This window comes from Xenopus laevis, chromosome 1S (assembly GCF_017654675.1).
Source record: "Xenopus laevis strain J_2021 chromosome 1S, Xenopus_laevis_v10.1, whole genome shotgun sequence".
Taxonomy (NCBI): Eukaryota; Metazoa; Chordata; class Amphibia; order Anura; family Pipidae; genus Xenopus; species Xenopus laevis.
Genome location: NC_054372.1, coordinates 33,334,853 through 33,623,210, shown reverse-complemented (window position 1 = coordinate 33,623,210; position 288,358 = coordinate 33,334,853). Strand labels below are relative to the sequence as shown.

At 39.1% G+C, this 288,358-nt stretch overlaps 4 protein-coding genes and 1 pseudogene across 10 annotated transcripts; 2 read left to right on the top strand and 3 right to left on the bottom strand.

The window, feature by feature from the left end:
- Positions 1-6,864: 6,864 nt before the first annotated feature.
- ankrd37.S (ankyrin repeat domain 37 S homeolog) lies at positions 6,865-10,335 on the top strand. Its single transcript, XM_018243188.2, has 5 exons — positions 6,865-7,076; positions 8,629-8,781; positions 9,311-9,402; positions 9,492-9,703; positions 10,153-10,335. Exons 1-5 carry the CDS (start codon positions 7,053-7,055, stop codon positions 10,161-10,163), a joined length of 492 nt encoding a protein of 163 aa, XP_018098677.1. The 5' UTR covers positions 6,865-7,052; the 3' UTR covers positions 10,164-10,335.
- Positions 10,336-10,422: 87 nt separating this feature from the next.
- LOC108704266 lies at positions 10,423-15,397 on the bottom strand (annotated as a pseudogene).
- Positions 15,398-18,087: 2,690 nt separating this feature from the next.
- LOC108706617 (UPF0602 protein C4orf47 homolog) lies at positions 18,088-23,436 on the top strand. The gene is made up of 3 exons (XM_018243187.2): positions 18,088-18,466; positions 20,771-20,963; positions 23,134-23,436. The coding sequence occupies exons 1-3, from the start codon at positions 18,406-18,408 to the stop codon at positions 23,192-23,194; spliced, it is 315 nt and encodes a 104-aa protein (XP_018098676.1). The 5' UTR covers positions 18,088-18,405; the 3' UTR covers positions 23,195-23,436.
- A 4,385-nt stretch (positions 23,437-27,821) lies between these two features.
- On the bottom strand, positions 27,822-54,874 carry pdlim3.S (PDZ and LIM domain 3 S homeolog). 2 transcript variants are annotated; one of them, XM_018243185.2, is made up of 8 exons: positions 54,607-54,874; positions 46,319-46,470; positions 45,279-45,363; positions 39,835-39,902; positions 38,377-38,640; positions 33,499-33,623; positions 31,262-31,370; positions 27,822-30,246 (listed from the first exon to the last, which is right to left on the bottom strand). In XM_018243185.2, the coding sequence occupies exons 1-8, from the start codon at positions 54,697-54,699 to the stop codon at positions 30,063-30,065; spliced, it is 1,080 nt and encodes a 359-aa protein (XP_018098674.1). In that variant the 5' UTR covers positions 54,700-54,874; the 3' UTR covers positions 27,822-30,062. The 2 variants fall into 2 exon arrangements, with proteins under 2 accessions (XP_018098674.1, XP_018098675.1); XM_018243186.2 differs by lacking the exons at positions 38,377-38,640; positions 39,835-39,902 and adding an exon at positions 44,777-44,964 and having other exon boundaries at positions 54,607-54,820.
- Positions 54,875-107,982: 53,108 nt separating this feature from the next.
- On the bottom strand, positions 107,983-271,765 carry LOC108706615 (sorbin and SH3 domain-containing protein 2). 6 transcript variants are annotated; one of them, XM_041579508.1, is made up of 29 exons: positions 271,218-271,765; positions 244,604-244,719; positions 191,413-191,456; positions 190,359-190,451; positions 186,473-186,499; positions 184,992-185,119; positions 182,144-182,740; positions 178,189-178,330; positions 172,573-172,745; positions 160,380-160,446; positions 159,157-159,201; positions 157,977-158,169; positions 156,192-156,306; positions 151,655-151,738; positions 147,442-147,498; positions 141,523-141,572; positions 138,840-139,018; positions 135,191-136,732; positions 132,531-132,616; positions 131,612-131,652; positions 131,017-131,131; positions 130,803-130,931; positions 130,345-130,548; positions 122,568-123,380; positions 121,825-121,962; positions 117,775-117,882; positions 111,828-111,871; positions 110,300-110,406; positions 107,983-108,970 (listed from the first exon to the last, which is right to left on the bottom strand). In XM_041579508.1, exons 3-29 carry the CDS (start codon positions 191,420-191,422, stop codon positions 108,909-108,911), a joined length of 5,349 nt encoding a protein of 1,782 aa, XP_041435442.1. In that variant the 5' UTR covers positions 191,423-191,456; positions 244,604-244,719; positions 271,218-271,765; the 3' UTR covers positions 107,983-108,908. The 6 variants fall into 6 exon arrangements, with proteins under 6 accessions (XP_041435442.1, XP_041435437.1, XP_041435439.1 ...); XM_041579503.1 differs by lacking the exons at positions 117,775-117,882; positions 121,825-121,962; positions 190,359-190,451 and having other exon boundaries at positions 271,218-271,764; XM_041579505.1 differs by lacking the exons at positions 117,775-117,882; positions 121,825-121,962; positions 190,359-190,451 and having other exon boundaries at positions 184,992-185,047; positions 271,218-271,763.
- Positions 271,766-288,358: the final 16,593 nt, after the last annotated feature.

The window sequence follows — 288,358 nt, the reverse complement described above, 5'->3', positions numbered from 1 at the left end:
ATATATTATAAAGTTGCTTAGAATTATATTTTTCTTCTATTGATGCTGTACAAACTGGCTCGGGTCACTTTTTTTTTTTTTTTTAAATAATATCAGTTTCACATAAAGGCTCAGCCAATCCTTTTGCTTCAGCTGAACTCATTTTGAATCTGTAATGGAATCTACCTCGGCTTCTCAAGATGGCGTCCAAGATGGCGTCCAAGATGGCGACCGCCTACCTCACCACATGGCTCTTGCTGGACACAGGTCTATGACCTCACCTCCCTCCCATTCCGGGATTGGTTGTCGGCGACGGAACGGACGCCGGCGTCAGAATCGGGCGCCGGCGTCAAGGCGTCAGCGTGGGGACGCTGGCGTCTGCGTCTGACGCAAGCGCGTCAAAAATTGGCGCCAACCCTGGGACTATTTAAACTCTCTTCCCCTTCCACTCCTTGCCCAACTATAGGTTCCTGTTACTGTGTTCCTGGGTGTTATTTACTATATTGATTACTTGTGTACCGATTCCTGCCTGTCTTACGATTCCGCTTGTCTTCTGCCTGGTCTGACCTTTTTGCCTGTATTTTGACGATTCTTTGGATAAACCCTCTTGTACCTCGAACCTGGTCTGGTCTCCTCTTTGGTCTACACTATTCCTGTGCCTTCGGGCCCGTTACAGTATAGTTGGGCCATGGACCCTTTGGAGGAGACTCCAGCTCCACCTGATGTCGGTGGCGCCATCCGCGGTTTGGCTTCCCGCATGCAGTCATACGAAGCCCAGCAGTCGCACTTCGGTCAGGCTCTAGAAGCTATCCTGGACAAACTGTCGGCATTATCACCTGTGGCCCCGGTCCCTGTGGCCGTTCCTGCAAGCCCACTCCAACCCTCGGAGCCTCGCATTCCTGCGCCTCCCCTCTACAGCGGCGACCCTGATGCATGCAGAGGTTTCATCAACCAGTGCGAGATCCAGTTCGCCCTGCTGCCAGGTCAGTTTGCATCCGAACAGGCTAAAGTGGGGTATATCATTGCTCGCCTGCAGGGGAAGGCTTTGGAGTGGGCATCACCTTTGTGGGAGAAGAGGGACCCTCTGATTGACAACGCCAGGGCCTTCATCCGTGAACTACGGGTCGTTTTCGATGCCCCTGGTCGAGCTATGTCATCCTCGGCTCGCTTGTTCCAGATCCAGCAAGGCACTCGCTCTGTTCCTGAGTACGCAATCGAGTTCCGCACACTAGTGGCGGAGACCACCTGGAACAATGATGGATACCATGCCGCCTTCTACAACGGCCTAGCCATGCGTATCAAAAACGACCTGGTCTCCCGGGAAATTCCTTCTCGGTGGGAGGATCTGGTGGCGCTGGCCGTAAAGGTTGACACCCGACAGAGGGAATTTCAAGTCGAGCTCAACAGAGAGCGTTCGAAGAAGTATCCCCGGTTCCAATCCACACTGACTCCCCGCTTCCAGAGACCCCTACTCTTCAACCCGCTACTGCTTCTCCCTCTCCTACTCCTGCGGCTTCTGCTTCCTCTGCTCCATCTTCTGAGGAACCCATGCAGATAGGACGGGCTCGTCTCTCTGAACAGGAGAAGCTACGGAGAAGGGCTGCTGGTCTATGCCTGTATTGTGGGGGTAAATCGCACTTCGCCCATGAGTGTCCGGTGAAGCCGGGAAACGCCAGCACCTAGGTAGGTTTGGGGAGACCTATCTGGGTGGTGTTTGTTATCCTCCCCAACCCTCTATTCAGCGCTTTCTTCTTCCGGCACAGATCCAATTCGGTTCCCAGAAAATCCCAGTGCAAGCGTTCCTGGACTCTGGTGCTGCTGGAAATTTTATGGACAGAGGATTTGCTGTTCGTCATGCGGTTCCCCTACAACCCTTGGCTTCTCCTCTGCGAGTATTGGCTATTGATGACCGCCCTCTGTCTTCGGCCATTATCTCTCAAACCACCGCTGAACTTTCTCTAAGAGTGGGCACCATGCATCTGGAGAGATTGGCCTTTCTACTCATTGACTGCCCTTCAACTCCACTCGTTCTGGGGCTCCCCTGGCTGTGCACTCATAACCCAGTCATTGACTGGTCATCCATGCAAATCTCCCGCTGGAGTCCCTATTGCCTTCAGAACTGTTTGCCTGCCGTACCTCTTATCAAAGTGTCTTCTGTGTCTTCCAATTTTTCCCTTCCATCCGCCTATCAAGATTTTACCGATGTCTTCAATAAGGGCTCTGCAGAGACTCTTCCTCCCCACCGACCCTATGACTGTCCGATCGAACTTCTTCCTGGTTCCATGCCTCCCCGGGGTCGCACCTATCCTCTCTCCCCCTCTGAGACGGCCGCCATGAAGACCTACATTCAGGAGAATCTCCAAAGAGGCTTCATTCGCCCTTCTTCTTCTCCTGCTGGTGCCGGATTTTTCTTTGTTGAAAAAAAAGACGGAGGTCTGAGACCATGCATCGATTATAGGGGGTTAAACAAGATCACCATTAAAAACCGTTACCCTCTCCCCCTAATCTCCGAACTCTTCGATCAACTAAGAGGGGCCAAGATCTTCACCAAGCTGGATCTTCGGGGTGCCTATAACCTCATTAGAATTCGTAAGGGGGATGAATGGAAGACCGCCTTCAATACCCGAGACGGGCATTACGAATACCTAGTCATGCCCTTTGGACTCTGTAACGCCCCAGCGGTCTTCCAGGAGTTTGTTAATGATATATTCAGAGACTTGTTGGGACAAAGCGTTGTCGTCTATCTGGATGACATTCTTATCTTTTCCAAAGATCTCCACGAGCATCGCTCCCAAGTGAAGGAAGTTCTTCTTCGCCTAAGAAAAAATAGTCTCTTCGCCAAATTTGAAAAGTGCTCCTTTGAAGTATCCTCCATCCCTTTTCTCGGGTACATCATCTCCCAGCAGGGTTTCAAGATGGATCCAGCCAAGGTCTCGGCAATTCTTGATTGGCCCCTCCCCACAAGTGTTAAGGCTATCCAGAGGTTTATTGTCTTTGCCAATTACTACAGACAATTTATTAAAGGTTTTTCTTCCAAGATCTCTCCCATCCTGGCCCTTATCCGCAAGGGGGGTAAACCACAGCACTGGCCTCCTCCAGCCTTGGACGCCTTTGAATCCTTGAAAACTGCCTTTTCTTCTGCACCTATTCTCAGACACCCCGAGCTTCTTCTTCCTTTTTTCCTCGAAGTCGACGCCTCAGATGTGGGAGCTGGAGCTGTCTTATCACAGAGATCATCCTCGGATGGGAAGTTACACCCCTGTGCATTCTTCTCTAAGAAATTTTCTTCCCCCGAGCAGAACTACGATGTGGGGAATCGTGAGTTATTGGCAGTGAAGCTCGCCCTGGAGGAGTGGAGACATTTATTGGAAGGATCCTCCATCCCCGTGACCATCTTTACAGACCATAAAAACCTTGAATTTATCCAATCCCTCAAACGCCTGAATCCCCGACAAGCCAGATGGTCATTGTTCTTTTCCCGTTTTAACTTCATTATCACTTTTCGTCCTGGCTCTAGAAATAGAAAAGCTGATGCCTTGTCAAGAAGTTTTGTTCCTGAAGTTCCCTGTTCCGAAGATCCTGAACCCATTGTACCTCCCTCCAAGATCGTTGCTGCTCTATTTCCCTCCTTGGCCTCACAGATCCTTTCTGCTCAAATTTCGGCTCCTGACAATATTCCTCCTGGGGTTGCATTTGTTCCTCCTGATTGTCGTCAGTCTCTTCTTTCTCAGGCTCACAGTTCTAAACAGGCCGGCCATCCCGGAGTGGAAAAGACTACCGAACTCCTTTCTCGCCTGGTGTGGTGGCCATCCATGAGAAAGGACGTCAAAAACTTCATTTCTTCTTGTACCATCTGTGCCACTTCCAAATCTGGACATTCTCCCCCAAAGGACTTCTTCTTCCTTTACCCATTCCATCTCGTCCCTGGACTCATCTTGCCATGGATTTTATTGTGGATCTGCCTGTTTCCTCCGGTCACACTGTCATATGGGTTGTCGTTGACAGGTTCAGCAAGATGGCTCATTTCATTCCCCTCCATAAACTCCCCTCTGCTCCTGAACTTTCCAAGCTGTTCATCCAACACATTTTTCGTCTCCATGGCTTTCCTGCCGAGATCGTCTCTGACCGAGGCTCACAATTCGTCTCTAGATTCTGGAGATCCCTGTGCAAAGCTCTCAACATTTCCTTGCAATTTTCTTCTGCTTATCACCCACAGTCGAATGGAGCCGTTGAAAGAGTGAACCAGGCATTAGAACAGTTTCTTCGCTGCCATGTCTCCCTGTGCCAGGACGATTGGTCGGATCTCCTTCCCTGGGCTGAGTTTGCCCATAACAACGCCTTCCATTCTTCCTCACATCAATCCCCTTTTTTCTGTGTATACGGTCAGAATCCATTGGCATTCCCTCAGGATCTTCTCCTCACCAATGTCCCTGCCGCCAACGATCAGGCTGCCCACATGATGGCTATTTGGGCTGCTGTTTCTTCTAATCTGCTGAAGAGCTCCCAGGTCCAGAAGAGGTCTGCCGACAAGAAGAGGATTTCCGCTCCACCCTATGCTCCTGGTGACAAAGTTTGGCTTTCCACCCGTAACATCCGCCTGAAGATTCCGACCCCCAAGCTTGGTCCCAGATTCATCGGTCCCTTTCCTGTCATTGAAGTCATCAATCCGGTGGCGGTTCGTCTTCAACTCCCTCCTGAGATGCGGATCCCAAATGCTTTCCATGTTTCTCTTCTCAAACCTGCTGTATCTTCTTCCTCTTCTTCTTCTCCCCCAGCTCCAGTCCTGCTTGATGGTCACCAGGAATTCGAGGTTAAGAAGATTTTGGACTCTCGTCTTTCCAGGGGCACTCTTCAATATCTCATCGAATGGAAGGGGTTCGGTCCCGAGGAGTGCTCCTGGGTCAGGAGCTCAGATGTCCATGCGCCCATCTTGGTTCGTAGATTCCATAAATTATTCCCTCTCTCCCCTAGTCTCGGTGGTCCTGAGGCCCCCCCTAAGGAGGGGGGTACTGTAATGGAATCTACCTCGGCTTCTCAAGATGGCGTCCAAGATGGCGTCCAAGATGGCGACCGCCTACCTCACCACATGGCTCTTGCTGGACACAGGTCTATGACCTCACCTCCCTCCCATTCCGGGATTGGTTGTCGGCGACGGAACGGACGCCGGCGTCAGAATCGGGCGCCGGCGTCAAGGCGTCAGCGTGGGGACGCTGGCGTCTGCGTCTGACGCAAGCGCGTCAAAAATTGGCGCCAACCCTGGGACTATTTAAACTCTCTTCCCCTTCCACTCCTTGCCCAACTATAGGTTCCTGTTACTGTGTTCCTGGGTGTTATTTACTATATTGATTACTTGTGTACCGATTCCTGCCTGTCTTACGATTCCGCTTGTCTTCTGCCTGGTCTGACCTTTTTGCCTGTATTTTGACGATTCTTTGGATAAACCCTCTTGTACCTCGAACCTGGTCTGGTCTCCTCTTTGGTCTACACTATTCCTGTGCCTTCGGGCCCGTTACAGAATCCAGGGGTATAACTGATTGAGGAAGCAGACCCTGCAGCTGCTGGCGGCCTCTGAAGGTAAATGGGGGCCTGTGAGGTACTGACTGACTGACCTCTAGTTATGTGGCTAGGCTCACGGCTGGAAGCCCTTGGCTCAATGATATACAAACGAGGGTTTAGAAGTTGCAATGGCGATTGTTTAGCCCCCGGTGCCACTCTATAGGCTCTGGTTGGGGTTACTGACTGACTGACCTGTAGTTATGTGGCTAGGCTCACTACTGGTGGCAATCCTTGGCTCCAGTGTGGGAATGGGATGCCAGGGGCACACCAGAAAACTTTAGACCGTGGGCCCACTTTCCAAACTATTATTACTCCTCTCCTCACTCAACCTCTTTATTCTTCTAGTCTTTTATATGTGCTTACTATATTCTTACATTATTAAGCATTTTCTCCCATAAAGAAATAGGGAATGACCACTAAATAGGCTAAATGTTTAGAAGCAAGAGGCCCACCGACACCTGGGCCTACCGGGAGTTTTCCTGGTATGCTGGTGGGACAGTCCAACACTGCTTGGATCAATGATATACAATTGAGGGTTTAGAAGTTACAATGGCGATTGTATGGCCCCCAGTCTATAGGCTCTGGCTGGGGGCTACTGACTTCTAGTTATTGGCTAGGCTCACTACTGGCAGCCCTTGGCTCAATGATGTACAAATGAGGGTTTATAAGTTGCAATAGCGATTGAACAGCCAATCTATAGGCTCCGGTCGTAGGGTTGTCACCTATTCTGGGAAAAAATTACCGGCCTTCCTATATATTTATCTTTTTTCCCTATGAATAACATTGGGATCAACCATCATTTTTACTGGCCAGGTGGCAATGCACTTGAAGTCAGCCTGATGCAGCTTTGTGATGAGTGAAGAATGTGGAACGTGCACAGAACATCTGCCCATCGCAGCAGCACAGCCAACAGCAGAGAACGTGACAAACCTCAGCACAGGCAGCAGCGCCGCTAATAAGGCTGAATGCGCCTGAGATAATAGGAGAGAAGCAGTTTCCTTGTTACTCAGCTTCTCCCTGTTACGTGCACACTCCATCCTGCGAGCAGCCGCATGCGCCCTTCCCCCCTCCCCATTCATTGCACACTGGCATTGACAGCCGCACACGACTACGTGACTTCTCCCCACAACCTCCATGTCAGCCGGCAGCGCCAAAAACTGCTTACGTGACCACAACACGGAGCATCCGAAGAGACACGCCCTCTATCAGGAACAAGCCAATCAGGCCACCCTAAGGCGGGTCTACCGGCAGACGCCAACCAATCGCCGATTCCTCTAATGGGTTGACAGATGTTGAAGCTACACGTGCAGCTTGTTTGAGTACGTGCAGCTGGGCGGGGCTCGGAGTTTGCCCAGAATACTTTAGCGCTGAACCCGGCAGCTTTCTCTCAGAAGAACCCGCTCTTGACCGAGGTGGAGCAGTCACGCTGGTTGTGGTTGCCGAGCCTGTGTGGAGCGGGGCGCCTGTCGGACGATTAGAAGACACAAGCAAAGTCGGGACATCTCCAGTTACAGAAGATGCTGCAGCTGTGCGACTCCGAGGTGAGTGTATTGGGCGGCCTCCCTAACTATAGCAACGGAACAGCAGACTTGGATAACCTGTGTGTGTGTTTATTTGCTGCTTCACATGAGACATCAACCTAAAACAAATTTAAAGCAGCTTTCCAATGTATCATATTGATATGTAGCAGGTTCTCTCTCAGATCTGTTATTGAGATGTGTTATTAGCAGCACAGAGACCAACAACAACAACAACAACATACACCTGCACTAGTCTTTCTCATCATGTAACCAGTCTGTGCCTATTGGGCTACTATCCCTTCAGCGGTGACTAGTGGGCAAGTCTAGTCCCATAATGTGTTCCTAATCATTCAGCTGTTCTGTATTCAGCAGCAGAGACTGGGGCCCTCTCTCCGTACTGCACAGGGTTGCCCAGGTCTAATTTTCAAAACCAGCCAAAGTCGGCTACAAAACAAGAGCCAAGAGGCACTTCAAAAGTAACCCAAAAATAGCACAATATGTCCAATGAAAAAAAGTCTAAAAAAAAAAAATGAATAAATATTGTGAAAAAAGTTTTTTTTTTTTTTTTTTTAATATTTTCAACGATTTGAAAATTTTTCCATGAAGCGAAATGGGACAAATTCACCCGTCACTAGGGCGTAACTACAAAGGGGGTCCAGGAGGTATACGGGCCCAATAAAGCCCTAATACATATACACTATTGGTATTACGGGGCAACCTCTAGACATTTTGGTGGCCAGTAGATTTTTGCCCCAATTGTCAAATTGAGGAAAGTCACGAAAAATGTGAGAATGCTTAAGAGGGATGGGAGACTGGGGTAAAGAGCCTAAATGGTACCTGCACAAGTCACTCCCATTGCATCATGGGTATTGTAGTCTTAAACTTGACAGTTGGCAAATTAAGCAAAAACGACATTACCCAACATGCACTGGGAAACAGGCTTGGCACATTAGGGCAAGATAAACTTTGGCTGGTTTCCAAACTACAAACCAGCCGAAAGCCCAAAAAGTAGCCCAAATCTGTACCATGGCTAGTTTGTACTTTCAAAACCCACCTGGGCTTTAAATTAGTAGCCCAATTTGACTGGAAACCCGCCAACCCTGGTACTGCAGGGCATGCCATGCCTAATATTCACATAGACCTGCACCCTGCCAGTCATTATTGATCTGTAATTAAAAAGAATCATCTGATGGATAAGCATTGGTTCAGTGCCAGAGGCCAAGCCTTTTTATAGACTGTTAAGCCCTTTGCCATTTACAAGCTTTAGATTAACAACCGCTGGAAGGCCACAGGCTGGATAGTCCCGAAGTGGAAGTATAACTATACACAGGCCCGGACTGGCAATGTGTGGGTTCTGGCAAATGCCAGAGGGGCTGCTATGAGGTCCCATAGAAAGTCAGTATTTAGCGGGCTGGTGGGGCCTGTTTGGGCCTCTGTATGGGCTGATTGGGCCTCTGTGTACCTGAAATGCCAGGGCCTATTTTAATTCTCAGTCCGGACCTGACTATACACCACATTGACTTGATTCTGGGTGCCCTGTCAAACAAGTAATATCAATGCTCTGGTTCTTTAGTGTGACGGCCTAAGTGCACTGATGGAGTGTGGTGGTGATGTGAACTCCCCCGGCGACACAATGGGACAGTCCCCTGCACATCTAGCAGCAGGTGGAGGACAGGCTTTTTTCCTGCTTTGGCAGCTGCAAAATGGAGTCAATGTAAATCAGCAGGTAAGTAGTCCTGTTCCACCCTCATTGCCAGAAAAAGTCCAAATAAATGACACTATCTTTATGCTAATTTCTAAAAATAAATAAAGTAGGTGCATGTTGTATAATGTATCTATTTTATCTTTCATATAGAGCCTGGGGGTGTGATTGGGGAGGGTTCTATAGGTACAAGCTGGTGGGCTCATTTGCAGCAATACAATCGCAGATACAATAATATCAAGTTTTAACATTTAAAGGAAATTATAGACTACTAGGTGTGAAAGTGCAACATTAGGGGTGATTCTTTCTTTTTCCTTACAATACACGTGTTCTAACGGAAAAGCTGTCCTTTTTGAAGCTTTTTTTGCATTAAATGTTACAGTATATTGAAGTAAAAACCGTAATAATGGAAAGTAGAAATTCACTGAAAGCATGAAAATAAATTCTGAAGTGTCAACATGAATAATTTATGATAGTAAGTCGCTTGCATTAGTAAATATTCGCCACTGCAAAGGGGAATCCATATGTAACCAGTCTTTTCCATCTTCCACAGGACTGCTTTGGAGAAGCTCTTATTCATAAAGCTGCTCGCTCCGGAAGCATGGAGTGTCTCAGCCTGCTGGTCGCTAGCGATGCCAGAATAGAGTAAGCAGAGATTTGCATGTAGCATCTTAAAATTGGGTTAATCCCATGGGGATTTCTTCTGACCCATTCTGTTGTGCACTTTCCTACAGTATGTGTAACAAAGACGGGCATACGGCAGAAGAAGTGGCTTTGTTCGGTGGGTTTTTAGATTGTGCAAGGTATCTAGCTACAGTGAAGCTTACGCAAGACACATTTTCCAGAGCGCAGTCATCGCTGAATGATCTGAAGGAGACGGCCGCTGGAGTCAAAAGAGGGCAATGTTATCAGTCAATTTCTCATGGAAAGAGGCGGCGCTCTGATGGTGAGTAAATTTGAATTCCACTCTACAGCTAGACAATATTAACACAGTGAATTGCTGCCACACCTTCATATTGTGTATTTATCGGTTAGTGTCGTCTTGTAAAAATAAAGACTTTGCTTTATTGTAACTGATAATTTCTCAAACAGGGCTGCATTGTGTATCTCAGCCCTAAAATTGTGTGCACCTCCACATGTATCTTCTACAGGCACCCGTATTAAAACAGTATTTTCTAGCCAGCTGTAAAAAATTTTCCTATAATATTGTTTGTGGTTTGCTGTGCACTCATCCTAAAGCTAACTATTTACTGGCAGAAATGCTTTGCACCAAATCTTTACAGTTTGTTCTTACCTGATGATGTTCTCAAACTGTTTAACTACAGATTCATTAAATGTCCTTCATTTACAGTCCAAAGAATTGGTTTATAACAGGAACGTGTGTTCTATCAACAGGTTTTGTCTAGTCACATTAATTGGAGTTGATCAGCCCCTTCTATCGGCAATGATTCTTCTCCAGTCACATGATGGCTTACATTAAGCTGGACAATGGCCTTTCTTGTGGAAAGAACATGTATATAGTAAAAGCATTGCTTATATAAGATATTTTTTTTTATTTTAATAAATCTCTTTTGCTAACCATGTGTCTTATTAAACCAGAACGGTCTGTTTTGGAAATGTTCACATTGTATGACCAACAAGATTAACAACACCTTTTCTCTTAAATCTCGTTTAATGAGAACTTTTAACAGTGTACAATTAGAATAATACTAAATAGCTGTTGGCCTCTAAAGGGAAATGCAAATATAGTTGGCGCCTGCATCCCAAACTTCAGGGCCCTTCCAGCCACACCATCCCTAGAAAGGCAAACAAAGCCAATGTGAATAACAGTGGAAAAACACTGAAGTGCTGAGAATATTACAGTTACCATACACTAGTTAAAAAGAAGTAGAAGATCTAACATTTACATATATAATTGCTATGTTGTCTTGTAGAATTTGCTACAGACTATTCCACACCAGCAACCAATAAAGCTTTTCCCAGCAAGTTTCTTCCATTATGTACTTTTAATTTCATTAGTAGCACAAGGCCACAGGCACATGTAAGTGGCTTCTTCTGATTTATATATCCAGTTCTCAGGGAGGAACTACATACTGTTGACATAAGCAAAGCGCTCGGGTGCTGGGAGTGGAGCTCAAACCTTTTTCAAAAGTTCTTTGACCAACTAAACACACACTGGGGCAGATTTATCAAAATGTGAGAATAGAATTCGCCACAGAAAAACTCGCTCATTTTCTATTCATTCCTATCGGATTTTTAGAATCGTATTTATCAATTTAGTTCACTATTTGATAAACACACTTTTAAAAATCCCATAGAAATGAATAGAAAGTGATGGCGTTTTTCTGTGGCGTGTCTTAATCTCCACTTTGATAAATCTGCCCCAATATGTTGGGCACCCCTATGGGTGTAACTTCACTTAAAACTTTTCCATAGTGGCACTTTTGGGTACCAATACAGACACTGGATTAGAGGAGAAGAAATAAAATGGCAATGCAATGATCAGTATACAATGTCGTAGCATGTTTATTTGAAGAAACAAGCCTCAGCCTGTGGTAGTAGATAAGGTATTCAAATCAGGAGGTGTGCTTAACATGTTGGCAGCCCTAGTAATTTTATCATAACTTTTTATATAATGTTTTTATGACCTATTTATTGGTAACAAGTAAAGAAATTATAGCTCATAAAATAGTCATTCAATTCTCTTCAATAATTTATTCTTCCTGATTTTCTGAACGTGCACACCTACCTTTTCCAGAAAAACATGCAGATCTTCCCCACCTTTGTAGTGTGGATCTAAAATCAAGAATCTAATATCTTCTCTCTCTCACTCCATGCCACCCCAAGTATTGTATGAGCCAGGACTCCACCTCCTGGGAAGCAGAAAAGGGCAAACAAAACACAAGATTATTTTGTTAAAAATAATAAAGTTATTCAATCTGTTGCTCAGTAGTTGCAACCCCCAGATTTTGTTCAAGTAATGTATTTTGTGGCTTGTAGAACTACAGCTTCAGAGGAAATATAAACCTTTAAAATAAATAAAGGTATACCTGATCAATTCATTTTATTTGATAGAGTAATGAAGTTTATAACAGCACCACCTGCTGGTCAGTTTTCTGACTGTGATAGGGAATGCAGAAGAAAGAAAGAACTTCTGATATTGCACTGCTCAGAAAAGATTCTAATGACTTCCCTGAGTACAGCAGTAATTATCAGCATTGTGACAAGTAGCTCTGTGTTTATTTACCCTAAAACTGCAGGAGAACCTAAGATTAAAAAATAAAGAAAACCAAGCAACATTTATTTGAAAATTTACAACAAAAGCAGTCCAAGAATGCTCTGGAAACATATGGGGTCACATACAACATTTATATCACAACAATTAATAGATCACCTCCCTTCAGCAAGTAAAAATGACAGAATATTCAGCAAGAGAGACAGAGGAAGAATAGTGCTACAACAAACACATTTATATGTATTCATAGTATTATCTCTATCAAGATATTTATCTTGATGTTTTTTGCTGCAATTGGTATATTGTTCAATATTACAGTTGGTACTTTCCTTTCCTTTTACAAAAAAAGCCATTTCAGTGTCTATATAATTTATAGAATAAAAATCAGAGAAATAAACAAGGCCGGAATACCAAAGGGCACCATTAATACACACCATGCTGTCTTACCGATCATGATAGGGGTTCCCTCTGATGTGAAATGATTGACAAGCTCTCTCCCTTGAGATGCCAGCTCTGTGACCTGGCTAGGAAAAATCAGTTGGTATGCAATGATTGATTTGCACATAACGTCCACACTTTAACATGTTCTTGTGCTCAATATAGGTAAAAGAATATGCTCAGTAGTCTAACTAGACATAACAAAAATTCCATTTCAGGGCCCCCTTTGAGAAGACATTTTTCAAAGAAATATTAAACTTGTTTGCCAGTCAGTGCCCCACCGCCCCTGCTGGGCATATACCTGGGTGTTATTTTCAGCCATACATCACACTGTGCTAATCCATTACAGGGCAAGGACAGAAAGAGCTGTGCTGTTCTATTATGTGGAATGCGGAAACTGAGCTGATTCCAGGGAAAAGAATACCCACTGGACCTGTCTATACTACATGTCCCTGTATATGTGTTGGGGGGGGGGATTAAGTTACTTAAAGAATGGGTTACAAAATCAGCGCCATTCAATTTTAGACAGGAGCTGATCCTAATATAGAGGTCTGTACCTAGCCCCATATATCCAAATGCCTCTGCCTTACCCTATTTACCAACCATCCAAAGCAACTATATTTAACAGACAACCATTTAATAAAGCCTACTAATTACAAGAATGTTTACAAAATAATATAAAAGATACCTGACAAACATTATTTTTAATGTAATACCCAGGAGGTGGTCCAGTACAAGTTGCACCTCTATCGAGTCAATCCATTGCCTTGAGCCTACATAGGAAGCAGGTTTATTCCCAACGTCAACAAGGGCCTGTAGGACAAGGAGTTCATGTCATTACTTTCTCACACAAATAACTATCTGCTTCTTATCAGAAACTAGTGAGGTAGCTTTTCAGTGAACTAAAATAATATTTTTTAGAATGCATTGACCAGGACTGATTGTTGTCATCAATGGGATCATTAGATTTAATGCTTTAGTCTCCTTCCCCGGTAGTTTCTTGCCCACATACCAGAGCTTTAGTAATAGTAATAATGCTTAGGAATATGACTTGTTCAAATAGGTTTTGCTACATTGATTAATACGTTTTGGCACCACTAAATGGAGCCAAGAACCAAGCTTATCAATTCCAACTGATAGAAAGAAAAGTCATGGTATATTTGCTGCATTAAAGGGATACTTTCATGGGAAAAAAATGTTGTTGATAACACATCAGTTTATAGTGCTGCTCCAGCAGAATTCTGCACTGAAATCTGTTTCTCAAAAGAGCAAACAGATTTTTTTTATATTTAATTTGGAAATCTGACACGGGGCTAAACATATTGTCAGTTTAGCAGCTGTCCCCAGTCATGTGACTTGTGCTCTGAAAAACTTTAGTCACTCTTTAGGGCAGGGGCACACAGGTAGATTCGGAGAGATTTAGTCGCATGGCGACTAATCACCTCTTCTTTGGGGCGACAATGTCCCTGAACTGCCTTCCGCCTGCTATAATTCATGGCACTTCAAATTTTTCGCCTGAAGTTGCCTCATGAGGAAACTTCGGGTGTCTTCGGAAATCGAAGCGCCACAAGGGCATTGCCGCAGGCGAATTTTCATTTTAGCAGGCGGAAGGCAGAGGGAAGGCAGCTCGGGGAGATTGTCCCCCCGAAGAAGAGGCGATTATTCACCAAGCGGCAAAATCTCCCAGAATCTCCCCTTGTGCCCCTGCCCTTACTGCTGTACAGCAAGTTGGAGTGATATCACCCCCTCCCCCCCAGTAGCCTAACAACAGAACAAAGGGAAGGTAACCAGATATAAGCTCCCTAACACAAGATAACAGCTCCCTGGTAGATGTAAGTACAGCACTCAATAGTAAAATACAGGTCCCACTGCAACACATTCAGTTACATTGAGTAGGAGAAACAACAGCCTGCCTGAAAGCAGTTCCATCTTTCTGAAAAGCACATGACCAGGCGAAATGACCTGAGATGGCTGTCTACACTCCAATATTACAAAAAAAAAAAAACACTTGCTGGTTCAGGAATGACATTTTACATGATAGAGTTAATTATGTAATGTAAACAGTGTAATTTAGAAATAAAAATTATTATAAAAATCATGACAGAATCCCTTTAAAGAAACTGTTACTAAAATACATATATTTTACCATCAGTTACACAACACACCTGCTGTATCTACTTGTGGGTTGGAATTGGTTTGTTAGTATAGCCTTGATATTTAAACCAAGAACATGTTGCCTGCAAAGATCGATAAGCACAACCCCAGCCGTTATCATCCATGTGATCCTGCATATAGTGATGGTAACTGTACCATCCCTGCACCAGTGACACCTGTAAGGTGAGCAGTATGGGTCACAATATATACACACCTATTGCTAATTTTGCTGCAGGTTTTCTAGTTTTTATCAGCAAAGTGAAAAACTCATTGTTGCTCCCTCTAGAAGAGATGAGCTGAGTTGCAGATGTGGATTCCTGATGTAGCCATCCTTGTACGGCTCATCTGGGAAGTGGAAAGCGTTGGCTCTTCGAAAGTATGGTTTGTCCAGAGGTATATTAAACTGTTCATGTAAAGTCTATGTACACACACAGAAATTTTAATAGGCGATGTAAAAAAGAAAAAACAAAAGCAAAGCTTTATAAATAAGCCCAATAGCTCTAATAAATTATTTATGTGATCACAATGCAGTGTTAATTGAACAGCAACAGTTCTTTATAAATAAGTCATTATTTTACACCAATTTTTACACTTTTTTTCAGCATGATATATTTTACATATCATTATAAATATGCTATTTTGAGTTGATTTTGAGTTGATTCCAAGAGCTATGGCGAACACACAGCAAATAAAATGTTTTTTTTTTTTAAATTATGGAATCTGTTTTTCAGGTTGATTTGCCATGTTTCCGACCTCTGTCCTTTGTTCTGACAGTATTGTTTCCGATTTCCTTACATTTGGGAAACCACTCATTCCTTAAGTAGCTGGATTTTTTTCATGACAATGTTAAAGGAACAGCAACATCAAAAAATGAAAGTGTTTTAGGGCTATTCCACACGGGGAGATATCGACGCGTTTGCGGTCGCGGCGACAAAGCGCCGCGACAGTCGCCGCGACCGGCGCAGGCGACAGTTTTGTATGGGCGCCTATGTAAAAACGCCTGTGCTAACCACACGAGGCGATGCGCTTTTCAACAGTCGCCTGAAAATGCCTCGCCAGGCTTTTTCAGGCGACTGTTGAAAAGCGCATCGCCTCGTGTGGTTAGCACAGGCGTTTTTACATAGGCGCCCATACAAAACTGTCGCCTGCGCCGGTCGCGGCGACTGTCGCGGCGCTTTGTCGCCGCGACCGCAAACGCGTTGCTATCTCCCCGTGTGGACTAGCCCTTAAACTAATAAAAATATAATGTGCTGTTGCCCTGCACTGGTACAACTGCTGTGTTTGCTTCAGAAACATTACTATTGTTTATATATATATATATATATATATATATATATATATATATATATATATATATATATATATATATATATATAAGCTGCTGTGTAACAATGGGGGCAGCCATTCAAAGGAGCAAATACTCAAGTTACACATCAGATAGCAGATAAGCTCTGTAGAACATAATGTTGTGCATCACTACATGCTAGTACATGTCTATTGCTAACTCCTTCAGCATACAGGCAGCAGTATAGACGATCATTTCACTATTCATGTGCCCAAATATTACTGCTACGGCTACGCGATTCCTTGTTTAAGTGAAGTGCAGAGAATAAGTCCAAACAGACTCCACCTCTCCACTTACTAAATGCCATGTACGCGTCTATCTCCGGGAGTGAATGATCCTGATCGCAGGCTAGCTACCTCGGAATGGATGTCAGGCTGAATGGTTGGCCCCCACACATTTTCACCTTACGAAATCTGGCCCTCGTTGCAAAAAGTTTGGACACCCCTGCCTTAGAAGAACTGTAATTTGTCATTTATCAACACTGGGCAAATTTGCCCATGGGCAGTAACCCATGGCAACCAATCAGATTACTGCATTCATTGTTCTTCTTGCAGCTGGCTTTTAAAACCTAATCACTGATTGGTTGCTATAGGTTACTGCCCATGGGCAAAATTTGCCCAATGTTGATAAATGAGCCTCAGTGCCAAAAGCATGGAAACATCTACAACTAATAGCAGAACTGCAGAGACTACAGCCCCCTGAATGCATTGCCTGTCAATGCCTCGAATGAAGTCGAAGCTGTACCAAGTGCGAATGTTGGGGTGTGTGTAGCCTTTATCTATTAACCACTTCTGATAAGATAAATGTTCTTATCATATAATGCATGTGTTTCCATACTGTAGCCAATAGTCAATAGCAAGGTGGGTAATACCACAAGTTGGTAGATAAATGTTTGAGGCTTTAGTATGATGCATAACCCTACACAATGTAGAATGTAATGCACCGCTCTGTCTCCATATCAACCAGATGTAACAACAGTTGTAGTGAGAGAGACTCAGCACTGAGGTGAGAGATAGAGACTCTACTGGGGTGGTAACCTGCTGAAATAAATAAGGACATTTTCATTTAATATTCAGGTGTAACAAGGCCTCATTGGCACAGCCGTACGCTAGCAGCAGCTGTCATACAGAAATATTATATACATGACGTTCCAAAACACATGAAGCCAATGGCTACCTATATGCTATCCATAGAAAAGTAGTTGTAGTGTCCTGGAAATAGGGCTTGATGGGCCTTCTAGACCAAATCACAACAGGGGATCATTTGATAATACAGATGCAAAGTTTCACCAATGCAGTTACCCATGGCAACCAAACACTTAAAGGAGAAACAAACCCGTTATTAAAAAAAAAACCCTGCCCCCCACCCCACATAGACCTGCTGTTATGTTTTGGGTAGCCGAGGATGAGTAGAGTATAACAGTGCTTTATTAGCAGAGTCATGCAGGCATTACACAACAGTAACTTTCACTTTTCAGCTACCAGGAAGTATGCACAGTATAAGTATGAGCACAGTGACATCTACAGGCCATTTGTATAAACACCACACCCACCTCCCTCCTCCCCCAAGCCTAGCTGCTACCCCCGGCAAATGCCCCTAACTTTTTACTTACCCCTCAAATGCAGATTCAGGGATTGGAGTTCACCGCAGCCATCTTCTGGGTCCTCAGTAATCTGAGAATGAGACGGCGGAGCAGCGCATGCGAAGTTGAAGCAATTTCCTGATTTGTGACAACTGCGCATGCGTCGAAATGGAAGGAGATTGCCAGAGCGCCAGAAGAAGACACGAAGACCCAGAAGATGGCTACCGTGAACTCCGATCCCTGAATCTGCACCAAGGGGTAAGTAAAAAGTTAGGGACATTTGCCCGGGGTAGCCAGGGGCGATCCTGGCCCCTCCGCCGCCTGAGGCAGCAGCAGTTGCTGCTGCCCCCCCTCCCCCAGAAATCTGCTCTTAAAGTACCAGTAGCAGCATTTTTGCTGCCCCTGGTACCTAGTGGAGCACTGCTGCCTGAGGCGACAGCCTCAACTTGCCTCATTGGCGAAGCACCCCTGGGGGTAGCAGCTAGGCTGGGGGTAGTTTTTTTTTATTTTTAAAAATAAGGGCTTTGTTTCTCCTTTAAGTTTAATAAAAGGCAAATTCACTGGGGTGCCCATTTGTTAGCCCCCCCCCATTGAATACAATGAATGAAAATCAATGTGATGCACAGGCTTCAATGCCTCTGTACAAGTAGTGCATGAACTTTGTCTTGTTCTTCATTGTACCTGACATAAAAATAAATAAAAAAGTGCTATTCTGTGCATGTAATCCTGGGCAGTGCAATGGATCTGTGGAAGCATGAGCTAAAATGTGGGCACCTTGTGAGATATTTGAGTCACTGTTTGGGACAGTTTTGTGTAGACTGATAATTAAATCTCTGAACGTCTATTTTAATTATTTTCTTCCAGTTATTATTTCCACAGGGGTTGTTATTTACAATGCCTGAAGGAAAGACTGATATGGAGAGGATTGGAGATAAATATGCTGCCCCTGGCTCCAGTAAGTATATACGTAGTTTTGTGTAAATAACAATTGATTAATGTATATATATATATATATTTATATATATAATGTCCATATAGGTGAACGCACTCTTACCGGATTTGATGAAAGTTGGTCAAAAGATTAATACATCAGGACAAATGGACCCGCACTCCAAGAAATTTTGTGAAAATAGTGTTTTGTTTTTATTTTTATTATATCAGCACTCACAGGACTTGAAAAAATCTAATAAAAATGTATTTAACTATGGACTGATGTTTCGACCCGTCCGTCACTTTGAGAAAGGCCGAAACGTCAGTCCATAGTTCTTAAATACATTTTTATTTGATTTTTCGAAGTCCTCTGAGTGCTCATCCTCTTCTTCGATTTATATATATATATAAAACAATACATGTGATACCTACACTCCTTCACCTGATCCACTTTCCAGGTGCTTGGTCAAAATGATATATAAATGAGTTTTGCAAAGGACCAGCACACTGTTTTCTCAAATATCCAAAGTGTTTTTATTTTTCACATCACAATGCCTCCAACGTTTCGGCCCGCCTTGGGGCCTTTATCAAGGATAAAGTGCTTAGTGATATAACAACCATTTAAATACCCATACAACCCTCCAAAAACAGGCGCCAGTGATGACGTCATTTCCACCAGAATTTTTCAATTATACAATCATTGCAAGTGATTAAAATCAAGTTAAATATATGATAAAAGGCTAATATGTACTAAAGAGTTAATATGCAATTCATAAGAATGTGTAATATAAAACTCCACCACTTGATGTCACCTTCATTTTGTAAATAAAAATCCTTATAAAAGTCCATAAGAAATCACTTTTCAAAAGTTCCAGTATTGATCACTACATTTCCAGAATCAGCAAATACATTGTAACTTCACCTGTAGATAAAAAAGCTCTAATCACATATCTTGCAACTAATGTTTCAATATTTGTATTCATACACATCTATGTTTGCAACATGTTACTATTTGCTGAGATGATATCTGGTTAGGGAAAAAATCAACTTAAGTTAAAAAACAGCTACGTACTTGTTGCCCATTTAGTCCCTTAGGTATTACACAATCCAGCTCATTAATCCAAAATGCTTCTCTTTTCAGTAATGCATTATTGTGGTCTCCCCTTCTATCTCTTTTGGGTATTTGTTCTGTAGGCATACATCTAAATGATACCCAAAAGAGATAGATGGGGAGACCACGATAATGCATTACTGAAAAGAGAAGCATTTTGGATTAATGAGCTGATTTTGTCGAGAGTGCTGGTAGCCACACACACATATATATATATATAAAAGAAGATGTCATTCCCAATATTGCTTTATCCTCATGTAGTTTTTACAGGGCTTGTGTTGCCTTATTACCTTCTTGTTGAATGTTTCTTCCCTCCTTTAGGTGCTTTTGCCCCTCTCTACTAGGAGCATGCCTTTGACACTGTTCAAAGACTTTTTTTTACTTGCCATCACCCCTTCCCAGTAGTTTGTATTTGTGTTATTTCTCCATTTTAGGTATATCACTCTTAAATAGCTCTCTTATTTTCCTATCCACAGACTGCTGCTTTCACTCACACATCTATACCTATCTGATCTTTGGCCTAGGATTATTATCCACTTTATAATCAGCCATTATCCACCCTTCTGGTGAACACTGTTCTATGAGACGAGCAGCCCCTTTATTAAACCTGCAGCAGAGAATTTTCACTCATAGGTTTTCTTCCTATTGACACATCTCCAAGGTGCCAGCTCTCTTATACACATTCATGACTGATGATTCTACAGTGTGACCCCTCCACTTGGCTCCTTCTCTGTGTGTAACCCGTTGTTCCAGTAAGATTTACCTACCAACCTGCATCCCTCGTGCTGTCCTGGTGGGCTTTCACTTTTGGGACCTTGATACTTGATAAATGGGCTATCCCAGAAACATGTTGAATGGTTCATTGAAGTCTTGCTGTTGAGCCTTTTTGTTCCTATCAGGTTTTCTTCTCTTTGGGACTTCTTTTCCTTCCCCTATTGGTGCTCAAGAACAGGCAAAAACTGCAGAATTGACCCCAACAGGAGCTGCTACCTTCCTGAATTCTGATTTTGGTGTTAGCCTTGATAAATGGTGGAAATATGCAGGTGGCTTCAACCACCAGACTGCAGAAACTAGACAGTCTGCAGGAAGTTTCTGGACTAATCTTCAGTCAGGCTTGCAACATTTGACATGTATGTGTCGATTTACCAACTTCATACAGTATACTGTATCCTACAGCGTTATTTTCTTTGCAAACTAATACATTGTTCTTTTTTTCAGAACCTTTTAATGAATCTGCCAGTAAAAACAGACAAATGATTCCTGGAGGCTCCGAATTCATGGCTAATTTGTTAGGTGGACACTTTGATGCTCAGTTCAAGAGAGTTTTTGAAGGGGAATCTTACTCTGATCCTTTCAAGCAAAGAAGACAGCATCAAATGCAGCAGAGCAAGAAGAATTTGGGAGGAAAGCCGTAAGTAAGCAAACATCAGAACCCTGAACAATTTTGATATGCTGATCAAAGTTTCTATTGTCGAGAATGTGTTGTTCCTAATGTGGGTTTTCTGTGGTCATATTAGCCATAACGACATGCTTTATTAAAGGCACAATGTTTTACCTAATAAAAATTCTAAGTGCTTAATGAATATTTATTTTTCGTTTAACATAATTAGGATGATGACACGCAGTGTATTTCAGCCAGTGGAGTGGTGTTTCTAACTACCCCTCCCACTTCTCATTCACTTAAATGGGGATGGCCTAACAACAGCAGCAGTGTAGAGTGTATGTACAGTATCTTTTAGTATGATGTAGAGCAGGGGTCCCCAGCCTTTTATACCTGTGAGCCACATTCAACTGTAAAGAGAGTTGGGGAGCAACACAAGCATGAAAAAATCCTTGGGGTGCCAAATATGGACTGTGATTGGCTATTTGGTAGCCCCTATGTGTACTGGCAGCCTACAGGCGGTTTTGTTTAGCAGTAGATCTTGTTTTTATACAACCAAAACTTGCCTCCAAGCCAGAAATTAAAAAATATGCACCTGATTTGAGGCCACTGGGAGCAACATCCAAGATGTTGGTGAGCAACATGCTCACGAGCCACTGGTTGGGGATCATTGATGTAGAGAGCGATATTCAGAGACAATTTGCAATTGGTTTTTATTATTTATGGGTTACAAGTTATTTAGCTTTTTGTTCAGCAGCTCCTCAGTTTGAAATTTCAATCTGGTTGCTTGGGTCCAAATCATCCTAGCAACCATACATTGATTTGAATAAGAGACTGGAATATGAATAGGAGAGGCCTGAATAGAGAGATAAGTATTAAAAAGTAGCAATAGCAATACATTTGTAGCCTTACAGATGATTTGTTTTTTATATGGGGTCAATGACCCCAATTTGAAAGCTGGAAAGAGTCAGAAGAAAAAGGCAAATAATTAAAAAAAACTATTAGAAATAAATACTGATGACCAATTGAAAGGTTACTTAGAATTGGCCTCTATAGAACATAGTAAAGGTTAACCACCCCTTTGAATGAGCTCCCGTGAATATACTCCTAAACTGTGATGAAAGGTGGCATAAATCTATACAAATGTACATATGCATACAGCATAGATATATACTGTACTGTATACATTTCTGTTGGACATTTTGAAGGCGTAGTGACCCTTTAAACATGAAATTCCCTATGAATGGCTATGTTTATCTATTCTATTCTAAATGACAAAGGTGCAATGAAATGTACAAAGCATGTAGCCGCAAATAATTATGCAATGAGATGTACACCTGTTTATATTCTTAATTATAAATCTGGATTGGGGAGTTTCTATGGCACATTAGGAGGTCCAGTAGTGCTGAGCTAAAACCAAGAAAAGCATACACTGCACAGGGAAAAACTTCTACACTTATCCTCCAAAACAAGGCAATGGATATGGGTAAGAAACTGCACATCTCTTTGTCTGCACTTCATGGTTTAGTGGCATGGTACTGTGGATGAGGGCAGTCCACAGGGGACATTAGACCCTATGCCTGTTATATATTGTTGTTATCCTATTATTTTAAGGCTCAATGTATTAACAAGTGCGAAGTTTGATACCGACCGATTAAACCTTAGCAACCAATTAGCAGCTAGCATGTAGAGGAAAATAAACATCAGTACCTAGTGCAGCTCCCTTGCTTTTAATATGATTTAGATGGTGTGTTGAGATGTTACTTGTAGGTTGGGGGAGAGATGCAAGCAGCCTTGCCTAGTGGCACACAAAAGCAAAATCTAGCCCTGGATCCTTGCAACTCATCATTTCAGGCAGTAAAGTCATTAGGAACTGTTTAGTAGTGATGGGCGAATTTATTCGCCAGGCGCGAATTCGCGCGATTCGCGGCAGGCGAATAAATTCGCGAAATGCCCGCTAAAATTCGCCGAAAAAATTCGTCAAAAATGGGCGCCGGCGTCGAAAAAACGGGCGCCGGCGTCAAAAACGAGACGCCGGCGCCGTTTCGTGAATTTTTCGCCGTTTCGCGAATTTTGCGCGAAATTCGCGAATTTTTCGGCGAAGCGAAACAGCGCAAATTCGCCCATCACTACTGTTTAGTACTGTTGCTTGCATATGTCTTGCTGCACATTTATTTTTTTAATGTTCTTCTTTTGACAGATATCCAAATGTAACCAAAGGTAAACCATATCCATGCTCCTATGACTCAAGAGAGCTTTGAAAGGTAAAATAAATATTAGATTTCATTGATATATCATTTCAGATGTGTCAAAAAACGGTGCAAATTTGCACATTAAAATGTCATGTTTGTTTCTTGCATGTGGTGCTCGTGAGCCCATTGTGCCTATTTATGTGATGGAGGCGGAGATAGCTGAGGCTCATGGAGGCCCTATATTTTACAGATGCCATTAACAAGCTGTTTAGTACAGGTATGGGACCTGTTATCCAAAATCAGTATCAGACTGGCCCTCCGGGACACCAGGAAAACCCCCGGTTGGCCCAGGTGTCAGTGGGCCCTTGTGCTGCTAAACATTTGGCCTATTTCATGGCCACTCCCTATTTCTATGAGAACAAGGAGGCTAAATAGATGGAAAATAGTACTGAGAGTGGGCCCCTGGCCTAAATTTTCTTTGTGGGCCCCTGGTCTAAGGTTTTTGGGTGGGCCCCTAGTCGAAGGTTTTTGGCTAGGCCCCTGGTGTCCCAGTCTGACACTATCCAAAATGCTCGAGACATGGAGTTTTCCAGAAAATGGATCTTTCTGTAATTTGGATCTTCATACCTGTAGGGGGTAAAATTGAGATTTTAGGTATTTATTATACCCCGAGGATGGAAAAAATCCAAATCTGAAAATCCGGCATCTCAGACCTGCCGGGGTTGTATATAAATCAATGGGAGAAGTCCGAAGATATCCTGATATGCACTAAGTTTCGTGCAATAATCCGAAGACTTTGTGGTTTTTGAGGGTGTTAGTAATAGACACATACTGGCACGTAGTGACGCAACGCTCTCACATACTTCTTTAGGGCTGAAGGTGTCAATAGACGCACTGACGTGCTAGTACAGTAAACTAAAGAGAGCAGCGTGTCACTACGTTCCAGAACGTGTCTATTACTAACACCTTCAGCACACAGGCAGCAGCAAGACCAAGTGGCAGATCATTTCACTAATCATGTGCCCAAATATTACTGCTACGGTTATGCGATTCCTTGTTTAAATGAGTTAAATGATGTTAATGGTTCAAAGAGTGTCAGGCTGAATGGTCGGCCCCCACACATTTTCACCTCACAAAATCTGCCCCTCGTTGCAAAAAGTTTGGACACAGCTGCCCTACTCACTCCAATGATCCTTACACAGCAAAGCCTGCCAAAATAACAGTCAAAGAAAGAAAGGTTTTCCACCCTCCAGGTGGACCAAAAACATATCCAGTGTATATTATTTTGACCTCAAATGTAACTAATAAAGTAAGTATAAGCTACACGACAAACACTAATTTCTTATATGCATGCGCTTACTAAGATGTGCAGTTTTACTGTAGGTCTGTCTTTAACCCAACACTATTTTCACTTGATTATAATGTACAGGGATCAAAAAAAGTAGTGTAACGGTATTCTATGGCAACTACAGTAGTATATATTTATATGGAGTCTAAAACAAAGCAGCAGCACAAAAATAAGAGTTTTTACACTGGGAGGCACAGTTATCAAGGGTCGAATTTCGAATTCATGTGAGTTTTTTAAAACTCCCATCGAAATTCAACCAATGTGAACTCGTGTGAATATCGAAAACTCTAATCGATTTTTTTCTCAGAAAAATGTCAGGAAGGCTGCAAACAACTCTAAATTGATCCCTGGACATCTCCAATTGACGTAAAAAGCAATTCTACAGGTTTTAGGTGGCTAATAGTCGAATTCAATTTCTTAGGGCTGTATGATAAATCTCGAAAATCAAATGCAATTTTTTGAAAAACTTGAATGGAATTTGAATAACTCCCTAGTTGAATTTGACAGTTTTGATCCTAAAAAAACTTTTCCTTTTAGCCTTTTCTCTGTTATTTAGATTTTTGCAAGACTTGCCCCTGCTAGCCTATCTTTATAATTTGGTAGGAGATCTATAGCTGTTGTTCTGACAGTATATGTATGAGAGAGAGAGAGAGAGAGAGAGAGAGAGAGAGAGAGAGAGAGAGAGAGAGAGAGAGAGAGAGAGAGAGAGAGAGAGAGAGAGAGAGAGACTGGGAGCAACATTTTATGATGTTGGTGAGCAACATGAAAGAGATCTCCCAAGTGCCCACACTCAAACCTCTTATGATCAGTGGTGCACGATCAAGAATGAATGAATAAACAGATGAAGGATCAGCACACTCTTTAAAGAGCATGTAAAGTCTAAAATAGAATAAGGCTAGAAATGCTGTACTTTGTATACTAAATATAAACATGAACTTACTGCACCACAACCCTAATCAAACAAATAATTTATGCTTTCAAAGTTGGCTACAAGGGGTCACCGTCTTGTAACTTTGTTATACATCTTTACAAGACTAAGACAGTGCACATGCTCAGTGTGGTCTGGGCTGCTTAGGGATCATCATAAACAAAGTTGCTTGAGTTCTGCACGGCTGGTAAGTAAGGCGGGGGCTCCCCCTGCTGTTCATAAGTATGGTTGTTTCCATCTGACAATTCCTATCCACAGCAGTAAATGAAGGGAGAATTTCACTGCATACAGTCAGGTTTCTTATAAAAACTGTACATTTTATAATTAAAGTATATTGGAGATAGGTTTTCTTTTTCATTAAAGAAAGTAAAAATGTGATTTTATTCTTTTGCCTTTACATGCCCTTTAAATTGCGAATTTTTGCTTTTTTTTATTGTGATAGCATCTTATCCGAAGTTTCAACCCCACTTGGGGACCTTTTTGAAGGATACTGTGCAGTTTCTGTGTTACAAGTTAAATACCCACCCCACCAGTGAATTTTAGCGCCAACAATGACGCCATAAGTCCATTTACAGTCCATTGGTTTCAAAAAAACTTTTTCATCTCAATCACAAGTGTCCTTCCATTTTTACACCACTAGGTGTCAGTATTGTGTCCATTACAAGTGATTTTGTGTTCTTCAAAAATAAAAGTGTAACAATTGCCAAAATAAAAAGGAAACTTTCCTTCCATATTGAAACAAAAAAGAAACAATAAAACCATGTTACTTACAGAGTTGATCACATCATATTCTGAACCAGATAGATACTATGTACATATTCCTAAGAAATGAAAAGATACAAAACATATGTAGTTTGCTATATCATAAAAATCCAGGGACCTAAAGTTAAAAAATAATTTAATTGTAACTGTCCATTTAATCTTTTGGGGGTAACACAGTCCAGTTCATGGATCCAAAAAGCCTCACTTTTCAATAGCATTTTGTCAAGACCACCACCCCTGGGTGGTTTAGCTAAATGATCAATAGGCATACACTTAAATGTAGACAGGTCGTGTCCAGCTTCCCACCAGTGTTTCACCACTGGTTGTTGGGTAATGTCCTGTTTGTTTGGATCTACTTCCCTGTCTGTGTCCAATGCTGCCATGATACTTGCTCTATGCATGTTAATTCTCTCTTTTGAATTAGTCTTCCCACAATAAATGAGACCACATAGGCATTTGATGACATATACCACCATTGTAGATGTACAAGTCATTCTGCCCTTTATCTTATACCTCTTGTCTGTCCTTGGGTGTCTAAACTCATTTCCCAGTATCAGGGTATTGCACACCACACAGCCTGAGCATCTATAAACACCAGGATGAGGGTTTATAATTATTTCTATTGTTTGTTTATTTTCCTTTGGGATGAGGGCTAGCTATATTTAATTGGCCTGATTGCTGGAACAGAGTAAAACATTTTAACCATGTTTTTCTCCTTCCTCAGGTCAGTGACTTCGGTAAAAGACTGTAAATGTAATGTTATATTAGGTATGTGAGGACAATCCCTATATTTTGTTTTATACACCACATAAGTCTATATTTTTTAAAGTATAAGGATTATTGAATGTCTTAATATACTTTACTTCTAAATTATGTAAAATGTCATCTTATGGTCTGTGGGTAAAAATAAACAATTTTCTGGTTGAAACTAAGATCAAACAGAATTTTACCTCCTCGAGTTTCAGGTATATTGGGCCAATAGAAAACGTGCTTGTTCTAAAAAGTGTATATATATATATATATATATATATATATATATATATATATATATATATATATATATATATACTTGTAACATTTAGTTTTTTTTTTTATCAAGCTCTTAATATCCGAACCTCAAATAATTCGTAGTTTTCAGAGGAAAAAAAGAGTGAAGGTCCCAGTGTCTGCGCTGATGTCCGTACCAATATCCAATGAGTTTGTATTTTTTTCTTCATAAATTAAGTCCATTCGGCAATCGGAGTTGCTCAGATTTCAAACTTAGAAATACTGAGATAAATTCACACCTTGATAAATAACCCCCTTATTGTAGTATCCACTGCAGTAATACCATTTTCATCATTCTGAGAAGACAATGGCTTCAAAAGAGTGATGGTTAGTAGAACTTATGGTAAATTTATATACCAAGCCCTGAATGTTTGAATAAGTTTTGTTTGCAATACATGAGATTTGTAGTAAAGTGCAGCAAAATGCCATAGATTAGGCCAGGCCTTTAGTCTACCCCAGCCACCCCTAATTATCCCAAAGTGTGCTAAATTCCACTTATTTCAGATGCACCCCAAACTGTTTTTGCTGCTAATAAATTCAAGAGGGGCTTTTCAGAGAAGATTCTAAAAATATTATGTTTCAAGAATGTGTTGATATTTTGAATACATACGCACATTATCAAAGAAGTTTTATTTTTGTAGATTTTTCCCCCCATTATGTAACAAAATAATAGATGTTCATTTGCAATGGCTGGGAGCCTAGAAAGGCTATGCAAATAATGTAAGCATTAACTTAATTAGAACAGATACAGTTAATACAGTGCATATTGCAATTCAAACACAGTGAAAGTTTATGTGTACAGATTATCTAACATTGTCCAATAACAATATTACACAATATTCAATTTTAAAAATATGTTTCTCTTTGTAAGTCCAATAACCTAATGACACATTGGCAGTCACAAAGCATAAGTCAATATTACATATAAAGTGGCATCATTGGTTGTAATAAAGGTACAGTTTTAAGTACAAAGTAAAATATTTAAGTCCACCAGTACCTTTGTTCTTCTTAAAGGGATTCAGTCATGATTTTTATGATGTAGTTTTTATTTCTAAATTATACTGTTTACACTGCAAATAATTCACTCTACAATATAAAATGCCCCCGCCCTAGGCTCCGGGCTAGGGCGGCAAAAAATAAGGGGCGGCATGCCGCCCAACTGCATTATGCGGACCTGTGCATCCCCTTTTGCTGGTGCTTATGGCAGGGGTGGGGGAGTGCGGGCGGTTGGACCGCGCAGCCTAGGGGCGCCCGCCCGAGGAATCCAGCCCCGCCAGTGGAACCTGGATTTTACTATTGAGCGCTTTTCTTAGATCTACCAGGCAGCTGTTATCTTGTGTTAGGGAGCTGTTATCTGGTTACCTTCCCATTGTTCTTTTGTTAGGCTATTGGGGGTGAAAGGGAGAGGGGTGAGGACATGCCAACTTGCAGTACAGCAGTAAAGAGTGACTGAAGTTTATCAGAGCATTTGTCACATGACTGGGGGCAGCTGGGAAACTGACAATATGTCTAGCCCCATGTCAGAATTAAGTTTAAAAACATCTCATTGCTCTTTTAAACATTAATTTCAGCGCAGAATTCTGATGGAGCAGCACTATTTACTGACATTTAAAAAAAATTCCCATGACAGTATCCCTTTAAGAAGGTTGGAGTGCAGGACAAACCCACAGCTGTAGTTTGAGACTAAAAAAAATAACTTTTATTGGGGAAATGTGTATCCAAAATCACACCAACCTTCTTTGAGCAATTCGATTAGGGTATCAACACAGGATACCCTGCAGGACTACCAATAAAGCAATTTGTGTCGATGAGCTACAGTTCATCTTGTATTTTTGGAAGTATCCCTTTTAGCACAATTTTCATATGTTTTAAATGATATGATTTTATAGGATGTCATATCAACCACATTTGGTGGCTTGGTTATTGATGATAACAGTGTGAGGTTTGCAAAAGGCCTCCTGTCTTATCCTGCAATATTTTCTTTTGTCTCCCTGTTAAATACTGTAGCTCAGGCATGGGAAGATCATGGCCCTCCACATGCAGGTTGCCTATGAAAGATGTCCCCCAGTAACAGCCAAGAGCTTGTCATGCCATCACTAATACTAGTGGACAAAAGCTCACAAGGGACAATCTCAAGTACAATATTGTGTTTTGTGCTCTCCGTTACTACAATACAGATGTATTCTATGAAATGCATGAAAATAAGTTTGTGTGATGTTCTAACTTTTAGCATTTTTATATCCTAATTGTTATCCATGGCTAGCAAAGATCTGATATTGATAGCAAAGCCTTCCTTCTAGTGACAAATGGATGTATCCCTAAAGCAACAGAATAATGACCTGCTACACTATATTAATATGTTAAAGGATATTAAGTAATTTTGGCAAAAACAGGGTTTATTTGTCTACATGTCGCAATATAATTAACTTGACCATCACCCTGAGTGTAGGCCAGGGATGGCTTTTACGTAGTCAGTTTGCAATGTACGTGTATAGCAAATTATATATTGGTTGTATATATTGCAATATATGGACAGCCAATTCCTGCATTCTCACCAGCACACTAATATAATATGATAAAAATCTGATCTACCCAATATATAGATGAAAACATGACATATTTAGCAGGAGAATTATAAAAATGCTGAGCAAAACAAAATCTCTAATGAAGACCTCAATCAGGAACCTCTGATCAGGAATTACTTTGTTCAGTTGACATCACAGGCTCCATTTTAATTCTTTGACAGGAGTCGCTTGCTTAAATAATAATAATGCACATATTATGTGCTGGGAGACTTTGCTTTCTTAAAATCTTTCATAGCTTGGCCCTACATATTGACACTAATAAATGATTTAATGATAGACGGTGACAGCATCATATCCCTCTGGTGGCCTCATACGTGCTCTGGCATGAGCCTCGCAGTACAGCTGGCCCTCTACGAAAAAGTAGCCTTTTTGTTTCAAGTTTAGATTGCAGTCCGTGCACACAAAGCAATCCGGGTGGCGCAATTTGTCTTTCGCCTTCACAACTGTGCCCCTGTATAGGAAAAAAAGACAGGATAACACTGTTATTTCTATATTATTATTTCTTTAGACATAAAAGGGATTACAAATGGTAATAGAACTTCTCTCGAAGCCTCAGAAAACAGTCATATAATAATAACTCTAGCAAAACAGATTTTGGAAACAGAATGTATTCGTAAAGTAGGAGTAAAGCTCAACAGAATTTCTTTGCCTTACGTAAGGAAATATTACAAATATAATCTCACTTTCTACTGTTTACTGTGTTGGTGATCCATGAACTTAGATTCTCCTCAGCTGACCAGAGCACACTGAGCATGTGCAGTGCAATGCAAAACCTCAAAAGATGGCTACCTCTTGTGTCAACCTTAAAGGCATGGATCATTATTATCGCATGGCCATACCATTACAGCTTTCTATATTTCTATATAAATTATAAAATTAGCACAGTAAAATATTTCTGAAACTTAAAAAAAATTGTTACAGCCAGCTTCCACATGCATGTTAGACATATTCCAAAACTATCAATACACACTTTCTTCGGCACACCACTCACTTTTTCTTTGGGTGCATTCAACTCCTCAGGCTACTTCCAGGCCAATCTTCATACTCAATTTCCCATAGGGAGGAAGCACACCAAAAACTTTGGCATTGCCTTTAAATCATTTATTTCAGCAGAAAATAGCACAAGCTTTTGGGGTCAACAACAGAAAAAGCTTGTGCTATTTTTTGCTGAAATAAATGATTTAAAGGCAATGCCGACGTTTTTGGTGTGCTTCCTCCCAATGGAAAATTTAATATTCCAAAACTATCCACAGGCACAGACAGGAGCGGATTAAAACACAGCCTAGGGGCCCATTATGACCAGGGGACTTTCTAGCTTTTTTCAATTATTGTTTCAATTTGATTTTCTTTTAAAAATGTATCTTCACTGGCACGCTCCAAACACAACCCGGAGTAGAGAAATTATATGAAAAAAAAAATCAATCCCTTCATAAGAATCCAATCAGAATAGATATTAGGAAACTTACACTATGCCATTTCCACAGCGATCGCAAACAGGCACTTTCTGCACAGCAGCCGCTCCTGTGTTTGGTTTGGTCACTGGGGCTCTAACGCTTCTGATGCCTGATGGGCGATCTTTAGAAGAAAAACAAAACAATTCATTATAAAAGCTCTACACTCATTAGTTTCTGTAAGGTACTTGTAATTCATTTTAATTAAAAGTGTGTATACGTTTGAGGTCAATTACAAATACAGGCCATGATACAGGCCTAGTTTAATTATGTTATTTAATAGAACTGTCTGGTTTGCAGTGAACTTATTATTGAAATTAACACAATACTTAATCTTGACCTCCCATGAGCCGTCAAATCTCCCAAACATTCCAGACCTAGACTATCATCCGAAATCATATAACCTGAAGGTTCAGAGGATTTGTCACACAACATTGACTGATGAAAACAAGAAAGGAGGGACCAGGGCCCGAACTAGGGGTAGGCAGAAGAGGCAGCTGCCTAGGGCGCAATAATAGGGGGGGGGGGGGCTGGGCAGCTACCTCTAAAATTTTCTTATGCCTACCCCTAGTTCCCCTCCTTCCCAGCATCCTCCGTCGCTGTCCCTCCCTCCCCTCCGTCGATCTCCCCTCCGTCCCTCACCCCTCCCCTCCATCGCTCACTCTCCGTCGCACGCGCACACACACAAACACGATTGGGGGCGGGGCTTGCCAGCTGGGTTGCCTATGGCGCCCAGCCCTGGGCGGGACTAAGATTTGTTGGCACAGAGACTCTTGTAGGACCCAAAAGAAATGGAAACCCCCTTCAAGGGGTATAAAAAGGGGATCTCATAAGGGGGTATTTGGAATTCTTATGTACAACTTGTGTCATACAATGGTACTTCCCACTAACAAATAAACTTTATCTGATTTCTTTTATCTTGTGTGTCCAGGTGGCATTCTTGAAAGAGAAGATTTTCTCATTAGAATAAAAAGGTTGCCTGACATTACAAGAAAACCTAAAGCACACTGTCAACTCAAAAACAAGCTGAGTGCACTTAAATTGTAATTTCTTTCAAAATTGCTCAAAATAGTACTTTACCTTAAAAGCAACTTTGATTATGCTACAGACAGAAATATGCTAAAATAAGCTTACATTCATTTTTTTTTTTTTTTCAATGATTTATATTGTTCTGCAGCTCTCAGACTTGAAATTTAAAGGCTATCTTGTTGCTTTATTGCCCTATAAATAACAGAGGGCTTAAACCAAATGGCAGTTTCATTTGCCAGCTGGAAAAAGGCAGAAGCTTTGTAAATAAAAAAGCTTTTTTTTTTTAAAAAAAAAAACCCCTGCCTTCTCCTAGCCTCAGCCTGTTAGGTTTTGAGATAAGGAGCAGCTTATTATATGGAGGGTTTATAAATTTCAGATTTTGCCCTGTTTAGTGCAAAAAATAACAAAAACAACACATATTTCATCATTGAAACAGAAGACAAAATGTATGTTCTTCATGAGCCCTTTTTATTAAACTAATGCTGAAAGTAGCTTGAGAGCACCGATGTCCACATTGTGCAGCTGAGCTTTATTTATAAGAATGCCAATTGCCTTTATGTTGTAAGATTCACTAGTGCTAATTACAGAATATGCTGCATGGGGCAAATTGGAACCATCAGTGACTAGGAGATATATTCTCTTAAAGGGGTAGTTATTCTCTTAAAGGGGTAGTTCACCTTTAAGGTAACTTTTATGATGTTATAGAACGACCAATTCTTAGCAACTTTTTAATTGTTTTTCATTATTTATTTTATAGTTATTTGTCTTTTTCTTCTGATTCTTTGCAGCTTTCAAATGGTCGTTGCTGTCCCCTTCTAAAAAACAAATGCTCTGTAAAGTTACAAATGTATTGTTGTTGTTACTTTTTATTACTGATCCTACTATTTAGGCCTCTCCTATTCATATTCCAGTCTCTTATTCAAATCCATGCATGGTTGCTAGGGTAATTTGGGCCCTAGTTACCAGATTGCTTAAAATGCAAATTGAAGAGCTGCTGAATAAAAAGCTAAATTGCTCAAAAACCTTCAATAATAAAAAATGAAAACCAATTGCAAATTATCTCAGAATATCCCTCTCTATATCATACTAAAAGTTATTGCAAAGTTGAACAACCCCTTTAATGCCATAAACAGAAGATTGATACTGAATTTAATTAAATGTCAACATATAATATAATATATATATAAAATTGTTCAATGTGATGACAGCTTCCATATACTAACCAGGGTCCTCGTCGACCATGTCCTGCAGTATTTTAAATGAGCCAGACTGCCTGGGCTTGCTGGGATGTTCTGTATCATCATGCAGAAGCTTGTATACATCTGACTGAGGAACAGGGACTGGGTCGCTGTATTGTACCATTAAGCACAGAAAAGAAACAACAAACAGTAATTAATTTCTGAACACTTTATAAAGACTAATTAGTAACTGTGCACAGTTGAATGGATGCTACTCACAAAGATACTCTGCACCGATACATGTTCTGTAAAACTTACACATATCATGAACACAGACATATTTATACTTAAGCACCCATTGGCCTTTGCTTAGGGTGGTAACTTATGGGCAGAAACCCTAGGGACAGTTACCTTTCAATCTGGTGGTAGAGTGGTGGGGTACAAATAGATGCAAAATCTACACTGCATATGCACCAATTTGGAAAGTGAGGGGGCGGCCAATATAGCTCTGAGCACAAATGCACCTGTTCAGGTGTGTTGTGCAAAGTAAAGGGTTCACAGATGTAAGGGAGCTGCAGAAATAACACACCTGCCGTAAGAAGAGGTTACTGCTTGGGTTTCTTAAGAGCATGTTGTCCCTACACAGAATAAAATGTGCACCACCAACGTTTTGAGATTTTAAAAAAGTAAAAATTGCAAAGTTCATTTCTTTGTGGACAAAAAATAACCACACATAGGAGGAAACATGGGCTCAGTGTTTTATATTAGTACAGTATATGAACATTATATATATATTTTACTTCGACTATGTATATATATATATATATATATATATATATATATATATATATATATATATATATATATATATATATATATATATATATATATATATATATATATATATATATATATATATATAGTAAAGAATGGACCCGCACTCCAATGTTCTTAGTGAAGAAAATGATGTGTTTTATTCACAATGCATATTCCAATGGATATGCATTGTGAATAAAACACATCATTTTCTTCACTAAGAACATTGGAGTGCGGGTCCATTCTTTACTACATATGCAAAAAACTTGACCAACGCACCCATCATCTAAAAAATCCGGTAAGAGTGCGCTCACCACAATTGACTTTATATATATATATATATATATATATATATATATATATATATAAAGGCAGAAAAAGCTGAAGCACACAAGGCTTCAGCTTTTTCTGCCTTTGGATATTTGATTTCTGAATTGCACCCAGGTATGTAACTTTTGAAGTGTGTGCTAAAGCCTTTCACAGTATATATATATATATATATATAAAGGCAGAAAAAGCTGAAGCACACAAGGCTTCAGCTTTTTCTGCCTTTGGATATTTGATTTCTGAATTGCACCCAGGTATGTAACTTTTGAAGTGTGTGCTAAAGCCTTTCACAGTATATATATATATATATATATATATATATATATATATATATATATATATATATATATATCCCAGTGTTGCTGGTCTTTTGAAATATTATATGAAACTTTACCGTGCACCTGGGTGGGGGACTGAAGCAGTGTGCCACCCTTTTGGAGAAATATATATATATATATATATATATATAAAATGTCTGCATTGAAACCAAGAGTATTACAGGTTAGGCCCATAGGCCTAAACAGGATGTTCACCTTTAAATTAGCCTTTTGTATTTCATAGATTAAACTATTCTAGCGATAGTTCTTCCATTTTAAAAAAAAAAACATTGTTTTTTTAAATCCTATCCTGCCTCTTTCCAACCTGCAAATGAAAACACAATTTAGGTGTTGACCTCAGTAGTAAAAAATACAGATTGACCTTGAGGCTTCACTTTTACTGTTCTTTTTCTTGTTTTCTTTAAATACCTTTTCTTTCTTTATATGCTCTCCCTTATTTAGATCTCATTGTGACTTCTAAACGTCTAAGCAATTTCAAATTGAATCCCACAGTTTATACTTCATTATACTAAAAACTGATTTTAAGGTGTTACCCCTTTAAGTCGTTTTCACATGACTACTGTACCCTACTGTACCCTCAGTATTGGCTATTCTTATACCTGAAGCTTAACAACACTAGGGGGCACATTTACTAAGCTCGAGTGAATGATTAGAATAAAAAAAACTTCGACCATCGAATTGGCTACTTCGACCTTCGACTACGACTTCGACTTTGAATCGAACGATTCCAACTAAAAATCGTTCGAATATTTGACCATTCGATAGTCGAAGTACTGTCTCTTTAAAAAAAACTTTGACCACCTACTTCGACACCTAAAACCTACCGAGGTACAATGCTTGATTAAAATCCTTTGAATCGGTCGATTCAAAGGATTTAATCGTTCGATCGAACGATTTTTCCTACGATCGTTCGAACGAACGAATTGCGGTAAATCCTTTGACTTCGAAGGATTTTACTTCGGTGGCCAAATATTGAGGGTTAATTAACCCTCGATATTCTTCAGAACATAACTTTATTTTTCAGAACATAACTTTATATTAAATTTGGCACCTCTACGAATTGTTCCATTTTAATAGGATTAATAGATTATTTTATTGCCACCTGCAATTTTCAATGATGTTATGCATGCAATAGGGAACCAATACCACAGGTAAAGTTCACTGAAAAGTGGCAGAAACATCTCTAAATCATTGTGCTATGGCTGTTTAACTGTGGTCTCATGGAGCAGTTCAATGACAGAGAAATTGACTCTGTTTGTTACAAAAGTTGCACCACCTTAAGCTAACAATGCTTGAAAATCAACAGACAACATTGGTATTGAATGAGGAATGAGGACTGTGAATGCAGCCATCAACAGAATAGTAAATAACACAGTTGAAAAAGGACCCGGGTTGCCGAAAATATGGCACGTGGAAGCACAATAAAAGCTTAATTGCAGTTATCCTGCTGCTGTGAGTGATTCCCAAATTTATGATAAATTGATAATACATAGGATGTCAGAGACGGAGCATCCAGGGAAAAAACTAACATACCTATACAAAAAACAAACGCAAATCTGTGTAAATCTACTTCAAGAATAGTAAATAAAGTCAGTCACGGCTGCAATCACAGTTGTGAGATATTAGAATGTTAATGGAGAACTAAAGCTTAACTAAAGAAGTAGCTAGAAATGTTGTACATTATGGTTTGGGGTTTTGTACCAGCCCAAGGCCACCACAGCCCTTTAGCAGTAAAGATCTGTCTCCAAAGATGCCCCAGTAGCTCCCCAACTTCTTTTCTGCTGATTCACTGCACATGCTCTGTGCTGCTGTCACTTACTGAGCTTAGGGACCCACTCACAATATACAGTACACATAGAATAGAAATGTCACAATATAAGGCTGATTAGTAATTAATACAGATAATTACTACATGGCAGCACAGAAACCAGTGCAACTAGCATCAGAAATTAATAATCAGCCCTGTAGCATCAGCTTATATTACAGTCCAACCTCATTTTCTGCTTGATAATTAGTGATGACCCCTAAGCTTAGCTTTTCAACAGCTGCTCAGAGCCCACTGAGCATGTGAGTGTTGCAGTTACTTTCCAAGATGGTGACCCCTGTGACAGGTTTGAAGTCCTGGATCATTGCTGCTATTGACAAGCTGAAACTTTAGGCTGGTGCAATAAGTCCAGTATATAAAATATGGCATTTTTAGCTATATTAATTTTTAGGCTTTAGTTCTCCTTTAATAAAGAAGTAATGGTCTAGTGAGAACCTTGCCAACATATATTTAAAGCACCTTATTTCAGAGGGGTCCATCAGCTATCTATGCATATGTATAAATAATAGATACATGAATGGAAAATGAACAACGCATGTGATCACAGGCTCTAGGAAACCGATTCTTCCCAGGAGTTCAAGAATATACTGTGCATGTTACTGGGACTGTGACAATGCAATGTAAATGTGACATACAAAAAAAAGGTTATAACCCCACTCAATGTCACTAACAAAAAGTAAGCTCTCTGAAAAACATAATAAGGGTAGCCATACATGGGCCCGACCCAAACTGGCTCACTGGCTGAAAGGGCAGGATGAACAGCACCCCAAGCCAGGTGGATGGTTACCATATGGTGGGCAATACATGTGCAAAGCCACCTTTGTGCTTTTACTGTACATTTATTGGGACTGACTGCCTAAAAGATTGGAGCAGCAGGAAGTAAAGACCAGTCACTGAAATGCAGCTCTTCTATACTTCTGTTTGATGACAAATGGAAATATTGTCAGGGCCAATAATCCTTGATCCACCAGGATAACTGGATTATTGGTTGGAATGTTGCTTCAATTGACCATACATTCCCAAATGGTCAGCCAGTATCATAGATTTGCCCAACTAAAATCTTGGCATGCATGGCTAATTTAAGGAATGGATTCTATTGAAGGCTTGAGTTATGCTTTAACCATACAATTGACAATTAAATGCTTAGTGAGTAGTCGAGGTCGGTGGTCTTGGATTTTCAATTACTGCTTTAGTGAGAGGAAGTTATTCGTCATTTATGACAGGGAAGTTTGCAAAGTACAATTGTGGACACTATTTGCAATGATTTATTTAAACAGAATGCAGGGTTTTCCCCCTATAGTTCCAATATAATTGTGCCCATGAAAGAAAGTTACTTTTCATACTATTGTGTCAAAACATGAGCTATTGCATCTGTACTTCATAGTAAAGAACCATATTAGTTAGTAGCCTCTGGTGCTAGACTGTGCAGGGGCAAGGAGTTGTTTTGGAGATAATTATCTTGAATGAATGATGTCAATTTGCACAATGAATACACCTATTTTAGCATGACAACAACTGCACTTGCAGCCGTAAATGAGCCTTATTTATGCCTCTATGACACCAAAACTAACTTGAGCTGATTTCTAAGACCATCTATCTATTTTTACAGAAACATACCTCATTGGGGTCGCCTCTCCTAGGATGGTTGAAACCTGCCCTTGTAAACTTTCCATAACATTGTCATCAGAATACAGCTGCATGGGGGTATTGAACTGGGCATGGACTATCTTCACACCGGGAAGCTCCATTTCCAAGGGAATGTTAGGTGCAATCCTAGAAGCAGCTTTCAGCTCAACAGGGTCTATAGTGCTCACTGTGCTCACGGAGGAAGGGGTGCTGCGTCCACTGCCAGGGTCAAAACCAGAAGGTGTGCTGCTTCCACTGTGTCAGCCAAGAGCAAGGAGAAAAGTGGGGGAGTGGCAGCCGGAAAGGAGAGTTTAGAGCAAAGAAAAATGTGGCAAGATGTTAGAATGGAAAAGTTGATAAATGAAACAAGAAGGAAGGCAAAATATGAAAATTAAACATGCAAATAATAACTAAATTAGTTATATTTATGCATAATGCCAACTGCCATCATTATATGAGGCGTTTCTAATTTCTGCTGGACATGGGGCGGTGCTTAGTAGAAAGTATGGGTATGGTTAGGGTGGGTCTTGGCATGGATAATATTAAACTAGGTCTGTAGAAAACCCTAGAGGATGCAGCCTAAAAGCGAAACCCACATTGGTTCCATGACCAGCATTTACAGTATATAGACTATCTGTGTTTATACAAGCAGTAATAATAAAAGCTACTGTAGTCAAAAAGGCACTAAAAGTAAAATTTGTAGGTGCTCAGTGAGTCAACATGCATCCACAAGACTCCATAGCAAGCAAGCGGAAATATTTCCCCAATTAGCCCATAAAATTCCAAAAGTAAATGGCTTTGCAGTGCTACCAAGGATGTAACAATAAAGACAGTAGACCCAACAGCTGCTGGAAACCCACTGGAATAGACAACTTAGTAAGTCCTGATAAAGGGGCACTTTCGAGATATGTATCCGTTCTATGGCCTTGGGATGGGTGTCAATAAAAAGATTTTGATGTAAAGCCAATTATCTTCTGTTTTTGCCAGTGTCTGGCAGCAAAAAAAGCAAATCTTTATGTAGACTCTTGTGAGCCTAACAGCAAATTGTTTTTACCCCCTCAATTCCCCAGTCTTGGGTAAAATGATGTATTTCTTACACATACAGTAAATTGAGACTATACATAAGTCTGGACCAGGCCTACTATTCACATGAACCCCCAGCAGCTGTTGTTTGTATTGTTGTGTCCCCATAAAAATGGCTGCTGTATATTGATGCTTCTGTTATACTGTGCAAAGAACCTATTCCACTTATTTTACCCAAGAACATTGGCTTGGATATAAGGAAGTAGTAAATATATATATACTAACTGTAATTTCACCAGCCACTTTCTGCCCCCTTGTTATTTGCAAGTCAGTATTTCCAGAAAAAAAACACTGTAGTACTTATCACAAGCCCAATATACTGTGTGATTCACATGCACAGCATATACATAATAGAAAGGTTTTAACCTGCTTCGGCCTGGCAGTATGAAAGGCTTAGGCCGGATATTGTGCTTGTGCTCAAAGTATCCCAGATCCTGTAGGACAGAAAACAGAAATGAAAACATTTCTCTGTATATCACAATTATTTAGTCTTCTGTGGCACTATTCTTAGATTCCAATGTTATATATGCCTTACGTGATAATGCAGCTCCTAGTTACTCGGCAACCTTTGTTATACTTAGCAAGAAAAAAACATACAAAGAATTTCTTGTTCTAAATATCTATAATTGGTCCGTAATGGAGTCGTTTTTCCCAATGAATACTTTTGAAGTTAAGGCTGCCTTATGGGGTAGAAAATGTACAATTCTTAAATGAAAAAAGCCAAAACAGCAATCGACATCTGTAAAGGATAATTTCCCCAGGGAAATGGGTAATGAATGCGAACACATAATGGTTTGTTAAGGCTATACACACATGCACATGCAGATATCAATATAACCATTAAAAAAACATGGTCCCAAAAGAAGCTTTGGGCTGAAATGTTTGAAATTGTACAATGCATTCTCAAGGTATAATAGCCCAGAGCAGTCAGATGTTTATTTCAAGCAACAGATCAGTAAATACTATTTGCAGATTGTTTGCTAATCCATGTTCCCTCTATCCCTGTGGGTTCCAGACATTATTGGTTCAAGAACCACTTAGAAATGTAACATTTGTTTGGAATCCCCCTTAGCTCATAAGAAGATTAAATGAATATGAAAACCATGCTACAATATATCAACAATTCAAACATTCAACCATTATCCCAAGAATGTCTATGGGGTATATTTATCAAAGAGTGAAGTTAGAGATCACCACAGTCCACTATCGTGAAATTCCGCCACTCTCCATTAATTTCTATGGGATTTCTAAAGGCGTATTTATCAAAGGATGAACTTTCACTTTCACTCATTGATAAATACTCTTTTAAAAATCCCATAGAAATGAATGGAGAGTGGCGGAATGCACTCAGACTACGATATATTTATTAATATGAGGAGTTTCGTTCTGGGCGCCTTACGCTGGCAACTTTTCACTAGCGTTACTTCAGCAGTGCAAGCATTTCATAGCTAAGATGCTAGTGTTCATTATTCATTCTTGCACTTAGGTCAATAGAGTTGTTATAATGCCCTACTCATGTGCCCACTGTAAAATGAATGTTCCATATGTTTGAAAATGTATGGGGAAAACCTAGGACTTATGCAGGCAATCCCGCTTCCAGGAGTATGCAGCAGGGCATATCGATATTCTCCTCATATTCTCACCATTAGTGGCAATTAGGACCCCACAGACACTGCTTAAGACAGGAACAATGTCGTAGCCACCCCTACATGATGCTTTATCATGTTACACAACCAGCAGTCCAACAGCTAGTGCATGATCCTGATGGTGCTGGCCACAGACAAGGTATGGGTGGTATATTAATTCTTCTCCCCCGGGCCCAACTGGAACCTCAGCATCTGCTGATGCCAAGTTTTGACACTGCTTCCAGGAGCAAGCCCCAAAGTTTGGAAATTACTCCTCTAAGGCATATGTTCCCAACCTGTAGGGCTGCCCTCAGAGAGGCTTAAGTATGTATGTAAATACTGGTTTCGATAATGCCTTGATGTGTCTCAAAGCTCTGCCTTAAGCTGGCCATAGACGCAACGATCCGATCGTATGAATCACTAGTCACTAGATTTGTCAGACATAACTATTGTACGATTGATGTCAGGGGCAGAACATCGGCTGATCTGTTCTTATTTGATAAGAATGGTAAGACTTTAATCTGAATGGTTAGTGGAGGGTCGGGAGCAGGCCCGGACTGGCTGTTTGTGAATACGGGCAAATGCCCGTTGGGCCGCTGCCTGTGCAGTGTAAATGGGCTGCGGGGCAGTGCGCACCGCACCATAACAAAATCAAGGAGCTTACTTCCTCCGGCAAGATCCTCTGTGCGCACAGTAGCAGACGCCAAACAGATACTGTAATTTTCTAAAGTCTGAAGAGCTCACCCCAAGGGCCGCGTATGTTTTCTTTTCTGTTTTTTTTCACCGTGTCTGGACTGCTGAGGGGGGTGGGGGTTTAAGCAAGTATGCGGAGGAGAGGTGGGACTGAAAGAAGGAGCGTTCTATACGTCACCTGTGTGCTCTCAGCTATGGGACAGATAACTGTTGCAGGTAGGGAAAAAGGTGCCAGTGTATGTCTGTGTTGTCCAGTATTCAGCTGACAGGCAGGATGGATTGCAGACGCTGGTGCTGCAGATTCATCCTCTCCCCCCCCCCCCAGACTATCAGTTCAGAAAGAATGCTGGGCAAGTAAAGAGGATACAAATCATTTTTATTGCACTGCCTCGTGATTTCTTTTTTTTAACCCTTTCCTTGTTAGCAAAAATTGCATTTGTGCCATTTCTGGGGGTATTTATTCACGGAATTCTCACTGTGTTCATCCTGCTTTTACTCTCCTCTGGGGTAGTATACATGGAATTGCAACTGTGTCTTTTGGGTTTTATAAATTAAATTGCATCAGTGTCTTTTTTTTAAAAATAAATGTGTAGCTATCTATATTCAATATTCCGCCCATAGTGGGCATGGTCACAGAACAATTCAGCAGGAATAGTCCCTTAGTTTGCTCATAGTCTGTACAGAGAGATCCCATAAAACCATGCCAGCATAGATATTCCCTGTACTAAGCACAATTCAGCAGGAACAGTCCCTACGTTTGCTCATAGTCTGTTCAGAGAGATCCCATAAAACCATGGCAGCATAGGTATTCCCCTGTACTATTTACCATATAACATGAAGTTTTGAGGGTAGTTCTTTAAAAATACAAAAATACTGTGAAAATGAATTCCTGTGTTGAACTCTATAGAAATAAATAAGTGAAATGAGTAATTATCATGGGACAAAAGGAAAGGTAGTCACTTTTCGTCACCCAGCCTTGGAACCCTGTGCCAAATGGAAAAACTCCATTTAGGGGGCCCTGCCAAAATGGTTCCAATTGGGCCCCACAGTTGGTAAAACCAGCCCTCCACATGGGCCTCTCTGCACAGTCTGCTGTCCTGATATTTTTTTTTACTTATCGGAGGCCGGGACCACCTTTTTTTCGTAATTTTATTGGGGGCCCTGACCACCAATGTTTTATTTATAGCTTGTGTGGGTGGGGGAGCTTGGTTGCCAATGTCACACATATATACAGGTATGGGACCTGTTATCCAGAATGCTCCAGACCTGGGGTTTTCAGGATAATGGATCTTTCCAAAATTTTGATCTTCATACTTTAAGTCTACTAGAAAATCATATAAACATTAAATAATCCCAATAATATAATTTTGCTCCCAATAAAGACTAATTATATCTTAGTTTGGCTCAAGTACAAGCTACTGTTTTATAATTACAGAGAAAATGAAATCAATTTTAAACATTTGGATTGTTTGAATATAATGGAGTCTATGGAAGATGGCCTTTCTGTAATTTGGAGCTTTCTGGAAAATGGGTTTCCGGATAACCCCCATACCTGAAGTGGGCTGCTTTGATTTTTTTTGCCAGGGCTGCTTTTTAATCCCAGTCCGGCCCTGGTCGGGAGATGGGAAAGTCCGATCGTACGTTGATTCGTACAATCAGATTTTTGCATCTATGGCCAGCTTTAGTCCAGATAAGGTGAGTCAATCTGTGAAGGAAGTAGAGCCAGGCACTCGCAGATCAACTGCAAATAATTTTATTTGAACGACATGTTTCGGCAAGGCCCTTTATCAGCCTCAGAGAGGCTTAAGTAGATAAGATATGAGGTGATCATATATTTTCTCTTATATGTTCTTGGAACTATAGGAGGATCAATGACATGACAGCGGTATATCTGTATCCTTAAGATGTAATGGGAATGAGGGGGCTTGAACAGAAAACAACACTATAAAACATTGCTGCAAACCACCTGCATTTCTATACAACTAAAACATAGGAGGGAATGTTGTTGCTGTAATTTAGTAAAACTGGAGCAAATATAAAACCTATCATTATATATATATATATATATATATATATATATATATATATATATATATATATATTTATTTATTTATATAAATATATGAATAAAGACCTACTAAACAACTATTAAGAGTATATTCACATACAGGTTTTGGGAAAGAATAAAGATGGGGCTTGTTGGTCCGCATCTAGAGTGGAGTTGCTTTGGCCAAAAAATGCCTATATAAGAACATTTTTTTGTTTCTTAGCGTAGTGCTCCAAATTACAGAAAACTTGCAGAAAAAAACAATCCAGAGAGAACCAGGTATTAAACATTGTAGATATTGGATCCCATACCAGCAACAGATATATGCTTCCATAAATAAATAGGAGGCAGCACTTTAGTTTGCTGCCATGTGTGAGTCTTAGGGGCAGATGTATGAAGGGTCGAATATCGAGGGTTAATTAACCCTCGATATTCGACTAGGAAATAAAATCCTTCGACTTCGAATATCGAAGTCGAAGGATTTAGCGCAAATGCTACGATCGAACGATCGAAGGATTATTCCTTCGATCGAACGATTAAATCCTTCGAATCGAACAATTCGAAGGATTTTAATTCAACGATCGAAGGAATATCCTTCGATCAAAAAAACTTAGGCAAGCCTATGGGGACCTTCCCCATAGGCAAACATTGAGTTCGGTAGCTTTTAGCTGCCGAACTAGGGGGTCGAAGTTTTTTTTAAAGAGACAGTACTTCGACTATAGAATGGTCGAATAGTCGAACGATTTTTACTACGAATCGTTCGATTCGTAGTCGTAGTCGAAGGTCGAAGTAGCCCATTTGATGGTCGAAGTAGCCCAAAAAACACTTCGAAATTCGAAGTTTTTTTAATTCGAATCGAGCTTCATGAATCGGCCCCTTAGTGAAAACCAATTGGGTTGGAGAAGAAACATGATAATATAGTGGATTCACATGCGATACTTACATTTGATCTGCATTGGGAATAAGCCCTCGCATCTGACCATGGAATGCATCCTTAATGTTGCCGGATGAATATAACCCAATTGGCGTGTTATAGGATGAACTGACTACCTGCTTTTTGTCACCAATGTTTGCTGCTGCTACAAATGGCTGTGCCCTTCTGTTATGTGCTGTACCAATGGGCTTGAATTCCTGTATACATTTGGACAAAACACACCAAACTGCTGTTCATGCGGATTAAACACACAAGCAATGCAAACTCGTTATATTCATTACACAAACACAATGCTAGGCACACGGATGGAAGGGTAATACTATACCAATAATACGCTAATCTAGAACCCCCAACACATATACATTTGACATATGAAGCTGAATGACCCTAGTGTGCTTGCTGTTATACTAGTGCTGTTATACTAGTGCTGTTATACTAGTGACATCAGTGCATGTATTCAGCTTGGTGCATGCCTGCTCTTCCATTGACAAGTAAAGTAAACTATTATTACCTGTGGTTCAGCTTCCAGATTTATTTTAAAAGGATGTGATTTCCCATCTTCACAGACCTGGGGTGACCAAATCCTTGTTTCTGCCCTGCAGATAATATTGGAGGAATTAAACAGTGCAGGGAGTCCAGCAGGAGAGGAGAAGAACAAACATACCAGCAAAAGTATGAGCTGTTTCTTACAGGAAGTACACGGCCAAAATGAATAATCAAGTAACAGGTAGTTTATATTAAGTGGCATATTAAAGAATTTTACCAAATTAGAATATATATATTTATGTAAATATTGCCCTTTTACAGCTTTTCCCTTGAGCCCCAATTTTATGATATTCTTTGTGCTGCCTCAGCAATCCCCTTACCAGAAATACTGCAGCAACAAGAAGAAGTGTGGAAGCGAAAGACAGAACTTTGTCCATTTATTGGCTCATGTGACCTAACAAGTATGGTCTGTTTGTGTGCACTGTGAATCGTAGGATCCCAGGGGGCGGCCCTTGTTTCTTAAAATGGCAATTTTCTATTTAGGATTACCCAATGGCACATACTACTAAAAAAGTATATAATTATGAAAATGGTTTATTTACATGAGCTGTTTTATGCAATATATTTTATAAAGATCTACAGGGGTATCGTTTCCTTTAATAAAAAATCATGTTTTAATATATATATTTAATATATAACAAATCTGAAATAGGGGTTTGAATAGATGTCCAGTCCTCAACAATAGGCTTGATGGAATAACCAAATCCACACCCTGTGTTTCATTTTCACATTAGATCAAAAGATAATAATTGCATAATCTGTGAACAAAACTGTATCACATTCATTTGTTCATAGCTTCTACATTACACAAAGCAAAGGGTTTTTATTTGGGTTGGTTAAACAATCTGATCAAATTTGATTCCTGTAAACAGAACTAGGAATCCCAAACTGTATCCTGGATTGGGTGTATCCCTTATTTGTATTATTTCGTATTATTCCTTATTTATAAGGAAATACATAACAATTCTAAATTACTGCCACGTCACTAATGTAAAGGTCTCATACCTGTCAATTTTCAGGCACAGTTGATCTGTAGCTGCTTTAATCCTGTCTTGTGCCTCTGCATGGGTCATTGTCTCTGTGCTGAAGCCATCAATTGCAAGGATCACATCACCAGGGCACAGGTTAGCCACTGAAGATTTGCTTCCTGGTGTTATCTGCAAGAATCATGAACAACATCTTAGGAAAGCATCAAAGTGGGGGCACTCAGTATTGGCTGCCACTTCTGAGTAATGTTTTAGATTACTCTTCACCTTTGTATTGGTTACTGGTTGCTGTGTATGTAATTCTATATGTTCTTTGTATAAACCCATTAATTTGACAGTGCTGCGGAATATGTTGTCTTTCTAAAAATACATTATTAAAAATAATAATAACAATAAATCAGTTGCCTACTGCTGAATATATGGTGCCAGTAATGGTCTCCCAACCAAAATGTGATCGTGGTGAGAAAGTACTGGTGTGCATAGGGCCCCCTTGTGATTTGATCTAATCAAAGTAAAAAATAATCCTCCACAGTCTTCCAATGACAAAATAGGAAGCCAAAAATGCAAATAATCTTGAAGATACTACAAATACAATGTGGCTATGCTACTTGAATTAATAACATCTGCAAGAGAATGAAAGTCTAGTAGCCCAAAATCGAAAGCAACTGGACTTGCCAAGTAATCCTGAAAACATCTCATCATGCATCCATGTGTTTTCTTCAGTTCAACTGAGTTTATTCAGATAAATCCATTTACCTTAGACCCAAGACTTATCACTACTATATACAGTTATAGTATATAAGCACCCAGATGAATGAAAAGCCTTTTAAACTATGTAAATTATATGGTCATTACACAATGCCTCAAACATGTCCTCTATGTTCAGTACAGGATTTTCCAAGCAGGTCTCAGTGCAGAGTTCAGGGTCCTGGGGGCACAAGTGCTCCTATAATGAGCTCTTGCACCCCTTAGTGCTCTTGCACTAGCCCCACCAGAGTCAAGAACGGTCCCCTTTGACTTCAGTTGTTTCCTATTGCATTGGTTTTTGACACTTAGCGAATAATTTGCCCTTATGCACATGTCAGCCACATAGCAGCCAGTACTACCTCTTGTTGGTCTTGTTGGACAATGATATTTCCATTGGCAATACTGGGATTCTTTTCTGGGGATTTGTTGAGTCAATTACACTGTAAAGGTCAGTCATACCTCTGTGGCACAACCATAAATCACATAATCAAGCTTATTTTCTATATTGATCTGTCTAGGAGCAATGCTGTATAATCTAATACATGACATCTAATCCCGTATGATGTATTTTACAAGACCCTATAATTAGTTGACAAGACAGTAAATATGGGGCTGCGTTGAATTTACTGTATCAGAAACACATTTAAAAGCACGGATTACATACATGAATGGAAACGTTTGCGAATTGTTGTCAGTAAAACACAGATTAAGGGGATTTTCCTTCCTGTCGCTTTAGTTTGTCAGTGGGTTAGCAGACACGGTCTGTACTCTGAGAAGAAGCATATGGAGCAAGGAGTTTACTTTTTGTCTCATTAGTCATTGCTGGCCTTTGGGGTGTGTGACCTGTGTGGTTTTAAAAGGTCATAAAGAACCATATTTACCATATAGGCACTTGAGGGCTAGGGTGGCAGTTAGAGGGTCGGCCTTTGGATACCTATATTGTAAAGATGTTTTTTCCAACAAAAAAATATACCTCTTCCCCTGCTGCTAGATATATTTGCATGAAATCCGGTGGGAATGGTGGCGAGTAGAGGGTATAAGATGTGTGTTGTCGTGAAATTATGTCACTTCTACCAACGTCATGCACCGATGGGCGCTAAGATGACCATTGCCTATGGCGGCACCGGACCAGAATACAGTCCTGGGGTCATAAGGAAGGGGGTGCTAGACTGGCCTTATCCACCTGTATATACTGTATGAAAACACTTCTAGCACATTTACAGCAAAATAGATACTTGTTTTTAAGTATGCACTGAAAGGTAAAGGAATTCCCCTTGACCTTGCTGAAATGTTAGGGTGATTCTTAATTTGCCCAAAGGTATCTGCTTTCTAGTAATTTAACTACATTGCAGGGTGGTATGTAACATATGTTGCTTTATTTGACTACTATATGGCACTTAAGATTGTATACAATTGTATTTGGATTTCATATATTGTTTACATTTCTTAACTAGGGAGGTGATATACTCTTACACCCTGGATAATCATGGGAAATTACCATTTGATAAACCACAATAAGAGTGAACTCTGTTTACTATTTCTACAACTGTACTTTTATGCACCTTTTTATAATAAAATATGACTACATTAAGAGGGAATAAAGTCAAATGTGCCTAAAGCCTCTGGCTGTGAAAGAGCAGAGCATATGCTTATGTGATAATGGAGACCAAGATTGAGTTACAGTATAAAAGGCACAGGTGTACAGGCTATGTAAAGCAATGCTAGAAGAGTTAATTGAAAGATAATTAAAATGAAATTAAAGAGACATAGCTAAGTGTGGGGATTAACATAGCAGCATGAAATGTGGAAACTGCCCACTTAGCCATGTTAACTAAGCAGTGTTCCGACACAAACGCATCCTCTTGATTTAGTTTCAGGTGCTGTCAGCCACCAAGGACATTTGCTTTAAAACTGGCAAATGTTTTTAAAGAATCAACTTCACAGATTTTTGCGTGAACTTTTCAGAGAAGTCCCCAGACAGCGATGACAGCTAAAAGAAACAGGTGCCTCTAGGAGATCTCACATGAGCCCCACTGAGCGCTCAGTTAGTCCTTGCATGTGCTTGCCAGCCATTGCTGTAATTGGAAAGCTCTGCCTCTCATATTCTTACTCCTCACTAAACATTTTCTCACTCCAGCTCAAAAGTGTTTAGTATTGAGTCCTACATTATTATTATTAACATTTATTTATACAGTGCCAATATATTTCTCAGGGCTGTAATGGAGTTAGATATATCACAATCAATACTGGTACAACAGGTGAGGAAGGCCCTGTGCAAAAGAGCTTACAATCTAAAGGGAAGGGAATAAGACACAAGGTGTGGGAGTGGGCAAGATCAGAATTAAGTGAGATGTAGTACTGTATGTGGTATTGCATTTGGTAGTTAAGCAGAGTGAGGGTAGGCTTCTCTAAATAAATACATTTTAAGAGATCTTTTGAAAGCTGAAAGGTTGGGAGAAAGTCGGACAGACTGTGGGAGAGAATTCCAGAGGAGGGGTGGAGTCCTTATAAAGTCTTGAATGCGAGCATGTGAGGAAGTAATGAGAGAAGAGTTGAGTAGCAGGTCAGCAGAGGAGTGTAGTAAGCAGTTGGGTGAGTATATAGAGATGAGTTCAGAGATGTAGGGTGGGGCAGAGTTATGAAGTGCTTTGAATGTCAGGGTCATTCATTTTATTCTGAAAGGTAGTGGAAGCCAGTGCAGGGATTGACAGAATGGCGAGGCAGAGGAGGAGCAGTTGCTGAGGTGTATGAGCCTCGTGGCAGTGTTCATTATGGACTGGAGAGGTGAAAGTCTCTGGAGGGGAAGGCCAATTAAAAGAGTGCTACAGTAGTCTAGACATGATATGACGAGAGAGTGAATAAGGATTTTGGCAGCATCTTGGGTGATAAATGCTCATATTTTGGATATGTTCCTTAGGTGGAAGTTACATGATTTCATAAGTGACTGGATATGCGGCTTGAAGGACAGGGCAGAATCTAGGATAACCCCAAGGCCCCGGGCCTGGGGAGTTGGGGTGATAGTGGAATTGTTAGCTATAATGCATACTTCCGGGATGTTAATCTTCATAGAGAATAATACAGTTCATCGTATACCCCCAAGTCCAATGTATACACCAGGTCTGGACTGGGATTCAAAATAGACCCTGGCATTTCAAGTATGCAGAGGCCTAAACAGCCCCCCAGCAGCCCACTAAATTGTGTCTGTCTATGGCATTTGCCAGAACAAGGGTCTGTCTGGGCCACTGATGGACTGGGAAAAATCCCACGTGGGCTTCAGCTCTCATGGGCCCCACTGGTAACTGTAGGTGCTCCTCTCATTGCAGCAACAAAAAGCAAGGGACACAGGAGCCGGTGGAAGAGTTTATAACTTTATTTTCTGAAAGAGGTAAGTTTATCTGGCTGTTCTGTGGAACATTCCGGCTTTCTGTTCTTGGCCAGTGCTGCTAATGGAGAGGCTTTGCAATGTTTCAGACTTTTTCCCTCCAACACAAAATTCATTTTTGGACATCTGCATGTAATGGCTTCCCATGCCTGTGAATTAGCCGGATTGTATACAAGTTACATCAGCGAGTGCAGAGGGATTGCTATAAATTACACCTCCAACTCTTGTCAGCTGCTTGGCAGGTGCACCCCCATGGCTGAACTCCCCCTGCCCCCCAGCACATATGTTCAGCTCTATAGGATAATTCCCCTTCATTCCTGTGGCATCACTCGAGGAAGCACGCTGGTGATCCTGCGACAGGCAATCCCTGGATTAGAAACTCTATATGGAAAGCTGAAAGGAGCAGACAGCCCGACATGTCCGCGCAAGCTTTGAAATTATTTCCTCCCTCAGCAGAAACTGAAAGACTTATTATGGTAGAGATTCCATAACTATAAGTGGAGACATTATCAGCCTAATGGGATGGAAAGTTTAAACATCAAATTTCATGTTTGATAGAATAATATAGGCAGGGTATGTTATAAGAAACAGCCAATTACTTGACAGGTATATCAATGGCTAATCTGATTTGGGCAAATCAGCATGATCCGATGGCTTGACCCCTGGGTCCAGGATTGGGCAGGAAAAAACACATTGGGGTCATCGACCCAGACCTGCTCCCTGGCTGGACACCCTGATCACTGCACTCTGACCTCCCACATGGCCGCAAAAATAATAATACGTTTTCAGCGGGACAGTCCTGCTTTTGACAGCTCAACCCACAGTCCCTGGTTTGTACTGGACAGTCCCAATTTTCTCTGCACTGAACAGCCAGAAAAAAACAAAGTTTGTAACTTAATTGGCTTTTGGCAAAGAGCCCAGAACAGCCACAGCTGCAGATAAGATACTTTTGTAACAATTTTGAGATAAGCAAATAAGTAATTGTAACAATTTACAATTACACAGAGAAAGATGAGCTGCAGTTTCCTGTCATGTCTGTCTAGTTGTTGGCTATCTGGCCACCATATGAGAACTGACGGGCATTGTCCAGTGCCAAGTGCTCTGCGCAATAGCCTGGTTGGTGCTGGTCAAGTTTTTTGGGAAAATTCAGTTAAGCAGTAAGAAAGGAAACTTTTAAAGGCACATTTCACCTATTTTAAGAGGTGTATAGTGCAATGGCAAAAACTTGTGTTGTTCTAAGCACTCAAACTCTATTTTTCACCAGGAACAGTAACACCAAAAAATTAAAACGTCTTAAAGTAAAGAAAATATAATGTACTGTTGCCCTGCACTGGTAAAACTAGTGTATTTGCTTCAGAAACAGTACTATTGTTTATATAAACAAGCTGCTGTGTACCCATGGGGGCAGCCAATCAAAGCTAATAAAGCAGAAAAGGCACAAGAATACATAGCAGATAACAGATAAGCTCTGTAGTATACAATGAGATTCTTCAAAACTTATCTGTTATCTACTGTGTATCCTGTACTTGCATGGCTGCCCACATGGTTACACAGCAGCTTTTTTATATAGATTATTGTAGTGTTTCTGAAGCAAACACACCAGGTTTACCAGTGCAAGGCAACATAATATTATATTGTCATTCCATTAAAATACTTACTTTTTGGTGTTACTGTTCCTTTAAGTGATTTCATACCACGTAAGCTTGAGCAGTGAACATATTAAGGATGCAATGCTTAAATATGTTCCTCATGAATTCTCTCCCCAACCAATTCTTTCTGTCTGAAAGCCTCATTCTTGGTGCATCAGTGATCCAATTCAGTTGGACTGAGCCCATCTGCCTAATCCTAAATGGAGCCAATCTGGTCTGGAGGTGAGTTGGTGTAATTGGCTGTGATGGGAGGATGAAGGGCTGGTGACAGGGGGTAAACTGCCTTGCGGCACCAGCGTGGGTGAAGGGGGCGAGGATGATTGCCGGTCTAGGGGTGCACTAGTTTTAAATCCAGACCTGCATGTATGGCCTGAATTGCCCTTTAATTCCAAGAACATTCCTGAACAAATTAGGGAATGTATAAATGCTAAAATATAAATAAAAGTATAAATAGCACAAAAAGGCTATCAAATATTTCTCTAATTAATGAGGTCACTAGACCCTTTATACCTTTGTTCTCTTTCACTAATGCCATATCTTCCAAGTTAGTTGCTATCAAGATGAAAAAATGTCCTCTGCATTGTAGAGAGTAGAGCTTATGGTAAACTAAAAAAACTTCCCCGGGGCACCGATAAAGGAGGAAACTCCTTTGTTGAAAGCCATAATATTCTTGGCTACAAGCCTTCTTGGCACCAGTAGTAACTTTTTGAGCAATACTGTTGCAACAAATTAGTTTTTAACAGGCTTCTTTTAGAAGAGGGCAAAAGGGTATTCTCTCCCGGCATTAGGGAGGCCCCTTGGCAATGGGAAAACGTATAAAAGTAAAAGAAATAAACTTATGCCATGCTACAAAAGTTAGAAATTTCAGTACATCTAGTTAGTAAATCAAATATACCCGACCTGCATCACTCTATCTCTTCTTGAGTTACAGTTTCCCACTAAGAGCCTGATCCAAACTCATATTTCCTGCATTGCTCCTTCTCTAGGTCTTGACAGTCTGTGATTTGTTTGAAGCACTCTAGGTTGCAGAGATACTCCAAAGGTTCATGCAACATTGGTTACTTATCACTGATTAGCAACAGGGCCACAGTGCATTCACTATGCAGCAAAGCCTTGGCTGAAATCAAAAACCCTTTAATAAATGTGCCCAATATACCCTGAACACAATGGAAATATGCCCACCAAGTATTTTCTCACTGACTGTTTGTTTAATGAGTTATTGTAAATCCATAAACACAGAAAGAAAAAAAACCCAAAACAAAGTGATCACAGTATGCGATATATTATCTGGAAAACCATCATTCTTAAATGTCCATTGCAATACCATTTGCCATGGTTTTATTATTTATGGGTGAAATTTGTGTATACAAAACCCCCTGCTAATGGCAGACCTGGAGGTGACAGGTGAACAGGTACAAGCCTTAAAGTGATACTGACACTAAAAAACTACATATGAATGTACATTAAAAGTTACCTACAGGTCATGTTAATCATTTTTTGCTGAGAAGTTTGTTTATCTAAGTTATTGTTAGTTGAAGTTCCTGACTGTTCCATCTCAGCCGTTCAGTTAAAGTTTCTAATGGAGCCCCCTCATAGGCGATCACAAGGAGTCAGATATTTAATGTAAAAGCATTGGGCAAATACGTTATGGCAAAGTTATAAGTAGTTTTCAAAGGCAATATTATGATATAAAAAAAAAAATATTTTTGGTGTCAGTATCTCTTTAAGGCATGGTGATTCAAAAAGATCCTTTATCCAAAATATAGGTACCAAGCGTACGTGTGTGCATGTGTGCATTAGTGGTATGATGGTACAGGCATGGGACCTCATACCTTAAGTCTACCAGGAAATCATATAAACATCAAATAAACCCAACAGGCTGGTTTTGCTTCTAATAAGGATTAATTATATCTTAGTTTGGATGAAGAACAAGGTACTGTTTTATTATCACAGAGAAAAAGGAAATAATTTAAAAAAAATTGTATTATTTGGATAAAATAGAGTTTATGGGAAATGGAATTCCGATTCTTTCTGGATAACTTGTTTCTGGATAATTGATCCCATACCTGTACAGTCTTAGGTGCTGCTTAATTTTTCCTGATAGCACCAAAGAACATATTACATAATATGAACACAACACTGGCTGCTATTTGCCTAATTCCCGTAATATACACATAATTCACATAATGTGAGACATTGTGTAAACTCTGTTCTATAGGTATAGAAATCTTGGCAGAGAAACCTGTATTACATAACAGCAAGATACACAATCCACTTCTGGTTTTAATTACTTGTCCCAGGCTAGTCTAGAAAACAGTGAACAATCTAGGGATTCTTCATACAAAGCTCATGTTGTTATAAATAAGAAACTCTACAGCACAACTATTGGTTACAAAGCACAGATAAGGGTATTGAATATAATGTTCCCTAATATCGACAGCCACAATGGATCACACACTTTGCAACTTCCCAACATAAATTTTTTCCAATAAATAAAGAAGTGTGTTCAGCATGATACAATTGACTTACCCGAGATATGACTAAAGGCTGATTGAAATCAATGCCCCCAGTAAGTCTGAATCCCCAGGGAGCAGGCCCAGGGAGAAGCACATTCTGTGGCATGGCTTTGCAATGGAATTCTGTGCGGTGAGAATGGGAAGGAGGTGGTTTCAGCTGTAGGTCAGTGAGATGATGTCCCCAGCTCCTGCAGGCAGCAGCCTGATCTTCTGATGCTTTAGGATCTTCCCTTTATCCCCTTCCTTGGACTGACGTCATGGCCTGGAGAACCAGAGGGGGAATGAGAGGAGGGAGGGCTGAGGAGGGGGAATGGGACAGCAGCAGGGCATATGTTTGGGAAAAGAGAGAGGAGAATTCCTTTGCCTCTGGGACAACACTTGAGTCTGGCACTATTAACACTTGCTCTCCCTCATCCATATGGGTCAAACAGATAATTTAAGTCTAGAAAAACATTGCTATGTTTCAGGGCTGGAGTGTAACTGTGGAATGAAGTCATGCCTGGATGTCCTCCAGGGCCTGTAACACAATGAACCAGGATTAACCCATTACTCACTAAGTAAAACAAGACACCGTTACTATCATTTATCTGTAGCATGGATACATTTCTAGTTTATTTTTAGATTATTACATTCTGATGCTAATTGCCCTGGTTTATGTGCTGCCATGTAGTAATTATCTGTATTAATTACTAATCAGCCTTATATTGTGACAGTTATATATTCTCTATATTATATATTCTCTGCTTTCTCAGTGCTTCTTGTGTGTTCCATTCTCTGCCTGCCCAGTGCTGCTTGAGTCTGCCATTCTCTGCCTTCCAAGTGCTGCTTGTGTGTGCCATACTCTGCTTGCCCAGTGCTGCTTGTGTGTGCCATTCTCTGCTTGCCTAGTGCTGCTTGTGTGTGCCATTCTCTGCTTACCCAGTGCTGCTTGGGTGTGCTATTCTCTGCTTGCCCAGTGCTGCTTGTGTGTGCCATACTCTGCTTGCCTAGTGCTGCTTGTGTGTGCCATTCTCTGCTTGCCCAGTGCTGCTTTGGTGTGCCATTCTCTGCTTTCCCAGTGCTTCTTGTGTGTGTGCTATATTCTGCTTGCCCAGTGCTGCTTGCATGTGCCATTCTCTGCTTGCCCTATGCTACCTGTGGGATGTAAGCCTGGTAGAGGTTTGTTGTGGGGGTTTGTTAGCATTTGGAAATTGTTGATAGGGGCTCTTAAGATGTTTAATCATGTGTTGGGGTTGTTGTATCATCCACAGTGGAAGAGGAGGAGGCATATGGATTTAAGAGCATGTTTTAACATGACTTAAATTTTTCACATATGAATGAAGAGGGATTTCCCTGCAGTGAGCACCAGCCGTTTGGTTTTTTGGTGTGCTACCACCGTTTATGTGGATGCGGTCTTAAAAGTTCTTGTCGTAATGTGGGTGTGGGGAACCCTTGCAAAGTTTTTAATGCAGAAACGCAACTTTCAGGGCTCCGCCCCTTTGTTAAGGGGAGTTGAAAGTATACACCTTCCAGGTTGTCAGTACCTCATGTGGTCTGGATCCCTACAATAGACATGGAACAGGGATAGAACAATAACCTGTTTCCCTTGTCAGTACTGTGGTCCCTTTACTACAAGCAAGCAGAGCCTAGGGGAGATATACTCCAATCTATCATCCTTGGTGGAGCTTGAAGCTGCTCTTGTTAATTAAACTCACTGACTCACTCCTCCTAGAGAGTGCTACAACAGTGGCTATCATGCACACTAGCTAACCTCGTTCACAGGGTCCCTGTTCCCAGACTTCTCTAAAGGGGTTGTCCATTCAGGGTCTAACACTTCTGGGGCCTTGTTGACTCCAGGCTCAATGGACAGCCCCCAGATGAGCTGCTGCAGGCCAAAGAGGAAAGACCACCCTTGCAAAGCACTATGTTATAGTAATGCAGGAAATGGTCATCAACCTAAGGGCCAATGAACTGGGTATGCAAAATAAGTAGAAATGGTACATGGGTTTTAACCCAGCAACAAGGAAATGAGGCACTGGGAATTGAAGTCATAGCGGCCATTAAACCTATGGGTTCCTACACCCATTTCAAAGATTTCAACCTCCCAGGGTTCAAAAAGAGGCAATCCTCTATAAGAGATGCTGAGAATGAGGGCATCTATTTAAAGTGGACCTGTCACCTATACATAAAAAACTGCATAATGAAAGTCCTTTCCAAATTAAATATGGAACCCCACATTTTCTTTTCATTTAAACATCCATACCTGTTATAAAGGTGTTTAAATATCTAAACTGTCAATCAACTATTACCTGCCCCGCCTCTATGCCCGTGGCATAGAGGAGGGGGAGTCAATTACTTTCACTTTCCATTCAGCACTTCCTAGATGTCACTGCTCTCCTCACATTCCCCCTTCCCTCCTCAGGCTCTATAATTGTGTAGGGCCCTGCACATGGACATTAGGTCCCCCATTCTGGTACATACACAAGATTTTGGGGTGATACACAATTTCCCTTAATAACCGTGTCCACAAAATGGCAGCTGCCTGCTTGCTGTGATTGTATATTTCCAAAACAGAAGGAAACACAATTTAAATAATAAATACAGTGTAAGTAAAGTTCATTTTGCTCAACTAACATGATAGAAAAGAATTTGAAATTATTTCTTAGGGTGACAGGTCCCCTTTAAATTAGGAGGTTTCATCTTAGGCTGCAAAAATATTTTTTATTACAGGGAGATCTGTGGATTTTTCTCCCTGAATCAGTTGTACTGGCAGATACATTAGAAAGCTTCAAGAAGGGGTTGGGTGGGAAAGTGAGAAAATAAATTACTAAAATTAACTCTTAGTACAAAGTTGATCCAGGGACTGGTCCTACTTTCCATCAAGAAGTACATTTTTCCCTCTCTTAGGTAAACTGGAGAGACTTCAAATGTTTTTTTTTTTTTTATATAAAAGGTTGGATTTGATGTACTTTTTTCAACCTCATATATTATGTTACTATGAGTATTTCTTACTATTATTATTTCTTCTTATTATGATTTCTTCTTATTAAGATCTATATAGAAATTAACACCTCTTCTGGAGCGCTAGAAAGAATACAATATTGAAGACATTTACCCTGGCACACTGCACCACGTTAAAAATTGGCACGAGCCATCTCACTTGCTGCAAGAAAAGATATTGATGGAACCCATTGAGACAATCCGGGAATTACCAGCAGGACCAGGATGGATAAAACAACCACATAAGACTGTTTATGGGATTTTGTCCAGGTCATTAGAACTAACATTAAAAGGAAGATGGATATGAGTGGGCTTGGAGGTTATTAACAATGTCTCCCTATTAAAAAAATACAACAGGGGCCAATGTATTTTTAAGATTTTTATTATAGGAAATATCATATTGATGTCAATCTTGTGAATCGCTGTTGTCAATCTTCTAGCTGCCATCGGGACCAAGTCTTTCTGCGGGGCCCAAAGATGACATAGGGCCCCAGCACATGTGCCCCCGTCCCTCTCCTGATGGCTGCTATGATGTTTTCTGTCTTCAGAGCCTTATTCCTAAGGAGAGATTGCTCAGTGTTAGCCACGGAGAAGGTGTGTGTATACTAATTCAGCAATTTATTATTTTTTCAAATATTTATTAACTATTATTTATATCTCGTTCCCTTTTCTGATAATTTAAAGGTCAACTATAACTACTACAACTAATAATAACATTTTCTCCCATCTCATCATGTTTATCTCTCTCATAGATTTGGCCTAGTTCAGTGACCTCTGCCCTAATACAATCTCACCGTTTATTATGTATGCTTTAGTTACAGAATTATAGTATATTTATGAAAGCTAGAGAATATTGTATGAATAAGAGCAGTAGATGGATATGGTCTATACATCAAGTGAACTATAATGAGAATCAACAGTTCCCTTACCTCTCAGCAGGTGCCACTTGATATTACTTTTCACACCCCTTTCATTCCAGATGTTACGGACGATGGTGTGTGACAGTAGCTGCTCTGCAGATTTTCGGATTTTTCTGGAGGCATTTCTTTATAAAATCATCGAAGTTGTCAGTCCTGGAAAAAAGAAACAGATGCTAAATTACAATTGTTCATGTTGTATAATAATTAAATTCCCAGAGCTCATGCATTTAAAAGAATGTGAATAGAACCAGCACAGCCATGTGCCCTGTATACCCCATAAGCTTCTATTTTACGGACTGTCCTTTTGTTAAACATTGTGATCTTGATCATGTCACTCTGTGCCCAATCAAAACACAGGCAGACAGAAGCTGTTCAAGAAGGCAATAGAGGGTGAGCCCGTTCCCTTCTAATGGTTCAACTGATCTGTCTGATAAGTGTGGGGGGGGGGGGCTATTTTGCATACTTACTAACCCTAAATTATTAGAGTACATTTACCTTCTACCATAATATGACCTCTCTTGTATTGCCAACATCTTTCTAATTAATTGTTTTGCTGTACAGTGCTTTGCCCTCAAGGAGCGATATACAAATAAAAATATACATACATACATCTGGCTGGCTGGCTTGTATTGGCTGCCAGATAATAACCTAGAAATCTAAATCTAAACATAAGCTCCTGCACCTGAGCATTCAAGAGCTACACATATAACACTTTACCTTCACCCTCACTTCTTTCCCATTTATCCCTTCCCCATCCTTACTTCACCCCTTGACACATAAATGCCCTCTAACCTTTTTACAAACAGTTCTTTATGCACTATATCACACATACACTGGGGTTTAATTACGGTACTATGCTTCTGCCATTTCAAGGGCGGAGATTCCCAGGGACCATACTTCAGCCTACATATTAAAATAAGGGGGAAAAGGCAACTGTTAGAAAATATACAAAGGACACATGAAAAAAAAGCAATTGCTGATCATTTAGATTCTTTTGCTATTTATCCATCCATAACCTAAGAATAATTCTATTTGCACAGTAAGAAAATAAAGTAGAACCACAATAATATGTGTTGGAAAATCAGGGAAAGTCATTGTGCATTATATTTTGGTGGGACCACAAAATAAATGTGGGAAAATGTAAAATTAGAAGATGTCAAACTGAGATTTCAAGTAGTGAAGTGATGCGATCTTTAAAGAATGACGCCAAACACCCCAGGCTAAGTGTGTCACACAGAGTTGGAATATCCCATAAAGAGTCAAGTGGAGTTGGTTTCTAACATTCCTCTACAGTTCTCTCCTTCACTTCAGATTCCCCCTCTCATATCACAGGAACCACATTACAGCTTTGGATTCGCTGTTCTGAGAGGAGTATTTAAAGTGAGTGAGTGATATGATCATGATGTTGTTTGGCCTTATGTCATGATGAATCACCTTGTTCTTCTCAAGGTGACACAGGCCCTGCAAAATGAATAAAGCAAAAGTGAAAATATTAATATTATTCTTGCTGTTTAATGAATTATATTTATCCAGAACAGTACCAAGAGTTTCAATTGAGACATACCAACTTGCAGGTGTAAGCAATCCAGCGCTCTGTCAAGTTGTTGTTGGTAAAGAGCTGATTTATAGATGTTCCACTGTACAGCTCCATTGAGATCTAGAACACAAACAAAGAATAGTTAACATGTAGATTTGTGTGGCCTACAATATCAGGTGCAACTGAGAACAAAGTGGTCCACATGCACCGGTCTCTTTCTAACTGAACATATTTTAGCTTGTATTAGAGCTGTTGATTGGCATGTTGGTGCATGAATATGTACCCTGAATAAAGAATTCCTTACCCACATTCCCTCATATCCTGGCATTTTCACAGAGGCAGGATGGAAATATGCCCCGTAATAGCCAATGATGTTTCCATGGCCACAAATGGTTTCTAGAATGTGCAGTTCATTGAGGACTTCGTTCTGCTTCTAGTTTTTTTTTTTAAAAAAAGTAAAGTCAATACAAGGGATAAATTATTATTTCAAATACCCCAACCTAATTTGTAGTTCTAAAAAATGTCAACGTTGTAATGCCCCTACATGAGAATTTCATAATATGATTAACTCTCTAGTTCTTTTATTTCTTAAATCCCATACAATTTTTTTTGTTCACTTATTTTTTACAGTTATTAGCTTAGCAAATTATCCTACTACTATAAATCATAATTGAGATGTTACAAAAGCTTATTAGTATCTAATAATAGTAATCATATCAAGAAACATTACCTCTACATCTCTCATGATGGTAACTGCCACCTCCTTTTGTTCTTTACGGTACCATCCCTACAACAAAAGAAACAAAAGAATCTCTGTGATCATTACTGTTTGGAACATTATGGAAAAGCAAACACATATTGTGTGGATATGGGAAGGTTTATTGGCAGCTTCAGAAGCACAATAAAACAAAGAAAGGACAAAACGCTAGAGGGTACAACAAATTGGCTGTATTTACAGAATTATCCAAACCATGATAAAAATTATGGCACTTACTAAAATGTCTAAATATAAATGACGTCCTTTCCGATCCAGGACTTGTACATAGCTCAGAGGTTTCTAAAAAAAATAGCATTGTATTAAAAAAACATGATAAATACAAAACTGAATTCATTTAAGGCAGTTGGACAAATTACCTTTCCAACATGAGAGAAGCACAGGAGGTATAGGGGGAACTGGGAACTAGTGCATTAGGGGAGAAGAACAGGGGCTAGAATTTTTAAGTCAAACCATTAAAGTAGAGCTTTTGCATCGTTTAGCATTCCAAAATACAGTTCTACAGTTGCTTACCGGGTAATTAGTTGCAAGTTGACCTTGAAATGCCTGTGGAAGACAACATTTTTTTTTATTTAGATCAACTATTTTTGGAGAACTGCTAAAATTATAATTTGAAGGAAAAGGAAAGGTTTATTTACTATAGAGGGGTGTCAATATTTTTGTTAACATAGCTAGGCTCACACATATAGGGGGTTATTTACTAAACTCTGAATGGAAAAATCATGAAAAATGTGTGATTTTTTTTATATAAAATCAGATTTTTAAACATCACACATTTTTCAGAATTTATTAAACCCTGAGGATGGAGGAAGTCCGACTCTGAAAATCCGGCATCTCAGACCTGTCGAGGTTGCACATGATTTTTTGATGTGCGCTGGGTTTCGTGCAATACCCCGAAGTTTTCACCGCTTTCGGGAGAAAATTACGAAAAATCGTGAAAATCTGATTTTTTACCGCACAGCACATTTTTGGGAAAATGTAAAGATAAATAAATGCAAAAAACCCAAGCTGATTTGATCAGAGTTTGTAGCAGAATATATAGTGAATAAAGTACCCCCTCTTGTAAAATATAAGGATATTATAAGTTACCGAGGAGTTTCATGACCATATAAAAACACGAGGCCGAAGGCCGAGTGTTTTTATACAGGTCATGGAACTCAGAGGTAACTTATAATATCCTCATATTTTACAACTGGGGGTACTTTATTAATTATAATACACAAATTTTAGTGAGTCATGTGACAGAAATTACATCACTACTCACCGTTTATAACTGATGACATCACTACTCACCGTTTATAAGGATATATTTTACAAGATATTCATGGCTTTTGTGTATTATATTGAGATAAATTCCCCCCATAAAGAATATTATGGATTGTGAGTTTTTATTGGTACATCCTGGTTCAAAGCGAGAACTTTTTTATTAGATGAACTGAACTCTGGAGTGCAGGTGCTTCAATGGACATTATAGGGGTTATTTATTAAAAATCAGGTTGTGTTTTTCCCAAAAACAGTGTCGGACTGGCCAACTGGGATACCAGGAAAACTGGTATCCCACTGGTAATGATACTAATGTAGCGCTATAGTAAACTGCCTCTTATATAGCAGTTATAGCTACTTTCCTTTGTGGACTCTCACCACAGATGAGCTTTCTTTCTCAGGGGCAAGCCCTCGCAACGAGGTGGAGGAAGGATGTAATGCAACTGTAACTCGGTGCAATAGCACAATGATGGGCGCCAGTAGTTCTTTAACCGTAAACCAAAAGAATATTTATTGAACAATAGAGCATGAAGATGATCAGTACAATTATCCACAATGGAGCATCAAATACCACAGCAGCATTAAAGGAGCTTATACTCACAGCACGCATAGGCTGAATCCCCACAGGCCAGGGAATAACAGCAGAGAGTAGTTGCAACAGGTGTGGGTATTAATATATCTTCAGTACTCAGGAACTCCTGGTTGCTCTTAGGGGAAACCTACCATCCCTAATCTCAACACTTTAGTCCCTCTCTGGGTCAGTATTACCCGGGAATCTTAATCCCACTAATCTCCTCGTAGGAGCCTTGAGCTGCTCAACTAGTTAACCTCTCTATCACTCCTAGAGTGATCTATGAACAAGTATAGCTATCTACTTACTAGGATGCTGGGCTCTAGGGTCAGCACTACCCATTCCCTTCCAGCCTGCTTGGTTGGGCTAAAGTAATGGACCTAGAGCACATGGCTCCTAAACCTTTTATACTCTGGCACAGCGCCACTCAGGTCACCGTGTGAATTGCAAGGGTTACATAAGACAGGAGCACAATACCCCTCCCAACTGTATTTTAGGACCCACTTAGGTATCCAAATAGCTAGGGATGGGCCTGTCAATAAAGTGTAAGGGTGTCTAAGATTTTCACATCCCTACATTCTCCCCCTGGTGAATTCCTTCCGTCCCGGCAAGGAACCTTCAAAGAATCAATACTGAAAATATAGCAGTTAAGGCACATCATGCAAGAAACCTTTTCAAAGAACACATTGCATTACTACACCATTACCTTATAACCTCTTCGGGGTAACTCTCCTGAGTAAACCCAGGTACAATGGCATAACTGAAAGAAAACATATCAATAGCACAGTTTCCTTCATGAACAGGTAAACTTTTATTGGTACACCTATAAAAGAACACAAGTTAGAAATACTGCAGTTCAAACACAATCAGTATTCTAGTCCATCAAACATTCGAACCCACAATCCTTTTTGAAAATGCACTTAGGAGAAATTGGATGAACCTACCAACGGACAGGTATTACCTAAAACAGTCCTTGGGCATAACTCCAACTGAAGTAAAACGAAAAACAATCTTCCCCTGTAGAAAGTTCAGTACCTTGAATGGACAGGAAAATAGGCAGATAGCTCAAAAAAAATAGCTACAAACAAACTCCCAATGGAGTATCAGCAGATTAAATCATGTGAAGAAATCTTGCCTTGGTATCTTCATAGGGGATGTAGTATTTGGGATGGGGTTTGTCCACCCACTGTCCATCTCCCAAATAGACTTCCAAGTTGAAGTACTTGGTGGGGTTATACTTGCCACAGCTTTTCACGGCATTCTTTAAAATGGTGCGGCCATACCACCATTCCCTTTCTATGGAACGCAGATACTGCCAATCCTTCTCTCTCCTCACTTTGTCAGGATTGGTAAGGCAACTGTGGTGCATCTTTTCTTTGCGGAGAATCTCATCTATGAGCCAATTTTCATAAGATGCCGCCACCTTCTCATACACCCACAGTGGTGCATAGGGCATGAAATATCCCCAAGTTCTATGAACATGAAAATTTATCACCCTCTGTACTCTGGATACAGAGGTGAATACATTGGGGTCTGCCCGTCCTGGCAGCACCCAAAAATCTTTTTCCTCCTCAGGGCCAATGATGGGAGGTGCAGTGAAGCTGGAAAGTCTCTCTATAGAAGGTGTTGGCTCAGACACGGCTTCGGGAGTTTCCTCTTCATATTCTTCCCATCCAGGGGCTCTTTTGAGGATGGAGTCATCAGCAACAACAGGAATGATAGCAACCAGTCCTTCCTCCCTCTCTAGGGATATCTTACCCCACTCGTGATGGTACAACTCCGACACGTGAATGCTCTCTCCTGGCTCACTAAGAGTTTGAAACACGGTCACCTTGGGGCACACATTCTTTGTTGGCTCACTAGCCACAGATCGTCGGCTCTGACATCTGACCTGAGCCGGAAGGTCCAATGTGGAAACTCCATCACTGTCCACACTGGCAGAGATCCACTTTTCTAACAGGTCCTCCTCATCCTCCAGGATTGGAGGATCTCGGATGGTTGGTGCAACAGGCGCAATAGTCCCCAACCTGCCAAAAGAAAACTTCCTCCATTCCACATCAGAACTAAGGACTGGAAGTGGTGCAGGAACAGCTAGGGCTGTATAGACAGTCACTGTTAAATCCCCATGAGGTCCCATGCCACTGAGCAATACTTTGCGGGGCAAAGGATCATCTTTGGGGCAAATCGTCACAAGAGGCTCCTGGTCAGTTCCAACATTCTCCTCTGCTGAGGCATGGAACAATTCAGGATTTGAATTCACCTCCCACGAAACATCAGACTCAGCATAGCTAGATATGAACGGCTGAAACATTTCCTCCTCTGAGGATACAAGAGCAGCTTCAGGCCTGCAAGCTGCATCAGGCTCTAACACGTGCCACACCCCTTCTGGAAAGTTCTCTTGGGGTGTGCCAGGGACCCAACAGTCAGGATCCTCAACTGTTAGTAAGGGATCCAAATCTCCCCCTGGTACATCTGAAACTGGGGAAGACACTTTAAGAGGCAAAAGCGCAGGACACGCCAGAATATTTTGTTCACCCTCGGACTTTAGCAAGGGGGTAGTAGGAGTCACATCAGCCGCCCGGCAAGACGGCACTCTTTCGTGACCCGCAGTGGCGATCACAAGTTCCTCTCCCCCTGGTAGAATCAGATCAGTCTGCGAAGCACAATCGCACATGAGCTTAACCTCACTGAGTTTTAAGGCCGGCACTGTTGCAGACACTGAGACAGACTCGGGCATAGACACAAAGTCCATAGCAGGCTCAGGGACCGGTGTAGGGACAGGCTCTGGAGCGGAGTCGGAGACAAGCTTGGGTGCAGCTCCAGATATGGGGCCCGCAGCCGCTGACACCCCGGGGGCACCCTCTATCTCGTTGTAGATGAGAATAGTTTTGCCGCTCACCTTGTCCCGTATCCGGTCCACCAAGGGGGATTGATCAGCCCGCTTGAATGGTCCCATCCACAGATGAGCTTCACACTGGAAACAAACACTCTCCGGATCTTCCAAGGCGTCGGGTGCTTCCAAGTCGCACACTCCACAGCCCGGAATCATGGTTCCCCATTCACTTGGGGTAAAGGTTCCTTGGTATATATACTGCCACTCAGCCTCCACCCGGATAGGAACGGAATCAGCTCTCGCTCGAGGGGGCAAAGACTCCATGGGCAACTCTGGAACACCGGGTTCGGAAATCGGCTCCATAACAGAATTCAGGTCCCGGTCTACTAGCTCCGAAGATCCTAGCAGCATGAACGGCAAACAGGATATCCCAGCCAAGCTATCTTTTAAATTAGGACGTCGCGACATCTCCTCAATAACGCCTCTTAGAGGTGAGTGAGCACGCCCCTTATTTCTTCGCGGGCTTTCCGACTTAACCCCTTCTGGGCAGGTCAAGGACACAGGGTGTGGCGCAGCAGAAAATTTCTTAACAGCCACTTTTCCTGTGCGAGGGGGAATAGGTGGCGGTATAGCAAAACAGCTATCCACCAACGAGTCTTTTTCCTGGGCAATATTAGGACATTCCTCAATGGGCAAACTGTCACTACAGTCCTTGACATCATCAGCTAGGAACGGATTAAGCCCAGGGGTAGACACATTAATCTCATAATCATCAGACACTTTAGTACTGCAGCCCTCTTGTTCTCCCGATAAACTCGAGCAGTTGAAAGAGTCAGTTACACAGTCACTAAAAGGAGCTAGCGGAAACCCAAATGGAGGGAGTGTTGGCGGGCTCTGGTACCGACAAGGGCACCCTTCCTTCTGTACTCCCATCGGATAGACTCTAGAAGGCCAGGTGCTTTTCTGGGGCACTGCAGGAACCCAATATAAGAGCCGAACAAATCCCTTCTTGTCTGAGGGTTCTCTAGCTACATAAGCAAACGCATCAAATATAGAATTTCCCATTAGCGATTGATTCACAACGTCTATGGGACATTTCTCAGGTACATCATCGACCATAAATGTGTATTCAGGATCCGCTCCCATATCCAGGGACCAATCCCACATTGCAGCTTCAGATAGGGGAGCCATAATGTTTAATAAGGACAGAACCAAGCAAACAATACACTTCTCACTGGAATCAGTATGGCAGCACTGGGGGAATAAGAACTACAGACTTTCCCCACAGTAAGGTGCCTTTTCCTACTGGGTCCGCACACGCAGCGCCTGTCACACTAGGCTGCGTGCAGTATAACAATTAATGGTTACAGTTAACCCTTTAGAGCCCCACGTTGGGCGCCAAAATGTAGCGCTATAGTAAACTGCCTCTTATATAGCAGTTATAGCTACTTTCCTTTGTGGACTCTCACCACAGATGAGCTTTCTTTCTCAGGGGCAAGCCCTCGCAACGAGGTGGAGGAAGGATGTAATGCAACTGTAACTCGGTGCAATAGCACAATGATGGGCGCCAGTAGTTCTTTAACCGTAAACCAAAAGAATATTTATTGAACAATAGAGCATGAAGATGATCAGTACAATTATCCACAATGGAGCATCAAATACCACAGCAGCATTAAAGGAGCTTATACTCACAGCACGCATAGGCTGAATCCCCACAGGCCAGGGAATAACAGCAGAGAGTAGTTGCAACAGGTGTGGGTATTAATATATCTTCAGTACTCAGGAACTCCTGGTTGCTCTTAGGGGAAACCTACCATCCCTAATCTCAACACTTTAGTCCCTCTCTGGGTCAGTATTACCCGGGAATCTTAATCCCACTAATCTCCTCGTAGGAGCCTTGAGCTGCTCAACTAGTTAACCTCTCTATCACTCCTAGAGTGATCTATGAACAAGTATAGCTATCTACTTACTAGGATGCTGGGCTCTAGGGTCAGCACTACCCATTCCCTTCCAGCCTGCTTGGTTGGGCTAAAGTAATGGACCTAGAGCACATGGCTCCTAAACCTTTTATACTCTGGCACAGCGCCACTCAGGTCACCGTGTGAATTGCAAGGGTTACATAAGACAGGAGCACAATACCCCTCCCAACTGTATTTTAGGACCCACTTAGGTATCCAAATAGCTAGGGATGGGCCTGTCAATAAAGTGTAAGGGTGTCTAAGATTTTCACATCCCTACACTAATAATAACAAGTGAGCACAACATTTAAGGGAAGCTAACATATAAGGACAGTTTGTTACCAACTCCTTTACTGCTTACCAGGCAGATGATCTCGTGGGGTTCAACAATGGGTTCCTCCTGGTTGAGTGATAAAAAGGCGGTGTTACTTTATACAATTAAAGGTATATCATTTATTCTTAGTTATCACTAAAGGAGTGTAGCTTGTTTTGGAAAAATATGCTTTTGATTAAATATAACTTATATCAGTAAATATGATATATTAATATTGACTAAATAAATGTACCGGATTGATTCTGATAATTAAACAAAGGTCAAGGGGTTTTCCCTTTGACAATAGAGAATGAGATTATCTCAACACAGAAAATGGTTTTAACAATAAAATCAATGATTTTTCAAACTTTTCGATCTCAAAGTATTCATGATAAGTTTAATGTGGTTATAATGGCACTGGCACTTTAAAATCTCTTTTTAGTACAATTTCTTATGAATTATTGTTGTTAAATAAGTAGGTTGCAGCACCTATTAGAATTTCTCTGTCAACCATAGAATCATAACTATTGGTGGGGTTTCTTTTTTCTTTTCCTAAAAATAAAATCAATGCTGTTATGAAATGTGCCAATTATGGAAATGGATTATTCTGTAGCTGAATGTCACTATTAAATGGCATTAAAAAAGGAAGGTGCCCACGTTTATCAAGTCATGGAAAAATTATTATTATTATTCAGATGGCAAAGTGTTGCCAATTGTTAATAAATTGGTAAATCCAGTTTACCCGGGGGGTTATTTACTAAACTCCGAATGCAAAAATCTGAAAATCTGGCATCTCAGATCTGTCGAGGTTGCGTATAAGTCAATGGGAGAAGTCCCAATGATTTTTTGATGTTCGCTGGGTTTTTGGCAATACCCTGTAGTTTTCGGGCAAAATTCATAGTTATCGGGTGAAAATCACGAATTTTTTTTTTTATAAAATCGGACCTTTAAAAAAATCACAAATTATTCAGAATTTATTAAACCCAGAGGATGGAAAAGTCAGAATCTGAAAATCTTTTCAGAGTTTTCAGGCAAAATTCGTAGTTTTCAGGTAAAAATCGGATAAAAAATCTGAAAAAATCATGAAAATTTTCATGTTTTTTTCCCGCAAAAATGTTTTCGGGTAAGTGTATAAATAAATAAGCCCAAAAAACCTGTGCGGATTTGGTGGGAGTTTTTTTCAGAAAATATTGAGATAAATTCAGACTTTGATAAATAACCCCCTAGTGTTTTTCTTTTGGACCATGTGACAGGGCGTTTGGGAAACACCACTGTCTTAGAGCAAAAGGCACATAAAAGAGTGCATTTAAACTGCATTGTATGTGCTGCAAAGGAATATTTGGCTCAGGTAGGGTTAATATTCCCTCTCAGCCAGTTAATTAAGTGGCAGCTGAGAGAGGATCTACCTGGCAATGTAAAAGGGCCGTGTGAGCACAACTCAGGGCTCTCCAGGGAAGTGAGGGGCTGTGAGAGGCAGCAAGAGAGTTCCAGAAGTTGGAGCCTACATCCCTTGTGGGGAAAGAAAGAGGAAAGGACTGGCAGAGGCTAGTGAGTCTGAATCCCAAGAGGGGAAGCCAGCAGGGCTGAGTGTGAAGCCCAAATACTTCAAAGTGCAAGAGGGTGAGAGTTTCCCTTGATGTTGAGCGACCAGAGGGGGGAAAACCCTGAACTGTAACCTGAACATTTTTTCTGTTGCCTTTTCGTTGGGAATTCCCAGTGCAAAAAAAACCTGTGTTTTTGTCTAAAGCCTTGGTGTCCCTGTCTCTAAACTCAAGAATCCTACGCTACCAGCCTACCAAACGCTAATTCCCCCATAAAAGTGCAAGTGCAGGCCAATGGCATGTCACAACCATTAAGAATTGACTATGAATATGGTGCAGCTTCATCAAGGTATAAATCTATAGGCAAGGAAATAATCTGGTTTTGATGGCAATAATATTGAGGAAAATGGTGTCATTTTTTTTATGTTGTCCAATTCTTCATCACTTACCACAACAGATCTTTATCATTTCTTTTCTAATAAAGACAAAAAAAAGTTTAATCACAAAAAAATAAGCAAATAGGAAAACTATAATTATATTACTTATATAAATCCAACTTCCCTTAGTTAATAGAAAACACATATGTAGATAGCAGTATGCTTCCCATATTAGATGAAATTTCAGTTTAATTTTTGGATTTGGTGAAGCTGAATTTACGTTTACTATTTAGTAATTTATACTCTGTATCTCTGTATCCCATATACATTGTAAATATCAATATATTGTAAAAATCAATATGTGTCTCACTGCACTATGCTGCAAAAGAAATTCCTATGTACTCCTGGTACAAAAGGCAATAAATAACTACTGGAACGCAGTGTTGGCTTGTACCTGACATTCACTGAGTTAGCAGCAATCTTTGCTCATTGCAAAACAGTCCTGTGTTTTTTTAGTGTTAAATGTATTTTATTCAACTGGGGCAGCATAGCGCATCTTGACACAACTGACAATCAATGCAAAGAGCTTTTTATCCTTAGATTTAATCATGTTAATATATTCATGTTATGTATTTAGCAAACAAAAGTCTACATTTTATTTTTCATACAATGCAACTTCTTTCATTTAAATGCATATGACAAGGTTATTCCTTATATGTATTTTGCCACGCTACCATGACTACAACCTTATTTTAACAGTGTCAGCTGGAATGGTATTCTAATACAGGGTCTGTTTTTTTACGCACATGAGCAGGTTTTTTAACGTGCTTTGTTTTTTACTGAGGATCTAGGGAGCGGGTCCACAAGAACTGGGGCCCATCAGTTTTTTTTTTTCTCGGTGTCCCATCCGACCCTGTTCAATTATTAATTTATGAACTCATTATAACAAATGATTAAGTTTAGAAAAAGTAAAAATGCTGTTACTTTCAAACCAATGGCAAGAAAATAATTGGCCAAATTTCTTGTATTGCACCTCTGCCGTGGATGCTGCAATGGTAGGATTTCAGCAGGATTCGTATTTGGCCAAATCGGATTCGGCGAATCCTTCTGCCAGGCCTTTTTGTCACAAAACAAGGAAGTAAAACATGTTTCCCCCTTCCCACCCCTAATTTACATATGCAAATTAGGATTCAGACTCGGTTCGGTATTCGGCTGAATCTTTCGCGAAGGATTCGGGGGTTTGGCCCTACTTTAAATGCCCCTAAACTTTAGAAAAAAGAGATTTTTCAAATACGTAAACTGAAACTGCTTATTGGTCAGTGACCCACAGCCCCCCCCCCTATAGCTCAGGCCTGCTTTCTGTTTCTGGCACAGAAAAAGAAAAAGAGGGTAAGAAAGATAACTGAACTGGGCAAACTGGTCAGTTTGGCTGTTTTTGCAGAAATGATAGTATTTATAGACTCTGAACTGTGAGTTCTGTACATCTGGCTGACTGGGTTGTGTATTGGTAGAAAGAAGTATTATTAATCACTGAATAAACTGCTGCTGGATATTAGGTCTCCCTGGCACTTGCCACACATGAGCCAAATTCCTAGTAGAAGGCAAAGCAGCTGCAGCATATTCACTGTAATAACATACACTTGGGAAAGTAGAGGTTATACTTGTACAGGTATAGGACCTGTTGTCCAGAATGCTCAGGACCTGGGGTTTTCCAGATAATGGATCTTTCTGTAATTTGGATCTTCATACCTTAAAGGGCATGTAAAGTCTAAAATAGAATAAGGCTAGAAATGCTGTATTTTGTATACTAAATATAAACATGAACTTCCTGCACCAGAAGCCTAATTAAACAAATAATTTATGCTTTCAAAGTTGGGTACAGGGGGTCACCATTTTGTAACTTTGTTAAACGTCTTTTCAAGACTAAGACTGTGCACATGCTCATTGTGGTCTGGGCTGCTTAGGGATCGTCATAAACAAAGCTGCTTGAGTTCTGCATGGCTGGGAAGTAAGGCGGGGGCTCCCCCTGCTGTTCATAAGTATGATTGTTTCCCTGCTCAGCAGTTAGGGACCGTCTGACAATTCCTATCCACAGCAGTAAATGAAGGGAGAATTTCACTGCATATAGTCAGGTTTCTTAAATAAAAACGGTACACATTTTATAATTAAAGTATATTGGAGATGGGTTTCTTTTTCATTAAAGAACGTAAAAATGGGAATTTATTTTTTTGCCTTTACATGCCCTTTAAGTCTACTAGAAAATCATGTAAACATTAAATAAACTCAATAGTCTGGTTTTGCTTCCAATAAGGATTAACATGGTACTGTTTGATTATTACAAAGAAAAAGGAAAACATTTTTAAAAATTTGAATTATTTGGATAAAATTGTGTCTATGGGAGACTGTCCTTCCGTTATTCGGAGCTTTCTGGATAATGGGTTTCTGGATAATGCATCCCATACCTGTACTGTTTTTGTTAATTGGGATATATTCCATGCATAAAGCAACACACTATTTCTGCATATCTTCATCTATCCATGAGACCTGGTGCAACCCTGTTGCTTTCTTCTGCTGAAACTTGCTACAGACAATGATAGCAACAATATTATCTGTTTTTTGGAAGCTGGGGTGGGGCTGTTTTATAGCTATGAAGTGTGACTCAACGATGGCAAGCAGAAGATCAACTCTCACCTATTTCTCAAAGTATAAACATATGGACAACTTAAGCTAAAACCGCATTGATCATCATATCCAATAAACTCACCCAAGTGGATTCACTTTAAAATAGGAAACCTGGGTGGCTGAATCGATGTTTAGAAAAAAATTCAAGCTTAAAGGGATACTGTCATGGGAAAAATTTTTTTTTCAAAATGAATCAGTTAATAGTGCTACTCCAGCAGAATTCTGCACTGAAATCCATTTCTCAAAAGAGCAAACAGATTTTTTTTATATTCAATTTTTAAATCTGACATGGCTAGACATATTGTCAATTTCCCAGCTGCCCCAAGTCATGTGACTTGTGCTCTGATAAACTTCAATCACTCTTTACTGCTGTACTGCAAGTTGGAGTGATATCCCCCCCAGCAGCCAAACAAAAGAACAATGGGAAGGTAACCAGATAGCAGCTCCCTAACACAAGATAACAACTGCCTGGTAGATCTAAAAACAACACTCAATAGTAAAAACCCATGTCTTGCTGAGACACATTCAGTTACATTGAGAAGGAAAAACTGCAGCCTGCCAGAAAGCATTGCTCTCCTAAAGTGCAGGCACAAGTCACATGACCAGGGGCAGCTGGGAAATTGACAAAATGTCTAGCCCCATGTCAGATTTAAAAATTGAATATAAAAAAATCTGTTTGCTCTTTTGAGAAATGGATTTCAGTGCAGAATTCTGCTGGAGCAGCACTATTAACTGATGTGTTTTGAAAAAAACATGTTTTCCGATGACAGGATCCCTTTAATAGACATTACGTCATGCTGTTTATTTTGAAGGCAGACTCTTTCATTTAAGATGTTAGTGTTGTATATGTATGAATGTATATGTATGAATGAATGAATATATATATATATATATATATATATATATATATATATATATATATATATATATATATATATATATATATATATATATATACACACAAAGCAAGAGTTCCCCCCTCAGATGTGGCTCACTGATCATTAAAGATACAGTATATTGGAGGGTTTTACTCTGGGAACAGTTGTCTTTTTTTCAACTCATATCAACAATGTCATTTAAGTAATAGATTAGGACAAACTGGGCAACAGAGAAAATCCTTTAAATGCATAAATGTAGAATCACTTATTTCATTATGTGTTATGTAGCATATTATTATTATTATAATATTATAGTATTATGTAGCAATTTCCACCTGTTCCTCTTGTACCAACTCTACTGTCTGGAGTAATTACCAGCGTTCCAGATGCCATAAATACTTACACAGGTTTAGAGGCTACGTAGTTTGATTCATTAGATTTCTTGGGACTGGGGATCATAACTTCAGGGGCTACATCTTTAAAGGCTTGTGTGGCTAGTCCATTTAGCCCAATATGTATAATAGATGTCAGAGGCTTTTGGGACTTAATGGCATATTTGGCAGGAGCTATAGTGCTTACTTGATGTATTTTAACTAGGCACAATTGATAGAGTGATACTGGAATAGTATAAGTCTAATGGAAAGATCTTATTAAAGGGATACTGTCATGGGAAAAAATGTTTTTTTTCCAAAATGCATCAGTTAATAGTGCTGCTCCAGCAGAATTCTGCACTGAAATCCAAAAGAGCAAACAGATTTATATTCAATTTTGAAATCTGACATGGGGCTAGACATATTGTCAGTTTCCCAGCTGCCCCCAGTCATGTGACTTGTGCTCTGATAAACTTCAGGCCAGTAGCGTCACTAGAGGGGGGCGGGCCCTGGTGCGTGACGCGCAGCCGGGCCCCGCCCCCTCCGTACGGCCGCATTTGGCAGTGGTGCATGAGCTGCCAGGGGGCCCTGAGGGGGTGCGGGCCCTGGCCCGCTCCCACCCCCTGCTCCCCCGGTAGTTCCGCCACTGCTTCAGGCACTCTTTACTGCTGTGCTGCAAGTTGGTAGCAGCCTCCCCAGCAGCCTAACAAAAGAACAACGGGAAGGTAACCAGATAGCAGCCCCCTAACACAAGATAACAGCTGCCTGGTACATCTAAAAACAACACTCAATAGTAAAAGCCAAGTCCCACTGAGACTGATTCAGTTACATTAAGTAGGAGAAATAACAGCCTTCCAGAAAGTAGTTCCATCCAAAAGTGCAGGCACAAGTCACATGACTGGGGCAGCTGGGAAACTGACAATATGTCTAGCCCCATGTCTGATTTCAAAATTAAATATAAAAAAATCTGTTTGCTCTTTTGAGAAATGGATTTGAGTGCGAATTCCTCTGGAGCAGCACTATTAACTGATGCGTTTTGAATTTTTTTTTTTCCCCATGACAGTAGCCCTTTAACTAACAGCAACTGCAGACTGGTTGGAAAGCACACACACTCCTAAACTGTGATGCCTGTGCATTCGTTTGTAAAGCAAAACAGAGGAGCGCCATTGAGTTGAAATGTTATTGTTGGGTGAGAGCAAGCATTGTCATCATGACAGCTGAGAGGCAGGCTGGATTTGTGGGGAGGCCACCAAGGCCCGGGCCTAGGGTGGCATGATTCAAGGGGGCGGCCTGCTTCCCAACCACATTCACATTGGTTCAAAAACACTGGAGTTGCTAGAGATACAATGGTTTTTAAATTTCCAGTGCGCCATTCCCCATTGCTCTGGTCCCAATGATGAAAATTTGCATGAATAAAGGGGAGGGGACAGGGGCGACAAACTGGAGTGGGCCTAGGGGTGGCCGCTATGTAAATCCGGTCCTGCTGAGAGGAAAACAATGGTTTGGCTGCAGGACTGTAACGCTAACTTGGCTAAGCAGACCAAAAAGGGGTTAATGTCCAGCTAGTGCTTAGAGCATGGGTTACATGTGACTCAAACACCCCAGGCTAGGGCCTTCTCTAAGTGGAAGATTCACGGTGTGGTGTAGTGGAACTGCAACTACCACAGGCTACTGTGCTATAAAATAGGAAAAGAATGGGTGCCAGGAGGTTCTTGCAGTATAACAGAATAACTTTTATTTGTCCAAGACAAATGATCCACAGGTTTACTTACATCAGTACAGAGGCATTGGCAATATAAACAGGCACACCAGCTCACACAGAGCTCCCAAGGTAGATGCCGGGGAATTTCCTCCAGAGACAGCACAGTGGAACTCCCTGAGGTGATAGCGTCCACCTGGATAGAGGTCCCTCATGATCTCAGCACCTTGACCTGGATCCTCACACAGGGGATCAGGGAAATCACTAGACCTAATTAGAATGTGTCCCTATACTACAGGCCAGTCTTGCCTAAGAGGAGAACTACCTCCTTGTTATCCCTTCTAGTTGGAGCCAAGCTGCTCTTTCTATGTACACTCTCTATTTCACTCGCTTAGAGAGTCTATTACAGATATATCCCTGCCACTTACTAGTCTTATTCACAGGGTCCCTTCTCCCTGACTTATCCTTCTAGAGGTACTGGTCCCTCTAAGCACATGGCTCCCCTGGGCCTGAGTACAGCAAGGGCAGTTAGCAAACTGTAGTGGGTCAGGAAGGAATTGTTTTCTTTATGGCACTAAATCTACTTCTGGTCCACTGTGTTTTTTCAAACCCTCAAAGACTGCAGTGTATACAGGATTCAACTCAGGATTTTGCAAATCTCAGTAACAAAGGGTGTTTTGTTGCCCGTCTGTGAAATTGATTTCCGTGTGGAAAATATCCTTTCATTTCAAATTACAAAAATCACAGAATGTAACAAACACCCTTTGCATGATTATTTGATTCAAGTATTTTTAGCTTGCATATTTTTTCTCTTACATAATGTCTCTTTCCTTCTATATGTAATGTTGTTCTTTACCAAATCCTTTATCTGAGATGCCCTTTACCCCCCTCTTGTTATCTCCTCTTCCATTGCTTCTTTTTTTTTACTGGTCCCTCTTCTTTCATTATCTTTTATGTTGTCAACCTTCCCCTTCTGCACACCCGCCCTCTCTGTATATTATTTTCTCTTTTTCAGCATCTTTTCCCTTATGTTCCCTTTCATTTTCTCCTCTGTCTTCCACTTTTCACCCATCCACCTTTCTCTTTTCTTACGTCCTTCCCCCCATTTACTCGTATCTCCCCTCAACACCTCTCTTTCCCTTATCTTCTCAACTATCTATTTCCTTTAGTCACTCTCCCCTCCAGCTCCACCCCTTCCTTTTTAATATCCTCTCCTTTCCTTTTCCTTATTACTGGCCTCTCTTTGTCTCATTTCTATGCCCATTTTCCTATTTGTATAAACTATTCTGTTTTTTCTTTCTTTTTATTCTGTCCCCAAATATTCCCTTGTTCTGTCAGGCATGCCATTGAAAGGAAAAACTATACCTTCAGAACGAAACAACTAATTTATAGAGTACTTGTTTATATGAGTACTAGCAAATAAATATCAGTAAATATTCTGCTTTTACATCTTTTCACCATTCTTTGATGGTTTGTGTGCTCCCTCACCTGACTAAAATGCCTAAAATGGTGTGAGGGATGGAGAGAAAGAAAGACATAACACTGACCCATTTACAAAGAAAACTGCTCAATTAACAACCAAAACCTACCGTGCCCCAGGGGCCAGTGTTGGGCTAGAACACCGTTTCTTCTTGTGTCCTTATGCTAATAATTGATTGGGGCCCTAGAGGTCACGTTCTCTGGCTTCGGTCTAATACTGGTGAATGTTTTCAGGTTGCAAAATTCTCCAGTACTGGAGTTTTAGGCCTTTCCCATTCAGGTTAAAGGGAGCCAGCTAAAAATTGTCACATGCTTAATATACTGCTATATACCACATCAGCAGTCATTTTTGCAAACAAGTGAGGGCACTTTAAAAGAGTTTATAGTGTATAGCACAAAAGGCATAATATAGTATGGCACATTATTGGTAAATGCAGAGTGCAGACTTCATACAAATGGATGCAATTGGTTAGCTACTGTAAATATATAGAATTTCAGTATATTCAACCAACAATCAGGTGTGTGCATTTTTAAGTTCGTGTATAAAATATCTTACGCTTAAGTATGGCGCATCAGTGGTCAGAATTACTGCTCTGCAGTTCTTGGTTTGATTCCAGACACTGCCTACAAGGAGTTTATAAATTCTTCATGTGTCTCTGTGGGGGTTCCCCCCCCCATTACATACAATATAAATGGCTCCTAATTAAATTGCCCATACTGTGTGTATAAAAGTGATAAGCACATTAGATTGCAAGCTCTACTAGGAAAGTAACTTAGGTAAATGATGTATTATCTCTGTAAAGCACTGGGAATATGTTGGTGAAACATAAATAAAGGGTAATAAAACATGGGTAAGGGAGTGCTCATTTGTTTGTCAGTAAAATGTATTATCCTTAATTATAGCAATGAATAGTGTATTTGTGAAGGGCGGCTCTGCTGCAGACCAAGGATTACAGCCCCAAATGCTTTAGGTAACAGCCTTGTACTCTAGTTGCTCATTCAGTCATCAGTGGCAAAGCTCCATTCTAATAGCTCTCAGGATACGTCACCCCCATGTTTGGCAGGCTGCTTCCTTATATGGCTTGAATTTAAATCCCTGTCAGGCAAATGGAAATTGAGCAGGCTCATTCCACAAGAGTTAATTTGGCAGGGCTCCAGTTAGGATCTGTGTCAGGGCTGTATGAAAGAAGAGAGGGAGCGGACAATTCCTGCATGTGCATGGGAGAAAGGAAAGGTAGACAGTGCTCTCTGGACAGCAGTTTTCAGAAACCAAGTGTAGCATGAAAATAGGAATTGAGAAATCACTAATAGGTGGTTAGATAAAGTTCATCAAACTAATAGCCATAAGCATTAATCCTGTAAATTCTGCATTGTCTGCAACAGGGCCGGCCTTAGGCCAATTGGACCAATTGGGCCCAATTGGGGCCCGCACCTCTGGGGGGCCCCGCACCACAGGGCAGCACAGATAATATTTCCCTCAGCACATGATGCTGCCTGGCCTGCCCCCAACTTTGAGAGTCCAGCCCATCCCCAAATCCATAGGTCTAGCCTGCCCCCAACTCTCATAGGCCCAGCTTTCCTCCAACCTTGATAGGCCCTGCCTGCCCCCAATCCAACCAAGCCTGCTCCCAAGCTGAATCGGCCCAGCCCCAAACTAATTGGCCCAGTCCACTCTCCTATTTCCTCTCTCTCTCTCTTACCCTGTGTGCCCCTATTATGTTACCTTGTCTGCCCCTTTCCTTTCTATTTTGTGCCTGTATGCCCTTATTTTCCTAAATACTTGGTGTGTCAGTAGCCAGCAACACTTTGTCTAGGGGCCCCGCCAACATGGTCCCAATTGGGCCCCACATGTGATAGGACCAGCCCTGGTCTGCAAAGAGATAAATGTCAAAATAAAATCACGGCAGCACTTGCACAGGTAGAGTAGCAGAAGTTGCTGTGGGTTTGGGATTTACAGTGCACTGCGGTGTCATTAAATCTGCTGCAGGGACACTGGCTGTCGACTGTACCCGAATATCTGCCATTGCAATAACCCATAGCAACCAGAAATAATAAGTCTGATAAGTCTGGTTAAAGTTAAAACGCGAGCTTCATACTGTTCGGCCCTATTTGTCTTCAAGATCAGACACTACTACGACTGCCCTTTGTCAAGTGTATCACACAACCTTTTTTTAAACAAACTTTTGAGGGTGAACACATGGGTGTGGTAAGTGTTTCCTCCAGAGAAGTTTACTAATTAATGTGACTATTAAGAGGAAATACTTTACATACAGTTAGTGATGGGCGAATTTATTCGGCAGGCATGGATTTGCAGTAAATTTTCGTGTTTCGCCACTCCCGAGAATGATTTAGTAAAACTGCGGCAATAATTTGGCGCGACAAAAAAAAATTTAGTTGCGCGTCAAAATTGTCGTGTGAATAAAAATTTCGCAGGTCGAAATTATTCGGATGCCCATTGACTTTAATGCATTTGGACAAAATAGTAGCGGGTATAAAAATGTTCGCTTGTGTAAGAATTTTCGCCCATCAAAATAATTTTGACTGCCATTGACTTCAATTCGTTTCACAAATTTTCTGGTGTTTCGTAAATTTTTTTGCAGTTTTGTGCGTTTTTTCACTGTTTGCCATTTTTTTCCCACCGTTTCTCGCATTTTTCGGCGAAGCAAAATAGGACAGATTCATCCATCACTACATACAGTATCCACACATATTAAAGGGGACCTGTCACCCAAAAAAATCACTCCAAATTCTATTTTATCGTGATTTCAAGCAAAATTACACTGTATAAATTATTTGAATCTTGTTTCCTTCAGTCTGGGAATTCATAATTATAGCAAGCAGACAGGAGCCATTTTGTGGACACTGTTATTAAGACAAGCCTTGTATCATCTCAGAATCTTGTTTGTGCACCAGAATGGGGGACCCAATGTCCATCCCCATGCACTGGTTACACAAAGAGCAGTGACATGTAGGAAGTGCTAAATGGAAAGTGAAAGTAATTGCTTGCCCCGCCTCTTTGACTAAAGCATAGAGGAGGGGCAGGCAATATTTGATTGACAGCTGAGATTTTTAAATGAGTTTACAACAGCTATGAATGCTTTAATGAAAAAAAAAGAATTTGGATTTCATGTTTAATTTGAAAAGGACTTTTATTATACAGCTTTTTATGTCAGGGTGACCACTTTAACTGTGCATGCCCATAAGCCATACTAGGCAATACAGACCATTGTCCCTGCAGCTTGCACTAGCTGTCTGTTCAATAACATTGTCATTGGGAAAAAGGATCATTGACAGTATTAAAGGATGGTCAGAGCGTTGTTAGTTTACAAAGTTGTCTGTCATCCGAATTTGCTATAAAACTATACCATATCCATTGTATTATCAACTAACCTTCTCTACTCAAATGCTTCAGCCTATTCTGAATTCAGCACTTTGCATAGACCGTCTTCATGTGACCCAAATATAAGTCTGACATGACCTGTACTTCATTGAGGTATGTTGACTGCTTGTGTAATTGTTCATGTTATTTAGTCTTGCCTATAATTATGTAAAAAGCTCTCCAAGAAGCATCTCTACTATGCATGTCAAACGGAAATGGTTACACAAGAGGCTGGAAGAGCAACATCATAGAGGACATTCAAGATAATACTTGAAAGTAGTAGGGGAGGGGTAAGAAGACATGTTTAACCATCTCTCAGGATCACCACCCTTTGTAAGGGAATTACATGCACTTATGGATTCAAGAGTTGATTATGGCTCAGAAATGTGGGAGTCAAGCCCTTAAGAAGATTCTCTTGCCATATAAAATGTTTAATGAAGAATGTTTTGTAATGCTCTGAATATTAAACCCATGGAAATGTGCTCAGCTGTTACTTTGAATATTGAAGTGTTGGATCATATTCCACACGAATAAGTTGAGATATTGTTAATGAAAGGAGAACTGAACCCTAAAAATTAATGTGACTAAAAGTGTTATATTTTATATACTGAACTTATTGCACCAGCCTAAAGTTTCAGCTTGTCAATAGCAGCAATGATCCAGGACTTCAAACTTGTCACAGGGGGTCACCATCTTGGAAAGTGTCTGTGACACTCACATGCTCAGTGGGCTCTGAGCAGCTGTTGAGAAGCTAAGCTTAGGGGTCGTCACTAATTATCCAGCAGAAAATGAGGTTTGTCTGTAATATAAGCCGATGCTACAAGGCTGATTATTAAATTCTGATGCTAATTGCACTGGTTTCTGTGTTGCCATGTAGTAATTATCTGTATTAATTACTAATCAGCCTTATATTGTGACATTTCTAGTCTATGTGTACTGTATATTGTGAGTGGGTCCCTAAGCTCAGTAAGTGACAGCCGCACAGAGCATGTGCAGTGAATCAGCAGAAAAGAAGATGGGGAGCTACTGGGGCATCTTTGGAGATACAGATCTTTACTGCTAAAGGGCTGTGGTGGCCTTGGGCTGGTACTGAAGCCCAAAACATAATGTACAACATTTCTAGCCTATTTATTTAGTTAAGCTTTAGTTCTCATTTAAGGCTTCAAGTTTAAAATCAAGTGATCGAAAGAAAGAGAGGACGCAATAGGGAATAACTGTTATTACAGCATGAAGCAAGATGGACATGCAGATCAGGGATCATTGTGTGAAGTGGTTTAAATGAAAGGATTGGGTACCTCTGGGTTTTGTGATAGGATAAATAAAATCAAAAGATAACAAACACACAAAAGAGCAATACAGGTATGGGACCTGTTATCCAGAATGTGCGGGACCTGGAGCTTTCTGGATAATGGATCTTTCTGTAATCTGGATCTTCATACCTTAAATCGACAAGAAAATCATACAAACATTAAATAAACCCAATAGGCTGGTTGTGCATCCAATAAGGATTAATTATATCGTAGTTTTGATCAAGTACAATGTGCGGGACCTGGAGATTTTTGTATAATGGATCTTTCTGTAATCTGGATCTTCATAACTTAAATCGACAAGAAAATCATACAAACATTAAATAAGCCCAATAGGCTGGTTCTGCTTCCAATAAGGATTAATTATATCGTAGTTTGGATCAAGTACAAGGTACTGTTTTATTATTACATAGAAAAGGAAATCATCTTTAAAAAATTTTGATTATTTGGACAAAATGGGGTCTATTGGAGACAGCCTTTCCATAATTTGGATCTTTCTGTTTAACAGGTTTCCATATAATGTATCCCATACCTGTGCAATAAAAATAAAACTGACCTTATTTTACTAAATACTTTTATTACATACTTCAAAATCAGCATAAATATAGAATTATATGCTGAGATTCTATTAGCCAGTTGCAAAAAACACACTCTTGCCTGGGTCTACATCTTACTTCAGCTGTGAAGGTTACTTGCAGATCTTGCAATGCTCCAGTGATTTGTTTCTTGTACACTGATCACATCAAAGGTGCCATAACATTGCATTCCATGATTGTTAATGACTCTATCACGGCAGCAGCATCGCTGAAGAAGCGATGTTAAACAGTACTGGACCCTGATAAATTGACCATTTTGTACTTTGGTGGCCTGATTCCTACTGTGGGACTCCATGAAACATCGTGCAGTATTTCCTGAAGGTTATAGAACTCTCTAGTTTGGAACAAATTGGCACAGAAATTGCAGAAAAATGTCTTAGGTATGGGATCTATTATCCATTTTACAGAAAGCAATGAATTACAGGAAGGCGATTTCCCACAGACTCAATTGTAGTCAAATAATTCAAAATGTAAAAAAATATTTCCTTTTTCTTTGTAATAATGAAACAGTGCCTTGTACCTGATCCAAACTTTGATATAATAGATCTATACTGAAGGTAAAACAGTCCTATTGGGTTTCATTAATGTTAATTTATGGTCTTTGATCTAATTATAGGAGTAAGTAATTGTTGTGTATACTGTATTCCAAATGAAGTTTTCTCCCTATAAAATACAGATAAAAAATCGGAAACAGCCATATTTAAACACTTATATTAGTAAATGTTATTTTGATAAGAAGGTTTCCAACAAGTGAGGCCTGGGTGTTGACAAGACAAAGATCAGCAGGTGAGGCCTTGGTGAAAACAGTGTGAGACCTTCTGTTGCAGAAGAGCAGCCAACACGTCCTCACTGTGTGAACTGTAAAGTCCACTGAGAACTCCTGTGCTTTTGCTCTTATGTACATAGCATGGACTCAGGGAACTGCTGCATTAGAGAGATCATAAGAAAATACATTTCTTTTAGAGCTCTGATACCTACCAATGGCTCACCGCTAAGCTCTCCAAAGCCTGGTGCCTTCTTGAGAATGTCTGAAAAAATGTATTCCATGAACCAGGTCACCGTGAGAAGTGTGACCCTGTTACACAAATATCAGTTTCAAGAGCTAATCCTGCAGATAGCCTTTCAGATGTCTGTTCACTTCTACTGTATATATTTGTGCTTGTGAGTCATTAAGACTGGAAGGGAACTGAGAGAATGCGTTACTTGCTGTACTCATCCTATATACTAACCGAAGGCCTATCTATGTCCCGAGTGGAGGGGAGGCAGATGCGCACGCAACTTCGGTTAGGATCTATGAGATGCGCGCGCAACTTCAGCCGAAAGACATAGATGCGGCCTTCGATTAGCAGATGTGCTGGAAGGTTAGGATCAGAACAGGTTAGGATCGGGGAGGCAGATGCGCTGGAAGGTTAGGATCTAGGGAGGCAGATGCGCTCACCGTCTCCTTCTGCCTCCCGCCGCCTCTTCTTTCCTGCTCACTCAGGCGGCGACCGCTGGAAGGTTAGGATCTAGGGAGGCAGATGCGCTCACCGTCACACTAGGGGAACCGGTTGCGTACCTGCACGAAAGTCTGTATAAGCGTCGGCCATCTTGCTACTCCTCTGCGACTTTGTCATCCGCCCACTGCCAAATCCGCCCACTAAAGTCTGTATAAGCGTCGGCCATCTTGCTACTCCTCTGCGAGTTTGTCATCCGCCCACTAAAGTCTGTATAAGCATCGGCCATCTTGCTACTCCTTTGCAAGTTTGTCTAATGGCGGCGCTAGCGTCACTCTAGGAGGGGAACCGGTTGCGTACCTGCACGAAAGTCTGTATAAGCGTCGGCCATCTTGCTACTCCTCTGCGACTTTGTCATCCGCCCACTGCCAAATCCGCCCACTAAAGTCTGTATAAGCGTCGGCCATCTTGCTACTCCTCTGCGAGTTTGTCATCCGCCCACTAAAGTCTGTATAAGCGTCGGCCATCTTGCTACTCCTTTGCAAGTTTGTCTAATGGCGGCGCTAGCGTCACTCTAGGAGGGGAACCGGTTGCGTACCTGCGTGGGTGGCCATTTTTAGCAAAACGGGCTATATTATCTCCAAAAAATATTGATGTTGACATGATAAACAACCAAGTGATTGCATTACTTCCTGGACAAAGCTGTGTCTTTCTGAGTACTGACTGTATTGATTCTGAAGACGAAAGTGAGAAACTTAACTTCCCATTAGAATATTTAAACACTATCAACAATGCTGGATTACCACAACACAATCTTATACTCAAAGTAGGAACAATAGTCATGCTGTTAAGAAACCTTAAGGGTAGGGGCACACGGCGCGATTTCGCCGCGATTCTGCGCTAAGCGAGTTGTCGCTGCGTTTTTTAAGCCGAAATAGCTTTGCTAACTTTGGCGCTGGCGTCAATGCAAATCGCGGCGAAATCGCTGCGCTAATTCACACGCGGCGATTCGTTTTCTATTGTCGTCCGAAGTTGCCTCGCTGAGCGTTTCCGGGGCGACAGTAGAAAAAGAATCGCCGCGTGTGAATTAGCGCAGCGATTTCGCCGCGATTTGCATTGACGCCAGCGCCAAAGTTAGCAAAGCTATTTCGGCTTAAAAAACGCAGCGACAACTCGCCCAGCGCAGAATCGCGGCGAAATCGCGCCGTGTGCCCCTACCCTAACACTAAGCAAGGTTTATGTAACGGTACACGGTTGGTTGTGAAGAGCATGAGACAAAATGTTATCAAGGCAGAAGTGCTTACAGGATCCCATAGCGGTGATACTGTTTTGATTCCCAGAATTGACCTTACCAGTTCTGACCAGGAATTACCTTTTAAACTTAAACGACGACAATTCCCCATTAAGGCTGCATTTGCCATGACAATCAACAAATCACAAGGACAAACATTGGATAAAGTCGGCATTTACCTATCTGAGCCTGTGTTTGGTCATGGTCAACTTTATGTTGCATTTTCAAGAGTGCAGCGTTCATCTGATGTTAAAGTCAAGATTTTAAGTACAGCTCACCAGGGAGAACTCATTCAAGGACAGGAGAACATTTTCACAAAAAATGTTGTTTATAAAGAAATTTTTCAGTAACACTTTACTACCAATAAACTCAAAATTTAAGAATTCTAATAGCAGATAGGTAATAACAAGCAATAGGCACAGATTCACTCTACATCCCCACAAATTAGCGTCGCCAGTTGCTGCCTGGGGATGCCGAGTGAATCAGCACCCATCGCATTTTGCTGCCTCACTGTTGTTACCATTCTTTCATTAACGATTCTTTAGAGAATCGGGGGTTTACTGGTTATGTAGAGTAGACTGGCTGCATCTAATAGGCAGATATAAACACACCCTTTACATAAACAGCCTCTAATTTGTGTGTTCCTTTGGGTTACTAATTTATTTCAAGCACTTTGTATTCGTTCAATAACAAATATCTCACTTGAAGATTTGTTCAATGAGTACTAAAACTAAATATGTATTCTTTACAGAATATTGTTTCAGGGGAACGTATGACTATGAAGATTTTCATTCATCAAAGTCATGGTATATCTAGTATAGGTAAATCTATAACAACTGGACTTGCTGAGTAATCAATGAAGATGTTTCACTACTCATCCGAGCAGCTTCTTCAGTTCAACTGACTGGTGTGGGAAGTTCTCGGCATATAAACTCTTCCACTAATCCAATCACAACGGCACATTGTAACTGTATTCCTTCAGTAACTCTTCAAAGAGGTGACATCTGAAATTTACAGAGGGAACCTTCAGTATTTCAGTAGAGTATCTTTTGGTCAAACTTGCCATCTAAAACACGAGTCAATTTATCAAGAGTGTGGTTCTGAGCTGTTGTAAGAATGTGGCCAAAACCTGATGCTTGTAAGCATACGAAAAAATTTCCTGGGCCACCTGGGCTGCACCCACCACAAGCCCCACCTACAGGTCCGCCCTCCCCACCCCACAGGTCCACCCCCCACCACACACTAAAAAAAACATTGGTGGCTATTGTTCCCACATGTTAATAAAAAAAATAAAAAAATATTGGTGGTCAGGGCCCCCCATTAAAAATATTGGTGGCTAGGACCCCACATGGGGAAAAAAATTGGTAGCCAGGGCCCCCCCCCACTTGTAAGAAAATTGGTGGTCAGGGCCACCCTTAAACGTCCATTTAAAAAAAACTTGCCCCCCCAGAAGTTAAAAAAAATTTGGTGTCCAGGGCCCCACCACACAACAGGGACCACAAAGGGTTACCTTTAGGGGGGGCCCTGCCATGTTACACTTACTTCATTAGTGTGGCCCACCTGCTGTCAGTGAGCTACCAACTACAGAAGGGAGGAGGGGAGCACAGGTGGCTGCATCTTCTTCCAGTGACAGCATTTTCTTCCCTTATTGCTCACAGAATCTCAAGTCCTGGTAAAGCTGCATGGTGATTGGATGAGCTGGAGGAGAAGTTCAAACCTCAGCTATCCAATCCCTGAGCAGCTCAACCGGGACTTAAACTCAGTGACCAATAAGGGGAAGTAATGGACAGAAGATACCTCCTCTTGTGCTCCCGCCCTGCCTTCTCAAAGTCGTCAGCTCTCAGAAAGCAGGGGGCCCGGCTAATCAAGAAAGTGCGGCGTGGCTGGGGCCCCCCTTTCCCTCGGGGGAACCCTACAACTCTCCCCCCTGTCCCCCCTGATGGCTGCCCTGCTTGTAAGCCTGCATTAGATATTATTTGGGAGCACACAAGCTAGTAAGCTGCTGACTTGATCAAAAGAGGCCAAGATGGCAGCAGACATGTTTCTGTGGACAACTTAGTTATCTGCCTTTAGTACTTTACTATTGATTGATTCACCCAACTATCTAACTGGTATTTATTCCAACATATGGTTGCTGTGGCTCTAGGGGAGGCAGCACCATAGTTTGCAAACCACTAGGTCAGGGATGGTATGAAAGCCCTATAGAAACGGTGTAGTGCAACACTACAAGATCCATTTCCCAAGCAATAAACATTAGGGGAGGCCTGGAACCAGAGATATAAAGTTTCTTTGGAATAAACACAAGCAATATTTGTTTAAAATGCCAACATACAACAGACTGGACTATCTATTTACAATAAGTGTTATTCCTAAGGGTAACAGGCACAAGGGCAGATTCAGGGAGACAAATCGTCTCTTCTTCAGGGGGCAACAAGCTCCCCGAACTGCCTTCCCCTTCCTTCTCGCTGTTATAATGAAAAATCACCAGCGTGATGGCAAATCACTGTGGGGGAAAAGTGCAAGTTGCCTACTATACACATAGGAGTAAATGAGCCCTACTTAAGTGCTGCATAAGAGTAGGGGCACACGGGCAGATTCGGGAAGATTAGTCGCCCTGGCGACCCTTTGCGTGTTTTCCGAAGTCGCCCGAAGTTGCCTCACGGGGAAACTTTGGGCGACTTCGGAAAACACGCAAAGGGTCGCCAGGGCAACTAATCTTCCCGAATCTGCCCGTGTGCCCCTACTCTTATGCAGCACTTAAGTAGGGCTCATTTACTCCTATGTGTATAGTAGGCAACTTGCACTTTTCCCCCACAGTGATTTGCACATAAAACCAACCACTTTAAAGGAACTGACATAAAAATGCCCTCTTTGTACTTACGTATAGTTGTGCTTGGTGCTGCTCAGTCCTCCATGCCTTTTGTTCTGAATCAGGTTCTTATTAACACAGGGGATCCCTGGATCTACTGCCATCTCCTGAGAACGTATTAACTCCAGGATGTATAGCAACAAAACAATGAAGGGTGAAGTGCACACTGGAAGCCATACCAAGTCAAGTTAAAAAAAAGGAAAATACTTTATTGAACAATCATCTCAAACCTTACTTGTTTCGTGTCCATCTGACACTTAATCATAGGCTCTAGGGTGGCATTGTGGGAAAAGACATGGTGGTTGTGCTTCAAATTGCACATTGTTCACTGCACTTACGGAGACATAAATGAACCCTCATATATTTTTCTTGCTTGGTTGTTGCTTTTATTTTTTTAAATATAAATCATTCTTACAGTAATGTGAAATCCCCCAAATAATACATTTTGCGCCCACTATTTACTTTGAATGTTTCTCCCTCTCTAAACACAGGTGGAACTGTCCATCTAGCACCTGCCCCCGGGGCTAATAATAAAAGCACCAGTGCTCACTGTGGGAGGTCTACAAACCTTGGTTCCCCCGAGGCCTCCCCTGTGAATCTCTTGTCTGAAATAAAATTCCTCTCCTAAAGTTGTTATAAAAATAGCATTGTCTTGTGTGTTACATGTGGTTTTCATTCTGGCTGCATTAAGTGTGATCATATGAACTTGTACTGTCTCAGAAGTGGTTTCATTTGTGATTCACTTGATATTACTCACAGTTCTGTGAAACTGTTCCCACTGCTTGTAATGTGTACAACATTTAGTCTCCATCCTTTCATTACTGCCCTTTACAGACAGGAGACAATCCCAAATACTCGATGTAGAATTGTATATACACATGTACTACATTGTTGTTTTTTTTGCACGTTGCCCTGCACTTTCCTGAGTGGTCTCTGTGCTGCCTGCATCTGTGCCCCATGAATACAGAGCGGCCTGCATTAGACAGCACTATATTTATAAGGGACATGCAGGGGCAGCACATAGACACCCCCCATCCCTACCCATCCCATAACCATTCTGAGTGTAATGTCGAGAGCAATGGCAGACACAGGCCGCATTACATGGGTTACCGATCACCTACACAAAGCATTTCTATGCTGTCTCCCTCAAAGAATCTTATATGGCTGACTGTGCAAGTTGCTCCTCTTGTTTATTTATTTTTCTGTTTTACATTTGCGCAGCAGTTACTATGGATAATTTTGTCTTCAGAATGTCGTCCCTACAAACAGTAACAGCTGAGAGACCAATATGGTGTTCCCTTCTGTGATACTGTAAGAGCATCAACTGGCAAGAGCCAAATGTAGTTAAAGGGAGACCTTCTAACTGTGCTTTGGTTTTTTACCTTTCAATAGACTATTTATATATACACACATAAGAGTGATGTTTACATACCTCCCAACTGTCCCGTTTTTAGAGGGACAGTCTCTCTTTTGACAACTCCCTTGACAGTCCCTCGTTTGTACTGGAAAGTCCAGTTTTTCTCTGCACTGAACAGCCAGAAAAAGAACTAACTTAATTGGTTTTTGGCAGAGAGCCCAGAACTGCCACAGCTTCAGATAAAATACTTTTATAACAATTTTGAGATAAGCAAAGTAATTGTAACAATATAAGATAACAGGTCCCTTGGAAAAAGTTAGACTCACAGCTTAAAGGGCAATTCACCTTCATTAGTAAAACTGTAATAACTGAAAAAAACCCACAGAAATATGTTCAAACTTTCATAACCTGCCAATTTTGTAAAATGAACATGGTAATTAGGGGGTGTCGCCACACAAACAGAGGTGGTCAAAAAAAATTCACCGCGCTATGTGCAGCAACTTTTTTGTCCCTCTTTTTATTTCCAAAATATTGGGAGGTATGTATCTCCTGGATTACTTTGCTGGTTTATTTGTATGTGCATATTCTTGTTCATTGGGTCTTATAACCTGTATGTGCATTTGTGATTCTTAAATTAATAGAAACCAACAGTGCTGTGCTGGGATCTTTAACCTATGAATTGGGAACCCAAAATAAGTACTGTTAAAGGAACAGTTCAGTGTAAAAATAGAATCTGGGTAAATAGATAGGCTGTGCAAAATAAAACATTTTTCCAATATAGTTAGAAAAAATGTAATGTATAAAGGCTGGAGTGACTGGATGTCTAACATAATAGCCAGAACACTACTTCCTGCTTTGCAGCTCTCTAACTCTGAGTTAGTCAGCGACTTGAAGGGGGTTCAAATGGGACATAACTGTTCAGTGAGTTTGCAATTGTTTTTTGGATGAGGCTCAGATTCAAAAGCAAACTGTTATGACCCATGTGCCCCCCCCCTCAAGTCACTAATTTGTTACTGCCTGGTAACCAATCAGTGGAAACCAAGAGAACCAAAACAGGAAGTAGTGTTCTGTTATGTTACACATCCAGTCACTCCAGCCTTTATACATTACATTTTTGGCTAACTAAAGGTGGCCATACGCTATAAGATATGCCCACTAATGGCTGGGTGATATCAGATGAATCCGAACGTTCGGCCCTTGGGCTAAACGATCGAATTACAATTCTACTAAGGGGCTCCGACGGGTCACAGGACCTCTTCAACTAGCCAATTCGGTCCTGGACGGTACAAAAAAAAATCAAACTTGACCTATCGATATCTGCCTGATTTTTGGCCTGATATCGATCGGGAGGACCCGTTGGGAGCCCCCACACATGGGCAATCGGTCTAAAGGACCAATATCGGTAGCTTTATTCTGCTGTGTATGGCCACCTTAACTATATTAGAAACATTTTTTATTAGCCTTAAACACAGTACAAGTACTTCCTACAATAGGCACCTGAACCTAAACCAATTTATGGGTTACTATGCAAAAATAATATGGGCTCCAAAAGAAAAAGTTTGAAACACCGGTGTAGTGGGACAGTTTTCATGCTCATGTGTTTCTGACCCTGGGGGTCCTATTAAAATGATGTCTTGGAAATCATGGAGGATTCATAAATATCACAACTAACTTTTGGGTCTCCTGTTGGAAAACCCTGATTTAACATTCTTCCTACTCATGTCCAGTAATTGCAGGCAGCAAGAAGAAAGTATATGCCTTGCAGGACTCTTATTACTGCACCTTGAACTTTATGAAAACTACACTCAGCATCTTCCCCACAAGTCTTGCAGCTGTTTCATGGAGCCTGAGCAGAATGTTGCCTGAGAATTGCTCATGTGCATCTGCCCCAAATTCTGGAACAATGTTCTCTCCTACAGTGTAAAACGGTTCTCTCCATAGGCAACAATATCAGTAATGTGGACAGTGCGTGGAACTACTGGTTTCTTTAAAGAGGAGGGCATTTGTAATGGCTTTATGCACTAAGGCGCAAATTCACTAAAATCCGAAGTTGCGCTCAGGGGTAGCGTAAGGTTGCGAAGTTGCGCTAGCGTTGTTTCGCTATGTAAAGCGGAGTTACGCTAGCGAAGGCTAATTTGCATACGGCGCCAAATTCAAATTTCAATGGAGGAACACGTATCAGCACTACAAATGCCTAGAAAACCTTCAAATCATCAAATAAAAATTTTAGGTAAGTTGCCATGAGTCAGGAAATGTAGGGGGGAAGGAGGGGAGCCCCAAAAATTTTTTCGATCTTTTTCAGCCTATCACCCATAATGTAGAAAACACGCCAGCGTTTTTTGGGACTTAGAAAAAATTTTGACTTTTTTTGAAACAATCTCTATCTACTATTGCGCTTCGCCAGGTCTGAGGTGGCGAAGGAAGTCTAGCGTAAAAGGTAGCGTTCAGTACACTGCGCAAGTTAGTGAATTTGCGTAGTTATGTCGCTAGCGAAACTTCGCCAGGCGTAAGGGTGCGAAGTAACACTAGCGAAACTACGCCAGCGTTCGTTAGTGAATTTGCGCAGTAACGAAAATGACAAACGCTAGCGAAGTAACGCTAGCGTTCGGTGCTTCGGCGCTTAGTGAATTTGCCCCTAAATGCCCTAAATATATTGATATTGGTTAGTGCAGTTAGAATTTCTTGTCCGTGTCTGTAGGTATGTAGAGTATGTTATTATTAAAAGTGAATGTTGCATCTTAGGACACTTCAACTAACTTGTTAGCAGCCACAACTGTTCTTGTGTTATACATATTGATGCTCATCTGTAAGGCACTGGGACGCCTGGAGTAATTCCCTGGGATACTGCAGCTGCCCAAATTAGATTTTACTGTATGTGTTACTGATTATATAAGCAACAAAACAAGGCACTGCTGAGAAGTAAAACAAGTAGAAGGACTTGCCAAACATCTCATGTTAACTTGGTCATCATGAAAATGTTACCAAAATATTATATTCCAGAGCAGATTCTCATTCTGAAAGTCCAGGAAAGTTTGTTGCTTACACCAGTGTGTAATACTGACACACTGGGGAGTGACTAATTGTCACACAACAGCAAATGTATCTCACATGAAAAATGTGAACATTCTTTGAATAAAATATTAGGCAAATAGAAAGGACAATGTCACTTTGGTCTCCCAAGCTTTGATTTGGCTTCTAGCAAACAGATCTGTGTTAAAGTATTCTCCTACCAGACCTTGAATATATCAAGTGTACTTACTAATGTCACAAATGTGATGCCCCTTAAAAATAGAAATGACTTGCCCAGTCCTCTGTGGCTCGACCCTCTCACCGCTCTTGTCTTGAACTGTGCCTGGTAAAGCACATTAGTCATTGATTTGTGTCCTGTAGATTTGATAGCTCTGTCCGGCCTCCTCAAGGGGGAACTTCATAGACCAACCTAGCAACAACTCCAACTTATAATGTTGCAGCTGAGGGTTTTAAGGCTACAATGGCTCTTTAATGGGGCTACTAGCAATGGCATTTTTTTCAGGAGAAAAACAAGAATTAAGGAAATGACTGTTTCCTGTGTATGAGTCCATGACTCCAGTGCTAATCTGTGATCCTATAGAGCAGGAAATTTTAGGCATTTGCTGATCATTGTCCTTCTTTGAATGTTCATGTTTGATCAGGATCCCTTAAATATAATATTGTTACTAGGGATGTAGCGAACGTCGGAAAAAAAGTTCGCGAACATATTCGCGAACTTGCGCAAAAATGCGAGCGGTTCGCGAACGGTTCGCGAACCCCATAGACTTCAATGGGAAGGCGAACTTTAACATCTAGAAAAGACATTTCTGGCCAGAAAAATGATTTTAAAGTTGTTTAAAGGGTGCAACGACCTGGACAGTGGCATGCCAGAGGGGGATCAAGGGCAAAAATGTATCTGAAAAATCTGCCTGTGTGTGCTTGGAAGAGATAGTGTAGGGGGAGAGCTGTTAGTGATTTCAGGGACAGATGATAGTAAGTTTGCTGGCTAGTAATCTGCTTGATACTGCTCTGTATTGGAGGGACAGAAGTCTGCAGGGATTTGAGGGACATTTTAGCTTAGGTAGCTTTGCTGGCTAGTAATCTACTGTTCTCTTTAAACAACTGCCATACGTTGACCTTGTAGGCATTGTTTGCCCAGTTTTTTTGGACGCAGCCACTGAAGCACAGTTGCCAGAAAAAATATGCCATATAAATGCTGAAAATAGTCATTTTTCGCCATACGTTGACCTTGTAGACATTGTTTGCCCAGTTTTTTTGGACGCAGCCACTGAAGCACAGTTGCCAGAAAAAATATGCCATATAAATGCTGAAAATAGTAATTTTTCGCCATACGTTGACCTTGTAGACATTGTTTGCCCAGTTTTTTTGGTTGCAGCCACTGAAGCACAGTTGCCAGAAAAAATATGCCACATAAATGCTGAAAATAGTCATTTTTTGCCATATACGTTGAGTCAACGTATGGCAAAAAATGACTATTTTCAGCATTTATATGGCATATTTTTTCTGGCCTCTGTGCTTCAGTGGCTGTGGCCAAAAAAACTGGGCAAACAATGCCTACAAGGTCAACGTCGTTGACCTTGTAGGCATTGTTTGCCCAGTTTTTTTGGCCACAGCCACTGAAGCACAGAGGCCAGAAAAAATATGCCATATAAATGCTGAAAATAGTCATTTTTTTGGTCGCAGCCACTGAAGCACAGTTGCCAGAAAAATTATGCCATATAAATGCTGAAAATATAAATTTTTTTGGTTGCAGCCACTGAAGCACAGAGGCCAGAAAATTATGCCATATAAATGCAGAAAATATGCATTTTTTTGGTCGCAGCCACTGAAGCACAGTTGACAGAAAAATTATGCCATATAAATGCTGAAAATATAAATTTTTTTGGTTGCAGCCACTGAAGCACAGAGGCCAGAAAAATTATGCCATATAAATGCAGAAAATATGCATTTTTTTGGTCGCAGCCACTGAAGCACAGTTGCCAGAAAAATTATGCCATATAAATGCTGAAAATAGTAATTTTTTTTGGTTGCAGCCACTGAAGCACAGAGGCCAGAAAAATTATGCCATATAAATGCTGAAAATATGCATTTGTTTGGTCGCAGCCACTGAAGCACAGTTGACAGAAAAATTATGCCATATAAATGCTGAAAATATAAATTTTTTTGGTTGCAGCCACTGAAGCACAGAGGCCAGAAAAATTATGTCATATAAATGCAGAAAATAGGCATTTTTTTGGTCGCAGCCACTGAAGCACAGAGGCCAGAAAAAATTAAACCAGTAGGGTTTGCACCCTAGTTTGTAACGGTGGCGGAGGGAGGAGGAGGACGCTAAAGACAGCTGTGTGTGGAGTCATGAGGCTTGAAGAGAAGGACAGCTGCATAGAAGTCAGAACAAGTCTTCCGGCGTGCAGTAACCCTCCGAGATCCACCCCTCATTCATTTTAATAAAGGTCAGGTAATCGACACTTTTGTGACCTAGGCGAGTTCTCTTCTCAGTTACAATCCCTCCTGCTGCACTGAAGGTCCTTTCTGAGAGCACACTTGAGGCTGGGCAAGACAAGAGGTTCATGGCAAATTGTGACAGCTCTGGCCACAGATCAAGCCTGCGCACCCAGTAGTCCAGGGGTTCATCGCTCCTCAGAGTGTCGATATCTGCAGTTAATGCCAGGTAGTCCGCTACCTGCCGGTCGAGGCGTTCTTTGAGGGTGGATCCAGAAGGGTTGTGGCGCTGCCTTGGACAGAAAAACATTTGCATGTCTGACGTTACAGACTGGCCAAAGGGCTTTGTCCTTGCAGGTGCGCTCGTGGCAGGATTACTGGCACCTCTGCCCCTGGAATGTTGATGAGTTCCTGAAGTGACATCACCCTTAAAAGCATTGTACAACATGTTTTGCAGGCTGGTTTGTAAATGCCGCATCTTTTCGGACTTGTGGTATGTTGGTAACATTTCTGACACTTTATGCTTGTACCGAGGGTCTAGTAGCGTTGCGACCCAGTACAGGTCCTTCTCCTTAAGCCTCTTGATACGGGGGTCCTTCAACAGGCATGACAGCATGAAAGACCCCATTCTCACAAGGTTGGATGCAGAGCTATCCATCTCCGCTTCCTCATTATCAAGGACTGCATCATCCACGGTCTCCTCCCCCCAGCCACGTACAAGACCAGGGGTCCCCAAAAGGTCACCACTAGCCCCCTGGGAAGCCTGCTCCTGTTGGTCCTCCTCCTCCTCCTCCACAAAGCCACCTTCCTCCTCTGACTCCACTTCTGGCACCTCTCCCTGCGTTGCAGCAGGTGCCTGGGTTCGTTCTGGTGATTCCGACCAGAAATCGTGCGCTTCCAGCTCCTCGTCACGCTGGTCTACAGCCTTATCTGTCACTCGTCGCACGGCACGCTCCAGGAAGAAAGCGAAGGGTATTAGGTCGCTGATGGTGCCTTCGGTGCGACTGACCATATTTGTCACCTCTTCAAAAGGTCGCATGAGCCTGCAGGCATCGCGCATAAGCACCCAGTAACGGGGGAAAAAAATCCCCAGCTGTGCAGATCCAGTCCTACCACCCAGTTCAAAAAGGTACTCGTTGACGGCCCTTTGTTGTTGCAGCAGACGTTCCAACATAAGGAGCGTTGAATTCCAGCGAGTCTGGCTGTCAGAAATCAAACGCCTGACTGGCATGTTGTAGCGCTGCTGAATGTCAGCAAGGCGTGCCATGGCTGTGTAGGAACGTCTGAAATGGGCCGACACCTTTCTGGACTGGGTGAGAACGTCCTGGAATCCTGGGTACTTGGAGACAAAACGTTGGACTATTAAATTTAACACATGTGCCATGCAGGGCACATGTGTTAAATTGCCTAGTCTCAACGCTGCCAACAGATTGCTTCCATTGTCACACACCACTTTTCCGATCTGCAGTTGGTGTGGGGTCAGCCACCGATCGGCCTGTGACTGCAGAGATGACAGGAGTACAGATCCGGTATGGTTTTTGCTTTCCAGGCACGTCATCCCCAAGACAGCGTGACAACGGCGTACCTGGCACGTCGAATAGCCTAGGGGGAGCTGGGGGTGCACAGGTGTGGAGGAGGAGAAGGAGGACCCAGCAGCAGAGTAAGAAGAAGAAGAAGACGAGGTAGAGAGCGATGGAGGAGTAGAGGTGGTGGCAGAACCGCGTGCAATCCGTGGTGGTGACACCAACTCCACTGTTGTTGTTGAGCTACCCATTCCCTGCTTCCCAGCCATTACCAAGTTCACCCAGTGGGCAGTGTAGGTGACATACCTGCCCTGACCATGCTTGGAGGACCATGCGTCAGTAGTCATATGGACCTTTGGCCCAACACTAAGTGACAGAGATGCGGTAACTTGGCTCTGCACATGTTGGTACAGGTGTGGTATTCCCTTTTTAGAAAAAAAATTGCGGCTGGGTACCTTCCACTGCGGTGTCCCAATTGCTACAAATTTGCGGAAGGCCTCAGAGTCCACCAGCTGGTATGGTAAAAGCTGGCGGGCTAAGAGTGCAGACAAGCCAGCTGTCAGACGCCGGGCAAGGGGGTGACAGTCAGACATTGGCTTCTTACGCTCAAACATGGCCTTCACAGAAACTTGGCTGGTGGCAGATGACTGGGAATGGGAACAGGTGGTCAAGGTGGAAGGCGGAGTGGAGGGTGGTTCAGACGGGTCAAGGAGAGCAGAGGTAGAGCAGTAAGATGCTGGACCAGAAGGAGTGTGGCTTTTAGTTTGCCTGTTGCCTTTGAGGTGTTGCTCCCAAAGTGCTTTGTGCTTGCCGCTCATGTGCCTTCGCATAGAAGTTGTACCTATGTGGCTGTTGGGCTTACCAAGGCTCAGTTTCTGACTGCACTCATTGCAAATTACAATGCTTTTGTCAGAGGCACACACATTAAAAAAATCCCACACTGCTGACTTTTTGGAAGTGTGCGATCTGGCGGTAACAGTAGAAGTTGGCGGAGTTGGCGGTATTGGCGGCAATGGCGGGTGCGTTGGCCGGCTGAACACAGGTGCCGATACATGTTGTTGCCCTACTGATCCCTGCGGGCTGTCCTCCCTGCTTCTTCTAAGTCTTATTCTCCTACTGCCTCTCTGACTCTCCGTCTCTCCATCTGAACTACCCTCCTCTTGCTCTCTTCTACTAGGCACCCACAAAACATCAATCTCCTCATCATCATTCTCCTCAGATGCATCAATTTCTTCTGACACATCACAGAAGGAAGCAGCAGCGGGGACCTCCTCCTCATCACTCATTATGTCCATCTCTATCGTGTTCTCTGCCAGAATTAAATCTGGTGTAAGGTCCTCATCTCCTTCATCTTCTTCTGGCAATAATGGTTGCGCATTACTCAGTTCAAGAAACTCATTGGAAAATAACTCCTCTGACCCCAGTGAAGAAGGGGCACCGGTGGTGGAGGAAGTGTTACGTGGGGTGGCCATAGCAGTGGAGGATGAGGAGGATGTTGTGGTAAAGTTAGAAACGGTAGAGGATGGGGTGTGCTGTGTAAGCCAGTCAACTACCTCTTCAGCATTTTGGGAGTTCAGGGTCATTGGCTTTTTAAAACTGGGCAATTTGCTAGGGCCACAGGATTGCATAGCAGCACGGCCCCTAGCACGGCCTCTGCGTGGCGGCCTGCCTTTGCCTGGCATTATTTTTAAAAAAACAACAACAACAACAAAAACTCAGTTGGTTTTTCTGGAAACGATAATACACACAGCTAGATGGCGGGTTGAAGAAAACACTGTGCAAATAATGCCTACAAAGTTAACGTATACACTACTACAGCGGTGGATACGGATTACGTAAAATATATGAATGCTGCTTGAAAAAAAGTAACTCAAGTGGTTTTTTCTAGAGACGATAATATTATCAATATTTAGACAAAATGTGAACAAGGTCACACAGCTCGATGGCGGGTTGAAGAAAACAGTGTGCAAATAATGCCTACAAGGTCAACGTATACACTACTACAGCGGTGGATACGGATTACGTAAAATATATGAATGCTGCTTGAAAAAAGTAACTCAAGTGGTTTTTCTAGAGACGATAATATTATCAATATTTAGACAAAATGTGAACAAGGTCACACAGCTCGATGGCGGGTTGAAGAAAACAGTGTGCAAATAATGCCTACAAGGTCAACGTATACACTACTACAGCGGTGGATACGGATTACGTAAAATATATGAATGCTGCTTGAAAAAAAGTAACTCAAGTGGTTTTTCTAGAGACGATAATATTATCAATATTTAGACAAAATGTGAACAAGGTCACACAGCTCGATGGCGGGTTGAAGAAAACAGTGTGCAAATAATGCCTACAAGGCCAACGTATACACTACTACAGCGGTGGATACGGATTACGTAAAATATATGAATGCTGCTTGAAAAAAGTGACTCCGGTGTTTTTTCTGGAGACGGTAATATTATGGATATTTAGACAGAATGGGAACAAGGTCACACAGCTCGATGGCGGGTTGAAGAAAACAGTGTGCAAATAATGCCTACAAGGCCAACGTATACACTACTACAGCGGTGGATACGGATTACGTAAAATATATGAATGCTGCTTGAAAAAAGTGACTCCGGTGTTTTTTCTGGAGACGGTAATATTATGGATATTTAGACAGAATGGGAACAAGGTCACACAGCTCGATGGCGGGTTGAAGAAAACAGTGTGCAAATAATGCCTACAAGGCCAACGTATACACTACTACAGCGGTGGATACGGATTACGTAAAATATATGAATGCTGCTTGAAAAAAGTGACTCCGGTGTTTTTTCTGGAGACGGTAATATTATGGATATTTAGACAGAATGGGAACAAGGTCACACAGCTCGATGGCAGGTTGAAGAAAACAGTGTGCAAATAATGCCTACAAGGCCAACGTATACACTACTACAGCGGTGGATACGGATTACGTAAAATATATGAATGCTGCTTGAAAAAAGTGACTCCGGTGTTTTTTCTGGAGACGGTAATATTATGGATATTTAGACAGAATGGGAACAAGGTCACACAGCTCGATGGCGGGTTGAAGAAAACAGTGTGCAAATAATGCCTACAAGGCCAACGTATACACTACTACAGCGGTGGATACGGATTACGTAAAATATATGAATGCTGCTTGAAAAAAGTGACTCCGGTGTTTTTTCTGGAGACGGTAATATTATGGATATTTAGACAGAATGGGAACAAGGTCACACAACTTGATGGCGGGTTGAAGAAAACAGTGTGCAAATAATGCCTACAAGGCCAACGTATACACTACTACAGCGGTGGATACGGATTACGTAAAATATATGAATGCTGCTTGAAAAAAGTGACTCCGGTGTTTTTTCTGGAGACGGTAATATTATGGATATTTAGACAGAATGGGAACAAGGTCACACAGCTCGATGGCGGGTTGAAGAAAACAGTGTGCAAATAATGCCTACAAGGCCAACGTATACACTACTACAGCGGTGGATACGGATTACGTAAAATATATTATGGCTGCTTGAAAAAAGTGACTCCGGTGTTTTTTCTGGAGACGGTAATATTATGGATATTTAGACAGAATGTGAACAAGGTCACACAGCTCGATGGCGGGTTGAAGAAAACAGTGTGCAAATAATGCCTACAGGGCAAATAATGCCTAAAAGGTCAACTTATACACTACTACAGCGGTAGTAAAATAAAAAAAGTAAAATAAAAAAAAATGAATATTAAAAAAAAAAATTAAAGTTGGTGCTGCTGAACTACTAGGAGCAGCAGATTAGCACACCAGTCCCACTCCCCAACACTGCTAGACTAATAGCACTGGGCTCTTATAGTAGTAGTAGTAGTAGTAGTAGTAAAACAACAAAAAAATAAATAAAAGCAGTCCTTACAAGGACTACTGTTATTGCAGCAGTCAGCAGATGAGATCAGAAGCAGGACAGCTGCCCACTGCAGCTACATACAGAGCACTGCAGTAGAAGGTAGATTACTAGCCAGCAAAGCTACCTAAGCTAAAATGTCCCTCAAACCCCTGCAGACTTCTGTCCCTCCAATAACAGAGCAGTATCAAAACGATTACTAGCCAGCAAACTTTCAACTGTCCCTGAAATCACTAACAGGCAGCAGCTCTCTCCCTACACTATCTCTTCAGCACACACAGGCAGAGTGAAAAAACGCTGCAGGGCTTCGGTTTTTATAGGGAAGGGGAGTGGTCCAGGGGAGAGCTTCCTGATTGGCTGCCATGTACCTGCTGGTCTGGGGTGAGAGGGCAAAAAAAAGCGCCAACAATGGCGAACCCAAAATGGCGAACGTCGCGCGACGTTCGCGAACTTCCGGCGAGCGCGAACACCCGATGTTCGCGCGAACAAGTTCGCCGGCGAACAGTTCGCGACATCTCTAATTGTTACAGATAACTAAAATTTGGTAGTCAATTTGCTATAGCTGCAGAAATACCTTAAATCAGAAATAAGCAACAAATAAAAATGTCACCAGGTTGCACTTTAGGTTGAATCCCATGCACGGCTCCTCCAGGGAAAGGTTAGGGTCACCTCTGCTTTAAGGGCTTGTTTGCCTTTCAACACTTTTTTCAATTCAGTTGTTTTCAGATAATTCACCCAAAATAAAGACTTTTTTTTTCAGTTACTTTCTATTTTCTGTTTGTAACAGTTTTTCCAATGTTAAAGATTAAAGTTTCATTTTTCACTTTCTTACCATCTTATTGGCTTGTGTATACATCTACAACTTCAGCCATTATCTCAACAGTTGGAACAAGCCTGTTCCTAAATTGACAGTTAATTATATTCTATTAGCTGTACAATATATATACAGGGTGCAAAAGATAATGCTTGTTCAGCAGTCGGCCTGTAAGGCAGGCAACAAGATGAAATATTCTGTAATTTTGATGTGGGCCGAGAGCACGTGAAGCAGCAAGGAAGAATGTGTGATATGGGGGGAAGGTTCATGACTGGGCAGGACTGAAATAGAGCCCATATGGTAGATACCGAGTTGTAAGGCAATGTACTTCCTATAGACATCGATAAAATAGACTTACGTTAAATGGTTATTTACAGTATATAACATACATCTCTGGCCATGGTCAGTTACCAATGAAGGTCCCTGCTGAATAAAGCCCATAGCAGTGCATCTATTGGAAAGGAGATCTTCTAATCAGGGCTAATTGATTCTCATCTGTCTCTCATAGAAAATGACATTTGCAGGAAACAGTAAATGAGGCATATTTGTGTTACATTTAATTTAACCCATTTCTTGCTAACAATGTCTATGTATTATGTACATGGTTTGTCTGTTTTGGCCTTAGTGTAGGATTTTTTTAGTTATTTACACTGAACCTTAGCTTCCATTTGATATTTGGTAATAATTTCTGGATTTTAAAGGGTTACGCTCCTTAAAGCCTGTTAAAATTATCTTTTTTGGTATAATCACCCATCACTCAGAACATACCATTTGGGATATACTATTTAGCTGTCTTGGCCAAGCAGGGCTTTTTACCTTGGACTCCCCGCATGCACCAACTTCCCATTATCTCCAAAGTAAGCAAGTGTGTACATTATTTGTATTCTGGATCAGTGAGCCAGATTTTAGTAATCCATAGTAGAAAGGTTGTCACATTCCTTGAACACTTAAGCTTTATTATTCTTTTTCTTAGATTAGACTTGTCCACACACACATTATATTTTATGTATTTGCTTAATTTCCCCCAGCCTCTATACTCCTAGATCATTCATTAAACACTCCCTTTCACTGGGTACAGAATGGACAAGTCCATGCAGAAATCTTCCTGTGGGATTCTAAACACTAGTAGGGTTTATATTAGCAAAATTAAATATTTTGGGTTTCATTGTGCACCAATATGTGACATACAAGAATGAAGTAGCATCTTTAAAGGAGAAGGAAAGCTACAGAGGCAGTTTATTGCCAATATATTAACCACAATAGTGCAAGCTATAACACTATATTTATTCTGTAGAATGCTTTTTCATACCTGAGCAAACAGCTCTAGAATCTTTCTCTGTTTGTTTAGGATTGCAGCTGCCATATTAGCTTGGTGTGACATCACTTCCTGCCTGAGTCTCACATAGCTCTAGGCTCAGATTACAGCAGGGGGGGAGGGAAAAGGGAGGGAGAGGAGCAAATTGAGCATGCTCAAGCCCTAGCCCTGGAGGTTTAAGATGAAAACAGGAAGTCTGATACAGTGTCACAAACGGCACCCTAAATCCAGAACCCAAGCTAAGCACCCTGGTCTCGGCTCTCACTTCTGCCTATAACCGCGGTCTTTCACCTCGGGAGCAGCCCTCGGCTAATTGGATGCCGCCAGGTCTTATTTGAGAGAGGAGCAAAGCTAAAGGTTTTGGACAAGCAAAGGAGTACGATTGTCTCAACAGGATACTGAATGGAGGAACGCCACTTGGAACAGGTAGGCCAGGACAGCACAAGCGGAGAATAGTCAGACAGGCCAGAATCAGGATTGGAGAGCATAGAATAGTCAGCGGACAGGCAAATGGTCAGAATTGGAGAGATCAGAGTAGTCACAGGCAGGCAAGGGTCAATACCAGAAATAACAGGCAGGATTCACAAAGGAAAGCACCCAGGAACAATCAAATCCCACCTAACAACGGGCATTGTGCTGTAATTTTCCCTTAAATAGCATTTGAATTTCATGCCATTGCGCAATGACGTCATATGCCAGCGTCTATGCGCCTATGAAATCCGGAAGTGCGCGCCGCGTGCGCCACAGAGGAAGCCGGCACTGGAGAGGAAAGGGCGTACGCGGTGGGTGTCCCCGCCTGAGCCGGAGCACGGAACCCACTAGAGACCCAGGGAGAGCCACTGGACCACCAGGGTAAACTTTATTCTTTACATACAGAAGTCCATGTATACACAACAGAAGGACAGAAATGCTGTGTTTCTTTTGACAGAGGACTCAGAGCAGTATTACTTTGAGGGTTTACTGGTGTATTTATATAGACCTTTCTGATAAATCGTACTTACTTTTAACCATTCCTTCTCCTTTAATACGTTTCACTGTACATGCTGAATGAGTTAAATCACAAGTGTTCTCAGAAACAGATAACACACACATGTTTTTTTTGGCTACTTCGACCATCGAATGGGCTACTTTGACCTTCGATTACGACTTTGAATCAAACGATTCGAACTAAAAATCGTTAGACTATTCGACCATTCAATAGTCGAAGTACTGTCTCTTTAAAAAAAAAATTCGAAGGATTTAATCGTTCGATCGAACGAATATCGCTAAATCCTTTAACTTCGATATTCGAAGTGGAAGGATTTAACTTCGACAGTCGAATATCGAGGGTTAATTAACCCTCGATATTCGACCTTAAGTAAATTTGCCCCCATGTGTGATCCTCGTGATCCTGGTGTAAAGTCACAATATATCATTCTTTACACGAAATTAGACAACGTCTTGTTTTACTCCAGGCAAAATTTATTAGATATCTATTCAAGGAAAAAAAACAGAAAAAAGGAAGAGAACACAAATACATTTGCTTGTAAGAATTTGCTGTTAATTACCTGCAAGTCAGGTTTTAAAAACGTATTTTATCAGCAGATACAAATTAGAAACGGTTTCTTTTTAAATAATACAAGCAATAGACACTGAAGTCTTCCATGGTAGATAAGTTTCAACTCTAAAGCAAAGCTGCATGCAGTAGAACAAGTCTAAAATTCAAAGCCTTCCAAATATAAAGCTTCTTTATTTCTTCAACATGAAATACTGTATACTGCAAAAGAGATGTGTATTTTAATAGCATTTCTCTATAACAAATAAATATATACATTTAGATACCACTGGTAAAACCAAGTTCGATGTTTCAGAAAATCTTTCATAAAAGGCTATTTTACAAGTCTGGAATATTAAGCGTGGCCAAGAGCAGAGAAAAGCTTTCAGCCTTGCACTGGCTGTCAGTTAGAAGACTTGCTTAGAAGCAGCATCATAGGCTGGACGGAGGAGCTGTACAAAGAAAATCGAGCAATCACACTGTATGTACAAAATACTAAATCAAAAGTGAACAGTTCTGTGAAAATAAAAGCAGTTATTCGGTAAACACTATTTTAAGGTTCTAAAAAAACCCTAAGTTGTGTATATTAATTTAGTTGGATACTGAATTATTCACAAGCGCAGAGCATATGACACCAATGAAGAAGAGCCACAAACAGGTCAAGACTGTAGAAAATGAATGGCTATTAGAAAGTGGTGCAATGAGAACTTCACTGTCTTGAATAGACTTGTTAGTTCTCAAGTTTAAAGATTCAACTGACACCCTCTCTAGAATTCTGGCAAAGAACTTTATTTGGACAGTCTCTACAATACTGAACTGAAGAACTTCTCTGCTTAGAATAGTTTCACCAACACACAACTGAAGAACTTCATTGCCTTGGACACACTCACCAATACTCAACTGAAGAGCTTCTGTGCCTTGGATAAATGCATCAACTCTCAAGTAAAGGACTTCTCTGCCTTGGAAAAGCTCACCAATACTCAACCAAAGAACTTCTTATTCTTGGACAGTCTCACCAATACTCAACTAAAGAATTTCTCTGCCTTGGATAGACTGACCAATAATCAACTGAATAACTTATTTGTCTTGGATAGACTAACCAATAATCAACTGAAGAACTTATCTTCCTTGAATAGACTAACCAGTACTCAACTGAAGAACTTATCTGTCTCGGATAGACTCATCAATAATCAACTGAAGAACTTATCTGATTTGAATCGACTAAACAATAATCAACCGAAGACCTTCTTTGCCTTGGATAGACTAACCAATAATCAACTGAAGAACGTATCTGATTTGAATCGACTAACCAATAATCAACCGACTGCCTTCTTTGCCTTGGATAGACTAACCAATAATCAACTGAAGAACTTCTTTGCCTTGGACAGACTCAAGAATACTCAAAAAAATCAGATTTTCACAAATACTCTACAAATCATGTCCAGATAACAGAATGTTAGTAGCTCTTGTGGAATGAGTGAAAAGCACTAATACAGGAATGTCCAACCCACAGCCGGGACTAATTTTAGGTCAGAACATAGACATTTACCCTGGGTCCTCAGTCTCTGAAGGGACACTTTGGTCAAAAAATATATTTTCGCATGCTCTTAAAATTGACAGCTATTGTTCACCTTTCAAATAGTACAGATGTCTACCCTGTGACTTCCATTTGTTATCTGAAGGCTCATACAGAGTTTAACTTTCATTGGCTACTACACATTGTATATTCATTTATGTAGTTATTTTTCTCCATCTTCATTCACTGAGGAACATGTTTATTTAGCTGAAGCCCTGCCTGTAGCCTGTTTGCTTGTGACGAAACTAGAGTTATCAGAACTGGTGGGTGCATTAACCACAAACACCACTAAAACTGGTGAAAAAACAAGTCTATTCATAATCATTGTGAGCCTCAAGTACAGGCATTACTCTACCATCGATTCAACTTTCTTACTCTGGAATTACAAGCCACAGCATTTACTCAATTAAGCTTTAATTTTATGCTTTAAATACAGTACACACAACCTAGTCTGCATATACTTCAGTGGAATTAGACACATACATAGTTGAACTAATTAAAGACCACCTGTTTCATTTTCCTTATATTTAAAGCACATAGCAGTAGCTGGTGTTTGAGCAGTAAATTTCAGCAGAAGTGTATAGGTCTATGTTACACAAAGCACAAATGTGAAGTATAGTGGATATCAAAAGTCCACATTCCTTTATTGGCATTCTAATGTCTCTGAAATGACGATAAACCACACAAGAAAGTTTTTCACCTTTATCTCAAGATCAATTGGTATAGGTATTGGTATATTTAGTTTATATATGTGAATGTACAGATAGGTCTGTATAGGTACAATATGGGGGGTTATTTATCAAAATCTGAATTTATGACATTATTTTCTGGGTTATTTCACCTTATTTATCAATACATTTTCCCGAAAATTTCCTGTAAGGGAAAAACCTTCGAAAAAAATCTTGAAAAATTCGAATCGTATCTTTTTCCCCACGAAAAAACACAATCTTCAGATTATTGCACGAAACCCAGCACAGATCACGATATCTTCGGGACCTCTCCCACTGACTTATACAACCACAGCAGGTCTGAGGTGCTGGATTTTTGAATTCGGACTTTTTCCACAATAAATTTAAAAAAAGTTTTTTTTCCACAAAAAGTTTGGATTTTATAGTAAAAAAAACCTCGAATTTTTCGAGTTCTTGGCATTCAGACTTTCATAAATAACCCCCTATGTGTTAATTTATGCACTGATTTTCATTTAAAAGGGTTGAGTGTTTTTTGGTTTTTTTTCAAAGCAAATTAACTATGTAACTATATGTATCATGGAACAAAGACCATCATTAAGAAGTGGAAGTTAATTTAGGCATTATCTGTATATTATCACTCGCTCATGCTTTTTAAACGCATCTGAGCTGTGTGATAGGCTGACAAGATGGAAGCAATTTCTTACAAAGAACTTCTACAACACTGTTTTCATATCAGACCTTTTTTGCTTTAATAATAAAAGAAAAGTTTGGTGGAAAGCCAGCACAGCTCATCGTGTATACAACACAGTATCTAATATCAAACATTTTCGTGAACAACATTATGCTGAGGAGCAGATTGTTTTTATTAGAAACTGGGGTTCTGGTCAGAATTAAAGGTAAATGGATAATCCCAAATGTGAAGATATTTTGGCACACTATCTGCTGCTCTATTCTACAATACTGACGTAATATATGAATTTCTCCTTAGAACACAGCATTACAATCACAGGGGCACCTAAACTATGAGATGGTTCAAAAAATATCAGTTGAATTGATTGGCACCAGTCTAATAGAAAGAATAGAGATCTAGTTGCAACACAAATATAGTTGTGCATAGTTGGGAGGCCTGTCCTCACTTATTGCTGTAACCAAAGCAATGGGGTTGCCACTAACGATTAACTAAAGGTTGTACATTATGTGTTTATGCAACTAAGGTGTTTGAACGTTTGCAACCAAGGTCTAAATGAATCTGTATTTAGTTTCAGCCATTGAAAGCTGTTCAACGTGGCATTCCTCCAGCCATCTGAAATGCATCTCCCATCATCCCCTGAGAATATCTGGCTGTGGTTGCTGCATAAAGTTCAACTATTACAAATGACTGCTCATTGTTTCTACTGATGATAAGGAAGTGTGCCATTATTCTTCCCCCCAAGATAGGTCTCTGGCAGAGGAGTTATAGATTGAGTGTGCATAACAACCCAGAGTAAATGTGCTCTACAAAAATGAACAATAAAGATGACACTAAATCAGTCATTTATACTGCATGATTTCAGTACATGTAACGGAATGAGCCACTGCATTGATATTGGTTTTGGGCCAATCACATGACAACCTGCTTCCCACATGACATTATGGATACCATGCTACCAGGCTTGCACACTCAAAGAGAACAATATAGGAAAATACCAGTGAGGCTTAATAGCTGTGCCTTGTTGGTTTGCAGTGTGAGTACCCTATATAAAGATGTGTAACCCAGGCAAACATTCATATCAATGTATAAATATTAGTGCAGTGAACACAGCCCAGTTTGTATAGTTATACTAAATCTACTGTATGTATCATGGTTAGATAATCCTATGCTTTAATGCACATGTTAGCAGTAAAACCAAGGAACCAGTAGATTTTCCTATTCCTTTGTCTAATCAAATTTCATTGAGATTCAAATCTTAAATGTAGGGATGCACCGAATCGACTTTTTTGGATTCGGCCGAACCCTCGAATCCTTTGCGAAAGATTTGGTCGAATACCAAACCGAATCCTAATTTGCATATGCAAATTAGGGATGGGAAGGGCGAAACGTTTTTTACTTCCTTGTTTTGTGACAAAAAGTCACGCGATTTCCCTCCCTGACCCTAATTTGCATATGCAAATTAGGATTCATATTTGGTTTGGCCGGGCAGAAGGCTTTGGCCGATTCCTGCTGAAAAAGGCCGAATCCTGTACTGAATCCTGGATTCAGTGCATCCCTACTTTAATGTGATGTGGTCATAAAAAAATGCTGATCTCTTACCATCTGGACCCCTGGTTCTGCTAAGGCCTACAAGACACTGTCTCATATCCCCATGAGTCCTGTTTTATAGAATGTTGTTATCCTTCATTATTCAGGTTTAAAGAATTCAGTTGCCCGTTACTAACAAAACTATACCAGGCCATAGAGCTAGGCCCAGTGTGCTGCCACTGTAGCTTTTAATGACTTTACCAATAAGAAGGTTAATGCTTATATACAGGTTTTTAGCAGTTAAGAAATTGCCAGATGTATTTTGGGGAAATCAGTGGCGAATCGATTTGTAATAGTGTGATAATGATGCGTTATACTCATTTATAAGTACCTAAAGTATCACTGGTTCCAACGTTTGTACTTAAATCACCACATCTAACCGGTTTTGCTCTGCGGGACCTTATGTTTTATTAACTAACGCATTCGACTAAAGCTAGATGTCTCTGTTCCTTCATAGAGATAAGAACAAGTAGCCCTGCACCACATCATGCCTGGCATTGTACTTACATCTATAGCTGGAGCCATGTGAATCACTGCTGTGAATCACTGCTAATCTGAGACTGTAGCACCTGTTGCTCAGAATAACATAAAAAGGAATTAAAATAATTGTGAAAAGCAAGGAGAGCAAATAATGAGTAGTGATGGTGTAGACTGAGCTGTAGCAAGAAATGTGTCCATTGAACTCTAATACTGCTTGTTGATGTTGGCAGCAGCAGGGATGATACTTGGATCTGGTTAGAAAACAGAAGCGTGCTTCCCAGCAATCTCACAGAAATATGCAGTGTCAGGCAGCAGCAGGATAACAACATTTATTCACAGCCTCTTCACGTAGTTTCCAGGGAAAGTTCCAAAGAATTTAGTCCTTCTTGATGTCCCTGAAAACAAAAACAATAACATTTTTATTTTCCATTTAGCACCCAGCCGTGATACTTTTGAATGGAGAGTGCCGCTCGAGCTGTATATGTATATATATCTAAATATAAACAGTGCAGGAAAGATACAAATAGAATCCTGTTTATAAAGTGTAGGGCATCTAATTGAAATACATTTTTAATACAGGTATGGGTTCCGTTATCCGGAAACCCGTTATCCAGAAAGCTCCGAATTATGGGATGGTCGTCTCCGATAGACTCCATTTAATATAAATAATCCAAATTTTTAAAAAGTACTTCCTGATTCTCTGTAATAATAAAACAGTAGCTTGTACTTGATCCAAACTAAGATATAATTAATCCTTATTGGAAGCAAAACCAGCCTATTGGGCTTATTTAATGTTTACGTGATTTTCAAGTAGACGTAAGGTATGAAGATTCAAATTACAGGAAGATCTGTTATCCAGAATTGTGGGAGAAATAAAAACACACTGAATTTGCTGTGGGTCTCCAGCGTTTATGTTAAAGCTGATTTCAAAGTTTTGTGGCTGGACGGGGCTGCTACTCTGTTGATGACACCCTATACACTGAGTGAAGGACCACCAAAAATCTAAAAGGACCTGTTATGCAGAATAGCCCAGGTCCTGAGCATTCTGGATAACAGGTCCCATACCTATACTAATAAAATCTGCTATGTTACCCTCATATCAGTGATTATGGGATCCAATACACATCACTCATGCAGCTCTGCCCAACTTTTCCCTTGACGCAGTCACATGACACCAATTACATCACTAAATAGACAATATTGTGTGTGCTTCAACCACCTTATTTAAGCTTGTAAAGCAGTCCGGAAACCCTTGCCAGAGGTTTCCATAGACATACAGGAAACAAATACCGCTGCAGCACCTCTTTGTTGCAAAAAGTGAAAACTTTCTTAGGTCAAACAACCAGTAAGTACATCACTAAGCATAGATTATAACTGATGACATCAATAAGCACTATTTAAAAGTTCATATTTTAGAGAATATTGTATTTATTGTATAAAAAAAAGTCATACAAAGAAGTCTGTGGAGCTCTTCATCTACAAAAAATCATAAAAATGACAAAGAGGCCCACATTTAGCCCAAGGGTCTAATTTAATGTTTTTAAAATATGTTACAGAAACATTTTATATGGGCACATATAACAGTTTATACAGTACAGGACATATGATCTCTTATACAAAGCATTTCCAGTCTAAGTGATTTATTGGGGTTACAGGTAGGAATCCGACTGTAATGGGACATTACTTCACAATTAGAAACCCACAATTTATATAGAAAAACTCACCTACAAACCAGCCATCATCACATTTTTCCATGACATCGATCACATCTCCTTCCCTCAATTCCAACTCATCTTCATTGCGTGGTGTGTAGTTGTACAAAGACTGATATCTTGGAGAGAATGTATATACAGGTTAGACCTAAACAGACCAAAGGCTCACAGGAGGAAATGGTAAAGAGGAACACAGAGGCAGGATACTTTACGGGTAGGGACCTGTTATCCAGAATGCTCGGGACCTTGGGTTTTCTGGATTACAGATCCGTCTGTAATTTGGATTTTCATAATTTAAGTGTACTAGAAAATAATTGTAACCTTAAATAAACTCAATAGGCTGGTTCTTCTTCAAGTAAGGATTGATTATATCTTTGGATCAATTACAAGGTACTGTTTTATTATTACAGAGAAAAAGGAAATAATTTAAAAAAATTAGAATTTCATTATAATGGAGTCTATGGAAGACAGTCTTTCAGTAATTCAGAGCTTTTTGGATAACGGATCCCATACCTGTATAAAACATAAAAGCTAACTACAAAACCTGGTTAGTAAGGCTGACCTGTGCACTAATATGACTGCATTAGATATTCTTCTCATTTTCTATTAACAAGTATTTATAAGTATCAAGTAAAACAACATTAATCTGTAATCTACTAGGATAATAAGGCTGACTTTGAATGTATCAGCAAGTACACTTTAAAGCGGTGTTTCACTATTACATTTACTTTTAGTATGCTATAGAATTCTAAATAATGTTTAAATTGATCTACATTATTTTTTTTATAGTTTTTTTCATATTTCTGATTTTTTTCCCACCTTTCAGACAGTCACTGACCCCATGTAAGAATCAAATGCTCCGTAAAGCAGAACCATTCCAGGCTCTCATAAATCTCATAAATGCATGGTTGCTAGGGTCTCTAGCAACCAGATTGCTGAAAGTGCGAACTGGAGAGCTGCTGATTAAAAAGCTAAATAACTAAAAAAAACATATAATAAAGAAAAATGAAAATCAGTTGCATGTTGTCTTAGAATATCTCTCTCTACATCATACTAAAAGTTAACTCAAAGGCACACAGCCCCATTAATGATGCAAATGTCCATGTTTTTTTTTTTCACCCACAATGCAGCATTTTTCCCTAGAACAGCAGCGCAATTGGGCACACTTGTAAAGTAGTTGTATTCATTGATATTAGTTTTTTTTCCTGGTGTACTCCCGGCCCAGTTCGACCCTGCTCAAAGTAATGAATAGTATTACAGGTATGGGATCTATTATCTGGAACCCTTTATTTAGAAATTCCCATCCCATGTTCTGATTTATTCTAGACGTAGCTGTAACACAGGAACATACAATCTATGGAGCTGGCAGTTGAATTGTACTTGAGAGCCAGCGCTATTCCTATGATCTATGGAATATGCAGTTAAATGTATTTGATAGCCGTATAGAATGGTGTTCCACAATCTTAATATCCCACACCTGCACAAAAACATGACACACGCAGTGGAATTATTTCATAAGAGAGAAAAAGATAAAACTTACGGTTCACCCAGGGTTTGTATATTTTCATGAGTAAACACTGGGCACTGTTGGGAAAAGAAAGAGCAGTTAGAATACTTTTAAAGTCTATTTCTAGACACAATGTGAATAGTCTGTCAGTATGACGACCTGTTCAGGAAAAGCAAACAAAAACATCTTTATCGTGGATAGTTAAACCGTTTGTGACCTAAAAATTCCAGCAGACATTATGAGCCAAGATGCATGGGGTGCTGGGGAGCTGTAATCAGGCCCGGGCCTAGGGCGGCAGGATTTTAGGGGGGCGGCATGCTGGCCAACCACACCCACATTGGTTAAAAAACACTGGGGATGCGCTGGAGATACAATCATTTTTTAAATTTCCCGTGCACCAATCCCCATTGCTCTGGTGCAGATGATAAAAATTTGCACGAATAAAGGGGAGGGGACAGGGGCGACGAACGGCAGTGGTCCTAGGGGGCGCCCACTATGTAAAACTGGCCCTGGCTGTAATGCTGCTGTAGGGTCTCTGCAGGCTACACAATAATCTTGGCTCTATATAATATAAGTAGATGATACACAAAGCTTTGCCAGGTACAGCTGCCCATATTCTATAGCTGGGGACACCGGAGCAGCTGGAGATAGGCACCTTCTTTACATAGAGTTTTACCTCCATTTTTAACATAAGATCATTTAAAATGTTTGTATATTATAGGGATGCACTGAATCCACTATTTGGGATTTGCCGGAATCCCTGAATCCTTCGTGAAAGATTTGGCCGAATAACGGCATATGTTAATTAGGGGCGGGTAAGGAAAAAGTGAAACATTCTTTTACTTCCTTGTTTTGTGACAAAAAGTCACTTGATTTCCTTTCCAGACTCTAATTTATATATATATATATGCAAATTAGGATTCAGATTTGGTTCTGCCAGGCACAAGGATTAGGCCTAATCCTGCTGAAAAAAGTCCAAATCCTGGCTGAATCCTGCACCAAATCCTGGATTCAGTGCATCTCTAGTATATTACCAAAAGCTCTTTTTTACACAGTATCTCACACATCTACTTCTGATAGTTAGGGCTGCCATGTTTTCTGTAATGCACCAGTGTTAACAACCAATCAGAGTTCTGAGCAGCCTCCTGCAAGTTAGATAATAAAAAGGAATGGGTTTGTAGGTTGGTATGGGCACGGCTGCAGTTCACTGTCTGCGTTAGAAAATAAGACAACAAACCCAGTATCTGGGTGTACCCTGAATACAGATTTAGGAAAATATTAATAGCCACATTGCATATAGATACATGAAACATATAAATAAAGTGCATGAGTAAACAAGATTTATACAGATAGCATTCACATTTACAGAACATACAGTATTTAAGCACAATATCAGGATGGAGAGAACACAAAAAAGCCACAGTTTCCCTGCTGACAATATCATTAGCAGATGGTTCCCTACACCATGACAAATTGCTAATAAAAAAAGAAAATATGCACAGAGAGCAAGCTTAGTGTCATGCTAACACGGGAGACGTCATACATGAGCGCATACAGTGTATCCGAGAACACAAACCATCATACCATGGTACCTTACAAGGGAAAAATGCAAAAGCCATTGGAGACCTAAAATAGTTTATTTAATAATAAGACAAAAGTCATTGTTATGCAGAAATAAAGCTTTTATTGGCTCAGGGACCGACTAGGGATCTGACGAGGCTAGATGAGGATCATTTGTTCTGCTTTAAGAAGCCAAAGTTAGCAGAAGAAGTCCACTGTGCTCCTGCCCATTTATTTTTGGATAATATCTTCTGTCCCTTATATTCTAATCCCAATAAGTCAGAGGCTAAGTGAAGGTTAGAGGAATGTTGTTTATATATTTAGGTTACATACCATGCTAGAAAAGTCTTAGAGTTAAACATGGTCCCTAATCAGGCACAATAACAATGCTGTTTAAATGCAGTTTATGGACGTGTTGATGAATGCATAGCAAGATGCCATGAAATTGAGAAAAGCACAGCTATATTTGTCTCGAGTTTCCTAGGAATCTGTTTGACAGATGGAGCATAACAACCTCTGACAATTGCTAATGGGGTCTCACAGCAATCAGAAATGTTTTCTCATTTTAGATAATTGTATTATTTTTGCTAATAGGGTTGCCACCTTTTCTGGAAATAAATACCGGCTTTTCTATATATTTATCTTTTCCCCCTATTAATAACATCGGGATCAACCATCATTGTTACCAGCCAGGCTGGTAAAATACAGGCCAGATGGCAACCCTATTTGCAAAGGATCTAAAACAAAACATTAACTTAATAGTTATCGATTTCACAGTTATTGTTAGAAGAAGGAAAATATGGGTACATTTTGATAAGGGGGCTTTGGGGTAGAATCAGACTAACCTGAAAGATTACTAGAGGATCTGCTGGTAGCCTCCAGTTTCTATCTGTCTTTTCTTATTTCCTCCATAGGTCTATATGACGCCAATTACATTTAGCACTGTCTACATCTAATTGCAACCTGGTGGGCCCAAACAAGCCCAATCTGACAGTGGGTAAGTGCTTTATATGTAGGTGTAGTTTTAACTGGTAGCAGAATGCTTGGAGCTGAAAATGAACACTGAACTGAATATATATATTATTTACATATAGGAAAGCTCTAACAATAATTACCATGTGTCTACTGAACTCTTATCTATGATTTTCAACCTTCTGAAGCTGAGGGCCCTTTCTGATGTACCATAAAACTTGCTCTGATTTATTAGTCTTTATATGAACATTTCTGAATTGGGCCAGAACCCTCTGGCATCTGTTTATCCATTAAACTCATCTCAATCAAAAGAACCAGGTTTCATTCCTGGTGCTACAGCCAGTACAACTCTTTATGTTTGCCCATATGTCTGTGCTTATAAACTGTACAGAGAAGCATTATAAACATTTGCCAGAATCAGTAATGCTATGACAATAACACAATTTTGCAGGTAAGGAAGAGATATGGCACATATTTGATTGGAGCACACAGATTTCTTTGGCGCACCCCATTACTTTCTATATCAACCTGGGAAGCAGGTTTATTGTGCAACAAATCAGCAGAGAGCAATATGAAGACACTTTGATTTTGGCCCAAATGAGATTCGCAAATGAGTATGAAAGCATGCAACAGGAACAATAGGGCTTATGTATGATGCATTGCACCTGTCTCCTCCTGTAGGTCTTACAGATGCCTTTGCATAAAGCATTGTTTTATCTACTGGTCTACAGATGCCTTTATAAAGGTTCCTCATAATGATAAGTAAAACCCACACTTAAACTTCCAGTGACTTGTGGATTATAACCAGCTGTGCCAGTGCATGTCTGTGTATTATGTAAGAGAAAATATTCAGGGTTCTTAGAAATTATAGGAGTTCTAGGGGCCCATTTACTTAGCTCCAGTGAAGGAATAGAATAAAAAAAACTTCAAATTTTTTTTTGGCTACTTCGACCATCGAATTGGCTACTTCGACCTTCGACTTCGAATCAAACGATTCGAACTAAAAATCGTTTGAATATTCGACCATTCGATAGTCGAAGTACTGTCCCTTTAAGAATAACTTCAACCCCCTACTTCGCCACCTAAAACCTACCGAGGTGCAATGTTAGCCTATAGGCTTCCTAGCAATTTTTAGGTTGAAGAAAAATCGTTCGATCGATGGACTAAAATCCTTCGAATCCAACGATTCAAAGGATTTAATAGAACTATTTGCGGTAAATCCTTCGACTTCGATATTCGAATTTGAAGGATTTACATTTGGCAGTCGAATATCGAGGGTTAATGTAAACCTGCCCCCTAGTGTTCCTCTGTTCCAGTTAGCAAATAAAGCTTAAAAGAACAGTAGCATCAAAAAATAAAAGTGTTTTAAAGTAATACAAATATAATGCAGTGTTGCCCTGCACTGGTAAAACTGCTGTGTTTGCTTCAGAAACACTAATATTGTTTATATAAATAAGCTGCTGTGTAGCAATGGGGGCAGCCATTCAAAGGAGAAAAGGATCAGGTTACACAGCAGATAACAGATAAGCTCTGTAGAACACAATGTTATCTGTTATCCACTATTTATCCTGTGCCATATAGCCTTTTTTCAATTTCAGCCATTGCTATTTAGCAGCTTGTTTATATGAACTATAGTAGTGTTTCTGAAGCAAACACATCAGTTTTACCAGTGCAGGGCAACACTATATGATATTTTCATTACTTTAAAACACTTTCATTTTTTGGTGTTACTGTTCCTTTAATGGCTCTTAAACACAGCTCTTTTCTACATCTGCTCGTGCTGAGTTGGCTAGCTTGTTTTCCATTGTTGTCTGAGACATTCTAATAAAGGACTGCTATGGCAACATAATATTTTTAGCAGAGTATTTAGTAATACAAGAAAACAGTCAAGACAACCAGTCAGGAATAGCCAACTCTAACAGGCTTCTTTTTCAGCTTAAATTCAACAAACCATGGATTTGGCTCCCATGCTAAGCAAGTTACTGATGTTATCAGAGTTGTACACTAGTACAGATTTAAAAAAAATATAAAAACTGGCCCTATCGAGAAACAAGAAGCATTATCATACCTCCCAACTGTCCCGTTTTCAGTGAGACAGTCCTGCTTTTGACAGCTCAACCAGCAGTCCCTCGTTTTTACTGGAAAGTCCCAATTTTCTCTGCACTGAACAGCTAAAAAAAGATACAATGTTTCTAACTTAATTGGCTTTTGGCAAAGAGCCCAGAACAGCCAGGAGGTGCAGATAAGATACTTTTGTAACAATTTTGAGATAAGAAAATAAGTAATTGTAACAATTTAAGATAACAAGTCTCTTGGGAGAAGGTAGACTCAGAACTTAAAGGGCAATTCACCTTCATTAGCAAAACTGTAACAACTGAAAAAAAAAATATGTTCAAACTTTCCTAACCTGCCAAATTTAGTAAAATGAACATGGTAATTAGGCGGTGTGGCCACAAAAATGGCTGCACACTGGCAGCTTTTTTGTCCCTCTTTTTATTTTCTAAATGTTGGGAGGTATGTATTATAAATTTCGCTCAATTTAAAGGTAACTTATACCTCTTGCAGTAGGCCCTGCTCTTCACAATCCAGCTTTCCAGGTGATTTGACTCACCCAGTAGATGGGTGAAAAATAAACAGAAGAGTGTAAAGCTCAGCCCAATATAAAACACCCCACTGAAGCATGCCTTCAAATTTACCAAACACTATGCCTATTCTTTACTCATGATGCCTCTGGATGTTCATATAAACCAGGAGAGGATTTGGTAAGTATAAACTTGATGCCTACACCTAGGGGGTTATTTATTAAAATCTGAAATTCTCTCACTATTTTTGAAAACCAATCTGACCAAATCCTCACAGACTTTTCCTCCCTATTTATCAATACATTTTTACAAAAATTTCTTGTGGGGGGAAAAAAAACTCTATAAAATTGTGAAAAAATCCGAATCGTACAAATTTTTCATATTTGTCGCCGAAAACAGAGAACGTTTCATATCTGACTCCTAAAACCTCTGACTTTTTTGGATATGATGCCTGAAACCACAAAATCTTCGGATTATTGAACGAAGCTGAGCACAGATCAGCATATCAACAGGACATCTGCCACTGACCTTTACATGAACTCGGCAGGTCTGAGTTGGAGTACTTTTTTATTTAGATTTTTAACTCCATCATCACGGTTTAATAAATCTCAAAAAAAAAATGTAAAAAAAAATGGCGGTTTCCCCTTTAAAAGTCCAACCAGAAAAAAATAGGACTAAATAACCCCCCTAGATAAACTGTCAGGAGAAATTGTGAGGCAGCAGATTAAGATGACATGGTGGATGAACGTCACTAATGATGCACCATTCGAATTCTCAATGTTCTTGACATTAACAAGTGATGGGAAACATGCTTAGTAAAAGGCAGTGTTCGTGCAACACGGAACGTGTGAGGTACAGTACTCTACCCTATGTGTGATGCTGGGACTTTTCACTGGTGAATTGCAGGTCTTTCTAGACATCACCAGACTACGAGGAGGCTTACCAACAACTACTAGGTCACTTTTAAAAATTGTCTGAAAAACCACAAGAAAGTCTTCATTTTTATCACTTCAAACCAGATGTTCTGCATTCTTCAATATCAGCTTCACATGCAGAAGTGGAAGAAAGAAGCCTAAGACCAGCAATAAAGCCAATGTGCAAGCACAGAACACAAGAGAGATTTTTAGACCCCGTCATGCAATGAACACATGCACAAAAATCCCACCCCAAAACCACTTGGATCCAGATCATCTGCATTTCTGCTTCCAGAACTAGGGATCTTCAATCAAATACAGCACAGGGTTTGTATATGTTTGGATTTGGAACACATTTCATGCTGTCATTTCATTTAAAGACAATAATCTGTATCAGAATATAAAGGAAATGTGTAGGGTAAACCAACGTTTTTTTGGAGACATAATAACTTTTGGTGAAGAAAGTATGACGGTGACAGAATGCATGAAACATCTAATAATTCATATTATTTTTTGTTTGCACCCATGCAATTCAATACTTTTACCATAGATTCAACAAAAAAACAAACATTGTTTGAAACCTGTAACTCCCTACCAGAGCCCCCCAATCACCGTCCTGTAAAACAGGGGGATTCTGACATATTTTATTGAGATCCTGCCAAAACCCCTGACAAAATCCCACCTAATCTTTGAATAAATTGTGCCTAACGTCTATCTGAAATATAATGTGGGATATCAGTGTAATGTCCATGCCTATGAACTATAACTGGAAAGCCACCAGCCATGGTGGAAGATGATATCTACAGGCTTCAGATTCAGAAAGGACCAGCCATTGTCTTGCTTTATAACAAAAGGTTCCGGAATACAGTGATTCTGCTCAGGTGGCAATCAAACAAATCTATTGTGATGTCTTATATTGTGAAGTCAATGTTAAACACTGCACTCCTATTAGCAGAGTTCCTTATGCATTCAGTTCAATAAAGTCAATTGGGGATCAACAGGACCCTAACCCTCCATTCTTCATTGGCTTTGGTCTGTGAATTATCAGGTGACACTGAACATTAGAGAGCTGTGTTCTGATAGAACCTGTGTATAGTGATTTCCAGGCCTACATCTATGGAAGGACTCATTATCTAGAATTGGATAGATAAATTATGTATATATTTGTATGTTCTGTGATGTTGCAAAAGGCTGTGCCTTGTGACATAACTGGAATTTAATGCAGCTGCAGAGCCAGGTCAGCATGTACTGTTGATAAAGTAAAACTAAAGAATGAACCCAATCCGTGCAGCATTTACTGTCCCTTGATATAATCACAGGTTGGCAATTGCTGTGAGCAGAGAGGAGCAGATGATTGGCAGGGATACAACTTGCTTCCAATGCTGATAAACCCCAGTGTTTGTTCCAAGCCAATTACACTGACATTTGGAAGCAGAATGACTCATAGGACATTCTGATACCAGAACTAGAACATTATAAACAGAAGAGACCTCCCACAAACACCACGGACCAAAATAACTACTAGAGGTACCAGGCCATCAGTAGTTTTTGGGAGGCTCACAAATTAAAAAGAAATAAAAAGGGAACTAAGGAAGCAACTGTGTGCACAGTGTTTACATACCACATGCCGATTCCTATAAATACCCACAATCACCCTTTTGTGGTTCTCGGAGTGGAGCTCATTTATAAACACTGGGCAAATTGGCACCTGGGTAACCCATAGTAACCAATCAGTGATTAGCTTTTTTCAGTCAGCTGCATGTTAAACACTGAAAGCAATAATCTGATTGGTTGCCATGGGTTACTGCCCAGGAGCAAATTTGCCCAATGTTTATAAATGAGCTTCAGTGATAGCAACGAATCCAGGGCGGTAGAACTACAGCAGCACATATCCAATACCAGATGCCAAAATGATGCCAAATACCAAAGAATTTTACTGAAAGAAGATGTAGGAATATAACATTTTATACTTATACTTAAATATGGTGGTTTAGCTCTGGCGATGGATACCTAAGACATAAAGGACATGATAATGCTGGGATCTTGCTCATTATATGCACACCTGGTTGAGGAGTTAGGAGTTAAGACCAAATGTATGTTCTGGGTATTTTAATTGCATGTTAATACTATTATATATCTGATCTACTTAGGGTCAGACTGGGCCCAGCGGGGTACCGGGTAAAAACCCGGGGGGCCCTGCTGACCTAGACCTGCACTCTCCTACGGCCAAAATTGTCCCCTGATTGCGACTCACAGCCCTTATGGAGGCCGCAACTGCCGCACAGGTACGAGCTGGAGCCAGGGGGCGGGGGTTGTGGCTGGGGGGCCTCTAGGGGGGTGGCGACAGGTAGGGGGCCAGAGGAGGGGGCACAAAGAGGCCCTGTGGCAGAAGTCCGAGTGGGCCTCCGAGCCTCCTGTCCGACTCTGGATCTACTGTATGGAATCACTGTATAAATGAAAAGACTACGTAGGGATACACAGGGTTAACAGTCTCTATGGATGGAAATCTCCTAGCTTCAAGGCAGTTACTAATTACTAGTCAAAAGCCTGTGTATCCAAGTTAGATTATTAACATATCTATGGTTTGACTTTTAGCAATAGTGACCACTTCCTGGCACACTTTAATATAGTCATTGCAAAGGGATGGTTCTTCCACTTTGGCCTCCATCTCCTGACCCCAGCTTAGGGAGCCTGAAATCAACAAGTAGAGAGGAACAAATCTTCTAAAGAAAGTCAGGGAACAGGTTCCCTGTGAACGAGGTTTAGTCAGATTACAGGACTAGTTTTGTCAGGAATACGTTCAAAAAATGTAAAATAGAAAGGCAAGTTAGGAAGAGCAGCATTGTGCTCCATGTAGTTGGAGGTAGCTCTCTCTAGGCATAACTGGTGGAAAGAACATGGACCACAATACTAAATAAGGATTCAGGTTTTACTCCTTGAACCATTTTTGCTGGAGGAATCTGGACCATTAGGTGGTGGCCAGTTGCTTAGCTAGAAATTACTGGACCCCACAGCAAATTATTTTTCAGGCCCAAAAATGTCTAGAAGTTTACCAGTATATGTGAATTATGGCCTCATGGGGCCCCTATACCTATTGGGCCCCCTGCAGCCACAGGGTCTGCTTCCTCTGTAGTTATGCCCCTGGTGGTGGCCTTAAAGGGGTGTTCTCACAATTGCTCCTGGACTCCCTCTGAGACATTAGAGGACAACAATTACCTACCAAGAATCTCCACAGTAGTGTCACATTTGCTCTGCTCTGCCTGTGACTGTAAATTACAACAATAATACCACCTCATTGATTAACCCTGTGGCATGGTTTCAGTAAAAAAGGTATAGTGTTTATAATGTTTGAAGGTATAGTTTTACAACACCTTCTTCCTTCCTCCAAGAGCAAAGGCCATCTTGGTAAGTCCAGTGTGACCCAGGTTCTACCACCATTAGCTGGACCAGGCACTCTTAAGCCAAGACATGGTTACACCAATTCATGGGGATTACAGGAAACCTGGGGAAGAATCAGGAAACTTCTTATAAAAATGTCACACCGTTTGTTGGAGAATCATTGAATAAAGCACAGGAATGTGCAGTGGTTTTTGGTATAATTCTCTGTTCCTAAACTGCCCTTTCCTTTGTGTCAAATCAGACACCTGCCTGTGTAATATGACCAGATATGGAATTCGAAATATTCAGAATAAATTCTTGTTGAATTATTAAAGGCTTATAAAAAGCTATGGTGCTCCTCAGCAGCTTTCGTTTCAAGGTAAAATGTAAATATAACCATTAGGTACTTATTAAAGGGTATTGTTCTCTTGTACTAAAACTGGGTTCACCATTGATTAATGCCAAAAGCTAAATGTCAATATGTATCTTAATGATAGGTTAGTGATGAAAACTATTAATAGGCACACACACTGGCTATATTTAGTGATGAATCCCATGCTTTAGTATGGATGACTTGGCTTGTATTAGGGAAACTAACACAGATTCCAGGCAGGATGGTGTTACCTTTGACCTTGGGGATTGTGACTCCTGTCTGGTTGTGAATTTGGTTAAAGAAGAGGAAAACGGAGACACAGTAGGATGTGAACATACAGATTCAGATGGAGGAATGCTGGTGGCATGAAATGGATGGCTGGAAGAAAGCTGCAAAGGAAAGGGGGCAGAAAACCTTTGCTTTCCAGAAGAAACTGAGGTTATTTTTGCCACATGTAGTACCCACTAGGCTGCCAATGTATTTAGGCAATATGTTGCACTGTTGAGCCAAACCCAGCTTGCTACTGAAGGTGCACTACCATTTACATAGGTTATGAAAGGGAAAAGATGAAGGAATAATAAGTAACTATCACTTATATTAAATTATGTATTTACTGTATATGGTAAAATAAGGCCTCATGTTTTTTTGTTATAGGAAGAAAGACATTCATTACAAATAGCAAATACCAATAGGGATCTGAATCTAGTTTCCAGAACAGGGCCACAAGATGTACGGTACAACAAGATGCCATTTTACCATTGTAAGGAATTTTGCAGATTATTCAGCAATAAATGCATGTACTACAAAACACAACGAAATGCTGTGTAATACATAAAGTGCAAGACACGACAGGAACAGCCGCTAGGACAGATTTACAATGAAGGCGCATTTGAACATCTAAGCACCTATTCCTGCAATTATAGGGGTTTCCTTATCTCTTATTTATACATGGAACTACACAGAAGAAGCACATAGAGCAATGTTATCTTTATACCTCTGCATTAGAACTGGACGGACATTCTTCATGACCTGCAATAGGATGCGTTATGATTTTTACTGGAGCGATTAGGTTTTCACTTGTTCCATCTTCCTCAATGTGGAGAGTTGGAAGTTGTTCTGCATCAGGTACACACCTATAAAACCCTGAGTCTTGAGTTTTCATCTGACCTTCGATGATTGACAGCAGCTCCACACAGATTTCCTCTTCCTGGTCATCCACCAATGGTAGGTGTTTGGGAGACAGAGGGTTTGTAGTGGACTCTATGTGGATTGGCTCTGCAGCTACCAGCTCTGATGCATTAGAAGTGTCTGGAACGGTTGCAGTGGCTTCTTTGCCACAGGGTAGTCCTTGTATACCTGACTGTGCAACAAAAGTCTCTTCTTTTAGGCATTTATCACTATTAGTTAAAGGCTTTACAGGGATTTCAATCTGTTGAACTATGGGACTGGAAACTACTGCGTCAGGAAAGAGTGGAGGTACAGGGAGGTGACAACTTGAAATGGTCTTTGGCGATGTTAATGGAACAAAATGTCCTTCTTTAACGCTGGAAGAAAAATTATTGGAACAAAATGGTTCGGACTGGATTAAAGTTAATGGCAAAGAGCTGGGCTTCTCTGCACTGGAAAGAAATTGGTCAGGGAAAGGCGGTAGGGTTGGGGCAGGTGTAGTTGATGGTGAAAAGCCAACAGTCAAATTTAACCATTCACTGGTGACAGCATGTAATTTCCCCTTACTAGTGGCTGTACAGGAAGCTGAGTCAGGCCTTAGAGTATGAGGTGGAGTACGGAGACTCTTAGTTGCAGATGACTTTAGAGATAAGGAAAAAAGTTTAAGGAACATAGCAGAAAAAATATATATATCTATACTGAATGTCAGAGAAAACAAAAGCATTTCATTTTACAGGTACAAATGCCGAAATAATAATGGAATCAGGTATGCAAAATAGGGATATAACTTTACTGCGGGTGGTACTGGTTGTCAAAACATTATCCAGGCCAGTGACACTTTGCTCAACAACCCCTTGGATGTTGCTACCAGTGAAGTTAAAGCAGGTGCTTACTGTTTAATTCCTGGCTTGGAGGCAAGTTTTGGTTGCATAAAACCAGATGTACTGCCAAACAGAGCCTCCTTTAGACTGCTGGTACACATAGAGGCTACCAAATGGGCAATAACAGCCCATAATTGGTACTGCCATGGAACATTTATCTTGTGTTGTTCCCCAAATCTTTTAACAACTGAATGTGGCTTCTGGTGAAAAAAGGTTGGGGATCAATGATCTAGGCTATTGGCCTATTATTTGATTTGGTAATTGTACTTTGGTACCTATAAATACAGCTAAAAGTCCTTAGGTTTTTATACCTAGTATCACATTACATAATAAAAACTAATAGAAACAATAGGTTTATTTTAATCACTCTGCATCTAAATTATTACACGCTAAATTACTACAAACTGGCATTTACTCATCTGTGCTGAGAGTGACACGGCCTATTCTATGACACCTGGTGGTTAGATTAACCCTGATTCAGCTTCCAAATTCAGTAAAGAGTACTAATATTATTATTATTATATATTAGAAAGTATAGGGCTGAACCCTTATTGTATCTAAAGATGCTTCTACCTTGAGTCATGGGAAATGGTGAAGAAGCTGCAATTATGGAGCAAATTGCCATAGCCCAAGTGTAGTAAAGAAATTCAAGTTATAAGATGGGCTGCCAATAACATCTCCATAACCATAAGCACTATGTATGAAAAACGGCAAATAAAAAATACGTGCCTCTTTTGGGGATACCATTATTTTTTACATACAGTAGCACATATAGAGGGCTCAATGCAGAAGTTTCAGTTACTGTACGTCTTTATAACCAAGTCATTTTCACTCTATGCTATTGAATAAGCTCATTATTCACCACTTGTTAACTGAATTACTCTACATCCCCTATATAATTTACCCTAGTAATAAAACCTTTAAATAAGATAATAAGTTGCCACATTCCTAGTTACGGTATAGAGCAAGCAACTGTTGTCAGATATAAATGCTTAATACTTTGTATTAATATGACCAAAATGTTGGAGCCCTTTGGATGTTAAAAACTACCACTCCCATCATCCCCTGCTGGTAGGTCACAAAAGCAGGAAGGTTTTAAGCTTGACGTGAGGTTAACTATATAAAAATAACTGCTCACAATTTACCCCCAAACATAGTTGTGCACTGATGACAGATTACGTGCAGAGAGTGTCTATTTCTAGCAAAGTGACATCCTAGTGATTCAAGTGTCCATAAAGACTTACAGAAATCTTTTTCTAGCCGTGGCAGGTGACTGCGATACCAGATACCACTATTTGTTTATACACGAACCATGGCTTCCTATTAACTAAGTTAGTGGGGGTCTGACATAAGCTTTCATTTTTTTCTTGGACGTAACAGTGCTCCTTAACTGCAGTTTTAACATTTTTAAAAGGCCTAACATTTTGCCTGACATCATAATGAGCATCCCCTGCTGTCCAGCACACTCATAGGTTCCCTGCTCATGTTCATAGGCTGCTGGAATAAACTGCTGCTCTGGTCCCAGTGACTTCACTTCTTTCCTTCACTGGGGCTCATTAATGGACTCCTATAGCACCTGCTATACATCAGCCAGCTCTTTACTCAAACATCACACTGGTGTTGATTCATAGGAAAAATCCACTGTTTAGACCTCTGATACAAACACCCTGGGACAGTTGCACATATAGGCCATTATCTTAACCATTATTATTATAATTTATATAGCACCAGCAGGTTACACAGAACTTTATATTCATTTATAACAACGGGGGTCTTACAATAATTTAGCAAAAACACCCTGGGACAGTTGCACATATAGGCCATTATCTTAACCATTATTATTATAATTTATATAGCACCAGCAGGTTACACAGAACTTTATATTCATTTATAACAACGGGGGTCTTACAATAATTTAGCAAAAAGTGTTATGGAATAATAATATAATAATGGGATAATGGGATAATGGGATAAGGGATGGACTACTTCAAGGAAAAATAGTAATAACTTCAGCCTGTTGTGCTAAACTGAGGCATTCAACAGTAAATACTCTACTTGTCCTTGTATTACAAACAACTTTTGACAGAGGGGAGAGCTATTGGTAGTAGTCATACTAGAGCAGTCATCTCCAACCAGTGGCTCATGAGCAACATGTTGCTCACCAACCCCTTGGATGTTGCTCACAGTGGCCTCACATCAGGTGCTTCTTTTCGAATTTCAGGCTTGGAGGCAAGTTTAAGTTGTATAAAAACCAGATTTACTGCAAAACAGAGCCTCCTCTAGGCTGCCAGTCCACATAGGGCCTACCAAATAGCCAATTACAGACCATATTTGGCACCCCTAGGAACTTTTTGCATGTTGGTTGCCCATCAATTTTTTTACTTTTGAATGTGGCTCACAGGTGAAAAACTATATAGTGTAGTATAAATACTAATATTTTATTGCTGGGCTAATCTCATTATACAGTGTATCAATTTCTACCATATAGCGTATATAATTATATTTATTGTATAGCAACCCCCTGAGATTCCATATAAATAGCTGGTATATCCACAGCCTTGGGGTGTCTGAAATTAAGCTAAATGTTAACAATGTCTGTTGGGAACAGAAGCTGTGTACCATAATTTGGGTATGAAAGGAAGATCTATGCATTTGGATTGAATAATTCTATACAATTCAATACTCTTTCCCTTGGGTGGCTTATCCTGGCATGGATATAAGTGGGAGGCGACTGTGATGAGCATATTCCCCTGTATTGGCCATAAACCCACCCCAAAAGTCCCCCACTGTGTATTAAATGTTAAATTGTGTACTTTAGTTCACACTCTTAGGTGTAAAAAAATAGAGACCATAGCTGGTTGGGTGTCCTTATGTATGGTAGAGCATAATGACATTAATAATAAAGACTGGCTGCATGTTAAATAGATACTGACACCAGAAGTTAAACCATTTGTACATCTTACATAGTATTGGCTTTGTTTGCTACTTATAATTTTGCCATAAAGTTTTTGCTCAAAGCTTTTTACATTACCCATCTGACTCCCCGTGCTCGTCTATGAGTGGGCTGCCATATTTGTGCAGCAGGAGTCTGTTACCATTAGAAACTTTAACTGACAGGCTGAGATGGGACAGTCAGGTTGGCAAAACAGTCACTAAAAATTATTTACAAAACCAACATGACCTATAGGTAAGGTAACTTTTAATGTACATTCATATTTTAAAAAGTAGTTTTTCAGCATCAGTATCACTTTATGTATTAGCTCAATACATGTTTATATATAGTTTAGGTTGGGATTGATCCATATGTGCAAAAAATATAACCCATGGGGTGTATTCTAGATTTCCTTAACAAAGTCCCAATTGAACAACCAACCCAATCAGTTGTGACAAAAATGAAACCTTTCATTATCTATAATCAAGACATAATATAGTATGTCAGTCTTGTCATCTATACAAAGGTCATATTCTTGCAGAAGCATTACTTACAATAAGTGCAATTGGCACCTGGTCTGCTGAGTCAAATTCAAACCAAAGTTGGCCAACACTTCCAGGAAAGGCCTGAGATCTCAAGTTCTCCACTGTGATGCTTACAAACCCAACTAAGGGATTCTCAGCTAGCCCAGGGTAAAGCAGGGAGCTCTGGTTGCTATGAAATGGGATTAAAGCTGTTGCTAATGATAAATAACATTCTATTTTATGTCATCATGATACAGTTCTCTATAGAAATTGTCCCAATTGGCTTAGGTTTCCACACGCATTAGCAGATACAAGTGTTTTTAAGCAGTGGGTCAGTGTGGGCCATTCAGATATTTAACGTACTAAACTATATTATTTTGGTGTTGTGTACTTGTCTCCCTGAGCTTTTTTTTTTTTTTAACAGTTTTTGTTTTATTGATTTCCAAACCAAAAGAAAAATAGGGGGGGTACAGAAGAAAGAGGGGGGAGGGGGGGTTGTCAGGTACATCTTCAAAAGACAATTACCATTTATTACATTATATCTGTCACATAAACTTCACAGCCGGTACACTTTATGTTCATTTACCCTGTTTGGTAATGCATCTGGGTAACTTAACTATCAGGAAGAACCTCAATGTCAGGGGTACACAAACTTTCTGTAATGGGTCTCAGGAAGTAGCCTCTGTCCACTCGTCCCATATTTTCTCATATTTTCCTGGGCAGCCCCTAGCAAGGTAGGTCATCTGTATTAGTGGGAGTTGTTTATTAATTATGTCTAGCCAAAACTGGCGGGATGGGGTGTTTGGTGTCAGCCATTTCATAAGTATTGCTTTCCTAGCATAGAATAACAAGGATCTCCATAAGTCCCTTTTTGCATTTAAGGGAATAGTCTCATCGATTATACCTAGGAGGCACACCTGTGGCGACATTATTTTGGGGAAAGTAGTTTTCTCTTGTACATATGTCATTATTTTGTCCCAATACTTATGGATTTTCGGACAATCCCACATCATATGTAAGTATCCCGCCTCCCTCAGTTGACATTTGGGGCAGTGTGCCCTCTCCATATCTCCCATTCGGCTTAGTCTAAGACAGGGGTGCCCAAACTTTTTGCAACGAGGGCCAGATTTGGTGAGGTGAAAATGTGTGTGGGCCGACCATTCAGCCTGACATTCTTTGAACCATTAACATTAAATTACAGGAATTGAGTAATCGTAGCAGTAATATTTGGGCACATTAGTGAAATGATCTGCCACTTTGTGCTGACGGTGTTAGCAATAGACACGTACTGGAATAGAGTGACGCCATACTTCTTTAGTTTACTGTACTGGCACGTCAGTATGTCTATTGACACCTTCAGCCCTAAAGAAGTATGCGAAAACAGCGCGTCTCTACGTGAGGTTTAGTTCCTCATACTTGGAGCTATCCTTTGTGATTTTAATACCCAGGTACTTGAATTCATTTACCCACTTCAGTGGTGTTGGGGGATAATCACCAGGCACCAAACATTCATCTACTGGGAAAACATTCGATTTCTCCCAATTTATTTGTAATCCTGAGTATCTTCCAAATTCTTTTGTTATTGCTAGTACAGCCTGTAGGGAGGGCCCAGGATCATTCAAATATAGCAGCACGTCGTCCGCATATAGGGAAATACGTTCCTCCACTCTCCCCAATTGTCCCTGAGCTTTTTTAACGCTGACTCCCATCTTTCAAAATATCTTGCCGTTTACTTTGACTCAGAGGAGAACGAGTTTGTGAGTCGGAAAACAAGGGGGACCCCAGAGACTTTGGATAATTTCTTACTAAGTACCAGGTACAATACAACAGTAATTGCAAATATCTTAAACTGGCCATAGAAGTGCAGATTTTAGCCTTGTATCCAACGAACGATTGGACGTTGCAATCTTCCAACCTGCCACTGACCATTCAGATTAAATAAAGTAGTAGAAGAAAAAAAAAAAACAGACGATGTTCTACCCGTGACAGCATTCGTATGAAAGGTACAGTATGTTCAAATTCTAGTGACCCATTGATATCTCTGCAATACATGCAGGGAAATAATCATTAGCTGACAGAAATCTTCTAACCTGTCCCATCGACTAAATGACCATGGTACGAAAAATGTCGGTATGATCCACACACAATCTGAAAATTGTATGAACCTTCTATTGGTACGACTTTATCTTTACGTCTATGGCCAGCTTTACAACTTTAACATTGAAATATTGTAAATTATATGCATGAAAAATAACATTTTGGGCCTCAGGAAAAAGTGACAAAAATGTAGTTTAATTGTGCTACCACATGCTGATGCAAAACATTGCACTGGTTCATAAATCTCAGTCCTGCCCATCAAAAAATGGCCACAACACCAGCAGAGATAGCAATATATTCCACATTGCACACTAATCTCTAAAGCCAACTGGACACAATGAGCAAAGGGACACTTCACTTTAAACCTTGTCAATAGCAGCAATAACAGGTCTCCCTTTTGCCTTTGTGCTGTGCCTTATTCATGCTAATCAGCTCAGCAGGCACATTCATACTAGGCACAGAAAAACTTGCAGTGTATGTTGATTTAATGCTTGCTGCTTTCACATGTTCCACCGATCTAGCAGTTGCACCTATCATAGTAAATAAAGCCCCTTACCTTTCTCAGGTTCATTTGGGTATTAAAAAAACCAGAGTCAGACTGGACCGGCAGGATACCGGCTCCCTATCTAAAACTATGGGAGATCCCCCCCTTCATGTAGTTAAGTTATGGAAAACAGAAAAGACCCTTTACATGAAAAACTTCAGATTGCAAGCATTCCAGATAATAAATCCCATACCCATTCTATGAGTATTAGTTAATAGACAGTAGTCTTGTATTTTTTGTATTTTCTCACTTGTATGTACAAGAATAGTTCCCACAATGCTGCCGCCCAATGAGTCCCCACACCAACAGGCGGCATCTAGAAAGGCGCAAGTTCATGATCCCTTGAAACCCCTTTGTTGTACCTTTTTGATCAGTGTAGCAGCTGTATCAAATACAAAATGCATATTATCTCATTAAACGCTAGAGAAAATCAGCCACTTATCCAGTGTTCCAATGGTCGCTAATAATGGGTGCAATGGCAGCAGCCAAGATGGTGCATGGTAGCTCAGAAAAAAGACCTGTTTATACCTTAAGAAATGTCTATCTGAGAAGAATCTCATTGTAAGTTTACATGTTTGCACACTTAATCAATAATAATAATTAGCCAATAATACAAGATTCCTTACTGTGGCTGGACTTGAATTGTGTATCCTGTTGCTTGAAGTGCTCTGAGGTACTGGACAATGGGGTGAATGCCCAGCACTTTTGGACGAACCCTTTTTTATGATCTCCACATAGGCCACAGGGAAGATCCCCTGTCTGTTAGTTCCCAGAATTTTACCTTCATACCAGTTTTGGTCAACTTGCTTAAGAAGCAAAACTCTATCACCCTGGAAAAACAATAAACATTCACAGGTTGCAGCTGTTCTGAACCAATATTGCATGAAGCAGTGCTAAGAAAGAAAGGGGCCCAATGGGAAACACACTAAATTCTAATAACTAATGGTAAATTTCCATGGTTTGGCTCTAGAGGTGCCAACGGCTGGTGACCGACCGGTTAATATACTACCCCCATTTCTCTTATTAGCAGCAATGCAACTGTCGTTTATTTTAGAAAAACAATGAGAACAGTGGATAAAATTACCTTCTTGAGTGAAAGTTCCACGTTTGTGTCAGCAGTAAAATTGTATTTGGCCACTGCCTCTCCGATCTCTCGTGCCTGTGCTGGAGGAGGGGGGCGTCTTGGCTGTGATTTTTCTGTCGGGGTAATTTTCTACAACAGAATGATTAAGACATATATATCATTACATGTGAATGTGTGTTAGTTATTAAAGATATGGGAAGAAAGGGCTACAAACCTCAACATAGGAAACCGGAAATATCCCTATTCTCCCATGGTGTTCCCCTTCATACCAGTTCTTGTCTATTCTCCTGAGGATGTAGACTGTATTGCCTTTACTGAAAGACAGTTCTCTGCAAAAGGAAAACAAGGAACAAACATCTTAGCTGCTGTAAAAGCTCAATTAAAAAAAAAAATTCAAATGGGGGAGTTTATTTATCATAAGCAAATCTAAATGTTTGGAAATAGAACAGAATCTGAGAGTATGAGCCCAAGATACCTTTCCCCAGAACACATAATACATAGAGCATAAATGTTATTATCTCAGGGGTGGAGCAGATCCTGCGGCTGCAGGGGGGCCCAGGAGGTATAGGGGCCCCATGAGGCCCTAATTCATATACAGTTTCAGTAAATATTGGCAAAACAGGTAAACCTCTAGACATTTTGCAGGCTTGAAAAAATAATTTGCTGTGGGGCCCAGTAACATCTAGTTATGCCACTGGTTATTATCTAAAGGTACTGTCACACAAGCCAACTCTGACCTCCAGAAATACCCATGCTAAGAGCAAAATGATAGCATAAATTCCTCTACCCCAACCACAATAGAAACTTACTTTGGAGTCTGTGCTTTGAAGTCATACACAGCTCGAGCAGGCTTGCCATAGAAAACAAAAGACATGTACTGCAATTAGTATTATGTGGATTTATTTACAATTACAATTACTGAAACTCAAGTAGTCACTCGAGTACTCAAGTATCCGTCAAATTTCTCGCGTTGATAGACACATGGCTTTTTTGGCTTTTTGTTTGGCATAAATCCACTTGTTTGGGCACCATGCCAGACAATGGGATGTTCTTATGTATGGCCATCTTAAATCAGCATTGGTCCATGTTAATGGAACAATAATTTACTTGGGTATTATGTCAAAACATGCATGCACTGTGCTCCAAATAATGAAAATAACCCTAGGTTCCAGCTCTAGGTGATATCCTAAGCCTATAACTAAAATATTTATGTAAGTGCCTTATATAAAACTGGTGAAATGGATTTTATTCTTATTTTGTGGTTTACTCCTAGGTTTGCCCCTCTGACTCAGCCGGAAAATCACCACCGAGGGCCAGTTCAATATTTTTTCTGGTAAATTAGTAAGGGCGGCATCCCTATCTATCCCTTCACTGCCCCTCTCCAAGGCCAATCACTACCTTTTGAGCAGAGGCCTGCCTCTGCCATGCCCATTTCCAGCTCTATCTACCCATACCACCACCCAACCCACCCATCTCCAAGTCCTGTTGGGTCATCACTCCGCTTTTAATGTCATCACGTCTGCCCCCAAACATAAAGGCCGGTATTGTCGGTACAAAAAGTTGGCAGCAATATTTACTACTGGAGCTGAGCTCAAGGCAAGTATGGGGCATGAGATGTGTAGTGTAGGGGATGGGGCACTGCCCAGATCATAGTTATCATCAACTCACCCCTGCTTAGTAGATTCTTTTAAACAGACAACTGTATTTTCCACATTGTGGCTCACATACCTCTCTCTCTTGGGCTCCCTTTCTTGTGGCGCTTTGGGTAACATTGGTGAAAGCAGAGGAATAGTTGTGGGGAGACTCTGGAGCAGCTGAAAAATGAAACATAAATATAGTCGAAATGAGTGAACCCTAATAGATGAGATCGAATTTGGTGGAGATACATTTAATTTTCTTAATGAAAAAAAAAAACTTTCTAAAAAATGGGCCCTAAATTATTTTCAAAGAATGGCATCACTACAAAAGCTTCTGTCACAAAATAGCACTGCTGGTCATCTTACTGCTGCACTGGCATTCACAGCATTCCTCAGACGTGAATTCATTGCTGCCTTTACTGGGAGCAAGGCAACAGCAGCTAAACGGCACCGGCTCATAAAGTATCCTGGAGATGTAATATAAACAAGAAGGCTATAGCTCTGCACTATTTATAGTATAAATTGCAAAGTGGAATTATACAAAAGAGGCACTTGTATAAAGTGCAATGGCTCGAAGACATGCATGAAATGGTAAAAAAAAACAGGCTTGACATGAGCACAGTGGTGGAAAGCTAATGAAACAAACGGATCTGTTATCTGCACTGTAGCAGTACATTACATGGAGGAATAGGAGACATTGCTGTTTTATCAGCTTACAGACACCATTAATAGAAGGGGGGTGGAAAGACAGACTTAAAGGGATACTATCATGGGAAAAAATGTTTTTTTCAAAATGATTCTGTTAATAGTGCTGCTCCAGCAGAATTCTGCACTGAAATCCATTTCTCAAAAGAGCAAACAGATTTTTTTATATTCAATTTTGAAATCTGACATGGGGCTAGACATATTGTCAATTTCCCAGCTGCCCCAAGTCATGTGACTTGTGCTGTGATAAACTTCAATCACTCTTTACTGCTGTACTGCAAGTTAGAGTGATATCACCCCCTCCCTTTTTCCCCCCAGCAGCCAAACAAAAGAACAATGGGAAGGTAACCAGATAGCAGCTCCCTAACACAAGATAACAGCTCCCTGGTAGATCTAAGAACAGCACTCAATAGTAAAAACCCATGTCCCACTGAGACAAATTCAGTTACATTGAGAAGGAAAAACAGCAGCCTGCCAGAAAGCATTTCTCTCCTAAAGTGCAGGCACAAGTCACATGACTGGGGGCAGCTGGGAAATTGACAAAATGTCTAGCCCCATGTCAGATTTAAAAATTGAATATAAAAAAATCTGTTTGCTCTTTTGAGAAATGGATTTCAGTGCAGAATTCTGCTGGAGTAGCACTATTAACTGTTGCGTTTTGAAAAAAAACATGTTTTCCAATGACAGGATCCCTTTAAAGGAAACTGACATTGATATAACATACGCCCAAATTGTAGTGGATACTTATTAACTGCAGTTCGCAAACAGAATATATTTTTCTTATAAAGTTTGAGCTATACATGGTTTATTAAGTATGCACTTTTAGCCTAACATTTTTAGCTACTTAACCATGCACACTGCGTGTAATGCAAATGACAATTTCTTAGACTAAGCGGTATCTGCCAGCAACTAAATCTGGGCATACACTCATAGATCTGCTGGTTTGAGGAGGTCACCAAATAAGTAAATCTGTTACTGATATGGCAACCCATGTGCTGGGAAGAATCGGGCTAATTCAATCTTTTGGACCCTGGACCAACACTCCTACTAAAAGCCTATGTCCATGTATGGCCATCCTGAGTGTGTTGGTTGTTCCATGGAAATGGAGATTAATGTTTGCACAGGTCACTGCATTTCGGACAGTTTTGTAATTTTCCATAAATATACCACCTCTGTTTCAGCATTAGTGGGAGCAGTTCTGCTGAAATCTATGACGTATAATTTAAGCCAAATAAAACAAAAGCTTCTATTCATATATAGAAGTGTAAATATAAATAAACAGAATTAGTAGTTGACAGAATAATATTAAGCCTAATTAAACAAATAGAAAAACCTACTGTATCATTATTACTGAATACCTATTTAATGATATCAAATGCCATCTAACCTGTAAATATTTACTTATTAGGTATCATGGTGGATACCATTCCAGCTTGGTAAAGCTAATTTCATGATTTCTTACACAAAAGCACAATACTTATTCATTATGGATGATGGAGTTGATGGAGGTCATCTAGGCTTGAACCTACTGCAGAAATCGTGCAAATGAAGAACAAGGAAGAGGCAGATGATCCTCACAAATGTAAAAGTGCTTACAAAGCTATTTAAATTACTTTTTTTTCTCAATTTCAAGACATTAGCTACTAATGGCATTGGAACAACAGTACCACAGGCTGGTCAGTTCTGTCAACCAGACTACAGTCAGGTGTAAATTTCAGAAGAAGAAGTAGAGGAAACTCTTTGCTCTGCTTAGGAAAGACCAGAGAGGTCAGATGCTTTGGGCATTGTAGGATTTAACAAAACAAACAGGGGTATACACCCAATTATGCTGTATAACTTACAATTTGCTTTTATGTATACTGTAAATCATTGGATGTACTGCATGTTTATAAAATATAGATAGGAATAGCTGCTAATGTTTTCTTGCAAATAAATCTCTACCCACTGTCCTGCTTTTAACATGGTAAAAAACAGAAGGTGATTTTTTTAATGAAATGAGTCAAGGTGGAAATCCCATGCACACAGTATATAAACAGATTACAGCACCTTGAAAACAAAAAGAATTTTCTTGGGCATTGTTGTTAGTAGTGTCCATGTCGGGATAGGCAATACCGTCAGGAGGGGATTCACAATCATTTCGGAACACTGGGTAATGAATAGCACCATCTTGAGGCAGCGGAGTGGAAAGAGGAAAAGCTTTTAGGGATGAGTTCCTTTCAGGAACATCGGGAAGAAGCTCACTAATTAGTCTGTGCAGGATGCTGTTATCAGGCAAGCTTCCTCGTCTCTTCTCTGCTTTTATTTGGTCACAGATATCCTGGAGAGCTGAATCCAACGCTTCAAAGACAGAAGCTTTACATATTGTTTTCTCGGCTTGCCTTTTTGGAGTTGCGCTCTTTTTCCTACGAAAAGGCACTGGGCTGACAAGGAATGCAATTTTGGAAAGACCTGAATCTAATTCATGTTTTCTTGGAGACTCGATCTTCTCCTGTTTAGCCCTTTCATGTTTTAGCATGGTGGTGAAGCGTGTGCATGATGCTGGGCATCTTCCTTTGTAAGAATTAATGAGGTGCCGATGATGGTGGTGGTGGTGATGGTGGTGGTGGTGATGATGTCCAGACCCGTAAAAGCTTTCGGAAGATGTGAACGAATAGTGGTCAAAATCACTTTCACTGCAAAAGGAGGAGCCCTCCATCTGGATAAAGTCACTCAGGTCTGAAACAACAGCATCTGGGTCACTGTCAGAAAAGTCCATATTTGACCTTGCTATCTGATCACTTGTTACATCGATATGTACTGGCACAAGGCTTTTGGTTTTGCCATTGTGCTGTACCTGAGAAACATGCATTTCTTGGCTTTCTTCATCCAGCAGAGATTCGATAGAGAATCGTCGCTTTGGATAAGAACTATTTGTAGAAATATCTAAGCTGACTGCCGAAAACATTTCATCCCCTAAATTTGGCATAGATTTGGATTTTTTAATCAGCTGTTCGAACGCTGATATCCTAGCTGGAACCATATCTCTTGGCACTTCTTCTGAGTCGGCCCTCCACCCTGAATATAAGCCCTTCTGTTGTTCCTGTTCATACTGTAATATCCGAGATTTCACAGAACAGATCACTTCAGAATTTAATAGATCTTTGCGATTTATACGATGCATTTTTTTATACAGTTTTAGGAAACCAGGGGTGTCATGAGCCGATCTGTGACGAACTCTGGGTTGTTTCGAAGCACAGGAATTACCCCAGGCCAAAGGAATATTTTGTGGAGATTTCTCATCACACAGTAGGGACCCCATGCTCTCCGATTTGGTCTGGGTGTTACAAAAATTGATGTGGTCCTCTGCCAACAAATCATCGCAGCTCCTTGACTTTATTTTCGGCGATGCTGTCTCCTCGGTGCTACTCCAAACTTCAGCATTCTGACGGGTCATCTGCCAGCCATTCTTAAAGTTTATAGGCCGTGCTGTATCATTGGGCACCGCTAAATGTTGACTGTAGCTGCCACAGTAATCTAACCCATTGGAGCCATTTTGTTTGGGAACTGAGTACGCAAACAGGGGTGGATACATTCTGCTAACATCCCCACCTTCATAATCCGTAAAGCAGCATGACAAGAGAAAGACAGTTTCAGAGATTAACATTCTCAGGAAGACAGAAAGAGGATTAGTCATAGAATAAAACAGCAAAGACAAAGCATTGCAGAAGACGCATAACATTTCCAGAAGCCTGTTACTAAAAATGTTAGAATGTGTAGTTCCTAATAAATTAAGTGGTGTCCAACTTGCAATTTACCAGCATGACTTCATGCCTGGGGGGCTGCAAGTTGGCCACCCCTGTTTGAAAGGACACATTTGTGAGATCCCCAGAGTAAAGTCATAAGTTAGTCATAATGTCATTTAGAGAAAGCAACAAGTAATGCTAGTAATGTAACTTAAAGAAAGTAGATACATGCTGAGCTATAGCAATGTTACTAGTGTAGTTAAACACATATGCTAACATCTGCATCGTGTATGGAATTACAGCACAAAATCTACCCTGGTTCTCCTTTTCATTGAAGGTGTGTATACTGCTCACTGAAAGTCATCATAGCCTCTCCAACGGTCATATAATAAAGCAAAACAGCTTCAGGAAATCTCTTACACTTAACAGCAATATCACTTAAAGGAGAACTAAATAATAAAAGAGACACAGATCTTTACTGCTAAAGGGCTTTGGGTGCCTTGGGCTGATATTGAAGCCCAACATATAATGTATAACATTTCTAGCCTACTTCTCTAGCTAAGCTTTAGTTCTCCTTTAAAGAAAGCAGCATATACTTGCTTTGTGCTTTATTACAAATTGCATTTTTAGCATTTTTAGCATTAAGTGTTTACAAGTGCATCTGTTACATATGGGAGCAGCAGTGGTTATTTTATTGTTGTTATCCCATATGCTTACTGACATATGGCAGGTTTAATGAGTTTACAATCATGGGTGTGCACAACAGGTTATAACCCCCTGCTGTGGAACAAGCTTGGTGTGGCCTCGCCATCACAAGCAATAACTATTCAACTCAGCCTGGTCTAAATGTTTTTTGCGATAATAACAGGCAACTAAATAAAGTGCTCACAAGCATTTCTGCTGTCATGTGGCCCTGCCAGTTACTAAGCTACAGCTACAATCTTCCTTAACAAGTAATTAGTGCTACTTTATCAAAGAATTAGTCTTTATTCTTCATAGATATGCACCACTGGTATTGCAAATTGTTTATGGTAAAGAATAAATAAAGCTGGAACAGCACGTAGCTGTTTAGTCATGTAGTGTAGAGTGAAGAAGCAAAGTCATTGAGCCTCATGACATGAGCTAAAAAAAACAGGTTTGAATATTCTGATATTATGTGAGCAGGCATCAATAAACAAGTACTACCTATTAAAGAATATATATGTTTGTTCAAACACATACAGCCATTGTAATAGCCACTTCACTGACCAGTTACTTGGATTAATTCCCAAGATGCAGGTCTAGCACTGGGCCATTTCCAGGACATTATGATCACATTATGATACCCTTCCCCTATTTTAAACAAAGGACTGAACTGCAAAGGAATATCAACAGAACATACAACTGTAGCTGTAATTATAGGGAAATAAAGACAGAATGATAGTGTATATTTTTGTTTTTAATGGGAATTATTATATATAAAACATATAAACATATCCTGTGAAGAGCAACACTCAGGAAGCTTCTGTTTCCTCCTGCTCAGCAGAAGTCATTGGTGTTTTTCTCTTTGTCAAGAAGCTATTTCCAATGAACCCACTGAGTAATGTTGCCATTGATTCAGTGAAATGACTGGTTATTTATTGCTTCTATCATTTCTACAATATAGAATTAACAGAAGGGCCTCCTGTACAAAAGGCTACATTAAAAGAAGGGCTTATAACTATAGAATTATTTCCTTTTATATATTAAATTAGCAAATACTGTATGCTTCAAGTTTTTTTTAGAGGTTCTTAATATAGAATGCAACGTAACACACTGAATTACTAATCAGATTTCTATAAGCATTTAAGGCGGCTACAGGCTCTTTCCCAGATATTGTAGACAGATTTACCAGTAGATGGCACTGTTACATCGAGATACAGCAACTACCTTGTTCAACTAAGAGGATAGTGGTGCCTGGAATAAGCAGCGTTTCATGGACATACATTTCTTACCTTTTGCCCTTGAGGGAGAAGAAGGAGAAGAGTTGATGTAGGGATTTCTTGGGGTAGTGTTTTTGCTCTGAATATCTATGCGGCTTAGGGTATTTCTGTTTGCATTCTGGTCGCTGTGGGATCTCTGGTGGCTCACACTGGGCTCAGACTTCCTTCTCTTTCTGTAGTCACTTGCTGAACTTGAAATGAATGATGAATTATTAATTAAACAGAATATTGGCTGATAATTCCAGTTATAAGGTCAATCCCGACATGCTGCCAAGGCTCTGCTGTTATTACACAGTTTATTGGTTTAGTATGGTGGGCCCCATGAGGAAAATCACAGTAAAAAGCCTCAGTCTGTAAAATGAAGTGGCAGTGTTATGCGGGCACAATATTAAGCCAATTTATCTTTGGCTCTGACAGCTTCTCTCACTCTAACAGTACAATAACTAGCATAAACATAATTCCCTTCTCCTCAGGTAGCTTTGGGCTTACCAGGCTGAATATGACTTGTTTGCATTGGAATGCCCTGTAATTAGTTCAGCAATAGGTCCATTAATGGCATTAAATAGCTCTTACGCTGCTGTACTTTACCTGTACTAGTGGATCAAAGAAAAATTATGGTGATCCTTCTATTACAACCTTTTTTTTAGAATGCTGAGACATTTCGTGTGCTCCTCAACCCCAAACTGTATCATTAGAGGTAATCTCACGCCAACACAACTCATTTGCTCTTTATGTGTAATTGCCAGTCCCAGGCTAGAATCAGTGTACTCAAATGAGAGACTCCGGGATGACCCAGAGTTATGGCCCCATGTTGAAATAACAAGAGATATATAAAGTTGTATAGCAATTGCTAGCTGTTTTTGGTTTATATACATCAGTTAGGTCTAACTTACAGCCCCACATCTATAGTTGGACTGCAAAAGTTTAAAACTGAAGTTCAGAAAGTGACACATCAAATTCAGTTTCCCTTAGCAGGAAGAAGGGAGAAACCTGGTGGTTGGGGGTTAAAGGAGTACTAAACCCTAAACATTAATATGGCTAGAAATGCCATATTGTACAGTATATATTAAACTTATTGAACCAGCCTAATAGTTCAGCGTCTCTATAATAATAATGATCCGGGACTTCAAAATTGTCATAGGAGTTTCCCATCTTGGATATTGTTAGGAGTGTCTGTGACATGCACATGCTCAATGGGCTTTAAGCAGCTGTTGAGAAGCTAAGATTATGGGTTGTAGAAAAAAATCATGCAGAAAATGAGATTTGCTGGTCGTGCAAGCTGCTGCTACAGGGCTGGTTAGTGTATTCTGATTTTAATTGTGCTTATTTCTGAGCTGCCATTTACTAATAATAATTTACTAATCAGCCTTATTTTGTGACATTTCTATTCTATATGTACTGTATATTGCGAGTGGGTCCCTAAGCTCAGTAAGTAACAGCAGCACAGAGCATGTGCAGTGAATCAGTAGAAAAGAAGATGGGAAGCTACTGGGGCATCTTTGGAGGTACAGATTTTCCCTGGTTGGTGCCTTAGTTCAGAAGCCCAAAACATAATGTACAGCATTTCTGCCCTACATCTATAATTAAGCTTTAGTTTTCCTTTAAGTGCTTATATAGAGCCAAAATTAAAAAGTCATGTAATTAAGTGTTTTGTGTGATATTTTTAGGTAACGAGGATTCCTAAGCATGGGTATGTGGCATTTGTGCAGAAAGTCTCTGTTCTTAGGCAGTCAACATTAAAGCCTAAGGTTTGTGAGAACATTACAGAGGCAAATTAATCGTTACCTTGGAAATTACAAGATTACTGCTGGGATAGATTTAACTACACAAGAACATCTCCATTTCATCTGTTAGCTCAGCAAATCCCCACTGAGGTCTATGGGGAACTATATTAGGAGATAACATTTTCTCATGCAACTCAACCCCTCTGTTAAGGGGCCAGTAACATTGGGAAATGAAAGCATTTACATATACAGTACATACTCATTATCCAATGAAACAGCAGTAAGTGATTGAGGCTACATACAAAGGAAACTGTTCTATTGGTAGATGTAAATTGTGCTTTACATTGGATTAAAATTGGGCGTGAGACACAAAGTACATCTAGAACAGGCACAAGAGAGCACTGAACCTATCACCCACCTTTGGCAAGTAGCAGGTACAAGTCTTTTTTATTCCTAGCATCCTTATGTCCTTCATGTACTAAATGATAGGTGTGTTGTGCCATAAAGTTGGATAGTTCCAGGACGCACCCTAGCTTGTTTTTATGCTCCCCATAGATTATGCAGGGGGAATGCATAAAAATAGGTACTTCTAGCCAAATTAATATTTTCACTCTTGTTGTTACTGTTCCTATTATATCATGTCATTTCATGTTGCCATTGATGTATTGAAGTCTGTTAAGTGCCAGGAATTGTAGTCTTTGTGCAATAGCATTCTCTGCGCTAGCAGAGCCAAATCTCCGGGTTAAAACCTGGAAATTTGACTCTTAAAATTACAAGAGCCGTATTTTTGCTACCCCTTGTAACCAGCCACGCGCTGCTGCCTATTAATGCAAGTGCTATATAAATAAATAATGACGATGAAGTGCAGCATTTTGGCCGTTTTGACTGTAGGTGTGAATTTGGTGATGGGGTAACAGATCTAGCCATTTGCAATAAAACCTCTGTGATATGGAAAGTTTATCATCCGTTACCTGGAAGGTCTCTCTATTCCTTTGTCTATTGAAGGCTGGTACAATGAGGTCTGAAAAACAAAACGAAAAATATAAAATAAAAGTATAACGATTTAAAACGTGTTGTACCAAATCCTAAATGCTAGGAATTTCCCACATCATTTCTGTTAATATAAAGAGAATGGAATCATTCATTATTATCAGTCTCATGAGGTGATATGAAGTGTATTACCTACCACAGTTTATACAAAAATGTCTGCACATTCCATTACTTCTTTGTTAGTGACGCACAAGGCTCAGAGGGAACAATGTTGTTTATGTGTGATGGAGTGCAGAATCTTTGTGCTTGATTGCTCCAGCAAGTCAGACTCACATACAGTGCTTTGTGTAAGATCAATAGCTTTGTTCAAACAAAGTTGTGTGTTAACTACCGGCTGGTAGCACCATTTCAGTTTCTGCCAGAAAGTGGCAGCTTCTGCTACTCCTGGTAAAGTGCCAACAGGAGCAAATTTCTCTAAGAGACAAATGTCCATTTATTTACCGTAACTGCAAATTAATCTCTTTTAGCCAAATTCGGGTGGGGGTAGGGTAAGAGAAGCATCAGGTTTGCTGCCTCAGACCTATATGGGCCCTGCATAGTTTTCCTGTTTGTCAGAGATGTCAGATAGAGCTAGTCAACAGTTTAGAATCAACAGGTTAACCTTCAGGATTGTACACAGTATATCATCTTTATAGAGCCATTCACTGTATTCACTTTCCTAATGACATAGGCAAAGGCAGAATATTCATTTCAGTCATCTTTAGCGCCTTGTAGTCTTTTACTGGCCTCTCTATCCCTGATGCTTATGCAATCCTCAGTGGAGTTTCTGGCTTTTTAAAGAAGAAATAAACCGTAAAAATTAATATAGCTAGAAATGTCATATTATATATACTGAACTTATTGAACCAGCCCAAAGGTATATCTACAGTAGTAATGATCCAGACTTTAAAAGTTGTTACAGGAGTTTCCCATCTTGGATTTAGTTAGGAGTGTCAGTGACACACAAATGCTCAGTGGGCTTTGAACAGCTGTTGAGAAGCTAAGTTTATGGGTTGTCACAAATCATCAAACAGAAAATGAGTGGGCCCCTAAGCTCAGTAACTGACAGCAGCACAGAGCATGTACAGTGAATCAGCAGAAAAGGAGATGGGGAACTACAGTGGCATCTTTGGGGGTACAGCTCTTCCCTGCTAAAGGGCTGTGGTTCCCTTGGCTGGTACAGAAGCCCAAAACATAATATACAACATTTCTGCCATACTTCTTTATTTAAGCTTTATTTCTCCTTTAAATATCTGACTCTTACATGAGGTAGACCTCACACAAGCAAGACTTACCTATCTTGAAGTATTTTCTCCAGGGGTGCTGCTCCAATAAGGCAAGTTAACAAATTCACCTCATGCAGCAGCGCCCCACTGGTTACCATGGGTGGCAAAAATGCTGCTCCTAGTAAACTTAGGAGACAAATTTTCAGTTGTCAAACTGGAAATCCTGCCCTTCTAGTGCAGAAAGTGCAATTGCTCTCTGCGCTAGCATTGTGGACCCCTCTGGCACCAAATAGGTGAGCTCGATGGGAGAGGGGGGATAGCAGCAACAAAGCCACCTCAGAGTGGCAGAGGGTCAGGACTGCCCTTGATTTTCTCCTACTGAGAAACTTTTCCTCAGTCTGTTTACCACCATGCATTTAAACAAATGGAACCTAAAGATACTGACCCTTGCAATGCCTTCCAAGTGTATGGGCTGGTGTACCCACCTAGCCAACAGGGAGTTCCCATCCTCTCAGCAGCAGGGAACTCTTTCACCAACCCTACTCCCCTACAAATGTATAGGTTTCTCTGCACCTTAGCTACACTTCAGGCATACTTTGGGAACTTTAATCACCATGTCTTTTTGTAGACTGAAAATGCAGAGATGATGCTCCCAAACCAGCCACCCATAAACTTGAATGTAAGCAGCCTGACCGGCGCTTGTGTCAGTACTTGTCAGACGACTATCACCTGAAAATTGATGACACTATGATCAAAGCTGTAATTTAAGGTATCTTTAGGAGTTCAGATTATCATAAAATGATAATGTTGTAGACAGAAGTTAGGAAAGCTTCTGAAAAGTCTAGATTCAGCCCTTATCCAGCTAAATAGACCTGCTCTTGATAAATTTAGACAATCAGTTTTATGGGCACATCATGGCAGAGGTCATGCACAAACCCCTCAGGAACTTTAATGGAGGGTAGAGATGCCAACCAGCAGCTCGATAAGTGACAGTACTATTCTTTGTCTAATAAACAGACTTATAAAGGAGTTCATTCCTCTCTGGGAATGTGTGGATCATCACTGCTAACTGATATGGAATGCTGTTCTTAAATAGTTTGTACGTGTTAAGTGGAGTCCATCATCAGGTGGACAACAACCTTTTTTAAACCCAAGGCTTTACTTGCTGCTAGAATTAGACACAATTTGTAATTCATACTGACCATAATGTGTATTATATTTTCCACATCTTTGTTTTAAAGGTGGGTAAAAATATTGTACTATAATCCACTGGATAAAGATACTGAGCACTGTGTATAGACTATATGTGTGGTAAAAGTGTCTCTCTCTCAGATACAGGTTATGCTCAATTAATTTCAGCCACAGTCATAGAGATTTGTGGTTGCTGACACTAAGAAAACCTATCAGCATTCTAGCAGGTTATTCATCTCCAAAATCTCACAAAAAAATTAGGGCCAGAACTAGGGTGTAGACAGCAGAGGCATCTACCTTTAGATCAATTATTTTGGGAAAAAAGGAAGGGGGACACAATGCCAGAAAAAACATTTTAGTGGGGTTTATGGCAGTATTATTATCAGTAACAGTGCCACAAATCCCTATAAAATGTCTACATTCATTGCTCCTCTGGTATCCCACCTATGCTGCATCCTGTGGATTCCCCTCCACCTGTCATGGGTAGTATAAAGAACAGATTGCTACTCTCGTCTTGAGTAAGCCAAACTATTCATAAGGGGGTACATTGCTTGTGTGCTGGGCTAGTACAGTCACATCTACATGTAAATAGATGTGGTAAGACTTACCTTGGTCATATAATATAGTAGAATGCAGGAAATATCCAAGGCAGTAACTATGACTGCAAAGTGTTTTTATCTGGGAAAATTGCGCCACAGTGGTGTAATTTTCCCCAATAAAAATACTTTGCAGTCATAGTTACTGCCTTGGATATTTCCTGCTTTCTACTATATTATATGACCGTGTCTTTTTAGGGTGTGGACACAGGACACCCCTGCAGGAGATTCCACCTACATTTGTGAATGCTGAGCTACAGTATATTTCAAATTTGTGCAAGTAAGACTTACCTTGGCCTATAGTTCAGTGTAATGGGTGTGCTGAAGTGTTGACCGTTTTAAAATATACAGGACTTCAGTAAATAAATAATTGTTTGAATAGGCAATATATGTATGATGGACTACTTGCCCTTTAGGATACAAACAAACGAATTTTTAATCAGCTAAGCCACTTAAGACATTGTGGTTACTAAAGAATAAGGAAAGGCTAAAATTAAGTAAGCTTTATCAGAAAGGTCTATAAAAATACACCAGTAAACCCTCAAAGCAATGCTACTCTGAGTCCTCTTTTAAAAGAAATACAGCATTACTTTCCTTCTATTGTGTACACATGGGCTTTTGTATCAGACTTCCTGTTTTCAGCTTACACCTCCAGGGCTTGGGCTTGAGCATGCTCAGTTTGCTCCTCTCTCCCTCCCGTTTCTCTCCTCCCTCCTCCCCTCTCTGCTGTAAACTGAGCCCAGAGCTATGAGTAAGCAGGGAGAGACTTAGGCAGGAAGTGATGTCACACCAAGCTAATATGGCAGCTTCTATCCTAAGCAAGCAGAGTAAATTTAGCATTCTTGCTTGCATTATTGTGGTATTTTAATTGGCAATAAACTGCATCAGTAGCTTTCCTTCTCCTTTAAGCATTGCTGCTACTAACTCCTCTAACAAATTAAAATAATTGACCTTGCTGACCTTTCATTTTGGAAGATTTACATTGTTTTCTGTGCCACACTCAATACATATATGAAATATATATGTGCAGATTCAATTAGGACAAATCTATACGAGGGATAAGTCAATACCGATCTTGGAAGTTGTAGTCATCAGCCTTAATTTATTACAATGCAGCACAATTGACACAGAGAGAAATAGACTGTATACAGTCCACAATGCACATAGAAGGTATAATCCCTTGTCTGTCATGAATTGTCCCTTGTAGACATCACTGTGCAAATGTATGTGGTGAAATGATTTGCACATACCATATGTAACCCATTTATTTCTGTTACCCCTCTATTGCTATACCCCCAATTCTATGGTCTTTCCACAGCGTCTCTTCTCCGCTACTCCTCCTTCCCTCTCACACATTCCTATAGTTTCATTCCTTACACAGAAGCAATACAGAGGGGACATGTAAGGGCAGATTTATGACTTGGTGTAGAAAATGGCGGAATAAGTCCCCATACGTGGCCAGGCAGGGTCGCGTAAAGAACAGCTTTAAAATGGTGTAGTTATTTAAAGCTCTTTTTCTTTAAGCATACATATAAAAGTCTGAAGCCGTATAAAATAACGGCTGCAAATCAGGCGTTCGCATGACTTAAATTAAAACACACGTTCATAAATTCGTCATTTATTTTACATAGCTTTTTACACAGTTTTTTCAGTGAATTTCCTTTTACACAGCATAATAAATAGGCCCCTGAGATTGCTTAATTGGACTCCACATGGGGTGGAATGTTTTCTCTCTGATTGTGGTTCTCTATCTGCCCTGTAATCTCAACCACCATAGAAGAAGGTATATTTGGAAATAGTCCAACATTCCAGAATGTCAAGTACCCTCTCACACTTTTATTCTTATGCTTGGTGCACAGGCGCAATGCAAACACCATTAGGGCTAGATTTAGCATCATCCAATTTTTAATCAGTATTGTGATGTGCACTCACCAAATACTTGTTTATTTCAGAACAATACTGGAGTAAACTGAAGGGAATGGTGACTTTCCTATAAAACAAAATGTTCTGCTTTATAAAATAATTATTAAATATGGAACCTATTTGTCAGCAAAGTCCTACAATGTGCCCTACAACATCTACTTGCCAGTTAAAGTGTTGCACCATCATTCATTTAGTTTATGCAGGTTACTTAACACTGCAGCAGACAATCTGTCAATTTCTAGTCTTTGCCGGTAGAAAAAAAAAACACCTGCTGAGAATAGAAACTGAAGAGCAGCTGGAATTTCTATGCCGCTGGATGTTATAGTTTAGTAACAGATGAAAAGCCTGTGGCTCACTATGGGAGGCGAACAACTGATGGCCAGCAGGTAAATGTCAAACTCACTATCTTCTCCTATTAGGGGGACTCATTAAAATATATATTTTGTGCCTAAAAAAACAACGTGCAGCATTTAGCAGAGATGTGCTGGGCAGAAAATACACATTTAGAAAAAGTTATAGTCAAGGATGTTTGCAATTGGGTTTGTCAAAATAGAATCAGAGGTCCATCCCATTATTATCACCTCTCTTATCATGGCTGCATCTGGCTCTATAGAGTCCGACTCCTGAAGCATTTCTGGGGTCAAGACATATAGTAGGAGAAATTATAGTGGGATGTGGGGGACTATAATACAAAGTAGCCAGCTAAAGGGCCACACTTACTACATCCCTGCTGTAGTGCTTATGATTCACTACTCAGAGCACTTTTGTAACAGTTAAACTAGGGGCTGGTTCCGGCAGCTTATTCATCTGCACCAGTTAGCAGGGCTTAGTTAACAATAAAAGTCTGACCTTGCCATGGAACATGTGTTTACTTCTTTCTCCTGTGTAATCAAACCACGCAAGCAAAATACAAGATTCCATTTACCTCTGTAGGCACACCAAGGGAGCTCTCTTGAAAACAATCCAATATCTTTTTAGGAGGCTGGTGACAGACACAGAATGAAATGAAGAGGTGAGGAGATGACATGGAGAAAAGAACATTACAGGACAAATGAAGAATGCTGCACATTAGTATAATGACTGCAGTATCCAAGGCCTTGGACATTTTGTACATTGTTAAGAAATGTACTGTAACTACAGTGGTATTTTTTAAAGAAGTGTTAGCAGGTGGTATATGAAATATTGCCATGCAAACCATAGAAAAGCATAAAACACATATTTAGCATTCTTCATTTCTTTATATAATGGTGCAGCAGCAAAGTCATTCAGTGCCTCAAACTGAGCTCAGTGGAGCAAACACACAGTCGTGATGTGGCAGTGAGATAAAATGAGTGGTTGTGAGAAAGGTTCCTAATGAGGATCTTCTGTATAAGTATGTAAGAGAACCAGTCTTCATTAACAGCCCTCACTGCAACATTAATGATGAATGATATTTGCATGTCTACTGCTGAAACCCTCTATGGACTTCTACAGATGAAAATGATGGTACCCTGGACATATCTTCTCAATTCAGACTGCAGTTTCATGTGAGCAGGCTCAAGAAAGGTCAACACTGACTATGGCTTGATAACTTGCCTCTTCTCCAATTTCTAGGCTTGCAGCAATGCTAAATTTGAAATACCAAGCAATAAAGGAGTGATTTATTTATCAGACCATGGTGGCCTTCACCAATACACCAGCCATAGTTGCCTGAAATGAGCACTATCAATAAAAAGACAAAGTATTGAGGACTATTTAGAACAAAAGACTGTATGACTGCAGGGATAAAGTGCAAAACACAACTGCCATGACAGACAGATAAATAGATTGTCAGATTTCTGCCTAATCCTAGGTTTTCCCATATATAAAGATGGAACCAATTACTGGGAGCCAACTGGCAAATCAAAATTCTGGAAAAGAAGCTGACAGCTATAGTATCAGTACCTTACAACAAAAACGCACAGCCCCCAGTCACATTTTACACCTAGTCTGGTAACCCATATTGGAGAATGCCTGATGGACAGGGTTCAAAGTGCAAATTTCTGGAGAAAACCACCATGTTTACTGTACTTTGCACCCTGCCCCATTCTAGAGCACAACGACCTGCACCTTCTGCATGAAAAACAGAACTGTATCCATGAGGGGTGGGAGGCACGTAGGCATCTTTACAGCCACTGCTTACCTATCCCCTAGTTTGCGCCTTGTTCAGATGCGACACAAGATGCTATTAATTGGGACCTGGCAAAAGTCTGCCTACAACTTAGCAGTAGATTTCTTATACATATCTATTTCTGTTATCAGCCAATATTTTTCCAAATTAATTTAGTATTTTGCAAAACTTCTGCCATATTAGCAAGTGTCGATTTTCTCCATTACACTTGCAATGAGCCTTAACATTTTTTGCCTGAAGTACAATACATTAGAATACCTCTATTAGTGTGGCATATAAACGCCTAGAAAAATGAAAATGTAATATAGTAATTATCATGTGGAAATCTAGCAAATCTAGCTGTACATTCTGTACACAACCCGATATCTAAATCTGTACAACTGAGGGGTTCACACCACTAACAGCAGGGCTTCCATACCAGAGCAAAAGTCATGTATCTAGAATTGCATGTGCTACTTTAGGTCACACAAGCAAACAATTGCCCTTTACATACTTTACTATCTTTAGTTAACCTTTTACAACGTCACCAAAATGGCAGTTATTGCCACATGTGCTTTCTCTCATATTCAACAGGAATTTAGCTTATGGTACACACCACCAGGCACTGCATCCCAAAAGCATAGGGTCTGGGGACTCATGTACCATGTGTACCGTGATTCCTATTATCATACATGGAAGCAATTTAAAGGAAAAACACTGTTTTTACCACTTCTTTTTGTAACCCTCCCCGGCTAAAAAATATAACCCTTACATTATAATACTTGTTTTGCAATAAAAGCTGGTAAACAGTTTTTATGCAAAAAAATGCAAAGACCACATGCATTTTTGAGAAAAAAAATCTCCAAATGGGAAAAAATGCCAAAGTGAACTGTAAGTAGACATGCCCAATTTTTTCTCCATAGCTGTAAATATTTTTAAATGGTTTTCATCACCATTTCTTATTGGGGAAAGAGTAGATGCAGATGGGAAAAATAATTGTCAAAATATGACTATAAGATGCTACTTTTTAAAATGTAGCACCTGAAACAACTATCATTGTGAGACACAAGAGCTGCATAATAAATCTGTTTTCGTATAGTATAGTATAAGTAAAAATGTGGTATTATCAGCAATATGCTTCTCATTGGCATGGATATATTAATAATATTATATCATTAATATTAGGTTACTTTACATGGAAAGTCACCACGACTGAACTCTGTGGATGTAACAATCACGACTGAAACTTTAGTATCTTCACTATTATGGTGGGCTCATTGTCTTTTTGGACTAATTTATAAACATTGGGAAATTTGCCTCTGGGCAGTAACCTATAGCATCCAGTCAGTGACTGGCTTTCTTCTGCCAGCTGCAGCTTGAACAATGAAAGCAAATATTTGGTTGCCATGGGTTACTGCCCAGGTGCAATTTGCCCAAAATGTATAAATGAGCTCCTCTGTATTCTAACAACATTTTATGGCACACAATTCACAGCAGCCCCATCTGTATTATGATTGCCATGTTGGATATAAAATCTCTCGTACAGGTTTGGGATTCACGAGCAGATCATTCATTTACGTAGGGCCAATTCATCAACTATCAAATACCAATAGCTGTACTTTACATTTATCTTTTGCACTATAACAATACTATTACATTTCTGAATAGTTAATCCCCACATACAACTTGCTTTAGGGATTAATGTATCTAATGTAATAGTATTTGCAATGTGTTCAAGCACGTAAATCTGACACTGATCTGTTTTGATAAATATGTTGATTTGTTAAAAGCTTTACTGACAGTCCGAAACGTTTTAAAACAACTAAACATTGACCAAACTTCTGGATTCTCCATTTTGGTCCTTCATAAATCTGCTCTTTATTCCTTACTGCTATATTCTACTACAGGGTTTTCAGGGCTTTTTCGAAGTTCTTTTTTACTTGCCATAGTTATATTATACAATAATTCTGCAATAATACGCTTATCATTAAAGTTAAGATATCTTTTCTCCCATATAGTATGCCTATATGTTGTTATTGTGAGTAATACAGCAGCAGCAAGAGCAGCAAATAAAATGAAAAATATATTGTCTTATATCCTTTTATGCCTGTTTTTAACAGATTAAAGATTTGCTAATTGTGGAGCTGGCGGAGTGTAATCTGACCTAGAAATTCTTGCAATTATGCCTGATTGATACATCAGTGTTTTCTTATACAGTATCTGTAACTTTGTAGGACCCTGAACAAATGGTAAACCTCTACATGGGCTTGGTCTCAAAAAGTCTGGCCACCTGAGAGGGGGCCAAAGCTGTGGATGGGCAGCTCAGTAAAGCTATGGTGGATAAGATTTAGGCTGTCCTAGATATTACTGAAAACTTACAGTGAAGGCTAGTTAGAAACATCCCATCCTAGTTGTTCAAGATATTCTTGGAACCATAGCCAGGTCACTAATCTTGTTACAATGTAAGTGGGGGCTTGGACTAGAAAGAGAAGGGTGAACCCAAATAATTTCAAAACTAATAGGTTAGAGCAGTGGTCCCCAACCTCTTTTACCTGTGAGCCACATTCAAAAATAAACAGAGTTGGGGAGCAACACAGGCATGCAAAAACTTCCAGGGGTGCCAAAAAGGCTATGATTGGCTATTTGGTAGCCCTTATGTGGACTCAGAGCTCTTGTCATGATTTTGGGAGTTGGATTGCCTAGACTGTTGGATGGGAGAATTTAGGGTGCATAATTTGTGCCTTTACAAAGGAAATGTTACTGTTCTGTGTTCACACTGGGTACTTAGTACCTAGAACCTGCCATAATAAATTAATCCATTACCCTTCCATCTGATCAGGGTAATGATTTGATGCCTATGAGATGTGCTCAGCCCCAAGCAAGGTACTGTAGCTCAAGGTGGCAGTTAATGTGCAAAGAGTGCTAAATTAAATGTATGTCGTTAGCACTTTGAGGTTAACTTTTCCTGCCGCCTACTGTGGTGTAAGCATTAGTACCTAACCTCACTTACCGGACGTCCAAATTCCAGCTCTGAAAAGAATTTATACCATGGCTCATTTTCTAAATCTATCTCATCTGGATTAATGCGCCCATTCTGTAGCAGGAGTGAAGGAAGAGGGAAGTAAAAGATACGCTAAGAAAGAGGTGGAGATTCCATATAATAAACAAAACCAAAAAAAGAACAGTATAGGAAAAGAAGATTATTAACATGTTTGCTCATGGGAGGGGGAAATAACATTGAGAGAGATTTCTTAAACCAGGGGGATTTATCTGCTGCATTCCAGATGAACTGCAGCTTTCTTGTATGTCGATGGAATATTAGAAATCGCAACACAACAGCTGTCACAGGTTATATAAATAAATAACAATGACTTTTCTCTACCTATTTCTCTCCAAAGGGCCCTGAAATGCTGGGGGCCAAGGGTAAATAACTGGTATGCCCTACTCTAAAACCAGGCTAGCATCTAGAGGAACAGCCATTGCCAGGTTCATTCCAGCACACAATTTCAATTGAATATCATCTATTTCACAAGCTTCTCATCCAAGATAAACCAGGTGCCCAGTTACCAATAGGGATGCACCAAGTCTATATTCAGTTTGGCCCCTGAGCAAAATATTTGCCTTTTTTTGAAGGACTCAGATTCAGCCTAATCTTGAGTGTCTGGCTGAACCAAATATAACACATAAATGTTATATAACTTAGACCACTGGACAACGGAAGCTCTGATTCAGTGAATGATTTCTAGTGGATTTGCTATTAAGATGAAACCTAAAATTGTAGATTCTGTACATCCATAATTACCAAGGATTAATAAGCACCTTTATACTAATCAATATGTTAGAAGCCTACTAATGAATGGGCTAAACCAATGTATGAAAGGACTCAGTTCCAGAGTAGATTAGATGGCTTGAAAAACCCTGTTGTTTTCAGATCAACATGGGGATAAGAGTCAAATGAAATAAATTCCACATAATTACAATGGGTCAATAATGTAATTATTGTATACGGCAAAGCTTGGAAACAAAGTCAATTAAAATTCAATACAACTCATCAGGCAAACAAGTATTTCTCAGATACATGAAAACCTCCAACAAATGATCTGCAATAAAACAATACAGCATAGTACAGCATATTTATGCCTTCCATGAACACATGTCTGCTGCCCTCTCTGGGTCTGCAACCCTCTGCACCAAAGTGGATACTAACAGGTGCCGATAGTATAGTCCTTGGACTTGTATTAATTCATTTGCTATTCTCTTACAATAATCAACACCATTATTTTTTTTATTTTTTGTACAATTTTAGCCATAGAGATTTGTAACATCTGTGTTTCAAGGCTGTTAACAGGATTTATCTCACTATGATGCTCACCCTTCAAACACATAGTAGTGGAGAACCCTAATTCCTCATTGTAAATGAACAAATATGTACCTAGGTCTCTTGCAAGAGACATTTTCCTAAGGGAACCACTGTTTCACATAAAGCTTGCAACACAAGAAGCCTAAGGAGTAAGGCGGCCTATTGGAAGGCAAGTATGAAGATATTGGAACGATACTATACTATAATGAAAATCTTGTACCACCTTTATATTGCTTGACCCATATGCAACAACATACACTGATCTTTCTAAAATACCAGGATGAACATTGTGACTCCTTTCAGATGTTCTAATAACATTGCTTTCTAACTCTGTTGCCTAAAGCACAACATAGATTGGGAACTCGCAATCTTGCCAGGCCTGCCAGGGTTTAGCAGATTTAATGCTGTTTTGAAAAAGCAAACTGATTATAAACATATGAAGACGCTAGCTTATTCATCTTACCGGCAGATATATTTCTAGGCCTCTTAAGTGGTTGATGTTTAGAATAAACAATATGGTACTTAAAGTCGACAAACAGATTCTTCTTAAATAAAGGAAATGTCTGTTTTTCCCTGTGCTTGCCTTGATTCTGCAGGATGATTAATGTGGCATCATTCTAAGCAAATTAATAGGATACAAAGGCATCTCTGTGCAACTCTGGGCAATTTCTTGAATCCGCTCTGTAGGTACAGTAGATTCCCACAGCAGCACAAAGGCCAAAATTCCTGTAATTAGGCATCACTGAATTCCAGGAACTGATTACCTACATTGGAACTATCCATATCGCAGCTCTACTGATGCTATTTATAATTTCGTCTGTGGGACAAGACTTTACGCCCAAGCGACTCAATTCCAGTTAAAAAATTACAGAGAGTGTTGGGAAATGTAAGACATATCATTTATGATTTTATATGTTTGCTTTTAAAAGAAAAACACAGTCAGCTGTTTATGCACAGGCTGTAGAGCAAACATGGCTTGGCAAAACTCCCAGATTATTCTCCACTTTTAAACAAACCACACCTGCTGTGCTGTACCTTTAATTATGGAGTTTTCCACATCTTCTGAAATTGGAATGAAAAATAAACCACTGCTTGGATCAAACATTTCTGTGTCATTTAAGGATGCTTTTTAATTATGATAAAAAACCACACCATTCATCTGCCATCGATTTAACCCTTCTTAAACAAAGTGAATATAGATTCAATGTTTGCTTGGCTATGCTATTTTAAAAAAACACCCAAATATGGGCTACACCTGTTCATCTTGTTATGTCTAGGTTGTCTATGCACCCCAATGTTTTTTTTAAAAACTTTAAAAAAAAGTAGTATCTACTTATATAACGCTGCTAAGGTCTTAATTAATAATCAAGGCACTTTTATTACTATTTGAAGGATTTTGAAGGGTAAGCATACACTAACCTTTAGAAAGTCACAAACAAAGTCAGGTACATACCGTGTAAAACAAAGTTGCCTCCACACTTTCTTTTTTTTAAATCTCAGTCAATATAACGGGTGACAATATATGTCACCTAGCAGTGTGTAAGAAGTTTAGTATAAAAATTGTTGGTATCAGAATAATCCTGCCAATACGCAAGCTCAACTTTTGATGTTGGTTAAACAATCTGGAACCAGGCACTCCAGATTCTTTACACTCCAGAATCAACAGACTCTTAAGGTCAGGCCGAAAACCTTGTTTAGATTAAAATATAAAAAGCCAATGTGACTCATTGAACTTTCTTTTTTTAGGAACATTATATTTGGCTCCTTTACGATTTCGTGTAGTACAAGTATATTTTTCAACACAGAGAAAAACTATTTTAAGATAAATCCTGACTTGCAGACATAGGCCTGTTTGGAACCCAGAACTTCAGAATTTTATACAGATGCATATATTAGATATCCAGGCTCAATGATTCCCCTTTAAACTCTCAGTACCACTACAATTGTGCACTTTCTTTTTCAGTTTGTTTTGTAGTTCTTTTCAGAACAACTTCATCTATCTTGACGAGCAAGAAAAAAAGTCAGGTATAATTATTAGATATTTTAACTGATCTAAAGATAATTTTCAAACAAAATTTCTGTAAATGTATAGGACTGAAACAATGAGAACAATATGAAGGTAACAGGATAACAGCTCCCTGACACCTGCATTGCTAGGTGTAGATATGATAGCACTCACTAGTACTCACTAGTAACAAATCCAAGTCCCAATGTGACTTCTCAAGTTACATTGAGTAGGAGAAACAATAGCTTATCTGAAAGCAGTTCTTTTGTAAAGTACTGCCTTTTTCTGAAAGCACAGGATCAGGCACAATGACCTGATATAGCTGCCTACATAACTGTTACCAGCTGAAAAAAAATACATTTGTTGGTTCAGGAATAAAATTTTATATGGTAGAATTGGTAGAGTGAATTATTTGTATTGTAAAGTGTGATTTAGACATAAGAACTACACCATAAAAATCATGAAAGAATCCTTTTAAGGATCCCTTTTTGTTTGCCAGTCCACTAACTTTGCTATATACATGTATCATGCTGCTTTTCGTACCAGTTAAACCAATGAATTGAAAAGTCAATTATAATTTAATTTGATTCAACATTTATATAATATCAGAAGGTGTATAGAGAAAGTTGGGAATGCATTTGACCTAAAAACTCCCTGTTTACTAAAAAAAACCTGGACACAGCGAACAGCCTTAAAATTAATTTTGGTCATGACAAGTAGCAAACCATTACTTTGTGCATGGGGTCACCACATCATCATTTCTTCACAACTTCCCACTGATGTAATCACAGACGAGCTATTAGATCAAACACAGCTTATGGTGCTATAAGTATGTACTGTATGTATTAGATAAACAGTCAATCTCTATTCTCTAATACAAAGTTGAAGTGTTTGCAGTCATATAAATAGGTCTGTCAGTCAGATCATTGTGCCTTTGGGTTAACCAATGTAATATTCCAAAAATAGGCTTTTTTGTGCCCTCATTTCTCTTCTGTTCTAGGTAAACCTTACAGCCTAGCACAGCAACCTCTACAGATGCCATTGGGGCTCATTTATGTAAAAGGTATTACAGTCTTTTTGTCTTTTAGCTAACAAGTAATTATAATGTGCTACAAAGTAAAATATGTGCTCCATTTTATAAAATGAGTGCTGTTTCATTTCATGTTCATGCTCAGTTCTTACCGGCCGCTCATGTTCAAGGATAGATGATTTTCCCGGCTCATATTCAAAGATGCTTCTTGGTTCAGAGCGAAACTTGCGGGTATCTACTTTTCTGTCAGGTGGCTCCCATTCATTCCTATATTAAGACAATTCTTACATTAAAAACAAGATTATTGTCTTCCCGAGGCAGTGTGCTTAGTTAAAAGTCATTTCCTCATTCCTTTTTTCAAACTGTGGGCCAACTACGCCCAATGCTTTGTCATCAATTATTATCTAGAGGCACAAAGGAGATAGCTGAGAAAAGGTTTGGGTATTAATGCCCCCTAATATTAAATTAAATCCAGTGTTGGAGGATACCTCTAGGTTACTCCCAACTAGATATTAATCTATGCTGCTTACTGATGTTTACAATTCCAAAGACAGTAGCACGTGAGATGGAAAATGGAAGATAAACAAAAGCAAGCATACCTGAAAATATTTAGCAACGTGAAATAGTTAAAGGGATACTGTCATGGGAAAAACATTTTTGAAATCCATTTCTCAAAAGATCAAACAGATTTTTTTATATTCAATTTTGAAATCTGACATGGTGCTAGACATATTGTCAATTTCCCAGCTGCCCCAAGACATGTGACTTGTGATCTGATAAACTTCAATCACTCTTTACTGCTGTACTGCAAGTTGGAGTGGTATCACCAGCTCCCTTTTCCCCCCCAGCAGCCAAAAGAAAGAACAATGGGAAGGTAACCAGATAGCAGCTCCCTAACACAAGATAACAGCTGCCTGGTAGATCTAAGAACAGCACTCAATTGCAAAAACCCATGTCCCACTGAGACACATTCAGTTACATTGAGAAGGAAAAACAGCAGACTGCCAGAAAGCATTTCTCTCCTAAAGTGCAGACACAAGTCACATGACCAGGGGCAGCTGGGAAATTGACAATATGTCTAGCCCCATGTCAGATTTCAAAATTAAATATAAAAAAAACTGTTTGCTCTTTTGAGAAATGGATTTCAGTGCAGAATTCTGCTGGAGCAGCACTATTAACTGATTCATTTTGAAAAAAAATGTTTTTTCCCATGACAGTATCCCTTTAAGATAAATTCATCTAGTACACATTGCACTACTTAAAATGTAAACATTGAGAAGATACAAAGGTCAGAAAAGAGAGATACAGTGGAAGGGAGTGGCACATTAAGTTGTATGAGTGCCAAGTAGTGGGAGAATGTATTAAATCCATTCATCACCATTTCAGTCTCAATGAATCTCTTGGGAATCTATAGTCTTTGGCCACCGACCAAGAAATTACTGATGCTAAACTGAAAGGTTTGCTTTTGTTGTTCTATTGGCTTGTTTAAGATGAATATCACTCTTTTGTATTACATTCATTTGTCTTTTATCCCTCTAACTAAGCATATTGTTAGAGGGCTGCTGTATCAGTTATCCTGAAGTCAGCCCTACATAAGAATGAGAGTTGTGGAAACACTGGAATTTGAGAGGTTTGAGAGGATTATATATATATAATTTTACATTTTGGGTTAAGCCTTACAACAATACATATATAAAATAAGACATGAGTTTTACTTTAATGACATTTGAAGAGCCCCACGTTTTTCATATTCTTTCTAGATCATGGGCAATGGGCAAATTAAGTCCAACCCCAAAGACTGCCACCCATTTTGCAGAATTGGTGAGAATTATATTTCTCATAACAGCACTTCAATAGAAAAACAAATAACCATTAATATGATACAACTTATAGAACAATTCAACCAGGACAAATTTACAAGGTTTCCTGATGCATACCTATCAAGGGAGGATTGCTCCTGTGGTCTAAGAGGCACAGCTGGAGGAGGCACTGGAACAGGAGGAGGAGAAAGAGGGGATGACTCTCGGAATACATCAGTGCCATTGTCTGAGACACTTTTAGAGAGAGGCCGGTATGTATGTGTCTTTGCAGCAGTATGTGAAAACGAAGGAAGAGTTGCACTGTAATTGTCTGTTTTCAAATAAACATACACATCTCTGGTCAGTAATCAGGTTCACAAATTACAATAATTATGGCATTTCAATATCATTTTACTCTTGAGCTATAACCCACAACTGGGTGATAAAATATCTTGGTTACTAAGAACTGTCCTACTGCTGCCCTCTTTATTGCTTCCAGACTAATCTTCTACTTATTCATTAGCTACAATGTAAAACATTAAATAGCCACTGAAACAAGTTTCTGTTTCTGATTTTTTGTTATGTACTTTGCTGGTTTTGTTGCCTTTCTGTACAGCCTATCTTCAAATGATGGGGACCTTCTTGCTTATAGCTGCTGATTGGCTACATCAAAAATATCATCAAACCACACATCAAACCACACAATCTGGACCACCAGACCATGCCCTCTTGCCCCCTTGGCTTTTTATAAGTGCATTATAAAATAACACGAATGTGATAGAAATAAGAAAAAACTGGATTCCAAAACAATGGGGCAAATCACAACAAGGTTTGCTTAAAGCTACTATTTTATTCACCCATGTTTGACTACAATAGGGGGCACAGAACTCGAAAAGTCTAAATAAACTCTTAATACAGGCCTTAAATATGAATTAAGATGTAAATGGCTATATGAAAATAAGTGGGAGGAAGAATAAAGAATATAGTTTGTGACTCATTTAATTCTCTTAGAGCCATGGAGATAAAAAAGGACCCAAAGCACCTGTACTAAAAACTGTAAATTCTATTCCATAAAAAGGCTTCACTTTAGCAGATGTACTAATTAACTGTATTCTAAGGAAATGATTGGCTGTATTTTATAGTTTACTGTAATCACACTAACTAAAACTAAAGAACTGTCCAAAGAGGATAGATTTGTTGTGCAGAACTTCTAAGTATGGAATAGACTCCCTACATTCATGTGAGTCACTGTGCCAAGAAAGTTTTGCCTCTTTCTACATTTGCTTGTAAAATTTCAGCAAAGAAAACAATAACCTACCTGCACTGTATGCATAGGCTGTGCTAGGAAAATCCATGTCATTGTCTGCAAAATCAAACAAGATAATTCCCTTTAATAAAGCAACATGTCATCTTTGCAACAAAAAAGAAAGACAAATGAGTTTAACCTTCTCTTTTATGCTTCATGGTTCACTCCCTGTTATGGCTCATCTACTCTGTGAGCGATGGCATCCTCATTTGTTCAACTCACTTTATACTTTATGTTCTTGTCATAATCACATATTCTAATGGTATGGGTTCTAGAACAGAAGCCAGTTTAACTCTGTCACCAGCAGCCATGGCTCTGGAAGCAGACAAAACAAACTGGCAAAACTTTCAAGTTTACTGGAATAATGATCTGACTTCCAGCTCTCAAAAATGCTGAATTGATGCAGTGCTTTTTATTTTTATATAACGACAACCTTTAATAACTAAGAAGAGCTTATTGTATTTAATTTTCAACTAAAGAATTCACTCTAACTATACTAAATTCATTATTATAGTAAAACTATAATACCCAACTATGTTGGGTATAAATTGTGTAATCATTTTTATGTACAATAAACTTTTTTGATCAAGAATACCCCGTGTGTGTCATTTTTAAATGACCATTTGGGTGCTTTGAGAAGACATCCTATAATATAATTACCTTTCTTTCCTTTTTGGTATGTTACTCCTATCTGATTACTTTTTTTCATATTGTATACTATACAATAAGCATTCTCACTACAAGACCTTACTATGATAATGGATAATAATACGTGCTACTAAAATCCAGATTCGGTGTGGTGACTTAGGTGGTGCTCTGCCTGGGAACTCTGTTGCTCAGGGGTTTCAATTACAGCCAGAACAAGAAGGGAATAAAGTGTACTTGAGAAAGGGGCTAGATCCTCCGTAGTGTGGAGATCTCAATAAACCAAACATACAGTATTTAGCACATTTTGCATGCGTGAGTGCCATCTGATTCCCTGCTTGTTCTGGCAATAATAATAATAAGTGATCTTACACTTTTCTCCTGCAGATCAATCTTGCAAGTATGTTTTAAGCACTCAAGTAATATTAATGTAGTTATATTTTCAAGGGTGCACAAAGTAATAATCCTTTTTGTTTTCGATTAATAGAAATATAAAAACAAAACATTTTTTACACAAAGCAGAAACCCTTAAACAAGCCTAAGTAACAAAAGTTCAAGTCACATTTTTTAGAAAGTAACTGCAGACATACCTGGTTTATGAACCACGTGAATCTGTTTGAACATGGTCTTGTACCAATCCTTTGGTCGGTCAACTGTCTGGTGAAGAAAAAAGGAACGCCATCAAAAAAAGTTGACAAAAGGTAAATTTGTTCATTGTGTGTAAATCAATTAAGAATTATATGCCATACCAATAAACTGAGAAAAGCTGACAGGTCATCAGACAGTGATAATGAATTCTCTCTGAATAAATCCATTTCTTCAGATTTCTCTCTGTCTGTCTATCTATCTATCTATCTATCTATCTATCTATCTACCTATCCTCTCTTCAGCAGATCTCTGTGAACCTGGTATTGGGTGTGTTAGATAAAGTTACTGTGAAATGTTTCCCTGACACAATGCCTCCATAACTTATCCAACCAGTTGAACCACAATCCCACATGCATGCCATCCTGTTATCTTTAAAGAGCGCAATTAGATATCATCAGTTTCTTCAGTAAGATATTATTTTCTTTTAATGACTTCAGAGAGTCTTGCTACACACAAAACAAAGAATTACAGCAGCCATTGCTTACCATGATAAAGCTTGCAATTCAGAACAGAGCAACTTGGGTTTCATTCATTGAACCCACCCCCAACCCATACCAGTACCAAAAACCTAAAATATACTTCCTTAATTATTTCCTATACACACAACTCACCCTTATCATAAAACAAATGTGCCAACATGGAAAGCAAAGGAAAGTGGATATGCAGACAAAAAGGAGGTAGAACACTTTGCCAGAAGCATTCTAACCTGCAGGACCACACACCAACACCCACAACATGGGAACAAGTGCAGTCCTGGGTGGAATGGAACTGCAGACTGGTAGTATGCTCCTTGACTTGACAGATTCTGTTATTTGTAAATAATTTCACTTGTGTAATGTGTTTGTCAGCATTTCCTTAGCACCCCAAGTTTTTGTGGAATACTGAGAGTTTCGTGATGTACAGTGGGTGCATGGTGATTTGCTCAGGACACAAATCCTTTAGTTTTCTTCTAATATTCTAATACTGATGTTATTTTAAGTTAGTTATTATTATTCCAATTCTTATATAACAGATAATGTGCCAGATTCAATCTGATACATGTACAAAAAAAGGTATATCATAATTTAACTCCAAATTTAACCCACATACTTGGATTGAGTTTTCATGAGATAAAGAATATATTTTTCTCACTGAAATGTGTCTGGCTCAATTCCTGGAGAAAATAACCATCCATATTTCTCTGCAGCTTCATACACAGTGTATCCAATAAAGGTGTAGTGCATGTATCTTATTATCCACTCTAACTTCATAACAATTTGCTTGACAAAAGAGCTGAAATGCTTGGAAAGCTCATTCTGGTTATTATTTCAGTAAGATTTTACTTATTTTTTTATGTTAGAAGTTACTTACCCTGTAAGAAGTGTTTGCCAAAGATAAAACCTGATTGTTTCAGTCTGTCACTATATTTACTTAATATAGAACCACATATTTTATTGTATTATTTCTTACCACCATCACCAACAATCTATTCCAAGTATTGGACAATAAAATTCCATTTACTGGCATCCAATACAGACAGCCTTTCTGATTTTTTTTTCATTGCCTTAATAGATACCTGCTACCAAGATAGCCACAGTAAAATAATGGTTCCCTGTCTGAAAGGCCACACTTTTGTCATTTGCATTAATTACTAGAAGAAGGCCTCAATTATGGTGAAGTTTAGCAACCATAGTCAGTGCAGCTGGTCCTGCCACATACAGGAGTTGTGCTGCTTTGTCTGCAATTAGATCCTTATACATACTTATTAGATTTCAATGAGTAATTAGCCAGGCAGCAGCTATGTGAAAGACCAGAATTTTGAGCAGTTTCATGAGCACAAGCTAATAGCACACCCACGAATAAAAGGGTTCAGTTGCTACTATACAAAATCTATTCCTTGGCATGCTTAAATCTAGTGCCCCATCATCAAAAGCCTATTGGCACTGTTGAATATTAAGGGTTTGTAAAAATGAAGTCTTGGCAAGAACAATTGGCCAAAACTATTTTTTGTATCAAAAATATGACTATATATGTTTGCAAACCTATAAATCTGGATAAAAAGAGAAGTATTGCAACATACTACTTAATGGTTTAAATGGCTTAAAGATTTAACAAAATCTGTTAATGTGATGAACACACACAAACTGCATTCACTCGACAGTAGGTAGAAAGGAAAAAGTCCATTGTCTGGTACTAGACTTTGTGCCTCTTATAAGTAGGGATGTAGTGAACGGCGGAAAAAATGTTCGCGAACATATTCGCGAACTTGCGTCAAAAATGCGAACGGTTTGCGAACGTCGCGAACCCCATAGACTTCAATGGGAAGGCGAATTTTAAAAGCTAGAAAAGACATTTCTGGCCAGAAAAATGATTTTAAAGTTGTTTAAAGGGTGCAACGACCTGGACAGTGGCATGCCAGAGGGGGATCAAGGGCAAAAATGTATCTGAAAAATACATTGTTGACACAGCGCTGCGTTTTGTGCTGTAAAGGGCAGAAATCACACTACGTCACTCAGGTGATGTTTCTGGACACGGAATGTGAAAAAGCTCACACAGCTAGGTGGCACTTGGTTAAAGACTGGGCAAACAATGCCTGCAAGGGCAACGTATACAGTAGTGGATACGGAATATATTATTGCTGCTGTAAAAACATCACTCAGGTGATGTTTACGGACACGGAATTATTATTGTTATTTAGACAGAATGTGAAAAAGCTCACACAGCTAGGTGGCACTTGCATACCTCCCAACTGTCCCTCTTTTGACCACTCAACCCCCTGTCGCTCTTTTGTACTGGAAAGTCCCTCTTTTCTCTGCACTGAACAGCCAGAAAAAAAACAGTTTCTAACTTAATTAGCTTTTGGCAGAGAGCTCAGAACAGCTAACAGGTGCAAATAAGATACTTTGTAACAATTTTGACTCTGGTTGGTGCTGGTAGTGGTGAACTACTAGGAGGAGCAGCACACCAGTCCCTCTTTTCTCTGAACTGAACAGCCAGAAAAAAAACAGTTTCTAACTTAATTAGCTTTTGGCAGAGAGCTCAGAACAGCTAACAGGTGCAAATAAGATACTTTGTATCAATTTTGACTCTGGTTGGTGCTGGTGGTGGTGAACTACTAGGAGGAGCAGCACACCAGTCCCACTCCCCAACACAGCTAGACTAATAGCACTGGGCTCTTACAGTAGCAAAGTAAAAAAAAACAAAAAAGAAAATAAAAGCAGTCCTTACAAGGACTATTGGGTTATTACAGCAGTCAGCAGATGAGATAAGAAGAGATCAGTGCCCACAGCAGCTACATACAGAGCACTGCAGTAGAAGGTAGATTACTAGCCAGCAAAGCTACCTAACCTAAAATGTCCCTCAAATCCCTGCAGAGTTCTGTCCCTACAATACAGAGCAGTATCAAGTAGATTACTAGCCAGCAAAGTTACTATCAACTGTCCCTCAAATCACTAAACAGCTCTCTCCCTACACTAGCTCTTCCAAGCACACACAGGCAGAATGAAAAAACGCTGCAGGGCTTCAGTTTATATATGGAAGGGGAGTGGTCCAGGGGGTGGTCCAGGAGGGAGAGCTTCCTGATTGGCTGCCATGCATCTGCTGGTCTGGGGTGAGAGGTCAAAAATAAGCGCCAGCTAAGGCGAACCCAAATTGGCGAACGTCGCGCGACGTTCGCGAACATTCGGCGGACGCGAACAGCCGATGTTCGCGCGAATTAGTTCGCGGGCGAACAGTCCGCGACATCCCTACTTATAAGTGAAACTTCTTTTCCCAGAATCCATAGAAATGACATTTACTTTATTGAAACTGCTTTGTGGCGTAACTAGACTGCACCAGGCCCCCCTGCAAAAAGATCTTTGGAGGGGCCTGGCGCACTGTGACCTCCACGCTCTATTCCTCACCCTGTGTCTACCCACTTCCTGCCCCATGACTGCCTACTTCCTGCCAGTGCCAGAGTCCCCCGTCAACCTGTGTCCCCCTTCCCTGCCGCAGTTAAAAGAATGACTGGGGAGGGGGTATTCTTTTTGGCTATAAAGGGAGCAAACCCTGTGGTCCAGCCCCCTCCCCCATGGGGTCTGCTTCCACTACAGTTACATTACTGCTTGAGGTATTGTTAATTTCAAAACATGATGCCACATAACGAGAGTGCACAGAAATAACAGAAACCATAGATATTTCTTAATAAACACAATAATTATTTTTACCACATGCCAAATTCATTGAACTCATGTTGAAAAGGGGAGTATCTTTTATCTTTTACATGTTGAAACCTGATATTAAACTGATTTTAAATATTCTACAACATTGTCTTTGCCATAGAAGTACATCTGATTCCCCCACGTTTTTCTATGAGGGGGCTGCCATATTTGTGCTCTCTGACTCTGACAGGTTGGAAAAAAAATAAATTTTGGGAACTTCAGGTAACAATTATTTACAAAACAATTGGAAAATGATCAGCATTAACCATAGGTAACTTTTTATGTACTTTAATATTTTTTTCATGTCAGAATCACTTTGTGATAGTGATGTGGGAAAGTGAATTAATGAGTCTCCATGGTGTGTTTGCACCAATGCACAGTGATAACAAATGAAAAAAAAATGTGTATATTTTTGCTACTCTGTTGCTTGGGACATACTCCAGCACATTTATATGCTTTTCTTATTTTGAATGTCTCTTTCACTTTGTATTTTATTTATTACTATTTTAATAAACAATGCTTAATATGTCATATTGACACAATACAGTCACCCTACTAAATTAAGAGTTCTGCATTCATGGGAGTCTCTATCTATTTCACGTTAACTCAACCAAACAAATAAGTCAAGGCAGACTGAACTCGATTAACCCACAGTCATTTCAAACATTATTTATAATTATACCATGGTGAGGATGGAAATTGATCAAATGAGATTTTAACAAATTGCTAAGTTAACACCCATGGAGCCAAGAAGTCTAATCAGCAAGGTGCCCCAAACACAAGGTCAGACTACATAGAGATGAGTTTGATTTGTCTTCTAATTATCTTATTCATAGTTTTACAAAATACACATAGTTCTAAATAAAATACAATTAGCTGAGGCACCAGTAGAGCCAATCAGTAACATATTAAATACATATATATATATAAAGCTTGATCATCTTTATGGGAGTGCTAGAAAACAGGGGAAAAAAAAACTGAAAGAAAAAGGATTTCAGGCCTATACAAGTCTATGGAAAACATAAACAAAATATAATGAAATAAGAAAAAATTATGGCAGCATTCTGCCATTCAAAAACATTTCTGACTTAAAATTTAAATGGGTATTAAATAGTGTTGCCACCTGGCCTGCCTAGGGCTGGTATAACAAATGTTTTCTGGTAAATTTGTATTAACAATCCAGTCAATCCACCCCTGGCCTACTGCCAATCCGCCCCTTTCTCCCCTTCTTAGCCTTAATGCTTGCAAATTCCCTCTCAATTCTAGGCTTGATGACACAACTATGTCTGAGTGATGTCATGAGTCTGCCCCATGTTACAGTCCTGCGCAGAAGCAATTTCTAAGACCCGGACCCGACCCGACCCGGACCCGCAATCCGCAGCCCGTGACCTGAACCGCAACCCGCATATTTACCCACTTTGATCCACTACCTGACCCAGACCCGCAACTGCCTTATCGGCAACCCGACCGGCAACCTGCCGACCACCATCAAACAGGAAGTGATGGTGCTGCAAACCGGAAGTGACGTCATCAAAAGTGGGCAGGTCAGAAACAAGTTTTTTTAAAACTTTAAAAGGAGTAAAATATAGACAATATTACATAAGATAAGAAATTTAGATGAGACCTGCAACCCAACCCACGCCCCGCAGCCCTGCAGCCCTGCAGCCCCACATCTGTACCCGCACCTGAATATCCTCCCCTCATTCAGCAGGATGCCCACTTTTTTGCGGGTAACCCACAGGTACCCGACCCGCTGCAGGACTCTACCCCCATGTCAAAGCACAGCTCCACCCATTTAAATCACAATACATCCCCCTGTGGACCAGTCCCCTGCCCTAGCTGGTAAAGCTTATATTATAAAGTTGCAGCCCTAGTATTATACCCTTTGTTCAAAAGGGCTTGTGCAGAACAACTTTTTGATTGTTATAATCACAAAAAATATATGTCTCAGTTGTTTTTAGTCGTGTGCTAAACTAGGCAAACAGGGAAATTGAAACGACTCCATGTTTGGTGAAGGAGATGATTAAATTACCAGCGGATAGATAATCCAGCTGCATAATGAACTTCTGCTAACAAAACACAGAGGGTGACTAAAGGCAGGCTGCATACTGAAAATTACACCACTAGATTTTTCATGATTAAAACCACAGGCAAAACTTATGTTCAGCTCAAGCTTAATTCATTGAGTGCTGTATACTGTTTAAGATTACATATCATATTGTTTTAATAGGGCCTAGATTAGGTTCAACAGTTTGGAAATTTGCACTAAAATGGTGCATTGGCAGATACAATTCTAAAACCTGCCCAGTTGATAGACTGTTATCCATAATACATAAAGGCAGGATTGTTAGCGTACATGTATAAAAAAAAAAATCCATGACCATCTTAAAGATGGCACACAAAAGCAGATATTACTGCTTTGTCTTCTGGCAGACCTGGAAAACGTCCGGCTACATAGGTGCACAGCACATGCCTACAATTGTTTGTATAGTCAGCTGGACAAGCAAATGACAGAGGAAGCAATTCCTCTACTTAAGATGTTATCATATGCAATCATCATCTGAACTAATTTGCCAAAATAACTAATTTGGAGAGATTCCTATCACAAAATGTGGAGACCTAACACATACCAATTTGGCAGAAACAAGCCAAACCTGTTGACTGTAATTGTTTGTAGTCAATTAAAAAGCAAAGTATCAGTAGATGAGCTATCAGAGGGTGCTTATAATCATTAACAACTTCAGAGCCATCTATCACTCATGCAAAACCCTATGTGCCTTCATTTGTTAATTATTGTTATACCTCAAGGTAATAAAACACAAGAAATACATCTAAGCCTTATTCTATTACTTGCATAATTGCAATACCTGTATTATTTTAGCGAATAAACAAAATAAACCTTGCAAAAAAGAAACCAATGCTAATGAACCTTTCATGCTATTAACAAATTAAATAAAATAGAATGCCTTAAGGCAAAATTAATATTCTGGCAGTCATAACAAGCATTGCAGATAACTTGGCACATAGGATGGTGATTAGCAGTTGCCAATTTTTTTTTCTGGCTGCCAGCGTCACATATGTTTTATTCTCTCGGGCAGTAATTGTTCAGTTTTTGTATTTTAATAGAGACCAACTTAAAGGGCTTTCTTTAGTGAGAGCAGAGCAGAACAGTTTATTAGTGAAATACTTATTTCAGATCTAAAAGGTATCTGAATTATAAACTAAGAAACCAAGCTTGCAATCTGCCATACCATTTTTAAGATGGAGATATAGGAAATGATCCATTTTGTCTTGATTGTGCAAGGCTGGCAGATCTTTGGCCAAATGTGGTGGCAAAACAGATCTAATTTCATAATTTGCTCCAAGAGTGTGTGCATTCCCAGAATTTTAGAAGAGCAGATTAATGGGCTGTTCCAATTTATACATTTATTTCATATTTATATGATTATAACTAGACTGTTGTGATGGCACCTACTACCAACACTGGGCCCAATTGTTTTGTTTATCACCAATCTTTGTTCTACTGTATATGCAATATTATGTATAATTAACCGTTGGTTGCAAAATTGTATCAGTGTTTTTTGTCAAAATCTGAAGGTCTAGGTTTTTTCTCACCTTTCTGTAGAAGACAATTAGATTTGTAAGGCAGACCCTATTCTAAAACTGTCCTGCCAAAGATGTCAAAACTAAAAGGCCTTTAGTTTATTGGCTGAGAACAGGATCACTCTTTGAATAACATCAACACATAAACAATATCTTGGTACAATGCCAGATATTAATGAATTATGAATAACTAGTGCAAAGTGTTCTGGTCTATTTATTAAACCTCAATTGTATCCCCTTACAAATTTAAAAAGTTTGTGGTTTAATAAATAGGCCCTAGAGGAAAACATAAATTTGAATTTTTCAAGATTTATTTTTCTCCGAAGCTGCTAATATTCAGAAAAATATTCTAGCTACAACCTGTCAAAATTATGCAGAAGTCAATGGCAGATGGTCCCTTTAATGCATGCTTCTACCTTCAGCATTCTCAATTTACCAGACTCTGATACCAAGGGCTCTGCATGTAAAAATCAGTGCTATTGGGGTCATGGTCTGAATGGTGACCTGAGCAGTAACGCTTTCCGGAGCTCTGCAGTTTCTTATCATGAAAATCCATCTGTACCACTGGATACAGGGCAATATTGACCCCCCTCTAAGTGTGATCGTACCCAACACACTGCTGACACAGAAAGTAACAAGGTGCAATGGGAACAGAGTGAGGTGATGGCAAAGCTGGAACAACATGCAAGATGAGAGTGCCAAGATGGTGAAAGCATTACACCTAGTGATGCTGAAGAATGAGATTTCCCCTCCCTGCCGCTTGCGATTGCAGACCTGGAGGTGCAGCTCTTAGTGGGTGCAATGATAGAATGCTGCTCAGCAATTTCCACTAAAATAGAGGACTGATCTCTCCCTCATCAAAGCAGAACATAAAGTCCTACGGGAAAGGATGACTGAACATCAGAGTTGTAGGCCTACCAGAGAGCTTGGAGAGGCCAGATCAAACCCTCTTTGCTGAATCCTGGTTGCGTAACCTACTACCAGAGGCCAAATTCTCACCCTGCTTCATAGTGGAGAGAGCCCATCAGGTTCCCAACTGAGCTCTGCCACCAGGTGCACCACTGCCTTCATAACCCGCACGGCTTTACTCCTCCACTGACTTCCCCCACAAAGGTGGCTTCCACTCACCCTCGGGCTGCTTAAGTGGTGAACTTGTTAACCTTTATGCTATCTCATTGTATCTGATTGAACTTGGTGGGAATGACTTTAGCTAATATACCTGGGGTGCAGAGCTAATACTAACCCTCCATGTGGAGGGCGAGTATGAGGAGGTGGGCCGCATAAAGCCGTTGCTGACTTATTAGGTCTCTGCTGTGGACTTCACAGTGGGCCTAACCCAGGTAGCAGAGCTGAACATTCTCAACACGATCACACAGGTGCACCATCCTGCGAAGCTGCCACAGATTACCAGCTGATAATGCTGAAGAGTTATGTGAGTATTTTTACAAACCGGTTGAACTACCCCTGGTAAATGTTATAACTGTTACATGGTTTATTGTTATGGGAACTGAGACCTGTCCAGTTTGGTGACAGGTAGGGATAATCAAGGGCTATGTATATAGTTACCCCACCTCCTCCACCCACCGCTTAAAGGTATTGTACACAAAGTGCTACTTCTAATGGAAACATGCTGTAATTTCTTGCTATAAAAATGGCATCATTTAAGATAATAGCATTGAATGTCAGAGGCAGGAATGATGGATTTAAATGGGCATTAATATTTGACTATATCAAGCAATATGCCCCTCACATACTGATGTTACAAGAAACACACCATATAAGTCAAAGGCTCCTTTCTCTGAAGCGACCGTGGGTTGCCAATACTTACCACTCAACATTTTCATCTCATGCCAGAGGCACCTCCATACTAGTTAGGAAAAACCTCCAGTATGACCTTATTAATCTAAGTACAGATCAATATGGAATATTCATTATTTTAGCTAGTGAAATTGCACACCAGATCTGCTTACATGCCCCCCACTGCTGTCACACACATTGCTTGACCTGATTATGGCTAAACTAGCCATGCATTCATCTGCTCCAACAATGATTCTAAGGGAGTCATTTCGCACAATGACAAGCTAGCAAAATGGGTAGATGCAATGGGCCTTACAGATGTATGGAGATTTACATACCCTGAGCGTTTTCATGTTACTCATCCTCCAATAACACCATAACCTGGTATACATTTGGCTTTGGCCATAGGTGACATTCTAAGCAGGGTACAGATGATCCAGTTCCTCCCAAGGGGCATCTCAGACCACACTCCCTTAATGTTCACATTAGACCTCCTCCCCGACCTGCCTAATAAACATGGCAGCTTATCCCCCTTTGGCTCTCACGTGATACTGTTTCAGTGGTAATGCAAAAAATCAGGGCTATCGGCTTTACTTCAATAAGCATTCTTTTTTTTTTAATTTAGAATTTTTGTTGCTTTTTTGTATAGCTGACTTGCCTCCTTGTAATTAATAAACCTTTTAGGTAACTTGAATATTACCAATTTCCATGCTAACCATTCTTTATATTAAAACAGAGGTTTTGTTCACAGAATAAGATGAACATACAGAGATGTATTTGTTTAGTAGTGGCATTTATTTCTATTTATCTTCTGTGTGTAACTCTATGACAAGACTGTTCCACTTAATATGCTGCGGAGTTGCCCTTATCCTGCTATACTTGCACTTCTATCATATGTGGTGTCTTGACTGCCACTGACATAAAGCAGTTATCAAAACACTGTTTTTTTACCAGTTCCCATAAAGATCTATGGGAAACAAGCTAGTTGAAGCACACACAGCCATGCAGATGGGGCTCTATTTAGAAAGCATAACCTTTGTGTTCAGAGAGGACTTCCTCTGTCTCTGCTATATGTAATTAACTAGTACATTTCCCATAGTTCTCAGTGGGAAATAGTAACACATGATGAGGGGTGTTTTGACTGCTGCTGTTTTTCAACTGGAGAAAACAGCCTGAGCCCTTATTGCCATTATCATTACTTTAATAAATTGTTGTGTTGAGTCTTGTGTGGCATTTTGGTGTTGAATACTAAAATCAAAGTCTAATTATCAGTTCCTCAAAAAAACACTCTTTCAACATCAATGGTTTCACTTCTGATGTTCCAACACATAACTCCCCCCATCATGTTTAGTGATGTGAGGAAAGAAATGATACTCCAAGGAATCTCTGGCTGGTCCGAACCTGTCAAGCCTGGTTATTATGTAAACCTTTATCTGCACGCAGACAGCACCAGCATGTGTCTATCAGCGGGTATGAAACCCACATCAAGGATAAACTGTCTTTTTTGCATAACTGTTATGTCAATAAGCTAGAGACATTTTAAAATATACGGTAAAAGTAGGCTTTTGAAAAACTGAATTACAGACCAGGAAAGAAAATAAACTGGCAGTTATTGATTTTAGTAAAGAACGAGAACCTGCAGTACCATAGGGAGATGGGAAATTACATTTGCTACAGCAGAAGTAATACATATTTCTTTTCTAAGAAAAAATTAAAGAGCCCTAATACCTAAAAGGTCCTACTTGTTTTAAAGGGATCCTGTCATCGGAAAACATGTTTTTTTTTAAACGCATCAGTTAATAGTGCTACTCCAGCAGAATTCTGCACTGAAATCCATTTCTCAAAAGAAACAGATTTTTTTATATTCAATTTATATATTCTGTTTGCTCTTTTGAGAAATGGATTTCAGTGCAGAATTCTGCTGGAGCAGCACTATTAACGGATTAATTTTGAAATATTTTTTTTCCCATGACAGTATCCCTTTAAAGACTTTTAAAGACTTTTGTTTATTGAATGGAATGTTAATTTTTCCTGCATCAGTGAGGTCAAAGTTATAGAATGAAGAATCTGGGGATATGCAAGATGTGTCCATGCAACTGCTGTTAAAATAAAACTGACAACATTCTTATGTTTATGTTTATGTGGCAGATTTAAGATTTCCTCAATAGATTTAAGATGATTATTTTAATATGGTCTACCCATTAAATATCTCAAAAACCTTCCTACCTACTCTGTTCTAAATCAGGCAATAGGGGTAATGTAATAAATGTCACACTGTGTCTCCATCAGGTGCAAAAACCGACAGCTGGAATACTAGAATTGTTGGAAATGGAGCATTATTTCTCGAATAAGTTTTATGAAACAAAAAGAATGTTATGACAATGCTACCTCGGCAGCTTCTATCAAAACATGAACATTTCTTGGTATTTCCAAAAACGAATTTATAATCTTCATGAACTACAATAAGGTTCATTGGATACTGATGGTATAGTGCCAAGCAACCCAATGATCTGCCATTCATTCCAGTACCTAACAGTCAGCAGTCATCACTTCTTACCGTTCTAATTGCTGTTGGGATTCCAGACTCATCAATAGGACCAATTCCTGGATAGTGCGGTGCCTTAATTACTGTGACTTTCTTCTCTTCCTCTGAAATCCTGCATATTGGTATGGTACTGCTGCTTCTGCTCACATCTGATGGGAACTGCTGGGAATATGACTCAGTGGAATCTGTAAACAATAAAATCATGCATTTCATTGTTGGGTCTATAATTCAAAAAGAATCTCATACTAATATAAGCAAAGGTATGGTATGTTTCATTTTGTGCAGTTGCTCCACATTGTTATGTATGAAAGTGTGTATGTAGACAGTGTCATTCATCATGGGATCATACAAAATCTATTTAGGATAAAAGTAAAGTGTAGGGCAGTTGTTTAGGACAACAAGTCTAAATAAAGACCTTACATTTTTCTTCAAATTGCCGGCCTACTATTTCTGTGTGAACTCTCATAATTGTGGGTATAATATGACTATTTGTCTGCTATTAACCTCACTTCTGATCTACACTTATCATTAAGAAATCTACCTTGGCTATTTCAAGAGCAGTTGCCCTGCCCTTGGCTTTATCTAAGTCTGTGATATTTCAGTGGCTAGGGCAGTATCTAGCAGTGAAAAATACTACCAAACAGATTTGACAAATAGAACTTCAAGAATTTTATTCATTTCCACCCAAAATTAATTATTCACTGTAGTCACAAAAACATCCTTTTCTAGCTATGAAGACTTCATTTTAAACATTAGAAAAATAAAAGCTTATTCAGATGAAGGTGGGTCCTTAAGTCCAAAACAAAAGCATAAATATGTACTTAGAATGCCAAGAGCAAGGCTATTGTTTAAATTTGGCACAATTTTGTTCCTGTTTCTTGGTATTGTTCAAGTTGGCCTTATAATTTTATCACATTGTTCAATGCTGTTGGGAGGACACATTTCATGTTAGGAATTCAAATGGGCAGCACTCCGATTAGGACACATTTCATACTGGTGTATATATTACACTGACAGAAACAAGCAAAAGGCACATCAATTTTCCAGTGATGGCAGGTAAAGGATCATTGGGTACAAGGCATGCCTCTTTCTATCATTTTCTTTCCATTTCTAATGTTCTTTAATGAGCTCTACTTCAATTCTCTTTATTTTTTTGAAGATTCTATTTAATAAATGTATTTGAAATTAAAAGACATACTAAAGAAAGAATACATCTGACCCAGAACAAATAGTTAATGCAATTTATCCTACTGCTATTTATCCAGGAATGTGTGACTGACTTGGCCTACATACTACCCAATAAAGTTCTGTGCTAGCCTCTAGTAAAAACATGAAAAAATAAGCAAACACTAATGAAACACAAGCCAGTCTTTGAAATGGCTTTCCAACCCGCACATTCTTCTATGTGCATATATTCTACATCAAAAAACCAATTTCCCCACAAAGTTACTTTGGGTATCTTATAAGTGTTTGTATTCCAGTAGGTATTTTTTTCTGAACATGTTGCCTATGAGTGAACTGAAAGAGGAATATTGCTTCATACCTAGAGTAATTTCCTTTTTCCTGGCAATCTGTTACGCTAGCATTCAAATAATGGCTCTAGCTAGTGAGTATAAGACACCAGTCTAGTACTCTTTTGCCCCAAAAACATTCACTGGAGCATTTTCAGTCGGAAAATCTGGATGAAAAGCAGGGCCGGATTTACATAGTGGGCACCCCTAGGCCCACTGCCGTTCGTCGCCCCTGTCCCCTCCCCTTTATTCGTGCAAATCATCTGCACCAAAGCAATGGGGATTGGTGCACGGGAAATTTAAAAAATGATTGTATCTCCAGCGCATCCCCAGTGTTTTTTAACTAATGTGGGTGTGGTTGGGCAGCATGCCGCCCCCCTAAAATACTGCCGCCCTAGGCCCGGGCCTCGTGGCCTATCCACAAATCCGGGCCTGATGAAAAGTGTTGTGTCATGGAATTAACATTTAGGAAAACAAAAGCAGGAAGCACAACAGATTCATTCAGATGGAGCCATGAAACCACCTTGGGAAGAAATTATCTCACTTGCCTCAAAGCTAATTTGTCCAGGTGCATGCAACTATATGGAGATACAGCAAGAGTTTCAAATTCTTTCAGCCTGCGACTAGAAGCACCATTTTTACAGCTAATCACCACAAAGTTTTCTCAACTGCTGAAATCTGAATTTTCAGCCAACAAGACATAGCTTTCAAAATGGATGTAACACCATTCACTTAAAGGAAAAAGCAACTACATCAAGATAAGTAAGCTCTTCTTCCAAACATCCATTAGTAATTTAGAAACAGAAGAGTCATTTATAGGGAGCACTTTTTTTTATCTTTGATTATCTATTGAAGCATCCAGTGAAAGGACTGATTTCCTTTGACAGCAAAGGACAGAGTTTGATCATTTGATTTTCAACTGGGGCTTTTTTTTTTATAATATATCAGTCCGTGTAACGTCATTTGCTCACTTCAAGATGAAAAGGGAAAAAAAGTATCTGTTAGAAGAGAATAAATATGAAGTAAAAGGGTGTGCGCTCCTTAAATAAAGGAACTTTCTTGACATCATTAATTAAAGGTTCAATTAATTTAAAGCAAAATCAAGTGGAGTGAACGGCCTTAGGAGAAACAGGAAATGGAAGTTAGAGTACCGTAAGGCTTACTACTCCTCACATTCCCAAATCGTTTTAAGATCTTGGTCACTTTCTAAAAGAAGCCTTTAATGAGCAATATGTGGTTTAAATACATTCAGAATATTCTGGGAGAGGTGAGGAGGCTAAAATAAATGAGAGTGGTGGTGTGAACTGGAAGCATGATATCTAGCTTTCAGTTCTGTAGAAATAGCTCATTGCTGCATAGGTGGTTCATCACAGTTTAGACAAATCACTTTTCAAGGAGCACAACTAAAGAGGGCTGAATTGCCTATGCCTTCAGTAGGGGAACTGAAAACAGGAAAAGAAAAAAACAAGACAGGGCCTTAGAATCAGCTCTTTGGCTCCTGAAATTTTATATTAGCTGTAGTTTGCTGAGATGTTTTATGTTTTATGCCACTAAACACACTTGTCAAACAAAATGCATGCCTGAAACAAGCATGCCCGCATGCAAGTTCTCCAAATGAGTGCATGCCTACATAGAGTATGCCCATGTTATGCAAAAATAGCAAGCTGGAGTGTTCACAAAATTCTGTATAAAAACAAAAACATTAAGGGGCACATTTACTTAGCTCGAGTGAAGCATTAGAATGAAAAATACTTCGAATTTTGAAGTTTTTTTTTGGCTATTTCGACCATCGAATTGGCTATTTCGACCTTCGACTATGACTTCGACTTCGAATTGAACGATTCGAACTAAAAATCGTTCCACTATTCGACCATTCGATAGTCAAAGTACTGTCTCTTTAAAAAAACTATGACTACCTACTTCGCCTCCTAAAACCTACTGAGCACCAATGTTAGCCTATGGGGACCTTCCCCATAAGCCTTCTAAGCTTTTTTTGATCGAAGGAAAATCGTTCAATCGATGGATTAATATCCTCTGAACGATGTTTCCTTCGCTCGTTCCATTGAAGCATTTGCGGTAAATCCTTCGACTTCGATATTCTAAAGCAGAGCATTCCAGTTTGTCTAAATTGATTACCCTACTTCCATGGGAATTCAAGGTCTTGCTAAGGGTTCAGATGTCTAAAATCAAAACACCTCTCGTTGTTCTAGTCTGTTTTGGACAACCTGTAGCCCTCTAGATTTTGTGGAGCTAATGATTCCCAGAATCCCCTGGTGATGATGATGGGAGTTGTTGTTCAGTAACAGCTGAATACCACAGGAAGCCTATATTTCCTTTTTTTTTTAATAATACTCTTCCCACGGATCTTCGGAACTTTTTCACATGGACACATTTATTTATATTGCAAGCCAACAGTTCTACTTTCTTCCAGAGCACTTAGCAGTTGCTTTCTTCCAGATAGTGATAGGATGAATGAATTCCTATCATGTTCCTGACAGTACAGCTTTGTATGCTGGCATATAACAGAATGCCTGTGGTACCTGAACCACTAACGTCAAAGGCATAAACACTAGGGCAACAACTTGCTGGTGCAACTCTACGTAATGATCTACTGCGAAAACCACTAGTTCTTTTATTTGCTGCTTTCTTTACTTCATACACAGTGTTCTGATCCATAAATGAATTTACTTATACACTGCAAATTATGCCTCACTGTTTTGCCAATTGTAGAGAGATGCCGCCAGTTCAGAAAGTGGTATGGTATGTATTCCCAGTAATTGGCTTAATAAAGAACAATTTGCTGCTCAGTTTGAACTGGTCATGTTGATTGCTGAGGCAAATAAAGTGTGGTTTTAAACTGAAGATAAAAATCTTTAAGAAACCTTTAAACTTACAGATTTAAATAACATTTGTTCACATAGAAAATGAAAAGTTGAGCAGCTGCCCACTCTATGATTATAGCTGTTTCTGCCTAATGTTGTTCGGTACAGAGTTAGTGGCAGGTTTCCTACGGCTATGTAAATGGTTCTCCTCAGGCAGCAAAATGATTAAATGAATACGACATTATTCATAGAATTGCTAAATAAAATGCCCTATGTAGAGGTTATTACATTTCTACTTTCCATACTGCCACGCATGATGATGATGATGATGATGAAAGGGAAGGGGTTACATTTCCATAAGAAAATAAAGATAGATAAATGGGTGTTGCAGTTATGCGAATAAACAGTACTTGCATAAATGCCTCCCTTGTTTTCGTAATGATTACTGGAACTGAAAGTCTATGGTACGAAACAGCACCTAGAAACATGTGATGGACTTAGTATTAAAAAGAACCACAAGTACCATTTGTTCATGAGTGAGGTTTGAATCTATTAGTATTCTGAGTTCCCTTTTTGCTGGGCACATGGCACTTGCATCTAATCAACAAATAAACTTAAGCTCAGCATCGATGCAAATGTGGAAGCTGTGGAAAAAAGAATATTATCTACCTAAAAAGGAATAAGGAACACTCTCCCAGACCCATAGGCAAAGGATAGTAGACACAGATCCAAAACCCATAAAGAAGAGAGAACGGAATTTAACACCCAACCCCAACCTTATAATGACCTCCACAATCTCCTAACACTTTCCAACCTACACTCCTAACACTTTCCAACCTACACGAGGAAACTTCGGGCGACTTCGGAAAACGAATTGCCGCGTGTGATTAGCGCAGGCGATTTTTCATTTTAGCCAGGCGCAGAGCGAGGGGAGGCATTCAGGGAGAAAAGTCGCGGCGATTAGTCGCCAGGCGACTAAAACTCCCCAAATCGCCCAGTGTGTCCCTACCCTAAGGCTCCAATCTCCCCCCTCCCGCTCTTCTCCTCCCCTCTCACTCGCCACTACACTTGCTTTTCTACTCTACTACTCTAACAATGAAAAACTTTTGAATTAAAAAAAAAAGAACCACAAATAATCACACTGCACTGAAACAAAGAATGGCCCTCTCATGGATAACTTTGTCTTCATAACGTGCACTGTAAGAGTAGCTGGCACCCAACACAAACTCTTTAAAAGTTACTCATCCAGAGACCAATTTTTGTCGCTATTTGTATCATCCAGACTGGAAACGTACCCATGATGACACCATGCTGCATGACCATGCTGGAGTTTAGAGAACGTGAAGAGGGGTATGTTGGAGATGGAGAAAATGTCCTCTGATAGTGGCTCATTGGACTAGCCGGACTGCCTGAACTTCCATTAATGGTTACTGGAGTCTGTGAAAAGGAAAGCAGAATGTTCAATGAGAAAAATATAAGCACCAGGACTGTGTGACACCCACGATGACTTGATCACACTGTATCCGGCAAAGTACTCGCCTTTAGACATAAACATCAATATCACAAAGTCATGCTTCTCTGTTAGTGGCACTACATGAATTTAACAAGCTCCCCCTGCTGATTGGATGTTAGCACAACAGATCATTTAATATGCAACCAGTAAATAGTGGATTAGTTTGTTACACTAAAGAACACATAGCAAAGGGTAATTGTGCTAAGATTCAGTAAATATATAAAAACCAAGCAGAAATCCATGCAGTTTCTAGCTCTACAATATCTCTTACAATTCAAAATGTTAGGGTGTGATATAGTATTTTTCTCATTAAACTTAAGCTGGCCATAGATGTATGTATTTTGAAAAGATCTTTTCGTTATCGTTAGACCAAACTTATCTTGAAACGAACGTTTAAATGTATCATTTGTCCATCAACAAAAAAGACCATTTCAAGAGATTTTGTCTAGTTGAAGCCAGGAAAATTGTGGGGAGCTGCCTGCTTGTTGGCCCTGCAAACAATTGGTCAATAGATAGATTTCACTGTGATCGATGAAAAATTTTCTAACCTGGCCAATCAATTTTCTGACTGATGTCGGACGAAAAATCGTTAAACTAGTTAAACTACAAATGCTGCACATTATGTTTTGGGTTGCTCAACTACCCCAAGGTGAATACAGCCATTTAGCTGTGAAGATATGGGTATTCGAAGATGCTCCCAGGAGCTCCCCATAATGTTTTTTATTGAATAAAATCACATGCTCTGTGATTCTGTCAGTTGCCAGAGCTTAGGGACCAACACACCACATAGCGTATACATAAAATATAAATGTTATACAATATGAGGCTTATTAGTAATTTATTTAGATTTTCATTACATGGCAGCTCAGAAACTAGCATCAGAATGTAATAATCTTGACCTAATAATTGTAGCATCTGCCACTATGACAAGAGAACCTAATTTTCTGTACATTTTTTGCAACAATCCCAACAATTAAGTTCTCAAAAGCTGCTCAAAGTACACTGAGCATGTGCAGGGTCACTGACACTCCTAAAAGAATACAAGATTGGGAGCTCCTGTGCATAACCCCAATAATTAGCTTCTCAACAGCTGCTCAAAGTACACTGAGCATGTGCAGGGTCACTGACACTCCTAACAAAATCCAAGATTGGGAGCTCCTGTGCACAGGAAGACCTAAATTATTACTAGTATAGAAATGCTGAAACTGTAGACTAGTGCGGTAAGTTCAGTATATAAAATACAGCATTTCTAACCGTATTTGTTTTTAAGGTTTTGTTCTCCTTTAATTGCCCAACATGCACTAGGGTCCTCACCCCCTTAGGGCCCGCCGGCAGTTCTTGCGCACATGAAACCGCTGCGAAAATGGACTTGGGGGGGGGGGAGGATGCACCTGCGACCTACAGAGTATAGTTACATTCGGGTAAAGGGTGACAATACACCAAGACATGGGGAAAGAGCATTGTCTTATCAGGATTTTTTATATTGATTATTTAATTATTATTTATTATTGCAAACTACTCAAAATGGTGATTTTTATTGGCTCCATTAAATGACAGCCTTGAACGACAATGTAAAGTGTTGCTAACACAATTTAAAGAGATTACAACACAATTTTAACAGATCTTAACTTTGGCACAGACTCTGGCCTCTCAGTATTTTAGGCAGCATCTTGCAAATTCATTTGTATGTCCAAAATTAGATGGAATTGGTGTTGCTATGGTTAAATCAAACAGTAGACTGTTACCACCCTAGTGCTGTATTTATGTGAGAATTGCAATAAAATAAGCAACAGAGCAATCTGGTCAATCAGCATCTGATGTAACAGCACCAAAATGTATTAAATAATTCAGAAACCCAGCTTGGTCAACAGCTCAGATTGGCATGTATAGAGTCATTGGTCAACCTGCAAATACAATGGCCTCAGTTCTTGCATTTCCTCATGGAACTAATCATTTATGTGCTCTGGGTGTGCTTTGTATTTATACTAAACCAATATGCAGCTGCTCATGCTATGGGGACAGCTATGCTGCTCTGAGGCCAGTTTAATGTTAAAGCCATTCATTGCCAACTCTTATATCCTTAACAAGATAATTTGCAACTAAATAGAGATACAGATTATATATATATATATATATATATATATATATATATATATATATATATATATATATATAATATATATTCGGCCTTGCACTGTTGACAGTTCAAGAATATTAACAAACCCGGTAAGAAGCAAGTCTCATTTAGCCCACTACTGAGTGAAAAGAACAAAATTAAATTATACTTGTACAGTGCTACTTGAGGATCTCTATGTACTGTATATACCCCTTGCTCTAGCAAGAAAATAAAATACATTCAGCATTGGTCCTGCTTCTAACTTATAATTCAAATACAAACAATAGATATTGGTGAAATGGAAAATATGGGTTGTTCCAGCAACAAGCTCACAAAAGCTGAAGGGCAAAGGCTGCATATCCTAATGTTCATACAGCCCCAGATCACTGTCTAGATACAATATGTATCAAAAGGACACTGTGTGTGCAGTTTACAAAGCTATTCACATTCTGAGAATGCAAAGCATGTTTGCTAAACCTCAGTGTGCCTCTCCAAAATTGCCCGTGTGCTATATAGGACATCAATGACTCATTGAACAATGATATATTCTTTGTGTACTAAAAGTTTAATGCAGCTTCAACCACAACCATTACATGGTTGTGGTTGAAGGGAACTTTACCAAGACCGTTGGCAATGTTCAGTCTGGTAGTTCAATAACATGTGGAAAGCTGCTAGTGGCCATTATTACAGTCCGACAGTCAACTCTATCAGGTAGTCCTTGGCCTGTCCAAATATTTAATCTGCCAATGCCCCTTCTTGTTGTGTGGATCAGCAAATGTAGCAATGAGAGGTTCAGATCCTTTCATTCAAGCCATCCGTCGGAACAAACCTAACAATACGATTTGACCATTCACAAGGCTAATCATATATATATAGTCATACAAATGCTATGTATGACCACCATAGCCTATAACAATCATTTGGAAAATATGAAGTGCTTATGTGCTTATAGCTATATATTGACAAATCATATATATATTTGCTAAGCATAATGATACCTCCTTAATAGTGAAAGGGTTGTGTGCATTAGCAAACGACATCAGTGACTGTGAATCAATGCAGCAAGCAAACAGATGAGCCACAGTCACAGCCATTGCACAGCAAGAAAACAATACGTTATACAGTGTATTTGCAAAACATTAAAGGGGACCCGTCACCCCAAAAAAATATTCAAAATCCTATTTTATTACATTAGTCAAGCAAAATGAACTTTAATTACATTATATAAATTATTTTATTTCACAGACTTTTGTGTCTGGGTGACAGGTCCACTTTAAGGGATCACATGCAGCATCATTACAGGCCCATCTTATTTTTGCAGTTAAAAACAGGTACATAGTATTCTGATCTCCTGCAATGTTCTTCATGCAGCGGTACCTAGTATCTAGTTTCAGATGCCCTAAAAAGGCAAATTTGTGTTAACAACCCCCCCCCTTTTCTTCACATTGATTTACAGGCCCCTTACATTTTGAAATACTCTTTTAAATTCTATTTAGGTGCAGAAACACTGATTAAATATTTTCAGTAATAATTAGGTTAGGTTAATGGTCTACATTGTGGAGGTGCTAACAATCATTTAGAAATGTTAGAATTAAACTGCAAATATCAAGGATCAATATACCACTTGGGACTCTGTAGACCATGTCGCAGAAGGAACTGCAGTCGCGTGTCCAAAATAGTAAGCAGCGGGTACATTGAATGTATCAGTAGAATGTGCTGTAGAACATCGGTGACTTTCTGGTTTGTCTTCTGTCTTTGTAGCAAGGTTGGAAGCTATCGCCAGTGCCAGAGGAGCTGTGTGCTTTTCGAGTGATTGCCTATGGGCCTCTGATATTATTGTGGGAGGTGGTGCTGGAGCTAGTGGAGCACTGTCTTTAATAAAGTGCATATTAGATTGAGTTTTATTTGTAGGGGATTCTGTAAGGATTAATTTAAGAGTGGAAACTCTCCGTTGTTTGGAATCCTGACTGCTGTCATGTTGAATGAGCTTACTATTTGTATCCTCAGCTTTCATATTTAATTTGGAGAAAGAAGTGTGAGGGTTAGTAGTGGTATGAGTCTGCATGATATTTTTGCTCGACTTAGCAGAATACATGATGCTTTCCTTGTTTGTTAGTGATTGGGTTAGCATTGTGGGTACCGAGTTTTCATTATCATCACCCTGCGGGTAATTAGTTGATCTGTAATAGCTTCCTTTCCTTGGAGGAGGCAGAGGGACCTTTTTTTCAAATGGCAACCACACAGCAGAACATTATCAACGAGAGAAAGAAAGACAAAGCACACATTAAGATAGCGAATTAGAAAGAAACGTGCTATCTGCAAAACCTTGGCCATAAACAAAGCAACGACAATTTTGTAGTAAGAACTCTGAAGAAGCAGAATTCACTCCCTGAAGCACATACCGTAGACAGTTTCAAGAAAGGGTTGCAGCTGAGAAACAGAACTTTATTATTAAAAATAAGTTAATAATTTTAGAGGGTTTAACCGGGAACCTGTCAAATTGCCATTCTGCAAAAATGTTTCCCTATTCCACAGCAAGTTACAGACTGCTTCTCATATTCGTTCCTTACTGTGAAGCTTTTATCTAACAATGAGTCATTTGAAACAAATATATATTAAAATCAGTTCAACGAATAGCACCTGTGCTGAGCATACTATTTGCCTCTAATTTTGCCTATTGTTTTAATTTAAAAAAATGTATGGTTTTGTAATTTCTTGAGCAAAACATAGCAAGTGGGGAAACTGAACCCATGTTTGGTCTTTGCTGGTTAGATACTTAGATTCCCAGTGCACTGCATAATAAACGTCTGCTAACAAAACAAAGGGTAAGAAAAGGGGATTGTTTACCGATAAACAGTAGCTTTAATCCCTCTGTTTGCCCTGGTTAGAAATAATAATCATAGATTATTTGTGATTAATAAAATAAACAAAAAGTATGTACAGCACAAGTCCTATGCAATGAATTCATTTTTACCAAAGGGTATCCTGTCTCTTTATGCAAATAAGTAGATATAACTGTTCGTAAGGTTTACTAAGGTTTTCTTATTTATTGGAAAATGTAAAGGAACATGAACGTAATTGTAATTATAATTACCCATAAACATGCAGCAATCACTCCCCTTAAAAATGGGTTAAACAGACAAACATACCCTGAATGAATGAATGTACAGTCTCTTTTATAATAAAGACTGAAAGTGGCAGTAGAAATCCTCAGTTACCTTACTGTATATTACATTGATTACCAGGACTGGAGGCTATGAGGATTATGCAGTTTAGCTAAGGACAATAAATTGCAGGGAAGAACAGACACAAACTATCACTTTTAAAGATTTCTGTCAGAATGAATCATCTATTAAAATGTTTTATAAAGGGAAATATGTATTGTGCTGCTTCTGCACAGTTATATGTGAAACAGTATCAACTGCCTTTTTGCTGAGGCAAATGTGCCCAATTCCAAAAAGCATATTAGCATGTGTAAAGTGGGGCCATCTTTCAATTTTTTGCTTAATTTCTGATTGGCTGTTGTATATCCTATATAATAAAGTTGAAGTGTCTCTGCATCCAGTCCCTGTGTCCGTGGGATTGCGCTACTGCGCATGTGCCCCATGGACCGTCTAGCGCCCGTTAATTTAACGGGCTTAATGTCTAGTACCTATATAAAACTCCTGACCCCACATTAACCCTCACATTAACCTTGGACTTCAATCTTATCAATTGAATTTGTTGCTAATGCATGGAAGCAAGTATTGGATTATTATACAATTGTTTTTAGTGAAGTGCTGTAATCGTGCTATACACTGGAGCAGCTTGAGAAGTGACTGTGACTGGGCATACAGCAAGCAATCCGGATTGTCACCTAAATCCTGTTAGAGAGAGACACTGGACTAAATCTGCCCATGTATGTGCAGCTTTATACAGTATTCTATGTGAGGTTCAGCCTGCAGTCTTTTTGCAGTATTTCATTTACAACTCTCAGCCTACTTTAATAGGTTTAATTTGCCAGAGGATGCTGTGAGTTATAGCCCAGTCTTGTTTCCCTAAGAAAGTTGAATATTAAAACAGTAGTCACAACTTTTGCACAACAGCAATACAGAAAGAATATGAGTCCTATTTAAAACAATCCCTCTATAGCTTATCTTTCTGCATTAATGTATGAGTATAACCTAATTCAGATTTTGGTTCTAGCAGTTGTAAAGCTCGTCAACGATGTGGCGCGTTTATACACTGTGCCACAGGATACAGAATGTCTAGATTAAAGTGAGCAAGACAGCAAAAAAAAAAACACATTTCACAAAGTGCAACACATTTCTCTTTTTTTAGCCTGAAATATCAGACTCATTTATCATGTTTTTTTAAAAAATGTTTAATTCAAGATCATGTTACAATTTAGAGGTAAAAAGTTATATATAGTATATTTCTGGTTGCTTTAGTTATTTGCTTAAATAGAACATGAAAATCTCAATATTTACCTGTGTTGGCGATCTATTTTCTTGCAAGTTTGGCCGGACACTTCTAAAACCTTTGGCTGCAAGGGAAAAACCACCTGAATCACCATTGAGACCATCTTTGAGGGAATCATTATATGACCTCCAGACATCTAGGGGGTTATCAAAGAAATCAAAGTCTGAATTTATCTCAATATTTTCTGCTTCAAACTCTGATCAAATCCGCTCGGGTTTTTTACGCTTATTTATTATTAAATTTTCCCGAAAATTTGCTTTGCGTGAAAAAAATCTATTTTCACGATTTTTTCTGATTTTTCCATCCGATTTTCACGAATTTTTTGGGAATTTTCACCCGAAAACTTCAGGGTATAGCACGAAATCCAGCGCACATTAAAAAATCATTGTGACTTCTCCCATTGACTTATATGCAACCTCGACAGGTCTGAGATGCCGGATTTTCTGATTCAGACTTTTCCATCCTCAGGGTTTAATAAATTCTGAAAAATTTGTGATTTTTTAATTAGTAAATAACCCCCTTAGAGTCAAATCACTCCAGGTTCATAATACAAGTACAGTATAATATAAAAGTACATTGTATGTAACTAACATACAATGTAAAGCAGTCTTAGAATCAAAGGGAAACCTTGTGCAGAAAAAAGATGATTCTTAAAAATGAACTGTCTTCAATGATGTCCTAAAGGCAACACAATATTTCTAAATGGCTTCAGAGCTACCTGTGCATAATAAAAAAAGGCCTGTTTTCTCTTTTACATATACCTAAAAAAACACATATTAAAGGTCAGTCAGGGAGAGATTTTTTTTCTGGCCTAAATATTTGAAGAAATGTGGCTGAATGTCTGTACCACTATACAGAATACACCAGTATTTTACTATGGGCCGCATTCACTAAGTATGAATTTTGTCTTCTTCTAACTTCACCAGTTGTATTTTCACAACATATCTCGTATTTACTTATAAATCACAAGTTCACTTTTCAAGACAAATGTGGCTAATTTTCTCCGGGTGTAAACTCTCTGCAAAAATTCGTCAATATATCCCCATACAATAGTAGTAGGGAAAATTCTCTAGAGAATTAGCATGGAAAGGACAATGTTGATTGTGATTTAAAAAAATGGCTGCTCTATATTTATAATGCAAGTTCACCAGCCTGAACCTGGCAAAGTAGACTTTGGCAAAAGGGATTTGCACTTTTTTGAGTGAAAATTCGCTTGGCGAAGAGGCATGAAAGTTCCCTAGCACTGAGGTTTTCCACTAGCGAAGTGTCTTATTCACCTTTAAGCAAATTGCCGATGTTGCTGCGAACTGTCATTTTGCCAAATTTTTGCCAAAAAACTTCAGTTCGCTCATTAGTAAATCTGCCTTTATGCCTGTAATGTTTTTTCTGCCCAATTGTTTCTCTTCAAATAATATTCCTTTCTTATCTTTTATACTTCGATCAGAGTTCAGAATATCAAAATTGTATAATAAAAGATGAATAGGAATACCTGAATCCAATGGATGAGAATCTTGACCTATAAAAGGAAAATTACAATTAACTGGTATTCACTGATATTCATGCAAGTAATAGAAGCCATAAACATGTGGAGCGCTACATTTAGGAAAGCACTGATAGAGAGACTTTGTATGAATGTTAGCGGTTTCTTTTTTATTGCTGTCAATAGTACTTAAAGTAATAAAGTTCGGAGATATTGCCCACAAAAACACTCTATAAAGAATACTTACTTTTTAAACACATAAAATATTCATAAAATGGACCTTCTTTTCATCAGGAATATAGTCACAGAGAGCAAATTTATTATTAACTGGAGGGAAGAAGAAATGCACTATAATCTGGTTGTATTCCCACCATCTTTATTTTTTTTTAATACATCATTTATTTTTACATATGTGTTTTCCTATATCATAAATACTCATATTGTGAGATCCACCAGAAAAAATCTTTCTGACCTCACACCTCTCTAAATTCCTCCTTCTTCCCTAATTTTGTTTTGTTAGCAGAAATCCATTATGCAGTGGGCTTATCTAGAACTGGTAATGTAATTATCTACTTTGTAAGTCAAACATGAAGTAGTTTAGAAAAAGAAAAATGTTCTCTCACATTATGGGAAATGGCAATGCCATGTTTGGTAGCTTTCTTCATGATCTGTTATTATAAGTGTCATGCTTAAAGGAGAACTTAACTAAATAAAATAGCAAAAAAACACCACACTCAACAGGCTCAGTTAGAATAACTGATTTTAATAGATAAACAAAAGAAAGTCCAACGTTTCGATCGCATCATAGTGATCTTCCTCAGGGAAAAAAAACTTACAAGAGTGTAAGCAGTGCAAACCCTTAAGAACCTTTTCATTCATCTCACATAGGTTACTGATGCCGGAAGATTCATTTGCAGGCTTCAACTTGATGGACAGTTGTCTTTTTTTTTAAACACAAATGAACTATGTTACTATGTATAATTATAAATGATGCTTTTTTTTTTTTTGCTTTTCATATGCACCATATGAAAGAATGTTAGTAATCTAAAGGTTAAAAAATTATTTAGCATAATATTTTTCTACTGCATGACTCACTCATGGCATTTAGAAACAGAAAAATATCACAATTATATGCATATTAGGTAGGCAATAAATACTTGTTTTCCATGCATGGAGCAAAATGTATGAGATTTCAATTAAAAAAAAGATTTGGGCGGGGTGCAGTGTACATCTGTCTGTAAACTATTTGTACAGGGGCGTGGATTTTTGTGGCATGTTTTATATGTTTGATTACAATCCTTTTCTGTTGATTTATTATATTAAAGCACAAGGAAAGCAATATTCACTTTGCACATGCCCATTTTTAGGCAGCCCAGCTTCCCAGTGAGTATAATCACTAAGCTTGGACCCTGGGCAAGCTCTTTCTATGAGAGTGCTGCACTACCATGTTTGCTTTACATTTCTCAGTGGTTATTTGTACTGTGCATGCACACTACATATGCTTCCCATATATTTATTTCCCTAATCCAGGGCCAGTGCATAACCAGTATAATAAAAATGACAAGTTTACGTTATAGCTCATGTGCCGACCCTGGACTGTTGCAAGGGACCATTGGGAAATGAATCAAAGATTCTCCGTCCTATCAAAGCTATGCCGGGCCAGTGCATTCTTTAGCAAAGAGAAGCATTGCATCAGGGTCCAAGGTTAGTGGTTAAATTCACTGGGCCTTAGTAAAAACAGGTATGGGACCTGTTATCCAGAATGCCTGGGACCTGGGGTTTTCCGGATAAAGGATCTTTATTTGGGTCTTCATGCCTTAAGTATACTAGAAATTCATTTAAACATTAAATAAACCCAATAGGCTGGTTTTGCTTCCAATAAGGATTAGTTATATCTTAGTTCGGATCAAATACAAGCTACTGTTTTATTATTACAGAGAAATAATAAATCATTTTTAAAAATTTGGATTATTTTGATATAATGGAGTCTATGGGAGACAGCCATTCCGTAATTCAGAGCTTTCTGGATATCGGGTTTCCGGATAAGGGATCCTATACCTGTATTACTTTTCTTGTCATTTAACCTGCAAACTACAGACATTATACACAAAAATATACTGTCTATTCAACTTTTTAGTTATTATAATTTCAGTGAGAGTTCTACATCTTTATATGAAGATTCCCTTTTAAAAATATACAATTTTTTTTATCTCTATTGGGACTTATTTCCTATAATTATTACCTATATAATTTAGTGTCATCAGCAAACATAAAGACACTACATTTAGTACTGATTTTCTTTTAAGCTGTAAAGCTCAGACCCTTTAAATAGGTAATTACTGCTTTTGCTTAACTAGAAGTTGCCAGTATGTCATATGCAGTAATTGTCTGCTTTTTCTCTAATGCAGATATTTTGCACTACACCTACATCATGCAATTTATAACTTAACCTCTTTTTAAGCATTCGTGTGACTTTTCAGAATTGTAATTTATGATTTCTTAGAAACGGGAGAAGCAACTAATGAATTGGTGACTGTTTACATGAATAAATAATGGGGAGAGGTTGTTCTTTTTAGCTAAAAACTAATTTATGGATGGCTGAAACTGGGTACTGTAGGTGGGAGTCCTATAGGTATCAGACACTATTTTTTGCTTTGCATCATTGCAAAGATAAGTCCAATTATAAGTACAGTAAAGTGATTTTCAAAACATTTACGGTGCTTAAGATGTGATCTAGCACTAAGTCTTCTCAAGATGTTCTCTCAAGATAACGCAAAACAACTGGCTTTACTTCATGGGGGTCATTGGACTCAATATCTACAAGCTGCTACTATATAATCAAAATTGGGTTAGGGCTTCAAAACTTCCAGGGAAAAAAAGAAAAATTGTGGGAAAGTTAGTTCTTCGGCTTTCTAAATTTTACCCTTCATTGTATAAAATGTAGGTATCTATATAAGTTGGCTCGTGTAAAATAAATATATTAACTGAAAAATATTTATTCCTTGTTGCTCATGATACAGTATGTAGTGTTTAATAGTGATCACTAAATCATGGACATAAGGGGCCCATTTACTTAGCTCGAGTGACGGAATAGAGGAAAAATAGTTCGAATTTCGAATGGTCGAATATGGCTACTTCGACCATCGAATGGGCTACTTCGACCTTCGACTACGACCTTCGACTTTGAATCGAACGATTCGAACTAAAAATCCTTCAACTATTTGACCATTCGATAGTCGAAAGTACTGACTCTTTAAAAAATGCTTCGACCCCTTAGTTCGCCACCTAAAACCTACCGAGGCCAATGTTAGCCTATGGGGAAGGTCCCCATAGGCTTCCTAACAATTTTCTGATCGAAGGAATATCCTTCGATCGATGGATTAAAATCCTTCGAAACGTTTGATTCAAAGGATTTAATCGTTTGAACGATTATTCCTTTGATCGTTCGATCGTAGGAATATCTGTAAATCCTTCGACTTCGATATTCGAAGTCGAAAGATTTTACTTCGACGGTCGAATATAGCCCTCGATATTCGACCTAAGGTAAATGTGCCCCTTAGCCACTGGTGATCACTGTTTCAATGTGTAAGATTTAACTTGTTGCTCTGATGAGAAACAATATGGTTGCTTTTATTGACAGGAACAAGTTAATACACACATATAATGGTTCCATGAGGCAAAAAACCCTAAGATAATATATTTTACTGAAACCTTGCAGGAAAATAAATTAAGAACAAGTAAACAAAATACTTCAGAAGCAATTCACAGTGATGACACATGTAAACCTGTTGCTATAAAGTGACAGGCTCGGTATATGAATGAATATCAAAGACTTGGTCTGATACTGTATGTATAAGCCACAACATTGTTCTGTGTTTTTTGTTAGTTGCTATACCTGAAGCCAAAAGATTTGGAGAACTCTGCGCTCTCTTCACAGCTGTTAGTGTAACAGACATTGCAGCACGTTTGCGAACACATCCACCGCTATCTGGAAGCACACAAAGTGATGTTGATGCAAGCACAGGGCAAAGCAAGCACATGCAAGGGCACAGCATTGGTACAATGTGCAAGTAAAGGCTTTCCAAAAACACACAATGGAAACAAACCAGCAATGCTGTTGAAGGTCTTCGGTTAGTGGATGCTGCAAGGAGTGTCCATACATTAAATTTGATGGGACATGTTCAACATAAGGAGGCCTTAGTCCAAGCATGCAAGATACAAAAGCCCTTGTTCAATTCTGCAAAACATTTGAAGTTCTAGAAGAATGGTCAGCAATCAGGTGTTGGTGAACCACAACAGCTTTGACAGTCAGTGGGATTAAAGATACTGTAGTTCAACAACATTTAGAGGGTCTCCACTTGCAAGTGACTGACCTAGAACCTCTAGCTGCAATATGAACTTGCATGTTTGAGAGGAAAGATTTTGTTATTGATTAGAGGAAGAATGTATGTCTTTGTTAGCCAGTCTTGACATTTACTTAATGCTAAATGGGAATGAAAAACACCAGCCCAAGAAGTGTGCAAAACTGTAAGCTTGCATGGCAGCTATGCAGAAGAAAACAACATTGATATAACACCAAGAAAATTTCCATTTAATTTATGGAAATAAACTGCAAACACAAAAAGCATTCTGAATCTTAGCTTAGAATCTCCGTTTGCTCAACCGAATGTTACACTGACTCAGGTACCAACATAAGTCTTATACTGTTATAAGGACCTGCATTCATGGTTCATAGACTAAACTAAATCTAAACATTAACAGATACAATCATAATATCATTTGAACCATAGAATCATTGTTATTTGTAAAAGATATATTAATTATAAGAACTATAAGAAAATAGAGAGAGAATAAGAAAAATTGATTGGCATGGCATTTTTAATGGTTTAAGGGCAGTCCTGATGCCACTTTACTAATATGGGATCTATAGGAATGTAATAATGTCATACCTGTATTCATCTTGAAGCTGCAAATTGAAAGGTCTTCAGTTTGCCTGTAAATAAAAAAGAAAGGTTCATTGCTAGCTCAGAAAGAATGATATACAATACCACATTGAAGAATGTAGTGTTGTTGGGAATTAAACATATTTTTTATGGAGTTGGAAGATTTTAACAGTCATTTTATTTACCTTGCCCTTGTAGAATAATAAAGATGTACATGCACCTGCAAATTAAGTTTATTCTGCTCTGCTTTTTAGATCTGGCCAAGGATTTCATTCCACAGATTAGATTTATGAAAGCTCTGGCTTATTCTGTATGTCCATTGGGAAAAGCTAATTACATAAGATGAGCAACATTAAGGGGGTTATTTATTATGCTCCGAATATCCGTAATTTGAATAATTTGTAGTTTTGGACTAAAAAAAGAACGAAGCCTGATGGTCTTAAAAGTCCGACTCCAAAAATCCGGTATCTCAAAGCTCTCAAGGTCCTGTATAAATCAATGGGGAAGGTCCCCCTAAGTATCTTTATTGAACACTGAAAACAGAAACCGAAATACTATGCAAAGGAAATTAAAGTAATAGTGTCCCTCAGTTATCCTCCATCTACAAAGGCTAGAATTGTTCTGAATCAAGTGTGGCTAAATAAGCATCCAGGTCCATAGGGTCCATAACCATGTATATTTATAAAGTAATAAAGCACAGGGATGGCAACAAAGACTGCACTTTTGTAATGATAGAAGAATACAGAATTACACCACAAACCTGCCAACTATAAACCCACTAGTAGATGAGTAGTTGTAATTTTACAGTAGCATTCTTTAAGATTATTTTCATTATTACTTTAGCACACCATCTAACATCTGAATTAGACAGGAATCACAGGAATTTAGGAATTCTTGCCATACTCATCAGCCCATACCATCATTATTAACCTTGGGACACCTGTGAACTAAAACTATTTGCTTGTACTTGTGGCCACGTCCCCTTATATGCAGATGGGGTACACCTTATTCACAGTCTATTATGCAGTTTAGTAAAAAAAGAAAACAATGTACTTTATGCAAAGTTTATGAGTCCCATATCACATCTATCTCTGAACACTGCCGCAGGCAAACTCACAAGAAAAGGAAACAGAAGTGCATTAAGTACAGGAAGTAGCCAGGATACATTCAAATGTATTTTGGAATTTAAGGCAGAATTACTAAAGGGTTATGTTCTTAAATCCAACATTCAGTTGGTTTCCCCTTCTCTAATAACAATGTCACAAACAATTGGCAAACCTTCCTCTCCTAGATTTCAAGGGTTACCCAAGACAGCAAGCATAGCATATATATTAAGCCTCAAAATTCACCCTAATTAGCCTACAGTCTGGGTCCCCTTTCTACTGCTTTAAGCCTTCCTAAGGGCTTTGGGAACCATTGACTAAAGATTTCACTTGTAGCAGCTCTAAAGTACAGGTATCCGGAAACCCATTATCCAGAAAGATCTGAATTATGGAATGGCCGTCTCACATAGACTCAACTATAATTAAAGAATCCAAATTTTAAAAACGATTTTCTTTTTCTCTGCAATAATAAAACATTACCTTGTACTTTATCCCAGCTAAGATATAAATAATCCTTATTGGAAGCAAACCAGCCTATTTGGTGAAGTTAATGTTAAATGATCTTCTAGTAGATTTAAGGTATCCAAATTACAAAAATATCCATTATCCAGAAAACCCCAGGTCCCGAGAATTCTGGACAACGGGTCCCATACCTGTACTGTTAAATCTACCAAAAAATGGCATATGTATGTTGTCTAATCTGAAAGTATTGTTTTTGCTGCCGTTTGCTCTACACATTATCCTATAATTATTCAGAATGCCTGTTCAGTCAAAACATGGAATATCCAGATTAATCCCTAAAAGTCTCTATATCAGTATCCCAAAAATTCCGGAACCTGTATCTACTCTATGGTTTTCAAGAACCACATCAAAATGTTCTTGGTAGTACAGGTATAAGACACGTTATCTGGAAACCCGTTATCCAGAAAGCTTTGAATTACGAAAAAGCCCATCTCCCATAGAATCGATTTTATCCAAATAATCCAAATTTTTTAAAATTATTTCCTTTTTCTCTATAATAATAAAACAGTAGCTTGTACCTGATCCAAACTAAGATATAATTAGTCCTTATTGGAAGCAAAACCAACCTATTGGGTTTACTTAGGGGGTTATTTACTAAACTCCGAATGCAAAAATCACACAAAATAATTTTTTATAAAATCGGACTTTAAAAAAATCACAAATTTTTCTGAATTTATTAAACCCTGAGGATGGAAAAGTCAGAATCAGAAAATCCGGCATCTCTGACCTGTCGAGGTTGCACATAAGTCAATGGGAGAAGTCCCAATGATTTTTTGGGTTTCGTGCAATACCCTGAAGTTTTCGGGAGAAAAATCAGATGAAAAATGGTGAAAATTGGATGAAAAATCTGAAAAAAATTGCGAAAATCTGATTTTTTCCGCAAAGCAAAATTTCAGGAAAATTTAATAATAAATAAGTGCAAAAAAACAGAGTGGATTTGATCGGAGTTTGTAGCAGAAAATATTGAGATAAATGACTTTGATAAATAACCCCCTTAGTGTTTACATGATTTTCTAATAGACTTATCCAAATTACAGAAAGATCCATTATCTGGAAAACCACAGGTCCCGAGCACTCTGGATAACAGGTCCTATACGTGTACAACATTTTTCATAATTCAGAACACATACTAGAAAAGTATTGGCACTGCAGTAAGGACCAGGGGTCAGGGTTGGCAAAGACATAATCTTGAATCTTGAATGCCACCAGCTATCTCGATGTCACTTCAGTGTTTCCTTAAGGAAGAGTTACCATAGTGTACGTAAGTTATGAAAATATCACTTTAAATCTTATAGAAGTATCTAATGATGCCATGAATTTGCGGCGAAATTTTTTTTTTTGCAAAACTGTGGCAAAGTTGCAGCAGAAAAAGTCGCAGTGACAAAAAATGGCCATAAGAAAAAAACGGGCATTGATTTTAATGCATTTGGAGCAAGAAAAAATTGATGCCCATTGACTTCAATGCTCTTCGCAAATTTTTGTGCAGTTTCGTGAATTTTTCGTTGAAGCGAAAAGGGACAGATTCGCTCATCACTAGAAGTATCACATTGTTGATAATAAGGCATAGAGAATCTTTTGCATATGTCATTATAGTCCTAGATAAAGCCCCCCCTCAAAAAAAGCAATCCTTATAAACCACCTTACTACTTTTGCGAAAAATCTGCTTTAAGAACTTTAACCCAAGCCCATAAACACATATACATGGCTTTTGAAAGATTAATTTAATATCATGAGAACAAGAAATTATTGCACCCAACATATCTTAAGGAATCAGAAAGTACAGGCAGGTCATGAGACTATTTTCCGAGCAGCTTTCCCATGAAATGTTGCTGTTTTGGGAATTCCCTGCTTGCTAAAATATTCTTTCACATTGCACCTACAAACACTTCCTTCAGCTTTACCCAAATCTGATTAAAATAGCTGTTACAGTAACACACAAGCATATCTGCATATAAAGCCTTTATAGAACTTGGGATAAAAATTGTTTAACCCTAATATCAAGAATGGAAATTAGTCTCAATTTTGTCTGCATCTTTCCCCCATGAAAAGAAGCAGGGACAAAACGTGTGAATTCTCAATTTTTGTCATTTATGAAATCAGCACTGGCTGTTATACCCTGCATGACTCTGAAAGGACTGTCACTAGTGATGGGCGAATTTATACATTTCACTGGAAAATGTGTGAATTTCCCGTGAAATTTGTGAAACAACGAAAAATTCGTGAAATGTGTCAATGCCTGTGTCAATTCAAGGCGATTTTGATGCTTGTGTCTAATTTGCCACCAGCAATAAAGTCAATGGGCGTCCGAATACTGTTGCGTACCAGTTTTGACGTCAGTGACTTTTCTGACACGCCTCCAAAATTTTTTGAAATTCGTCGGAATTTTCACTGCAGTTTTGGGAATTTATTCGCCAGCAGCAAAATGCAGAAGTTCGACACAAATTAGTGCCCGGTGAATTTATTCGCCCATCACTAACGGTCACATTCCAGAATGGTATTAAACGGCAGTGGATATGCAATCAACCTGAGCAGGACAACAGGACGGAAATGCTAAGGGGCAAATTCATCAAGGGTCGAATTTCGAGGGGTTAAATCCCTCGAAATTTGACTGGGGAATAGGATCGAATAGAATCGAATAGGCAATTCGGGCGAATTTACGGGCTAGCGAATAGTCGAATTGGCGAATAGGCGCTCGATCGAATATTCGCTCAAAGGATTTTCATTCGATTGAATGCCTTTTTATTCGATCAAAAACTTGGAAAACAAGCCTATGGGACTTTCCCATAGGCTTTTAAAGCAATTCGGTAGGTTTTAGGTGGCGAAGTAGGCAGTCGAAGTATTTTTAAAAGAGACAATACTTCGACTATCGAATGGGCGAATAGTCGCAGCGTTTTTGCGCTCGATCCAGTACTTCGACTATCGAATGGCGAATAGTCGCAGCGTTTTTGCGCTCGATCTATTCGAATCATTCTACTCAGGCGAATTTACGCCAATTCGATAGTCGAGGAGCACAAAAATTCGAAGTTTTTTTACTTCGAATCCTTCACTCGAAGTTAGTGAATCGGCCCCTAAGTGTCTACATCACATAAAGCAACAATTCTTTAAAATATTACATATATGCAACTAAGACAGTTATACAATCTTTTGCCCATAGAAGAGTTAAGAGTCCTTACAGGGAAATTTGTATGCTAAGCAGTACATTTATCACAGGTTAGCCACAAAGCCCAGTATTCTGGTTCTACATACATGTTGTGCAGGATTATTACGGGTTTTTAGTCCACTAAGACCGACCACTGATATCTCTATGTTGGTTGGTACTCTGGGACCGCTTAGTGTGTTTTTTCAACTTTCTATAAGACAGTGAACAGGCAGCTATAACAGGCAGGGAGGTGGTTAACCTGGGATGTAGTTATAGGGGTGGAATCTGATTTTGATTCTGAGACCTCAAAGAGAAAAAGCAAAGGCCAACTGGTTTAAATATACAGTGTATGCAAGTTTTGTGTGATTATCCAGCAGAGTGTGGAAAACCCTTATATTGGCCTTTGAACAGAAGGTGTAGCGTGAACAGGATTATTAGAAAGTCAGTTTTAGCAATTTTCTTTGGGTCTGTCCCCTTCCTCTTAGGTTGTCAGTGGCAAATGGCACCCAATTTAACTTTCCTTGTGGTGGGACTGTTTTAGGATTGAATTTAATACTTCCCTCTCCAGCTGTGATTTTAAATGTTCGTTATACACAAGTCAGGGGTGACAGTATGGTTGCATTACAGCTGCCTTTGGACAGCCAGAAGTGCCTTTTTAAATTCTGTAAGACCACGTAAATAATCAATATTAGAACTATGTACACACATGCATATTGTAGTTGCTTATTGGGTAAGTAAGAGGAATTAGGCATCCTGACTTGGATGCCAGGGGCCCACCAGAAAACCTTAGACCGTGGGCCGACTTTCCAAACTATTATATCTCCTCTACTCGCTCAACCTTTTTATTCTCTTACTCTTTTATATTTACCTACTATACTTTTTTCTTCCATTATTAAGCATTTTTTTTCCCATAAAGAAATAGGGAATGATCATGAAATATGTTAAACGGTTAGAAGCAAGAGGGATCACTGACACCAGAGAGTCACCGGGAGTTTTCCTTGTATTCCGGTGGGTCAGTCCGACTCTGTCCTCAACCCTTTTACCCATGAGCCACATTCAAATAGTAGGGGAGCAACACAAGTATGAACATTTTCCTGGGGGCTCTGTTTGGCAGCTTTTTATTCAACTAAAACTTGCCTACAAGCCTGAAATTCCAATTTAATTTACTGCTTTGAGGCCACTGGGGGCAACATCCAAGGTTTAGGTGAGCGACATGTTGCTCGTGAGTCACTGCTTGTGGATCACCTGGTGGAACTGTGATTTGTTACTGAAATGTCCTCTTTGATCTCCTACACTAAACAGCCAGAAAAGGATACAACATTTCTAAGTTAATTTTCTTTTGGCAGAGAGCCCAGAATAGATACTTAGATACTGTTGTAACAATTTAAGATAAGCAAAGAAGCAATTGTAACAATTTAAGATAAGCAGGTATTTTGGGGAAACTGTGATTTGCAGCTTAAAGGGCAATTCACCTTCATTAGCAAAACTGTAATAACACAAAAAATAACACAGAAATGTGTTCAAACTTTCAAAAGCTGCCAAATTTTTAAAATGAACATGGTAATTAGGGAGTGTGGCCACAAAAATGGGGGTGGTCAAATGCACCAAATTTTTTTGTTCCTCTTTCTATTTCCAAAATGTTGGGAGGTATGCTTTAAAGGAAAACTATACCCCCAAATTAAATACTTGAGCAACAAATAGTTTATATCAAATTAAGTGGCATATTAAAGGATCTTATTAAAATGGAATATATATATATTTAAGTAAATACTGCCCTTTTACATCTCTTGCCTTGAACCACCATTTCTTGATGGTCTGTGTGCTGCTTCAGAGATCACCTGACCAGAAATACAACAGCAAAACAGGAAGAAGTGAGGAAGCAAAAGACAGAACTCTGTTAATTGGCTCATGTGACCCAACAAGTATAGTTTGTTTGGTTTGTTTGTGTGCACTGTAAATCATACAATCCCAGGAGGCTGTCCTTATTTTTTAAAATGGCAATATTCTATTTATGATTACCCAATGGCTCATACTACTAAAAAAGTATATTATTATGAAAATGGTTTATTTACACGAAGCAGGGTTTTACAAATGAGCTTCTTTTAGGCAATATCTTTTTTATAGAGACCTACATTGTTTGAGGGGTATAGTTTTCCTTTAATATGTACATTATTCTGTTGATTTACATGTTTCTAGCTATTAGAACCTATTTTCTCTGCTTGTTCAAATAACACACACCAACGTAATGAGAAACCTTCTACTAATTCTTACATAAATACAAATAGAATTGTAATGACAGAGTAAGTAAATAGGCGTGTCTGCCTAAAGAAGCATCTCTACTGTATACAGTATACAATATGTCTATACATACTATTTGAGGAGTTTATGTTCGCTGGGAAAGATGCACTCACCTGCAGTGCTGTTTCAGTTTGTCCATGCGCCTAAAATATTGAGTGTCCTTAGAGACCAGCACAGAATGGAACAGAAAACAGCTTCTCTAAATAGCACATATTTCACAATGCTCAATCATGGGAACCTGCTATGAATTCAGCATCAGGCAGGGGTGGTCATTCTCATGGAATCATACATTTTTATTTCTCCATTTTATTTTCTTCTGGATGTCCAAGCATGGGCATCCATTGCCTCAGAACCCACAGTTGGAACACTGGAGCTGTGGATGGAATTTTCCCTGGCATACTGCACTGAAGGCTTTGAAAGCAATAAATATTCAAGAGTATACTTGTTTTTCTTTTTTCTTTGATTTGGCATGGTCCATTGTAGGGTGAGATTACTGGTTGAAAGGAAAATTATGCAGGTTGGGCACCCAACACAGGAATATAATACTATGTTTAAAAGATGCATCTCTACTACTTTGTTTAAAAGACCAGAAATGTTTATAAGTAAGGAAGTGAATGCAATAAAAAGTGAGGTGCCTACAGGGCTCTGTGTTGCCTTAAAGGACCAGTAAATCATTAAAATTCTCCATTCGAATGACAATGGCCCCAATTGTGGAATATAATGACCCCTGGACTGTTAGGGGGTTATTTACTAAACTTCGAATTCAAAAGTCACAAAAAAACGTGATTTCTTTGTTATAAAATCATACTTTTAAAAAATCACAAATTTTTCAAAATTTATTAAACCCTGAGAATGGAAAAGTCTGAATCTGAAAATCCGGCATCTCAGACCTGTCGAGGTTGCATATAAGTCATTGGGAGAATTTTTGATGTGCGCTGGGTTTCGTGCAATACCCTGAAGTTTTCGGGCGAAAAATCAGAAGAAAAGTGAAATTCGTGAAAATCGGATGAAAAAATCTGAAAAAAATCTGAAAATCAGATTTTTACCCGCAAAGCAAATTTTCAGGAAAATGTAATAATAAATAAACGTAATCAACCCGTAGCGGATTTGATCGGAGTTTGTAGCAGAAAATATTGAGATAAATTCAGATTTTGATAAATAACCCTGTAAGACCATGCTTCTACTCTGGTTTCTTGTAATAGTATTACAACAGGTTCCATTATTTGGAGACTCATTATCCAGAAAGAAACACATTATTGCAATGCCATTTTTAATCAAATAATTCAATTTTTAAAAAATTATTTCCTTTTTCTGTATAACAATACTAAAAGAGTACCTTGTACTGTACTTGATCCTTATTGGAGTTTATTTATTGTTTAAATTATTTTTAGCAGACTTCAGGTATGGAGACTCAAATTATGTAAAGATCTGGATCTGGGAATTCTGGATAATAGCTCCAATACCTGTATTATAGAGAAAAATTGGTTTCCATAAGTGTGGTACCTACTATTATAGAACTTATTATAGAAATATTATAGAACTATTATTTTGTAATGCATCAAACTGTGGCATGTTACTACAGAATCTCTAACTGTGTAGTACAGGTATGGGATTCGTTATCCGGAAACCCGTTATCCAGAACACTCCGAATTACTGAAAGAATGTCTCCCATAGACTCCATTTTAGCCATATAATCCAATTTTTTAAAAAGAGTTCTTTCTTCTCTGTAGTAATGACATAGTATAAGCTTGTACTTGGTCCAAACTAAGGTATCATTATTAGAAGCAGAACTAGTCTATTGAGTTTTTTTAATGTTTGATTTTCTAGGGGACTTAAGGTATGACAATCCAAATTACAGAAAGGTCCACTATCTGGAAAGCCTCAGGTCCCAAGAATTCTGGATAACAGGTCCCACACCTGCACTTTACATTCAGTAGAATTGCCAGTTATAATAGTCCACTTTACAGGTCTGTCTCTATTTTGTTCTTATTTAGACTACAATCTTGAATATACATGGTTAACTAACCTAACAAACACTGAGGCTCATAATAGCAACTTGTAAAATGCCTGGCATTCAGTACGTAACTGATTTATATGCAGTTCACATTTTTTCAGCCATCTAAAACCAGAGCGAGTCCAATGTTTTTTGTTCTGTTTTGATAAACCTCCTTTAATTGCAACTAGAGCTAAGCAAAGGGGCTACAAATTATTTTTGAAGACATCACATTCCCGGCGTGCTTGGAGGCAGCTAGAGGAGACAGAACCTTCACAATTCTTTGTCAAGAAGTAATCGAGTCAGAGGTGGCAGCCATGAAATAAGAACTATGGAACTCAACACTAATGCAATTCATTCAAAATGTCAAGATGCTTTCTTGCATGTGAATGTGTGGGTGAGGGTTTGTGTGAGCATGGTTTCCTACTAAACAGTAAAGGCACTGGACAGAAATTAGAATTTACTGTATTTGTGTCAGGTATTATAAAAGGAGAAGGAAAGCTACTTAAGCAGTTTATTTTCAATAAATTAACCACAATAGTGCACACTGTAAGACTATATTTATTCTGCAGAATGTTTTACTATACTTGAGAAAGCAACAAGATACAATGTCTCTTGTTTAGGATAGCAGCTGCCATATTAGCTTGGTGTGACATCACTTCCTGCCTGAGTCTCTCCCTGCTCACTCATAGCTCTGGGCTCAGATTACAGCAGGGAGGGGAGGAGGGAGGGAGGGGGGGAAGGGAGAGAGAGGAGCAAACTGAGCATGCTCAAGCCTGTGTCCTGGAGGTTTACGCTGAAAACAGGAAATCTGATACAGAAGCCCACGTGTACACAATAGAAGGAAAGAAATGCTGTGTTTCTTTTGAGGACTCAGAGCAGCATTACTTTGAGGGTTTACTGGTCTATTTATATAGACCTTTCTGATAAAGATTACTTTTTAATTTTAGCCTGTCCTTCTCCTTTAAGGCTCTGTGCTTTGAAGTGCTTTCATTATAGACATACATACCATGTATTTGTGGATTTAATAAGGAAATGATGTTCTAGAGAAAGTGAAGATATATTGCAAATCAAACAATTCAGTTTCAAGATGATACGCGACACTTCCCCGGAAGCCCTGCATGTAGCTGCACCCAGAGAGGACATCTTTATAATATTACAAATCACTTTTCACTTCTAATAAATGTGTAAATTGCACCCTCCATACAGTGCTGGCACTATATAGACACTGCCCCACACACTATGCCAAGAGGCAAAGTTATTTTCAGCAGTGAGCAGCACCAGCTAAATTATTTGCTTTGACTTCTTGCTGTTGAACAAGTACAGGGCACCTCAGCTAGATTATATTTCTGTTTATTATTAATATTAAGAATAATAATAATATTCCAGTTGTATAGTTGGAATACATATAAGAATATGGATTTAGCTATTGAATATTTTCCTCTTAGACTCTCTCATGACAATATGTTAAATAAATATAAGCGAAGAGGGTAAAAATTATGTTTGGAGAGACTAGCAATATAAGGCTTTCCATGGGAGAACATATTTGAATATACAGAAGAAGGCCTCTTTCTGGGGAGGTTCCATAGATCTTCATTATATTCCTAAAGGGTAAATTGTGTTTTTTTGGCACAAATTTGCCAAAATGACAATTTTGCAGCAAATCCATCAACTTACTAAAAGGCAAAGAAGACAATTTGCTAGCGAAAAAAGCTTAGTGCTAAAGAACTTTCGTGGCATTTCTCCAGGTGAATTTACGATCAGGCAAACAAATTTATCAAGGTGCAAACTTTCCAATACATTATCATTTTCTCCAAAGTCTACTCTACCTGGCGAATTGTTAAGATGATAATAAATGGGCATATTTAAATTGTATGTTAAATAAGTATGTTAACGAAGTTTCATTAGGAAGAAAGTAATGCTAGCAAAAATTTGCAAAGAAATGTTTGTGTTGACAAATTTTCACTATTATTTGGCGAGACGATTATTTACATTTTGATGAATACGTGTAGTTGTAGCAAATTAACATCTGACGTATGGGGAAAATTTCCAAGGCGAAGATCAGACCTAAGTATATTTGCCCCTTTGAATGAGGTGGTTGAGGTGATTGACACTGAGTGCAATTACAATGACTGAATTCATTATTTTATTGTGCATGCAGTGTCTAGTCCAAGCAGGTATCTAAAAGCTACTTGCCCTCAAAGAAATACCTGATTAATGATGCCTGGGACAGCAGTTACAGATATTTGAGGCCTGAAAAGCAGACAAGCTTCCTTTTACAGTGTTACTACCAAGATGTAAATGCAGTATATATCCTGGGCTGGAGTAGAGGAGCGAATAGGAGCATCAGCACAGCAAATTGGCACCCTTACTGATTAAACCTTTTTTTTTTTTCTTTCTATTCCACATGTATCATTAAACAAACAAAAAGTACCATCAATTCCGATGTAATAAGCTGATATTGAGCAACAACAGAACATCTTAACCTTCAAGCCAACTACTGAAGCTAATATGATTCATTTACCCATATTTGGCAATACCTCAGCAAATGGCTAGCCTGGCAGACTACAACAAAAGCTTTGTCAATGTACATTTATTACTCTCCTAATGATGCACTATATCATATTTTGCCAGGTCTCTTAAACAGTAACACCTAACACTGAAAGTATTTTAAAGTAATTGAAATATAATGTACTGTTGTCATGCACTGGTAAAGTTCTACAGTATATTTGCTTCAAAAATACTACTATACTTTATATATATAATTTATATATAAGCAGTTGTGTAGTTTTGTAGGATGGCCATTCAAGCTGGAAAAGAGAGAAATGCACAGATTAAATAGCAGATAGAATTCGGTAGAATTCAATGGTATGCCTTGCACGGTATGTCCTACACTTTAACCATTAGAACATTCCATGTACTGTAATAAACAAAGTCCACTAGTGTCCAAAAATGCCAGGTCTGGCAGGAAACATATTTTGGATATTGTACATGAATAAAAAAGCTTTTCTCTACCATTTTTGTTAATCAGCAGCATCAATGTGTTTTTCCATTTCATTTTCTAGAGCCATTTAGTCTGACTGAGGACCAGTATATTTTCTTTTCGGCTGTAAATATATAAATACAGAAGTCTGGGCAGTCAAGCTGACTTTTTCAGCTATGCCATATTTATAGCCTCTGCAATCTATTCATTAAAATTCCTTCTCCAAAGTTATTTTGATACCTCAGTGTTTTCTTGGCTGGGCATAGTGCAGCATTCATTTGACTTACACACAATGCTCGGCTGCTTCTACATATTTTATGAAACATTAAGGTTACTGAGCCAATGTTTATTAATTATTTAAAAGCTGCTTAGAAATTGTTGTTGCTCATTCTGTTGTTGTCTTAAACCATTACATTTATTTTGTTGAGGGAAACGTTAACTGTGATGTGTAAAATGGAATATTTTGCAAGACATGACTAAAACAGTTTTCTAATTATGCCATTCTGAATGAACAGCTCTGTTGAATTCACTACTGATTCTGAAATAATGCAAGTACAATTAGAAGCACCAAATATGCAACAGATATCAAAAATACAACACATACATCAAATCCAAAATGGCTGAAAAATAATTATGACATAAAAATAAAGCAAGTGTGAGGCATCCCAAAAATGTAGGCATGTTGATAAGGAAGGACATGGCATTTTTCACACATCGTTTTTGTGTGTTTACAATGGAGAAGCAAATGTTTGGAAATAATTGTTATATTTGTTTAGGAAGGGTTTAATTCACCCAGGTTGTGATATGCAGTATTTAGTAGTTATATGTCTAAAGCAACTGGACTTGCTGAGTAACCTTGAAAACATTTCACCACTCATCCCAGTGGTTTCTTCAGTTCCCCATTTAAGATGTGGTAGGGTATGGGGACTGCCACTAGAACAAAACATTGAAAGGACAGATATAAGACCTATTATCCTGAATACTTGGCACCTGGGGATTTCCTGATAAGGGATCTTTCCATAATTTGGATCACCATAACTGAAGTCTGCTAAAAAAAAATTTAACTTTAAATAAACCCAATAGGATTGTTTTGCCCTCAATATGGATTCATACAGCTAAGTTACCATCATAAATTTTTCGTTTAAAATTGACTTCAGGTTAATGGGTCTCTGGATAAGGAATCCAATACCTGTAGTATCTATAAACATCAACCTTTTTAAACGTAACGCATTCAGCTTTTTCATTTAATTCCTTACAGAATCATTTCTCATGTACCTCCTACACAGCCAAGAGCTTGTTTATTGGCAACAATTCTATATGTCATAAAGACTAACAAACCTGCTATTCATCTCTGCCTATTGTACAAGCTGTTTTCCTCTCTTCACACATGTCCACTTATCCTGTATTTTATTGACAACTGCACTAGTGATGTGTGGGTTGACCAGAAATCGATGGTGACCCACGGGTTGACGACTGGTTGGGCAGGTTCAGGATGAAATTGGGCCAACCATTGCCTCTTGGAACCGGAGGCACACACAGAAGTAATTACAAAGAACATGGGTATGGGTTGGCCATGGGTTCTATAATGCCAACACTTTGTAGGTTAAGGTCAGGTGCGAGCAAAGGTTTTGCAGTTTAGGGTTGGGTGCGGATGGAGCACACTGAGAGGGGGACACCAAGCAAAGATCGATGAACTATTCCTTTGAAAAAGTTGCTGTTCTATTCTCCAGTATCCTCCAAATCCACCCAATTAGTGGTCAACCCACGGGTCAGTTATGTGATCCAGAAAAATAGCTTCCACTGTTATTGACTTTTACTTTTTCTTCTGATGTTTCCCCCAAACTTGATTTGTATACATTGCATCAACCAATATTGTTGTGTTTTGTGAAACTAAGCATCCCTGATTTGCTTTTAAATGAAAACTATCATACAAATAGTGTTTACCCCACGGAATGTGCAAGCTAATAGAGCCCACAGGATGGGGAAACAGCAGTATTTTCCTCAAGAAAATGCCCCTTGTGAGTGGCCCTCGGAAAAAATGTCCCTATCAAGGGCTCCTGTTGAAGGCGGCCATGCTGGGGCCAGTGTTCGTTTCATTTGTTATTATGACATCATATTGGCTGTGAGGCTCAGTTTCAGCAGCCCCGTATAGGTCCTGAGTTGTTTCTGTGACAAATGGTTTGGCTTTTAGTTCATTGCTGTCAGTTGTGCAATACAAACTGGCATGGATTCCAAAGTGAGAGGCAAAGTAATTTCCTTAAATGTAGCATTTTGTGTTATTCTCAGCACAGACATCAGAGCCATTTAGGGCTTGTGTTCAAGATTTGCTTTCCATGGACATTCAGCTAATGGATAGGACTGTAAAGCATTTGCTGGCATCTGATGCACTGAAAAATATCTCTCAAATAAGGGAATGGCAGATATATTTTATCTGCTGCTCTTCACACGTTCCCTGCAGAACATAAAAGAACACAGCTTGGGGGCCAGTGTGGAGAGAGAGAGAGATTTCCCACCGCTAATGGCACAAATTAAAAAATATATCCTGATTTTTTTAATCGCATTTACTGTTGTGATAAAAAAAAATTCTTAAAGTGTGAAACTTAAAATGATAGGTCTATCAAAATGCGATGGATTTACAAGTAAAGGTAAATCAAGCAGAATAAACAGTAAATATAGGGTGCAATTTTTGCATGTATGCATCACGTATTTAAATATTGCTACTCATATTTACTCATATTTTACAATAATAATGTAATAAAATGTGCAAAAAGCAGAACATTGCGTCGCAATGTAATATTCTTTGTTAGGCTTTTATTGCATTGCAAATCTTAATTGCGCATTATGAACCTTTGGAGTTTTATTAAACTTTTTGTTGCAAAATATGGTTCGGGATTGCAAAATTTTATTACGTTCACTGTGTACATTTGCAAAAGTAATTTGGTTGCAAACTTTGAGATGAAATCTTTAATCAGTAAAAAATGGTGCAAACATGGTCGTTAATGATGTTTGCAAATGTTTTTTGTGCTAACAAACATATTACATTTCCCCATAAGAGTCTTGCTCTGCAGAAAAAGGTTTGTGCATTGACCCTCAGGTGCCAAAATGTTTTTTTATCCTATGAATTATCTCTGAACCATCTGGGATCTGTAGTATCAACAGCAGCTTTAGTGTAAAAGGCAATGGCTTACCCTACTAAAAATAGAGCTACACTGATTTTAACTTGATCTACAGTGATTCTGCACCAAATTCATAACTTCTAGATTTGTTTGAATCCAAACCAAATCCCACCCCTAATTTGTATATTGCAAAGGAAACTCCAAAAATTCATTATTTGTGAACATAAATATGGTCACGTTTACAGTTTTACAGTCAAAAATTTTAAGGGTTTGGATTCTGTATATGATGAATCCTGCAAAAAAATTAATTCAATGCATTCCCAGTTCTAAAACACTGGTGCATTTGATTATTTTTTTTAGCAAACACATATTTGATTTAAGGTTCCAGGTGGCCCAGAGGAAAGATTTAATTAGTGGGGCCCCTACGACCACTACAATAAATCAAATTTATAAACAGAAATGAGAGGGAAACATTTTTACGACACACATAATGTGCCAATTATACTTAGAATTTTACTTTCTATTGCAGTTTCTTTGGGTTACCCACACTTATGAGGGACTGGAACTGGATCCTCAACTAGAGTATATTTAGGAAAGTTCATATCTACCCCTGCACCTCATACTCCAGTGTGTATTGGCTCTGATTTACTAATAGTTGTATCTTTACAATGTATAGATCTGCTTACCATATTATTGAACCCAGTTTAGCCTAAGGCTCCACTCTTCTCTAATCTCCATTGTCTCCAGCCAGGTTGCCACCTTTCAGACAATATCTTGCTACTTGTCATTTTGAGGCTCAGATGAATTCAATATATCACTCCCCCACTCATCACTATCGCTCATGGTTATTAACAATTATTTTGTAGCCTTATAGAGCATTTGTTTTTTAAAAAGGGGTCAGTAACCCAAGTTCGAAAGCTGCAAAGAGTCAGAATAAAAAGGCAAATAATTCAAAAACTATAAAAAAGAAAAGTTGCTTAGAATTAGCCATGCTATGATATACTAGAAGTTACCTGAACGGTGAACCACCCCTTTAACATCTTTTTGTAGATCTATAAATCAGCTTCTATACCTAGCATGCTGCCAAGAAAAGAAATGCGATATCCTGGAGTTTATCAGATGGTAAGCATCTAGCTAGCTTTACCCTGTTAAGTGGAGAAGGTAGATAAGAACTGATCAAAATGCTGGGGTCCCCTTCATGTTTCTCTAAAAATCTGCACATTTTATGGATTATTGATTGCACCCACTGGTCTGGATTTCCAAGAAATACATTTCATGTGCAATAAAAGAAAGCAGAAATCTGCCCAACAGGGGGTGCTTGTGGGTCAAGGTTGTTGGTCAGATGAATTACTATAACTGTTCTATAACTGTGAGGGAAGGATTTGCTGAAATAACTACCAAACTCAATCACTTATCTTATCTTTATCTTAGTTGTAATACTGTATGTGTCTTTATTAAGTCTTGATGGTTAATGATTGGGTGGTACCAGCTGTACCCTGGTCATCTGGTTGATGGAAAGCCAAGTATTACACATCTTTTAGCATCTATATCATAAAGAATATATGTTTGGGTGTTGCTTGAAGCTAAAATATGACCAAGTGCCTTTTTATTTATAATATAATTGGGTAATGTAATGTTAAAAAAAGCCATTCAAAAAATAGAATGCAAAAACAGAAAAAATATATAAAGGTACCATATATAATAAACAGGGTGGTCAGGCAGATTATTAAGGCTTTAAACAGATGGGTTAATAAATTGGCTCATTAACTGCAATTAGTAGGTACAAAAAAAGCAGTAAAATGTCATACATTTACAGTAAATAGAGTTATGTCTTACAGGTATCTAGACAAAAACTCTGTCAGTGCCAACAGATAATAATCAGACTGGGCAGGAAACCATGTGTTAAGTAAAAACAGCAATGTGATATATCCCACCTTTTTAAAGAGAACTGTATTGATCCACAGCCTTATATTCATAATTAGAGTGTAGAGTGGAAGGTGAATTCAAGATCACAGAAATGTTACACATACTGTGCCAGCCCCAAGAGTGCATTCATCCATATCCTATACATCTTACACACATTGCAGCATCCATGAGGTTGTATTCATGATTCACATACAGTGTTTCTTATTTCTTGCAGAAAGTGATGTATTCGCTGGCCTACCCACTGCTAGTTTTCGTCTATTCTCTCTTCATTCTGAGTAAGGCTTTGGCTAGGCTAGCATTTAATGGGAATGCTGTAAGTTACAAGTGTCAATGGAACAGTTACTTTGTTTAAAGGTACTGAAACAAATTGAGATTTGTCACATAATTTAAATCTGCACTACCAGGAGTAATGAATCTCCCCAAAATGCTTGCCCACTGGCAACAACTAGAATTGGTAATGGGAATTTATTTTTATTGCTACTTTTCATTATTCGCCTTTCTGTTCAGGCACTCTCCTTTTCATATTCCAGTCTATTATTAACATCAATGCATGGTTGCTGAGTGATTTTGACCAGAATGCTGAAATTGCAACTGGAGAGTTGCTGAATAAAAAGCTAAATAACTGAAAAAATACAAATAATGAAAAAATTAAAGTCAATTGCAAATAGTCGCAGAATATCACGCTACAGCAAACTTAGGGGCATTTTTATCAAGGGTCCAATTTTGAATTGAAAAAACTTTGAAATCCAAATTCAAAAAGACCAACCGATATTTAATGTTAACCTAAAGGTGAACAACCCCTTTAAGTAGAAGTTGATAAGTATGCATTATGTTTAACCAATTACAGACCCCCATATAAAAAGTAGAATGTGAAAATTGTGTTTAATATAACAAAATGTACATATTTTGAGGCTTATTTATCAAAATCCAAATTTTTATTTATATAAAAAAAAGTCTGATAAAACTAGAATCCATGGTTGGACCTTGATTATTATTGAAAAAGCATGATTTAATTAGATCTGGGACTCGTTAAAATGGAGTGAAAACCCCAATTGTAGTTTTTTCAGGAATCACTTGGTTTTTGTTTGGCTTTTTCCTGAAATCTGAATTTTTCCGGATTTTTGCATGAAAACTCATAAATAGCCTGATTTTTGGGCTAATTCCAGCACAGAAAATTCCAAATAGGATAGAGACCTCTCCCATAGACTTATATACAACCTCGGTAGGTCTGATATGCCAGATTTTCGGATTCTGATTTTTTCCATCCTTGGGGGGTATAATATATCTCAAAAAATTAGAGGGTTTTTGTCCACTAAAAATTTGGATTTTATTGTAAAAAAACAAAAAACTCACATTTTTTGAGTTTTTGGCATTCAGACTTTAATAATAAAAAAAACCCTATATATATATTCACACAAGTTTCCACTTATTTGCAGTAAACAATAAGGTCAATCTGCATTTCTGCAAAATCCAGATAAAATAAACAGTTAGCTATGCTCTTACAAACAATGGGACTTTTTTTATTCACCCCATCCTTGATTTGATAAGTCACAATATAATCTCATTGCTGCTGAACTGGAAAGCGTTTTAGCCACTGAGGACAGAGCATAGTACATGTTAAAATATAGTATCTTTATTAGTATTGTAGATGACATTATAGAAACAAACTGAACAGATGGGAAAAAGGACTGTAGGCGTGAGTGTGACAAACAGCAGAGTGATAGCACAGGCACTGTTCTCCCTATAACCTCTGAAACATTACCTGTTTCAGTAAACAACATACATGTAGCTCAAAATCAAGAGAATTATCTCTAAATACAGTACATAAGAACGAGATTTTATTTGTTGGATTTCTGAAAGCATTTAAACTGTATTGTTACAAATATTAGAATGTTACAAATGAAATACAGTTTGAACAGTGCCTGACATGTTTTTTTTTCTGTATTGATTAGTGTGGCGGGTGCTACTGCATTTTAGGGTGCTAGGTGAAACAGGGGGCCCTTATGGTAGGTAAATCCCTGTGACATCACTGGAAGGATGATTGCTGTATCCTGTACCAACAGATATCTTACTACTATCTGACACTTATATTTTTGATGTCTGGCGCTGTCCATCAGCACTTTAGTATTCACCCAGTTTCGACAAATGACACTAAAGGAATATTACCTGCATTATTCATGAGTGAGTGTCTGCAATAAAGTAGTGTTGTTTTCCTGGAAACAGTACAATTCATAAATCTCAACTGAATTCTATCCTTAAAGGAGAAATTAACCCCCTTGCTAATAAAAACCCCTACCCCCTACCCTCCTTAGTCCACCTCCCTGCTCCCGCACGCACAGGTTTACATCAGTAAATGCCCTTAAAGTGATACTGACACTTAACATTTTCTTTTTAAAATATTAATCTACATTAGGGGGCCGATTCATCAAGAGTCGAATATCGAGGGTTAATTAACCCTCGATATTCGACTAGGAACTAAAATCGTTCGACTTCGAATATCGAAGTCGAACGATTTAGCGCAAATCCTACGATCGAAGGATTATTCGTTCGATCGAATGATTAAATCCTTCGAATCGAACGATTCGAAGGATTTTAATCCAACGATCGAAGGAATATCCTTGATCAAAAAAACTCAGGCAAGCCTATGGGGACCTTCCCCATAGGCTAACATTGAGTTCGGTAGCTTTTAGCTGCCGAACTAGGGGGTCGAAGTTTTTCTTAAAGAGACAGTACTTCAACTATCGAATGGTTGAATAGTCGAACGATTTTTAGTTCGAATCGTTCGATTCGTAGTCGAAGTCGTAGTCGAAGGTCGAAGTAGCCCATTCGATGGTCGAAGTAGCCCAAAAAACACTTCGAAATTCGAAGTTTTTTTAATTCGAATCCTTCACTCGAGCTTTGTAAATGTGCCCCTAAAAGTTACCTATAGGTCATGTTGATCTTTTTTTCACTGAAAGTGCTTTTGTAAGTAATTTTCATAAATCACAACTGAATTCTAGCCCTAAAGGAGAACTAAACCTACCCTCCATAGTCCCCCTCCCTGCTTTCTTGCGCACAGGTGTTAACATCAGTAAATGCCTGTAATTACCCCTTGTTGCAGAGTCAGCGCAGTGGAGCTCATGGGCGCCAATTTACAGTGCTTCAGTAATCTTTGGGTCTTCTTCTGGCGCACTTTTGCCGCATGCACAGTTATCACATATATATTGTATATTCACACAATAAACAAATATCCTCAGTGCTTAAAATGAGGGCCCCTTATTAATGTGTTAATAAAATTGATACTTTCAACTGAAACAAGCTATTCTTGAGAAGTCCCAGAGTGAGCTGCTACAACTGCTGATATTAATAGCAGTTGTATAGACATACAAGGCAAATAGCTGGGTGAGCAGAAGGGCCCACTTACACTTTGGGTCACTGGGAGTTTTCCTGGTATCCCGGTGGGCCAGTCCAACACTGGTGCCTGCACATGCAGGGGGTAGAAGGCAGTGGATCTGGTTTTCTACACCGGAGAAGAATACAGGCTGTGTGCCATTAGCTTTACTCTTTAGTTAGAAAAGATCAACTGAAATCTGATGGCATTACAGACAGAAAACTGTCTGACCAAATCTGGGAATATACTGTATAGACAGCTTTAGTGAGCACATTTTTTGGCCCAGTGTTTTCATATAAACCCAAGCTGTTTGCAGCTGTATTATATATATACAGTACCATACGGGTTTCTGTTTAGATACATGGATAAATTACAAACATTTGATGCCAAGCATTTTAAACTGGATTTAATAAGCTGCAATGTAGCCTATCTAAGATGCATCTTCATAAACCATTTAAGAATAAGTCTATGAGGAATCCTTATTATTACTATTTATTATTAGAGTTGATTTTTAATGCAGTAACAGCGACTATTTGGTGCTGATCACTGGGATGGAGAAATGTGAGCCAAAAGTTGTTGTTTTTTATTCCCACACTACTGAGTCTGAGACATTTAAATCCTAACACAGGCTGAAGGCGAAGAGTTCCAACATAAAGAAAGGGTATAAGCATCCTTTATAACAAACATGCTCAGCACAGGACCAAAGTTGTTGTAAATAACTTGCAACAAGAAATTAATGTTCAGCTTCCTGTGCAGTCTCTGACAGTAAACATTTCTGGACAAACATATTTATTATAGATGGTGTTGCTATTTTTATGATATTTCACTATGTAAATAAACGAGGAAACAATCATTAAGTGATGATGGGCAAGATCCGGGAAGGAAAACCAGCAGTCGTTTGTACAAGAATGTTGTCTTGCTACATTATTATATAGAGTATATATAAGTAAAAATGTAACCCCTATGTTCACCCAGGAGTTTTGAAACTCTGCAGATTTGAGGCAGCAATGCTTAATTTGAAGATCAAAAACTGCAATAACTTTATATTGAACAAAAAAGAGGTTATGTTCCATTATAATCCATAAAGGTTTTTTGGTGAAGTAATGTGCTGTATATAGTTGCATGGGAGCTGGACAACTAGAAGTGCAGGAAGCCAAAGAGCTGCTACTGCCAAACAAAGGTACACCAACCTGTCAATGGTAGGTACAATATGAGTGCACCAATGCATCAGTTGATAACTATACTGCGGAGAGAGGTGCCGAATCCATGCACTACTCACCAATAAACAGTAGAAGAAATGTCAGGCTTTGCAAATATTATTAGACCAAATGTTTCAGAAAAGCTTACATAACATGCGAAGGATAAATAGGTGTCAAATTGGTACCTGTTCATTTGGCCAATACTTCCCACCATTTGTGTGCCCAAAAAAGGGGCACAATTTAGGACAACAAGCCCCCAGTCTGCCATGACCACATGCAGTTACAACAACCATACTCCCCTTCTGCATGGTCACCATTTCCATTTCAAGGTAAGCCATACCAATTTGAAGTTCTGTAAATCAAAACAGCCCTGGCAGAGACCAGGACCATTGGGAGGCATGATCATATCAAAAAAAGTGAAAACAGCTCCATAGTTGTGGAATAGAGGCCATAGAATGCAAAGGTGACTTTAAAAATCCTTTATAAGTTTCAGCATGGTGTACAGTATGCCTTATATAAAATTAGGGGTAGGTTGGACACAGTGTTAGTATTACTGGTATATATTTACATTTCTTTCTTTTTACACGTCAGAGCTGTAGTTGTCGTCTTGAACCCTTTACTTCATATATATTATATATCTTATTTATGCTGTAGTGTAAAGTATATGCTATACATGCTCCATGCAAAGTTAGCAGAGTTGTGGAGGGTCACTGCAACCTGGGTCAATCTTAAATACTGACCCAACATGAGAACAATGGTTGTCTCAGTGGTGGGCAAAGCAGTGGGTACAAAGTCCAGTCTGAAAGTCTGTAGTCTATGGTAAATGCTTAAAGAGGCTGTTCACTGTTCACCTTCTAAACACTTTTCTAGTTGAGTTGTTTTCAGATTGCTCTCCAGAAATAAAGACTTTTTTCAAATGCTTTCCATTTTTATTTTTTATTTTTTACAGTTTTTACAATATCTAAGTTTAAAGTTTAATGCCTCGGTCTCTTGTGTTTGAGTCTGGCAGCTCAGTAATTCAGGTGAAGACTCCGAACTGTTACAATTTTGCAACATTTAGTTGATACATTTCTCAGCAGCATCTTTGGATTATCAGCAACTATTAAATCAATTCTAACAGCTGCCTTTAATGAAACCCAGCGATTCTGCTCAGCAGGGATAAAAATAACAAATTTATCAACGATAAGTCAGCGACCCCCTCTCCCAGAGCTGCTTTTAGAAGGTGAAAAATTAAACTTTCATAGAACTTTTCACACAGAAAACAGAAAATAATTGGAAAAAGTCTTTATTTCTGAACAATCTGCAACCAACAGAACTAAAAAAGTTTTGGAAGGTGAACAATCCCTTTAAATCCAATGACTGATCTAATAACATTTCAGCTGGTGAGTTTGGCTGTATTATTTATATGCATGAAGAGCACTATTTCACAAAGCCGATTTTCCTTATCAAACCTTGACAAACACTTCTGTTCCTGTTTGCTTTTCATATTGATGTGTCTGTGAGTTAGACAAGCATGAATGCCTGTTGAAAGTTAAAAGGAGAACTAAATGCATGATGGACAATAAGTAATGGATGCATGATTTAATGTTTAATACTTCAGTTCAATGAATGAGCGGAAGGAAACATCTTATAAATTATTGGTAGTCTAGCTATAACCATGAAGCAGCAATGCTAGGGCCAATGATACTTTGTTATGATTTACAGCAGATGCAGAAAGAAGAATATTATTCTGTTTTAGAACAAAACACCGGGACAGAACAAGCTATATAAATCTGTCCTATAAAAAGATTCTTATATAAAGCCCCTTTATCCCTGCAAGACAGGGGGGAGCAAACAACACTTAAGTAGATCACTGGTTTCTAAAACATAGGCCATGAACAGACAGGCAACACACAGCATAGAAACATTTATGTGGTTGGGGCTAGATGAAACAATGGGGCTCCATGATAACACTGATGTTCCATAAGGTTTTGTGCAATAAGACTCCACTACATGGAATAGTAAGAACAAAATAATAAAGATTGATGCCTACTTAAAAAACTGAACATCATCTAGTTTTTATATCAATATGAAAAAGAATTGGCAAGGTTTACATCCTGGAGTCTGATTTGGCCAAATGTAAGATTTGTCCTTAATTAACGTAAAAAACAGTGACAGTCAGGCATATAGTGCTTGCTCACAACAGTAAGAAAGCAATAGGAGCATAGCTAAAAGACAGTCCAGCTGAAATGATCATTTGGCCCTGAAAGAATTCAGACAAATAGGGCAACTGACACAACCAATTTTCAAAATCACTTTCCCTGTAAGAAGGTTACTGCTGAGGAACAATATTTTCTATGAAGCTAGATGAATCACCAGCGAATGTGAAATGTAACAGCTCTCTTAAAAAAATCATGTTCAGTAGGTGTTCAGTGAAAGTGACAGCTTAATCACAACACAATGAGTAAGGCTCTCCATCCTCATTAGCTCTGCCCTACTCCTATGCACAAATCCTGCTTTAGGTTTCCAAGGAAATCTGTTCAACTCTTTTCTGTTTTCCACTAGACCTGTTGAAAGTTATTAGGAAAAGGGTAGAAATACAGATGTTGTAAAGCTGGATACATCATTCTCCATAGCTACAGTGGCTTGCTTATATGTGTCAGGGTTCTGTCACCAGACTTAATATATATGTAACTATTATGTAGACAAAATAGATTCATATACCAACTTGCATTTGATATTTTTATCATTTCTTATCCCATACATATTTTGCAGCACTTTACAGAAACTATATTGTACATAATTTTTTCATCACTCCCTGCCCCAGCGAAGCTTACAATCTAAAGTCCCTTTCACACTTGCGCTTACCATTGCTCACACTAAACCACAGGAAGTAGAACAAGGTGTTAGGAGTTGTCAATAAACATTGCTTTATTCTTTACAGAGACCAAATACTAAAAGCACACCAGTCATTCATTTTTCACAGTATTTCACACAGTTCTTCACAGTCAGTCATTTCTTCAACAGTATAGTCCTCTGGTTTGCTCTGTTGTGCACTCACCAGGTTATCCACACACACTTGTAGACCTAATTTCCCTGATGATAAAGCTACACAACTGGGATACCCACCCAGGTTACTCTCTTCCTACCTCACTGAACAGGAGTCCACCCTTCTAACCCCTACTCATTGGAGAGCTAAAGCTTCCTATGGTAAAATCCACATCTATGCTCCACTCAGCACACTGAACACTAACACTTTGTACAAATAAGATACAGGGGAATAAGATAATTTACTGTATGTACCTTTTGTAGATTACATGTTAGCTAGCTCTTTACAAAATAGCTTCAAATAAGTACCTACATACTGAAAAGGGGGAATCCCTCAAACAGATAGATTTACTATATTAACACACAATATGAACAGAAGACACCAGCAGAAGACACCATATAAAAAATGCCTCAAAAATAAATCTTTTTTGTGTCTAAAACAGAATATGATCTGTGTTCTACAAATATATTGCACTGCACATCACTCATTAACCCAATGGCCATTTCATATTTCATTATCTTATTATATGGTACAGTATTTATTTTAAGCTTTTGAAAAACTATCTTAGAGAAATAATTATTTGAACTACGCCAATGATTCAGAGATGACTAGAACACTAAAAGGATCTGTTTTGACAGTCGTACTGTATAAAAAGCCCTGTGTATCCATGACGACTCATTAAACTAACCACAGAAATACATTGAAGTGCACAATAAATTAGATGGTCGGCTAATGTTGCAGATAAAAATCAGCTTTTCTAAAGAGAACTTTATAAAACATGACTTAAAAAAGTGTCTGTTTTTGGGTTTAGCTGCAGATAAAAGTGTAATGTATGCATATATAAGTCTAGGGACTTTTGCAGATAAAAAAATAACTTTATTAGATTGACTTTCGACCCTCACTGGGGTCTTTATCTATCTTGATAAAGACCCCAGGGAGGGTCGAAACGTCGCTCTAAATAAAGTTATTTTTTATCTGCAAAAGTCCCTAGAGTGAACAGCTTTTTTTGCAACTTTTGTATATATTCTCTGTTAGCACCAGTGCAGTATCCCCCTTAAGGTGCGTGCAGCAGTCTTACGGTCTGTATATATATATTGTGAATAAAGTACCCCCTCTTGTAAAATATAAGGATATTATAAGTTACCGAGGCGTTTCATGACCATATAAATCATTAACATACTGTACAGGTTATGAAAATTAGCGGAAATAACTGTGATCAGCTTGGTTATTGTCTCCGTGTGTCTTACCTAGCAGTTTGTATGAGGGCAGTTGTTCCATGTAAGATGATCCCCTCTAAGACAGCAGCTAACAAATTGTTATTAACGGCAATTAGAATGACAATTTTTAAAAGATAAAAACAGCCTAAGTTGAAGCAGAATTTCACTGTTTAGCCATTCCCTTGGCAATTATTATGGTTAAGGACAAACAGATGGTTCTTAGTCACTTGGGGATGAAGACGCTGCTTTATTTATATATATATATATATATATATATATATATATATATATATATATATATATATATATATATATATATATATATATATATATATATATGCAGCACTTATTCAAAGATGCAAACACAGGCTGTAACAATTGTTAGATGTCTAACCATGGGAGATTGCCTGTTTGCTAATTGTCCTATGCTCTGCTGATATAGTAGGGTATTGAAATCAAACTAATAGATTTCAATTAAAAGAGGGTATTAGTTAAAAATATGTCTGTTCTCATATGTACCACCCCAGGGGTGTCATTCTGTGAGATACTGTGAAAATGAAAATAAACAATCCCGTAGCTGCTTGAGAGGCGCTGTTGGTGGAACTGTGCTCCACATGTTCTTGGCATATATCCGTAACCCTTTCATTAGACTGCTGAAAGGTTCATCATTTATTGTGTCGACATAGGCAAAGCGGCTGCTGCAGGTTCAATCTATGCCCTGAGTGGGCACCTGGGAATAACAGAGCGTTTTATATTAGGGATATATCTTCATACTATGATGGCATCACACAAAACAGAGTTTTTAAAGAAGCAAATTAAATGGTGCCCCCTAGCAAATAAACTGGGAGATATTAATGATTTCTTTCTGGAAAGATTATAACTGTAGTATCTACTTTTTCAGTACAGGAATGGAATCCGTTATCCGGAAACCGGTTATCCAGAAAGTTCTAAACTATGGAAAAGCCGTCTCCCGTAGACTCCATTATAATCAAAAAAAATCCTTGTTCTCTATAATAAGAAAACAGTACCTTGTTTTTGATCCAAACTAAGATATCCTTAATCCTTATTGGAGGCAAAACCAGCCTATTGGATTTATTTAATGTTTACATGATTTTCTTAAGGTGCGAAGATCCAAATTACGGAAAGTCCCAGGTCCCGATCATTCTGGATAATATGTCCCATAACTGTATCTTATTTAGAGAACGTGCATTAGTACACCAAAGCCGCCCAAATATTTCTAGACACCAGATACTGATGCCAGTGGACAACTGTCCTATACATGGTGCCCAATAAGTATTTACAAAGACTGAATCAATTGACTGACATACAACATGTCATAAAGGCTAGAATATTAAAATTATGTCATACAAGGTACAGTATCAAGTCCATCAGCATGAGTTGGAACTATAAATGTGCCTTGGAGGGCCACATGTATCCTACGAGCCTACAGCTACACACTACTGATCTAGTGTTTGTATTTCCTGAACACTACTGTAGGGGGATATGCAAATTTACACCTGATAACTGTGCGGTTTCAAGTTTTTGCCTAAACTAAGGCAATCATTGAAGAAAGGACATTGACACACATAGCACAGTAATATTTCTTCCAAGCTTAATGAAGCAGTAACACCAAAAAATAAAAGTGTTTTAAAGGAATGACAATATAATGTAGCATTACCCTGCACTGGTAAAACTGGTGTGTTTGCTTCAGAAGCTCTCCTATAGTTTAAATAAACAAGCTGATGTTTAGCCATGGAGGCAGCCATTTAAGGACTTGATACACAATGGATAACAGAAACATTTTGAAAAATCCCATTACATACTACAGAGCTTATCTGTTATCTGCTGTGTATCCTGTGCCTTTTCTCCTTTTTAAGCTTTGAATGGCTTCCCCCATGGTTATACAGCAACTTGGGTATATAAACTATAGTTGTGTTTCTCGAGCAAACACACCAGTTGTACCAGTACAGGGCAACAATACATTATATTGTTGTTTCTTTAAAACACTTTCTTTTTTGGTGTTCCTTTAAAGGGATAGTGTGCTTTAAAATTTACTTTTATCCATACATGCAATAAAAGGCACAATAACTGCAGGTACAGTAACCGATAGCAACAATAAGTGCTAGGTGCTGATTGGCTGGTTTAGACCTGAAGCAAACTTTGCACCTTTTATTACATAACCCTGTTCCTGTAGCAAACTTGATAAGCCTAGCAACCAGAGTAATGTTTTGAAGCCATATTTGAAAATGTATAGAATGATAACCCTCACAGTGACTGCAACAACCATGCATTCATACACAGAGAATTTGAATGTTTAAAGTTCAGAAACCATACAAAACTTAAGAATTAAGACCAATTGAAAAGTGACTTAAAATAGTTCACACTGTAACATACCGAGAGTATATTTAAAGGTGAATGCCCCCTTTAAGTCTAGTGTTTTGTTTAAAAGCAGGACATTCTCCAACATTTGCAAAAAACATTTTTACAATAATTGATAAGCAATATATTGTGTGTAACACATAACATACTGTATCTATTTCCAGGGTGACTACAGATATGCTTTGTAGGAGAAAATCTGAGAGGGGAGACATTTCTATAAAATGGAAAGGCTTGTTAGGTTGGTAATGGAAGCTAAATAACAAAGAAAGGTAGCAAGTCAATACCTCTCTTGTGTAAAGGTTGTCAGTCCTTCAGAAAAGGTTCATTCAACAGCAAGGGGGCATATTACATGGCTAAGCTTCTCATAGGCCCTGGTGAACTTATCCTTATTTCAGGAAACCGTAATACTGCTCTGCTGGGAACTGTAACAATTACAATGGGATCTCTTGTGAACTACTATAAAAGGGTTAGCAGCTCTGAAATGCACAGAAATGTTAGTGGGAATGGAATTAAAGATCCATGTGACTGATGGTTGAAAGTGTCTGTGTATAGTATTACTCTGTATTGTTCCAGGTGAGAGAGTGCAAGTAATGAGTTCCCAATGCAGCTCTAATTGCACAAGCAAAATCTCACAAAGCTCATTTATTAACTCCACGATCACAATAAGGGCAATCATTAGCCGGCCAACAGGTAGAAAAAGTTCCCGCGGTCTGTAGCTGCAAGTAGAGACATTTTCGATGAAAAGTTACTTTTCTTTAAAGGGGTTGTTCACACTCCAATTTATTTTTTTCATTCTGTTGTTTTCAGATAGTTCACCAGAAATAATAATAATTCTGCTTTCTATTTGTGATCATTTTTCAATATTGAGGTTTAAAGGTTCATTCTAAAGCAGCTCTTGGGGTTGGGGGGTCACCAACAGTTCTTACAGTATCTTAAATGTATTTAGTGATGTAGCAAATTGTAACAGTTTAGAATCTGCACCTGGAATACTGAGATGCCATTTTGGAAAAACAGGAAAAAAATAAATAGAAAGTCTTATTTCTGATGAACAATCTGAAAAAAACTAAACTGAAAAAAATAGTTTGGAATTTAAATAACCCCTTGAATTGTTTTAGCATTTAGGTTTTGCCATGAACACCCCACCCTAATCAGCAAGGACTTAAAAGTAATTGTATTTTAACCAGATATGTATACATTTCAAATTAATACATCATTATTTCATTTGTACACAAACCCTAGTTTGAATTTTCAAATTTGAGCAAAATCTTAATAATCACATGCAAGTATACACAAATGTGTAAAATTAATTAATTTTCCCCAAATTTCTGATACTGTGCAGCAATTGGCCATTTTTTTTGCACTTGTGGACACTGGGGCTATTTTGCAAACACTGTGGAAATTTGCACCTGATCAGTTACCTATAGCAACCAATCAGTTATTAGGTTTATTCACCCAGCTGCGGGTTGAAACTTAAAGGGATACTGTCATGACATGACTGGGGGCAGCTGGGAAATGGACAAAATGTCTAGCCCCATGTCAGATTTCAAAATTGAATATAAAAAAATCTGTTTGCTCTTTTGAGAAATGGATTTCAGTGCAGAATTCTGCTGGAGTAGCATTATTAACTGATGCGTATTGAAAAAAACATGTTTTACGATGACAGGATCCCTTTAAGGGTAGGAATACAAGGACAGAAACGCAGGCATCAAGTCGGATGCGGTGGAAATAAGGTAAGATATACAACTGTCGGATGAAGTCGCAGCGTTAATCTGAAAACGCTACCCTAAAGTCCTACCCTAAAAGCAATCATCTAATTGGTTGCCATGGGTTATTGCCCAGGTGCCAACGTTCCTAGCTTTTATAATGATCCATACTGATTTTCCAAAATGACAAAAACATTTCTTTATTGTGTCATGTAAGCATTTCAACACCACAAAGGGTTGTCTTCCCCAGGACAATTACACAGGTCAAATACAATAACAAATATTTATAATTCACACTTACCCCAGAAACCTCCCCCATAAGTGGATCCTGATAAGATTAACTCTTCCCCAGTTCATTAGAACCACTTAAAAACATAAACTATACCACGTCCATTATCTGACATTCAAAAAGCATTTTTTAAAATAGATATTCGGCGCTTAAAGTTACCAGAGGTGGCTTTTTACTATCCCTGGTAACTGGCTTCACATTGCTGCCTGAGGCAAGGCAGTGGTCCTGGTTTGCACAGAGACTTCATGGCCAACAATTTAAAGGTTATAAGGGGGTTATATTTAACTGTGTGCGATTTAGGGTGAAATGAAATGGTTCTCCTTCATAAACACATGTCAAAGTATATTAAGTTTATCATATACTACAATGATACTAATTTAATGGCATTAAAGTGCCTGCCTGAGCACAATTACTGTTGCCAAGGTAGTGAAGTGCATTCTTATGTAATACTTACTGAGAACATATATAGCGACTTATTTTGTTCCTTTTCCTCCTTACTGTAAATTTTCATACAAAACTCTCAGCTGCAAGCACAGGCACTTGTTCATTCTGCACCCAGCCATAAAGATCCATTACAGGTAATTTTGTGAGAAAGAAGGAAGTGGTTTCGACCTGTTTGGAATTACAAATAATTGCTACACAGAGATCAATTCAGAAGCACTAACCATGGCTCTGTAATTACCTCTTGAAACCCGGATACCTGCATGAGGGGGAGCACGGCTGTGCTTCCAACCACAGAAAAAACAGCAATGAGTTATGTAACTGCATTCCAGCAAATTATAACAGTGTATAATACAGTCATTTTTGTCATATAGTAAATGTATAGCCTATTTGCAACTATGGTTTGCATTTCTTTTTCTTTTCATTCAGTTATAATGTATATAATACACAAGAGCCATGAATATCCTGAAAATTGTATGCTTCTATGCATATAAGGATGTCATCAGTTATAATCAGTGCTCAGTGATGTAATTTCTGACATGTGACTCACTGAAACTTGTGTATTATAACAAATATATGTACCCCCTGTTGAAAAATGTAAGGATATTAGAAACCACATTGGAGAACTCCTTGGTGACATATAAATATAAACCAGCATCCTTTGCCTAAAGTTTGTGACTAACTGAAATTAAAGTTAAGAATCTCTGATTGCAATGAAATGTCTTCTCTTACATCTCCTGGGACTCGCATGTCTTTTACAGCACCAGTCTGTGGTTGTGTTAAAATTAAATGACTGCATTCCTTTGGACTCATTTGGATGTAAATTGCTCTTTAGCAACACACTGATCATTTGCATTATTTAGGCTTTGTGCATCATTTGGTGTTAGACAAGGCAGACAATATTAAATATTAATTGAAAAAAAAATATGTTTGCAGAAAAAGTCAGTTCTTCAAGGTATAGTGCAACATTTTATATGCTTCTGCAGTAGGTCTGCCATGACAATGGTACAGACTCGGGAGCATCTCTGGGTCAAGTCAAACTAACCAAGACTAACTGGACCACAAAGTAGGACTTATATTCACTAACCTGCCCTGCAGTCTGGTCAGAATGAGTTGTGCGCATTGTCCCAGTTCACACCCAGATGGATTTAGACATATTTAGACCTGGGTATTAAGCGTAACTGCCAAGAGCCTTACACATGGTGGAGCTCCACCAAGTAGCAGGTAGAAATAGTTGGATGACAGTTTGGAGGCATCCTCAGTCATTCTTAAAATACAATTCCCAGCGCCAAGGTGTACACAGACATGCTATACAAACCAGTGGTGTGCAATATGCAAGAATTCAGGGACCTTATAATTGGCTCCCAACTATTTATCAGGTATGCATATTGCTTTTCATAGAGCAACGGACCATCAAGTACAAGGCAGTAGTTGGATGTTAAGATTTGTGAATAACATTGAAATATAATATGTCAGGACCACAAAAGTGCTCTGTTCTACTAAAACAGCATAGGTGGGACAAATGGCAAGGCCAATAATGCTTCTATTGTAAAGAAAATAAAATCATGATGGTAACACAATGTACAGCATATGCAATGTATCTATCTACTCAGGGATAGGCTGGAAATACAGAGGTTCTAACACACCAGAATATTTTTTTTGTATTAATTTATGTGGTTAGTATATAAAAATGAAAAAGCCAGGAAAAGTGGCTAAACTGTTGACACATAGAACTCCTATTGGATTTCCTGGAAGACAACTGAACAGATATTAGTGCATATTGGCCATAAACATGGATGGATAACCAGGATAACAGGAGACACTGACTTGTAGACCGGGTGGTCAGATTACTGGTGGGTATGGGTCTGTGCATTTTCAGTTGTCCCAAAAACCAAAAGCATGCAGGAGCAGTTAATCAAATACCCACATTTTCCATTGGGTATGGTGTCATTCCAAATTGATCCAATTTACTCACAGGTGACAGATAATACATAAATCAGTCATAAATAAAGAGAATTGTACAAAAAACGGAGGCAAGCTTTACGTAAATATTGTCTTCCCTATGACCTTCCAGCTACAACAACTCAAGCATTGCAGAATATTTTTGTACAACATGGCTTTTGTGTTCACATTAAAGTCATCCACCCCCCGCCTCCAAGTTACTATAATTGGTAATCTTTTACTTCTGGACAGTGAAACACCATACGTCAAGCCCCTTTAATTTTCCTTTAATGGCCGTGAAAAGTAATTTGCGATGTGTGCTGCTTTGGTTTAGTAAAACTAAAAGGAACTTGAGTTTAAAGGGCATGCAAAGGCAAAAAAAATCCCATTTTTACTTTCTCTAATGAAAAAGAAACCTATCTCCAATATACTTTAATTATAAAATGTGTACCGTTTTTATAAGAAACCTGATTGTATACAGTGAAATTCTCCCTTCATTTACTGCTGTGGATAGGAATTGTCAGAAGGTCCCTAACTGCTGAGCAGAGAAACAATCATACTTATGAACAGCAGAGGGAGCCCTCGCCTTACTTCCCAGCCATGCAGAACTCAAACAGCTTTGTTTATGACGATCCCTAAGCAGCCCAGACCACACTGAGCATTTGCACAGTCTTAGTCTTGCAAAGATGTTTAACAAATTTACAAGATGGTGACCCCCTGTAGCCAACTTTGAAAGCATAAATTATTTGTTTGATTAGGCTTGTGGTGCAGTAAGTTCATGTTTATATTTAGTATACAAAATACAGCATTTCTAGCCTTATTCTATTTTAGACTTTACATGCCCTTTAAGGATGCTAAACATAACACTGGATAGGAAAAAGGAAAGTGTAGTTTCTCGTTGTTTTATCACTCAGGAGACTTCACTTCCTTTGTTGAATGTATTCAGTTCACTCTAATATTTTTTTACAGGAACAAACAGTGAAAAAAAAAAACAGTTTGATGCTTGTGAATGTGATCTAGAGATTAGAAGATCTGCTCTGCAGCTAAAGACTAGTAAATCATGTTAGCACTTTGAGCACAGGTGGCTGATTACTATAAAAAATGCCTGCAGGACAAAATTGTACATTTAAAATGTCTGATTGTCCTTTTCACTCTGAATCAGCCAATTACACTGAAATAAAATGATAATTATCTTCATGGGCATCTTAATGGAATATCCTCATCATTTTTAATAATTCAATTTTCATCTTCACATATTACGAACAGCCAATTTTTGCAAATTAAATGTTATTTTGCAAATTCATTCATTATGCTTGTTTTTTTCACTATGCATGCTGTGCTGCCTAAATAAATATATACAATGCACATGATTTGTGACAGCTGGAAGCGTAGGTGCCCTAGTGAGACCGACTGGGCATATATAACAGCAGTTTTACCCCTGTGCCCTCTGACAAAATCCAAGGGGCTGGTGTAAAAGTGTTTGTACCCCAGCACAGAGGATTTTACAGTTTCAATGAGCGACAAGATCAAAGTGCTTCAGCACTGAAGAGGTTAAGACAGATTTAGCCCTGGAGATTGGGTTGAACACCCTGATGTTTTTTTAATATGATCCTTTACAATTCTTCCCAAAAGCATGTTGACAGAGAACACAGCCTATTCTAAAAACAGTGCCGATAAAAAGACCTTATTCATTTCATCATCACACAAATGACAGACTGAAAAACCCTCTGCTATATCAGATAAGTGAGTGTGAGTGGGTGCTACTGTGACCTTATAACCTAGGACCCAACTTTGGAATTTGTTCTTTCACTTGTCCATTGTTGTTTTTTTAGTCCCTCCTTTACAAGGCCATTTTGGAAGAAATGGAATTCTGGAAATCTGATGTTTGGAAAATTTGGAATTCAGGGATTTTGTTTGTTCCATATCTGGCTTATTTTCCATTGCCAAATTACAGTTCTTAGGTCTTGACTCGGGACTATGTAGATCCCTCTCAGAGGTCAGTAATGGAATTATTCCCAACTCCCAACAACTGTAATAAATTATATATCAGTAACAATGCATCAGTGATATCCTATCTTTATCGCATACAATCTTGCTCACCAAGCCCAAAAATATCACGTCCCCACAAAAGGACAAAACCTAGTTCTGTGAAAAGACTTTTGTTTTGCTGCACAGTGTTTTTAGCCATTCCGAAGCTTTGAGCCAAAAACCTGTTTGCTAGCCCACAAAGAGGTAGTTCCCCTTTAAATTAACATTTAGTTAGCCACATTCCTGTATAGACTTTCTGAGACAACCTGTAATTAATCTTCATTTATTCCGGTTATTGGATGATTTAGATTTTGGTAAAATAGCAGTTTCCAGGAAACTAAAAACCACATTTGAAGTCAGGTTATTAACAAAGAAATGTAAAAAAAAATATTTTTTCCCTCATCTAAATCAGTCTGAGCGTGAAGAGGAAGAGCCTGTAAATACAGATTTAAATAGTTTGTACAGAGACCTTCGTGCCATATCTAAACACAAATCTGAGAGCTGTGGGAAGCAGCTCACCTACCAACATGATAAAGAATTCTCCTGGATAAAAGGTTTCTCAGAGAATTTTATTTCTCCATACAGTATTGCATGTGCATGCTTCAAGTGAATGAATGCTTGATTACCAACCACCAAGCAGTGATTTGATTTCAACAACAACATAAGGCATATGATGGAATAATATCCCCATATGCGTTACTCTATATGCAAATATAAACCATAAACACTAGACTTTAGCTATTCTGAAGATTCATGCTGACACTGTATACCTGTCAATATTTCCAGATTAAAAACAGATTTTACCTACACCCCAGTCTGCCAAGGCTACAACCAAATAACATCCCAATTAGTCTGTGACCCAGTTTCATTATGGCAAGTGTGTTTCTTATTTACTACTTAAAATAAGATTTTTCTAGGGAAAACTTAAAGGCGAACTAAAGCTTAACTCTAGACGTAGGCTAGAAATGTTGTGCATTATGTTTTGGGTTTGTGTACCAGCCCAAGGCAACCACAGCCATTTAGCAGTAAAGATCTGTGTCTCCAAAGATGCCCCAGTAGCTCCCCATCTTCTTTTCTGCTGATTCACTGCACATGCTCTGTGCTGCTGTCACTTACTGAGCTTAGGGACCCACTCACAATATACAGTACACATAGAATAGAAATGTCACAATATAAGGCTGATTAGTAATTAATACAGATAATTACTACATGGCAGCACAGAAACCAGTGCAACTAGCATCAGAATTTAATCAGCCCAAACTCATTTTCTGCTTGAATTTCTGACGATCCCTAAGCTTAGCTTCTCAGAGCCCACTGAGCATGTGAGTGTCACAGACACTTTCCAAAATGGTGACCCCCTGTGACAGGTTTGAAATCCAGGATCATTGCTACTATTGACAAGCTGAAACTTTATGCTGGTGCAATAAGGTAATTATATAAAATATGTCCTTTTTAGCCATATTTATTTTTAGGGTTTAGTTCTCCTTTAACAGCTTGCAATGCTCTTTGAAATTTTCTGTTGCCATAAAGCAAGACTGATTTTTAGTTTTCAAACTAAAGTATTATAAGTTAATTCGTCAGCGCGGGCATTTCGTATCGATCTTTCACTAATGTTAATTTCTGCCTAGCGAAACTTCGTTAGTACTTTTACATTTAGGTCAATTTGAATAGGGCGGGTACATATAGGTCATATATATGATTTTATTAGAGATGTTTGTGCAAATGCTTGAAGTGACCACTTATTATTAAAAATGTTCAAAATAGCACAATAAAGAAAAGAGATCATCTTATGCCCTAGACATGAGCCAACAAATGTGGCATGCCCCTCAAATGGTAAACAAAGTTAAAGTTAAAATATGAAAAAACACCAGCATTTTAAAAAAATGTTATGACTTTTTGGCATACATGATATGATGTCACTGACATAAGATTAAAGATGATGTAGCTTCATCTTATCAGTTCGCATGGTCTAAGCTGGCGAAGGAAACTCGAAACTGGTGAAATAGGTAACATTCTTTGAAATTTGCACTTTAGTGAATTTGCAGAGTAGCGATTATTTACCTGAGGGGGAAAAAAAAAAACTGCACTAGCGATGGTCTCTTCGCCCTTTAGTAAATCTGCCCCATGGATTCTACTAACCAATCTGCCCTGAAAATGTGTCTCACTCCCATGTCTGAATTGCTTAAAGGGGTTGCTAATTTCCAAAACCTTTTTTCAGTTCAGTTGTTTTCAGAATGTTCATCAAATATAAAGACTTGTTTCAGTTGCTTTGCTTGTTTTATTTTGGACTATTTTTAAAGTTTATTGTTAGTATCTCTGGAGTCTGGTAGCTCAGTATTACATTTGCTCTATTTAGTTGATACAATTAGTTGATTTATTTCTCAGCAGTATCTATGGTATATTAGCAATTATTGTATCAATTCTAACAGCTGCCTTCATTGAAACTGCTCAGCAGGATAGAGTCCTGAGCGGAACCAATTTCTAAGACCCGGACCCGACTCGAACCCGCAACCCGCATATTTACCCACTTTGATCCGCTACCCGACCTGGGCCCGCAATTGCCTTATCCACAACCCAACCCACAACCCGCCGACTACCATCAAACCGGAAGTGATGTAGCTGCAAACTGGAAGTGACATCATCAGAAGTGGCCAAGAGAGACAGAATCATGCCATGTGATGTAAGAGATCTGTGCCTGAAGTCAGATGGGAGGGGAAGACGAGTGGAGGGAAAGTGCAGCAGAAAGAGACCCGCAACCCGCAACCCGACCTGTGACCCTGCATCTATATCCGCACCTGAAAAGCCTACCCTCGTTCTGCCGTGGACCTGCTTTTTTTTGCAGGTAACCCGCTGCAGAACTCTACAGCAGGAACAAAAATAAGAAATGTATCAACTACTGTATCAGTTTAGAACAGTTTACAGTCAGTAACCCCCCCTACCAGAGCTGCTTCAGAAAGACATATGAAGGTGAAAAATGTAACTTTAAACTTTAATGTTAGAAAAGTGGTCACAAATAGAAAGTAGTTGAAAAAAGATTTTATTTCTGGTGAACTATCTGAAAACAACTGAACAAAAAAAAAGTGTTGGAAGGTGAACAACCCTTTTCATTTACATACTTCAAGTTAAATAGTAAATGAAACTTCTTATGGTTCCCTCTAACTCACCCTCAGCAAGCATGATCTTGTTTTTAAGACCTTTATAAAATTAAACTGCAGTCTATGTCTATCCAAAGAATGTAAGTCCAGTGATCCTTATACAGCCACTTCAAACTATTTCTGGCAGCTCCCTATCTGCCGTGTATTTGATGATAACATTCTCTCGTGCTTACAGCTGTACTGAATCTTTTCAAGTGGTTAATGAGTGGCTGGGAGCTTTAGTTTTAAACTCCATTGTTACTGTGGCCAGCATTGCAGTGGTGTAATGAAGGAGAATTGATTTGGAGTACGGACAAAAAGGAACAAGGAACGACATTTGCACTGTTGACTGCACAGTTATTTGATTTTATAATTATGTTTCATGGGAAGCAAACGTTTCAAGGAAACGGCCCAACTGTTTATCATAATTATTTCATAATCATTTGTGAGTATTTGTGGCTGAGCTATTTTCTCCACTGTTTTACATTATCGATGCTTCATGTAAAGGCAGCAAGATGTAGTGGTCAGATAGTTGAGTGTGAATAGCTAATAAATTAAGCATATTAACTCTAAAATATAACTAATATCTAAAATAAAAATGATTTTAATGGGGAACTATCGTGAAAATGAAAATTTAATATAAGCTTCATCACACTGAAACAAGTTTTCTAAATATAATCAATTAAATATTCTATACCATTTCTGAAATAATCAAGTTCATCGTCACTATTCCTCTCTCAGCATCTGTTTCTTTTCATTCTCTCTTCATGCAGGAGTTGGGTGTCAGATAATCATTGACAGTTAGATCCAATATATCTAATAGGGGACTACTTTTGCCTAGAAGATGTATTAGAGCTGGTAAAAAATGTATTAGAGAGTGTAAAAAGGTAGTTATTTGTTTACATTTTGTTTGTTCTGGAATCAGTTATTTGAGTGAGCTCTAATTAATCTGCTAGGAATATAGTCCCCCCTATAAAATGCATTAGATCTAACTGTCAAGGAATATCTGACACCCAACTCCTGAATGAAGAGAGAATGAAGAGAAACAGATGCTGAGATAGGGATAGTGAAGATAAATGTGATTATTTCAGAAACAATGCAGAATATTTAATTGATTGTATTTAGAAATAAGAATTTTATATTACATTTTCATTTTTGCGATAGTTCCCCTTTTAATTCACATAAAAATTGCCACAAAGGTTAATTAATTCCAAGATAAATACATTTTTATTGAGCTGACAACTACTGGTCTATTTTATAAGCCATTATATGTATGCATATAGACATTCAATGACCTTTGGGTAATGTTACGCAGAGTATTTTGATCACCAAATTTGTAACAGCAAAAATCACCAGTTTCATAAACAAATTCACTAGCAGAGACTTCCCACTCTGGTAATAGGGACTTCTGCTGTCAATGGCGCACACTAGTGAGCAGCACTTGACAACAAAGAAATCAGCGGAGTCTCATGATAACCCCACCTTATGCCATAGGCAGTGAGATTTCCGTTCAGTATGATATGAAACAGTTGCCAGCAGGCTGTCTTTTGACCCTGTAATCTCTCTGACAAGATGATAGCAGTTAAAATGATCTGTATGACAATTTTCTTTAAGGGCAGGAAGCCTTAAGGGAAAAATAAAGCCAAATATTTTTGTCAAATATTTTAAGCTTTGCATTTGTGAATTTTACAAAGTACCTTTTTATGCACATCCGTTTTGATTTACGTAGCAACGAGGTTGAAAAAGGACACTTGCATGAAGTTCACCCAAGTCCAATGTGCTGAACATTTAGCTGACCCAGAGGAAGAGAGAAAAGGCTTTTCCAATTTTCCTCAGAGGGGGAGACAAATAACCTGTCCTTCAGATTTTTACTTAAAGTAGTTAATGTAGCATTTCACTTGCTAAAAGGAATCAAACCCTTTTTATTTAATTTTCCATAAAGAGTTCAGCTGTCACAAACTGGGGACAACTAAAATGAACAGAAACATTTGTGTATTTATGGCTATGCATGAGGGTCTATTAGCCATATGGACTGACGTATTTCAAATTAGACTAATTCAGGGAATATAGTTTGGATATTTTCACTAACTAAGCTCAACTGAGCTGAAATAATTAAATAAAGGCCTTATACTTTATACTTGTCTTTGTATAAAGCCTGTGATGCTGGCCCATTAAACTGTATCACAATGTTCAGTGAAGCATGACATCCTATACAAGACTGTTTCCTCCTCCATTCTGCTCCAAATAGATTACCCGCATCAAGAGAAAGTAGCTTGTATTGTGCAGCGCGAGAAGAAAGTCTTACACAGAAAGAAATCCTTAAATGATACCTTACGATTCCAACATTTATGTGACACTACTAACAATCCTTTGGCCTTATGGCGTTTAATAGCTATTAAAAGGGATTAACATACCAGAAAGCCTTAATCTAATTCAACTCCACATTTGCACATTGCAAAAAGAGTTTTTTTTGCCAAGGAAGAGTACATCAATAAAGAACCATTTGCTTGGAAGCACCTTAACAGGACCCAACGAAACTTGTCTTTTTTGAGTTTAAAAGTAGTTCTTTCCTACAGCTGTTAGGAATGTATTTTTTGTTACATGGAAGTTCAAGAGGCTAAAGCGAGACTAATAAAAGTACAGAAGCAGCTTTCTGAAAGATATTATATGAAGGCCAGACAGCCAACCTCTGTCTGGTTATTCTAGACTTTGGTGTTTGCCAGGTTGGTGAAATATGCAGTTGGTAGTTTTTATATGGATGGTAGTGTGATAGATTCATGAGCAAAAGTCCATGGAGCAAAATCAAGCAAGCGCAAGAACATCTAGTAGTGCAGGGTTGAACAGACTTTACTGATTTTTTATGATACTATTACATCAAAATCTACCACCACAGTATCAATCTGCTAGAGTTCCATAACTGCTCCAGCAGAATTCTGCGCTAAACTCCATTTCTCGAAAGAGCGAACAGATTTTTTTATATTTAATTTTGAAATTTGACATGGGGCTAGAAATATTGTCAGTTTCCCAGCTGCCCCCAGTCATGTGACTTGTGCTCTGAAAAACTTCAGTCACTATTTACTGCTGTACTGCAAGTTGGAGTGATATCACCCCCCTCCCTTCCCCCTCCCCCCAGCAGCCTAACAACAGAACAATGGGAAGGTAACCAGATAACAGCTGCCTGGTAGATCTAAGAACAGCACTCAATAGTAAAATCCAGGCCCCACTGCAACACATTCAGTTACATTGAGTAGGAGAAGCAACAGCCTGCCAAAACCAATTCCATCCTAAATTGCTGGCTCTCTCTGAAAGCACATGACCAGGCAAAAATGACCTGAGATGGCTGCCTACACACCAATATTACAACTAAAAAAAAATAAATTTGCTGGTTCAGGAATTAAATTTTATAATGCAGAGTGAATTATTTGCAGTGTAACCAGTGCAATTTAGAAATAAAAACAACACCATCAAAATCATGACAGAATCCCTTTAATGGAGATGTTTGTACACCATTGTACACTTGAGATCTGTTGTTCCAGTACCTAACTAGCCCCTAATGGGCTGTGGGTTTAAAGATCTGAACTTTTGTTCTCTCCTACCAGCCACTAGTTCTATGGTAGATGTGGGTCAGTATGTGACTTTTTACTCCCTCTTGAGCTTTCTGCCTATTCCCCAAGATACCCTTCAAAGAATTATTGTAAAATGCTACACTGGTGAAAAATTTAAAAACATTTAAATAGTATTTGCCTTTTAATAGGGAAGGATTGGCAAATAAGAAAAAAATGATAGGCAAATATTGAGACATTAAGTGGGACTGGCACATGGGAATAAAGCAAGAGAAAATGGTGAATGTCAACATTTGCTGAAATGCACCTGCCCTGGCATATCCCTTACGTTGATCTAATACTTTTACACAATAAGTGGTGACAGGTGATCTCAGACATTTAGACCACCTCTGTTCTCCACAACATCACAGCAGAGGTCAAACATCATTTAAGTTTAACTCTGGACCTGAACCTAAAGTACCTGATTCAGAGCACTATACTTCCCTAACTCTACCTGCTACTTCTTACCTACTGATCTGATACACAAACAAGACATTTTTAGAATCTGGAATTTCTTCTCTGGAAGCAATGGGTTAGAGACAAATAGCTACATTCATTCTTCATGACAGAGTCATGTGAGCATAACAATCATTCCTGTATTACTAAAAACCTCTGAGCCACTTCCAGTTCTCAATTTACTTGTATTAGAGATAATGCCTTTTAAGGCACTTGTGCTTTCCATATTTTGAACACAAATCTTGATGGTTGCATAACTTTCTCTTGCTGGTACTTACAAGCATAATTACAAGCATCCAAGTATACATACGACTCAGGGCACAAGGAAAAAATGTCCTGCATAAAAAAAACACTGAAGAAACCAACCATTATCTTCCTTAATTTCTAATTGTACAGGTAGAGCTTGGGATATTTTTAAGGTCGTTCTTGCTGTGTTGCAGAGCTTTTTGCTCTTTTCAGCTTCTTTGCTGACTTTGGCAACCAAGCAGATCTTTAAAGGTATGGCCAGCTTGAGGATATGTACCCTTCAGCAACTGGACACTCGGAGGCACATTTATCAAGGGTCGATTTTTGAATTCATGTGAGTTTTTTAAAACTCCCATAAACTCCCATGAACTCAAAATTCGACCAATCGTTATTTATTATAAAAAATACATTTTTTTAAACTTGGGTGAATAGGATCGACCCTAAAACTCAAATCTAATTCTAATCAAATTCAATTTGAATTTTAAAAACTCGATTCAAGTTTTTTTCTCCAAAAAAACTCGAATGTCACGAAGGCTGCAAACAATTCCAAAGTGATCCCTGGACGTCTCCCATTGACTTAAACAGCAATTCGGCAGGTTTTAGGTGGCGAATAGTCGAATTTGAGTTGGGTCACAGTATGATAAATCTCTAAAATCTAATTTGAATCGAATCGAATGACTCCCTAGTCGAATTTGACAGGTTTGACCATAAAAAAACTCAAAAATTCAAATTTCTAATTTTCAATTCGACCCTTGATATAATTTTCAATTCGGCCCCTGAATGTCTTTCCAATGTACATTCCTAGCAGTTATAGTTCAGTATAATCTAGAGGCGCTCCAGTTTACCATCATTGCTGTATCTTTGGAAAAACACATGCTTAGTACTTACAACAAATAAGAGTGTCACTTGTACGTCACTGCATCTTAAAATACTATACGATTATACATTGGATGAGATTTTGATACTGTAGCCAATACTTTACAAAAAACAATAAAATAAACAGTCTTTTCACAATTTTTTTTAAATGTCATTGCCAAAATATACAGGAAAATAACACACCCTTTTCCAGCCATCTGAAGATCTGAGTGATTCTAAAAAACAAAGGGAAAATATTGCCAACCAGCTGTATGCATCCATGCACTCTTAATCCTACCAAATCACAAACACATCAGATCTAGTTCCAAATCTTAAGGTATTTTCGTAAACATAATCAGTGGAAAGTCTAATTTGAATGCTGTAGTTATTAAGAAGTAATAATACCAGTATTTTTCACAGGAGGCAGTTACACAAGATCTATGTTTAAATACAAAATCGTTGGCTTCTTTTCCAAATATTTTGAAAAAAAAACTGTAAACCCTGCCAAACTTACTAACTCCACCACACACTCTGAATTACAGTACTTGTATATGAGTCAATGGAAAGTTCACAGCATCAAGCGTGGTTTGTTTGCAAAAATTATGTTAGGGTACTCCAGTTCTAAAATGACATTCTAATTTTACACAGTATGTCTGTGTCTGATGACAAAATCTTTGTCATTGGGGGTAGTGTAGGGTTGACTGACCTGGTGTAAAGGAAGGCTGGTTAGATTCAGTTGTGTTATGCTGCACTTCTGGGTAGTTACATTGGCCATACACTGGCCTATACTGTTGGGTATCTGACCATTCAGCACAAGGGAACTGATAGTATAAACTCAATAGCCTGGTTTTGCTTCCATTAGGATTAATTATATCTTAGTTGAGATCAAGCACAAGGTACTGTTTTATTATTACAGAGAAAAAGGAAATTTGGATTATTTGGATAAAATGGAGTCCATGGCAGATGGCCATTCCGTAATTCAGAGTTTCTGGCATTTGGTCATATACAATATGCCTACCTTTCTATTGTTTCATCCATTCGTACTTATAGCTCAAACTATTGAAATGAGCTGAGCTTTATATTCACTTCCTCATCCGCTGATGTACTATGCACTTGTCAACATGGTTTATCATCAGATAAAGTTTTCAACCATGTCTGTTCAGTAAACCGAGTAATAGCCATGGTACAAAGATACCAGTCAGATCATCCAGCTTATAGATACTAGTCGGCTGTTTTGTCCAGCATACAAATAATGAAATTACATTTTTATCGGTATGTGCATGGTGGGCAGTTGTACACTTCCTCTCAGGTATTGGGGTTAAAGCATGAATGAAAATGCTCATTGGATGTTCCTCTGTACTTCAGACTGATATACTTTTATACTATCTATTTCTCCACTATTACAAATACGACCTATGCCTACTACTGTATGTATGCATGCATAATGAATTTTACAATGCAACAATAGACATACTGTAAAAATTGCTGCAACATTTTTATAGAAGAATGCTTTTTTTTGCTCTTTGGAGTTGAAGGATTAATGTACCCCATCCCCTTTTATACATAAGCTCATTCAGTTTGGCAGATGTAGAAAAGTTAAATTAACACAATCTGACCTTACAGAAATAAATATGAATATCATTTTTTTCCCCAAAGATAGAAAGAAAGCCATGATACTCAACGAACCATAAGGACTGCTTTCCAGTGAATCTGGATACTATGGAGCAGAGGTCCTCAACCATATTTTTACTCGTGAGCCACATTCAAAAGTTGGGCAGCAACAAAAGCATGAAAAAAGTCCCTGAGGATTCCAAATAAGGCCTGTGAATGGTTAGTTGGCTCCCCAGTGTAGACAGACAGTATACAGTACACCTGGTTATTATGCCAAAACTGGAATTTAAAAAAAACACTTGCTTTAAGACCACTGAGAGAAACATCCAAGGGGTTGGTGAGCAAAACAATTCCCATGAGTCACTGATTGGTGATCACTGCTATTGAGAGTAGAGGGAGTAGAGGGAAAGGTAGGAAGCCTTTTTGAGACTAAGGGGGTTAGATCTTGTCTTTTCAGCGCAGGTAAACTATCATAGTTACATTTAATATACATTTATATTTATTTTTGCCAGCTCAGATAGTGTTTATGCACCTTTTTAAATAAACCAAAATGAATGAGCTTCAAATTAAAACAGAAAGCATTTATACTTGCACTCATGTTTAAATTTGACAGGCAGTGCCGAGATGTGATGGATTTCCTATGAAAATCAGGGTTATATGGGTGTATAAGCTTTCAACTAGCACATAACCCAAAGGTTGCTTCCATAAGAGGATTTGTTGTGTCCCTTTGAAGAGGGACTAGCTTAATAATATTTAATGTTGAATGTCCACCTTACTGCCTAATACCAGGGCTTGAGCACATTTAAACACTAAACAGTTCTGGAAGGGATTATTAGGGCTAGTGCTGGTTGTTATTTTGGGTTGGGAAGCTTTTCTGTTATATAGAAAGGGTAGGATGCATGCATACATATACAATGCCACTAGTTTATCCTTTAGTGTCTGCATTACAGTTTTTGCTCCAGTGAGTTGAAAACACTACTAGTTCTTGGGTGACTTCAGACAAGCAGGGTGCACTCTATGTCACAGAAGTGTTTCGGAAATTAGCAACCCTGACATGCTACACTGACAGCAATGGTGATTGATTAACTGGCCTCTTCCCTTTATACAGTGCAGATTATGCAGACCAAGTAGCAAGATGAAAGCATATGCTTTCATGAGAATGTTAACTCCTTGGTCACACAGTGACAGTAGAGTGTCCCAAGTAGTTACATGTATTATTGTCTTCTCTAAATCCAGTTGATGTCCTACAAGTATGGGTAAATTCATTGGGAGGTAGTTCTGAGGCCTCAGATTCCGCGGAGGGCTAAAGCAGCCATATGCAAAATGATTTAAAAATACGTGTACTGTTTTAAACTAAGGGCAAATGGTCTGTGTTAGGTGCACTCTATAAAAAATACAAGTTACTCTGTAGTATAATAGATAGGCGAGCTTTGCACAGCACAGGTGTATAAACTTGAATCTGTATTGCCAAAAATAAATATATATAGAAATATATTTTACACAAATATTCCATGAAAGTCTGCCTCTGACTTGCAAATACCATCCCCCCCTCCCCTTAGGCTGCCAGATTTATTCCTCCCCTCACTCACCTTATTCCACGTTTAAAAGATGGATTCTGGGACTCTCCAGAGAATCTGTATACTGCATTACAATTTACATTTTGTGGCATAATATTATGGTGCTTCCCATTCTCATCTAAATAGGGGTAATATTTACAGCTATTGCCCAGAACCCTCCTATGCATAATGCAAAATGGTTTTTACCAAGTCACATATATATATATATATTTAATTTGGGTGAAGCCATTTGGGGGGAGTAGAGGAGCAAAAATGCAACACATGTTACTAAATAATCCAGGATAAATTTAACACATTATATCCAAGCTTCCAACATTTAAAACATCAGTTTAATTACAGGCAGCATATAGAGCTACATTTCATTTAGTTCTGTAATGTACCAAGTCCAATGCAAACACACACAGCTTAGTACACGGCTACAAGCTTGCATGATTGATGAATATTTGTCATGGCAAGGTTAGTCAAGGCTTGCTCTGTTTTCGGGAAGTGGATCCCATAAGAGCAGGTAAGGAGAGCTGGTTACTTTTTGTTATTTTTCTAAGTCAATTTAACACCACCTTTGGAAAGTTCACAAAGACATCACTGTGTCTAAGAAACCTTCACAAAATGTTACTGTTTACAGCACTGAGCTTAGGGGTAAAGTGAAGCCAATAAAAGGCATTCCGGCATTCACTGGAGAGATCTTATATTATTCTCTCAGCAGATTTTGCCATCCTTCTCTGGCCAAGTTGACTGAATACTAGTCTGCAAAAGCCACTGCAAAAGAACATGTCTCAGGCGCTTATCCAGAAGAGAGGCTTCAAATATTGAAGATTAGGCAATTCATTAACAATGTGTGCTGAATACAACAAAATGTATATTTTGCATGTGCATGTAACGGATTAACTGATATACAACATATTTGAATGGCAATCATGAGATCATTTAAAGAAATCCGTGGGACACTTGAGGCCCATAAAGTGTAGGGCTTACACTCAAGAACACTGGTATCTGCATCACATCCTGCATGATCTTGTTCTATTTTGTTTTGTCTGGGTTCAAATTAAATTACTTTAATAATACACATTCCATCATGTGCAAATCTTGTTTCAGATCTTGACACTTATTTGGAGTTCAACCGAATTCCATAAAGCTGGATTCACATTTCCACCTAGCCAGTACTCCATAGCAGCGAAACAGTAAGCTGCATGTTGAACAATGAATGTAAAAAGTTGGTTGGTTACCATGGGTTACTGCCAAGATGCAAATATGACCAACGTTGATAATTGAGCCCCAGTTGGTAATTATAGAGGGTGAAGACCCGAGACACAGGGCAGGGACCTTCAAGAATATGTCAGGAGGCCACAGATGAACCATGATTTTATGAATGACCTGCCTTGTCTGCAAAAAGCAATAAACTGTAAATCTGAGCACGTTGTGGTTCAGAAGCAATCTTGTGTTGGGCGGATGGGCCAGAAAAAATATTTTTGTGGGGGCCTGGGTCCCTAAAGTTATGAACCTACCCATTGTGCCACTATTCTGGAGCATATTTGTACAAGCCATATATTTAAGCCAAACTATTGTTGGGTATACACCAAAATAATGCAATTATACAATCAGACTATACCCTTAACATAAGCACACAAATAAGAAATGCACCAATGTAGCCTATGCTAAATCCTTTGAGACCCCACATTAGCCATTGTGCCAATAACCTTTGTGGTTAATGGGAATTACAAATTCTCAGGCATTTTTAGAGTTTATTCTTAGTCCAGTAAAATGACATTTGTATCGCGTCAATTTTCTTAGTCAGGTATTAGTCATCCTTTTAAAGGGATTAAACCCCAGCTTTTTTCCTGCAACAAACACCTTTGCAGTAATGATGCCTGACCTGGTTGCTTCTATCTATGTATTATGGCAAGAGGGTTTAAACCGTATTGGAAGAATATGACGTAGGTTGATGGGATGTTGGACCTTCGGCCTGGATTAGATGGTGTTCTGTACAAATACAGAGGACAGGATCAGTGGAAAACGTTTATAAACATTGTGGAAAGTTATGTAAATGTTCACAAATTTTATTTATAAACGTTTTCGTCAAGTTGATCTTTTAGCATTTTTGTGCTTGGAAAAGATAGATTTAAATCCTGCTTGTTATCCTTAATGTTGTAGGCGTGCCCATACTTTACTAATGCAAGGTCTGCTTTTAGGGGATTATTTATCAAAGTCCGATTTTATCTCAATATTTTCTGCTACAAACTCTGATCAAATCCATTTGGGTTTTTATGCTTATTTATTATAACATTTTCCCTAAAATTTGCTTTGCGGGAAAAAATAAGAATTTCTAGATTTTTTCGGATTTTTCACACGAAAACTCAGATTTCTTATGCTTTTTGCAGAAAACTCAGAAAACTTTGGGGTATTGCACGAAACCCAGCGCAGATCAAAAAATAATTGGGACTTCTCCCATTGATACTGTAGGTCTTGAGATGCTGGATTTTCTGATTCAGACTTTTCCATCCTAGGGGTTTAATAAATTCTGAAAAATCCAGGATTTTTTAAAAGTCCAATTTTATTAAAAAAAACAAACAAATTTTTCGGGATTTTTGCATTTGAGTTTAGTAAATAACCCCCTTAGTGATGATGTCGTATTAAGATCTACATTCATAAAAGCATTGTTACAATTGTGTTCCATGGAAAATATTACATAAATACTGATTTATGAGAAAATGTATAGAAAATGTATATTGCTAATAAACAACTATTTCTTATGTAAACTGTTGACAGTGTCCTGAGATTTACTGATCACTAGCTAAAGGTCTACTGGTAGATCCCGATATACCTTTTGGCCCCCCCTGTATGTAGCAAATGCAATATGAATCATGTCAACAATGGGGAGGGACATTACTGTGGTGCTGCAGCCCTGCACAACAAGTGCAACAGTTTAGAAAACAAAAGAGTATGAAAATTTACTCTGACTGACAGAAAATGAAGATAATTAATAATATACTATTTTTAGAGTCTACCAAGATTGAGGCAATGCACTTCTGCCCTTATGTGTCATTGATAGTGGGTAGGTGATACATACTTGCATATGGCTAATTTCTTCTCCAAAGAATAGCTTGGCTATGCAACACAGAAAGATTCCACATGTCAAAGCATACATTCCAATACACACTGATTAGAAGCAACCAGCAACACATTTCATACCAGGGCACACTTGGGGACCTGTGAACTGCAAAATTTGGTGCAGGTTCCTTTTCACATTTCCCCACATACACATAATCTTATTTCTTCTATACAGGCATAACGCTAAACTGTACACGGACTGGTTTCTCCTGTAGTGCCCAAGGAGCTTCATAAAGTCCCAAGGCACAACAAGTATGTTCTCTAACACTGACACACTACCCATATATTGTTAGAGGTTTGCAAAGGTCTATGAACATCGTGACTTTTGTGAGAATTAGCTTGCACGTGCACTGATTTTGGTCCAATCCAACTAGCAACACAAGGAAACACTTTCCCATTAATCTCTCAGAGGTTGTATTCCAACAGATTTCCATGTGACCTGCAAGATTTAGCCATGCAGGGTCTTTCTACATTTTAAAATGTCAAGAAAAGCCCCTCTCCCTTTAGAAATCCAGCATTATACAAAAAGAGAGTGCATAATGACTAGGCCATGTAGTTTATATAAATGTAATTATTTGAAGAGACTTTCATGGTATTAGCTTGCACCATAGTTGAAATTAACAAATAAAATAAAAATGTAAAAAAGTTATCATGTATGTGTGCAATTTATTAGGCGCAAATTGGTAGGTGTAATACACAAAAGGCCTGAAAGTAACATCATCTCAAGGCGGGCATTAATTACAGAACTCTCTTGAGTAGTGATGGGAGAATTTATTCGCCAGGCGCGAATTCGCGGCGAATTTGCGTGATTCGCGGCAGGCGAATAAATTCGCGAAACGCCCGCGAAAATTCGCGGAAAAAATTCGGCGTCGAAAACGAGACGCCGGCGCCGTTTCGCGAATTTTTCGCCGCTTCGCGAATTTCGCGCGAAATTCGAGAATTTTTCGGCGAAGCGAAACGGCGCAAATTCGCCCATCACTACTCGAGTCCATGCACTCTTTACCTTGCACCTTATACAGCAAACCAGGCACAACTGACATTTTTAGCAAAAGCAATTAATGTTCTTATTAAACGGCTCAATTTACAGTTGCGTATTTAGAAAGAAAGGTAGCAGCCAGCACATAGCAGAGCAAGGTTACCTCCTGTTACTCTTGTTAATATTTTTCCTTAGGAATGAAACCAAGCTCTCTATGTGTAAACTCTTATCATAGAGATTCTTCTCCTATCTCATCATCTTTCCAGATTCCAATCCAAAGAGAAAATGCTTCAGCCAATGCACCCAGGCTGTTAGTGTGGCAGTGTTCACTCTATAAAGGGCTCTGAATTGACAGCTTGGCACAGAGAAAGATGTAAATTTCACACGTTTCACAATATTGTCATTACAAGTAGGCAGGGGTGCTTTGCCAATGAGGCAAGTTGAGGCTTGGGGGCAGATTTATCATGGGTCAAATTTCGAAGTGAAAAAAACGTAAAAATTCGACCATCGAATAGGCTAGTACGACTACGATCGTAATTCAAATCGAGCGATTTAATCGTACGATCATACGATTTTACAAAAAAATCCTTCGACTTCTCAAAATTTAGCCAAATACTGGCTATAGGTTCTAGGAGGTCCCCATAGGCTAACATAGCAATTCGGCAGGTTTAAGGTGGCGAAGTGTTGAAGTCGAAAGTTTTTTAAAGAGACAGTACTTCAATTTTCGAATGGTCGAATAGTCAAAGATTTTTCACTTCGAATCGAAGTCGAAGTCAAATTTTACCTATTCGATGGTCGAAGTACACAAAAATTACTTTGAAATTCGAAGTTTTTGAATTCAAAAAATCACTTCGAATTCACTTCGACCCTTAGTAAATGTGCCCCCTGGTGTCTCCTGTCTTTAAGGTGGCCAAAGACGCACAGATAATATCATACCAAACACATTGATATTCGGTGCGTGTATGGTGGGAAAAGAGACGACCGATATCGGCAGAAGATTTGGATGTCAGTCGGCTCGTCGATCGGGCTGAACGGAAATTTTTGATCGGGTGCCTTTGAAGGCACCCAAACATCGCCCATTGTTAGTGCTGAATCGTCCGATACAGGTACAATTCTATTGTTTCCACCTGTATATCTGACAATTCAGCACTACACTTGTGTATTGAAACAAATGATCTTTCTTGGAAAGATCTTTTCCAAGAAAGATCGTAATTGTTATGTCTATGGCCACCTTAAGAAAGGACTTCAGAGCGTAATGCTACATGTGCCTCTGATAGCTCAAGTGTTTAGTGATACTAGGTATTACCATGCACTGCGTATGGTATTTAAGGAAGACTGATGGGACTTGTGTGAAAGTAGCAATGACCTGCTTATGATTATAAATTAATTTCCCTAAAAATTTAAAGGTACCCCTTAATATTGACTATTTTTAGTATGGTCTAGACATTGACATTGGTCTAAAACCATGTTCAGTTGTCTGCAGTTTTTATGTAGGATTTACATGTGTTGAACTTTTTTTTATGTCGATTTCCATAGTTAAATTTTGACCATTATCTGGTTACTAGGGTACCACTTGCAGGACCAAAAGGTAAAACAATATATAACATATAGCAGGACTATGACATTGTAATTGAAATGCTAGTAATATAAATGTCGGAACTTGTCGCTGCGTGCATCTGACACAACATGACTGTCGGATGCGAAGACAGCCAGGTAAATAATTATCCCCCGGTAAGACCCCATTGAAGTCATGGAATAAAAGCTGCTATCTTTGCATTGTCTAGTAACCCAATCCTACCAAGTGAACACTCGACTACAAGCAGGTGAAAAGAAAAGGCTATGTGCAGATTGGTTGCTATGGGTTACTGGTTTCAACTTTGAAACTTTTTTATTACACAAACCCATAAATGATAATTCCACTTTGTCTTAAATTTAGGTCCTAAGGCATTTTGAAAGCTATACTTATTGAGCTATGGCACTCAGTCCTATGACTTGCTAGTGCACCTGTAGGCATAGATGATTGCCACTAAAATCAACAAGGAAGGATTTAAAGCACTTCGTTTTAGTCACAATACTGATAAACCAACTGGAATTATGCTGTGCCCTTGCATTTCCAACCTGTACTCCTTCAGTTAGTAATCCAACAACAGCTGGAGGGTCCCAGCCTCTGCTTTGGTAATGCAACCCAAATGCCTAAGCCCATGCTTCTGGTTATCACCACGCTGAAATCTTTGTATAACCATGTGTGCTATGTGTATATTCCCTTTGGATGTCAGATCTTACTCTGGACATACACAAACACTGCTCTGAGCACTGGCAAAGGAAATTATGCTATTTTGGGTGGTTTCAACATGGAAAGGCTTTTCTATTATTATCTGTAAGGAATGACACACAGGGCATAGGAATGACAGACAGACAATGCATTATGTATATTAAATAACAGGTCGTTAAACCTGAAACAAGAAGACAGGTAACCACACACCTATTGGTAAAAGCAAAGCCTAAAAAACAACCTGCCTAAAAATGGTTTTAAAATAAGACTGCTGTCAAACCTGCCACCCTCCAGCTGCTGTTAAACTGGAACTCCCAGCAGTGGACCAACAACAGCTGGGAGAACTGGTAATTTGGAGCTGTGCAGCCGCTAGAGATCCTGGTAGCTCAGCAGCAAATTAAGCTGCTGGGAGTTGAAGTGCAATGGCAGCTGAAGGTGCTGGGAATTGTAGTTTATCCACAGCTACAGAGCCAAAAGAAATGTGACACATCATTTGGGTATTTCTGAACAACACAAACATTCATGGTGCAGGGGCATAGCACTAAGCAGCACTTGGCAAACACAAACACAGACACGCTGCAGCAATAAATAACCCACATTGGCATCTGCTTCTCTGCACAAGAGGGATAAAGAAACATGTGAATGGATAAATCTCCCCCCCAAAGAGCATTTGGATTTGGCCACTTACCGAGCAGGTGCTTTGAGTGCTCAGGGCGAGTGCAGCGCAGGTAGGGGGGATCCCTGCTCCTGGGCACAAGGATTCAGTCAGCTCTGTGAGTTTCGCTCTTGGGCAAATCCAAGCGGCTGTTGAGCAGGAAGAAAGAGACACAAGGGCAGCGTTAGAGGAGGAATTGCAGCTGCTACTGTGCAGCAAGTATGTGAGCTATTTCCAGCAGAAGACGCCGGACTTGTCTGCCTCAGCCTGGGACCTCCCTTCAGTCAGTGCTCTCTAGGGGGCTACCTATCCTGCAGAGGGATGTGTCACCTTGTGTGTGCCATGGAGAGCACTGTGCTACGTCATACACAGCTATTTAGCCACATAACTCTCCTGCTTCCATTCACACAACACACACCCACCTCTAAATCTAAATATGTTGGGGAGTAATCTGGGAACCCCCATCTGCACAAGCAGATTCATTATGATCACAGGGCACCTCCAGGTACCAAGAATAAAATTAGTACAATTTGTACCTGGGTAGCCTGTGATTATTAGTTGCTTTTTTGTTTCCCAAAGGCCTGGGGTACTGCAGTCTTGACTGGGCAGGCAGTATGGCAGCACCTCTAGTAGCAGTGGAGTTTTGGGAAGGTGAATGTTGCAGAGCAGTTATAGCAAAGGAAGGATGGGGACAGCTAAGATTTATATTAGTGTTAACAAGCCAATAGCCTGTTGCTGATGCTAAAGTACAATTAGGGGGTGTAACTACAGAGGAAGCAGACCCTGCAGCTGTAGGGGGCCCAGGAGATATAGGGGCCCCATGAGACGCTAATTCACATACAATTTCAATAAATACTGGTAAAACAGGTCAACCGCTAGACGTTTTGGGGGGCCTGTAGAATAATTTGCTATATGACCCAGTAATATCTAGTTACCCAACTCAACAGCACCAACCATTAGCTGAAAGTGCACTGACAAAAATTGTGATACATGGACCTGTTTAATTTGCCAATTCTTGTCAGGCAAGGACTCCATCAATGCATTAATTCAGTCACTGCATGATCTGATCAGGCTCAAATAGTGTGGGTCTTGCTGACCCAAACCTGCTACCTGTCAGAAACTATGTATGTCCCTCCAACCTCTGCAAGGGAGAAGTTAAAATTATGTGTGGTGGGGAGGAGGGTTGCAGCATCAGGTCCTGTGGAGGAGAACCCCAGTTTGACAATGGATCTGATCATTTGGCCCAGCATGTGCGCCACTTTTCACGACCTCCTCAAACAAGCAGATGTTGCTTGACCATTTTTGTCAGTGTTAGGGTCAGGGCACACGCTCAGATTCGGGGAGATTAGTTGCTCGGCAACAAATCTAATCTTCTTCGGGGTGACTAATCTTCTGAACTGCCTCCCGCCGGCTAGAATGTAAATCTCCGGTGGTATGGCACTCGGAGCATTCGTTTTCCAAAGTTGCCCTGTAGTTGCCTCACGAGTAAGTAAATTCTTCATTAAGCAAAATACTGGATCTATATTGGCCAAAAACAATACCCCCCCAACTGATTCTGAATAGCACCACTTCAGACAATGAAAGGGACATGCAGAAAATCTTCCCAATGGCCAAGGACTGCACTGAGCCACGAATACAGTCCACAGCTGGTGACTCCCCATAGGTCATTTGATCTTTCCATTATCCCAAGGGTCTAATGACCAGATTAGCCTTATATGAAGCACCACTTGGGAAGACTTTTTTTAGTCTTATTATTATTATTCTAATACATTCTCATTTGGCAATCTGGCCAGGCAAGTATATCTTTCAGCACAGGGTTAGCTTTTACTCTAGTTTTAAGTGTGACCTCTACAAATAATAATGGACTGTGGTACAGAAGTTTATAGCCAAAAAATAAACGAGAAAGTGGCATGTGGGCACAGAGACTAGCTTTATTGCCTCTTAGTATGGTGGCATTGTCTCTCCTATATGTGTCCTAATCTTCTGCTACAGTCCAGACTCATACTCATACTGGACACTACTTGACACCTGCTTAGATTGATCATATTATATCTGTTTGTTTATGGTAGGGACATTAGATTGTAAACTCTACTGGGGTAGGAATTAGTGATGCGCGAATTTATTCACCAGGTGCGAATTCGTGGCAAATTTCGGTGTTTCGCTAAATTGCCGCAAAAATTCGTGCATTTCTGACGCTGGCGACAATTCCGACGCTGGTTGACTTTAATGGGCGTCAGAATTGTCGTTGCGTCAGAATTGTCACGGGTGTCGGAATTGTCGCCAGCATCAAAAATATTTGGACGCTGGCATCAAAATTCGCATTTCGGTAATTTTTCGCCGTTTCACGAATTTCGCTGGAAATTCGCAAATTTTTCAGTGAAGCGAAACGGGAGAAATTCGCCCATCACTAGTAGGTATTCAATGGTTAAACAGTCTCTGTAAAGCACTGCCTAAAATGTTATTGCTGTTCTTTTCATGTTAGACAAGTGCAGGGGGACAGATATGGCAAAGTGCCATTACCAGGTTAAATTATGCAAGTGGCCCTTTCCCTTCATTGTTACAGCAAAACTCACCGACCTGATTTAAAAAATCTTCCTATTTATGCTCTTGGTGTGTGCATGTAAAATACGACAGGTCCTGCTAGCAAAGAATGCCAAATATTTGGGCTCAACAGCACAGAAAAGTAATGCAGATATGCAAATCAGATTAAGAAGATGAAATACAAAGCATGTTTCTGCAGGCTTGTTCTCTTAATCCGTCTTTTTGTGAAAGAAAATACAGGATAACAAAACACAAAGGAAACACACACGATGAAGTGGAAAGAACATGTATGTATTACACAAGTACAATTAGTTAAATCTCTTCAGTATAATATGAAACCACTTCTCTAATGACTTCACATTCTACTAAAGAGTTTTAGCAAAAGTGGTTAACTTTCCATAGGATAAGTTTGTACTTGAGCTTTATTTAAGTACTTACATGGAACTGGTTAACAAATATGCATGATAGCAAAGGACTAACCAAGGAGGTTGTAATGGTTCTGGAATGGTGTAAAGGTTGGGGCTTAATTAATATGTTGCTCCAACTCAAATTACGTGGAAACCATCTTGAATTCCAATATTGTGTCAAGGTAGTAAGCTTTAGTCACCTTTTTGAATGCCCAAATTTATGAATGTCAATATTTTGTCAGGTTTCTGTAGGCCCCACTGTATAATCCCCAGGGTCATCAATCAGATCAGCCTGATGTAGCCCAGCATGCGTGTGTCCATATCAAACCCAGATCTGCTCTTTTAAAATGAAATTAAAACATATATTTACTTCCCTTTGTTAGAAAAATAAGAAATAATTAGGGATGGGTGAATTTTTTCATTTTGTTTCGCCACTGAAATGACGCCCATAGCAGTGGCGAATTTTTGGCGAAACAAAACGGGTCAAATTTACCCTTGCCTAGAAATAATTTTAGGACGTTTGTAATAGAAACTAATAGGCAAGACCTATTAATTGGCTTCTTTTTATTTTGGATTTTACTAATGTATTAAGTCCTGGGAGTCCTTTACTGTATGTTGTGGTTTGCTCACAATTGTGTTTCAAAACCTATTCTTCTTTGCACGGAATTGTTTAACGTTCCCAGTTAATTGTGCTAGCCTGCTTTATTGGGAAATATCATACTTTACATTCTTGAGGAAGTGTTTGCAGCAACTGGCAGCTCCTTGTTTTGTTTTGCTTTTGTCGGCCATTCTTGGCTTTGTGTGGTCGATTCTGCATGTTTTGAATATGCCAAAACACTGAGGCTCCTATTACTAATGACACAAGACTGTTTCCACTTTGTATCTAAATTTTTTGTCTTGCCGACAATGGTAACTGGAAGCTCTAACTACCTGTCATTAGAAATCAGGCCCGATGAGGTCACATGATGAAAATATTCTTTTACCTTTCAATCAAATATAGTAAAATATGACCTTTGGTGGAAATAGGCAATGTGTTTATTTTATATAAAACTGAAGAATAGAGTCTCTTAAAATAAAGTTTATCATTTTATTTATTTAAACCTTGCAAGATAATTGCATTGCAAGATAAATATATTTATAATTTTTTATATTTATAATTTTTGTTATAATTGGTTTACCCTTACACATGTTTGTAATACACATTACTAGGTTTGTGTTGTATCATCTGGAAATCCATTTATTTTATTGTTTATAGGTAAGAAAATAATCGTGTTAATGAAACTAAATATATATTTTCTACTGGACATTCTATTACTTCCAGCACCCCAAAAAATGAGTAAACGTGTTGTACTGGGAGATTTAGTTCCCCAGCAGCTGGAGGGGACTGTCTAGGTTAGGAGGTAGGGGCTTTTCCTATTGGGGGGTATAATTCTCTGTGCAGATTCAGGGATTGGAGTTCATGGCAGCCATCTTCCGCATCTTTGGTAATCTGAGAATGAGACTGGCGGAGCGCTGCATGCGCAGGAGGAGCAATTTCCCAGTTTGCTGTGCATGTGCCGGAATGGACAGAAAGACACTGGAAGAAGACATGAAGACCCAGAAGATGGCTGCCGTGAACTCCGATCCCTGAATCTGCACAGAGGGGTAAGTAAAAAGTTAGGGGCATTTGCCCGGAGTAGCAGCTAGGCTGGGGGTGAGGAGGTAGGGGGGTCCAGGCCTGGACTGGGAGTCAATATAGGCCCTGTCATTCCAAGTACATAGAGGCCCAAACAGCCTCCTACCAGCCCAAACAGACCCCTACCAGCCCACTATATGGTAACTTTCTATGGAGCCATACAGCAGCCCCTCTGGCATTTGCCAGAACCCACAGATTGCCAGTCCGGGCCTGGGGGGGTCTATGTGGGGTAGGGGGGTAGGGTTTTTTTTAATAAGGGGTTTGTTTCTCCTTTAAAGTTCAAAAATTTGTATGTTTAAAAAAATGCCATATATTACATACTTAACTTATTGTACCAGCCTAAATTTTCAGCATCTCAGTAGCAGCAATAATCCAGGACTTCAAACTTTTTACAGGCGGTCCCCATCTTGGAAAGATTCTGCAACACTCACATGCTCAGTGGGCTCTGAGCAGCTGTTGAGAAGCTAAGATTAGGGATTGTTGCAAATTATGAAGCAGAAAATGAGGTTGGCCTATAATAAAATCTTACGCTAAATGGCTGATTATTAAATTCTGATTCTAGTTGCACTGGTTTCTGTGCCGCCATGCAGTAATTGTCTCTATTAAGTATGAATCAGCCTTATATTGTGACATTTATATTCTGTATATAGTGCATCAGTCCCTAAGCTCAGTAAGTGAGAACAGCACAGAGCATGTGCAGTAAATCAGCAGAAAAGAAGATGGGGAGCTACTGGGGCATATTTGGAGACGCAGATCTTTACTGCTAAAGGGTTGTGGTTGCCTTGGGCTGATATTAAAGCCTAAAAGATAATGTACAACATTTCTACAGTACTTTAGATAAGCTTTAGTTCTCCTTTAAGGGGGCACTAGTAAGTGGGCCTTTTCTCCTGGGTGAAAGAGGAACTACTCCATAAGTACAGTACTGAGAAAGTGAAGGATTAACTTTTTGCATTTATGTCTTTTTTCAATCTGAATGACTGTCTCTTTTTTATTCACAAAGAAAATTTAGCAACACCCTGAAATCTGGTGCATTGTAGTGACCTGGTCCTAACAGTCCTGAAAATAGGTGGTTATTGAGAAAAATTTCCAAGATATTGGTAACATAGTACCGTAGCATGGAGTTCCTCAAGGCTCTGTCCTGGGACCATTACTATTCTCCCTCTATACTTCCTCCCTCGGCAAATTAATCAACTCCTATGGTTTCCACTACCACCTCTATGCTGACGATACTCAGATCTATCTCTCATCTCCTGATCTCAACCCAGAACTCCTAACTCGCGTCTCCACCTGCCTGTCCGCTATCTCTACGTAGATGTCGCAACGCTACCTTAAATTAAACAAACCTCTCTAAAACTGAAATGGTTCTCTTTCCTTCAACTAACACCAGTAACATCCCAGAAGTATCCATCATAGTTAACAATTCCACTATCACCCCCTCTCCCCAGGTCCGGTGCCTTGGGGTTATCCTAGATTCTGCCCTGTCATTCACTCCTCATATCCAGTCACTTATTAAATCATGTCACTTCCACCTAAGGAACATATCCAAAATACGATCATTTATCAACCAAGATGCTGCCAAAATTCTTATTCACTCTCTCATCATATCACGTCTAGACTACTGTAACTGTCTTTTAATTGACCTTCCCCTCCAGAAACTGTCACCTCTCCAGTCCATAATGAACATTGCTGCGCGGCTCATACACCTCAGCAACCGCTCCTCCTCTGCCTCGCCATTCTGTCAATCCCTGCACTGGCTTCCGTTACCTTTCAGAATCAAATTCAAATTAAAATTAATGACACTGACTTTCAAAGCACTTCATAACTCTGCCCCACCCTACATCTCTGAACCCATCTCTATATACTCACCCAACCGCTTACTACGCTCCATGCTCGCATTCAAGACTTTGCGAGGGCTGCACCCCTCCTCTGCAACTCTCTCCCAGGGTCTGTCTGACTTTCTCCCAACCTTTCTGCTTTCAAGAAATCTCTTAAAACGCACTTCTTTTGAGAAGCCTACCCTCACTCTGCTTAACTACCAAACGCAACACCACATACAGTACCACATTTCTCACCCGCTTAATTTGATTTTGCCCCTCCCACACCTGTATTACTCCCTTCCCTTTAGAATGTATGCCTATGCATAGGGTCTTCCTCACATTTTTGTACCAGTATTGATTGTGATGTATGTAACTCCATATGTTCTATGTATATAATTCATGTGATTTAGTTGTATAATCACATTTACTTTACAGTGCTACGCAATATGTTGGCGCTATATAAATACATGTTAATAATAATAATAATAATAGCAAGTTAGGTTAGAAAAAAGATACACATCCATCAAGTTCACCCTTAAGTCTCTATATAACCTATCTAACTGCTAGTTGGTGATGCGACATCAGAAATTTTCCAAATTATACAAATATCTATGCAGTACATTTAACCATCTTTTTTCATATATAAAATGTAGTTCAATTAATTTCAAGGTGAAATGTTAGTAAATTGTACTTAGAGCCTTCATTTACAACAGAAATCACTAGTGGTTCTGCTTGCTTTACCAAATGTCAAAAGTTTTGTTTACATATAAAACGTGACTGCTTCTTAATATCTAACTAATTTAATAATTGACTTGGTTAATTTTGCAGAAATGTCAGCTATGTGAAACTTGAAACAGTGAGCCAAATATCTATGTCTGGTATATACATGACAACACACACACACACATCATTTTGGTTTGATGGTAGTTCAGTAATTTAGATAATTGAACAATTTAAGAATTTCCTGTTAGCATAATAATACTAAGGAAACAGAGTTCAGATTTGCCTAGTAGAAAAACTTCATTCCAATTTGAAACATCCACAGTTGTTTTTTGATACCGATTATCTATAAGGGCCGCATTCTTATATTTTATTAGATCAAAAGTTATCATCTCACAAATAAATATTAATATTTTTAGCTTATCGGATACTATTGCAGCAAGTAGAAGTTAATTTTAGGCCCTGGCCTGTTCTATCTTTCTCCTGGTTCATATAGTTAACAGCTTATTCATGAGTTGGTCAACCTACCTGTTTTTTGGCTGTAAAGAACACACACTTTGAGTCTGGCTGATTCCGAAATATAATAGTAGGAAAATAAATATTAGGTGGAGAAATCAATTCCAATAATTAGAAAGGACGCTCTCTATCACACACTCACAGAACTCAAATAAAACTTCACTTTTTGAAATTTGTTTTTTAAAAATCATTTACTCCACATACTCAAAAAGTGAAGCATTTATTAGCCAACATTGGCAACATGAGATACTTGGAAAAACATTTTAGGATGGGCAATCAAACTAGTATACTATGTACAGGTATAGGATCCGTTATCCAGAAACCTGTTATCCTGAAAGTTGTGAATTACAGAAAGGACATATCCCATAGACTCAATTTTATCCGAATAATCCACATTTTTAAGAATTATATTGTTTTTCTCTGTTATAATAAAACAGTACCTTGTACTTGATCCCAGCTAAAATTTAATTAATCTTTATTAGAAGCAAATGCAGCCTATTGGGTTTATTTAGTGGAGCCTACCTGCCCCCCGGGCAAATGCCCCTAATTTTTTACTCACGTCTCTGTGCAGATTCAGGCCTCAGAGTTCAGGGCAGCGACCTTCTTCTTCTCCGGTAATCTTCGTGCATTGACAGTATTTTCGGCGCATGCACAGTTGGAGTTCGGAAATTTTTGTGACTTTCGGCGCATGCGCAGTGGTTCGGGACCTGAATTTACTCCAACTGCGCATGCTCCGAAAATTCCGAAAAAGAACGAAGAAAGAAGATGGCTGCTGTGAACTCTAAGGCCAGAATCTGCACAAGGGGTGAGTAAGAAATTAGGGGCATTTGCCCAGGGGGCAGGTAGGCTGGGGGGAGGAGAGAGGTGGGTCTACCTAGGGTGGGGGGAGGGTTTTTTTAAACTACGGGTTGAATTCTCTTTTAATGTTTACATGGTTTTCTAGTAGACTTAAAGTATGAAGATCCAAATTTTGGAAAGATCCGTTATCTGGAAAACCTCAGGTCCCGAGCATTCTGGATAACAGGTCCCATACCTGTATATATTAATATAACAATTAAATGAAAGGAAAAATAATAAAACCACTTTTCTCAAATAATTTGTAAACATCTACTAAATGTAATTTTTTTATGTTATTGATGGCTCCACTTTATTAAGGTTATATTGTATTGAACTGGGTGCTTTTTCACAGCTTAAAGCCCTGCAGCTCATGCATTCTTCAAGTCTGCAGCCTGTAATTTTCATTTGTTGTTATGTCGGTTTTTTTTAAAGAGAACACAGATCACTTTTCTTTCACATAGGTTCCAGATAACTTGCTAGTTCAATAATTATTGAGATCTACAATTTCCTTATGACCACGATGTGCCAACAATGTTATATACAGTAAAAAGCAAAGACTTGCATTATACAGTGTCTGTTAAATGACACAACATATTTTGGCCACCAAAAGGCCCTGATTTCAATATACATGTCTGATATTGAATTAAAAGATTCTGAGGATAAGAATCTTATTCTATATGATTATCTGTAAGTAAATATAGAAGTATATACCCCATAGGGTTAATAGCCTTTATGGCCTTAAATCCCTTCTCGTTAGTTTCCATTCTTACTGGGCAGAAGCCCGTGTATCTTATTTCTCTAATTAGCATGCACATATTAATGGTTATTAGCATGCTATGACATCTTCCTGTCACACTTTAATATAATCTATATCATAGTGAAAAGGGGAGTTCTCCCTTTCTTTGGCCTTCCTCTGCTAACCTAGCTAGATGTACCTAGGATCAACAAGGCCCAGTCAGAACTGTTAGTCAGAAACAGGACTAGTTACTGTAAGGGCAGTAGCCAACGAGGAGATTTGTCACCCGCGATTATTTATGTGCAACTGCAGGCAAAAATCTCCTGAAAATGCCTGAAATCACCAGCCGTAAAACCTACATATCGTGAAGTCGGAGCTGCCGGCTATTTCCGTTATTTCCAATGGAGAGGCATTTTCGAGAGATTTGTCGTCTGCAGTTGTGCATTTTCAGGGTGCTCCGTGCAACTTGAATGCCTTGTGTACCGATATCTTCTTCCCATTATGGAGAGAAGACAATGTCAGGAGGGAACACATTATAGATAACTAGTAGTGTAAAGTTTACTGAATACAAACTACACATTTTTCATGATTAAAATAAATGGCACAAGCCATATTCATTGCACCCATGTATAAGGGGGTATACTGCCCCTTTAAATGAGTTACTTTTGGGATTAAAAAAATCATCTGACTTTATTTCAGATGCAGGGCCGGGCCAAGGGGTAGGTAGAGTAGGCATGTGCCTAGGGCGCAAAGCTGGGGGGGGCGCCAGGCACTTACCTCCTCTGTCGCCTACCTCCCTTCTGGTCCCCTCTGTGCCCAACTCTCTGTGGTTTCTACTTCTTTTTGTGCTACTGCGCATGCCCGCGACTGCAGGCTTGCGCCAATTCGCACGTGCGCAGGAACGCCAATTCGCGGATGCACAGGAGCGCAAAAAGAAGTAAAAACCACAGTCTTATTTGCACATGCGCACGCCACCTTTCGCATGCGCACTCGCGCTAAGCCGGCGCCGCATCCGCCGGCTTGCCTTGGGCGCCTGTGCGGTGTGGCCTGGCCCTGTTCAGATGAAAATAAGAAAATAAGAAATAAGATTTTCGCCAGGGCGCCACTAATTCACTAAAATCCGAAGTTGCGCTCAGGGAGGCGAAAGGTAGCGAAGTTGCGCTAGCGTTAATTCGTCAAGCAAAGCGAAGTTACGATAGTGATGCCTAATTTGCATATGGCGCCAAGTTAAAGTACAATGGATGTATATGCTGCAGCAAATACATTACACTACTCAAGCCTGGGAAAGCTTTATAAAATAAAATAGAGTTGTTATTTTGCCCTATACATGTGCCCACTGTATAGTTTAGGTGCCATGTGTTAGGAAATGTAGGGGGGAAGGAGGGTACCCCCAAAAACATTTACAACCTTTTCAGCCTATCATCCTTAAAAAAGTAAAAGACACCAACGTTTTTTGGGACTTAGAAAAAATGTAAACTTTTTTTGAAGCAAGCCCTATCTACTCTATTGCACTTCATCTGGTCTGAGGTGGCGAAGGCAAGTCTGGCGCAAGAGGTAACGTTCAGTAAAATCCGCAAGTTAGTGTATTAGCGTACGTCCCTTCGCCATTGCGCAACTTTGCCTGGCGTAAGGGTGCGAAGTAGCGCTAGAGTAGGTCCACTTCGTTAGCGAATTAATGCCAGCACCCGTTAGTAAATCATGAAGTAACAAAATGACGTCACACTGTCGAATTTGCGCTAGCGTTAGCCGTTTCGCGCTTTAGTGAATTTGCCCCTATGTGTGCATCTATATTGCCTATTGGGTGTGCAACTTTGAGAGTCTTTAGCCCTAACCTCCTTTGGTAGGGAATCTTCTTTGCTTTTTACCTGATTCCAGACTAATCGAATGGCTAGTTCTAGCACTGACCATAAGAAGGTTTAAAGGAGAAGGAAAGCTACTGAAGCAGTATATTGCTAATAGATTAACCACAATAGTGCAAGCTATAACACTATATTTATTCTGCAGAATGCTTTACCATACCTGAGTAACACTTCTAGGAACACTCTCTGTTTGTTTAGGATAGCAGCTGCCATATTAGCTTGGTGTGAGATCACTTCCTGCCTGAGTCTCTCCTTGCTCACTCATAGCTCTTGTCTCAGATTACTGCATGGAGGGGTGGAAAGGGGTGGAGAGAGGAGCAAACTGAGCATGCTCAAGCCCTAGCCCTGGAGGTTTATGCTGAAAACAGGAAGTCTGATACAGAAGCCCATGTACTCAATAAGAGGAAAGAAATGCTGTGTTTCTTTTGACATAGGACTCATAGCAGAATTACTTTGAGGGTTTATTGGTGTATTTATATAGACCTTTCTGATAAAGCGTACTTAATGTCAGCCTTTCCTTTTTTTTAAACACCCTACACAACACATTGTAAATCATACTTACTGTTATAAGCCCAGCTACCTTCCCCTGCTTGTTGCCCCAAGCATCAGGAATTTTCCAGTTCTCTCTCTTCTATATTTCCCTGTTTCTGTTCTACTGTCCTCTTTGACAAAGCCTGGCATTCTAAACCTTTCTGTCTCGAGGTCACATTTCCTCTCTTTCTCAATGTCACATCTGACCTTCTCTAATGCTAATAACGGCTAGAAACTGTCACTCTGCTTCTCAAAGCACAACGAAACCATCGATCAACATTTATATTACAGTGAAACTGTCATCATGCCTATTTTGAGAACCTTTAGTACTTCAGGGCAGCATTCAATTATGTGCAGTGTTCTGATGCATAAGAATACTTGTTCGGATAAAATAATATGCTGTACAGTACAGTACTGTGGACTTGCTCTCATTGAAGCTCCGCTGCATAATTCCTTTCAAATTAATTTAACAGTACTCAGAATGGAGAAAGAAAAGTTTGACAAAAAAATGTTGATTTCTTTTGTGTTGTTTTTGACTCTTTTTTTTTGACAAGTCAGATGAAGTCATCAAGGCCTCATGTGAATGATAAACAATAACTACAACGTGCTTCATAATATGAGCTATCTATATTACTATGGCATAATAGTAACAAACAGATATAGGACCTAATATATGAACCAGTTGCATACAAAGAATTAAAGCTTCAAGATTTTTTACAAGAATAAAAATATTTGCACCTCACTACAGCAAGCTAAAAGGCACAACTTGTTACTGCCATATAAGACAAGCCAACAGTGGGTTGGACATATGTATCCCCTTGGATGCCCCATTTCTCCAGTTCATTCATAAGTGCATCTGTAATTTTCTATGTAATACCTAGTCAAGGTAGGTACAAAGATTACTTGTACTCTAGAGGGTTGTACCTTAAGCTTGATGCACTAACAAACCACAAGTGGACCCTTTAAACAAGTGCAAAATGGCACTTTAATACCTGTAGTCCTATGCCTATAAGTTTATAAATGAGCACTTCTCTAAAATGCATTTCCTGCTGCCTTCAACAGATCTTATTTTTTGCCATTTCCCTGCAAAAACTGTGCCTTCTAAGGGCTCTTACAGTTTTCCCCTGCGTTCCGATTTCATGCGTTCAGTCGCAGGGGAGCGCAGCAGTAGGCGCACTGAATTCTTTTCAATGGGACTGTACTCACACAGACGCATGTAAGCGCGGAACACAGGTTGGGATGCAGCATGATGCATTTTCCTGCGTTCGGTGCTTACATGCGTCTGTGTGAGTACAGTCCCATTGAAAATAATTCAGTGTGTCTACTCCTGCGCTCCCCTGCGGCTGAATGCATTAAACCGGAACGAAGGGGAGCGCAGCTAAAATGGTCGTCTGTAAGAGCCCTTAGGCCTCAGAATGGTGCTTCAACACAATAAGTCTAAATACCTAGCACTAAATAATTGTGCACGCACTCCTGCAGCCAAGGCGGTTGAGGTAAAAACTTGAAGCTTTATTCCATCATGTTAAAAGGTATGGGTCCTAGGAATATTTCTTACGATTTACATTGCCTAAACTACGGGTTCGGGGCACCCGGGCCACCCGGCCAATTTGTTGAGTGCAAGCTCTGCTGACTTTCAAAAATTTAAAAAGTCTAATTGGTTATTTATTCAAGTGTCGGACCTGGGGTTTGTACACCCAGGTCAATCTTCCTACTTGGTGAGATATTACCCAGTAATGTTGTATTCGTCACTGTATGTTTTAAGCACAACTATAGTTTGGTGCTTTTTGATAATTATTAAGTAGACATATATAGGGTTATGTAATAAAAGGCACTAAGTTTGCCCAGGTGCAGTAACCTATAGCAACCAATCAGCAGGTAATGTTTACTGGTCACCTGTTTAAAAGCAAACATCTTATTGGTTGCTATTGGTTACTGCTCCTGGGCAAAATTAGTGCCTTATATTACATATAGGGGATAGAGAGATTAGAGCCAGCCGTTTCCTCCTTTTTTATGTGTAAATACCTAGCACTAAAAGGCCTAGCAAGATCAAATGGGGCAAAATGGATCTATGTATTGACAAATTAAACACTTTTTCTCCACCCATTAACCTGTATATACCAGTAGAGAAAATCACCCTTCTCTGTGCCATTAGCCTTAGTAAATGTTCATTTTATTGCATTCTGCTTGTAATGCTAGCATGTCTGCTATTCATATTGCTAAACAATAGAAAGCTCTTATCTAGGAAATACATCAATAAAAACTATTGAGGGTGGGAAATGCAGGCTTCCTCTTTCTCACAATAATAGGCAACAAAGATTCCCCTAAAAAAATAATAATTTTTTTAACTAGATTCTTTTTAAAGGAAAGTAAGCATTTATGTATTATTCTAAATAATTGCTGCAGCTTAATTAGGCACCACAGAATATACAGCAACTGTTCTCAATAAAAGTAACTGCTTCAAGAAAACTGTAAGGCCACTTGAGTATGGTGGTAGCAGGAGTGGCTAAAGCTAGGGCAATTTCCTCCATTTAATTGTCAAGTTAATATGAGTAAAAGTCAATAGATGCATTCACTTATTGCCAAATAAGCATTAAAGGGTGGTTTCATTTTGTGCTGAGTGTGTTTACTCTCTAACCACATAAAAAATGAATGATATACAATTTAAATATAGTACAAGCATAGTATCGGCATTACTGCCACACATCTGCAGTGTAGTATTGTTGTTTTTTTTTCTGTTCAGTAATGAAAATGAAAAATAAGGGCAGTCTTGCTCCAGACATTGGACTTAACTATATACTGTATTTGTAGGTCCCTTTTCCCAGTGGTTTATGTTGAAGAATATAAGAGCTGTTATACTATTCAGAGCTAACAATCCCTCAGTTTTAACTGTTTTCTGTGCTGCGATATAACAATAATTATATAATAATCAGCCTCAGTCTTATATTGTGACATTTATATTATATTATTCAGTAAATTGTGTGTTGGTCCCTAAGTGTTGGTAAGTGACAGCAGCACAGAGCATGTGCAGTAAATCAGCAGAAAAGAAGATGGCGAGCTACTAGGGCATATTTGGAGGCATCTTCCCTGCTGTGGTTGCTTTTTGGCTGGTATAGAAGCCTAATGATTGTACAGGTGCAACATTTCTGTCCTACTGTCTTTACTTAAGTATTAGTTCTTTAAAGGAGAACTAAACCCTAAAAATGAATATGGCTTAAAATGCCATATTTTATATATTGAACTTCTTGCACCAGCCTAAAGTTTCAGCTTGTCAATAGCAGCAACGATCCAGGAGTTCAAACTTGTCACAGGGGGTCACCATCTTGGAAAGTGTCTGTGACACTCACATGCCCAGTGGGCTCTGAGCAGCTGTTGAGAAGCTGAGCTTAGTGGTCATCACAAATTATCCAGTAGAAAATTAAGTTTGTCTGTAATATAAGCTGATGCTACAGGGCTGCTTATTGAATTCTGATGCTAATTGCACTGGTTCTGTGCTGCCATTCAGTAATTATCTGTATTAATTACTAATCAGACTTATACTGTGACATTTCTATTCTATGTGTACTGTATATTGTGAGTGGGTCCCTAAGATCAGTGAGTATCAGTAATCACTTCAGTATCTTGTGTTTGCCGGTACCCAGGACTGAATTGTACCGTTTGAAAAAGTAGCTTCAGGGTGGTAAGACATGTTTTCTGATGCAAATTTTGGTGAGTTACTTACATACATACTGTACTAGAATGACAATAAAGGTTGAGAATGGTTTTGCTAGAACATGGTTGTTGCGAACCTTTTATCCTTAAAGGGGACCTGTCACCCAAAAAAATTATTCAAAATCCTATTTTATCACATTAGTCAAGTAAAATGAACTTTAATTACACTATATAAATTATTTGAATCTTGCTTCCTTCAGTCTGGGATTTCAAAATTATAGCAAGCAGGCAGGAGCCATTTTGTGGACACTGTTATTAAGACAAGTCTTGTATCATCTCAGAATCTTGTTTGTGCACCAGAATAGGGGACCCGATGTCCATCCCCATGTACTGGTTACACAATTAAATTGTAAAGAGAATGGGGGAATGTGGGATGTGGGAAGAGCAGTGACATCTAGGGAGTGCTGAATGGAAAGTGAAAGTAATGGTCTGCCCCGCCTCTATGCCACTGGCATAGAGGAGTGGCAGACAATGTTTGATTGACAGCTGAGATGTTTAAATGAGTTTACAACAGCTATGAATGCTTTAATAAAAAATAGAAATTGGATTTCATGTTTAGTTTGAAAAGGACTTTTATTATACAGATTTTTGTGTCTGTGTGACAGGTCCACTTTAAGTGGAGATTCCATTATGAAGTGCAAAATCATGGCAACCCATAATGATGCATTTGCAGTATACATTAATTAGCTAAAATGATGTAATTCTATAGGTCGATTCTCGATGTGAATTCAATACCCCAAAATGTCTAATTGCATCACCACTTTAGTGCCAGGGGGGCTTTAATGTTTATAGGCCAATGTACTGCAAATCTAGTCTCCAATGGGGTTAAAATATTTTATTCCTCACTTTGGCAGCCTGGTAGCATTTGTGAAGCCTGCCAGTGCTTTGGCTCTGTCAAGAACATTTTACTAAGGAAATTTATTTCAAGTGGACTCTCAGACTCAAAAACACCACAGGAATGTTCAGCTTTGCCCCTTCATCTTGGATGCAAGAGAGATGTGAATTTCCCATAAAGGCAAAGAAGTCTTGTTGGCACATTCAGTGAACTCGTTTACACATTCTTCAGGGACTGGTCTCTCTATATCAGCCCCAACGTATGAATCAACCAACACGTGAATTATTCCTAACTTTTCTTCTCATTGATACCTACATGGTTCAATACTGAATCACACTATTGTAAAATCTTATTGCACAGGATGAAAGTGCACCAATTATAAATGATTTATTTCCTGAGTACACTGATATTAGTGTAAAGTATGTACTGTGCATACTGTACTAAAGCAGATACCCAATTATGGTTGTTCTAAAGCTTACATTTTCCGTGCATTAGTTGAAAATGCTAAAATAGCTAATAAGGCATGGATTATATGTATATATCTTTTGGCCTGGTATAAGATATAGCTTATATAGTTTTTAGCTTATACTGCGGTGCTATGTGGTGTTATGAAGCTGAAGCCAAAGTTCATTGAGCTAGCAGTTCCCCTTACTGAAACATGACTGATAAAAAGAAAGTATGTGAAATATATTATATTTATTCATCCGGCACCTACAAATAAATAATTTGTTGCCAGTAAACATTCAATTTTATACAAGAAAGGTGTATACTCTAGTAAAATACTCTAGTATACTACAGTTCCGCAGAATAGCATTAAACCTGTTTATTTGACTTAAAACTACATAGCACATCAGTTATCTGCTACATAATCATGTGCCCTACAGCCCAGTTTCAACTTGAATGGCTGCTATATTGCTACACATTAGCTTATTTACTATATATAAACAAGGAGAACACTAGATTTTTTGATGACATCTCATTATTAGTTATCCGTAAACCTATTATCCAGAAAGCTCTGAATTACGGAAAGGCTGTCTCACATAAACTCCATTTTATCCATATAATCCAAATTTTTAAAAATGGTTTCCTTTGCTCTGTAATAATAAAACAGTACCTTGTACTTGATCCATCTGTCCCGAGCATAACAGGTCCCATAATTGCATTTAAATGCATCAAAGAACATACTGGAAATGATTTCATATTGTCTATTTGTCTGATTATAATAAAAAATCAGATGGATCTACATAATTAAATTTTTTTTATTCTAGAGAGAAATATTGCTGTGATTGTTCTTTTTTATTTGAACCTTCTCTGTTTTTTTCAAGTGCATTTATTCTTTAAAAAACTATTGTCAACCAGTTGTTTTGTATACACATTCTGCAAGCTAACAAATCAGTTGCAGCACATATCCCCCCAATGCTAATGCCTGGGAAATGCCAGAGCAGGACTTGAGGTGGCCATACATGGACAGATTTTGACTGCCGATTTGTCTCCGTTAGTTCGAGTAGGCAGCTTATCTGACCATGTATGGGGAATTCCAATAAGCCTACCAGACCAATATCTGCCTGAAAAACAGGGCGATATCAATCAAACAGGTTCAAAAATCTTGTTGGGAGAAGAGCGATCGACTCATCAATGCAGTCCTTGTCCCAATGGCCTATATCCCTGTCATTGGGATCTGCCCAATATCGCCCACTTCAAGGACATATCTGAGAGTATCAGCTTGTTTGGCAACCTCAACGGGCAGCTTGTTACAGTAAATAATATGCAAAATGAAGTGCTTAAGTTTGATGGTATTTTCAGAATCTAAATATTCCGTTACGATTAAGCATTTACAGTGGCTTTTGAAAATATGAGATTAGTTTGTTTTCAGAATGCTATTCAAGTGACTTGATTCAATAATCTGTCTAGCAATGTGCAAGACTCATTTCCAAATGCTATAAAATATTTCTGTGCCTATTTAATCCTATTTAATCTCCAACCATCTAGGATCCAGAAGCCTAAAGAAGTTAGATTAAATGAGGTTTTAGTTAAAACAAGCAATTTCAGTCTCTTTTCAAGGCTAATTTGTCCACATACCCTTCAGGTTGCATGCATTGAACAGATGTTAGGTTCATTAACAAACTGGGATTCCCTTTTATCAGTAGTAGGCACTGATATCTGTAGTAGTAGGCACAATGTTTGAACAGAAGCAATAACCTGTACTAACCAATGCTGCTAACTTTTGCAAATTAGCACATTTTGGACCTTATATTACATAACCCCCATAGTGGTAAGTGGAAAGTCATTGTAACCCAGTGGTTCCTCAACTGTGTGGCTGGTACTTCTTTGGCACTAGAGGCAGCCTGAAAAACAATTAAGGTGAGATTTAGCAAAAAATGTAATTTTCTCTTCTAGATACTTGAAACCTGACCAGAAGGCCAATTAAGGTGAGTTTTAGGGGGGAATTTCTACTTTTTTCCAGTCACGGACAAAATGTTTTGGTGCACAAATCATTTTTTAGACGGAGCATTTATTTCTCTTCCCAAATCTAAGCCCATTTTATATATATTTATTTCCTTCCATTGTTTAGAATCAGTTTAAAGGAGAACTGAAACTTAACTACAGAAGTAGGCTTGAAATGTTGTACATTATATTTTGGGCTTCTGTAGCAGTCCAAGGATACTACAGCCCTTTATCAGGGAAGATCTGTGTCTCTGAAGTTGTCCCAGTAGCTCCCCATCTTCTTTTCTGCTGATTCACCGCACATGCTCTGTGCTGCTGTCACTTACTGAGCTTAGGGACTGATGTAAAATATACAGTACACATGAAATATAAATGTCACTATATAAGGCTGTTTAGTAGTGATGGGCAAATCTGACCTGCTTCGGTTCTCAAAAAATTTGAGAAATGCAGACAAATTAGCCAAATGCATTGACGTCTATGGGTGACAAATGTTTTTTGAAGCGCAACCAATTTTTTTTTTACTAATTAATACAGATAATTACTACATAGTAATAGCACAGATATCAGTGCAATTAGCATCAGAATTTAAAATCAGTATTTTAGGACTGTATTACAGGCCAACTTTATTTTCTGTTTGATAATTTGCGACAAACCCTAATCTTAGCTCTAGAGCCCACTGAGCATTTGAGTGTCGCAGACACTTTCCAAGATGGTGACCCCCTGTGACAAGTTTGAAGTCCTGGATCATTGTTGCTATTGAGAAGCTGAAACTTTAGGTTGGTGCAATAGGTTCAGTATATAAAATATGGCATTTTTAGCCATATTCAGTTTTAGGGTTTAGTCCTCATTTAAATCAGCCCTAACTCTGTTTAGAGTTTTGCTTATTCTGAAGCTACAGCAAGTGCTGGCTGAACTCCTAATACTTTGTCCTTACTTAGATATAAATATGAACACATGCAAGCATGGAATGTGCTCAGTAAACTCACTCAGATTTCTAGTTGAACCACATCTTAATAATATAATAGTTGTAACTCCGGCATGTAGGTTTGTGAGTTAGATGTAATCCCTATAAGCAGATACATTATATATATATATTGGATTAAAGCAGAGTTCCCTTTGATGCTCTATATCATTTTTCAGTGGTGTATTGAAGCAGACCTTATTAGTGTATGCTTTATTTGGCAAAATATTTTGGATGCTCATTTTACATTAACATTGGGCATTTTTTTGATTTGATTATTTTAAAATAACAAAGTAGCCTATAATTTCCTGAAAAATTGTTATGGAAGGTTTGTAATTATAACATACACCTCCTTGTAACCAGAATGTATTTGCCTAGCAAGATGCAAGGACAGCCATTGGAAATGGGTTTTAAAGTGGATAGAGGAAGCCTTTCTTTATTTTAGGACTGTTAAACTGAAGTAGGGGCCTTGTATGACATCATCATTCTTTTTTATCTGGGCCTTGGTTTAAGGTATAATTAGCTGATTGAAACAACCGAACATATTTTACAGTAATGAAATGGATATTTTGCTGGGAGTGGTGCTAATAAGCCATTCATTACCAGGACTGAAAAAAGAGCTACTGTATGTGCCTTTTAATTCCTGAAGAAAAAAAGATTATGTATAGTTATAACTGTGAAATAGGTGGTTAAGGAGGTAACTGACCTACTGCTATGAGTCCACTCTTGCCCACAAAGCTAAATTAGGTGTTGGCCAACTAGGGTTTAAAGGGAGAGACTTTTTATTTATTTGCATAAAATGAAAGAATACATCATTCTAAACAACTTTACAGTTTTCCTTTATAAAGCATTTACTGCGATTTTCAGTAAAATTGCTGTTTTTAAAAAGCATTTTTACATTCTTTGGGTAGATACCTTTTCAAGACTAACTATCTAGAACTAATAATAGAAGCACTAACTCATTCAAATAAGAAACTTTCTAAACATAACCAATTAAAAATGTTATACCTTTTGTGAAATAATCAAGTTAAACGTCACTAAACCCTTTCTCTCAACAATTCTCTACATGCAGGCTTTGTGTTGGAGTCACTTTTTTTGGTGGACCATTAGCTCAAATACAGTAGATGTCTATTAAAAGAACCGACTCTGACACAAAACCTTCAGGGATAAACAGCTGATTAGTGGGGCAGTTATAATTAATTTGATTATTTTTGAAACGGTACAGAATTAATAATATGAAAGCATTCTTATTTTCATGAGATAACGTATTTTTTGTTTTCATGATAGTTCACCACCAATATCAGGGAACCAATAGTCACCTTCTTGATAACTCTGATTGTAGGTAATATGAAAGAAGAATAAATGGGAAAAATACTCCACTCTGCCACAAATAGAAATGGACAGGTACCCCCTCCCCCGTTACATGGATAAACCCCATCCTTTTCCAACTCTAATCGTATTTTTAACTCGTAAGCGGAACTTGAGCTGCTCATTCTATCCAACCATTAAACGAGACTAAGGAGCAGATTTACTAAAGGGCAAATTTTCACCAGTGAACGCTCTGCCACACTTCGCGCCACTTCTCCAGGCGTTACCACTACGCTAATTCACTAAAATGCAAAGTTGCGTCTCTGTAGCCAAATGCTGACGATTTTTCACTAGCGTTAATTAGTCGGCGCAATCATTTCATATCGATCTTTTGCTAGCGTTCATTTCTGCCTAGCAGAACTTTGTAAGTACTCTTATGTTTAGGTCAATTTAAATAAGGCTGGTACATAAAAGTCATATGGACGTCTTTATTAGAGATGTTAGTGCAAATGCTTGAAGTGGCCACTTTTTATTACAAATGTCCAAGGAAGCAAAATAAAGACAGAAGATATGCTCTAATGCCCTAGACATGAGCCCACCCTAAAACAAATGTGGCATGCCCCTCAAATGGTAAAAAAATAATTGTTAAAAAAAAACTTTAATAGTTAGGACTTTTCAAGGCAATCCCGCTTTAAAAAAATGATGTCACTGACATAAGATTGAGGAGGATGAAGCTTCATCTGATCAGTTCACCTAAGGCGGCGATTGAATTTCTGGCGAAAGAGGTAACGTTCAGTAAAATTTGCCTGAAACCGCCCAAGCAATGGTCTCATTCTCTTGCGAATTGCCGTCTACGCCTGTTACTAAATTGGTGATGTCAATGCGGATGAGATTTCTGGTGACTTTTCGCTGGCGAAGGACACTTCGCCCCTTCAGTAAATCTGCACCTATATGTCCAGTCGCCTTTGACTTAATTCTACTAGATACTAGTGATGTGAGGGTCGGGTAAAATCCGAACCCTAACCTGCCCTCTCTCAGCCCACCTAGGCTCGACTTCCGGGTTCCTTTTATAGACCCGCTGTCGCCGATGATATCACAAAAGGGGTGGGGCGAGCAGTGGCGCATCCATAAAAAAGGAAGCCGGAATATAAAACTAGAATTAGAAGTCTCTGTTACTTCATTTGTCACCCCCATAAAAGGGAGTACCTACATTAGAAATCAGTTCAGTCTGAGACAAGAATTTAAAGTGTTTTTAAATTTAAAAAAAAAATACAAACATGGAAAATGAGCCCCTCTTGCTCAATATATTCTCACTCTCTGGAAATATTTTGATGTTCTATTGATAAATCCATTGGGATCTAAAGTAACTTAAAATAGGTAATTTTAGAAAAAACGGATTTAGGGAAATTTGGTGGAGGAGAGTGGCCCTTTACATAGAGGGAGTTTAAAAGGTATACAGTATTGCTCACACTGATGTGTTTTTGAGGCAGTGTAGGGACATTTCAAAGCAGCAACAACACTTCCATCATCACTATTTATATTGTAAATACAGGTATGGGATCCATTATCTGAAAACCCATTAGCCAGAAAGCTCCAAATTATGTAAAGGCCATCTCCAAATAATCCAATATTTTAAAAATGATTTCCTTTTTCTCTGTAATAATAAAACAGTACCTTGTACTTGATCCCAACTAAGATATATTTAATTGCTTTTGGAAGCAAAACCAGCCTATTTATCTATTGTTACATGATTTTCTTGTAGATTAAGGCCATGAAGATCCAAATTAAGGAAAGATCAATTATCTGTAAAACCCCAGGTCCCGAGCATTCTGGATAACAGGTCCAATACCTGTAAGTGAAATCACATAAGGATGTTTCATTTATCTTACAATGAAGCTGAGATGCATAATTCAAAATTGTGTAACTGATGCACTCCCAAGAAAACCAGAACTTTGATTTAATATACACTGTTCTATGCTGGACAAAACAGTAACTATTTAATGGATGAGACTGTGCATCAGTAGGTCAGTCTTGGGAAACACCCAGTGATTAAATTGACTTACAAAGCCAGAGGCTGTTCACAGAAGTTTGAGAAACCATGGAATTGTTCGGTAATTCGGTGAAGCCTCTGGATCCCCTTGTTATGTGACAGCATATTTTGTTGGTATTGCAGTTGGTGTGATATAATAGTTAGATATATTGGATTTAATAGTTATACATAGGGTTTATTATTGGTGGGACACAGTGCAAAATGCACAAAGGGTTGCGAAGAGCCATTTTTTTTGCATTTTTCACACTAAAATGCGGGTTGTGCCCTTAGACACAGATCTTTGTGCTCTAGAATAGGGTACAGAGAGTGCAGGCTAGGGTGCGACACAAAGGTTTTTCCTTTTGGACAGCACCTAGATTGCTTGGCAATCAGTTGCATGTTACCAACAGATGCAAGGTGCTAGGTGCTATGAATCTAAAAATGCTACACCTTGCATGAGGTTTTTTTATGTGTTGTTAGATGCAGAACAGCAGAAAAACATTGCTCAATGGATACTGCAGGATTGCACCCCTTAAAGCTTGTGTGGTTATGCCTGTGGGTTGCAAATGAGGCTGAATATTTGCATGGCTTAGGGCTTTTTGTGTTCAGTTGAGAACAGCATGCTATGTTTAACAAAGTCTTGTCCTGAGTGTATGTTAAATGTCAGCTGTTGAATGTATTTGTTGTGTAAATGAAATAAAATTGTAAAAAGAAAAATGTTTAACCTGCAGTCTTCCAGGTTCCAGCTGTTGTACTACAACTACAACTACATGCATTCCTCAAGAGCGGATAGGATATTGTTGGATTATTTTATAAAATAAACACAGGTGCACAAGCCTTGGGTCAGCACCGTCCAGTTCAATGGGAGCTGTCAGCTGGTACGAGGGTAATAAGATGATTTAGAGCTTATTAAATAAACCCCTTAGCAGGTTATGCAAATATATATTTCAGTGCAACCTCTTTTATCCCAGAGAAGATTGCACCATGAGACAGGTTCCTCTTGATGTTTTCACTGCTGCTGAAACCAATTATTTGGAGCAATATTAAATTGCAGCTGAAGTGCTTACTGCTTGGAAAATAACTGCATCCCATTGCAGAAATGTGCTCTGCAGATGTTATGCCAAGGAAGGTGTTAATATTGGATAATCTTGTCACAATAGCAACTGTTGTAATGGCTAGTCATGTACTTTGCCCCCAGAGATTTACTATGCATATTTGGAATTAAAGTATAGCATATATTTGTAGCAATATAATCTACAGTTCTTTAGAAATATGGATAAGGCCTAGTAGGGTAAGCCTCTAAATGACAGTGCACTATAGTTACAATGTAAGGATCAAACAGAAAATTCAGGGTGGGGCTTTTTGTGTCTTTTCATGCAATCTTAAAAAAAAATCTTGATTTCCTTTCCATCAGCTTCATCACAATAGAAAGCTCAGCTTTTTAACACACCCAGATGTACACCCCCTGTTAGCTCTTAATCCACATGCTTTATACAGAATTCTTCTGCTCACTGCCTTCAAATGTATAACCATTCTTTTTCATTCTGATCTGGCACATCATACTGCAACTATTATATGTTTCCTCACAGAACTCAGTGAAAAAGTATGGTGTTCATTTTAATGGAGAGAGGCTGTAACAGTTGGGAATATATAAAGAGCTGCCATAAGATGGGGGAAGGGTACTTTTCAATAAATCAATAGAATCTCAATGCAAATTAGAAATAAAGAGGTTAAAAAGCCCCTGGTCATTAAAAAGCCAAATAACAGACAACAGGGAGGCAACAAAATATCCAAGGGAGCTATTAGAGTAGAGCAGAGGGGCTCCAGCATGACAAGGGTTTCTTGTGAAAATAAATTGGTAAAAGGACTTGCTGTGTCTAACAAATGTTATATCCATCCTGGTTCTACCTGCACCCTATGCAGCTGAAAGATGAAGGATGGAGTCCAGCAACATCTAAATAATAGTAAGTATGATAGATCGGGGTCCTAACTTTACTTCAATGTGGCCCCCACATTTTAACTCCATGTTTAATATAATAGATTAGCACTGGAATAACTTATTGTGTGTACTTTAGTCATTATGCTGAACTATTCTGTTGCATACACCACATGAGCACCTACAAATAATAAAAAAAAAATAAAAAATGGTAATTTGGCACAATATACAGTATCAGCAACCCAAAGGCACTCTACTCCCTATTGTGTCAGTCACTGATCCGTTATTGCTCTCTAATGCACAAGGATTGGGGCACCAAGGTGCAAGTGATGATGTGAGAGAGGCACCTTGCTTCTTACAAAGTAGAGGGTTCAATTATGGCTGCATAAACTTAAGTTTTCTACTTTTCCTAAATGCAGCCAACAAATGGCCTTGTGTACACTGAATTCATCTTTGTTCACTAAATACATGCTGTGCAAAGCGTGGGTGCAAAGGCTTTCATGGTTGACAGACATGCACAAATTTGGTGGTGGGGAAATGGGTATTCATTATTAAGTTTCTGTGCAAGTGTTATTGCTGCAACACATTGATAAAAGTCCCCCATGTGAGATGAAAATGTGTTTTTATAAAATGCATGCACCATGTGAACTCTTCCACTCTGTAGAAAGCATTGTGTGTTTGCAAGAATCAATATAGTGACATGGAATTGCATCAACTATTTACTGAATGCCTGCATCCATAATGTCCCTCTGAGGTCGCACATTAAAAAGAATACATTATTGCTGTATGGTTCCCTGAATTAGCATGTTATTGGACTGAGCACAGCTCAAGGAATATTGTTTTGCTGCTCACTGCCTGTTATGTGCACTGTGTTTTGAAGGAGGGAAACAAGACTGGAATCACGATGTAATGCTGTCAGGCTCCGTGTGCTTCACTCTCAGCTTGCTGCCTATTGTGTTCCCTGACTGCATGCTATGGAACACAGTGGGTGTGCTGAATGCTGGGGTGTATGTTGTGTATTGTTAACCCTTGTGCCTCCCTAACAGGCACAACGAACACTGGCTTCAGTGCTGCATGGTGGCCAGAAGATTTGCTGAACAAGTTTCACCTAAAGGGTCATTTGACACTATGAACAAGTGAATAATAACTCTGGACTAGTGACCCATGCAAGGCAAAGTATTATGTATCTTTTAAATGCTAAAATTTTTCATTTTATTTCTAAACCAAAATGTATCAATTACACATAAAAGAAGACAATGTTTGCCCTTGCTTTCAAATATTCACAGATTAGATGTCATTTAGAATACAAAAATCATATTTCAGGTCCAGATTATTTTCTGTTACTTTGATGCCAGTCCCGAGGCACATTTTTATTATTTTACACATAACACTTATGCAGTGAGTGGATGCATTATTCTGTTCATGCCGACACAAGCGTACCGTAAGTGAAAGCGTAAAAGAGAGCGCAAGAAATGATACACTGAGTTTGCACCCTTAATGCTGGGGGGTGACTGCATTGCATCATTAAACAATCCACATTTTCTATTGTACATTTGGGGACTGATATTTAAACGGAAGACAATTTGTTTTTATAAGAAGATTTAGACTATTTTGGCTTGTAAGCAGTAATGAGCAAGGCCCTTTTTATTTGTATTAGTCTGCAATTGTATAAAACCTGTGCATTTCATTTATACACTTGTCTAGTGTACAGAGCTGCAGAATATGTTGGTGCTTTATAAATATTTATTAATAATAATAATAATAATAATAATGACAAATGTCTTACCTCCAGTATGAGCTGTGCAGTAGTAGTATAGGATGCCTTAGTCCAAAGGCAGCAGTGATTCTGCTCGGTTAGGGTCTTGTAAACCTGAGATGGGGGGATGCGGCATGCAGCACACAGCCCAGCAGCAATACACCTTGTTACTACACTGCTGCTGCTACTGTCGGCTTGTTTAAAAAAGCCCAGCTCTCTAAAGGGCTACACCCTTCTTTTGGGTCACTGAGCTTTCTCTGGAAACACAACTAGTATTGAGCCATGCAGATAACGATGCAGGGGGAAACCTTGCCTTTGCAAGACAAAAAAACCTACTCCACTGCCTGATAAAGGACATGCAGCATTATCAGCCTGCATTCCATCTTCTGAGATCAGCTCATAGGAACAGCAATCAGCAGCTCGTCAAAATGGGAGCTTGAAGGCATTCTCAGCTTTAGTAATTATCAGCGAGAGCTGCTGCCTCCTACGCTACCTTTCAATAGATTTTTTTGTTTGTTTGTTTAATCAGGAATATAGAACGGCACAATACAGCACACTGCTCTCCATGAGCAAAATGGCTGGTCCTTTCAGCAGGGCTGCAGATATCTCATTGGGTTGCTCTGGCTTTTGGTAGCTATAGCAACAGCCAACAGACAGGCTTACACAGCAAGCATGGCTGACCATGTGCAGGTCAGCAGCCCTGAATGCTAATTTACTTCAATTACTCTGTGTTTTACCAGCGTTTCTTGACTTTTTAATTACTGTATTTACACATCCATTCCAAATATGGCTTTGTTCCTTTGTTATTTGCAATCTGATTAACACTTTCCTTCCATAGGGAGCCAGTGTTTAATCCTAAGAGTTGCATAAAGTGTCTGAGGAAGAAATTGATATGCTTTCATTAAATGGGTACTGATCTGTCACAGTCAGGACAAGGCTGAACTGGTTCATCAGTGACATCAGCCAGTTCCAGTCTTTGCGCATGCACTTCTCAATGTATAGATTTGTTATTAATCTCTTTCACTGGGACACGAGTAAACAAACCGTTCTATCTAGTAGACCAGCGGTATAATGTATACACTGCTTAAAAATGGAAAAAAGCAGCACCTCCCACATTCTTAGAATGTATTTGCTTGGTAGAAGACACAAGAAAACTGGGAGAAATCACAAATTTAATTCACAATAATAATACAACTGTATTGGGACACATGGACACCATGGTGAAAGACAGTTAAAGTAATATCATTCTAGAGCTAAAAAAGTAATAACTTGTTGGTGACACTCTTTAAAGAATACCTTGTGTAAAATTAGTGATAACCTATAAATGTGTGTGTGTAACCCCTCTCTTCTGTACCTGACTCTGCTTAAGTTGAATATAAAGAAAGTTTACATTAAAAAAAGATTAAACTGCCTTTAACTGGATTTTTCCCATGTATAGTATTTACAATGGCTGCTGTATATCTGAATATAATACACAACGCCATGAATATCTTGTAAATTATATCCGGTGAGTTCTGATGTCATCAGTTATAAACAGTGAGTTCTGATGTCATGTCTGTCACATCACTCACTGAAAAGGCCTTCTGCCTCGTGTTTTTATATGGTCATGAAACTCCTCTGTAACTTATAATATCCTTATATTTTACAAGAGGGGGTACTTTATTCACTATATAATTGATAGAAATCAGTGAGTCAAACAGGAAGTCAAGTGACCAGACATGGTGGCTGCTATCCCTGCACTGCCCTACCTTATATGATCAGGTACAGAGAATTATGGCAGTATTCAGGAGTTTGGGGGATGCAGATCGGGTCACTGCAAGGCAATGGATATTTTACTTTTCTTTTCCCTTATTTTACATTTTTTAACCTATTCTTTCACTGATCGATATTAATTAAGCCATTTTGTACTTACATTTTAAAATGTAAAAACGAAAACTGCCTATACAGTATATTGCCAGATACCCTTGTTTGGCACGGTCATCAAATGAGTGGGCCTGGACCAATTTGGCTGTCCACATGCAGGTCCTAATCAGACTAATCGGGCCTGTGAGTCCGTTCACACATGGCCCAATAACCTAGCAATTTGGTCTAATAGGACTGAGTCAACACCTTTTGCTGCCTCACGTATGGCCACCTTAATGGAGAAGGAAAGTCCTTTTTACTTGGGGGTGCCATAAGTTAGGCACCCCAAGTGAATGCATTTACTTACCTGAGACTCCAGGACGGTGCACCAATCAGGAGAAAGCTGCACTGACCAGGGGTTATTCCAGCGAGAGATCATTTTCCTGCTTCTTCTTTCTTCAAATTTCCCAGGGCAGATGCAGACATAGTAGAACAAAATATCTGGCTTTTTCGTTAAAGTTTGGCTTTTCACTCTACTGTGCATGCACAACCACAAGAAGAAAGAAGACGCCAGAAGATGATTGCTCCTAGGTGCTCACTGGAAGAATCCCAGGCTGGTGCAGTTTTCTGATGATAGGAGCACTGGCCTGGGGCCTCAGGTAAGTAAATGCGATCATTTGTGGGTGCCTAACTTTTGGCACCCCCAAGTATAAAAGGAGATGCCTTCTCCTTTAAGACACCTTACATGGAGCAATTTTGATGATCGATTTCATTATTGGTTGCCTTATTGCACACAGGGGGAGCAACATAAGTGATGAAACCCATGAGGTCTTGTGGGCTCCTCTCCAATTTTAAGATGTTCTGGTTTCAAGCTTTAATCTTAAAAGGGGTTTTTATTCTCACTCTGAAGTCAAAAGTGATAGTGCTAGAGCAACTTGAGGAATGAGATATTAGTGACAGAAGGATAAGGACATAATGAATGCCACTTCTTCTGGTGCTGTTTTGCTATTTGTGTTATCACATCACTCAGTTATCTGTGTGTACAAAATAAGTATTATTATACTTTGTATAGTTCTGCTATATTCTGCAGTGCTTTACAGAAATTATATATCTTTTACTTCAGACCCTGCCCTAGTGGTATTTATAAAACAACTGTACCGAACACATTCACTATGGTCAATTGTATTATTAACCTGTTAATGTTTTTCACCAGCGCTGGCTTTGCGCACATCGCAACACTTTGCCAGGTGTAAATTTGCCTGGAAGACGAAGATCCGAAGTTGCGCACAGGGTACCGAATGCTGGCAAAATTACACCAGCGAAATTATGCTCAGCAGTTTCAAGTTACGCTAGCTTTGGCTAATTAGCATACGGCGTGCAGTTAAAGTACAATGGCCGTATTTGCTGCAGCTAATACATTACACTACACAAGGCCAGGGAACCTTAATAAAATTATATAAAGTTGTTATAATGCCCTACACATGTGCCCACAGTATAGTTTAGGTGCCATATGTTAACAAATGTAGGGGGGAAAGAGGGTACCCCAAAAATCTACTCTATTGCACTTCGCCTGGTATGAGGTGGCGAAGGCCAGTCTGGCGATAGAGGTAACGGTCAGTAAAATCAAAAACGTAGTGAATTTGCGTAGTAACGCTCTTTCGCCAGTCCGAAAATTCACCTGGCGTTAGAGTGCGAAGTTGCACCAGAGTCTATTTCCTTGGCAAAATTATGTCAGCTACCGTAAATCGGTGAAGTGCTGAAATGACGTCACGCTGGCGAATTTTCGTCCTCCATGGGAAAGGAAACCCACCCAAGCTCAGGGACAACATACAAACTGTTTGCAGGTAGTGCCTGGCTGCAATCAAATCTAGAAGCTAAGTGCTGGAAAGCAACACCACTGTGCTACCCTGTATGTATGTACATTAAACAATACATTCACAGAACAGAAATGAAACAGAACAATAATATAAATAAATACAAAAGTTCTTTCAAGAATAAGTGCTTAAGAGACAAGACAAGAGGACGTACATAGGTCCCTGCAATGTAAAGCTTACTATCTAAGCAAGTTTAATGTATTGCTAAATAATGTCAATGACCACAGGTACATAAAAAAATACATGCAAAGACAAACACTAATACTGACACGTACTACATAAATATTTTTCGGTTGCAACAAAAATGCTTAAAAAGCCACTTGTTTTAACCTACTGCACCAGCTATTTGTATTATAGGGCCTCCTACTTTCTCACCAGTACTAGTAACACAGTCATAGAAGTGTGATCTATGCAAAAGCAATACAGTTCAGCTCAGTTCAGTTCAGCTCTACCTTCCCAAAATTACCACCACAGGAAAACCTAAGAATAGGCTCAGAGTTGACTGACACTCCAGGCAGAGCATACAGTGAAGTATGCATTCTAGTTTTGGGTCCAGTCCTTGAACTAAAGGCACACAAGGTTTGCTTATCTCCAAATTTACAAATTCTCTCCATTTTGTAGGCAGGGGAGAAGCTGATATGCTCCTATCCGCTAATGTGCGTTGTTCGTAGCTCCCCAGGTACAGTGTCAGCCTCAGCGCAACCAGGGTCTCCATCAGAAATTACTGGGGCACGTACAGCAAAATTTTCTGGTCCTGGTCCTCCACACCCCAGATCCCGCCCCACCCCAGATCCCGCTCACACCACAGTAAAAAGTCCACCAAAAAAAAGACAGACACCAGTGCTAAAAACAGTAAACCCCTCGCTCACAAGTTATAAAAAGCCATTGGTGGTCAGGGCCCTCTTATAATTAAAAAGAATTTGTGGAGAGGGTCCCACATAAAAGTTTTTACAAAAACATTGGTGGTCAGGGGCCCCATACAATATTTTAAAAATTATTGGTAGCCTGGGGTTCAATAAAAAAAACATTGGTGTTCAGTGGAACTTACCTTGGGGTCTTCTTCAGGTTCTTCGGGTCATTTCATGGTTTTAGGTCTTTTCAGCACGGCTTCAGGTCTTTGGCGTGGCTTTGGGTCTTTGGCGTGGCTTTGGGTCTTCGTCGCGGCTTTGGATCTTCGGTGCGGCTTTGAGTCTTCAGTGCGGCTTTGGGTCTTCGGTGCGGCTTTGGGTCTTCGGCGCAGCTTTGGGTTTTCGGTATGGCTTTGGGTCTTCGGTGTGGCTTTGGGTCTTTGGTATTGCATTAACTTTCCAGCACAGCTGGGCTCCCCTTTAGCCCCGGGCCCAGTACAGCTGTATCCCCTGTGCCCCCCTGATGGTGACCCGGCAACTACACAGAATGGAGATAATTACGAAAAATGCAAAACCATGCCAACCAAGCTTCTCTCCTCTTCTCTCCTTATGCATATAAATGCAGCTGGTAAGAATACAGAGAAATGCAACTAAACTGTAATAATTAAACTATGTGGAAAAAAAAAAAATAGGGGTCATTCTCTCTGGAGAAAAGGGTGCTTGTGAGCAGGACTGTTTTAAGGCCTTGGAAGTCCGAGGCCAAAGATCCAATAGGTAGGCTCCCCTGACCTTACACAGAAAATGTCTGACCTGATTCTGAGAAACCATAAGTAAGAAAGCAATTCACTCGCACACACATCGCTTAAAGCAGGGCAAGCCCTTGCAATTTTTATTTGCAGTAATGCAACATTTTGGGGAGAACACATTTGTTAAGCATAAAGATGGGTAGGTGGAAAAAACTTTTAGAGGCACAACAATTTACATAATTAGTGACATCACACTTAATTGTACATTAGTATATATAAGCCCTTGGAATAAAAGTTCCAAAGAGGACCTGATCCAGTGTGTTAAAAAAAAGTCCATGTCGATGTGATGTCAAAACCAACAAATCCAACTGAAATCTACTAAGTACAGAAACCTAATGCAAATGAAAGAGTCCCATGCAAGTGTCCATATGTATAGCAAAGCAATGTTTCAACATAATAAAATAAAATGCTTAAAGTTAGATTCTGGTGATCCTGAATAAAAAAACATGCTTTGCAAGCAATGTCTCTATTTTGGGTTTTCCTTTCCCCCTCTTTTTCTCACATTTGTGTGGTTGGTTCCTGTGGGTGTTAATTGCATATAGTAGATGTGTGTTCATTAAACCTAATTTAATAGCATGATTAGTTTGGCCCACATAAACCAACCTAATGGCATCCTTGCTGTCACAGGTAAAGAAACATTCAATTTCCGTGTGGAACCATACTAGGGGTGTATATACTTTATTACTTAGAATTATGTCATTACAATTCTCACTGTTCCTGCAGGGGAAGGTACCTTTGGAGCTAACAGAAGATATGGTACAGGGCTTAAAGGAAGGGTTCTTAGGTTTAATCAGTTCTCCCACATTCCTCCCCCTTCTATATGAAAATAAAGGTGGTACCTTGAAAAGGTGGCCAATATTTCAAGACAATGTTTTAACATGCCTTGGTATCGGTATGAAACAAAGTTACAAATCATATTCTTTGGGCCTTACTGTTAAAATTGGCTTTTTTCTTTCGGGTATCATCTCTTGGGATCAATTTAACCTCTTCCCTACTGTCCATTAAATCAGACAAACTGTAAACTTTTTCTGCAAATTTGTGTAGCACTTTTAATGTTTCTTGGTCATAAATCTCATCGATTGAAGTAAATTGTATCGTTTTTTTTTTCAGTCCCAAAGCAGATGAAGAAATAATCATTATAACAAACAAGGGAAAGTTGTGCTCACCACTAATTTTTAAAACCATTAGGCGGGGGTGCAATGAGGCTGTGACCACAAAATACATATAGACAAATACAAGAGTCCTCTGCACTCAACCCATTATCAATATATTTAAGATAATGGACGGTTCTCCTCTAAACGTTATTCTGACTTCCACATTGCTGTCTGGTTTTCATATATTCATATACCAGTCTCTTATTTAAATCAGTGCACGATTGCTAGGGTAATTTGGATCCTGAAATTGTAAACTGAAGAGCTTCTGAATAAAAAGCTAAATAACTCACAAAGCACAAATAATAAAAAATAAAAACCAGTTGCAAATTGTCTTATGGGTCATTGAACCCACCTAAAAAACAAATGCTCTGTAAGGCAATAAATATATGGTTATTGCTACTTTTTATTACTCATCTTTCTATTAAGGCCCTATCTTTGTGTTATACAGTTTTTGCTGTGTTAATGCCAGGTGAAAGCTGTATTAATGTCTATTAATGTGGCATCTGGGAAGAGCTGAATTACTTGTGTTTTGCTGATGAGAGGAACTGCTGAGAGGAATTTTCAGAAGTGCTGACTGATGTGGTAGCATTTGTGTGTATGTGTATCAGTTTGTGAATGCTCTTGGTGCTGACTGTTCATTCACAGCAATAGATGGCAGTTTAAACAATTAAATCAGTCATGCAAATATGTTCATGAAAGACAAAAGCAATTAAGTCATTTTGGTGATCACATTTCTTCTTCACACTTCTTAGCATGGGGATATAGCATAGGCTCGTAAAGGAACAGTAACACCAAAAAATGAAAGTGCTTTAAAGGAATGACAATATAATGTACTGTTGCTCTGCACTGAAAAAACTGGTGAGGTTGCTTCAGAAACACTACTGTAGATTACATATACAAGCTGTTGTGTAACCATGGGGCAGCCATTCAAGCACAGGAGACACATTAGATAGTTAAGTTCTGAAGAATCCCATTGTATACCTCAGAGCTTATCTGTTACCTGCTGTATATCCTGTACCTTTTCTCCTTTTTCAGCTTTGAATGACTGCCCCCATGGCTACACAGCAGCTTGTTTATATAAACTATTGTTGAGTTTTTGAAGCCAACACACTGGTTGTACCAGCGCAGGACAACACTATATTATATTGTCATTCCTTTAAAAAACTTTCATTTTTTGGTGTTACTGTTCCACTTAACCTATCATAGGGGTAGCAATAGCAGGTGTAGTGGCAGAAATCGTTTGCAAATATGCAAGCAGATAGTAATATAGGGAAATAAGGAATAATGGGTGCTATTTTCATACTTTTTTGTTCACCTGCCTGAAGCTAGTGTTAATCGACATACCTTTTGTTAAGATTGGTTGAAGTATTAGAACATCTATCGAATATTTGCCACTAAAATATTTTTTGTATGCTGAGGTCAGAATTCAATAATCTCTACTTAAAATGTACTTTTACATGCACAGGGATCAGATCCGTTATCCAGAAATGCTCTGAATTATAAGAAGGTAATTTCCTATAAACTTAATTTTATCCAAATAATCCAAATTTAAAAAACATTTTATTTTTCTCTGTAATAACAGAACAATACTTTATACTTGAGCCAAACTAAGAAATAATGAATCCTTATTGGAGGTAAAAACCAGCCTATTGGATTTATTTAATGTTTCAATTATTTAAATTTCCCTCTGTCCCTCCAACCCTGCCCTAGTAGTTCCTGTCATGCCAGCCTCTGTATGCCCAGTGAGCCTTTAGAAATAATATGCTAATGGGAAGTAACTAATAGCAACCAGTCAGTGATTGGCTTTTATCAGTGAGCTAAAGGGTTTAACCATAAAAACAAAATTTTGATTGGTTGCCTTGGGTTACTGCTCTTGTACGAATTTGCCAAGTGTATATAAATGAGCCCCAGTGACTTGCATTTTATGCCAGGAGTGTATCAAGCCATGCCAGCTCTGCATCACAACTTTAATTTCTTTTCTTAAATTTCTATTTTTAACTTTCTTGTTATGCAGTGATGCTTAAAGGGATTCTGTCATAGGAAAACATGTGTTTTTCCAAAATGCATAGGTTAATAGCACTCTTCCAACAGAATCCTACTTGAAATAGTTTTCTTTCAAAAGGGTAAATAGATTGTTTGTACTTAATTTTGAAATCTGATAAGGGGCTAGACATGTTGTTAGTTTTACCAGGTGCGCTCAACTGTGTGACTTGTGCTCTGATAAACTTAAGTCACTGTATACTGCTGCACTGCCCCCTTTTCATCCCAGTACTCTATCAACAGAAAAATGGGAAGGTAATAGCTTCCTGGTGCCTGCATTGCTAAAAAAGCTGCCACTACATTACAAGTTCCAGAGAATTAGCAACAATGAGCAGAGATTAGTACCTACAGACCAATATTACAACTACAGGTATGGGACCTGTTATCCAGAATGCTGGGGTTTTCCGGATAAGGGATCTTTCCGTAATTTGGGTCTTCATGCCTTAAGTCTACTAGAAAATCATTTAAACATTAAATAAACCCAATGGGCTGGTTTTGCTTCCAATAAGCATTAATTATATCTTAGTTGGGATCAAGTACAAGCTACTGTTTTATTATTACACATTTGGATTATTTGGATAAAATGGAGTCTATGGGAGACCGTAATTTGGAGCTTTCTGGATATCGGGTTACCGGATAAGGGATCCTATACCTATATATATATATATATATATATATATATATATATATATATATATATATATATATATATATATATATATATATATATATATATATATATAGGTTCATGAATATTCTTTTAAATGGTAGAATTAATTATTTGCAATGATCTCAGTTTAATTTAGTAATAAACACTAAACAGTATACCATAAACGTCAAGACAGAATCCCTTTAATTGGTTGCTTCAGTTTATATAAAGTGTTGCTACAGGAGACTCTATGTACAACAGGCATGTCCAAAGTGCGGCCCGGGGGCCAATTGCAGCCCGTTTTCAAATTTACACCGGCCCTCAGCCTCCATCATGAAATAATAATAATGCGGCCCCCCAGCACAGTGCAATCAAGAATCGCATAGCAGTAATATTAAGGCACATTAGTGAAAATGATCTGCCACTATACTGCTGCCTGTGTGCTGAAGGTGTTAGTAATAGACACATACTGGCACATAGTGATGCGCCACTCTCACATACTTCTTTAGGGCTGAAGGTGTCAATAGACTGACGTGCTAGTACAGTAAACTAAAGACGTATGGCGTCACAACGTTCCAGTACGTGTCTATTACTAACACCTTCAGCACACAGGCAGCAGTATAGACCAAGTGGCAGATCATTTCACTAATGTGCCGAAATACTGTATGACTAATAATAAGATTGGTCGATTCCTGTAATTTAATGTTAATGGTTTAAAGAATGTTGGGCTGAATGGTCGGCCCCCACATATTTTTACCTCACCAAATCTGGCCCTCGTTGCAAAAAGTTTGGGCACCCCTGATGTACAAGATACAAGTCTAATTTTTGCTACTGAGGGGAGTTTGATGTTCTAGATAAAAAAGTATATGCTAAAGCACAAATGTTTCAATTGCTTCATTTGCTGCTCCCGTTGAGCTGCTAGACTAAAGGGTCCCTCTAGGCCTCATTAAGCTCTGTGACATATCACTACATCTGTGCACTGTCATTCTAAATACACTTACATTTCATAGATCATCATGCCAGAGGTTTACTTATCAGCAGTTGTCCTTTAACAGCTACTGTATGTATCGATGTTGTTTTCTGTGTTGATGTGTAAAACTATATTCTATGGGTTTTCACTATTTTCTGAACTAACCATTCATTGGCCATACATGTTCAGATTTTATTCTTTATACGGCAAGCACTAGGATACCAATTGTATGTTTTAGTGCGACAAACTAAAACTAACATTCATATTTAAACTGTAGGATTAAATTAGGAAAAAAAACAAATTAGACTATGTTCTGCTCATTAATTGGCATACAACAATCATACAGAAGTTATGTCCCCAAATATAATTGTGACAGTCACCCATGGATATCATAATATAGGCAATACATACAAAGATATTATAATTTTCCAGTCAAGTTATCGACTAATCACATGGTACGGAAAATTTGGGATAATTATTCTTATGATTATATTGGCGTTTGTATGGCCAGCTTAAAAGAATTCTGTCATGGGAAAACATTTTTTTCAAAATGCATCAGTTATTAGTGCTGCACCAGCATATTTCTGCACTGAAATCCATATTTCAAAAGAGCAAAAACATTTTTTTCAAATTTGATTTTGAAATCTGACATTAGGCTAGACATATTGTCAGTTTCCCAGGTGCCCCCAGTCATGTGACTCCCCCCAGCAGCCCATCAGCAGAACAATGGGAAGGAAACCAGATAACAGCTCCCTGGTAGATATAAGAACAGCACTCAATATAAAAAACCAATGCCCCACTGCAACTCCTTCAGTTACACAGGAGTAGGAGAAACAATAGCCTGCCTGAAAGCAATTTCATAGTGCAGCACTGGCTCTTTCTGACAGCATATGACCAGGTAAAATTACCTAAAGTGGCCGTCTACACATCAATATTACAACTAATAAAAATGGGTTAGGGATGCTTCACAAACACAACTATAGTTTATATAAACAAACTTCTGTGTAGCAATGGGGACAGCCAGTCAAGAACAGGATTCATGGTAGATAACAGATAAATACAGAAGAATCCCATTGTATACTACAGAGCTTATCTGTTATCTACTGATTATCCTGTGCCTTTTCTCTTTTTTTAGTGTTGAGCCGTTTTATATAAACTATAGTTGTGTTTCTGAATCAAGCACACCAGTTTACCAGTGCAGCACAACAGGACATTATATTTTTATCACTTCAGGACACTTTCATTTTTTGGTGGTACTGTTCCTTTAAGCCAGGGTAATAGAGGAAAGTGCAGAGTATTATTTTAAAATAAAACCAACTCATTAAGTAAAAAGCTATGATATTTACTTTGCGAGAACGTTAGAGAAGGCAGCATAAGTGAACTTAAAGGAGCAAAATATACATTTGTTTTGTTTTGTTTTTTTGCTGAAAAGAAAAGACTTGATGTTGTGACATTTTAATTTATGAAACAAAGCAATTACAGAAAGAAAATCTTTGTTAACATACCGCATTTCAGTAAAATCCCTGAACTGATTTTTTCCATGAAAAGTGTGTACCAGCCAGGGATATAACAAGTTCTTTACATGCCAGTGCAACAAAGTGCACATCCATACTCATGGAGAAGGCAGGATGTGATAAAAAGGCCAGCAATTGTGTAGTTTAGCATGGGAAGAGACAAAGGAAAAGAGTCAATATTATATCTGCTGCTTACTTGCTCTTTGAATATCTGAATTGTAACATTTTTTTATATTCTACGAAATAAAAAAGACAATGTTTTTGTTTTAGGGATCCCATTTCTTTTGGTCTATGCCATCTGATCCCTATATATTAATAAACAATGACATATTCATAATGATCATTTTGGGCTGATTTTAGGGTAGCCCATCTCAAGTAATGCTATCATTCTCGTATGTGTCATGCATGGAAATCTGTTGGCACAAGAGAAAAGGAAAATGCCACACAGACTAATCCCAGTTAAGCAGCAGTAATAGGAAACAGATTTCCTTAGTGAAGGGGCACTATAATTATTCAGCTATCCAGGGACCCTCTGAGAACCCTGGTTAGGAACCTGTCAAGCTTGTTTAGGCTCATCAAGGTCACACAGTACTGCATGGGGCTCTTCTCATTCAACATCAGCCTACATTGTGAAGATGAAATGAAAATATCATTATTTTTGTCATTTCTTGTTAATGACATAGTGTGCTGATAAATATAAATTATGTTTAATTGCTGCTTAAATGTATCAATATAAACATGATCAACAGCAAATATACCTTAGAAATTTTGGCAGTTAGAATCCTTGTCCTGTCTTTCTCTGTGCATTGTAATTGTCACAATTAACCCACGGCAAGTAGATATAATTTAACTTGCAACTTGTATATTATTATATAGCATTTTTTGTTGCCTTTGTCTCTTTCCCTTTTGCTATCACCCTCTCTTTTGCTTTTCTGGTTTCCATGGTTCACAGCAAAGTTAGTCATATACTTTGAGATATGTTTATTTTCCGAGGTAGCTAAAAGGTCCAAAACCTAGCCAAAAGGATTGGAATGTTATATCATCCAATATACAGTTCCTTTATTTTCCTAGACTAACTATTTAATGTTTGCCCTTATGTTTATTTTTGCATGTGTGGCATGTGATGTCCTGCATTGTGATTGAGTGTCAGGCTGGGCCTCATGGTCACAAAAAAAACCTTAAAGCAGTTGCCTATTCTGTGTGACAAGCCTCTGTTGAGATAAAAAGTGAATGTTTGGAAATGATCTACAGTGAGAGCTACTGGTAAAAACCCTGGTAGCTTGGCAGGCCAGTCTGACCCTGGTGATTAGTCGTGTCTTTAGTGGTTCTTGATTTATAGTCAATTTTCTTGCAGTTCTCTGAGGCTCTTTTGGTCCTCAGTTTGATCCGTTACTACTTGGATTGCAACTTGACTGCTTGCTTTGTGACATACCCTTCCTTCAAGATGGGAAACTCACTGGAACTTACTAGCTTATTGGTACCGGTATAGGATCCAACATCCAAAAACCTGCTATCCATACATCTACAAATTACTGGAAGGTCATCTCCCACTGACTTCATTTTAATCAAATAATTAATTTTTTTAGAAATAATTTCCTATTTCTCTTTAATAATAAAACTGTACATTGTACTTGATCCCAACTAAGATATAATTAATCCTCACTATTGGCAAAACACTCTTATGGGGTTTAATTAATGATTTAATCTTTTTGTAGTAAATTTTAAGTATGGACATCCAAAATATAAAAAGATCTCTTCTCCAGAAAACCCCAGGTCCTAAGCATTCTGGATAACAGGCCCCCTACCTGTACAGTAGCAGAGATGCAGAGTGAAGACAATAATAAGTACTCATATTCCACTATTATTCAATGTTCTTCAGGCCTGCAATATGGACCAATCAACAGTTAGTGTTTGTATCCCACATAGGATTAAAGAAGTCATATTAGGTTTCTAACATCCCTTCTCTTCTGATATATCCTATTCTATAGGTTGTAAACTTTATGTTGAATTTTACTTGAGGATACTGTTCTGTCAGTGGAATTCACATACAAGCATTCCCTTATAATTATTTGGTCTTCAAACAGTAACCCTGCAAGCAAGGTCATTTTACCCTTTTTAAAAATGTTCTCATTAGGAGACATTTCAAAAGGTTAATGATATTTTATAAGAAAAATAGATAAATATGAATTTAAAAGTGTTTGTCATTGGTCAGCTTGTATATATATATATATATATATATATATATATATATATATATATATATATATATATATAAATAAATATTGAATTTATTAATGGTACTGATATAATAGGAAGGCAAGAAGTAGGTGCTCAATGAATGTGGCAGCACTAGGCCCTTCTAGTCATTTTGGTGTATCTTGTATAAATAGGTTAAAAATGTATAAAACAAAATCTGGGTCACCCTTTGGGATATCAAAGATGTCAATCTAATTATCCTTCAAATGATGCTTCTGGGAGTATCTACAACAGTAGCATTCTCCCCAAAGATTGCATGAAACGGTCTTCAGATTGGACCAACAACCCCTGAAACATGGATATTGGACCTCATAGGGCTGCTCTAGAGTAACAGCTCTATATGGAACTTATTCCTACCTCTAACATTAATGCTGAAGGTACCTGTGTTATTATTTGCTTGGATAATGTTTGGAAATCTTATTTTCCCCTCTTATACCTATGAAAGGGTTTCAGTGACTGGTCTTCAAGTATGCAGCATTATTTTCTCTCCAGGTTTCCTTGTGTAAAACTATTTGCCATGGTAGGGACCACTGATATTACCTATAAAGGCAAACCTTGTGTAGTATTTCAGTTCAATTGGGGTTCATGAATATTGGACTGTTACTAATCATCTACAAGAGCTTGTCCATCAGATCACTGGGAGGAGTCTGGTTGTTAGCCTAAAAGGGACTTGAGCAGCAAGCTTTCTATATTAGATTTGCAGGCCATTTCTGGCGGTCCAGGGACCCAATGATTTGCCAGTAAAGTGTGATTTGCCCCATTGGCAACATGGATAAATTAGGACTTTGTAGTAATGATACACACATTATGCACATACTGTATATGTGATACAGGTACTTTCTCTGGCAACTGGTATTTTATTAACAACAAAATATAGTAACATTGTTGTTACATGTCTGCTCTAAGGGTGCAACCTTTGCGGAATTTAACAAATAGCAAAATGAACGAGTCAAGTAACTGTGAGCATCTTCACTTTACAATAGAAAGTGGGGGAAAATTTTATGTCTTCGTGAAAAAACTTTGAGATTATGCAAGTGGAAAAAGACTGAACCAAGGTCTCAAAGCCAAGCAGCAGTAAGGGAACACAATCACTCACCTAACACTAAAATTCTGCAGATTGGTTCTAATTGTTGCTAGTCTGATGGGATTTCATAAATCAATTGTTAGAGGAGAGCACTCAGAAGCAGTTTCTGCTGTGAAGATTTATTCAAAGACTACATATCACACAGTCTGATGGGATTTCACTGACAGATCAGCGTGTGCAAGGCAAGTCCCTCCCCACGAGTATAGGTTACTGACTACTACTGAAGGGAAGTTCCAACCCTGGTGGCCATCACTATGCTAATTTTAATTTACCCGATTAATGCTTTTAGGGGTAGATGACTTTGGATTTTGGACTTTGCATCTGGCACAGAAAGTTCACCTTTTTACCATATTGAAATGAATGGCATAGAATGTGTCCTGCAAGAGACAGATGTGCAGGTTTCAGGGTCATTTTAATTCATAATTGCCCAGACTGCACCAGCCAGAACCCCAAAAGCAAAACAGACATGTGAGCACATTCAATATCACTCAGTTTAACAGGATCACACTATTCACAGCCTTTTTTCCAGTCTTTGAGGCCTCAGCAGTGGTAATGTCTCCTGAAATAAAACAGAGCTGAGTGCTGGTGTTGAGTGTCAGGCTGAAAAGTGAAGTGCTACTTTATAATCAGATCACTGTGTGCTACTCTTCTATAAGCTGATTCTGCTGCCCTTTCCTTCTCCCTTATATTCTCCTGCATATTAATTTATATAATTTTTGTTACCTTATTGTATGAACCAACAGAAAGCTGATACTTTTGCTTAATTAGAGTTCTCTTTGGCTCCTGGCACTGCTTAAATCTAATCTGCTTTATGTTTCCTTGGACAAAGGTGACTGGGTGGGGGAAGAGGTGCTTCTTTGTGTTAATCTGCTGTAAACACACTTGCGCTGTTTGTGTAAGCTTAAGGGCTCTTACACAAGGCTCCCCTGCGTTGCTCTTTCTTCCATTCAGCTGTAGGGGAGTGCAGGAGTAGACGCAGTCAATTATTTTGAAGAGGACTGTACTCACACAGACACATGTAAGCGCCAAAACATGTTGCATTTCACCTGCGTTCATCGCATACATGCATCTGTGTGAGTACAGCCGCCTTCAAAATAATTGACCTGTGTCTACTCCTGTGCTCCCCTTCAGCTGAAAGGAAGAAAGCGCAACGCAGGGGAGCGCAGGCAAAAACGGCAGCATGTAAGAGCTCTAAACCAGTTAGACGCATGTATGTTACTATATGATATGTAAAGCACCCTATTACTGGCAGGCACTGACTGCTTCGGCATCTTCATTAGCTAATTAAGTATATCAGAACTTATTGATTCCTGAACTATTTTTCTCCTGCTGTATGTCAGTTAATTCATTGCTGTCTTGGGTCTGAACATGAAAGAGGATGTAATCAAGATTATGTTTCAAATTTAATAAGGCCAGCAGTTCAATTGTATGGGGAATACATCTAATTAATATGGTACTGGGTTCCCTCTAAGGGCCCTTACATACGGGCATTTTTACCTGTGCTCTCCTGCTTTGCTCTTTCTTTCGTTCAGCCGCAGTTTATTATTGTCAATGGGGCTGTACTCGTAAGCGCCAAACACAGGTAAAATGCAACATGCTGCGTCTTAACCTGCGTTTGACGCTTACATTTGTCTGTGTGAGTACAGCCCCATTGACATAGAAAGCGCAACGCAAGGGAGCGCAGGTAAAAACGTCTGTGTGTAAGGACCCTTATAGCAATGATTTAATTTCTCAGAGGTGTTGTGAGCCAAGCAAGATCTATTCCACTATTTATACCACCGCCAGTAACTTGCAGTGCTTATTGTTACTAAGGGACATATTTATTATGCTGTGTAAAAAAATGCCGGATAATAAAACACACATCGCCAGACTTCGCCATGTAAAAGACAGCCTAACATTTTTATAAGATTTTTCTCAGAGTGACTTCCATCTGAAGCAATGTAAAATAATGAAGGGAAATCTGGCATTCACATGGCTGTAAATGACACGCACCATGCGATATTATACAAAGCTTTGTACACTGTTTATCTAATTTAGTTTTACACAGCATAATAAATATGCCCCTAACAGCAGTAGACATGCAATACAGTAATATGAAAATTCCATGGTACATACAGTATTTATAAAAGCAATC

What these genes read in the sequence shown, in the direction of transcription:
- pdlim3.S (XM_018243185.2), bottom strand. Translation starts at nt 54,699, where the DNA reads ATGCCACAGAATGTGCTTCTCCCTGGGCCTGCTCCCTGGGGATTCAGA. An exon ending in GGAGAGGCGACCCCAATGAG is followed by an intron (nt 33,624 to 38,376) that starts GTATGTTTCTGT and finishes GGTACAATACAG; the next exon opens with CGACCCAGTCCCTGTTCCTC. An exon ending in CGCTGTGGAAATGGCATAGT is followed by an intron (nt 30,247 to 31,261) that starts GTAAGTTTCCTA and finishes TTTCCTATACAG; the next exon opens with GGGCACAGTTGTGAAGGCGA.
- LOC108706617 (XM_018243187.2), top strand. Translation starts at nt 18,406, where the DNA reads ATGCCTGAAGGAAAGACTGATATGGAGAGGATTGGAGATAAATATGCT. An exon ending in ATATGCTGCCCCTGGCTCCA is followed by an intron (nt 18,467 to 20,770) that starts GTAAGTATATAC and finishes TCTTTTTTTCAG; the next exon opens with AACCTTTTAATGAATCTGCC. An exon ending in AAGAATTTGGGAGGAAAGCC is followed by an intron (nt 20,964 to 23,133) that starts GTAAGTAAGCAA and finishes TTCTTTTGACAG; the next exon opens with ATATCCAAATGTAACCAAAG.
- LOC108706615 (XM_041579508.1), bottom strand. An exon ending in AGCCTATGCATACAGTGCAG is followed by an intron (nt 158,170 to 159,156) that starts GTAGGTTATTGT and finishes ATTTGAAAACAG; the next exon opens with ACAATTACAGTGCAACTCTT. An exon ending in CACAATCCCCAAGGTCAAAG is followed by an intron (nt 117,883 to 121,824) that starts GTAACACCATCC and finishes GTGGTTTTTCAG; the next exon opens with ACAATTTTTAAAAGTGACCT.
- ankrd37.S (XM_018243188.2), top strand. Translation starts at nt 7,053, where the DNA reads ATGCTGCAGCTGTGCGACTCCGAG. An exon ending in TGCAGCTGTGCGACTCCGAG is followed by an intron (nt 7,077 to 8,628) that starts GTGAGTGTATTG and finishes CTGGTTCTTTAG; the next exon opens with TGTGACGGCCTAAGTGCACT. An exon ending in GAGTCAATGTAAATCAGCAG is followed by an intron (nt 8,782 to 9,310) that starts GTAAGTAGTCCT and finishes CATCTTCCACAG; the next exon opens with GACTGCTTTGGAGAAGCTCT.